This window comes from Eschrichtius robustus, chromosome 13, assembly GCF_028021215.1.
Source record: "Eschrichtius robustus isolate mEscRob2 chromosome 13, mEscRob2.pri, whole genome shotgun sequence".
Lineage (NCBI taxonomy): Eukaryota > Metazoa > Chordata > Mammalia > Artiodactyla > Eschrichtiidae > Eschrichtius > Eschrichtius robustus.
Genome location: NC_090836.1, coordinates 85044491 through 85297659, shown reverse-complemented (window position 1 = coordinate 85297659; position 253169 = coordinate 85044491). Strand labels below are relative to the sequence as shown.

Genomic DNA, 253169 nt, shown 5'->3' with positions numbered 1-253169 from the left:
CTTTCCTCCACCCCCCTGCCCCCACCCATACTACCTCCTCTGACTTTACTGAGGTATATTTTGCATATCATACACTTCACCCATTTCAAGTGGACAGTCAATGATTTTTAGTAAATTTACCATGTTGTGGAAGCATCACCATAAAGCACAAAGCAGGTAGAACATTTCTATCATCCCAAAAATATCCCTCATATTCACCGTTAGTCCCCATCTCCCATACCCCACACTGCCCCAGGCAACCATCAATCTTTCTCTCCCTATAGATTTGCCTTTACTAGACATTTCATATAAATGGAATCAACACACTATATACCATACAATATATTGTCTCTTGTGTCTAGCTTCTTCCATTTAATATGATGATTTTCAGGTTTGTCCATGTCACAACTTGTGTCAGTAGTTTGTGGCTCCTTTTCTGCTTTCTGTGGTATATTTTATTGTATGGACATACCACATTGTGTCTATCCACTGATGGACATTTAGGTTGCTTCCAATCTCTGGCTATTATGAATAAAATTGTTATGAACATTTGTGTGCAAATCTTTCTGTGGACAAATCTTTTCATTTCTCTTGGGGAAATACCTAGGAGTGGAATTGGTGGATTGTACGGCAAGTATATGTTTAAACTTTTAAGAAACGGCCAAATTATTTTCCAAAGTGGCAGCACTATTTTACATTCCCAGTAGCATATATGAGGACTCCCATTTCTGACATCCTCACCAATATTTGTTGTCTGGTTTTTTTTGTATAACCATTCAAGTGGGTATAAAATGGTATCTCATTGTGGTTTTAATTTGCATTTCTCTGATGACTAATAGCATTGGCCACATTGTCATGTGCTTATTTGTCACTGATGTATCTTTTTTGGTAAAATTTCTATTCAAATATTTTGCCCATTTTTAAAATGAGTTTTTTGCATTATTGAGGTGTATGAGTGTATATTCTCAATACAAATTCTTTACCAGATAATACGATTTGCAAATATTGTCTCCCAGTCTACTGCTTGTCTTTTCATTTTCTTTATGCTATATTTTTAAGTGCAAACATTTTAAATTTTGATGGGGTGAGGTCCAACGTATCAGTTTTTATTCTTACATAGACTGTGCCTTGTAAGAAATCTTTGCCTAACCTGAGGTCTTGAAGATTTTCTATTTTTTTTCTAAAAGTTTAATTGTTTTAGCTCTGACATTTAAGTCTATGATCCATTTTGAGTTCACTTTTATGTATGGTATAAGGTAAACATCTAAGTTCATTTTTTTTTTTTTTTTTTTCTGGCTGCGTTGGGTCTTCGTTGCTGCACGCAGGCTTTTTCTAGTTGTGGTGAGTGGGGGCTACTCTTCATTGCAGTGTGCGGGCTTTTCATTGTGGTGGCTTCTCTTGTTGCGGAGCATGGGCTCTAGGCACACGGGCTTCAGTAGTTGCAGCACACGGGCTCAGTAGTTGCAGCACTCGGGTCCTAGAGCACGCGGGCTTTAGTAGTTGTGGCACACGGGCTTAGCTGCTCCGCAGCATGTAGGATCTTCCTGGACCAGGGATTGAACCTGTGTCCCCTGCATTGGCAGGTGGATTCTTAAAGACTGTGCCACTAGGGAAGCCCTAAGTTCATCTTTTTTCCATGTGGATATCCAGTTGTCCCAGCACCATTTGTTAGAAAGGCTATCCTTTCTCCAATGAATTGCCTTAGCACCCTTGTCAAAAATCAATGGAACATAAATATAAAAAATTATTTCTGGACTCTCAATTCTGTTCCATTGATCTTTATGTCTATCCTTCTACCAATATCACACTCTGTTGACTGTAGCTTTATAGAGTAAGTTTTGAAATTGGGAAATGAAACTCCTCCAAATTTGTTCTTTTATTAAAATTGTTTTGGCTATTCTAAGTCTTTTGTATTTCCATACAAATTTCAGAGGCAGTTTATCAGTTTCTGCAAAAAAATCCTATCCAGCCCTGTGCTCTTAAAAGGATATTTTCAGGCCACCAACCTTGCCACCCACAACTCCTCAAGGCTGAGAATGCTAAGACTCCAGGAAATCACATATCTAATCACTCCACCAAAATGTCTTCACCTGTCTCCAAAAAGCTCACTCATTCGTCAAAAACAAATACAATCAAAATAAAATATGATAAACACACTCTCTTGCTACAGAAGACATCCCCTGGTGAAGCTTCTAACCCATTCCTCAATCCCCAGATAACTTTAGGTTACTAATCTCTTAGAGCACATAATGGAAGCACCACTAGGCAAAGACCACGTGAATCTCTTTTAAGGGTCAATGACTGCTAAGAGCACAAACCATTTCTGCAGAATGTATTGCTCATAACACACACCTGAATCTGCAAAGGTTTTTTTGGTAGTGATTTAGATGGTTGATGATAATAATAACTAACACTTATGGAGTACCTTCTAGGTGCCAGACTTTATGCACTTAACTCATTTAATCCCCACAACGACTCTCTCAGGTAGGTACCGTTATTATACCATCTACAGATGAGGAAACTGAGGCACAGAGACTTTAAGTCAACTTACTCAAGTTCGCACAACTAGGAAACTAGGCAGAGACGGGATACAGACCCAGGAAGTCTGGCATCAGAGCCTGAACTCCTAACTTCTACACTAGAGCTGTTGATAATAGAGACAAGAAAATATAAAGCCAGACTTTCCAGAACTGAGGCTCGTTTTATTCATTTGTTCCTTCTCTTGAGGGCCTACTATGTGGCAGGCCTTTTTGAGACAGTGGTGATATAGGCTGAACTGTGATATTTCCCTTAAAGAAACAAACCAGAAAATGAATGAGTCTATATGGTGTGGTGAGTGACACATGTGGTAATGGGAGCACAGGTAAGGACACCTAAATTAGCTTACTGAGGGAGTGGGAGAGGGTTTCCTAGAAGAGGGGATGATAGTATAAGCTTTCAGGGCTGAAAGAGTGAGGCAAACGAAAGAAAAAAAATGTGGGAGCAAAGACTTGCATGAGAGAGCATGGTGCCTGGGGGAAATTTGCATAGTTTCAAAGAGTTGGGCGAGTTTACCATGTGGTAGAAAACAAGACTGGAACAATGATCATGAGCTTTATATAATTTAGTGGTTACAGAAGAGCATTAAAATATGTGCTCCCCATCTCAAAATAACAAATACAGCAAAGATAGATGAAATGATGTGTAGAGCAGAAACCCCTGAGGGCCATGAAACTAAAGCTTTGGTCTATGCTTAGGATATGTAGACTGAATATGCATTAGGAAAAAAATCCAGCCATTGCATGTATTCGATGACTTCCCATCATCCTGTACAGAAAGAGCCTCTTCCCTAGAGAAAATAAGATTGACTAGGACATCTTTAGAGGTGATTGCCCAGAACATAGCAATTCCTCATTCTCAGGGAACTTCCCTCCCACTACCACCCCTCTCCTCTTTTATGGAGACAGGCCCCCCAAAGTCCTGTATATACTATAATGTTTCCCATCTCCTGTTGGATGGACCAGGGATGGGCACCTGCACGGTGCTGAGCCAGTCAGATGCCAAATTTTCCTGTAATTTATAGAACTGAAAAACTGTTAGTTAATCTTGCAGAACCCTGGAACTGTAACTGGGGGTGGGGGGGGGGTGGTTACATTCATGTTATGGACTGGAGATGGAGAGAACACTGGTCTGGCAAAGAGTAAGAGGAATGAAACACAATGAAACTTTAGCAGGCTGAGGGTGTCTGTTTCCAATGGCCTTCCAATTCCTGTTTGTCTAGACCCAGCTGTCCTACCCTTGGGTTTCATGAAATACCCAATCCTTATAACAAATTGCCCTCCTTTTAGTTCACTCCAGCTAAGATAGTTTCTGCTCCTCACTGATAAAGAATCTTGACTTTATCAATGATTTAAAACCCAAGAGATAAAAAACCCAAAGGTTTTTGCTCTGGATCTATTAGATGAGAAATAAAGATAAGAATGACAGTTTATGGGCTCTCCTGGTGGCACAGTGGTAGAGAATCTGCCTGCTAATGCAGGGGACACGGGTTCGAGCCCTGGTCTGGGAAGATCCCACATGCCACGGAGCAACTGGGCCCGTGAGCCACAACTACTGAGCCTGCGCGTCTGGAGCCTGTGCTCCGCAACAAGAGAGGCCGCGATAGTGAGAGGCCCGCGCACCGCGATGAAGAGTGGCCCCCGCTCGCCGCAACTAGAGAAAGCCCTCACACAGAAACGAGGACCCAACACAGCCAAAAATAAATAAACTAAAAAAAAAAAAGAATGACTGTTTACCTCTTATCAGAAATACTGAAAGTCAGAAGACAATGGAATAATCTCTTTAAAAACTAGGGAAAAAATTGTCAACCTAAAATTATATACCCAGTGAAAATACTAATCAAAATTTAAAGTAAAATAAAAACATTTATTTGCTATTTACTCCTGAAATCCTGAAATGCCAATACTGCCTGTACCTAGCACCACGAGGGCAAGCCTGACCGTCCAGTTCAATTTTAGGTAGGCCTCTAGTCTCCCAACAGTGAAAAAAGTGGATCTCGTAAGTTGGTTGTTAGCCAAGTCATTCTAATCTACCTAGACAAAAAAAATATATATATATATGTGTGTGTGTGTGTGTGTGTGTGTGTGTGTGTGTATATATATACACATATATATAATTTATGCAAGAAAATAGTTTCATCAAACCCGATCAAAGTGTTAGGTGGAGAATTTTAAACAGGCTCAAAGCTAATGACCTAATTATTCACCTTTTAGGATAAGAAACTTCATAAGGAAACAGAGGTAATGAAGAAAATTAATCGTCCTGAGGCTCCTTCTCTCCTGAATTCTGTGGCAGCTTTTCTAGGCCCCATTCTACACCCCAATTCCATACTCCTCTCCCCTTGTCCCCATAACATACTAATACCAACATAAAACTTTCTATTTTATTCAGTATTTCTCCCAATCCTTTAAAATTTGTATATTGTTGATAACTATCATTAGTACTAATCTGAATGTATATAAAACTTGATTTTTTTCACTGCACTTCTATTTTTGACATTCTTTTATTAATAGTCAAACGTACGTACAAAGCACATTCAAGTATCTCATTTGATTCTCCCAACCACCTGTGTAACAAATAAGCAGGTAGAGAAACCAGGACTCAATTTTGCCCAAGGTAGCCTGGCCAGTAGAATGTGGAGATTGGGGACTAGGTCGTAAGCCCATTTCCTGAGCTTGTGTCACCACAATACACAGTACATTGTGATCCTATAAGTCCCACTGTGGGTACTAAAGACTGCCTTTAACATAACAACTCAGGAAAGATGTACTCAGAATCCTTGTGTCTTTAAAAATGTCACTGAGCACCTAATTACTGTCGGCCCTCCATATCTATGGGTTCTGCATCTGTGGACACAGAGGGCCGATAAGGGACTTGAGCGTCCCAGAGTTTGGCATCCTGCGGGGGCTGCCGGTGGGGAGAGGCTAGAACACACCCCCCACAGATACAGAGGTGTGACTGTATAGGTAAGCTTGTGATAGCAAGAGTGAAATTTTTAGAAATAAAACAGGATGCTGGTTTTTGAGATTACATGCTAATCTGCTTGCTTTCACTAAAAAGTTCCACCAAAAAATAGGGCAAACCAATAGCAAAATAAAGAGAATTTAACATATAACACTGATGTACCAGCCCCTGAATTAAAATTGTCACCATCCACCCAAGGCTGATAATACCACCCTTCTAAGGGGAGGCTAACGGGAACCTTTATCCCATTCTGCAGTCATTGCTTCCTTATCTGTCTTGCTGACTTGAGTTTCCTGATCTCATTTCATACTCACAAAGGGGAATGAAAAACTAGGAATGACAAAGTAGAATGACCAAACAGATATTATCTCCATTTTACATATTAGGAAACTGAGGCTCAAACTCAAGAAGTTACATAGTTACATAGTTTTTTGGTGGAGCCAGGATTTAAACCAATTAATTACAAATGCTCACTTCATTATACAGCACTGTTTCCAGCCCACAATAAAGCATTGTTAGTCCCATTACATTTCAGCTCACTGTGAGCTGGGTACTGGAATTCAATTAATTTGGCTCTATGTTCCTAAGTTATAGGAACATAATTTTATACCATTATTAAATAAATGTCTCTATAATTCTTTGCAGACATAAGGCTGCCTACATGGACACCCTAGAAACATATCAAGTTCTATTTTCAGTTCATCAATGTAACTGCTTAAATATTTTTCCCAATTAATGAAAATTAAAATTTTTCCCAATGAAAAACATTTCCCAAATTTTCCCTATTAATGAAAACTTTAAATAAAGTCAAACAATCAAAATATAGAAAGATAGGATGTCTTTACACAGCATGGAATAATTTGAGTATTTTGTAGTTTTCATAGAAGAATTTACATGAATTTCTTATATTTATGAAACACTTTAACTTCATTCTTCACTGCTCCTTTGAGGTTATAACTACCTAGAGAACTAGGTTGGCCAGACTATTCCACTTTACTGTTGAAACCAATGGGCATGGAGAAGACAAGTGATGTATTTAGTTCTTTTGAGGTTTGGGCAGAACTGAAGCAGAAATCATACCCATCTGCTCATCTGCTGGCTGTCACTGGCTGCCTTTAACAAATTATTAACCTTTTATCTTGGAGAATCCCACTCCCACAGCCCCCAGCACAAGACACTTGATGATCAATTTTTGAGCCTGTTTTCTTGCTATAATTTATTTTTCTTTAACGTGTTACTTCCTGTTATATATTGGTATATATTAGCTCAGACAGTCTGAAATGCTTACTTCTGACTAACTGGGGAACTACTGGTTCATTTCATCCAGTATTATTACAGTGTGGAACTATGTTCCAGTTTTGCTTTACACACCATGAAAGTTGACTTAAAAATAAAAAATAAAAAGATTCAAGGATATCTTAGATGGTGTCCAAGATAGAACACAGAAAATCTGAAAATTTAATAAATGCAGTTGGATAATAATAATGAAACCTAAAAGTGTGAGAGAAAGTCAAGATCAGAGAGTATATTTTGGAGGATTTTTCACCATCTTAATTTTTCTTGAAAGCACAAATGAAATCCAGAGTGTCCAGATAATTTCAATACATGAAGTAGAGAACAGGGTTCACATATCTAGGGCTTCAGGAATCAAGATGGAACAAACCTACACACCTTCGACGAGTATTTCCTGTGAGGTCCTATCCTTCAATATTACAAGCCAGACATCAATCTTTCACAGTCTGTCAGTGTTCAAAAATGTACATGAAAAGGAGCTAATGTAATGGACTATTACTTGGGAGATAGTGACATCTTCTGGTGGTTTATAGACTAAATTTATTTATGCCAGACATTTTTTCCCCTAGAAGCCAGCCACTGTTTTATGTTTTTATTTTATTTTATTTTTCGGGATCTTTGTTCCCTGACCACGGATTGAACCTGAACCCTGGCAGTGAAAGCGCGGAGTCCTAAGCGCTGGACTGCCAGGGAATCCCCCAGCCACTGTTTTAAAGTAGGTTTATTAAACTCACACGTGTGGATTCTTAAATTTCTGAAATGTTCAACGAAGCGTGAATTATTACTTAAAAAATAACAATATTCCTCACTTATTTTATTCCTTGTGTTGGTGTCATCCCTGGCTTACTCAGCCAACATTAATTCCACTTTTCCTGGTCATCAAGTCATTTGACCGGACTTTCCTTAATTCAAGCAATTTTCATGTAATCTCAGAATTCAAAAGGACCTTGGGAGTTACCTACCTTAATCCTCTCCCCAGTGTGTCCAGCTTAATTTGGGAAAACGTAATTCCTAAGTAATCATTTGATAGCATCAAACACAATTTTTAAAAGGCTCCCTGCAAGGTTGAGCTCAGGGCCCATGTCCTCTAAAGAAGTCTTCCCCACTCCCCTGGCCTAGGTTGGCTGTCCCTCCTATGTTAAGATTTATCACAGCATATACCACGCTGTCCTGTAATTGTCAGCTTACTCAGCTACCTTTTATAACCACAGTGCAGATTCCTTGATGACATAGCCTACATCTCATTACTATTTGTGTCCCAAGAATCTCATAGCCAATAACCTATTTTTGGCTTGTTTTTTGAAGAATAAACGTATTCAAATAATGCTAGGTGAGGTATCTGCTCTTGATTCAAGTGGATATTATTTTAGAGGCTTATGTCCAGCATAAGCAAGGTGAGGATATCTATTGAGTACTTACAGTATGTCAGGAGCCTTGTCAGGTGCTTCACACACGTTTACTTCATTTAATCCTAATGAGTCTGTGAGACGTGATCCTCATTTTATAGCTGAGAAAACTTATTCTGGTCAGTTGGTCAAAGAGACAAGATTTAAACTCATTCATTCCATATACTTATTTACACTTTACCTTGTTCCAAAATAAGAATTTCTAAGAACATAATACAAAACTTGTTTTTTAAAATGGAAATCAGAGCAAAGGAGAAATAAGAATTTTAAAAATCAGATAAAGCCAGAAGTACTGAACAATGCATACTATTAACGTCCTATATATTTGTTACAGGTGGACTGCAAATTTGCCTGAACCTCCAAGCTGTTAATATGTGATTTGCTCCATTATTCAGACTTTAAAAGATAAGGGCAAACTAGTTGCTTAGAAGCACATTTACTCCTGATCTGAAACCTGAAGTTTCTCTTGTGGGTCCTCAAAGAAACTATTTTATGTTAGAGTGAACCAGCGTCATCCTTGGCATGAATATGTTTCATAATACAGTCCAAAGCTAAGTGCAGTAACAGAAATTGATGTGTGGCCAAAACAACGCAACCCAGGCACAAAGGTCTCCACAGTGGGTTTAATTTCATTCAGAATTTCTAAAGAAATGGATGGATTACTCAATTTTTGGCCTCCTCCATAAAACTTTCTCAAAAATGAGATTTTGAACGTTGGGCAATAGAGAGTTAAATGTTGTTCTTTGACAAGTATCTGGGTACAGATATCATTGCTGATTAGGGGCAGGTCTGTATGATCACTGGAGCTGGGGATAAAGAGGCCATCCCCTTCTGACACTGGAGCAGTCTAAGGAGGATACCACCTCAGTGAGAGGTCTTTCCATCTCTCCACAAAAGTGATTTTAAGAGCACCCACTGTTAGAGACAAGATTTTCCTAAAAACTACTTTGGATCTGTTCCAACTGAACAAATGTGTAAAGCAACCCATCCCACGTCCATAGAGCATAAATGCTATAATTTTAGCCTGAAATTTCAAAAAAAATATGCCCCCCTCCCAAACCCCAACTTTATCTGGCTCCAAAGTCCATGCACTCTATGCTCCTAATGCGCCCGTGGACAAGCCCCATATTTGACTTTTGTTTGATCATTGCATTTAGAAAGACTGGCAGGGACTCGGAAGGGACCTACATGAATGCTGATCCCTACATGCAAACTCTGGACATTACAGTCTCATTCTCATATGAAAGCCAAACACTGGGTTTCCTAGCAACCTAGGCCACCACAAAAAGAACATATATCCAAAATACAGGAAAAAAAAAAAAAAGATGAAAATTGGAACTGCTCAAATAGGTACAGAGTAGCTAAATCATATTTCCACTCAAGGCACATTTCAAAAGAACTTTTAGAAAGGACAGTTTTAATACAGGCTACATATATACAATTCCCTATAGCTTTTGTTAGCAGCACATATATCCATCCTATGGCCCCATTATTTTTTTTTTGGACAACTTTTTATTTTTTACTGAAGTAAAATTTGTTTATAACATATCAGTTTCAGGTGTTAAACTTAATAATTCGATTACTGTATGTATGCACTAAAAAATAATTACAATAATAAGCCTAGTTAATATGGGTCACATTACAATTGACCACCTTCACCCATTTTGCCCAACTACCCCAATCCACTTCCCCTCTGATAACCACCAATCTGTTCTCTGTGAGTTTTGTTTTCTTTTTTCCTTTGTTTTTTAGGTTCCACATAAAAGTGAAATCATACTTGCATTTGTCTTTCTTTGTCTGACTTATTTCATATTGGCCCCATTTTTAAATGGCTTAATAGACTGAGGAGTCTTACCAGTGAAGGTAGGGTTAGGAGACACAACCAGACATTTGAACAGGGAAATTTTAATGAAGTAATTGTCAACTAGTAGAAGTTACTTGTCCTTTTATGCCTTTAAAAGGCATAAAAAAGGACTCTAAGGAGTTCAGAAGTAGCCGTTGCAAAAAAAGAAAAGAAAAAAAGGCAGCTACTACCTCTAGGCTAGGAGAAAGTAAAAAGAAAATTAAGGAACTAAAGACTAGGAGAGGCTCTCTTCCCCACTCCAACCCCTCAAGCTGAGCGCCTTCTTCGGCGAAGGCGTGGTTTCCACAGGTACATTCAGCCACCAGTGGTGAAGACATTTGTCAGAGGGCCAGAGTGGGAGACAGCTGCTTGAGGGAGTGGCCGAAAGCAGCCCACCAGAGCTGCTCCCAAGTGGGAGAGTGTGACTGAGGCACAGCTGGGGTCCTCTGCTGGGGCTGCCGGGCTCCTGCAGTGAATAAAAATGGAGAACCAGAATCCAGAAGTGACTTCTTGCTGCTATTGCTTTGCAGTGCCACTTCAGGACCCTCTACCGACGAAGCCTAACGTTCTGCCAAGCTGGCAAGGGAGACGTGTTTACAGGGTCCAGCTCGAGTATCACAAAGCAGGGCAGAGAAGGATGGATTTGGAGCTGGGAGACAGTAAACTGATAACTGCCAGAGTTCACTCTTTTGGCTTCTTACCTTCCATATATACCTACATATCTAACACAGGAGCTACTGGCCACACGTGGCTATCAAGTACTCAAAATGTGACTAGCCTGAATTGATATGTCCTAAGTGTAAAATATACACTGGATCTCAAGACTAAGCACAAAAAAGAACGTAAAATATATCATTAAATTTTGTTATCAGTTCATGTTGAAAAGATACTTTGGCTCTATTAAGTTAAACAAAATATATTATTACAATTAATTTCATCCATTTTTACTTTTTAATGTGGTTACTAGGAAATTTTAAATTACGTATGTGTTCTGCACTCCAGGTAGTTAAATCCTCTCTGAGTGGCTAGAGCAACTTGGCTGCTTTGGATAGAAGTTTCTAATATCTAACAAGCTCCATTTTGGTGAAATGGCTTTTTCCACTATGCCACCCTCTCCTCAAGGTTATATGCTTTAATTCTACTACATGTCTGGGTCCTGCAAGCACTGCTAACCTGGCTCCCCCAACCATCTCATCCACAATTCAGAGAAGCAGCCCAGAGGCTGATTTTGACCATGAACATTTCCGTTCTATCATCTCCCTCTTCCTCTTCAATGCCATTTTTTCCAATGTAAATATATTTATGGTACCAAATAAGTACTGAACACATAATACTTACTATATTAAACCATTTTGACAAACGCAACTCCAGAATTCATACAATAAAGGATATAATGGTAGAAAGCATGGGATTGCAGATCAGAAAAAAAAAAAAAAAAAAAATCTAGCTTCTATTCCTGGCTCTAACTTTCTTGGGTTAGGGCATGTGAATCTCTGACCCTCTGTTTCTACATCTGCGTGGTGCTGAATTATTTCAGTTTTACTCAAACTATATCATGAAATCTCTTTAGGGATTGTAACCATTTTTTTTTTTTAATTAATAGGATATAATGAAAAAAGAAGTATACTATATGTATCAAAGATTTTCTGAAACTTTTGTTTCAGGTATAAATTTCATATACTGGGTTTGTAATGTAAGATATATTTCTTACTGAGTGTCACAGTTATAGTTTGAAAGCCAGCAACATAAATAATCTCTGAAAATCCTATACAGTTTAAATTCTTACAGATTTGTTTTGTTCTAAAATTATTTCAAGACCAGTAAATAACAAAGCATGAAATCACAACTTAATATGGAAAGTTTCATCAAAGCCGAAATTTATTTGGTGCATACTCTGTGCTTGCTATCAGGTACTTTCACATATACCTTTTCCTTTAATATGTAAAAGCAACCATGTGAGGTATTTTACAGGTTAAAAAACAATAACAAAAACCTATTTCCTTAACTTATTCAGGTGAAAAGAGGGTTATAAGCGTTCCAAAATAAAAACAAAACAAAACAAACAAAACCCAGCCAAGTACATAGTCTATTTCCATTTCTTTTTATGAATCCTCTAAATATATCACACACTTTAGCATTAGGAGAATAAAGAACCAATTCAAATAAAAGGGAATCTTTCTTGTAATTTTTGTCTACAGGTGCTTTTTAACCTACCAACTTTCTACTCTAAGCACAAGGGACTTAAAATGCCATCAATATCTACAATAATTTTAAGGTGATCTATCTAGTACTTTGAAAATTTTGTTCACATAGAAATACAAGCCTAAAAACAGAACTATTTTTTAGAGGCAGTTTCACAACAGAGAAAGGCAGTGGTAACAGTTCGAGTGATAGAAATGATTTAAACAAAATACCTTCAAGAAAGTAAGAAAAAAGTGTAGAAAATCTTCTAAAAATGTAGCATCGTTACCTCAGTGAATGAACAGATTTCAAGATGTGAAAATTACCTAAGAATCACATATATTTTTTCAAACAATCTATTTTTATATTTAGAAGTTCAAATTATATAAATTGTTCTATTAAGTTTTCCTTCTAATTAGGAGTTCAACACTGACAAAGTTATTTTACAAAACAAAAAGTAATTTCCTAATGAACAGTGACTACTGAATTGTTACGAAGAAAAATTCTTCAACATTAAGCAGTTTTATTCCTTATGTAAACTTTTCTCAAGATAGATATTGTGTTACGAACAAGACAAATAATCAGGTCGAGGTATGAATGTACCTGCCAAAAGCATCTGCTCTTCCTAGTGCTTTTCATTTCTTGGAAAAGCTTCTTTAGCATTCCTATCAGTCCTTTTCCTAAAACCATGTAACAAAATACAGCTCATACAGAAACCGGATGTTAAGCTGACTTTTTATTTTTTAACATACCCTCTTACTGAATGCTGCCAGCGATATTATCAAATTACATTTTATAATCAAGTACTGTATGTTCAGTGTGTGTATACATATTTTTTCAATGAATAAATGTAGTGTCAGCACACTAAACTTCATATGATTTATTTTAAATGATTGCTGGTTTCAGATAATTAAAAACCACAAACTCTATGGCTGCAATTATAATACATTTATAGTTCTCTGAAAGATCAGTTTAAAGTTATCACATAATGATGGAATATAATTTAACGAAATACAAATGACATCTATAGCATGATTCCATGGTTGACTAATCAGCAAATCAAAGAAAAATATCAGAGAAAGGCCTTGAAAAAGAAAGCATGTTTCCCGTTAGAATTTATTCTTTCTTTCCTAAAAATGGCTAATTATGGACATAAAAATGTTCGAACAAAGGGTCCTGAAATTCCTAGAGAAGATTTAAAGTTCAGATGCAGTAACTGACAAAGTCAGACGTTATCATAACGTATCAAGCTGAAAATTAATCTGTTAGTAGCCAGAAGATACAACTGCTCATTTTTAGAGAAGTAAAGTTTATTACATTTGAAACAATACAGCAGAAATCTCAAAAGTATACTCATTAAATATAGTTTAATTCTTACAAATCTCCTTTTGAAAATGCAATTCATATGTGCTGCAACCTCAGAAGTTTGAATTCAAAATGAAATATGAAGGCAGTAGTCAGGGAAAGCACATCAGAGGGCTTTGTCAAATACCTGTACAAATCAGTACATACCTCTTCTGTCTGTGATACAGTAGGAAAAAAAGTGATTCTAAACATATCCAAGTAAATGCAGAAAAATACATTACTATCTGAGGCAGACCATGCTAAAATATAATTTACAACGATTAGTTTGCATTTATGATAGTTAATAATGCCTTTAGTTTGAACCAATGAAATCAAGGTTAAGTTAAATTCTGCAGTGTTTGCTCAGTCTTTTGCACTAAACATTAGTTCATCTGAGAAGTAATAAGATTAGAAAAGCAAATGACCCGACCCTTTTCGTTAGGCTTATCATTTTCTCACTCAGTCACCCTAAATGCAAACAAATCAATACAGTATCAAGATTTTTCACATAGTAAAAATGAAGACTAATGACTTGTGAAGGCAGACTGTGTACCATGTAGTATTTAACAGATGAAACTTGCAATTACCATCAACTCAATTTTTTAAATAACACCAAGATTTACAAGCCAAAATAAACATTTGATTTAAAAATTCTGCTATTCAAGATACTCAGGTGTCTTTTTTTCTCGTTGAGATTGATATGGGTTGGGTCTTTTAAAAACCTGAAGAGGAGTTGGTAAGAGGAAAAAAATCCTCAAGGCTTTAAAAACCTCAACTGTTAAAGAGTCCATACAACTACTATGCTGGCATGACAACAGGTTTTTTTCTGTCACAGGACCATTCACTTTCCCACAGAAGTACTTCCTCCAAGCCAACTATATAGATGTAAATCAGCTTACCCATGATTAAAACTGAAGCAATCCTTCAAAAACAGGAGCATGACACCTCACCCAAAAAGATCTTTTAAGTCACTGCTAGCTGAACTGCTACTGGTCATAGTAGGTGGCGGCTGTGCAAAGTTCTGCGGGTTAAAGAAAGGATTAGTCTGCACACCGAAGGCAGACTGTCCTATCATGCGCATCTGTGCTCCCATTACCGAACTGCCCACACCTGGAGACCCTTGAGCAGGCACAAACTGATTAAGCCACTGATTCGGTTTCTGTTGTGATAACTGGTTCATGCTAACTTTGGGTTTCTGAGGGCCAAAGAGATTATTAAGAGCAGACATGTCTGTGGGTCTTTGCTGAGTCGGCTTCGCACCAGCAGGAGGAACACTCACAGCACTGAAGTTTGGCAAAGTGGAAGGTGTTCCCAGTGTCATCTTGGCCACTGCAGGTGCGCTTGGACTGCTGAAGAAGTTCTGGTTTGTATTAACTGGCATGTTGAATCCTGAAGTCTGAAAGCCCATGTTGGCATTCAGGCCGTTTGTTAAATTTCTCTTTGTATTATCAATTGGTGTAGAAAACATCATACCAAGGCCCGTGGAAGGAACAGAAGTGAAGGTACTTGAAGCAGAAATTTTAGGGGTACTAACAGAAAGACTGGTCAAAGATGACATATTATCCATCAATGTGTCTGTCAGGTCCTTAGTCTGAAAAATATGAGGAAATTACTTTATCTCCAAGAATTCCAAATTACTTTAAAATTAGTAAACATTTGATAAATTTTATCATAAAGTACAAGTTAAAATTAAGCTCAATAGTCTACACCAAGACAGCAAACCACAGCTCACAGGCCAAATCCAGCCTGCCACATATTTTTGTAAGGCTTTTTAAGGATGAACATTTGCAATCAATCTGATGACAGGGAACACAACTCTGAACTCCAATTAAATGAAATGTTGTCTCCCCCGCTGCACCTCCACCAAAAAACAGAATTGCATTTTTCTCATTAGATCTGTATTACAGACAAGGATACTCTATTATTTTTGTATTTTGAATTTCATCAAAATTTTGTGGAAATTTATTTTCTCTATTCTTTTATAAGTACCTACAAAATACTTTATTTTTACCTCTTGGCCCACAAAGATTTTTCCCAGAGGAAGAAATTTAATGATTAAGAGGCAACAACAACAACAAAAAATAATCTAAAGAAAGCTTGTAAGATAAAGTAATTTCTGAAATCAGTAATAGTGTAAACTTTCTATCAGCAGAGACCTTAATCACTGCTCTAACACCAGCACCTAGAACACTGCCTGACCATAGCAGGAAATAAGTACTGGTCAGGACATATAGGTAAGTATTCCTAAATCAATTCACAAACATAACTATAACAAAAAAGCTAAAAATTGAAAATTGCTTTTTGCTCAAAAATACATAAATGCATGAATATAATATTCCTGGTCATTTCAAAGTGAACAGCGTTGAATTAGTATCATAGACCTAATATTTTTTAAGAACCCTCCCATTAATCTAGCTTCCTCTTTGTTGGTAACAAGCACTATTACAAAACATTATATATTAGGCAGGCTATTGAGGAGTTGTTGGAAAATTCTTGATGCCCATACTTCTTAGAAATTACACATTAAAGTATTTTCTGAAATACATTTTTATAAAACACTAGTAGGTAGACTAAGTTCTACACTACCTTACTCCTTAAGAGTAGTATGCCTTATATATGGAATTTTAAAAAGTGGTACTGATGAACCTAGTGGCAGGGCAGAAATAAAGACGCAGATGTAGAGAACAGACTTGCGGTGGGGGGAAGCTGGGATGAAGTGAGAGAGTAGCACTGATGTATACACACTACCAAATGTAAAATGGATGGCTACTGGGAAGCAGCTGCATAGCACAGGGAAATCAGCTCGGTGCTTTGTGACCACCTAGAGGGATGGGATAGGCAGGGTGGGAGGGAGGCTCAAGAGGGAGGGGATATGGGTATATGTGTATACATATAGCTGATTCACTTTGTTGTACAGCAGAAACTAACACAACATTGTAAAGCACTTATACTCCAATAAAGATATAAAAAAAAAAAGTGTAGTATGCTTGAATTATGCAAAAGAAATGAACTCTGACCTGCTTGACTGGAGCAACAGGTGTGTGCACCTGGGGTTTAAGAGGTTGCTGGCTTTTCAACTTCTGTGCCTGCTCCTGTTCTTTTGCCAATTTTTGTTTTTCTTCAAGTGTAAGTGATGCCTTAAAACAAAACAAAACCAAAAACATCAACTGACAACTTTCATAATTCCATTTATAAAACAGAAGATTTCTTTTTGGTATGTCTGACAATACCAAGTAGATTACAAACTACTCCTGTACTGGTGATTGCCACAGCGTAAGTTATACTTTGAATTACGATAAGATTTAACTTTAGGCAGAAACTCACAGGATCCATGCTAAACTATTTCCAGTATGAAAATAATAATAAAATTATTATTTTAAAACCATTCATTAGAATCATCTTTTTCCAGACAATGAGAATATGATTAGGTGATATCATTTTATAAAATTGGGAGATTCTAGCTCACTCCAAAAATATTTCAGAAACTCATCAAAAAGCTAAGTAAAAAGGAAACAACTTGTTTTTTTTAACGTGAACAATTTCTTTCACTGCTAATGTCTGCATCAAATTCAACATCTGTCTTTTTCTCATATCAACTTTGCCAACCTATAAGCTCGCAGTATGTCCTCTTACAATTTTGTAAACCACAATGTCTAGTAGTTCCTTGGCTCTACACATACAGGTACTCATAACTGTTGAATGAACAGAAGAAAACTGCCCTCAGCAGAAATTCAAAACTGACATATTTTTTATATTGGATGCTAACTAACATTTCAATTGGAAAGTATCATTTTAAAGTTTGTTATTCAAAATCAGAATCAGAGAAGAGACACTGTAGAATTTATCAAGGGATGTGACTGGCAAAGTACAGTAGAAAGGACAAAGAAGTCAGGCAACCTAGAAATGTTACCAACATGGGAGACTGAATAATAAAGGAAGTTAAAAATCTTAAGCATGTTTATTCTCAACATGCGTCAGGTCATGCATGACCCACTGATAACTTTTAAATTTCATAAAGATAATTAAAGAATGTTTCTTATTAAGCTAAATAGTATTTCCCAACAAAAATCTGTGGTTTTAGAAGTTATATAATATAAATACGAGTACTGAAAGAACAGTAAAGACACTTACTCTTTTATGTTTATTCTGTAACCCATCCTCTTTATTTTCTGATTCACCACCAGTCAGAAGGTCTGCTCCAATGTTGTTAAAGACTTTGTCAATATGCTGAAATACAAAAGGTCAACCAGCTGAATAACGTGCAAGATTGTGATTTTACTGCTTAAAGATCAGAGGTCCCCGAAATGGAGCACACTATCAAGCACTTTTTTTCAAAAATTAGAATAATCTAAATATCTTCTTACCTGAGACCCAACATTTGTAACTTTTGTCTCCTCAGAAGCATTCATTTGATTTCCTATATCCAAAGATCTGTAAGAGAGAGTTGAGTTATGACAAAGCAATAAAAGGAAATGTATGTTTTAAAAATAAAACTTGTACTAAAAATAGTTCATCCACATGGAATTTACTACAATCTAAACAAACTGCAACTTCATTCTTTAAGGATAGTCATAATCTTTTTCATTATTTACTACTATTAATGTCTGCTTGCCCCAAAAACCAACATTTGTACACACGTCTTTTTTTTAAAGCTCAGCATTTGAGATTTACTGGAGAACTTAGTGTCATAAAACCAGGCAAGCATGGTTCTTACCATAGAAGAGTTTACAGCTCACTGAGAGACAAGATATGATATGGGAACTTAATGTGATTAAGTTCAGAATCTGTGATTCTAACAATAAATGCTATAATCACTGAATAAGTGATGTGGGCAAGATCTATGCTTTGAAAAACAGGTAAGATTTAGATAGGAAGGAGAAAAAGAGAAGGTTCATTTACACCTCAAGTATAAATAATAGATAGAAAATTTCTCTCTGTTGTAATTTTTAAAGACTATTTTTCAGGGTTCCTAAGTTAATACAGTCAATCCATTAAACATGATAAATATATACATCACAGAATACTTAGTGCATACAAAGGGCTATTTCACATCATTCTACACCTTGTGTATTTATTTCCATAAAGCCTTCATCTTACACTGGAGCAGAACCTAAAAAGTTTCTTTTGGGGGACTTGGCTCATGATTGATATCAATTTTACTGATTTTCAGATGTCTTTGACTCAGGATTAAACTTTAACAGGCATCCTAAAATCATGTTTTGCCTCTGGAGCAAAGAATATAGTGGAGATTTGATCATAAAAACTGGCATTTTCCACTGAATAATTTTTACCCTTCTCCTCTTCCTTTGAATACTAGTATTTTGCAAATAATTTAGAAAATCCTCCCTAAAAACAAACAAACACAAAAAGAGGTACACGCTGTGGTACTACATATGGAATGAATTCTCTATAAATGTTTCTGGGGTTAGAGAAAAAAGAAGGAGATATCAAAACACCAGGATTTCACAGATTTGAAAAGTATTTTTCAGTGGTGCTCTTGGCAATCAGCACCCTGAGTTTACAATGCCAGTAGCTAATGTGACAAGAGATTTTCTTAGAAACAGAATTTTCTTTATGTAGAGAAAACGCTAAGGTTACATCCTATTATGCTTCTGTATTCAGAAATGACATCAGATTTTCAACAACATTCTATTTAAACTCAGTTCAACTTAATATGCTGGAAAATTTTTATATGCTTTACATATAGTCAAATTGAAATCCTTCAATTTTTCTAGTCCATATTCTAGAAAATCAACCATGACATAACTTTAATGTCACTCCTGGACCATGTGCAATTCATATGCAACCTACTTACTTCTGCTGTTCTTGCATTATATGAAGTTGCTCCAGTTTAGTCTTATGTTCAGACTCCAATCTATTAAGCATCTCTTTTATGACGGAAATGAAGGAATTGAACTGGTGTAATAAGAAACTGATATGGTTATAATGTTTCAAGTTAGCCACAAAGGTAATCTAATAAAATAATTCAACAAGTTATTCATAATATGCTCTATTTTTATCAGAATAGACCCACTCATAGCACTGATGACATAAGAATAGTATATTTTAGCTCAATGTATCAGAGCAAGCTTTTACAGTATCTCTGTATGGTGGTGATATAGTTGATGAGACTTCTAAGTTCCAGAAAACATGTTCTCAATAAGTTTTATATCCTGAGTTGCCTAACAGCTATTATTCAGCAGTCTTATATAAATTCAACTCCAGCAGTTATTACATATTGATTTTTCTAGACTAATCCAAAAATGACCATCTAAATTTGTGCATATCTGAAAACAATCTGCTTAATAATGCATAAAAAATTACTCTTTATTCAGATCATTATAAAAATGACATGTTTGGCTAAAATAAGCCCTGTTTTCTAAAAAGTCAGTAGAAATATTAAATATACATAATCTAACTTCCAAATAATTAAAATTCATAAAGTATATCTAATTCAAAGTTAAACATAGTTTAAGCTTTTGTTAAACTTTAAATAATTATTTATTTATTTATTTATTTATTTATTTATTTATTTATTTATTTATTTATGGCTGCATTGGGTCTTCGTTGCTGCACGCGGGCTTTCTCTAGTTGCGGTGAGCAGGGGCTACTCTTCATTGCGGTGCGCAGTCTTCTCATTGTGGTGGCTTCTCTTGTTGTGGAGCACGGGCTCTAGAGCGCAGGCTCAGTAGTTGTGGCTCACGGGCTTAGGTGCTCCCCGGCATGTGGGATCTTCCCGGGTCAGGGCTCAAACCCGTGTCCCCTGCATTGGCAGGTGGATTCTTATCCACTGCACCACCAGGGAAGCCCCTAGTTAAATAATTCTTATGGTACTTCAGGATCATCATAAACAATTTACTTTAATAATACCACATATTACAGGAAGACTCTAGAAACTGCTTTCTTCCCCTCCCCAAATCTTACAACTACGTCTTTGGGCTGGGTGCTTATAAATACACTATTTTATTAATCCTCACAACTCTTCAAAGTAAATTTATTAATATTTCTATTTTATAAATGAGGGAACTCAGGCTCAGCAAGAGAGAAAGCAACTTACTCAGAAATACTAAATAACTTGTATGGCAGAATTAGAATTCATACTAAGTCTGTCTCCAGAGCTTGTACTGTTTTCTACTACGTTATGCTGCCTCTCAACTATGCTCTATCATCCATTTATCCTCTGTCTGACCATAAGAGTAACAAAAGGCATATTTCCTTAGCTGTTTACCATGACTGACTCTTTGCTGATTAGTTTTTTTAACTTTTTAACAAAATATAACATACACAGAAAAGTATACATGTAAGTGCACATCTCAAAAAATTCACAAACTGAATTTAACCAGTAGCCAGAAAAAGAACAGAACATTGGCAGCACCCCAGAAGCTTCCTCGTGCCCCCTTCTAGTCATTTCCTACCCTCCCTCGCCATATGAGAAAACACTATTCTGACTTCTAGCAGTGTAGTTTTAACCGTCTTTGTGTTTCATATAAATGGAATCATTCAGTAGATGCTCCTCTGTGTCTGGCTTCATTTGCTCAACATAATGTTTGTGAGATTCATCTACATTGTTGAAGCATTAACATAGTAGGCCTGCACTGCTATCCTTGGAAAAGTCTGCTTGCAAGGTTGGCCCTTGGCTGGTGTCCAGGAACTCAGATTTTGGGAGGTTCCCACCATTAACTGATAATAGTGGCTCACTGTGCCTAACTGGAATTTGAGTACCAGGCAGGGGGTGCTACTTGATCAGCCCCCAGTAAAAATTCCAGGCACCGAGTCTCCAATGAGCTTCTCTGGCTGGCAATATTTCAGACACACTGTCACAACTCATTACCCAGGAAATTAAGCACATTCTGTGTGACTCCACCAAAAGATGACTCTCGAAGCTTGAGCCTGGTTTCCCCCAGACTTTGCCCCATGAACCTTCCCCCTTCACTGATTTTGCTTTATATTCTTCCACCATAATAAATCATAGCTGTGAGTACAACCATTGGCTGAGGCCTGAGTCCTCCTGGTGAATCACTGAATCTGGGGGTGGTCATAGGAACCATCCCCCAACACAAGTTGTGACTGTGTTTGGATTGCTGCATGGTATTTGCTCTTTTTTAATCAAATGCTAAAAATGTATTTTCCTAAGTTACTTTATCTTTTTCACATAATGTGTAATATACTTACATTATTTTAAATCAGAACTGACAGAAGAGGGCAGTCTTGAATTAGGAACCCTGTCCATGAAATGAATAGGAAAGCAGACCACATCCATGCTAACCATTGTAAAATACCAGATGATATGAATCTAAATATTTCTGCTGATGAAAATAGGCCCCTCAAAAAAATCAACCATAAAGCTGAAGAAAACTAACACACTTCAAATGTAATTATGTATTCTAAAATAAGCATTTGAGAATATTTTAAAATACCCTAAATCATAAATATGAGAACTAAGAACAGAAATGACCAAAAGTTGAAGACTATCTTAGGCATGTTATCATTCTATTTTTCCCCAATATTCATCCTCCCTTTTTGCCAATCCTAATTTCAACCCTGCCATCCAAGATATGAAGAAATTATCAAGACAAAAACTGAAATCTAAGGACACAAACCTTCAGGGGCTTACCCTACCACTTCAAATGAAATTTTCGATCTGATTAATTTTACAAATTTCTCTAATTTGAAAACTCCATTCACTCAGCACTCTCCCCTATGCCAAAAGCTCTCTTGCTTAACTCTCAGCTTTCTGCTTCCTTCATTGCTCTAATTCACTTTTAGTCTTTAATTCTAAACCTTGCCAGCCTATCCATTTCTGACACTCTCAGTTAGACAGTAACCCTTCCCCATCTTTTCCATTATACATCATTAAACATTAGTTTTATGGTGAACAAAATGCCTTGTCATTACTCTGTACCTCAAATTTTCTCTCAATTCAATAAAAATTTTTGTTTCTGGCACTGTACTAAGTACTGGGGATATAATGAAGAATAAGCTATAACAACCAGCCTTCTGGGAAAGTCAGACACACAAGTATATAGCTGTGACAACTACAGTGATAGAGGTATGCAGAGGTAATTCTATAACAACCTTTGAGTACATAGTTCCTTTGCTCAAACATTTACCACATCTTGAAAGTTCAAATACCTAAACCAGATGAGCATTTAAAGTCTGCCTATTCTAGGGCTTTCACTGTCGTGGCCCAGGTTCAGTCTCTGGTGGGGGAACTGAGATCCTGCAAGCTGCATGGCGTGGCCAAAATAAAATAAAATAAAATAAAACGAAAGTCTACCTATTCTAGTCTCAATTTATCTTAATATCATCACTCCCTGATTATATTATAGGTATCTCTCAAACTGTATTATTCATTCCCTGTGGCAGATAGACTCTAAAATGGTCCCAATTATCTCCTCATTCTGCTACTCTGTCTTTGTGTAATCCCCTACCTTCAAACATGGGCAGGACCTGTGACTTGCTTGTAACCAACAGAATATGGCAAAGGTAATGGGATGGCATTTCCTTGATTACATTATAAGAGACTATAACTTCCATCTTTCTAGCAGACTCTTTCTGGCTTTGATGAAACCAGATGATGCCGTGTTGGAGGCCCATGAAACAAGGAATTCACCGTGGCAACCAGCTAACAGACAGCAACAAACTGAGGCCTTCGGTTCAACAGTCTGAAAGGAATTTAATCCTGCCAACGACCATTGAGTGAGCTTAGAAACAGATCCTCCCCCAGGTGAGCATTCAGATGAGACCTCAGTCTTTGACTGCGGCACTGTGAGAAACTCTGAGCAGAGCATACATGCCCTGGCTTGACTGACCCACAGAAACTGTGAGATAATAAATCTATGTTGTTTTAAACCTGCAAGTTGTGGTGATTTGTGAGGTAGCAATAAATAATGAATACACAGCCCAGACATATTTTTTTTCCCTTTGTTCATGTCAATTTCACAGTCCCAAATTTGAAGTAGTCCCCAATCCTACACATCTTTCAAAATTCTGCTCATTTACTATCTCCCAATTAGGCCTCCAATAATCCATCCTTCCAACTCACATACTGCTTACTTTGAACCCACAAACTTTCTTCATTTATCTCTTTGGCATATTTTTCCTCGTTTTACCTATTTATATGTAATATATTTATATATTCAATGCCAAGAAAACAGTAAGCTGAATAAATTGAATAAAGCACAAAACTACTCCTACCTGATTGAGATTAAGATTGTTTTCAATACTCAGGGGAATCAGATGAGGCAATACTTTTCCAGCCAACTGCTCTTTGGTGATTCCCAACTTCTTATGAGCAAAAGTACATTTGTAAATACCTGACAGAAAAGAGTAAGACAAATGTTATAATTCAGTACCACAAATCAATAGAAATCAGAAAAACAGTGTATCTATATGAAATCTCTTGATAATCAGTGTAGTTACAAATTTTTCCTTATCAGTGCTTAGAAGAAGGATGCTCATATATGGATCAGAATGATTTCAGCTTTCCTGTCAGTTTAGATTTAACATACCATGACACATTTATCCTGTATTCTTTTGGTTTTAAGAACACATTTAATGATAGTATAAAATTAAAAGTCTATCAGAACGAGACACAGTTCTTACAGTGCAGCAGAAAGGCTACAGAATGTCTCTCTATTCTGAACACATCTAAACATATATTTCAGACATCTCATTCAAACTTGAGACATCTATTTAAAGTGTCTAAGTATAGGTCCTATAACTTTATTCACTTCTTTAACCAAACAGACTCAACATCTCTGAACTTTAATAATTTAAGTCAACTCCACACAGTCCTTCCCTGTTGTCTTACCTATTTACTCAACTTTCAGGACCCTGCTTGATACACCTATTGCACAAAGCCTTCATTTGGTAAACTGAGCACGTTTGCTCCTCATTCTCTGAATGCTTTTGTGTTATAAGTGTTTTGTATAGATAGAATCCAGAGCTTTAGAACACACCATCTGCTGTTATTCTGCTGTTAATGCACACTTCACTTACATACTCAAAGAATAACTCTGAGTGCCCATTAAATGCTTATTTGCAGGGCACTATGCTCATTACTTTCCCTTCAGTTGGTCTCACTGATTCTCACAAAACTCCTATAATGATATTATTTTTATCCTCATTTGATAGATGAAGAAACTTTTCAAAGTCACTCGAGGAACTGGCATAGCCAGGACTGGGGTTAGGGCTCTTTCCACTACGTCAAACTCCTTCTCAAGAAGACTAACTTCTTTGAGCTCAAAAGTTTCATACCATATCCCAAAAGTTCTATTTCTACAGAGGTCCACAACAGATTACTTACTGACCATTCCTACAAATATTTACTGAGGGCTTTCTATAAATCAGGCACTAGAGTAGGTATTAAAGATACATGGCTGAATAACATAGTTTTTCTTCAAAACTAACAAAGAACTTCAAGTTTAGTAACTTGTTAATGTTTCTGTGATTCCACAGCTAGGTCTATCTCTATTAGTACAGCAGACCCTGAACATTTCCACATTGGGCTTTAACTATTTATAGGCAATTTCAGTTTTTTTTACAGAGTGATTTGTAATTATGCTGATAGAATAGAATGTGCTGTAAGGCCAATAATGCTTCATCGGCACATCACTTAGCAGTGAAAAATATTTGTTCAGACTTAAACATATCTAAATTAAAAACCAGCTCTACCAGTTATCAGCTGTATAACCTTGAATAACTTACTTCACTCCTCTGAGCCTCAGTTTCCTTACCGTAAAACAGAAATAACAGTATCTATCTCATTGGATTTTGGAGAGGACAAAATAAGGTAATGCAGAGAAAAGACTCAGCACAGTGCCTGTTACAAATCAGGTACCAAATAAACATCAGGTATTACTATTAAGACTGGTATCAGCATTTCAAGTAGTTTTGCTTGCCTCTCTTATTTAGTACCATTTTATAGAGAAAACTACATGCTATCATGATATCTGTGAAGCCAGGATTCCCAAATATCTTATTCCTTTATAAATGTCAAGTACTACCGCTTTTGCTAAAATTAACACAAAGAAAAGTTATATCATGGCATTTACCCCATCATTCTTCAGTTACTGAATGCTATATACATGAAAAGAGTACAAAATGGTTTTATAGATTGAAAAGTTTACTTGCATAATTGTAAAACAAAGTAGCATCAAATGACATTAAGTTTTCAGCTACCTAAAATTCCCATGAGGACCGCAGGTTCCTTGGATGGAATTTGTTGTAAGAACGGCAGAATATCATCAAGTACAAACCACTTATCCAAGTATTCCAAAATCTTTCCTAAGCACACTAATGAATTTACACGTACCTATTAAAAGAGGTAAACTGAATTAGTCATTTAAAGTCTTTGCAATCTAGACCAAAATATTTTAAATATGAGTATAATCTTCATATAGGTATATGTTAAAACCTCAAGAATAAAAGTAGGTTTAAAAGCTCTCGTCCTTTATTAATATAGAAAATTCACATATTTATAAATTCACCTGACTTGTTTCAGAAAGAATCTTTGATTGCTTTGCCAGGATACTAGGTAGCTAAAGGTAAGGAATGATTTTAATTTTATATCTTTTCAAATAAAGTAATTAGGATTTGAAAAGCTTTATTACACATTTGTTTGCTAAGAATATTTCCTTGGGGTCATTTGAATTACAAAAAAGGACTAAATTTTCCCACCAAGTGATTAATTTTACTGGGCTTCCAGTATTTTTCTCTAATTCAGGTTCAAGTCATTCTTAAACTAAATATTTAACAACATGTGAAAAGTATATTTGTCCTACGTAAAGTTTTGTATTTCTAAATATATCTTTAATACAGTTACTAAAACCTGATATTTAGGAGCTCTGTTATCACAATTCTATCAATTGTGATATCTATATTATCTTGACTATTTTGATAAATATTTCACATCCTACTTTTTTAGCTAGAATTTGTTAAGATAGAATACTTCTAGTCAGGATCATAATATCAATAAAACTATTTTTTAAAAAGAAAAAAAGTAAACTAAGAAAAGCAGAAAACAATTAGTTGGTAAAAAAAACAAAAAGCACCACATTTCTGCAGGAAAGATGGAAAAAAAATAAACTGTGGCTTAAAGCAGAAAAGGATTAAGAAAAAAATTACTCAAATTTTCTACTGACGCACTCAAAGTTAGGGGACAGGGAGTAATGTCAGGGATGGAATACTGTAAAATTATATATCAGGGAAAACTACAGCTATTGCTCACTTTCATAGTACTATATATAGTCTACTTATAGCCATGACAAAATATATGAACAAACTACAAAAGGGTTATTAAACAATAAGAAAATTATTTAAGCCAATGAGAAGTGAAAGAAAAACAAAAATTAATATGCGATTACTTACAGCGAGGGAAGACGTTTGTAGACATGCATTTTTAATTCTTGGTATCAAGGCATTTTTCATGGATGGGTAGTCTATAAGATTTGCAAAGGTTGGAATGATGTTTAGACAGAGTTCCTATTAAGAAAATAAATCGGATCAATCTTAGAGAAAGACTCTCTCACATACTAAAAAACATTTTGCATTTGCATGGCTAATTTGTCACATAGCTTGAAATAAACTTTTATGTATGGTATATCATTTGATCTTTTCAACAACTGTTTGAAAGAAAAATACTTATTATCAATTTTGAATTTTACAGATGAGGAAACAGGCTCAGAAGACCTTGCTCAAATTCATGCTATGTCATACAACTAGCATATATACCAAAATTCCCTGATCGCATTCCTAGTTTCTTTCCCTGATAACACAATTAATTCTTCATTTATTTTTAAAAATAGGAACATCTAAAAAAAAAAGTAACATCTAAGTTTTGCTATCTTTCACAACAAGGGAAAATCAAGTACAAAGTCACGTAAAACTATTCCTCTTAAATAAGGAATTTCTTAGCTGTTACATAGATCCATATGATGGATATAATACAAACATTTTAAAATATATTTTCAAAGACTGTTTAACAATATCAAGGATAAAATGCAATAAGATACTATTATATAATCCCATTTTTTAAATCTGTCTACAGGCTTAGGGAAAAAAACTGGAAGGATATATCTGGGAATGTTAACTGTGGGCATCTCTGACAGAGGATTTTAATTTCCTTTATATTTTTAACTATTTCTAAATTCTGAAACTAAAGCAAATATAAATGACAGAAACAGCAAAAGTTATTTAAAACATTCTTGTTAACTTAATACCACGCCATAGTGTAAATGACTGGAACTGGGAACTCCAAGGATAACAGAAGAAAGGGGGGATGATGGAGGATTAAATGAGATAAAAAAAGAACAGGAAATGGCTTGAGAACTAACTGGCTGAAGAACCTAATCTCAGATACCTTATAAGGCAGAATGATCCTTGTAGGAAAGCAAAAAAGAGGTTACTGAAGAAAATGGGGGTATAAATGTATATCAGGGAGGGAGTTATTGACGATATTTGGTAAACTTAAAGACATTCATGTTGGGTTAGCAGGTAGAAATGAATCAACCACTAAAAATCTGTTATCAGTATACTGGCAAGTATTTTATTTACTTTAACTTATCCCCAGACTTCCAAAAGGCAGATAGAAAGAAAAGAGTTAATATTAATATCTATTCAGAAGTATAATAATTAAGTAGGTGATATAACTTGAGGATAATAAATACAAACTACACTTAAGGGACTATTTTCCACAGATGGTAGAGAATGAGCAAGGATGAGCAGTCAGTGAGATACTGTGCTCCTGCTACCAGAGGGGAACAGGGAAGTTCAGCCCTTAATTGATATCAGAGTGACAGAGAGAGAGAGACTGACTGCACACACGCACTATGCCATATAATCTAGCAGTAGGTTACAAAGAGGGAAATCTTAAATTATGTCTAAATCACTTAGCTAGAGGAGGGGAGAACCATAGGAGGAGACAGAGTAAAGAACCTAAGAACAGGAGATGGAAAAAACCAAAACAAACAAAAGGAAGTCCAATTAGCATATTCTCAGGAACTTCTGCCTATTATTTTCTACTTTCTCTGTAACTGGTGGTGGGGAGGGGAGAATGAAAACAAATTCTACGTTTATTTAAAGGTAAATAATTTTAAAAACTGGTTCTCATATACATTTCTATTAATGCCTCTAATGACCCTAAAACTTTTGTAAACCATCTTCTACTTTTCCAAATGCTTTTCTAAACTCTCTCTAGCCTCTTAAATAGTTCTAATCAAACTTCAGTTTAAAAATACCATTCCAAAAATGAATCTCAGAAGTTACTTCCTAGGCTTCTAACTCGCATGAAGCTTGAGGAAAAGATTTTTGTTTCCTGCTCTTGCTCTCTCTCCCAAAGCTTAGATAGGCTTTAACTTTATCAGACTCTTACCAAGCAATGTTGATACTAGTTAATTGGACTGGTGACTAAACACTTATATTGAATGATATCAGAAATGCTAGTTTCTAAAACTTGGCAAAGTGCACAACTCAATTTGAATTATATATTAACTATTTTAATAAGATACTTGCTGGTCAAACTAACCCCCTTAGGAAGAAAAATGACCTTTCAGATCACTCGATCCTCCCTCTCCTCCCTAACTTCACTGAATATAAAACCAGGTTGACTACACAGGGCCTGTGGGAATGTTTCAAGAAGCTATAATTCACAATTCCTTTGGAAGGCACTTAAAAGTAATAGTAAGTAACTTCCCCAATCATTCCACGTCATTTGGACAAAGGCAGCAAGAGATGACGTTGTAAGGAAAATTTTTAACATCAACTTCACAACTTGGAATAAAAGAAAACTTAGATAAGGACTGAAACGAGTCAAACAAGTGACCTTATATGTGTGGTATTAGGTTCACATTTTTTTAAAAATAAAAGCTTTGGTCAATAACTTATAAAAAGTAAAATTCTTTGTTTTTCTTTACTAGAACCTTTGCACTGGTGAAGAGACCATAAACTTTTAAATATGACACCTTTTTATGCAGTGAGATGTTCTTAACATAAATATTTATTTTCCAAAGTGAGAAAAAAAAGCTCAAACTAAATTATACTTTTAATAGCAATCCAAAAATTTTTTTCCAGATAACCCATAGAACCAAAATTTTAGTAGCAAACTTACAGAACTAAAAGTTTGGCAAAGTATGTGATGTTTTAACAGCACTTTTGTAACACAAAAGCATGACTATAAATGCATTAGGGATGGTCACACTAAATTACTATCTGCTTTTCTACCTACCTGCTATACAAATTAACTTTAATGCAAAAGGAACAACATTTCTGAATAGAAGACTGAGTTACCAAACATGAAAGAAAATTATGAGTATGAGAAGTACCTACTAACGCTTTCATAAGAAAAAGGCACATACATCTTTGTCATTTTCATTCATATATTAATTACTCATTTAGGAAGAAGGTATACAGCAATCCAAACTACAACAAATCAAACCTTCTATAATAGTACATTACTGATAAGTAAAAGCAACAAATCATTTTACTTTATTAATACAGGTATTCATCAATTGATTCTTCAAATTAGTTAGGAGTGAACACACTAGTAGTAGTATACATCATGCAATTCAATGGATTAATAAATACTATTGAGCTTTATATTAAAAAGATTATGACACACTTAAAATGTACTTTACTTCTTTCTTTTGCTTTAAGAATCAAAATCATCATTAAAGGAAAAAAATTGAATATTATACCTGGATCTGAATGGAAGGAGCCTCTAGGGCTCTGTAAACCATTGGCAGGACACTGTTCTTTATCTCATCAGGAGGAGTTTTGGTTAGTAGCAAATCCATTTTTTGGAGGAAAATTAACAAAATCTGTGTAGAAAAGGGGAACAATGTATTAAAGTCTAGAATCTTTATGACACTTTATACATGCCAAAATTTAAAGTAGCTTCAAAAGAATAAGTTATGTATTTTGACACTCACCATGTTGCTAGCCTGAAGGCATGGAAGACAAAAACATATAAATCAAGTCTCTTATGTTTCTAGAAGCACTATATTTAACATCTGCTCTCAGTTTAAACATTTAAATAAAGACTAATTTCCTAACTCTCACATATCTTCAGTAAAATACATCACTCACCCACAAGTACCAACTACCTGCAAAGCTACCGGGTAAAAAAATAAAAGCCTGAGAGCAGCAAAGTCAGATGTCCCAAAGAAGTAAATTCCATCACTCGGCTTCTATGAAGTTCAAGAGAAGAAAAGGTACAGAAATGAAAAGGACTGTCAGGAAAAATTCTAGAAACATTTTCAATTGTCCCTGATCATTTGTTTGCCACCACATACGTAAGTAATAAGGAACAAACTATCCCTTCTATCCATGCAGAATACTTAGTTTTGTCAAGGCTCAGTTAAAATTTTTCAGAAGGGATTTTTAGCTAGATTACTACTACTACTACTACTACTACTACTACTACTACTACTACTACTACTACTACTACGGGAAAAAAATACAAAGAATGAAGGCAAATAAGAGCTCAGATGATAGGTTCCTTAGGATCCTATCTGATGCATAGCTTAGTGAACATGGGACTCCACTCCTTTCCCTCCTGACACCTTGACCACGTTTGGAGAACTCTGCTTCGAAGCCTACAGTTCTCTCACCTGCCCTTTCCTTAAGCAGGGGAACTCCTGTCTTACTACCACAGACTTCCTTCTGTTCCCCTCCTTTCAATGGAAGGACCACAAACAGTCTGTCATAAAACCATTAAATCAGGTAATCAATGGTTTACCAATAAGCTCTTGCCATGGAGTAGCAGAAACTTAATAATATTTACCATGTGCCAGAAAATTTCATTTAATTTCAACAACCCTTTTCACATTTCAGAAATGAGCAAAATAGAAACTTTAAGAGAGTAATGACTTGTCCAAGGAGATAAAGAAGGCAAGATTCTAACCCAGGTATGTGACCTTACTGCTCTCTTAAATCCAAGTCTACCTTGAATCTGGCAAATAAATATTTTAATAGAGTCTATATCAGAGACTAATTAAATTTTCCCTTAACAATACACACACACACATATTACTTCCATGGTGCTGGAAGCATTTCTCCTCTTCTGGTGAAACTATTTATTAGCAATAAAATAAAGAGAAACAACTGGCATAAACCATCTACAAATTAAAGACTCTTAATAACAAAACAAAAAACCAGAAGTACTTAAAAGTGCAGGAGAAAAATAAATATTTATTTTCCTAAACCTATAACTTTCAATAAGGCAATGGGAACCATATAACACATGCAAAATCTCATTACAATTTGTTTTCTGAGACAGCAACCTGTGGAGAGCTATAGACATTTATTTGCAAAGTTCAATTATAGTTTTAGGAACGGTTCACTTCAAACATATGCAAAATAGCTTCTGACTAATGGAAAAGAAAGTCTCTCATACTTACCTCAATTTTTAAAAACTCAAATATCCTTTCCTTTTCTTTTCAATGATAGTTATCATTGACTAACTAGATAAACAGGAAAAAAAATATCTACATACATACCTGGATTGGCTCCTGCTGTCTAAAGACAGGGCCAAGTTCAGGTAGAATTAACTTGACATATTCTTCTTTGGTACATTCTTCAGCAATGAGTAGAACATTGGGCAAAACAAAAGGTACCATGTCAGGGTTTACAAATTCTGAAGTCAAACAAGGCAAAATTCTCTGCACAATGACACGCTGAAAGGCAAAAAATGTTTTCATAAAACTAATCTTTATATCAGGTCTTTAGTATTAACATTGAAGTTAAGAGTCTAAAATCTCCAACCCCTTTGGGTAAGGTGACTATATAATTTATAGTTGAAACTGGGACACTTTTGAGAGTAAAATAGGGTGCTATTGCTAATTATGCCAGGACAAAAGACATAACTTGGGAACATTACAGATAAAGGGGGACATATGATTACCCTTCCTTTAGGAAATCTTCCCCAATTAGTTTCACTAATACAGTTCTCCTCTTAATTTCTTCATTACTTATGGTTCATACCACACATTGTTAATTGTTGTTTCATGCATGGTAACCCTATCTACACTTACTGTAACGCCCCTGAAAGCAAGGACAGTATTTTGTTTCCCATTTATTCTCCACAGCATCTAAGTAAAGGGCTAGACAAACAGTGCATAACCAATGAATATCTGATAGATTCAACACTGGAGATATTTCTGCAAAGGAATTACTAGTTTTGCAGCCAATGGCTTCTTTAGCATTCACTAATATTTTTAGACCATATTATCCTCACGATTTAATAAGCCAGAAAGGGAGAGTAAAGGAATTGGAGAGAATAGTATCAATACAGCAGTATAACTGCTAGTGAGGCAGTGATTTCCACAATGACAGTTTACGGACTTCTCTTCTGATGTTTAATGTCCAAGTGCTGCTTTTGCATAGGTGGTATCCTTCTAATTTTTTACACTATTTAATAATTTTTGGACCACACAAAAAAGGTCCACTAAACTTTTGTGACTTCAGTCTGTAGCCTTTTATAGTCATTTATGTACCTCTGGCAAAAGTTACATTTTTTTTTTTTTTGGAAGGGTTATTATAGTAAGTCAAAGTAAGTTTTAAATTCTATACTCCTGACTATAATAACAAACTGATCAACAACAAACCTTGGGCAGTTTTGGCAGAACCTTTGGCAGTCCTTTGAAAAACTGTGACTTCTGAAGGTTATCTCTTTGGAATAAGGTATCAAAATACTGCAGTGTTACTGCACCAACATCATCAAAGAAGGGAATCTAAAAACAGAGAAATAGAATTATTCTGATAAGTATTAAAGTACTTCTCATATCTGAAACTGACACACTATGGTGAAAAAATATTCAGAAACATTTAGCGAAATGCTAAAGACCACTTAATAAAAATTCTAGTTATAAAAATCAGAATAAGAAAGTAATAAATTATTTTTCTTTTCAAGGTCAGTTTTTCAGAATCAGTACCTGTGAGTTAGCTGCACAGTAACATTTTCTTTACATAACTAGTAAAATATTAAAAGATTAAGTAAAATATCTTGAGGGCATAAACAGTACCATTCATTAAAATCCATTGGTTATATGAGTGAATTTGAGGGCTATGAATTCTTGGGGTGTCCAGAACTTCTGCATGCCTAACTGTAACTATTAGGTCTCTTTATTTGAAATCTTAAACTTTATATCAGAGCACTTACCTGCATAAATTGTTTAACTCTTTAAGATTAAAAGAAGATGAATATTTAATACATTCAAGAATACAGATGTTATCTGGGGACTATATCTGATTAAATCTTCAGATGCATTTAATCAACTTTAACTCATTTTTTGTCCCTCCATCTAAGGCAGGAATTCATATGCACTCACCTTTGTCATTTGATCTGCATCTGGTCTTACAGTTGGAGTTACATTTAACAGTAGTTTTACATGCTCACGGACTTCCTCAGGTATATTTGTAAGTGAACTAGATCCTAAACGACTCAACTTCAAAAGAGTAATAATGTTAAATATGAATATAAAATATTCAAAAGATACACATTTATACTGTCAATAGTCCATTTAAGAAAACTTTTTGAGGGACTCCCCTGGTGGCACAGTGGTTAAGAATCCACCTACCAATGCAGGGGACACGGGTTCGAGTCCTGGTCCAGGAAGATCTCACATGCCATGGAGCAACTAAGCCCGTGCACCACAACTACTGAGCCTGCGCTCTACAGCCCACGAGCCACAACTACTGAGCCCGAGTGCCACAACTACTGAAGCCCGTGCGCCTAGAGCCCGTGCTCTGAAACAAGAGAAGCCACCACAATGAGAAGCCCGCGTACCGCAACGAAGAGTAGCCCCCGCTCGCCGCCAACTAGAGAAAACCCACGCGCAGCAACGAAGACCCAATGCAGCCAAAAATAAATAACAAATAATTTTTTTTTAAAAAAAGAAAACTTTTTGAAATTTACTAAAAAATATATTTTTAGATTGAACAAATGGCTAATTCTACTGTTGCAAGATAATTAAAACACATCTGTAATACCTGAAATTGTCTCTATTCCTAAAACAAAACACCCAGTACTTTAGACTATATTTCAATTTTCACTCTAGTAAATAAATGCCATGATTAAAGTTGTAGTAACAAATATTAATCCTAAGAATTACTTTTGTTAAGTTGACTTTATGAAAACTTAAAATATGAGACACCCATCTCAGTTTAGAGAATTTTCTGAACATATTTTGGAAAAAAACCAAACACTTAATACATTTTTAATGCAAGCAAATGTTTAAAGGCAAATACCTGATCCAACTGTCTACTGAAACTCTTGTAAATATCTTGCTTGTTAACTTCAAATACAGCTTTCCCTTTATTAAATACAGCATACATGACAGTTCCTAAAGAGTACATATCACTGGCTGTTTCACAGCTCACAGAAAGTATGTATTCAGGAGCCAAATATTCAGGATTTGGAAGACACAATGATGGTAAATTTGGGTCCCATTCTTTACATGGAAACTTAGGCTACAAAAAGACAGAAAAAGGATTACATAGATTAAATATTTAAATTAAAGCAAACCACTGTCAGGTAGTAACAGTTTAGTTTTAAATTCATACTCAGTCATGCAAGTAAAAATGTCACCATCACTTTCAATTCTAAATTTCCGCAAATCCCAAAACTAGAAAGTGCATGAAACAAGTTAAGAGATAAGAATAAGAAGTCTTATAACTTTGAGATTATTGGCGCTCTCTCCCAGAAGACAAATTATCACTATACTATACAATGCATTATGAATATGGAAAGGTCTGGCCTATGTTTTCTGATACACAGGCTTCAAATTTATGAGTTCAAATAGATTATTGTTTGAGACCTTGTTCTTTCACTAACTAGCTATATGATTTAGTTAACAGGTTCAAAGGGATGTTGTAAGATAAACAAATGTATGGAAAAAACAGAGCCAGCACAGTGCCTGACGCATAGTATAGACTCAACCAATACTAATTCTTTCTGCTTCCCTTAAAAATGTTTACTTAAATTAGAAATATATTTTAGGTCAAAGCACGGTTGTTAAAGGTAACAACTACATTGTAAAAACTTGAAATATTGCAGTGTTTTCCTAAGTATAAATAGGCAGGTTTCATAATCACTAAGTAACAGGTGCTTTTTAACCAGAAAGACTGGGTTTAAATCCTAGCTCTACCACTTACCACCTGCCTAAACTTAGGCAAATTATTTTATTCTATGAGTCTAACTTACTCATCTGTATTATTCCCATACCTCACTGAGTCGTTGTGAGGATAATAAGTAAACACACAAAAAGTGTTCAGAAAAGCGCTTCAATAAATGTTACCCATTATTATCACTGCTATTGTTATCATGCTCCCTAAAGAAGATTCTGTGATCCAATAAGCTGGGGAAACACTGCTAGAGATTCACAATGTTTGTTTGTGTATCTGACACTCTGAGGGAAAAAAAATCTACTTAACCCAATAGTGCTCAAATTTGCTTAACTCTAGCACTTTCTTCTCAAGTAACATTACTGAGGAATGAATGAGCTAAATATTTGTAGGTACAATGAACACTAGAAATTTTCTATAAAGCTATACATTTAAACATACCATTGTACCACACAGCCTATTTCTACACATTTATCAGGCTTATAAATTCTCTAATCTATTCCAGATGCAATCACAAATTTCCAGAGCTTTAAAAAATGAAAAGAATAAAACCTTCATTACCTCTTGTTCAGAAGGATTGGTCGATGATATACAAAAATCAAAGCCCATTATTTTCCAGGCTCCACTTTTATTCAAAATTATATTTTCAGGTGTAACATTTCCATGAACCATTTTCACACTGCTATGCAAAAATGACAATCCTTCAGAAACCTGTAAATGGAAATAAAAGACATTTTTAATAAAACTCCCTTCAATTACAATAATAAATGTCTCATAATAATCAAATTTGCTGCTTCTCCCAATAAAAATTTTTTACACGTCAGGTAACAATTAAATTTCATAAATGCAAAAGTGTAGATATTCTCAGTTGCCAGAGCATTCTAAGCATTAGCAAGAAAAACCCAATTGTAAAAACAGAGTACAACTATTTATTAAGTTCCCTTCTATATGCACAAAAGCAAAAGAAAAGACAGTAATAAAAGCAGTTTGCTACCCAAATTTATTCAGTTCCTGAGTTTGAAAAGTGAGAGAATCTTTGGTTTCTTACTTAAAGACAGTAAATATCAAGAAATACCTTTGTCAATTTGATTCTAATTCTTAATATTTTTATATACTTATACTTCATATTGAAATTAAGTTTTTCTGAATACCATTGTGCTCAGTTTTCAAACATTAACTGATGTTCACTCATTCTCACACTGGATTAATACTTGGTAATTTTATATTTGTGCCTGAGATTACCATGGAATTTGTTAACAAAAAGTGAAAACTGGATTTGAAAGGGCCAACCGTACCAGGTATGCCAGTTCCTCAAAAACGTAAAAATAGAATTACCATAGAATCCAGCAATTCCACTTCTGGGTATATCCCAAAAAGAACTGAAAGCAGGGTCCTGAAGAGATATTTGTTCACCCATGTTCATAGCAGTATTACGATAACCAAGAAGTGAAAGCAACCCAAGTGTCCATCAAAGAATGAATGAATAAACATAATGTGGTAAATACATACAACAGAATATTATTCAGCCTTCAAATAGGAAAGAAATTCTGACACACGCTACCACATGGATGAACCCAGAGGACATTATGCTAACTGAAATAAACCAGTCACAAAAAGAAAAATACTGCATGATTCCACTTATATGAGTAGTCAAATTAATAGAGACAGAAAGTAGAATGATGGCTGCCAGGGGCTGGGAGGTATGAGAGGTGGGGTGTGGGGAGTTATTGTTTAATGGGTACAGCTTAAATTTTGCAAGGTGGAAAGAGTTCTGGAGATGGATGGAAGTGATGGTTGCACAAGAATGTGAATGTACTTAAACTGTACACTTAAAAATGGCGAAGATGGCAAATTTTATGTGATGTGTATTTTACCACAATTAGAAAATATATACTGTTAAGAGAATAAGATAAGCCACAGACTAAGAGAGAATATTTTTAAGTCATGTATCTGACAAAGAACTTGTGTCCACAATATATAAAGAAATCTCAAAACTCAATAACAGAAAACAAACAACCCATTTAAACAATAAGCAAAAGATCTGAACAGACATGTCACCAAAAAAGACACTCAGATGGCAAGGAAGCATATAAAAAGGTGTTCAACATCATTATTCATTAAGGAAATGCAAATTAAAACTCCAATGAGATACCACTGCACACATATTAGAATGGCTACAATTGAGGGAATTCCCTGGTGGTCCAGTGGTTAGGACTCCATGCTTTCACTGCAGAGGGCCTGGGTTCAATCCCTGGTCAGGGAACTAAGCTCCCACGAAAAAAAAGAATAGTTACAATTGAAAGCGCCAACCATACCAAGTTTTGCAAAGATGTGAAAAAAATATAACTTTTATACACTGCAATGGGAATGTAAAATGATACTATCATTTGGAAAACAGTTTTTCAGTTTCTTAAAAAATGAAATATACACATACCATTTGATCCAGCCATTCCACTCCTAGGTAATTAACCAAGAGAAATGAAAGCATATGTCCATACAAAAACTTGTATATGAATGTTCATAGCAGCTTTATTTGCAATAGCCCAAAATTGGAAACAACCCAAATGATCATCAACAGGTGAATGGATGAGCAAACTATGATATACTACTCAGTAATAAAAGAAGTATTGATATGCACAACTATATGAATGAATACCAAAATAATTAGATTGATTGAAAGAAGCCAGGCCAGAAAATGAGTACATATTGTATGATTTCATTTACAAAATTCTAAAAATACAAACTGATTTAGTGACAGAAAGTAGTCAGTGGCTTCCTGGGATGAGAGACAGAAAGACAGCAAGGAGCAGGAGGGAAGGATTACAATGGGTATGAGGAAACTTTGGAAGGTCGATATGTACATTATTTTGATTGTAGTGACAGTTCCACCTATAAACTTAAAAAACTGTATATTTTAAACATGTGAAGTTTATTGTATGCCAAATAATTATGCCTTAAAAATATTGTTAAAAATAATGAATAAAATGATCTCTGCCCCCCAAAAACAAAGAATCTACTGTATAAATTCACTCTATAAAGCAGAAGATATTTTGGTAAGCAGGGGAAGGAAAATCAGAAAAAGTGGATGGACTTATGGATGCACTGTGAAGGTTTAAAATTCAAAAAAATTAAAAAGGAACCACCACATCCACCAGTCAACAAGTGCTCTTCTCCAAAGGTTACTAATGTTATGTTTCATACATTAAAAAGATAATTTAAGCCCAACAATAAACTGTAGAAAAATTCTAGAACATAGAAATAATTTTTAAATTACTGAAAAGATCTAAAGGTTTACATAAAGCAGTTTTATACAGCTAAATGTGAAATGGCTAAAAACAATTTTGAAGGAAAATATTCCATCCACATGATGAATAAAAATACATACCTGAAGCAAACCATATTTAGTTTCTACATCATAAAGTTTATAATCCTTAATGTCTGGAGATACAGGGGAAGGTAGATTTTCCCAGTTACCCAGAACATTGGCTAAGCTGGCAAAAACTGGTTCCGTACAAAATGCCAAGCAATCCCTGTTTTAAAAAAGAAAAATATTAGTGGTCCTATTTAACTATCAACAAGAAGGTGAACAATTTTAGATTTATTTTCAGCATTAACATAACACACTTAGGCCAACAAAGCAAAGTCAGGAAGCTTTGTATATGAATTACACTGGATAAATCATTCAGTCTTTTAAGTGTTTTAACAGTTGTGATACATTTTTTAAATTTAAAAAGTCAGGAAATAAACATTATATCAACTGTGCTTTTTGAATGATTGATATTCTTTATGGAAAACCAATGAATTAATTTAACATATCATTACATTATACCTATGATATTACCCTTATTTCTAAGGCTCTAAATCTCAGAATATGCTCAAAGGAACCTGTAGATTTCCCACAGACACCTCTGGAGCAATGAGTCAGGAAGAGGGACAAGGCATAGCTCCAGCTCCCACGGGATGGTCACTTTTTTTTTTTCACTGTTAAGAGCAAACACCTGGGTGAGGGAGGGGTCCTGAATTATGTCTCTTGGGACCTTTGTGAGCTGTTGGAACCCGGGGAGGCACATCATTTTTGCATCTCTTGGACTGTCTTTTGCTCCTGGAAACAATGTGAAAACCCTTTTGTTCTTGCTTTGGGAAACATGGCATCCTGTGGTGTCTTTTAGGGCAGGGGTCCCCAACCCTCGGGGCCGTAACGGTCCGCGGCCTGTTAGGAACCAGGCCCAGGCCACACAGCAGGATGTGAGCAGCGGGCGAGCGAGCGAAGCTTCATCTGTCACTCCCCATCGCTCGCATTACTGCCTGAACCATCGCCGCCCACCCCCTTCCATGGAAAACCCATCTTCCACGAAACCAGTCCCTGGTGCCAAAAAGGTTGGGGACCACTGTCCTAGGGTACTTTGCAAGCCCTGATGTCCACTTGTCCTCCACAGCACATTGCCAGGACAGGCATGCCATGTGTGTGCTCGGTGCTGGGGGGGAGGGGGGCCGGGGGGGGGGTGTTCCTGTTTCTCGGTGGGTGAGTGGGAGTGACCGTGGAGCCCGTGTGCAGAGGATCAGCAGGGCTCCCCCAGGTTGCTGAGGGGCAGGACGTGCCAGGAGATGTGACATCCTGGCCAGAGCACGGCCACATGGACACACCTGGAGCTCGGGGAGCTCCCTGGCAGGAGGTCCATGTGGAAGATCTCAGGACCGGGCAGCCAGGTCCAGATGCCGGTGGGAGTGACTAGCCTGATGACTACTTCAATCTCAGAGCACTTTTGCTTTTATCTGTTTTATGTATCATTTTTAAAGGTGTCACAAGTTTCCAATTTTTAAAATTACTGTTCTTTGATTTTTTTTTTTTTTTTTGGCTGTGCCGCACGGCTTGCGGGATCTTAGTTCCCCAGCCCGAGATTGAGCCCGGGCCCCCAGCATTAGAAACATTCAATAAACGTTGAATAAGCCTTATAGAGTAATGACCAAGAGCTCAAGCTCTGAAGACAAATACCCAACTTCAAGTCCCAGCATCTCTATTCCTTGTTGGTGACTTTGGACACTTTGAGCCTCACTTTGCCCATTTGTAAACTGGTGATAAAAGACCACCTTGAAAGGTTACTGTAAAGATCAAATGAGCAAATCCATATAAAATACATAGCATGTTGACTAAAATGTAAGCTCAATAAATGTTTACAATTGCTATTGCAATTACCAACTGTCTGAGATTCAAGTCCTAACATTTTGGACTTTGGCTTAGGCTCTGGCAATGAAGAACTACAAGGCAGTGCAGTAACAAAGCTATACCAAGCCTCTGCACCTAGACAGTAACTGTTTAATGGCAAATATGCCTTTTGCTGTTCTGTCAGTAATACTTGAGTTACTTTTCTTTCACCTTGAACCCATTTTTCTAATGAAAGCATATGCAGAAGTTCAATATGTATGAACGATAAAGACAGAGCTGCTTAGGTTGAAGGAGAAAGTTACACTGTCCTCCCTGCTCAGTTATCAATAAAGATGATGATCTTGATCTTGTTCTTGACTCCCACACTAAGCTCATTAACACAGTGGACACAGGCTTTCGTTTGCTGAACTGCACTGGAGGAAAACTGCTCAAAAACCCCTTAGTCTTCTCTACAGTTTCCAATGATTCCCAGGACTCGTTTATTTTAGCAACTCTTACTTGTCTCCTTTTTTGTCTTGTCCCCAAAATCATCCTTGGTCATATCAATATTCATAAGATTATTCTTCAAGCTTGAAGGCCTTATTATCTTTCATGAATATTTATTTCCATCATCATTACAAACAGTTACACACCAGAAGGGCTATATCCTCTCTCAAGGACCACCTCCCCCAACCGTAGCTGTTTACTAGCCATTCACCTCCTACCCTTTTACTACCACCACCTAACCTAGCTTCCCAGTATCTTTAATCAACAAATTTGAAGTATTCAGTCCTGACTACACTTTATTCCTGTCTTTCTCCCTACTAACTCAACAATAAACTATCGCCCTTACTACCCTTTACTGGGCAAACCCTTATTAACCCTGTAGGTGCCATCACAGGTTTCTTTTACTCTCTTGCTTATGTCGTCAGCTGAAGGAAAAAATAGAAAACCCAAGTCTCTGTAGACTCATACCCTAAAGATACATAGTATACTTTATTTAACCTTGCTCTTTTTATTTTTCAAGAACATCCCTTCATAGCCCTCTTATACTAACTCCTCATTCCATTAACTCCTTATTCCTGTACCTACTACTCATCTATTATCCACGTTCTATCTTGAAAAAGTAAAGTTCATCGAACATGAATGATCTCATTTCCCTACACTTTACCTCAGTATATTAGTGATTTGCAACTATCCTCCTGAAATCTCCTTTGAGTTCCTCCTATGGGACTTTATTCACATAAATGTGAATGTCATGTCTTCTCTGCTGGGTTCCTTTCTAGCTTCCAAACTGCCATCCTACTGAAATTATTGAATATCACTAACAACCTCTCACTAGTCAAATGCAATGGATTCTTCTCAGTCCTTATTTCCTTTTTATTCGGTGGTCCCCAGTGTTAGGGAGTCCTTTCTTCCCTCCTTTGGCTTCCATGTTGCCAATTTTCCTCCTGTCATACGACATGATCCTTCCCATTTCTTTTGCTGGCTCTTCTTTCCCCGCTACATTTCAAGTTCTGTCCTCACTACTCTGCTCTTTTGACTCATGCTCTTGAAATTCATTTTTTTTCATGGTTTTAATTACTGCCTATATTTTACTCACCCCCATATACATCACCAACTCTGAACTTTCACCTGGATTACTTTTCTTTTTATTTATTTAAAAAATTTTTTTGATGTAGACCATTTTTAAAGTCTTTATTGAATTTGTTACAATACTGCTTCTGTTTTATGTTTTGGTTTTTTGGCCCTGAGGCATGTGGGATCTTAGCTCCCCAACCAGGGTTTGAACCCGCACCCCCAGCACTGGAAGGCAAAGTCTTAACCACTGGACTGCCAGGGAAGTCCCTGGATTATTTTCTATAGCACATTTCTTTTGGATGATTCCAGTGTCATCTCCACATTACTAAGTCATTAAAAACCAGAAGTTATTTTTTTCCTTCCCTAACCAGAAGTTATTTTATTCCTTCCCTAAAGGGTTCCTATTTCTATCAATGCTACTGCAATTTTTACAACCTATCAATGAAAATGCCTTAAAGTAATCTTTGAATTATCTCTCTTCATGAATGCCAATAAAGCCCTAGTCCTATAATATTTAAATAACTATAAAAGAAGCTGTAGGGACAGAGAAAGATATAAAACACTGGCCTTTCTCCCTTCAAGAGACTTAAAATGTAATGATCAAATACAAGTTAGGGACTTCCCTGGTGGCGCAGTGGTTAAGAATCCACCTGCCGATGCAGGAGACACAGGTTAGATCCCTGCTCCGGGAAGATCCCACGTGCCGCGGAACAACAAAGCCCCTGCACCACAACTACTGAGCTTGTGCTCTAGAGCCCGCGAGTCACAACTACTGAGCCCACGTGCCACAACTACTGAAGCCCACGCGCCTAGAGCCCGTGCTCCACAACGAGAAGCCGCCACAATGAGAAGGCTGCGCACCGCAACGAAGAGTAGCCCCTGCTCGCCGCAACTAGAGAAAGCCCACACGCAGCAACGAAGAGCCAACGCAGCCAAAAATAAGTTAATTAATTAATTAATTTTTTAAAAAAATCCTACTTTATCCTCAGTCGGCTAAATATTGAGTTACCATATGATCCAGCAAGTTGGCTCCTAGGTTGTACACCCGAGGGAAATGAAAACATATGTCCACACAAAAACTTGTACACAAATGTTCACAGCAGCAGTATTCATAAAAACCAAAAAGGAGAAACAACTCAAATGCCGATCAACTGATGAACAGGTAAACAAAATGTGCTATATTCATACAATGGAATATTAAAAAAAGAAATACAAGTTAAAATAACAAAGGTGGGTAGGTTCTGATAGGTGACACTATAACTACTGATAGAAAACACTCTAGAGGAAATAGCACAAACAAGCATGGAGTCAGGAAAGCTCAGGACAAGTGTGACCAACAAAACTTAGTCCACTTTGAGATAGAGGGTGCATAGTAGTGAGTGTTATGTAAGAAGACAACAACTATAGTCTTCTTCTGGGTTTATTTACACAAAGAAGGGCAGTAAAATATTATCATGATAAGAGACATAAAATAAGTATATTTCTGGGTAGGCACAGCATAGGCTCAGGAATCAGGGTGCCATAACTATGTGGTTTATGTAGTAGCAGCTCCAATACTCAGTTCTTCTATATAGTTGTTGAGAATTAAATGAGTTAAACAAATATAAAAAATTTAGTACAGTTTTTCACATGGTAAATATTAGATTTTTTTCTTTTAGGTTGAAAGAAAAGATCTTGTACCTTTGGGGGAAGTGAGTAAGTGACAGTGGGTTACTGAAGATTCTAAAGTAAGAACTATGTAGAAATCCAAACTATAAAATAGATAAAAGCCAAACTGTCCTGGTTGAAGGGAGGTGGGAAGCCTGGGCCCCTGCCAGCTAGGTTCCTCCCCCGGCCTCTTCTTTCCTTATCCTTAAAATCCTAGGGTCCACAGAATGCATTGGCAAACCATTTGGTTAAGATCTGATTTAAGAGAGGGGAATACAGTCTGCTAAGTAGGAAGGAAGGAATAAATTAGGGGTTATGAGTAATATGGAAAAGATTTATATAGCTGGGTATCTAAAGGAGTTATTAAAAGCACCAAGGCTTGAGGATCCAGTTAAGATTACACAACATAAATTCTGTTTTCTTGTCATTCTCAGCAACAGTTCCCAAGCTCACCTTGAGAAAAAGAGATAGTAGACTAACTGAGGACTATGGACTGACATACTGGACATAGTAAAAGGTTAAACGTCTAGAACAGTACTACCTGGAATACACATAAAAATAGCCTCTGAATATTGAATCAATGAAAAGGGGGCAATGAATTCTAGCAAATTAACAAGAAAAATTACTTTCAGGCAGGGACTGTATTCTATACTCTCACATCTTCCATTTGGACTGCTGTAGTCTTGAACATAGGGTAAACAAATACAGACTCATGGCAAATGTTAAGAAAACTTTTATTAGTATTTCAAAAAGAGACATATACATAGAATATGCAAATAAATTTCAAAGAAGTAACTAATCCATAAGAACGCAACACTCAGTTGATAAGAACTTTTCACTGACAGTATACCGTATAGATAGATTTCAAACATAAAGTTTTTTTTAAAAAAACTATTTGTTTAGGAAGTCTCTTATGTAAGTTTTCATAAAAATTTACCTGGATTCTTCTAAAGGATGCTGGACAGTAAGAAGTCGAGGGTGTCGTAGTCGAGTTAACTGTTGGACGCCTCGTTTTAGAGAATCGATGATTTGATCCTTTTCAAATTTTTGATATTTGTCAATCAGCTTTTTATCAAAGACAAAAACAGCTACTTCCTAATGAAAGAAATGTGTAACTAATTAATCAAGAATATATAAAAGCAATAAAATTTTATTTGAGCGTCACAACAGTCTACAAATAGAAATAACTAAAACTAATGGTGCATTTTAGCACCATTGTAATACTTTTCTGATATTAAAAAGTTGGTTTCTTCATAATTACTAAATTTAAATATTTTTAGAGGTATGAGACTAAGAACCCTCATCTAAGGAGAACACAGGAAAATCTCCATCTTTGAACTCTGGTATCAGAGATACACACAAACTGTGTGTAATGTGTTGTCTCCTATGTAGTAATCTCTTATTTTACTGGAATTCAAATAAAAGTTAAAATTTAAAAAATTCAAAATGCTTTTCATAGTGATAACCCTGGATTATACTACAAAATCTTGACATGCTTTTTAAAAGAAACGTCTTGTATGTCAGGGAGTGCTTATTTATACAAAAACTCAATTTGTAAGCATCTTTTACATATGAATAACCCACACCCTTTCTCTCTCTCCTCTTGTTAAGGGCAGTAACTGGGAATGGTTACCAGCACAGGAAAGGGCTCCCCTATCGCCTCTCTGAGATCAGTCACAGCTTATTTTATACTATTAAAAGCACACAACCTCCTTAACCACCTTCTCTCTTTCATTCTCTCTCAGTTACACAAAGAAAACAGTTCCCATCCAGTTACCTAATCTTAACAAATCAGTCAAAAAATAGCCATATTGATAGGGGATATATTACAACTGCGTAATACATCAGTGATGCTGCTAGCTCTCCATCGTAAATGCAAAGAAAACTGATAAAGTTGGAAGTAAAATTAGCAAAGAATCAATGCTAGCCCTCCAAAATTCTATGGAAGATTCTGAATGACTCTTTCAGAGCTCTATGTCTCTTTCAAAGGCTTTTAATTAAACCTAGTACTACTCAACTATCTTTTGAGTTGATACCAAGACAGTATCTTTCCATTTTATTGCTGTTCTAATTATTTTTGCTACATTATGATTATTGCCTTCACAAGTTAGCCTGGCAACCTATTTACATAACGGAGATTCACTGCAGAAATCCAAATCAGTAAATTCCTCAAAACACAACTTGTTTTAAGTTGGAGCCTCCTTATACATATATAGATGAGTTAAGGATTTTAGAGGAGTAAGCCTCTGAAAAGTTATAAAGTAAAGGGACTATTTTAGTAACTCAAATTGAACACCCCATTCCCCAAGCACCTGTGTACTTTTTAGGAATTATTCCACTCCTCACAGCAACCCATGAGACAAGTTATTATCCTCACTTCACAGATGAGGACACTGTGGAAAAGATAAACATATTATCTAAGATCTCACAATTGGTAAGATGAAGAATGAAGATTCAAACCCAGTCAGTCCAGCTCTAGGGGTCACTTTCTTAGCCAATATACCATTCTGTCTCCCCAGAAATAACAGGGCCAATAAATAAGACCCTAGTAAAACATGATATATGCCTCCAGGAAAACTATTTGAGTGAGAGCTTTAAATAGCACTCATATATATATTGCCTTCACAAGCTAACCTGGCATATACATATACACATACACACACACACACACACAAACACAAAATATTAGCTCTTTTGATCATTTTGAGACACAGAACAAACAGGAGCTAAGAGCATTATGTAATATTAATTTGAACTAAAAACAAATGACCTACAAGTTCAGGTTCCCATCTCATTATTCATGCGTACAATTTTATTTTAGTAAGTGTTCCAACATATTTTATAAATGCATCTAATTTAAATGTGTTTATTTTTTCAAGATGTTTTAAGTCTTTAAAAAAAGATTACATGAAGTAACTTCTGAGCTCCTACAGATTCACCACTCTAAAGGCAGAACATTACAGTTCATAAAGAAAAAGAAAAACACAACTCTCTCTCAGATATTCATTTATTGTTTTAGGTCAAAAATGAAAGATTCCTACACAGATCAGAACAGGTTATCAACTATCTTAAAAAGATTTTCTTTGTTTGGATCAGTTAATTAAAATTAACCAATGTCAACAAAGTAACGACTAGTTAACTAACCTTTAGGCCTCATACTGACTCCCTAAAAGAAAACTCTTAGCCTGCACCTTGAAACCTTTCAACAGAATAGACTATCATCTAATTTCTAAATTTGTCTTTCCTCTACTACTTCACTATACTACCCCCTCTGCTAACACATATCACTTGTATAAAAATCCTATCTGTCTATACCTATACGTATATTACAAGCTTCTTGAAGAAAGAAACCATGCCATAAGTGTCTCTGTACCCACCACAGGATCTTCACCTAAAAGATACTCAGATGTTCATTGCCTACTGATGGTCAATAAAGATAAGCAACTACTAGAAGCATTTCATTATCATGTTGAATTAAAACCGTTTTCAACTTTTCATTATGAAAATTTTCAAATATACAAAAAAAAAGAGGTAGTGCAATCATCCAATATATCTTCCGCTTAAGATTCAACAACTGTTAACGCTAATTAAAATGTGAGGCTCTTTTTGCAAAATTACAAATAATACCACATACAAAATAATGTAAGCAACATTTGGCACTCTATTGTTTATTCACTTCATAGTTTTTAAAATACATTGGCAAAGAGAGTTATCCATAAATAAAAAGTATTTTTTCTCAATAGCCTATCTTTAAACAAAAAAGGCTATGAAATAAATTATCTTTTCTAAAAATTAATATTTGTCATAATGGAGGCTGTGTCTTTTGATATAGACCTAATTTATAATTTTTAAAAGCTACTTTGCTTACTATAACTACAAAGTTGAACTCTCACTGAAAACAAGATAATTTAAGTAATAAAATCTGAGTTAGTATACACCAATGTGTCTAGGATTCCCTAATAGCAATCATGAACTCCACTAACCTATTCCTCAGAGCCACCAGAGATGGTTTTTGAAACACAGACATTCCCTGAAATCCTTTATTTTACGGGCCTTTCAGGACTGGCTGGTGGTAACTCCAAGCATCATGTTCTTCATTTTTTTGTGTGTGATTTTGGGACAATGTTCCTTTCTCAAAACAATAAAACAAAATCTAAGTTTTTATTTAGATTAAGTTAAAAATAAGTTGAGATGACTGAGAGATAACAAGATATACTCCTTAAAATTACTAGAGATAGTCTATGATCATTTTTGATCTAAGCAACTTGACTAGCACATTCACCTTTGCACAATGGTTTCCTTTACATTAAAGCTGTTACTATTTTAGAATTTAACTATTTATAATAATTTAATTATGCCTCTGTCTACACAATATTAGCAAGCTTTAGCCCACGAACACTGGCATCTAGAATAACATAATGTAAATTCTGTAATAAGGAAGGGACTGTGTCCAAGCCTACATGTGGTAGAGTGGATAAATATGAATAGGTAAATTTTTACTGCATAATTTAAAAAAATCAATCAATCTTTATTATCCTCATATGAATAGCAATTTAACTACGGGTGTTACGAAGCTTATGAAGCAGGGCAAAAGAAATAGGCCAACAAATATGACTTTTAAGGCAAAATAAGACTGAAGTTGCCTTATTTTTTTAAAAAAGAACTACTCCAAAACTGGATAAAAAAGATCGTAATAAATGTGGGACACTAGAAGACACCTAATAACTGTTAAATCCATTTGAAAAGTAGTCACCTGGCAACACAGAATCTTGTGTCAAGATAAACAGAAATGCTCAATAAATAAATGCGTGAATAGCCTGAGAACCAGGCAAAATTTTATATATAAACATACACACACATGCACGTATTTTTTAAAACATTTTTCCCCCAAATAAATCCCTTGGCTTGACATAGGAGAGTTGAAAGAGATTTCAAAATGTTGAGCTATTCTTCTACTTGAAAAGAGGTAAAAGTTATATATACAGGTGGGACAGAAACTATTTATGTAGTGCTTTTATTACAAATTATATAAATATATTAGCAGCCTTTATAGTTATAGTATTCCTATCTAACAGATATGGTGATGGTATTTCCATTTTAAAGGACATATATATGAAGCAAACATTTCTCACTTATATATACAGTTTGACCAAAAAAATTTCCCTTTAATGATTTGTTTAAATAAAGTCTAATTAAAAATTAGAAAAGCTAATGAAATCCAGTGCAGGGCATTTGTCTCAGAAATCTCTCTTAAATATTCTTTAAAAAGGAAATAAGGATATGTTTGAAAAGAGTCTATGTTTATAAAACCATTTTAGTCCTAAATATGCTACTCTGTAGAAAGACTAAGTCAGTTTCAAAGCTATAAGAGAAATACAGCAGAATAAACTCTAAGCCCAGCAACTATCTACTAGACATTACAAAAGTTCAAGAGGTAGGGGAGCAGGAAATATTTCACTGAATTTTCAAAAATTAAATAGCCCTTTTTTTAAGTTCAAAAGACTAACTATGGAAAGGTTTGGGCAGAGATGTGGAGAACTATAACTGCTGGTGGATGTGTACATTGGTACAAACACTCTGGAAAGCTTTTTGGCACTGAACAAATACATACACTATTACCTAGCAATTCCATATCTAGGTAACATGTCATATATGCCAACAGCACACAACAATGTTCACAGCAGTACTCTATATATCAATGAAAAGAAAAATTGCTATGTTCAACTACATAGATGTATTTCATGAAAATAAATTTAAGAAAAGGGAGCCAAACACAAAAGTACATGCCATGGTTCCACCTAAACAAAATTCAAAAACTGGCAAGATTATTCCTAAGTGTCAAAGGACAGGAGAGCAGTTACCCCTGGAGAGAAGGGGCGGGGTTGGGGTGGGGGGAGGTAATAAATGTGAAGAGACATGAGTATTAGCAATGTTTTCTTGATACGGATGCTGGTTACACAGGTGTGTTCACTGTGAACATTCAGAAAGCTGCTCACTCATGATTTGTGCACTATTCCGTATGTGAGTTCTTAAAAATACGTTTATATTTTAAAAATTAGACATTTAAATTCCCTAAATGTCACCTTGAAATGTTTTATAGCATCTCTAGAAAGACATTCTAGTAAGAGTAATGGTTAAGAACTAAGAGCTGCTTCTAAATAAACACTCAAAAAGGAAACTAAATAGCACTTGAGCCTAAATAGTAGCTTCGAGCGCTAATAAGCTATATTTAAAGATCTATCCATTTCAACATGTTTACATGCTGTATTTGGTTAAGTTTATCTAAATAATAACTTTTAAAAATCTTAACGGCTCATTTTATATAGAAAACTGGTCTAAGAAATTTATTTCACTGCAAAAAATCAACTATATTCTTGTCTTGAAGATTCTTAGAATTCTTAATTTCACTTTCATAAATTATTCACTATGAGGTGTTTCTTCAATGAATGTCTTTCAAAAATAATAAAAAGCAACAGAAATTGGTTTTTGGAAGCATAAAGACAGAATAGTAATACAGATGTCCAATCAGGTACAATGAAGGCACAAGTAACCAGGCGCAAGTAACTTTTTATTTACCAATTCTTTATCTTGCTGCATTCCAGGTTTCATAAATATGTACTTTTTCTCATCAGTTTCGTAGGTGCTATTGTTACTACTCTTCTAAGACGGCTTCAAACATTTAGGTTAAAAAGTTAAAAGTTGGGTCTTCCCTGGTGGCATAGTAGTTAAGAATCCACCTGCCAATGCAGGGGACACGGGTTCGAGCCCTGGTCCAGGAAGATCCCACATGACGCGGAGCAACTAAGCCTGTGTGCCACAACTACTGAGCCTGCGCTCTAGAGCCCGGGAGCCACAACTACTGAGCCCACGCGCCACACTACCAAAGCCCGTGCACCTAGAGCCCGTGCTCCGCAACAAGAGAAGCCACTGCAATGAGAAGCCTGCACATCACAAAGAAGAGTAGCCCCAGCTCACCGCAACTAGAGAAAGTCCGTGCACAGCAACGAAAACCCAATGCAGCCAAAAATAAATAAAAATAAATTTTAAAAAGTTAAAAGTTCTACATGATCCGAAAATTATAATTAATCATGTACTAATGTGAACTTGAAATAACCCTAGGAAAAAATACACAGATAATCTTTAAAGGGGTATGCAAACCCAAAAAATACTAATACAAGGATTCTTTTAACTTGGAAATACTGTTGTGTTTTTTGTTGTTGTTGTTGTTGGGTTTTTTTTGGACAATGTGAAATTATGATACTTTTTTTGAAGATCATGTAAAAAAAGTGAAATGGGGGAAAAGAACAAGATTTAAACTTTAAATGCAATGGTTTAAATATCATGGTATTTATTTCACTGCCATGTAACAACAGAAAACACTTTCATATTTTTAACTATTAAAACCAGGTATGAGAGCTTCCCTGGTGGCGCAGTGGTTAAGAATCCGCCTGCCAATGCAGGGGACATGGGTTCGAGCCCTGGTCGAGGAAGATCCCACATGCCGCAACTAAGCCCGTGCTCCCCAACTACTGAAGCCCGCACGCCACAACTACTGAAGCCCGTGTGACACAACTACTGAAGCCCACGCGCCTAGAGCCCATGCTCCGCAACAAGAGAAGCCACCACAATGAGAAGCCCGCACACCACAATGAAGAGTAGCCCCACTCGCGGCAACTAGAGAAAGCCCACGCACAGCAATGAACACCCAACACAGACAAAAATAAATAAATAAATAAATTTATTAAAAAAAAAAAACAGGTATGAGAATCTCCTAGCCCAAAGTCTCTTACCCGATGTTTACCTCAAAGTCAAATTTGAGATCATATATTCTACTATAAAACACAACTACAATCAAGTACACTGTATGCTAAATCAAATAAAGCTGAGAGGGTAAGAAAGATGCCTTCAGTCTCAATGGCCCTTTAAGGGGGAAGAAAAGGACTAGCAGAGTATCCTTTTCCATTATTTTTCTCCCAGTTTCTCTAAAATCAGCACTGTCCAATAGAACTTTCAGTGATGATAGAAAGTTCTATACCTGCACTGTCCAATATGGTAATATGAGCCACATGTGGCTATGGAGCATTTGAAATGTGACTAGTCCAATAAAGAAACTGCATTTAATCTTATTAAATTTTAATTAATTGAAAAAGCCATATATAGCTTATGGCTACCATATTGTATTAAGTATAGCTCTAGATTATCTATTTTCTCTGATTCCCTTTTAATAAAAATGAGGCTATTGAAAAAAGAACTAAAACTTTTCAATTAAGGGAGAAATTCAAACGAGGCTTCAGTGCCAAGGTGGTTAGAGACTTAGCTATTCCTTAAGGAATTAGCCAGCAGTCCCGACAGGATACTCAGAGTTCTGACCCTCTGAGGTTTGAAAGAGGCAAAAGAAAATTCAAAAACCATATCCACAGAGAGCAATGATATATTCTAAAACTACCTTTTTCCTCAAAGCAATAAATTTGGGGAAAAAAGGGAATACAGTTAAAGTTTCATAAGGGAACTCAGTTCCGGAAGTCAGCAGTTGAGAAATGCTGTATTAATGTATAATATCTAATCAACTATCTATTATTTGTGCCTGGTTCTCATGTTCTATGAGCAACAACAGAAGCTCCAACACTAACAGAGGATTTCAGCATATGAACTAATGATATAAACACAAACACCTAGAACTCTTTTGGTTAAGGACAAAGACACTATATTATGTTATCACGTCCTTAATAAACAATGCAAAATTTAGTAAATTTGGTGTTCTTTCATTTTCCCTTTATATAATTGATTATAAAAGCAATTTGTGCTGGTGTTGGAGGTTGGTCATTTATATAACTTCATAACCTCATTCATAACTTTTTAAGTAATCAATACTCAAGAAACCATTTACTTTTGGGATGAGCTCTTGGTGAAAGAGAAAACAATGTTCAAAAATGACCAATCAGGGCTTCCCTGGTGGCGCAGTGGTTGAGAATCCGCCTGCCAATGCAGGGGACACGGGTTCGAGCCCTGGTCTGGGAAGATCCCACATGCCGCGGAGCGGCTGGGCCTGTAAGCCACAACTACTGAGCCTGCGCATCTGGAGCCTGTGCTCCGCAACAAGAGAGGCTGCGATAGTGAGAGGCCCGCGCACCGCAATGAAGAGTGGCCCCCACTTGCCGCAACTAGAGAAAGCCCTCACACAGAAATGAAGACCCAACACAGCCATAAATAAATAAATAAATAAATAAGTAAAAATTTTTTAAAAAATGACCAATCAATATTTAAGATAAAGATCAACTTTGGACTTAAAGACTTCTAACCAAATGGCAATAAAAACAAGATTTACAGGTCAGGTACAAACCACATACCAGCAATCTATCATAGAACCAAGAGTCCTCCTTCATAAAAGGATAACCAAAGCCAATTCCGTCTTTAATATACTTGTTTGGGAAATAAGTTGATTTTGGAAAAGTCACAATGCATACCCACAACTGTACAATTTTGATAGTCATTGGAAAATATGTGTATTAAATCCCATGTCTTAAATTCAATATGTTTCACGTATAGGGAAGTAAAAGTACTTTTGGAAACAGTGATTTTTCTTTTTTGATTCTTCTTTTTAAAGAACATATTTCCACAAAGGTTTTAAACCTGGAGATTTTTCAATTCTTTAACAATTCCAACAGAAAGTTGTTAGTAAAATTTAACACTAACAATCCTCCACATTTCTAAGAACTGTCTGTTGGTCTCTTAAGTCAAATAAAAATAAAAATACAACTCGTTCAAACTACTCTTCACTAAAAGAACAGTTTTAAAGTAACTTTTAAATCAATATACCCCCAAACATACTACTGATTATATGCCACAAATGTATCCCCTGATGGTAAAAACTATAGTGTTAATAAATATGAAAAAATATTATAGAAGTCTATTTTCTATAAGGCTATAGAATAAAAGAGGGAATAAGGATGCTTAAAAAAAGAATGTTAGAAAAATTTAACTGAGTATTTTGTCATAATGTATTGATAAAGATAAAAAGGAACATGGCAATTCTAAAACACTTTGCTAAATGAGGGAGGAGATATGGGGATATATGTGTATGTATAGCTGATTCACTTGGTTATAAAGCAGAAACTTAACACACAATTGTAAAGCAATTATACTCCAATAAAGATGCTAAAAAAATAATAAAAAAACCCCACTTTGCTAAATATTAAAATCTAATACACTCATTTGTGCAACTGATATGTTTGTTATTAAGTAAACAAAATTAAAGTACAAGATGAGATGATATATCAAACAATGTATTTGTAACCAGGAGATTCAAGGGCATGTTTAAAAGCATTTGTTTTTCTATGACTTCATTAGATGAAATGACAACTAAAGAACCCATTACTTTTAGCATTTCTTAACATAAAAATGCATACATGCACATTATGGTACTTATTAGCATGTGTGTTCTTTCCAGCTGGACTCTAAACTAAAACTTACCTGCTTTGTTGACTTTTTTGTGCCATTAAAAATCTTCCAAGCTAGCCCACTGCCACCACTGGCAATGTGTCGACCAACATCGAATTCTCTAGTGACAGGATTTCCCATCACAGCACTAGTAACATCAGCTGTTACTTTTGTAACAGTACTCTTCAACTTATTAAGCATGGACTCCATGGCTGCAATTCTGGGTAGTTACAGTTACCTAGAAACATAGGGGGATAGGAGAGCACAGATCATTTGTTTTTACTTCTTTATTTATTCATTATTTAGTCTGAAAGCTTAATATACCCCAAACAATGAGCAAAACAATCTTATAGAAACAAAAGCTATATGTTAGTTTTGCCTTCAGAGAACCCAATATACTTGAATGCAAATTTAAGTCTAGGAACCAAACTGTGCTTCAACCTCAATTGTCACAGACCAATAAGAGAAAAGACATATTCACATTGACACTAACATGAATGTTGCTCAACTATGGTCCATATTATAAGACCCTTTAAGACTTAAAGTGGTGTAGAGGGTCTGAATCTTTCTTCACAGTAAAAAAAACTATATAAAACCTGAAAGGCTCTAATGTTATACTAAGCAATAAATTTGTATTTCATAAAAGTTTTGTCCACTATTAAAATAATCACTGTTGAACTATGAAATCACTTAAGAATATTTTCTAAACAAAAAGCTAAAGGACAATAACACATGAACAAGCAATAGGTAGTAAAATATTTTTCAGATTTTATAAATTTCTGGTGACAATGGAGGAACAAACACTATATTTACCCTCCCTCCTCAACAACTGGAAACTGGACAAAATATATGAAACAAATGTTTTCAGATATTGAACAGGCAGCACAGGCCATGTGATCCCAGTGAGAAAGCAAACAAGGTGAATTCTAGGGTTGCCCCAGCTTTCTGCCTAGAGGCACACTGCAAACCATGGAGCAGACAAAAGAATCCCAAGCATAGTCTAACTGAATTAAGGAGTTGAGGAAAGAAATTGGAATTCAATGATGCTGAGATGGCTGGGGCTTCTGAGATAGAATTTCAAAGAGAAGGGGGAAGAAGAAAAAAAATTTTTTTAAGGAAAAAAAAGAGAAGGGAACAGTGCTGAAAAAGAGCTCCAGAAATTGGCAGGGGTCCCCCTGATGCTTTGTTGAATACTAAGATGCACATACATAGTGCGCAACTTCACCAGGTTGAAACGGAGCAGGACCCTATGGGGCCCTCTCAGGTACAAATACTTTCTGTGTCCCCCCATTTCTTGTTTGTAGGAAATAGGCTTCATTCAGCCCCCCTGACCTTCCTTGAGTTCCAAAGGGCAAAATCAAACAATTGCTTATCAGGGAAGGGAGGGAATGCAGAAACAAAAGAGGAGCAGTCAAGAAACAATAATGCAGCCTCAGGGCAGGGTCCTGGTCCTCAGAGAATATACATAACACTACCTTTGAGTTCTTCTACAGGAACTAAGGCCCCTCCCCCACCCAGGTAGAGGGTTATAACTTCAGGTAGAGCATGAGATTCCTGGAACACCACCCTGTTACCGCACCACCAACCAATCAGAAGAAAATCTGTACACAGTGGAAGATAAACTAGACTGATCCCCTCCCCAAATGACTCTCCCTTTAAAAACTTTCATGATCAAGCAGAATCTTTGGAGTTGGGTTTCTGGACACCAGTCTGCCATGTCCTCAAGTTGCTGGCCTCCTGAATAAAGCACCTTTCCGTTCTTACCAGCACTTGCCTCTCAAGTATTGGCTTTCAAGCAGCAAGCAGCCGAACCTGAGTTCAGTAAGAAGGTCAGACAAGGAACAACTAGCGAGCTGGGAGCTGAATAGTTACAGAGTTCATACAGGGCTGCAAATCTTTTAATTTTTCAAGCTAGAGTGGAGAGACCTCATTGATCACTAAAGGCATTCAGTAGAAACCCCAGAAGGACTATGCCTTGGTATAGAATAAACCATTCTTAAAGTATCCTAAACCTGCCCTAACAAACTAAAAAGCTAGCCTCAAATGATCAAACTAATCATAAATTACTTAACTGCTTACCAGAATGAAGCCCAATACTCATGAAATGGAGACAAAAATAATTTCAGATACTAAGCAATACAACATTCACAATGTTCAGTATGCAATCAATAATTATCAGACATGCCAAGAAGCAAAAAATGTGATCATAACCAAGACCAAAATCAGTCAATAAAAACAGACTCCAAAATGAGCTTATAGAATTAGCAGCAAAGATATAAAAAACTATCATATGTCCAAGTGAGACAGGAAGGAAGAGGTCAAGGGACAACAGTTAAAAGAATGACACAGCCATTGAGGATATGACAAAAACTGGTTAGGCCCAAGATGGCAGAAGATCTGACTTCCCATAGACCTTGAGCCTCATTATATGCTCATTGTAATACATTAGAATGCTAAATGACACACCCACAGGTGCCATGACAGTTCTGAGGCTGACCATAAAAGGCCAAAAAGTGAGTGGTGGCCTAGTTCCTGGAAATCCCTGTCCCTTTCCCAAAATAGTTGAAATAATCCTCCCACTCATTAGCATATGAAATTACCCAGCCCATAAAAATTAACAACTTCATATCCCAGGGCCGCTCTCACTTTCTGAGACAGTCTGCATCCTGCCAATTTTAATGTGTATCTCTCTAAATAAACCTGCTTTCACTTTACTTTGGCTGGCTCTTGAATTCTTTCCATACAGGAAGCCAAGGACCCTCACTTGGCAGCCTGTCCTGGGACTCACCAGAGACCTGAGACATGACTATTCTCTTGCTTCTCTCTTCTCCTGCAAAACAAGTATTTAGAGGAAAGCACGACTATAATAAAAGGAAATGGAATATTAAAAAAAAATCAAATGAACACTCTAGAGACAAAAATATCTCAAATAAAAAACTCAGAGGATATAATTACCAGATTAGACAATGTAGGAAAAAAAGATCAGTGAAACCTGAAGATAGAGTAAAAGGCTGGGGAAAAAAATAAATGAACAAAGTCTCAGTGACCTGTGGGACAATATCACAGTCTAAGATATATAACTGAATCTCAAAAATGAGGGGGAAAGGGGAGAAATAATATTTGAAAAATAGCCAAAAAATTTCCAAATTTGATGAAAACTATACAGCACCAAGAAATTCAATAAACACAAAGCAGGATGAACACAAAGAAAACCATGCCTAAATATGTCATATCAAATAGCTGAAAATCAGTGATTAAGAGAAAACTCTTAAAAGCAGCCAGAGAAAATAGGCAAATTATATACAGAGGAAAAAAGATAAGAATTTTCCCCAAAATTCTCATCAGAAACTATACAAGGCCAGGGAACAACTGAATAAGTTATCAAAAGAGCTAAAAGAAACTGCTGACGTAGAATTCTATAAGCCATAAGGGAAAGAAAAAAAAAAAAACTTTCAAAAATAAATGTGAAACAAAGACTTTTTCATGAAAACCTGAGAGAATTTGTTGCCACCATATATTTACTATAAGAAATATTAAAGGAAGCCCTTCAAACAGAAGGCAAAAGATACCAGGTGGAAATCTGAATCTACAAAAGGAATGGAGGACTCTGAAAATAAAAATTATGCAGGTCTATAAAAAACTTCTCATGTTATCTTTGAAAGACAACTGATCATTTAAAGCAAAAATAACAAAAATGTATTGTGCTTATAATGTATGTAGAAGTAAAGATATGATAAAACAAACCAAGGATAAGAGAGGGGAAATGGAGGGGGCTTCCCTGGTGGCGCAGTGGTTAAGAATCCGCCTGCCAATGCAGGGGACATGGGTTCGAGCCCTGGTCTGCGAAGATCCCACATGCCACAGAGCAACTGGGCCCGTATGCCACAACTACTGAGCCTGCGCTCTGGAGCCTGCAAGCTACAACTACTGAAGCCCACGCACCTAGAGCCCACGCTCCGCAACAAGAGAAGCCACTGCAATGAGAAGCCCGCACACCGCAACAAAGAGTAGCCCCTGCTCGCCAAAACTAGAGGAAGCCCATGCACAGCAACGAAGACCCAACGCAGCCAAAAATAAATAAATTTATAAAAAAAAAAAAAAGAGAGAGGGGGAAATGGAAGTATATTTTTGAAATATTCTTATATGTGAGGTAGTATAACATCATTTGAAGGTAGACTGTGGCATATTAAAGACATATTATAAACCCTAGAGTAATAACTAAAATAATAAAGAGACAAAGCTAAAAAGCTAACAATGGAAGTAAAATGGAATCCTAAAGTAAACTGAATTAATAAAAAAAAGTAGGAAAAGAAGAAAGGAACAAAGAACAAATGTGAAAAACAGAAAATAAATAGCAAGATAATAAATTTGAATCCAACCATATAAATAATTACATTAAATGTAAATGATTTAAAATTCCAGTTAAATGGCTGAGACTATCAAACTAGATTAGAAAAGCAAGACCCAACTATATGCTGTTTATAAGAAACCCACTTTAAACACACTTTACAAGAGGATTTAAAACCAAAAAAATGTGAAAATATACAAGCTAGAGTGGCTATATTAATAACAGGCAGAACAGGCTTCAAGACAAAGAGGGACACTTCATAATGACAGAGTTGTCAACTCTCAAGAAGACATAACAATCCTAAATGTGTACACACTAAATAAGAGAGCTTCAAAATAAATGCAGCAAAAACTGACAGAATTGAAAGAAGAAATAGACAAATCCACAAGTGTAGTTGGAGACTTCATGGGTCCTTCCTCATTAGCAAATGGACAGAGAGACCAAGTAGACAGAAAATCAGTAAGGACGTAGAAGACTTGAACACTATCAAATAACCTGACCTAAAACACCACTTTACAAAAGCAGAATGCGTTTTGTTTTCATATGTACATGGAATATTCACTAAGATAGACTATATGCTGGGCCATAAAACAAGTCTCAAAATACTTAAAACTACTGAAATAATACAAAATACGTTCATTGACCACAATGAAATTAAGCTAGAAGTCAGTGATAGATAAATATCTAGAAAAATGCAAATATCTGGAAATTAAACAATACTTCTAAATACCCAAGGGCTAAAAAAGAAATCACAGAGAAAATTTTTAAATATTTTGAAGTGAATGAAAATGAAAAATCTGTGGTATGTAGGCAAAGCAGTACCCCATAGGAAATTTATAGCTTTAAATGTTTATTAAAAAAAAATCCAAAATCAATGGTATAAGCTTCTATCTTAGGAAGCTAGGAAAAAAAGAGAAAAGTATACTCAAAATAAGTAGAAAGAAGGAAATAAAGAGTAGAAATCAATGGAACGACTGAATTTAATGTAATTTAATACTCTATTTAATAGAAAAATGAAAAAGAAAAATCAATGAAGCCACACACTTTTTTTTTTTAAAGATAAACCTCTACCTAAATTAAGAAAACTTTTAAAAACACAAATGACCAATATCAGAAATAGAAGAAATCCTATGGATGCTAATCCTATATAGAGCTTATAGATTCTAAATCAATCAGATATTATATTATGGATGATCTTATGCCAGCCAATTAATTCAACAACTTGGATAAAGTGAAAAAATTCCTTGGAAGGTACAACTACCATAACTGAAGAGAAAGTCAGAATAATCCTACTTAAAAGAAATGCAATTCATAACTACAACTCTCACCACAAAGAAAACGCCAGGTTCAGATGGGTTCACTGCTGAATATTATCAAACATTTAAGGAAGAAATAATTCCAGGTCCATATAAGCTCTTCCAGAAAATAGAAGACAATAGAACACTTTCATATTCTATAGTCAGTATCACCCTGATACCAACACCAAATAATGACACAAGAAAACTTCATATCAATATACATCATCAACAGGTAAAAATCCTCAACAAAACATTAGCACATCCAACAAATCCAACCCCACAGCAAAGTGGAATTTATCTCAGGAATTCATTGATTTAACACTCAAAAACAAATCCATGACATTCACCATATTAACTGAATAATGGGTAATAGAAAATATATGATCATCTCAGTAAAGGCAGAAAAAATTTTTTGACAAAATTCAATACTCATTCACAATAAAAACTCTCAGCAAACTAAGAACAGAAAGGAACTTCCTCAACCTGATAAATGGCACCTTTGAATACCTATAGCTAATTTCACATTTAAAGATAAGAGATTAATCACTTTCTCCCTAAATTAGGGAACAAAGTAAGGATACCTACTTTTACCACTTCTATTCAGTATTCTAATGGAGGTCCTAGCCAAAGCAAAAAAAGAAAACAAAATAAAAGACATACATACTGGGAAGGAAGAAGTAAAATTCTTTATTCTCAACAACATGATCATGTACAGAGAAGTCAGAAGTAATCCACAAAAAAGCTACTGGAAGTAATATGTGAGTTTAGCATGATGGCAGAATACAAAAACAATACTTTTTTTTAAAAAGACTATTCTTATATTCTAGAAACAGACAACTGAACACTGAAATTTCAAAAATACCATTTTGAAGGGAGGAGTGGCCAAGATGGTGGAGTAGAAGGAACCTAAGCTTACCTCCTCTCTTGAGCACACCAAAATCACAACAATCTGCACAACCATCATTGAAAAAGATTGAAACCTACCCAAAAAGATCCTCTACAACTAAAGACATAAAGACAGAACCATGAGACTGGTAAGAGGGGCAGACTCACGACATAATCAAATCTCATACCACCCTGGGGGGGCGACCCACAAACTGGAGAAAAATTATATTACCAAGGTTCTCCCACAGGAGTGAGAGTTCTGAGCGCCACATCAGCTCCCCAGCCCAGGGCTCTGGCACTGGGAAGAGAAGCCCCCAGAGCATCTGGCTTTGAAGGCGAGCAGGTCTCAACTGCAGGAGCTCCACAGGACTGAGGGAAACAGAGACTTCACTCTTAAAGGATGCACACAGGGACTTCCCTGGTGGCGCAGTGGTTAAGAATCTGCCTGCCAATGCAGGGGACATGGGTTCAATCCCTGGTCCAGGAAGATCCCACATGCCACAGAGCAACTAAGCCTGTGCACCACAACTACTGAGCCTGTGCTCTAGAGCCCATGCACCACAACTACTGAGCCCATGAGCTGCAACTACTGAAGCCCGCATGCTCCGGGGCCCACGTGCCGCAACTACTGAGCCTGCGTGCTGCTACTACTGAAGCCCACATGCCTAGAGCCCGTGCTCTGCAACAAGAGAAGCCACCACAGTGAGAAGCCCATGCACCACAATAAAGAGTAGCTCCCACTCACTGCAATTAGAGAAAAAAAAAAAAATGCCGCTAAAAAAAAAAAAATAAGGAACTAAAAAAAATTTGACTTGCAAAGAAAGTAAAAAACGTAAAGGACAAATATTGATGCAAATAAACACAATAAACACAGCAAATTTTAAAAAATACCATTTCAAGGACATGAAGTACCTATGGATAAATCTGACAAGACACAAAGACTTGTACAATGAAAATAACAAAAATTTCTGCAAAAAACTGAAGATGACTTAAAAACTTGTACAGGAAATGGAAGACTCAATATTGTTAAGGTGTCAATTTTCCCTGTCAATCTATAGACTCAATGCAGTCCAATCAGAATCCCAGAGGCTTCTGTAGAAAGAAACTGACAAGCTGTTAAAATGTTACTCTGAGAACAGGTCCACTAGATTGTTTAAGGGTCCATGGCACAGAAAGAGGTTTAAAGTCCTATCACTCTTCAAACCTTCACCTGCCATGTGTATTCTTTCCAAAAATTGATTTGCCTATGAACAAGTCTGTGTCCTGAAAATTTTCCTTAACCAACTCTTTTTTCACAGTTTTCTCCCACTTGACCAAAGTAAAATATTTTTCTCAGCCATCCCAGTCTTGTTATAGGGTATTTCCCTGGGTATAAAAATCTTTGGCAGGCATGCCAAAAGGAAAAATGCAAGTTGAGAATACATTAATCCTGAAAGTCTCTTAAGAGTAAAGCAAAAAGAAGTTTGGTAAGAAATTCTGAAGAGGGTTGTGCTTTATTTCTTAACAGCAAAACCCCATGCCTTATCTGTCAGAGAATTACAATTAAGAAACAAGATAGTCGTCACAGGGGTGTATAGGAACAAGTTTATTTATTTCAATTAATAAGCAAAAACTCCAAGGTTTTGATAAAAGTAAAACATAATCATAATATACCACAATCTAGAAATCAGATACTTTGTAATTATCTAAACCCTTGACAAAAAAATTCAGATGCCATCAACTTAAAACACAAAAAGAAGTACAACGTCTTACAAAATTATTTAGAGAAAACACAAGCAAAAATATTTGGAAGGCCACTGGGCTAAGGTAGCACTAGTTTGTGTCTTATTTTCTCAGTTAATTAAATTATATTCATATAATTTACTTTCTATTAAAGATTTGAACTATCTGTAAATAGAAATAAAAATTCACTTTTCTTTTTTAATTTAATGCTGCATTTCTGTAAGCAGTTAGAAAATGTTGCTATTGGCATTATGAAAACATTCATTGCCATGCCAAGTTGTTCTCTATGAACATCTGCTGCTGATTTTGAGGGGGAGGTGGAAGAGACATAAAAACGCTATTTAAAATCTACATATACTTTCCTCTAACTCTGCCTGAGTAGCTACATATTACATGCCATGCACTTGCCATACACTGGAAATATAGATGTAAATGGAAACATGTCGGATCTTTAGGGACTCAGTCCAGTAGCAGACTCAGACCTGCAAAGATTTATAGCAATTAACTAGAGGTATGAATGTACCATGCTTTGGGAACATGAAGATGTGCTCAAAAATGAAGTGTTTTTTGTAAATCAATTATACTCCAATAAAAAAAAAAAGTGTTTTTCAGGTAGGAGAAAAGGGAAGGAGCTTCCAGAAAGAAGGATTACTACGTGCCAAGACATGGAGGGAAGACTATACATGATGTGATTTGAAAACTAGAAATAGTTCAGTATGAAAACAAAGGATATTTTCAGAGTTAATAGTCAAATTTGAGATGCCTATCCATCACCCAGAGTCAACACTGGTGTACACAAGGTAGAAACAGACATGGAAATTAATCCCGTGAATTATTTAATATTTATTGAGCACCCACTATGTACCTGATACCACATAAGAAACTGGGGAAGAAAGAAGTAAAGGAAAAATAAGCCATAAAGAGCTTACCATCAAAGGTAAGAGACAGAGAATTAAACCAACCACAGCATTATTATCCTACAGTAATAAAATGCTACAGAATATACATACACAGATGCTATAAGAACAAAAAGAAGAGGAACAGACAGAAGAAAGTTTCCCCAAAACAGCAAAACCATAGATGTCTTTAAAGGGGAAGAGGAGTGAACTAGATAGATAGAGAATGGGACAAGTGTAGGAGTAAAAACTAGCAGTTCGGATAAAAACTGGAGGAAAAGAGAGAAGTATGGCAAAGGAGACTTAGAAAAGCCAGGTTACCAAGGGCATTAAGTAGTAAGAAATCAAGCTATGATAAGCCACAGATAGGTTTCAGGCATGAGTGAAATGATCAATCACTCCATCATGCAAAGTGAAAGATATACTAGGGGTGGAAGTAGGGAATATGACAAGACTGAAGAGTGTCAATTTGTACTTCAGGAATTTTATACATACATAATTCAGAATGTATATAGGCCAAAAAACAAAAACAAAACAAACAAAAAAAACAAAACAAAGGCAAGGACACTTGGAAATAGGGATAGGGAAGATAGGAAAGAGACAATAGGTGGAGAGGGTGTTTTAAAGGTGTTAGTTACATGGATATTTATTTTATAATTACATATTAAACTTCATTATGCATTTTAATGTATCATATATCAAATTTTAAACAAACTTTAAAAGAGGGAGAGGTTGCTGAATTAAGGAAATAGCAGTAAGGAAGGAGAGGAAAGGAAAAATTAAGAAAAGTTAGAACTTGGTGACCAACTAGATAATTAGATAATGGAAAGAGACAAAACTAGGAATCCCAATCAAGTCTCTCATTTCAGAGCCTAGGCGGAGGATGAAGCCATTTACCAAGGCAAGGCTATAGGAGACAATTGCTTGTTTTGTGGGAGGAAAAACTCAATTTTGGACATGTTAAAGTTGAGTTGCCTGAATGACATTAATATGCATATATAGCTAGGAGGCTTTTAGATATGCAGGCCAAAAACTTAGAAAAAAATGTCTCAGCTGAAAATAAAAATGTGGGCACCATGAGCTTAAAGCAGTATAGTAGTTAAGACTATGGGCTTGAAAAAGGTTACCCAAGGAGACCAAAAAAGAATAAGTATATCACGAGAGTAACAGAAGGCTACTCTGACGAACGGAGGAAAAAAAAAAAAAAAAAGAATAAGTATATCATGAGAGTAACAGAAGGCTAAGGACAAAATGAAATGAATGAGTTTATGAAATAAGATCTGAGCTTAAATGAGATTTTGAATTATTGGCAATAGCTTTTTGACATGTAAGAAAACTAGAGACCAAATATATTTTCTTAAAATGATAGCTTTTCAAATTTCACTTGATTAATGAATAAAGAAGTCTTATTTCTCTAAGACAAAATTATAAGTGATAGAAATATTTATTCATATAAGTGATTGTCCCTTGTACACCATTTAGTAGAATTCACTTGAAATTCAGTATTCCCCTTGTAAATCCCAGCCAAAATAAGATTTGGGGCAGCTTCAGTATGATCCCAAGATTATATCTCCCTACCATCTGATTCAGCCATCACTTGGCTTTTACTAAAACCAGTAGATGAATCTGTTCATACTAGATTTTACATGCACCTGGCAGAAGGTGAGTTGGGTATTCGGCACCTGATGGCAGGTGGCTGAAAGGAACTGGCAATTCTTTCAGTTCTGCCTACTCATAAACTCTAGATACAGCAGGATAAAATAAAACTTTGTGAATTTTCAAGTAGCAAAACTGCAAAAAGTCCCTTTTTCTACTTCCCCAAGAATAAAATATTCTTTTATTAGTAATTTGAACAATAAGTAGAATTAGCTTGCATTTTTTGTTGGAAACACCATAATGCAAATAAAAAGGTTACTGTAATTATATCTGATAATGAAATTATGTTTAGTAACTGTTAGTTACAGCGACTAGACTTTCGACAAGTACAAAATAATACACATTGACTACAAAAAACAACACAAAAAACTACAAATGAATTCAAAATAATTTTAGTCCTTAAAGAGGTACAAGGGTCTGAGAATTTTAAAATACCACTTATATAGTCATTTGCACAAATACTCATAAAATTTTATAATTTGAAATAAGAATTACATTAACATGACAAATAATTTTGACAAAATGCTTCATAAAACTTGGTAAAAGTTTTGTACCTATACTCCTATATGCAGTGCTTATCTGTTTAGATATAAAGATGATCCTGAGATATACTTTTGAAATACGTGTTTTTTTTTCTTGTAGGGGGGCTTACAGATTACTAAAAGTTTTTAAAAGATACAGTTTTTAAAACATGGTTAAAAACATTCTTTGGCCTATACAGAAACCATGTTTAATTTTACTCAGGAAACAAAGATTGTACCAGCTCAATACAATCATTCTCTTTACAACTACAGAAGGTATCTAATTATTATAAGTTGAGCTAGAACAGATTACTTCAGGGGACACACCTGATTTAAGAAACAAACATAAAAAACTAAGAAGACTTAGCAATGTACAGTGAAGCACACATCCATTCAACAAACTACTGGGTACAGAAGAGGTGGAAAACACCACGCTAAGGTGCAGCAGGAGAAACAAGAAGTAAAACATTGTTTCTATCATTAAGTTTGTATACAATAAGATTTTAAAAGCAGAATGAGAGGTTATAAGGCAACATATACTTAAATATCAAACTACTAATTTGAACAATAAGTAAAATTTGAGGAGAGATTACATCCAACTCTTTAGAAGGCACTTCCAGCCCATGAACTTAGTATAGCTTTTACTACAGGAAGTCAACCAGATACTTGGAAATTATTGAAATTAAAAAAAAGTAGCAGGCTTCCCTGGTGGCGCAGTGGTTGAGAATCTGCCTGCCAATGCAGGGTTGAGAATCTGCCTGCCAATGCAGGATTCGAACAAGGGTTCGAATCCCGGTCTGGGAAGATCCCACATGCCGCGGAGCAACTAGGCCCGTGAGCCACAACTACTGACCCTGCGCGTCTGGAGCCTGTGCTCCGCAATAAGAGAGGCCGCGATAGTGAGAGGCCCGCGCACCGCGATGAAGAGTGGCCCTGGCTTGCCACAACTAGAGAAAGCCCTTGCACAGAAACGAAGACCCAACACAGCCAAAAATAAATTAATTAATTAATTTAAAAAAAAAAAAAAAAAAGTAGCAACAGCACTGGGGTGGCAGTGTCTCACTATTCAGCTCCTCTAGCCAGAGAAAGAGGAAAAGGAATAACTGGGTAGGAAATTAGATGAAATGATCACTAAGGTCACTTACCTAGGACTACAGTTCTTCCTTGATTTAAGAGCATATAAAATCTGAAACACAGCGTAGTACAATGTATGAAAACTGAAACTCATAAAGCACTGAAGTGTTGTCTAAAACAATGGTTTTCAAACCCCAAAGCAATGATTTTCAAACTCTGGTGAACATCTAAAAACATCTAATAACATCTAAATGACTGGGTAACTTGTTAAAACATATAGATGTCTATGTACTATCTCAAACCTTCGGAATCAGAATCCATAAATGTGCAGTCAAGGCATTTATATTTTGAGCAGTTCCCCAGGTGATTCTGATGCACAGTGAATTATATAATTAAGCACACAATCTTCAGTGGCAACAAAATCTGGGTTCAAATGCCAGATACAAGCACTATGACCACCAACTAGCCTCCTTAACACTAATTCCAATCTTTCTAAAGAGGGAATTGCCAACCATTCCTCAAGTGACTGTTGTGAGGATTAAAGATGATACACAGAAAATGCTTAGTACAATTCCTGGCACATTTAGTAAGCAGTCAATGAATTTTCACTTAAAAAACATTTATTAAGCACTTACACAGTATCAGGAGATTAGGGAAATCTCATTAATTTATTAAGTATTAATAAGCATGGCAACTCTGCAATGGTGTCATGAGAACATATAATTAGGGGAATCTATCGTAATCAGGAAAGTCTTCCCTGACGTGAGCTGAATGATGAGCAGGCATTAACTGAATGAAAAGGAAAGGAAGAGAATTTCCAGGCAAAGGATGCATCATAATCAAAAGCCATATACCTGAAGCAGAACAGAAAGAACAGAGTGACTAGGAAGAGAAAAGAATGCCAGAAGGCGCTGTGGAGATGAGGTTGCAAAGGTAATTAAGAGGGACCTAAACAGCCTGTTAAAGATTTTAGTTGCGCTTAAAAACAGTGAAGAGTTTTAAACATGGAGATGATGTGATTAGATCTACATTTTGAAAAAGTCACTCAGTCTGGTGTGGAAAACTACAGAGGGAGCCACAGTAAATGCAGGTAGACCCTAATTAGGAGACCATAAATACTTCAAATGAGAAATGATGGTGGCTGGAACTACAGTATGAAGACCAGGAGTATACAGACTCAAGAGATATTCAAAGAGGCAAAATCAAGAGACTTCAAGAGAGACTGATATGAGGCCTGAGAGACAGGAAGCTGTCAAATCTCTACTGCTATAGAAAGGGATGGATGATGAAGCTAGTCACTTGAGTCAAACACAGTAAGAGGACCTCTTTTTCTTGGGGGATAAGTCATGAATTTCAAACATGTGAGTATGAGTAGTTATTCCCAAGTATGGGGTTGATTTTTACAGAAATATTCCAGTGTATGTAAGTACAATGTGCTTCTATTTATTTTATTGGGTGTTTATGGATCTTAGAGACAGGTTTCTGCATGTGTGTTAAGTGGATCTGAACAGAATGAAGATCCTTCCTTTAGGTTCCGTTCCTTTAGAGTCCCCCGAAAGTGTCTTTTATGGCTACAGTTTAATAGTGTCTCAAGAATTCTATTTATACACTCAGCTGATAAATTATTTTAAAACTTTTTAAAAATTAATATTTAAACCAAAAAATAAGAAGCCAAACGAAAAAAGGCCTGCAAAGTCCAAAAGGAAGCTTCAATCACCTGACTTTCAAGCTGTTACCAGAACATGACCGGTTTTACAGTGACAGGTTGGTTTGGAGCATTAACCTTAAACTATATTAATTTTCCAGAACGGAGAGGCTTGCGAATGCGACTTAGAAAACTTCTTACTCATAGAATCCAATTTGTAAAGAAAAGTCATACAGATGATTCCTGACTTTGATCTACAAAAATACTAGTTTGCAACTTACAATTGTAAGTCACTACTGACATAGTGCTTTTAAGTCGCTTGAGTCTGGAGTCTCAGGAAGACTGTTATGGCAGTTGACGTGACAATATTGGTCCCCTTCATAACTGATCATAGGTTATGTATTCAGTCGGATCCCAAGTTTTTGCAAGCCTCATGGGTCTCAACCTTCTTCCATCCTTTCTCTCCCGCTTAGAAAAACAGGAGTGCAGGAGCCTCGGAGCGTGTATTTAACAAAACACCTGCCCCACCCACCTCACAAACAATAACCTTCCATTCCAGAACTAAAGCTACTGTTAGAAAAGGACGCCGGGCAGTAGGGCCCTAGATGGTAACCCAGGTTATCAGAGGCGGACCTCAGAACTGAGGGGACCTGTTCTCACCCAGTGCCGGAGTAGTGTCCAATTTCCCAAAAGGGAACCAAGATCTCCACCACGGAAACCCGAGCTCCCGAGCCGGAGCCGGGGGCCCTCCCTCCAGCAGATGGCTCCAGCCCGGGGTCTCCAGTCGCTTCCAGGCCTCTTCGGGACACTCGGGCCTCCCAGATCCGCTCCCCGGAGCTCGCCGCCCCCCGAGCCCGGCTTCGCGCGGGCGCCCACAGCCCCGCCGGCCCCGCCTGCAGCCGGCAGGCCCGTCACCAAGCAACAGTCGCCAGCCCCGGGGACCTTGGGAGGCCTACCCCGGGCGCAGGTCCTTCCCCATTCCTTCTCGCTGCCTGGGGAGCCCAAGTGAGAGCGCGGCCGGTGAAGGAGGTCGTTCCGTGCCCGTGGGGGGTCACTCACCTCTTCCCCTTCTCCCCCGGGAGGGGCGGTGCTGGGGCTCTTTTCCCCCGCCCCCCCAAACGCCTCCTGGCTGCTCCTGCTCAGCCCCGGCGCCTGGCCACTGCCGCCGGCTTACTCCATAGCCTCTCACACTCGCGCGGCCTCAAAGGCTGGAACCGGAGGAGAGAAGGGGGAGGGGAGGGGAGGGACTGGGGAGGAAGAGTAAGGGAGGGGGAAGAAGACCGAAAGACCAGCCTGCCCTGGCATGACGTCACTTCCGGCTTGTTCGGAAGGGGCGGGGCCGGGACGTCTTTGGCCTCCGCCTCCCGAGAACAGGGAGGGGGCGGGGTTACAGGCCGGGGGAGGAGCCCGGTGGACGAGCTTATGGCGGTTCTTTTGACTCCGCGGTTCCGTAGCCTTGGCAGCCAGAGCCAGCTTCCCGGCCCAGGGCGGAGCGTGTCGAGTTTCGTGAGCCCTAGAGATGTTTTCTGCCGGAAAAGGAGGACAGGTACCCCTTTAGATCCTAACCAAATGTTTACCGAAGCGGGGGACGGCTGAGGGGAGCGGGCGTTTTGGACTTTGCGCCTCAGGCCTCTGGGGCCCGCCCCTTTCCTGGACCCACCCCTTTCCCGGCCCACCTGCTCTCTCAGTCCCGCTGAACGGGCACTGGGCCTTTTCAGGAGCTACTCTCCTTGGGGAGTCCTGGAAAGCGGTGCTTCTCAAACTTTAATATACACACAGATCATTTGGGAACTTTGTTAAAATGCAGTTTGGATTCAAGAGTAGGGTCTGATATTCTGCGTTTCTAATAAGTTCCCAGATGATGCCACTGCTGCTGGTCAGCGGGCTACACTTAGAACAACAAGGGGTTAAAAGTACTAGATGGCAAGTCCTTGAGCACGAGGACTATTTCTTTAACCTAGCCTACTTGTTTAATGACGCTTAGAGAGGCAGATGGAAAATACCCTTGTCTCCTCCGCTCATAGACTCCTAGCTTTATCCACCCCACCCTACCCTAACCCAGTCTCTACTCCCTCCTCAACCTCTCCCCTTTTCCACTCCTCACCCTCCACGCCCTACTCCTGTCTATGCACTGTCCACAGTGTCTCGGGCCAATAGTTCAAGGACAGACAGACAGACAGCTTCTGTTACAGAAGGCATTTGAAGGTGATGGGCTCTTATTTCTGTCCTAAACATCAGACCATTATGTAAAGTTGGACATCCTGTCTCCAGTTATTCATAGTCACAGGAAGAAAGAGCTTAAATTCTCAGATTCTAACAACAACAACGAAAATCTAGAAACAACATTCTAGATGTTTCAACGTATTCCCTTATCTTATTAAAAAAATTTTAATAAAAATTTACTGGGGTAGAGGGGAATGAGCAGTGATTGCTAACTGTATGGGTTTCTTTTTTTTTTTATTATTAATGTTTATTGAAGTATAGTTGCTTTCCAATGTTGCGTTAGTTTCTACTGTACAGCAAAATGAATCAGCTATACATATACATATATCCCCTCTTTTTTGGATTTCCTTCCCATTTAGGTCACCACAGTGCAATAAGTAGAGTTTCCTGTGCTATACAGTATACTCTCATTAGTTATCTATTTTATACATAGTATCAAGAGTGTATATGTGTGTATGGGTTTCTTTTTGAAGTGATCAAATGGTCTGGAGTTAGATAATAGAGATAGCTGCACAGCTTTGTGAATGTACCTAAAAACCATTGAATTGTATGCTTTAAAAGGGTGAATTTTGTGGAATGTGAATTATATCTCAATTTTAAAATTTTACTGTCTCCAATTAATTGAAAAAATTATATATGTACGTTATAAAAACTAGAAATATGTATATAAAAAGTGAGTATCCTTTCATTACACCTATTTCCTAAACGTTACTTTGAGGTTTATCCTTCCAGACTTTTCTATTTACATATATTTGTATGTAGGTTGGGAATTCATTTTTATATAACTAGGATGATAGTATATAAATTGTTCTGCCCAACCTCATTGGTTTTTTTGTTTTTACTACTTAATGAAATCCTTCCATGCTATAAATGTCATTCTTCCTAATGGCTGCTTAATATCCCATAATAAGGCTATTCCATAATTTACTTAACTATTCCCCAGGCACTGGACATTTTCATTGTTTTCAGATTTTCATTATTCCTCACAAACTTTTATTTTTCAAGAAGAACAGCTGGCAGATAAATTGATTAGTTTTTTCAGCTCTTTGCCATAGATTTCTTTCATGCAATGCTTGTCATTGTTCAAAAAGGCAAAAAGAAGAAAGGAAAAGCAGAGTCTGGTGAAGCCACATCTCTGTAATAATCAAGACTCCAACGTGTGTGTACATTCCTTTTAAATGTAGCCTGAAATAATATTCTTCAAGACTAAGTCTAGCTAGTTATTAAGCATGTAACATTAGGATGTATAAATTCACATAGTAGTATATTTCATATGAGTAAAGCAAGTTCCTAGGTTTACTCTGATTTTATTGGCAGACGAACATGTGCAAACTTAGTAAACATATTATAGTTTACACAAGATGGGAAGAGAAGAAACTTAAGAAAGGCATTGTTAGCAGATATGCCATAAAAAAGCATAAGGTTGCCAAAACAAAAAAACTTACATATTTTTGTGTAATCTAAATTTGTTAGAAACATATGTTTAATTTTTTTTTTTCAGGATGCTCTGGTCCTTTTCAAGCTACTCAGCTATGGGATGGTATTATTCACTCCCTTCAGACTCAAGTGGAAATAAAAAGAAGGAGGCATCATTTACGAACATACAAAGACTGTTTTACTGGTTCTGATGCTGTTGATGTAGTACTAAGTCATCTTATGCAAAATATGTGCCTGAGTAGTAATGATATCTCTCGTCTTAAAGGAGTTCGTCTTTGTCAAGTTCTAATGAACCATAAAGTATTTGAACCAGTAGGAATGAAGCTATTCAAAAACGAAAAGGAATTGGAATTTGAGGATTCAAACAATAGTCTCTACAGGTTTCTAGGGAATAAATCATCTTATGTTTTTTGCAAAAGAAAAAAGGATTCTGAGACTGGGTTAAATGATGAAATAAAAGCAAAGGAATCTTTAAGGTTAGTGTTAACCAAGATACTGTAATATATTGTTTTTAGTTGCTGGCAGAACAGTCTTCATTGAGCAAACCTTGAATATTATGCTTTCTGTTTTTTTCAGAAGTCAGTAAAAGAAATAGCCATGTAAAAATTAATCTTTTCTGCATTTGCTCTAAAACTGTTATGGAGGACATGATCACATAAATATTTCAGAATTTGTACCAGGAAAAACTTTATCTCCTCTGATGAATTATATGCTTCCTAATTTTTGAAACATGACTTAGCCAAAGTAGATAAAGCCAAAGTTATGGAAACGAAACTAGAGCAAAAATTTTCTACTCTGTTACAGCAGCCATGATAACCTTAGAATTAACATATATTTTTTTCTGTTTATTTACAATCCTAACATCCTCTTCTGGTGATATTCTGTTATTTAATACATTTATTACTTGTATCTTTTATTGTAAGCTGCCTGACATCTTTTTTGGAAATAGGAAATGTATAAATAAGTTTTAATAAGTAAATTAAAATGCATATTTGAAATTTTGGTCCTGTATGTAATGGAAAAATTCACATATTATTTCTTAACAGACCAGAAGGCAAAGTGATTTCAAATCCTCTAGCACAAGAGATTGGTGAGGAAAGAATTGAGGAACTTATTGATACAATGAGTGGGACTCTGGCTTTACCTCCAAACATCACAGTTGACAAACCTGTTCTTCCACTTTCAAAAGAAGGTAATTTCAGTTTTCATTATTTTTTTCTGAACTTTGTAAGAAGAGCTGACTTTTTTAAATAGACCTTACTTTTTGGAACAGTTTTAGGTTCACAGAAAAATTGAATAGAAAGTACAGAGAGTTCCCATGTGCCCCCTGCCCCCCACACATACCCAACCTCCCCCACTGTCAACCTCCTGCACTGGAGTGGTTATTTGTTATAATCCATGGACCTACATTGATATATCATTATCACCCAAAGCCCACGATTTACATTAGTATTCACTCTTGGTGGTGTATATTATGTGGGTTTTGACAAATGTATGATGACTGTATCCACCATTATAGTAGCATACAGAATAGTTTCACTGCCCTGAAAATGCTCTGTACTTCACCTGTTCCTCCTTCCCTCCCCATTACCCCCCTGGCAACCACTGATCTTTTTACTGTCTCCAAGAACTGACTTTTCAGATACAATAGAAGTAGTGTGTTTGGCATACTGACTCTCTACTCCTCTCCCCGAAAGAGTTTCCTTCTACATAGTGATTGCATCAGACAAGACGGGTAAGGCAATGTAGATCCAATAACATTTAGTGTATTTTTTTTACAATGACCATGATCAGGTTAACTGGAGGTGCTACAGTCCTTACTACCAGAAAAAAAACATGCAAACTCATTACCAGTCCTTGTTATTTATAATGCAAGACCACCTTCTTATTAGCATATCCTTTGCCCATTGTATAAGCTCCTCCCAAACATCTCCCTACTCTTTGCCTTTCAGAACAAACTAGCTAGGCTACCTATTGCTCTAATTCTCTTTACCATTAACTTCATCTACTTGTGGTTTTGTCCTTATAAGGCAACTTAACAGTTGAAAGAAGAGCCCCATACCCAGGGCAATTAGGAGGGATGCATACACAATTCATAAATGGTTACACGCTTTACTGCATGTGGTCAAACCATGATGGAAGTAAGACAAGCATGATTTGCACACTGGAGGAGCAAAGGTTATCAACAATAACTAGGATAAGTGTGATAAGGGAAATGCACGGTGCCCAAAGAAAGGGTGCAGAGTGAGAAAAGAAGAGGGATTAGAAGAAGACTCCGAGAAAGATTAATATTTAGAGGACAGGCTGAAGAAGAGGAGCCAACAAAAGTTCAGTTTTTACCTATTACAAATGAAAAAGAAAAACTTGTCTCATCATTTTCCCGTGAGGATATAGGGTACTTCTAGAAATTTCTAACTAAAGATGGATATAATTTATCGGTAAAGATGCTCATAAAAGTAATTTTCATTTATTGGGCCTTTCTCTGGGCCAGGCAATTTGTTATGCATTTTATATTTATTGTCTGTAATTTTACAATAGCCCTGTAAAGTGAGGGGTAAAACTTCCGTTTTATAGTTTGGGAAACTGAGACTCAGAAGGATAAATAAATAAATAAGACATGGTAGGGAAGGAAAGCTGGCACTCTTATGTACTTTTTTAAACATTTTAATTTTTATCTTTGTTATACATGCACATAATGTAAAACATTCAAATAGTCCTACAGGTTTTGTTACTAAAAAATAATAATTCCCTACCCTTCTCCTCTCACCCATTTCCCCCTCTCCAGAGACAACCATTTATAATTCATATAAACTGTAATTCATGTGTGTTGTAAATGTATCTCACGTCTCTAAATGTCATGCTTATACTGCTACTTCATGCTTTTTCAGTTTTAGGGACATCTAGTAATTTTCTACAAAGGAAAACAGGGTTTTAGGCCTCTTCCCTTTCTTGCATCTATCTCCCAAACTCTTTAAATGATACATATACTTTTATATACTCTTATGAGTAACATATTTAACAAAAAGATGTTAGGTGAAAACAGGAATTTCTTTAGTTTTAAGACTAGTGTGTTTAGCCAGAGATTTTAAACAGTAAGTCACACAACAATAACTATTAAGTTTTGCTTTTTAAAAAAGGAGTTTTTTGTTTTTTGGTTTTTTTGGCCACATTGTGCGTCTTGCAGTATCTTAGTTCCCCCACCAGGGATTGAACCCAGGCCACAGCAGTGAAAGCACCGAGTCCTAACCACTGGACCGCCAAGGAATTCCCTAAAAAAGGAGACATTATGTTAAAACAAAAATCAGCCAAGTCTTGGAACCACTGCTTTACTTTAGACTTAATTTAGTTTATATTGTTTATTTTATAGACAAGGAAACTGAGACTCAGAGAATTTAGATAATTTGCCAAGTTTCCACAGTTAACTAATGGCATCAAGATTCAGACCTAGATTTCCATACTTTTACCCAGTGTTTTATCATTATTGTTGCAACAAGGTATTGTAAATTATAAAATGGGTACAACTGAAGTTATGTTTAGTTGGTATGTTTGCTCTTAGTTGGTATGTTTGCTCTTTGTCGCAACTGAATGTGTCAGCCTTCAGAACAGAGAAACACAAAAAACTATTTTAGTTCTCTCTAATAAAACATAGTTTTGAGAGACGTAGTCTTTAATAAATTACTAATAGGAAATCTCTTTATGTTCCAAAGTCTTGAATCTGCTAGGGTAGGCTTTTTGTTTGTTTTTTGTTTTGTAAAAAGGCTTGCAAAAGAGAATTAACTTTAAAATTGGCTGGTTGTTCTTGTACTTAATGAGTTAAAAAAAGTTAACTTTTTTGGAATTTACATTTTCATACCAAAACTTTTTGGAGAAAGTGCATTTGGAAATGTCTCTAAACTCTAACAAATCAGGCATGAAAGGAGTTTTTGTTGTTGTTATTATCCACTGAAATCTGATTCTTCTATGATCCTCAAGCACAAAAGCCACCGCCTCAGATATAAAGCTATCTGGTTTTATAAGATTAAATAATTAGCTGGCCAACAAGAAAATTTAAGCCACTTTCTATTTGGAAAAATATGGCTGGTTAAAGGTATGCAGTTGGCAACACACCTATATACATTTTAGCCAAGAAATAAAAGTATGGAGTTTCTCTTTTTTTTTTGAGAAAGGTCATTTCTTAATTCCCAAAGAACTGAGAAACCAACTTCACTTGAATTGAGTTGAAAAATCTGCCAGCAGTGGTAAAGCAATGCAGTCCCAGGACTGCAGGCTTTTTGCAAATTTGTATTTGTGTGACTAGTAGAGTTAAGGTGAACCACCTTTGCTGAGATTTATTTTTTACAGGTGTTTCTTACTGATAGTATAATGACTAATATTTTTGAAATATATGTGTGTTGTTTTAGAAATGTGAGGGGTTCTAAAGGTGCAGAACCTCTCCCTCACCTCACCTCTGTGGGGTAGGTCTCAGGGGAATGCCAATATCAGCTAGAGCAATTCCACTATTAATCTGTTTTACCTGACTTCCAGAAGAATATGTTTGTTCAAAGGTTTCCTCAGCTGAAACAAAGTTTGATTCCTACTGAACACACTGTACTTCTCCCACCAAAACATTTACACACTGAATGAAATTGCCTGTTTACGTGTCTTTATTTCCCACTGGAGTGTGCGGTACTTAGACAGGGACAGTCCTTGCCTTGTTCACTGTTGTATCCCTGTTGAATGGCCCAGTGCTTAGCTGTTGGAAGGTTACATTTAGTGGATGAATGGCTCACAGACAGCCGCCTCCTTTTATAAATATTTTCTTTTTATTTATGCGTCTATACACATACACTCATATGTACATATATGTGCATATGTGCATGTGCATGCACGTGTGTGTGTGTGTGTGTGTGTGTGTAGGCTATGCTAAACGCTGGATGGATTGTATGCTCTTCAAATGTAGAGTCTATCCCCTTGGATCCCCTTCACTCAGCACAGTGATCATTGAGTATGAAGTGCTCCATTAAGATGACGGTGGGGACTATATGTGTGGCCACAGTATCCTTCTTGAGTCTAATTTCCTCACACAGAGCTAGCTATTCTATTTATCATCTCTGCACTTGGCTAGTATGTTCTAGACATGCACATTTCTCTGCTCCCTCACTTTCAGGTCTTTGCTCAAATATCATCTTTCCAATGATAATTCCCACACATCTTATTTAAAATTGCAACACTAACCCCCTAATGTAGTCTAATCTCCTTTTTTGCTTAATTTCTCTCCATAAAACTTACTATTAGCTGACACACCACATATTTCACTTTTTGTTTGTTTATTTATTGCCTGCCTCCCTCTCCCCACTAGAATATAAGCTCCATTAAGGCCAGGATTTTGCCTGTTTTGGTTACCACTGTATCCCTGGAACCTAGAACAGTGCCTAATACAAAACAGGTCTCAATAAATATTTGAGTAAATGAATGTTCTGTCTTGATGCTATTGCTAAGAATAGTCTTGTTTCCACTTTTGGATGTATTCATAATATATCTATTCATACTTCTTGGTGACTTGATAAAATTTGCCTTCATCCATTTCATATGTGGCTATCCTTACCTCCTTACATAGGGCGTGGCTGCTGAAGGGCCACTATTTTTATATATGTATCTTTTTCTAGCACCTCGTTCAGTGCTGTGCCCAAAGGTTGGTATCGACAAATGTGGACTGATTGATTAGAGGCTACTTATGATCTCAAGTCTTTACTAAAAGATTGTTAATTTGATTTATTTGGGGCCAATAACACAGAAGTAGTAAACTCAGATGCCTTTAGGAGCCAGGCAGATTGGAGAGCAGGTGAGTACTTCATTTTCAAACGTGCAGAAAAAATTGTTGTTTTGCTTGAAATGTAGGGCCCTCTTGGCTATTTTTCCTTTTCCCACTTAAGGAAGAGATATAACTATAGGGAAATTAATTTCTACTGTAACAAAACCAACAGGACAATACCATGAATATGGTAGCTGACACTCAACTTCACTGTCTGGGATACAGTAGGAAGTGATGGGGTTTGTGGTGAGCTGGAAATGATATGCCAATGCAAATAAGGTAGCCACTAATTCATATCAGCTAACTTTGGTCAGGCATTAATTCAAGCCCAGTGTCATGAGATTTTAAGATTGTTTTTTCTTATTTATTTGTTTGTTTATTTTTGGCTGCTTTGCGTCTTTGTTGCTGCTTGTGGGCTTTCTCTAGTTGCGGCGAACAGGGGTCTGCTCTTCGTTGTGGTGCGCAGGCTTCTCACTGCGGTGGCCTCTCTTGTTGCGGAGAACGGGCTCTAGGTGCGAGGGCTTCAGTAGTTGTGGCACACGGGCTCAGTAGTTGTGGTTCACAGGCTCTAGAGCACAGGCTTCAGTAGTTGTGACGCACAGGCTTAGTTGCTACGCGGCATGTGGGATCTTCTCGGACCAGGGCTCGAACCCGTGTCTCCTGCATTGGCAGGTGGATTCTTAACCACTGCGCCACCAGGGAAGCCCTCTTAAGATATTTTTAAAGAGAAGCTTGAAACCCAGAATTTTATATGAAATCTCCCATTTTTATACAAGTTAATTCTATTCAAAATACTTTATAATCAAACAAATCATGACTATGGTCCAAATTTAATACGTAGGCTACTGGCAGTAAAGCTCCACAAAAGATTTACTATAGCTGTTGCTTTTGTAATTTTGTTTCATTTAAAGGAAAAACAAAATATTAATGATGATCTGATAATTAGGATAATGAAAAACTTTATTAACTCTTAACATGAATGACCAGAAACCCAAGTTAAAATTAACCTAATACTGTATTTTTATTTAAAAGCAATTTAACTACAATTATCTCTGCTTTGAATAAAATTATAAATAATTAGTAATCTCATTCTCTCCAATCATCAAAATAATTTATAAGCAGGACCAGTAGTTTTTTTATATATCTGGAATTAACCTATTGATCACCTTAAAAGCTAGATAATATCACTTTATATTTATTATGTTTATTTTTGGCTGTGTTGGGTCTTCGTTTCTGTGTGAGGGCTTTCTCCAGTTGCGGCGAGTGGGGGCCACTCTTCATCGCGGTGCGCGGGCCTCTCACTATCGCGGCCTCTCTTGTTGCGGAGCAGAGGCTCCAGACGCTCAGGCTCAGTAGTTGTGGCTCACGGGCCCAGTTGCTCCGCGGCATGTGGGATCTTCCCAGACCAGGGCTCGAACCCGTGTCCCCTGCATTGGCAGGCAGATTCTCAACCACTGCGCCACCAGGGAAGCCCAATATCACTTTATAATTAGCCGAAAATAAAATCAATATGGCTCATAACCCTGATGTCCATTTAAAGGTCAATCTTGAAAAGAAAAATTTTAATTTAGCAAATTTAAATTATCCTAACAATCCATTCTATTATGTAGCTTTTCTGTTGTATTACTAGAAATGGAAGAATTCTATGATACTGGTTGAATATGTATATGTTATTTATTAGTATGATAGTTATATTATTTTTCTTTCTAAGCTGTGGAAGATGTTTGGAAACAACAAACATTGCTACGTATTCTTCAACTGACTCACATTCCATTCTTAGAAAATATTTTGGAGCCTCCAGTTAAAACACAAAATCTCCAATTAAGTAAAGAGGAAGATCTTGTTATCTCAAACACTTGCCTCGACAGAGAGGTTATTCCAAGCTTATGTCTACTTGAGTGAGTGACCATTTTTATTGTCAATTTATAACTAAAATGTTTTTTCATATATTTTGCCCTTGGTATTTTAAGGTGTGAGAACATATTCATATGTATGAGCAGACACCATCATTGATTTAAAAATTAATCACTGTGAATTCTCATTTGATCTAAAATAGAAAGTCACTGGTTATGACCTGTGAGAAGATTATTGGAAATCTGAGTGGTTTCATTCATATGAGTTCAGGCATGATTTGTCCATCATTCTTTCCCTGCACCAGCCCTGAGTGTTTTTTCAAAGTTCTATTATTTCCGTTTTATAAACGTAAAGTAACAACCATCATGGTTTCTACCAGTTTATTTATTCCTGCTTTAAGAGAATCCTCAGTCTAGTAGGGGAGACATTCATGAAACAAAACATTACAGTCCAATGAAATAAGCCCTATCATAAATCAGTTGCTAGGAACCATAAGTATAAGACCTTGGGTACTGTTGAGATTCCAGCAAAGAGAACTGATACGATGCTTTCTCCCACATGGGCCAAACAAGAAAAGAACATCAGACTCCAAACCTGAGAACCAGAAAGCTTCAGATCCTACAAAGAGCTTGATGATCAGAGACCTGTGAACCCACTTAGATAGTCAACCATTGTCCTATTTGCACATGACATGTTTGCTCCTAATTCAACAGGCCGAGAAAGACCCAGCAAATGAGTCTTCCCCAGCCCCTGAGTCAGGGAGAATATAGGGACACCAGCAAAGAAACAGGATTTTTTAGATGCCTCTGCAGGAAACAGACAGCAGCTAGTCAGCCTTTATGAGCTTCCAAGTGGAAAGTGTAGGTTATCTGCAAGAGAAATGCAATCCAACTGTCTTTAATTTTTTCATCTGCAACACTAGGAGCTAGACGATAATAAGTCACACATGTTAGGCAATATATTCCATTCAACAGGGCTTGGTGGGGGTGGGGAGAAAAAAGGAAATGGAAGGGGAAAGAGAAGAGGAGGGAAGAAGGAAAGATACTTGAGGATCACCGAGAATTCATAGAATATATCACTCAGGAACCCCCTCCTAGGAAAATATTTGAGGAAAGATTTTAATCTGACTACAAAGAAATAACCAGAACCCCAAGGTGGAGACAGATGAAGAGGAAAGGAAATATTGGTAGGCAATGAACTTTGGTCTGTGCGCTCTCACTATTTTCTCTTCTCCCTAATTTTGTACCCACATATGTGCATGCATACAAACACACATGTGCACACAACATATTCGAAGTTGATATGGTAAGACTGTGTGAGAATGTACAAAATATAAGTGCTAAATAAGATATCAAAAAAGAAGGACATAGTATTAAGGGAAATTATGATAAATACTAACCTATCTCAGCAAAACCTGGGGGTGGGGAAGGTGGAGGAGAAGGGGGAATTAAAGGCCTTCCAAAATCATCACTGAAGGGAGGGAGGAGTGAAAGGATCCTAAGTTGCTTATGTTATTGAGGTCGGGAGATAAAAAAGGGGAAAACAGTGTGTGGTGGGATAAACAGTGCATCTTAATGGGGGAAATATTTGGTATCTTATTTTCAAATAGTGATAGAACCATATGCACCTAATGATCAGAGTGGGAAAGGGGAGAGGAAACACCAGTGGAATGGAACAGTACAGATGAACTCCTCTGAACAAAATTTAACAAAGTTAGAAACAAATAATGAAAAGGTGGCCCACAAATATTTTAATTCCTTGAAAGTAAAGGTACAGAAAGGTGTGGTGGTATGTGGTGAGGAGAAAAGCTATTCCCTCTCATTTACTCCTTCAGTCATCCAGCAAAAATTATTAAAAAGATTCTCAAAACTAGTTTCTTCTTTAGATTTGGTTAATTATAAACTAGATTTTATTGTTTTATCAAACAATGTTTTAGGCAGTTAAATGGAAACGTTAACCATTGATTTATTTTATTTTGTTTTTTACCTCCAGGATTGATAACTGGCTTAATGCAGCAATTGAATGCTTGGAATATTTCCCTGACCAGCTAATAGTTACTGTCAGCCAGCAGTTAGTACAAAACAGAAATGAAGAGACAAGATTGAATACACAGAAGAAGTTACTCTTTGATGTCATAGTAAAATATTATAATCAAGAGAGAGATTGCTTATTAACTGATGAGTATTTTGATATTCATTCAGGAATTATAGAACTTTTAGGTAAGAGATGTTTAAACTTCAGTTTTTTTGCATAATCTGTTTCAATAATACAAGTTGCAGAAAATTTTATGTATTATATGAGTACTGCATTTTAATATTTTTCTTCTATGATGTCAAAGTACTTCATGGAATCTTTTTTCAATTCACTTGGCCTGCCATGTAAATTGTACTATCAAATGTAATACTGTAGTATAGCAATTAGATCTAAGGTAATTCTATCACAGGGACATTCTAAGAAACATTTTGATATAGTACTAGAGGATTAGAGAATTGAGGTATCTGGAAATATTGTATTAATTTGGTGACCTTTTAGCAAAATAAAAATTGAGTGACACATCATGTCTCTTTTTTAGCTCTGTAGGTGGCCATATAATTTCATGTTAAAAACAAATTACTGTTTGACAATGCTGGAAATAATTATGCAGGTGTTTGGCATATTATATAGATAATTTCCTGTGTGTTTGAAATATTTCCTAATAAAAACTTTCAAGTGTAAAAATGAATCTGCAAACCAAATACAGTATCATAGCATTTTAATTGACTGCTACGTACTATAATCTCGGTTTTTTTTTTTTGTCCCTTGCTTTGTCTTCTTTGTAACCCATGTAACAGAAAATGAGAAAAGAACAGAAGCACTTGAAGCAACACAACTATATCTAAGATTGTTGTTGCCCAACGTTAGAGAAGAATTACGACGGCTACTCACTTTTATGGTGATTGCATCAGAACCCAATGCCTACAAATTACAAAAACAGGTGAAAAAAATTGCAATAACACTTCTACAATCTTCTGCTATTTTTTTTAAATAAAAATGATTCAAGTTAATGTTACTCTTTCTGTTTACAGTTTGATAACAAAACGGTGGTCCTGAAAACTCTTGCCAAAGCAGTTTTGCAATCCAAATCATTATTAAGAGTACGGGCAGAACAACTAGTCTTGTTTCTACTGGAGTTCCACTCTGAGCTCTTCAAGGTATCTGGCATTTTGCCTGGGCACATTTATTACTAAGCTACTTGTGTCAGACAAAAAGCAAATCATTCACTTAATAAATAATTTACTGAGTACCTATAATGTACAAAGTTTGAAGGAATGCTCTTTCCCCACACCCGCTAAAGAGAAGAAAGCAGAATTAAAACAGTGTTGATATTTGCAAGTACATTGATTAATTTCTTCAACCTATTTCTCTGTGCCAGACACTGTTTTAGGTGCTTGGAATACATTAGCAAACAAAACACAAGAATGCAGGCCCTTGAGGCGCTTATGTCCAAGTGAGGAACCCAGACAGTAAAAAAAAATACACACAATAAATCATCATCATATAGTTTGCTAGAAGGCAATAAATGCAATAGAAAAAAAAGAGCAGTTTAAGGGGATTTTGGGGTGCCACGGTGGAGGTTAGTAGGAGCTTACACTATTAAACAGCGTGGCCAAGGTTAGGCTCACTGAGAAAATGAGATTTGAGCAGAGACTGGAAGGGGGAGGAGTCAACCAAATGGCCATGAGGGTGGGAGTAAGTGGTTTGGGGCAGAGAAAATGGTTCCTAGAGCAGAGGCCTTGAAGGTGATGCATGCCTGGGTGCTGAGGAACAGCAAGGAAGTGGTGAGCAGGTGGGAGAGTGTTGTGAGATGAGGTGAGAGATATGGGGGCCCATGTAGGCCACTGGAGAGACTTTGCTTCTCTTTGGAATAAAATGGGGAATCATGAAAGGTTTTGATCACAACGGTGGCCTCATCTGACTGATATTTATGAAAATTACTCTGGCTTTTGTCTTGAGAACAGATTACAGAGGGGCAAAGGTAAAAGCAGGAGAACCTTTTAGGAGGCTGTTGTAATAACCTGGGCAAGAGATATGGTGACTTGAAACAGAGGAGTAGCAAATAAGTTACTAAGATATTGTCAGATTGTTGATATATTTTGAAAGGTCTTAGAAAAAGATTATTTCTTAGCCTCACTAGTATATTTTAATACCAGACAGTGTTACTTTTAGTGGCATTATTTCTCCAAAGCCTCTATAAAGAATTGTTCCCTTCTTAATTTTTTTGTGTAAAAAATTTATCTCATGTCATTAGAAACATATTGGTTTGAATTTTGTAAGAGTTCTGTCAATATTAACTGAAGTTACTTTTCCATTATTTTAGAGAAGAAGTTGGTACTAACTGTATACAGTAGAAGCAGTCCCCCATTTATGAATTTTGAATGAAATATATTCTAAAAGCTCATTTAAAAGTCAGTTGTTAAGACCCGTATATATGCTGTCTACAAGAGACCCACTTCAGACCTAGGGACACATACAGACTGAAAGTGAGGGGATGGAAAAAGATACTCCATGCAAATGGAAATCAAAAGAAAGCTGGAGTAGGAATTCTCATGTCAGACAAAATAGACTTTAAAATAAAGACTATTACAAGAGACAAAGAAGGACACTACATAATGATCAAGGGATCGACCCAAGAAGAAGATATAACAATTGTAAATATTTATGCACCCAGCGTAGCAGCACCTCAATACATAAAGCAAATGCTAACAGCCATAAAAGGGGAAATCGACAGTAACACAACCATAGTAGGGGACTTTAACACCCCACTTTCACCAATGGACAGATCATCCAAAATGAAAATAAATAAGGAAACACAAGCTTTAAATGATACAATAAACAAGATGGACTTAATTGATATTTATAGGATATTCCATCCAAAAACAACAGAATACACTTTCTTCTCAAGTGCTCATGGAATATTCTCCAGGATAGATCATATCTTGGGTCACAAATCAAGCCTTGATAAATTTAAGAAAATTGAAATAGTATCAAGTATCTTTTCCAAAAACAACACAATGAGATTAGGTATCAATTACAGGAAAAAATCTGTAAAAAATACGAACACATGGAGGCTAAACAATATGCTACTAAATAACCAAGAGATCACTGACGAAATCAAAGAGGAAATCAAAAAATACCTAGAAACAAAGGACAATGAAAACACGACAACCCAAAACCTCTGGGATGCAGCAAAAGCAGTTCTAAGAGGGAAGTGTATAGCAATACAGTCCTACCTCAAGAAATAAGAAAAATCTGAAATAAACAACCTAACCTTACACTGAAAGCAATTAGAGGAAGAAGAACAAAAAAACCCCAAAGTCAGCAGAAGGAAATAAATCATAAAGATCAGATCAGAAATAAATGAAAAAGAAACAAAGGAAATGATAGCAAAGATCAATAAAACTAAAAGCTAGTTCTTTGAGGATATACACAAAATTGATAAACCATTAGCCACACTCATCAAGAAAAAAAGGGAGAAGACTCAAATCAATAGAATTACAAATGAAAAAGGAGAAGTAACAGCTGACACTGCAGAAATACAAAGGATCATGAGAGATTACTACAACCAACTGTATGCCAATAAAATGGACAACCTGGAAGAAATGGACAAATTCTTAGGAAAGCACAACCTTCCGAGACTGAACCAGGAAGAAATAGAAAATATAAACAGACCAATCACAAGCACTGAAATTGAGACTGTGATTAAAAATCTTCCAACAAACAAATTCCAGGATCAGATGGGATCACAGGCATATTCTATCAAACATTTAGAGAAGAGCTAACACCTATCCTTCTCAAACTCTTCCAAAAATTTGCAGAGGAAGGAACACTCCCAAACTCATTCTATGAGGCCACCATCACCCTGATACCAAAACCAGACAAAGATGTCACAAAGAAAGAAAACTACAGGCCAATATCACTGATGAACATAGATACAAAAATCCTCAACAAAATACTAGCAAACAGAAGTCAACGGCACATAAAAAGGATCATACACCATGATCAAGTGGGGTTTATCCCAGAAATGCAAGGATTCTTCAATATATGCAAATCAATCAATGTGATAAGCCATATTAACAAACTGAAGGAGAAAAACCATATGATCATCTCAATAGACGCAGAAAAATCTTTCAACAAAATTCAACACCCATTTATGATAAAAACCCTCCAGAAGGGGGCATAGAGGGAACTTACCTCAACATAATAAAAGCCATATATGACAAACCCACAGCCAACATCGTCCTCAATGGTGAACAACTGAAACCATTTACACTAAGATCAGGAACAAGACAAGGTTGCCCACGCTCACCACTATTATTCAACATAGTTTTGGAAGTTTTAGCCACAGCAATCAGAGAAGAAAAAAGAAATAAAAGGAATCCAAATCGGAAAAGAAGAAGTAAAGCTGTCACTGTGTGCAGATGACATGATGCTATACATAGAGAATCCTAAAGATGCTACCAGAAAACTGCTAGAGCTAATCAATGAATTTGGTAAAGTAGCAGGATACAACATTAATGCACAGAAATCTCTTGCATTCCTCTACACTAATGATGAAAAATCTGAAAGAGAAATTAAGGAAACACTCCCATTTACCACTGCAACAAAAAGAATAAAATACCTGGGAATAAACCTACCTAAGGAGACAAAAGACCTGTATGCAGAAAACTGTAAGACACTGATGAAAGAAATTAAAGATGATACAAACAGATGGAGAGCTATACCATGTTCTTAGATTGGAAGAATCAACATTGTGAAAATGACTATACTACCCAAAGCAATCTACAGATTCATTGCAATCCGTATCTAACTACCAATGGCATTTTTCACAGAACTAGAACAAAAAATTTCACAATTTGTATGGAAACACAAAAGAACCCAAATAGCCAAAGCAATCTTGAGAAAGAAAAATGGAGCTGGAGGAATCAGACTCCCGGACTTCAGACTATACTAAAAAGCTAAGTAATCAAGACAGTATGATACTAGCACAAAAGCAGAAATATAGATCCATGGAACAGGATAGAAAGCCCAGAGACAAACCCACACACATATGGTCAACTAATTTATGACAAAGGAGGCAAGAATATACAATGGAGAAAAGACAGCCTCTTCAATAAGTGGTGCTGGGGAAACTGGACAGCTACATGTAAAAGAATGAAGTTACATCACTCTCTAACACCATACACAAAAATAAACTCAAAATGGATTAAGGACCTAAGTGTAAGAATGGACACTATAAACCTCTTAGAGGAAAACATAGGCAGAACCCTCTATGACATAAGTCACAGCAAGATACTTTTTGACCCACCTCTTAGAGAAATGGAAATAAAAACAAAAATAAACAAATGGGACCTAATGAAACTTAAAAGCTTTTGCACAGCAAAGGAAACCATAAACAAGACGAAAAGACAACCCTCAGAATGGGAGAAAATATTTGCCAACAAAGCAACTGACAAAGGATTAATCTTCAAAATATACAAGCAGCTTATGCAGCTCAATATCAAAAAATCAAACAACCCAATCCAAAAATGGGCAGAAGACCTAAATAGACGTTTCTCCAAAGAAGATATACAGATTGCCAACAGACACATGAAAGGATGCTCATCATCACTAATCATTAGAGAAATGCAAATCCAAACTACAATGAGGTATCACCTCACACCGGTCAGAATGACCATCATCAAAAAATCTACAAACAATAAATGCTGGAGAGGTTGTGGAGAAAAGGGAACCCTCTCGCATTGTTGGTGGGAATGTAAATTGATACAGGCACTATAGAGAACAGTATGGAGGTTCCTTAAAAAACTAAAAATAGAACTACCACAGGATGCAGCAATCCCACTACTGGGCATATACCCTGAGAAAACCATAATTCAAAAAGAGTCATGTACCACAACGTTCATTGCAGCTCTATTTACAATAGCCAGGACATGGAAGCAAGCTAAGTGTCCATCGACAGATGAATGGATAAAGAAGATGTGACATATATATACAACGGAATATTAGCCAAAAAAGAAACGAAATTGAGTTATATGTAGTGAGGTGGATGGACCTAGAGTCTGTCATACAGCATGAAGTAAGACAGAGAAAAACAAATACCGTATGCTAACACATACACATGGAATCTTAAAAAAAAAAAAGGTTCTGAAGAACCTAGGGGCAGGACAGGAATTAATACACAGACATAGAGAATGGACTTGAGGATACAGGGAGGGGGAAGGGTAAGCTGGGATGAAGTGAGAGAGTGGCATGGACATATATACACTACCAAATGTAAAACCGATAGCTACTGGGAAGCAGCCGCATAGCACAGGGAGATCAGCTTGGTGCTTTGTGACCACCTAGAGGGGTGGAATAGGGAGGGTGGGAGGGAGATGCAAGAGGGAGGAGATATGGGGATGTATGTATATGTATAGCTGATTCACTTTGTTATACAGCAGAAACTAACACACCATTGTAAAGCAGTTATACTCCAATAAAGATGTTAAAAAAAAAAAGTTGGGGCTTCCCTGGTGGCGCAGTGGTTGAGAATCTGCCTGCCAATGCAGGGGACACGGGTTCGAGCCCTGGTCTGGGAAGATCCCACATGCCGCGGAGCAACTAGGCCCGTGAGCCACAATTACTGAGCCTGCGCATCTGGAGCCTGTGCTCCCCAACAAGAGAGGCCGCGATAGTGAGAGGCCCGTGCACCGCGATGAAGAGTGGCCCCCGCTTGCCACAACTGGAGAAAGCCCTCGCACAGAAACGAAGACCCAACACAGCCATAAATAAATAAATAAATAAATAAATAAATAAATAAATAAATAAAACCACATGATTAGTAATAACTTTAAAAAAAAAAGTTGTTATTCTGCACCTAGTTTTTCATCAAAAAATATAATAAAGGGAGATTAGGGCTCAGGTTACATGTTTAATCCTACAGTCACTAAACCAAAATTCATGTTTATAGCTTAGTTGTGAAACGGGTCCCAGATTCCAACCAGGAATTTAGAGAGAACATCTTCTCTCCCTTCCTCTTCCTTACCACTTAGCCTCTCCACTTTCTTCTTTCTCACCCTGCCTCCTCCTCTAGGTAAATGAATTCTCCTCTTTCCTACATATGGTTGAGAAGTTAGAAAGGATTTTTTTCATTTTTCACCTCCCCCTCATGTCAGAACTAGCAGTGTCGTAAAGAAACATTCTGGTTCAAATATTGTGGCAGGACACAAAGGGAGAAAAGGAACTTGATGTGGGCTGGAGGAAGTGGGGGTATGGGATTCAGGAAGCAGGGAGAAGGGGCTCCGATGACTGGTTTCTGGAGATTAGGGAATGAAGTATTTCAGGGAGATTGAGACGTGGGTATTTATAATAGGGGATCTCGAGCATGCCAAGCTTTTTCCTGTTAAAGGGCTTTACCTGTGTTGTCTACTGTATGTCTGGAACATTTTCTCCCAAATCTTTTTATGGCTCACTCCTTCACATCATTTCAGGCCTCTGCTCAAAATGATACCCTCTCAGTAAGACAGAAGCCTTCCCTTACTGAGATAGCTACCCATCTTCTTCATTCTAGCTTCTTATCCTGCTTTATGCTTTCTTAATGGCACTTATCATTACCTGAAACTATATTATGTATTTGCTGATTTTTTGAAATTGTCTTTCTCTCACATGAGAATGTAAATTCTGTGAGTTCAGACTAGATCTGCTTATTCTTCACCTAGAACTGTCCTGGAACATAGAAATCATTCACTAAATTTTTGTTGAATGACAGAATGAATTTATGGGGATGGCTTCATGTTTGTAAATTTTCAGGACAATAGAAGCTCATGGAAAGGTACCCTGGGGCTCAAGATGAAGGAACTATGTGGATATGAGGTTCAACATTGGTAGGTCTAGGGGGTGCCCTCTGTAACAATATTAGCTGAGGAATTATTTCCCCCAGATACATGTTATAATCTGGGATTTCCTTTGTATAACCAAAACTGGAAAAGGAGTATTTATCCATTTTAAGAGAATGATATTATTATGTATTTTAGAGCTACTATTTACATATGGATCATGTAATTACAATGGAAGATTATTTAGACCAGTGCTGTTATGGAAGTACAAATAATTTTTATTATTAGAAGAGAACATTGCACTAATGATTGGTTAATCTAGTTTCAGATATACTACATATGTGGGAGTAGAATATAGAATTTTAAGAATTCTAAAAAAGAATTTCAAGTATTTATACCCTTCATAATTCAGAGGCCTTCTGCTACCCGCCCCCTCTCCCCATCTGCAATCCTCTTCCCCTATGCATTGGTCAAAAATATTGAGGTTTGTTTTTTTCTATATTGGATTACTGGCTAGAAAAAAATTCATATTAAAAATTTGAAAATATCTGTTTTTATGTAGACACCAGTTGCTTTATTGGATCTGGTTAGTAAGAAACTTAAGAAGCTTCTACATGGAGAAGATCCAGATGCTATATCAGGTATTGATAAAGTCTTATTCTTTCTTTATCATTAAGTGACTGTTATAGCCACATAAGTTGGAAAGGAGCCAAGGGTGAGTATGTAATAAATATATAATGCTATAAAAGGTGGTTACATTAAGGTTATTTTTTAATATCTCCAGAGCAAGTTCTTCTCTAGTTCTTTTTGGAAGCTCTTTGTTTGATTACCTTTCTTCTAAAAAGGTAAACACTTACTATATCTCATTGCTGCTCCCAGGTCTCACCTTCCCCTCCATTTATTACCCACCTGCCTGCTTCCTTGCTCCTGTGCACACTGTTTTTCTTTCTCCTGTTTTTCATTCTCTCTCTCTTTTGCTCCTCTTTTCTAGGAAATGACAAAGTTTTTATAGAGGAGAAGCTTAAACCCTTCCCCCTACCCAGTTGAAAAGGCTCCATGATTCTTTTTGCTCCATGTCTTGTGGCAATTGATCTGATTCCTTAATTTTTAATTTCTTTAAACCATAAAATATTTAAAATTCAAATTTCCTAAGATTGTCATGTGAGAGACAAAATAAAGTAATAGGTATAACTTTGGGTGCTAGGGCCAAATTGCCTGGGCAAATTATTTAACCTCTTTGTGCCTCACCTTCCTCATCTCCAAAATGAGAATAACAGTATCTACCTCGTAGTTGTTAAATATTTAGTATTTATATTAATAATATAACATTGGGGGCTCCCCTGGTGGCACAGTGGTTAAGGATCCACCTGCCAATGCACGGGACACGGGTTTGAGCCCTGGCCCGGGAAGATCCCATATGCCATGGAGCAACTAAGCCCATGCGCCACAACTACTGAGCCTGCACTCTAGAGCCCGCGAGCCGCAACTACTGAAGCCGTGCACCTAGAGCCTGTGCTCCGCAACAAGAGAAGCCACCGCAATGAGAAGCCCGCGCACCGCAACGAAGAGTAGCCCCCGCTCGCCACAACTAGAGAAAGCCCACACGCAGCAACAAAGATCCAACTCAGCCATAAATAAATAAATAAATAAATAAATAAATAAATAAATAAATAAATTTATATATTAAAAAAAACTCAAAATGAGATTTCATAATTTAAAAAAATAATAATAATATAACATTGTTATAAATCATAGATACTATATTTAAATTATATTATTATTTAAATATTAAGTACTATTGATGTTTAATATTAATTGACACTAATATTAAACCCTACTTGGTGTCAGACTGTGCTGAGCACTAACATGCATTTATGAAATTATTCTACAAAATAACCTATTATGTAGGCATTATTATTACCCCATTCTATAGGTAAGAACTGAAACTTAGATTATGTAACTTGACCAACTAGAAATGTAGGTAACATTTCTTCCTTAAAAAAACAAAGTTTTCGAAGGCATTACTAATTTCTAGAAAAGTATTCATAGAGTAGGGCATACATTTATTTGCCAGGATTATTTGGAATTTCTCAGCTAATAGATGCCATTTCCTCCCATTCCCTTCTTCGAACATAGGGCATATGGCCACAGGTCTGTTGCCACATGCATCCTGTCTGTTTGATGCTGTTAAACAGAGATACTAACGAAGTATTCTGAACCTAACATCTGGAATCTTTTTAGATTAGATCTCATCTGACTAATTTCAAGATAAGCTTCATTTGGCTGCCATACTATATTAGATTTTCACATTCAATTTTTCATTAGTTTTGGCTTTGAGGAAAATGGAGGAATTGTAGGCATTTTAACATTTATTTCCATCCAACATTTATTCAACAATATGCCTTAAAGGGAGATAATGAATATAAGTGCTTTGCATTGTGCCGTGTGCTATAAGCACTTAGAAAGTGAAGAGTTATCTAATAATATTTTTCCCTAAATAGCTTAACTCTCGTCTCTTCTTGAAGTTTATCCCTTATTCAGTAAAATTGTCAGATTATATCAGTATACAACTTAATTGAACTTTTTAATTGTCTCTATGTTTTGTGTTGTATGCTCTTTTCTGCATGCTTGAATTGATTACTTGAAATTTATGTGTTGATTTAAAATGTTCCTGATATCAAATATTCATCCATCCATCCATTCAATTATTCACTAAACATTTTGAAGATCTACTCTGTGCCAGACTTTGTATAAGCACCACAAAATACAAGATGTATAAGATAATGCCCCTGCTTGCAATAAGTTTATGTTCCATGTTAAAAGCAACTGGCACTTAGTAGTTATAGATATCAATAGATAGTTGTTGAATAAATTAATTCAGTGAAAGAATTGATGTATGAGAGAGACAACCATTTATAAATCAATCATAATAAAATATAAGAGGGATATGGTCAAGCCAGAGGAGGTTATAGAAGACTGGAGGAGGAGGATTACCTGACCTAGTTTGAGGGCATCAGGCTAGGCTTGTGGAGGAGATGATACCTAGTAGGAGTCTTAAAGAATTAGATGCAAGCTAAACCAGAGGAGTGGAGAAGGGGAAGATATTCTGGACAGGAGGAACATTGTGAGCAAAAATAGGTACGGGCTAGAAATTACAGCTGAGCGGTGGCAGGAATTGAAACTAGAGAAATAGATGTCAGATCTTGAAGGGCCTCATTTAGCAGCCAAGGAATTCACTAGGCAGCTGGGGAGGCATTTTTTATTTTTTAAAAAGTGATATGGCTAGATTTATATTTTAGATAGTGCTTAGCAGCAGTTTGGAGAATGGGTTGGCCAGGGGGATTGGAAGCAGAGTTCTTAGTTAGGTGACTACTACAATGGTCCAAGTGAGAAATCATGTAGGCCTGTACTGTAGCAGAGACAAGAGGGATGGAGAGGAGGGGACGGGTTTGAGAAATATTTAGGAGGTAAAATTGGCAACACTTGATTGCATCTGGGGGTCCGAGAGAAAGGGGACTCAAACATAATTCTCAAGTTTCCAGGTGAGGTGACTGCCACCAATTCAGATAGAAAAACAGAGGAGAGGAACATGTGTAGTGAAATGACTGAATCTGTTTTGACCTTTTAATTTAAGATATGTGTGGGACATTCTGGTTGATATTTTCAGCAGAGCAGCTGGATGTGCAATTTTGAAGTTCAGGGGAAAGATATGAACTAAAACTAAATATCTGGGAGCATGTGGAAATTGAGGTCATTTAGAGTATGTTGAGCAATATAAGAGGTCCAGGATAAAACATCAAGGAACACTAATCATCAAGGGGTGAGTAAAGAGGAACCTATGACTGAGACAGAGAAGAAATGTTAGAAGGGGAATGAGGTGAAGTCGTTCTCATAAAGCCAAGGAAATGTAACATTTTAAAGAGGAGGATTGCATGTGGCAGCAGATCAGGACTGCTCCGGACTCTCTGGAGCCAGTTAGTGAGAGCTGATTTAGTAGCTTGAGAGGCAAAAGCCAGGTTGCAAGTGGGATGAAAAGGAATGAATGGGTAAGAGATTAAGAGTGGATCTATGATAACAAGGGAAGAGAGAAGCTGGGAATAACTGGGGCGATGCTAAATCAAGCCAGAGATTTGAGCATAATGACCAGCTGAGAGGTCAAAAGAGATTACTGATGGAGCCAGGCCCTGGAGGAGGCAGGAGGAAATGTCTTCAAGGGCACAGGACCAAGGGTTTGCCTCGAACGGGGGAGGGATATGAAGAGTAAAGTTGACAGTGTGTATGGATATAAATAAATGTGTAGGTCCAAGGTAGAAAGTTGAAGGAGATCATTAAATGATGAATCCATTTTCCTTGACGAAGTAGGAGGAGGAGACCCTATTGTCTGAGGAGTTGTAGGGGGACCATTGAATGGATGACATGAGAAAAAGGGAGTAGTTTGAAATAGACAGGGAATGGGAAAAGCAGTTGAGAAAAGACAAATAAATGGACTGATGAGTAATTCTGAGGATCCAGATGAAGTAGATTATAAATTTTAGTGATGCCAATTTGGACAGTGTAATTTTCTCAGCAGCACTTATTTACTTGAATGTTCAAGTGTAAAAGGTGGATTCAAGCATTGATTAAGGGCTGAAATTTTGCTTTGTCAGGTGTTGCAGAAAGATTGGAGTGCAAGAAAATTGAGGACACAAATTAGTGAGAAAGTGGTTCAGATGATCAGATATGTGTCTGACTCAGGATGGGAAAAAAGAGATGATGAACAAAGAAAAATGGCACATCGCTCTGAGAGTGACGAGAGTTGTGACAGAGCTAAAGGCAGTATGGCATAGTATAGGGACCCCAAACCCTGGGACTGGGACAATCCCAGGTTCAGATCCTAGCTCAGCCATGTGGTCCAAGCTTCTGTTTCTTTATCGATAAGGCAGGGCTGATAATAATAATACCTGCACACTTACACCTTAGAACATTGAAGATATAATGAGAAAAGGTACAAAAAGTTTGACATATGGTAAGCACTCATTGTAAGCTATTATTTTTTTTTTTTATAAATTTATTTATTTACTTTTGGCTGTGTTGGGTCTTTGTTGCTGTGTGCCATCTTTCTCTAGTTGTGAGCAGGGGCTACTCTTCATTGCGGTGTGTGGGCTTCTCATTGCGGTAGCTCCTCTTGTTGCGGAGCACGGGCTCTAGGCACGTGGGCTTCAGTAGTTGTGGCACGTGGGCTCAGTGGTTGTGGCTCGCAGGCTCTAGAGCGCAGGCTCAGTAGTTGTGGCACACGGGCTTAGTTGCTCCGCGGCATGTGGGATCTTCCCGGACCAGGGCTTGAACCCATGTCCCCTGCATTGGCAGGTGGATTCTTAACCACTGCACCACTAGGGAAGTCCCGTAAGTTATTATTATATTATTATTTGAAGGACAGTAGATTCTGAATAGAGAGTTAGGTGTAGGATTTTAAGTTTTCAGAGGCAGTGTAATTCCAGGTGTCACCATAGGTGTGTTTAAGTGAAGCTGTGTTTATAGTGAAAATAGGCAAACCCCCGAATATTAATGGGCTTTAGGATTTCAAAGGTTACCCTGACTGAGAGTTGCTTTGGTGTGTCTGGAGGCTAAGGCATCCCCATCTGTAGATCAGCGTAGGGAGAGGCTTGGTTGATTGGTTGACTGTACATGCTAAGACAGCTCACAGAGCAGTGAAAAAACACTGCTCATGTTCATGAAATTCTTTGTCCATGTTTTGTACATGCTTCTGATAGGGTTCGGGACACACTACCCCAAAATATGGCACCTGACATACTGAATATTTTAAGCTGAAAGAGCTTGAGAAAATGCAGAAGCAGGAGGGTCGCTCTGACCTACTTCCCCCTTGTCCTTCCTCCCTGAAACTGGCCATAAAACCCTCATATGAGAGATGCCCTCCTTATACCCAGAGGAAAGGAGTATCCTTAGCTCCAAAGACAAAGGGAGGCCAAGAAGAATCTGAACAAACAGGCCTTGCTAAGTTTTCCCCAGTTTATTACGATTACATCATTCTCCTTAACCTGTCACGTTCCTCCAGGACTGTGCACTCTTCAGCAAACTGGCATAAAAGTACATAGGTCTGTTTCTTTGAGTCTTCATTTCCTTATGAAGGCTCTTATGTCACATAAAACTTACACTAAATACATTTGTATGCTTTTCTCCTGTTAATCTGTCTTTGTCAGTTTACTTCTCAGACCCAGCCAAGGACCATAAGAAGGTCAAGGAAAACTTTTTTCTCCCCTTCACCTCCAATTTGTTTGCCATTTCACTTAAATTCCTGTGTATTCCACTTGAAACTAGGATAGTAGTTCCTTGGTTCTCCTACTTCATGGATTTATTTTGGAAATCAAATAAAATAATGTTTGCAAAATACGACAGTGTATGTTTTGCTAAAGAATAGAGCATGTGTAAAGAAACAATATTACTCTGAAGCAAAGAGAATATGAGCATAAGTAATGTTATCTACCATATTTTGGGGAAAAAAAGTCCAGGATAAGGCCAGTTTGGATAAGTACATTTTCATGTTTTTCTTTTTTTAACTTGCTTTTCCAATTGTACTTTTTTTTTTTTTTTTTTAGGTTTCACATTTTGCCAACGCTTGACATACAAGGAGTTTGAAAAACAAAAGGAAAGGACAAGCCAATATCTTCACCAGTTGGCTCTTGAGATTAATAGTAACCCCAGCATCTCTTTGAAACGAAAAAAGAAATTAATTAAGGAATTTCAAAAACACCATCCAGAAGCTTTGCATTAACATTTCTGGGGGAAGAAATTATAATTTATCAATATAAAGAACTCCTCTGGTGGTTTTCTCAAACTGCCATACTTACACTTCAGAGATAGGATAGCCTCTAAGCATTGTGAGTGTAATCATGCTTAAAATATGTGGGGACTTCCCTGGTGGCGCAGTGGTTAAGAATCTGCCTGCCAGTGCAGGGGACGTGGGTTCGAGCCCTTGTCTGGGAAGATCCCACATCCCGCGGAGCAACTAAGCCCATGTGCCACAACTGCTGAGCCCACGTGCCACAACTACTGAAGCCCGTGTGCCTAGAGCCCGTGCTCTGCAACAAGAGAAGCCACCGCAATGAGAAGCCCACGCACTGCAATGAAGAGTAGCCCCCACTCGCCGCAACTAGAGAAAGCCTGCGCACAGCAACGAAGACCCAACACAGCCACAAATAAATAAATAAATTAATTAATTTTAAAAATATATGTTAAGGAAGATGGTCAAAAGGTACAAACTACCAGTCATATAAGAAAGAAATTCTGGGGATGTAATGTACAGCATAGGAACTATAGTTAATAATACTGTATTTTTATATTTGAAAGTTGCTAAGAGAGTAGATCTTAAAAAAATGTTAAGGATGTTTTTAACTTTAAAAGGAAATACAAGTTAAATCATGTATGCTGATTCATTTAATTACTGTGCTGCTAAAATCACTTATTAAATGTGCTGCTATTATTAGGGATCTGGTACAGTTAATTTCCTTAGAATCGTTTTTTCCACAGAAAAAGAACATTTCATACATGAGTTCTCTGAAGAAAGCATGTATTTTCCTTAGTACATATTATTTTTAAGCTACACCTTTAGGCTACTGTAACTTAAATGCTGTGAATCATCTAAGTAGGGAAAGACGTATTAAGTAGAAGACTTTAAAAGCCACAAATTTAAAATTCATAAGTATCGAAAACCATGATTTGCCTTCTCTAATTCTTTTTAGTCCATTAAGTATTATATGTTCTTCTTCTTTCCTCCCTCCCTCTCTTTCTTCCTTTATTTTTAAACTGATTAGTTTACTTTATGGCATCATTCTCTCAATGTGACATAGGTTGAGGATTCAATCTCTGTTGAAAATTACCCAGAAATACATTCTTTTGTGGTCTTAGTTTATGCCTTGATCACAGGGAAGAGAAGCGTATATTATAAGTACTTGAAAACATATATATTGAACTAATGTCATCAGTTTTATCTTTTTGTATAAAAACGGTACCAGTAGGGTTGAATTTGAATACTTAAGAGTCAAAGTTGTCAACTAAGAGTTTATGAAAAGGTTCAGGGTGCTGAAGTACGTGCACTTTCTGAAATTGTATGCAATTTTTTGTGTATATGTGCTTATGGCATTTTTCTAGGAAGAGGATCCATAGCTTTCACCAGATTCTCCAAGGGGATTGTGACCCAAGCACATTAAGAACCACTGGGTTAGAGAATCAACACTATTTATTCTCTGTCTTTAGGGAATACACTAAAGGCCTTTATTGACGTATATTTATATATTTTCCAAATTTTGCTTTTACTTCGTGGATAAACTATTAGTCTAAATGTTCAGGTGTCATGTTAAAATAAGAGCATTAGCTAGATGAATTCTAAGTTCCTGCCCCTTTAAAAGAAAACAGAAAACAAAGTAGAACAGTTCTGACACTAGAAGATGTAACTGTCCTAATGTGTATGGTTATTTTGAACTGGGGAGGAAATCAGTATACCTCCAGTAGAAGAACTGAGAGGGTGGTTCTAGAAAAACAGGAAAATACTGGAAACATGCAGCCCAACCCTCTTTATTGGAGGGGGTGCGGGGGAGAGTCTCCTCATTAGGAAAGTCTCCATTTTAATGTTCCGTGTGAATCAGGTGGGGAACTGCTATCACTATGAATGGCTGGCACTTTGAAAAATGTGTTAAAGATATTACTGTGTCCTTGGATCTGCTGTTCAGATTATTTATAACCTTCAGCAAATATCTTCCGAGTCTCAGTTTTTTGTTTTTAATCTCTAGAATAAAAATATACATGCATAGATTTGTATGTATAGGATTGGACCAGAAATATCAAAGGTACGAGGGAGAGTGTGTGGTGTGGTAGGTAACAAGGGTCTGAGCTCTGGGGTCACAGACCTGGATTTACTACCTGACCTATTTTGGTTCAGAAGGGAAAATGTTAGCAAGTGAGTGCCTTAGATTAAGGTAAAATCCAATTTAGAAATAGTAGAATTACTAGAAGTTGAGTTGTTCAGCAATGCTTGAAATGTTTATTATTTAATTCGAATGACATATCCTATAACATTCCCTAATGGAGCCTACTTTGATCAACATACACTATTGATACTCTTCAATTAAACTTGTTTACAAAGTATCAATGACTCCTGAATGTTTTTTTTTTTTAATTTAATTGGAATATAGTTGCTTTACAATACAGCCACTATGGAGAACAGTATGGAGATTCCTTAAAAAACTAAAAATAGAACTACCATATGACCCAGCAATCCCACTACTGGGCATATACCCTGAGAAAACGGTAATTCGAAGATACGTGCACCCCAATGTTCATAGCAGCACTATTTACAATAGCCAGGACATGGAAGCAACCTAAGTGTCCATCGACAGATAAATGGATAAAGAAGATGTGGTGCATATATACAGTGGAATATTACTCAGCTACTGAATGGTTTTTGAAGGTTCTGGGGCATTAATTCCTAAAGAGAAACTCCTATCCTAGCAGTGCCACTCCACCGAGTGACAGCTCCAAACAGTTATTAGGCTTTAAAAAATTCCCAAGGGTATTGTCATTAAATTCGAGGCTAAGCCTTTTTGAGGAAATTAAGGGCAATGTATTTTTTTCCCTGTGTAAATAAAATCCATTTCCAATCATTGAAAAGCTTACCTCCTATTAGAATATTCAGTAAATTATGTTCATGACAATTAGCATCCTGATTCATAGTGCTTAAGACTGCTTAAACTTAGATTATTCACATTTTTTAGGTCCTATCCAGGTAAATAAAAGATTTTTTAACTCAAAGAAATAAATGTTGAGATAAAACTTTTCTCTCATATAGTTTATACACATAAAGAATGTTCAAGACTGAAAGCCATTCTTGAGACCTTTTTTCTGTGCAATTGCTTATGTGCTAAAAAGGTTTTTGAACATAAAAATCAAAAGGTTGCTGTTACAGATAAACTCTGTCACTTAACAACTCTGTGACCAGTGATACTATTAGGCAACTCTTTAGTCATGGGTGTAATAATTCAACATTTGATTTACGCCATCACTTCACTTCTGGCTGGTGCCAGGCGTATCATGCATAGTCACTCATAAACCAGGTATGAATGTTTTCTCTTTGGTCAGATGTGGGTTGAGGGAAAGGTAAATGGTGTAGGAAGAGTAAATGCTCTAAGTGTGAGCTCATGTGATTAACTTGCCCATCCTGAGTCCAATCTTGTATAGACCACTTCCACTTGACATGGCATGCCGCTGGGCAAGCCTAACCTGCACTGGGGAAGGGAAATGATGTCAGAGAGCAGAACTGACAGCAGCATTTCTGGCTGTTCAATTTGCATGAAGATATGGCTGGAGATGACAGCTAATGTTTTGACTAGAGGATCAGAGACTTGAAGACTATGAGATAAGAAACCTGGGAACCAGAAGCTTTAGAAAAGAAGTATGTGGAGGGACATATCAGAATAGGCCCCAAGTGGGAGGCTATTTGTGTCCTGTGTGAAAGCTTATCAAAAGGCCTCTTCTGTGGTGAAGGCTCTTAGGTGGAGATGGCCTATACTGTGGATATTGATTAGCCTCTTTCCGCAGCCATCCCAGTGCTTGCTGAATTGTGTTACATTCTGGGAAAATTCCATCAGCTTAGTTTTTCAGTCTTTAGCAGTGTCCTTTCTGCTGTTCAACCCATAGATTAAGCATAAGTAACCCTATTTTTAATTTCTAAGATTTATCTTTGTTATAGCAACCTATTTTTGAAGTATAGTTGAATTACAATGTTGTGTTAATTACTGCTCTACAGCAAAGTGACTCAGTTACACATATATATTCTTTTTCATTATGGTTTATCACAGGATATTGAATATAGTTCCTTGTATAGCAACCTATTCTTGTTGTAATAGATGCAATTGCCTCACCAATCTCTTAGAGAATGTTACTTATAAAACTTTTAAAATCTTATTCCATAAGGGGACTTTTATTTTTTTTTTTGCCACACCACACGGCTTGCAGGATCTTAATTTCCAGCTTGAACCCAGGCCACTGCAGTGAAAGCACCGAGTCCTACCACTGGACCGCCAGGGAAGTCCCCCAAGGGGTCATTCTTGATTGTTGGACTTGGTGCCCCTTTGATGGTGTTAAGTATCCCTCAAACGTTTAATGCTTGCTTGTTTGTTTTTTCATTTATGAATTCCTATTTACCTGTCTGTGAATCTAAGTTCTAATTCTGGTGCCTTTTCTGGCAAGAGGAAGGTGTGCTATAAGCTCCCCAGGGCTTTGCCTTGTCAGAATTCTAATTAGGTCTGAGCTCTTGTCTTTAGCCAGAGGTCTGTGCCACAATCAACTGTTCCCTTAAAAAAATTGTTGTTTTACTCCGATGCTCTTAGTGGATATGACATTATTTCAGGTTCTATTCTGTTTCTCTCTCCAAACCTTACATTTCAACTCTCTCACTGCTGAGCCTCCATTCCAAAAAGGGAGTCGGGGGAATTCCCTGGCGGTCCAGTGGTTAGGACTTGATGCTCTCACTGCCAGGGCCCCGGGGTTGGATCACTGGTAGGGGAACTAAGATCTTGCAATCCAGGCAGCACAGCCCCCCCCCAAAAAAACAGGGAGTTGGGCTCAGTGTTTCTAATTCATTCTTTTACTGTCTAATCCATGATCTCCTCTATTTGTCCTGAATTAAAACGTCTCTGGAATTGCTCTTACGTCTCTAGTAGATTCCTCCTGCCCTGATCTGGGACATAGGTTTTCTTGTTTCTCTAACAACCTAATCCCATTTGTTTTCCATCTTTTAGGAATTCTTCCACATTTGTTCATCAGTGGCACCCTTTTTATTTCCTAGAGTCCACTTAAGGATTTACTCTACTATCAAAATATAATATGAACTATTTCATGCACACAATAAAGATTCTAATGTAATGAATACCCATGTGCCCACCAACCCAGCTTGAGAAATAATATATCACAAAAAGCACTGAAGTAAGTGTTCCCTGTGCATTCCTCCACTAGAAATGTTTAAAAGGATTTCGGACAGGTAGAGAAGTAGGTGAACATGATCAGTTTGCCACATCAAGCCAATCACCACTGAATTAAAAAATTCAAAACCAAGATAGAAAAGTGTTGGAGGGGATTATCCTATCTTGATTAGTCATTGATGTAAACCCTAATCCTCTATTGTCTTAAGGTGTATATTATGCATGGCCAATGCTAGAACACTGTTTCCATGCATGCAATTTGCAGCACAAAATTATAAACTCTAATGTGGCTAAGTTCTCGCTCAATACTTCTAGTGAATCTCAAATTAGGATCTTTAACATCTTTCAAAAATAGATAACTTTGTTATTATTTAGAGCTAATGTTAAATGTTCTCTTTGAAGTCAACTTACTGTATAATAGTAAAACATTATCTCTAGCAATAAAGTTTCAAAATTAGGCAGGTGTTAAAATTGATGGGAGCTTCAAGGTTAGAGATAAACGATTAGCATCTATGTTCATTAATTTCAGAAATGAATTTTTAGTGTCTCAAAAATGAGCACTATGAGACCTACACCGTAAACAGAAATTAGTGTACTGTAGTAAGCATGTGACACACACATTATTCTCAGCAGAACACTATGGGAAACTTCAAGTTAGGGCATGTTTTGGAAATGCAGCTTTGAGGAATGCCCCAGTTCCTCATACGAAAAACATCTTGGTTGTTGATGATAGTATTCTGCCTGCAAGGTGAGGTCCTGGTAAGTCAAGGAAAGCCCTTTAAATGGTGACTTACCTTTATACCTCTAATTGCATCACCCTGAAATTCTAGCACAGTTACACTGTTACACTGTATGGTTGCAAAAACTTCTTTTATGCCACCAGCATCTTTTTGCTACACTCTCCACAGATTATATGCTACTACCTGGGTATCACACAAACACAATCAATTTGCAACTCTGCAATGATAACAAGTAATGTAACTAGCCTAGGTCTAGGAAGGACTGACCAGGCCCTAACCTAATACAGATCTTCTTTGATTAAGTCAAAAATGCATTTACTACACCTCACCTACCAAACATCATAGCTTAGTCTAGCTTACCTTATACGCGCTCAGAATATTTACATTAACCTAGAGTTGGGCAAAATCATCAAACACAAAGCCTATTTTATAATTAAGTGTGGAATATTTCATAATTTATTGAATATTGTGCTGAAAGTGAAAAACAGAATGGTTGGTGGGTACAGAATGGTTGTAAGCATATTGGTTGTTTACCCTGACTGGGACCTGTGGCTCACTGCCGCTGCCCAGCATCACAAGAGAGTAACATACCAAATATCGCTAGCCCAGGAAAATATTAAAGTTCAAAATTTGAAGAACAGTTTCTAATGAGTGCATACTGTGTTCGCACCATTGTAAAGTCAAAAAATCATTAAGTCGAACCACTGTAAATCAGGGACTGTCCATATAATCCAAATATAATTGTAGTGGACAGCTCTTTCACCCTGCCCAGCATCTGTCTCTTCACCTTAATTTTCCTTTGGGAAACTACCTTCTTTCACTCTAGGCTATCTTAGTAGGGCTGTTAAAATCCCTGAAGCCATGGGGTAGGCACATGATCCAAGCTAAGGTAAAGAGATTGGCAGGAATTTGATTCATGAGCCCAATGACACAAGAATTTCATCCTAAAAAAATGGTATAGTATTTTTATGAGTGAAATAATACATTTCTGCAACACAGTACTGACCACAAACACTTTAATAAATTGGCTTTGGTCTTCATCCTTTCAAACGTAGGCTAAGTAAAAAATAAACATTACATACACATAGATTAGTTTTTCCAACTTTAGTATATACAAATAAAAATGACAATTTAAAGATAAAATACTTAGTTCTAAAAGAAAGAGAGAAATCATATCAGCCTGAAAATACTCTGGCCAATTCCTAGTCAGTCACACAAAACTACCTTCTAAGGAAACCTGACCAGTGAGACAGTTAAGTTTGTGCTTTTAGCTATAAAGTATTAAACTTAAAATACACTCACTCTTTCATCTTCTAATGAAAGATAACTCAGTCTTGGAAACAGCATAAGCATTGTTATAGTAAGTCTAGCTCCTAAATGAAAATTTGGGCTGAGTTACAGTTTACTTACTAACCTAGCTAAGAAACCGTTGAAAATCAGCCATGGATCAAAGTATTTACATAAGTTCAAGATGTTATCTTATCTTAGGATGAAAGGTAACACAGGTCCTTAACTTCCTTTAAAAAGAACATTGAAAATTAAACCTTTGCCACAGTCAAAACTTTCAGAAACGTTTCTTAAATATCAAATTTCTCTTCACAGACGCTATGTCCATTTTCTTCATAATCTTCTCTTGTTACCACCATATCTTCAAAATCATCATTCTCTGATATCAATTTTCCACCTTCCCAGGCATAAGTAATAGGGCTAAAAATAAAGGTAAAATAAGTGAACCCAGATGATTTTACAGAACTGAAATGCCAGAAACATTAATTAGTAACTAAAATGTGGCAATCTCTACCCAACCTGATTTAACAGAAGATCATTTAAAGTGTGAAAATAAGCATAAACTTCATAGGAGTAAAGCAAACTCGGAAAGGAAAGTTGGTCACCACTACAAGTAAGTGTTCTTTTTATTTTCCCTGTGCCCTGAATTTATGGACCTTCTACCTCTAATAAAAAACAAGAATACAAGCAAAATACAAAAAATGCATAAAAAGAAAAACACAGTAATAACTGAGTCTAACTTTTGTACGTGACAAAGATATGTCATCAAATCAATTCACCCAGCAACCAATGAAATAGATATTATAACTCCCACTTTATAGATATGGAAAATGAGGTTCAGAGAAGTTAAAACTGAAACTAGGATTCAACTCGGAACTGTTTTCACACATTCTGTGCTTTTGTTCCTATACTTTGTTGCCTCTAATAAATGAGACATTTAAAAAACACAGTGCATGATAAACCTGCTACATGGTAGGACATGGTCAATAAGTAAAATTAGAGCACATCAAACTTTTAGTTTAATTTTATGTACAACCAAGGTAACTGGTTGTAATTCTGTGTAATTGGTTGAATTTGTGTAATTCTACTTCTACTCTTCCTCTCCCCCAATTCAGTTTTAAATATGAAAATGATAAAGAAAAAAGTGTTTTCCTTACTATATTACATTTCCTAACCTTAAAAAAACCTAAATATATATCTATCTATAAAAGCAGATGTGCAATAAAGATTTGATGAATAAAAACTATTTCTATAGATCCCTTGTCCTGTAATGTATGCATGACTTACACTTAAAATGCAGGATAAAAATCCAATATGCTTCATATTCTAAAGAGTATATGAACATTAATGCTGATAAAAATCACTCCAATATCTAATGGTAATTTATTCTTTTATCTGATAGCTATAAAATTAAGTGATCAGATGAGGGCCTTCTATTAACTGCTATTGATTTTGAAAAATTCTTCTTTAGCTTTAAAACAAAACTCTAAAATTAAAAATCAGGTATGTGGGGTCTTGTTTGCAACTCTGCCACTTAAAACAGTGGAGCAGTGACGGGGGATTATTTAGACATAGATTTGGTGAGAACTTCTGCCTCCAGGGAAAGAGAACTGAATTTTAGTCTGGTTACTGCTATTAACTTATCATAAGACCTTTGCTAACTCATGAGCCTCTGTTTATTTACAAATAAGCACACAGAAGAGGATGATCTATAAGCCCTTCTTACAGCTCTAAAATTCTACCTTAATTATCTGCTTTGTCTTATAAAACAGGATAAGGGGTACATATAAAAGAGTTTTGAATTAAAAAAAAAGACTACTTAAATGTAAAAGTTTATTTTAAGTATTTTAAATTATTCTAAAACATTCCAAAACACCTTACCAATTGACATAATTTATCTTGGTTAAATTCTCATATTTCTATTCTTCATAGAAACTCTCAAGAAATGGCATATCTCAGATAAATTAAATAGATAAAGTTTTTAAAATTTATTATATTTTATTTTTTATTTCTTTTTGGCTGCATTGGGTCATCGTTGCTGTGTGCGGGCTTTCTCTAGTTGCGGCGAGTGGGGGCTACTCTTCATTGCAGTGCACGGGCTTCTCATCGCGGTGGCTTCTCCTGTTGCAGATCACAGGCTTCAGGTGCACAGGCTTCAGAAGTTGTGGCACGCGGGCTCAGTACTTGCAGTTCGTGGGCCCTAGAGCCCAGGCTCAGTAGTTGTGATGCACGGGCTTAGTTGCTCCGCAGCATGTGACATCTTCCTGGACCAGGGCTCGAACCCGTGTCCCCTGCATTGGCAGGCAGATTCTTAACCACTGCGCCACTAGGGAAGTCCCAAATCGAATAGATAATAACCTAACTGCTTTGCCTGTAAAAAATCTCCAAGTAATGAGGACTGATTCACTATAGGGAAGTGATCGTACATTAACTGAGCACCCATTATGTACCAATCATAATGGATGATACTTCACATACTTCATCCCCTTTAATCCACTGAAAGTAAAGTTTATCATTTCTTTTTTTATTTTAATTTTTGAATTTTATTTTATTTTTTTATACAGCAGGTTCCTATTACTCATCAATTTTATACACATCAGTGTATACATGTCAATCCCAATCGCCAATTTCATCACACCACCATCTTCACCCCCCCACGGCTTCCCCCGCTTGGTGTCCATAAGTTTCTTCTCTGTGTCCCAACTTCTGCCCTGCAAACCGGTTCATCTGTACCATTTTTCTAGGTTCCACATACATGCGTTAATATACGATATTTGTTTTTCTCTTTCTGACTTACTTCACTCTGTATGACAGTCTCTAGATCCATCCACGTCTCTACAAATGACCCAGTTTCATTCCTTTTTATGGCTCAGTAATATTCCATTGTATATACGTACCACCTCTTCTTTATCCATTCGTCTGTTGATGGCCATTTAGGTTGCTTCCATGACCTGGATATTGTAAATAGTGCTGCAATGAACACTGGGGTGCATGTGTCTTTTTGAATTATGGTTTTCTCTGGGTATATGCCCAGTAGTGGGATTGCTGGGTGGTATGGTAGTTCTATTTTTAGTTTTTTAAGGAACCTCCATACTGTTCTCCATAGTGGCTGTATCAATTTACATTCCCACCAACACTGCAAGAGGGTTCCCTTTTCTCCACAACCTCTCCAGCATTTGTTGTTTGTAGATTTTCTGAAGATGCCCATTCTAACTGGTGTGAGGTGATACCTCATTGTAGTTTTGATTTGCATTTCTCTAATAATTAGTGATGTTGCGCAGCTTTTCATGTGTTTCTTGGCCACCTATATGTCTTCTTTGGAGAAATGTCTACTTAGGTCTACCCATTGTTTGATTGGGTTGTTTGTTTTTTTAATATTGAGCTGCATGACCTGTTTATTATTTTGGAGATTAATCCTTTGTCCGTTGCTTCGTTGGCAAATATTTTCTCCGATTCTGAGGGCTGTCTTTTCGTCTTGTTTATGGTTTCCTTTGCTGTGCAAAAGCTTTTAAGTTTCATTAGGTCCCATTTGTTTATTTTTGTTTTTATTTCCATTACTCTAGGAGGTGGATCAAAAAAGATCTTGCTGTGATTTATGTCAAAGAGTGTTCTTCCTTTGTTTTCCTCTAAGAGTTTTATAGCGTCCAGTCTTACATTTAGGTCTCTAATCCATTTTGAGTTTATTTTTGTGTATGGTGTTAGGGAGTGTTCTAATTTCATTCTTTTACATGTAGCTGTCCAGTTTTCCCAACACCACTTATTGAAGAGACTGTCTTTTCTACATTGTATATCCTTGCCTCCTTTGTCACAGATTAGTTGACCACAGGTGTGTGGGTTTATCTCTGGGCTTTCTATCTTGTTCCATTGATCTATGTTTCTGTTTTTGTGCCAGTACCATATTGTCTTGATTACTGTAGCTTTGTACTACAGTCTGCAGTCAGGGAGTCTGATTCCTCCAGCTCCGTTTTTTCACTGACTGCTTTGGCTATTCGGGGTCATTTGTGTCTCCATACAAATTTTAAGGTTTTTTGTTCTAGTTCCATAAAAAATGCCACTGGTAATTTGATAGGGATTGCATTGAATCTGTAGATTGCTTTGGGTAGTAGAGTCATTTTCACAATATTGATTCTTCCAATCCAAGAACATTGTATATCTCTCCATGTGTTGGTATCATCTTTAATTTCTTTCATCAGTGTCTTACAGTTTTCTGCATACAGGTCTTTTGTCTCCCTAGGTAGGTTTATTCCTAGGTATTTTATTCTTTTTGTTGCAATGGCAAATCGGAGTGTTTCCTTAATTTCTCTCAGATTTTTCATCATTAGTGTATAGGAATGCAAGAGGTTTCTGTGCATTAATTTTGAATCCTGAAACTTTACCAAATTCATTGATTAGCTCTAGTACTTTCTGGTGGCATCTTTAGGATTCTCTATGTATAGTATCATGTCATCTGCAAACAGTGGCAGTTTTACTTCTTCTTTTCCAATTTATATTCCTTTTATTTCTTTTTCTTCTGATTGCCATGGCTAGGACTTCCAAAACTATGTTGAATAATAGGGGTGAGAGTGGACATCCTTGTCTTGTTCCTGATCTTAGAGGAAATGCTTTCAGTTTTTCACCATTGAGAATGATGTTTGCTGTGGGTTTCTCGTATACGCCCTTTATTATGTTGAGGTAGGGTCCCTCTATGCCCACTTTCTGGAGGGTTTTTATCATAAATGGGTGTTGAATTTTGTCAAAAGCTTTTTCTGCATCTATTGAGATGATCATATGGTTTTTCTTCTTCAGTTTGTTAATATGGTGTATCACATTGATTGATTTGTGTATATTGAAGAATCCTTGCATCCCTGGGATAAATCACACTTGATCGTGGTGTATGATCCTTTTAATGTGTTGCTGGATTCTGTTTGCTAGTATTTTGTTGAGGCTTTTTGCATGTATATTCATCAGTGATATTGGTCTGTAATTTTCTTTCTTTGTAGTATCTTTGTCTGGTTTTGGTATCAGGGTGATGGTGGCCTCATAGAATGTGTTTGGGAGTGTTCCTTCCTCTGCAATTTTTGGAAGAATTTGAGAAAGATGGGTGTTAGCTCTTCTCTAAATGTTTGATAGAATTCACCTGTGAAGCCATCTGGTCCTGGACTTTTGTTTGTTGGAAGATTTTTAATCGAAGTTTCAATTTCATTACTTGTGATTGGTCTGTTCATATTTTCTGTTTCTTCCTGGTTCAGTCCTGGAAGGTTATACCTTTCTAAGAATTTGTCCATTTCTTCCAGGTTGTCCATTTTATTGGCATAGAGTTGCTTGTAGTAGTCTCTTAGGATGCTTTGTATTTCTGTGGTGTCTGTTGTAACTTCTCCTTTTTCATTTCTGATTTTATTGATTTGAGTCCTCTCCCTCTTTTTCTTGATGAGTCTGGCTAATGCCTATCAATTTTGTTTATCTTCTCAAAGAACCAGCTTTTAGTTTTATTGATCTTTGCTATTGTTTTGTTTCTATTTCATTTATTTCTGCTCTGATCTTTATGATTTCTTTCCTTCTGCTAACTTTGGGTTTTGTTTGTTCTTGTTTCTCTAGTTTCTGTAGGTGTAAGGTTAGATTGTTTGAGATTTTTCTTGTTTCTTGAGGCAGGCTTGTATAGCTATAAACTTCCCTCTTAGAACTGCTTTTGCTGCATCCCATAGGTTTTGGATCATTGTGTTTTCATTGTCATTTGTCCCTAGGTATTTTTTGATTTCCTCTGATTTCTTCAGTGTTCTCTTGGTTATTTAGTAACGTATTGTTTAGCCTCCATGTGTTTGTGTTTTTTACGTTTTTTTCCCTGTAATTCATTTCTAATCTCATAGCGTTGTGGTCAGAAAAGATGCTTGATATGATTTCAATTTTCTTAAATTTACTGAGGCTTGATTTGTGACCCAAGATGTGATCTATCTTGGACAATGTTCCGTGCGCACTTGAGAAGAAAGTGTGATCTGCTGTTTTTGGATGGAATGTCCCATAAATATCAATTAAATCTATCTGGTCTATTGTGTCATTTAAAGCTTCTGTTTCCTTATTTATTTTCATTTTGGATGATCTGTCCATTGGTGTAAGTGAGGTGTTAAAGTCCCCCACTATTATTGTGTTACTGTCGATTTCCTCTTTTATAGCTGTTAGCAGTTGCCTTATGTATTGAGGTGCTCCTATGTTGGGTGCATATATATTTACAATTGTTATATCTTCTTCTTGGATTGATCCCTTGATCATTATGTAGTGTCCTTCCTTGTCTCTTGAACATTCTTTATTTTAAAGTCTATTTTATCTGATATGAGTCTTGCTACTCCAGCTTTCTTTTGATTTCCATTTGCATGGAATATCTTTTTCCATCCCCTCACTTTCAGTCTGTATGTGTCCCTAGGTCTGAAGTGGGTCTCTTGTAGACAGCATATAGATGGGTCTTGTTTTCGTATCCATTCAGCAAGCCTGTGTCTTTTGGTTGGAGCATTTAATCCATTCACGTTTAAGGTAATTATCGATATGTATGTTCCTATGACCATTTTCTTAATTGTTATGGGTTTGTTTTTCTAGGTCCTTTTCTTCTCTTATGTTTCCCACTTAGAGAAGTTCCTTTAGCATTTGTTGTAGAGCTGGTTTGGTGGTGCTGACTTCTCTTAGCTTTTGCTTGTCTGTAAAGCTTTTGATTTCTTCATCGAATCTGAAGGAGATCCTTGCCGGGTAGAGTAATCTTGGTTGTAGGTTCTTCCCTTTCATCACTTTAAGTATATCATGCCACTCCCTTCTGGCTTGTAAAGTTTCTGCTGAGAAATCAGCTCTTAACCTTATGGGAGTTCCCTTGTATGTTATTTGTCATTTTTCCCTTGCTGCTTTCCATAATTTTTCATTGTCTTTAATTTTTGCCAGTTTGATTACTGTGTGTCTCGGCGTGTTTCTCTTTGGGTTTATCCTGTATGGGACTCTCTGCACTTACTGGACTTGGGTGGCTATTTCCTTTCCCATGTTAGGGAAGTTTTCGACTATAATCTCTTCAAATATTTTCTCTGGTCCTTTCTCTCTCTCTTCTCCTTCTGGGACCCCTATAATGCGAATGTTGGTGCGTTTAATGTTGTCCCAGAGGTCTCTTACGTTGTCTTCATTTCTTTTCATTCTTTTTTCTTTATTCTGTTCCACAGCAGTGAATTCCACCATTCTGTCTTCCAGGTCACTTGTCCGTTTTTCTGCCTCAGTTATTCTGCTATTGATTCCTTCTAGTGTAGTTTTCATTTCAGTTATTGTATTGTTCATCTCTGTTTGTTTGTTCTTTAATTCTTCTAGGTCTTTGTTAAACATTTCTTGCATTTTCTCGATCTTTGCCTCCATTCTTTTTCCGAGGTCCTGGATCATCTTCACTATCATTATTCTGAATTCTTTTTCTGGATGGTTGCCTATCTCCACTTCATTCACTTGTTTTTCTAGGTTTGTATCTTGTTCCTGCATCTGGTACATAGCCCTCTGCCTTTTCATCTTGTCTATCTTTGTGTGAATGTGGGTTTTGTTCCACAGGCTGCAGGATTGTAGTTCTTCTTGCTTCTGTTGTCTGCCCTCTGGTGGATGAGGCTATCTAAGAGGCTTGTGCAAGTTTCCTTATGGGAGGGACTGGTGATGGGTAGAGCTGACTCTTGCTCTGGTGGGCGGAGCTCAGTAAAACTTTAATCCATTTGACTGCTGATGGGTGGGGCTGGGTTCCCTCCCTGTTGGTTGTTTGGCCTGAGGCAACCCAACAGTGGAGCCTACCTGGGCTCTTTGGTGGGGCTAATGGCAGACTCCGGGAGGGCTCACGCCAAGGAGTACTTCCCAGAACTTCTGCTGTCAGTGTCCTTGTCCCCATGGTGAGCCACAGCACTCCCCACCTCTGCAGGTGACTCTCCAACACTAGCAGGTAGGTCTGGTTCAGTCTCCCCTGGGGTCACTGCTCCTTTCCCTGGGTCCCGATGTGCACACTACTTTGTGTGTGCCCTCCAATAGTGGAGTCTCTGTTTCCCCCAGTCCTGTCGAAGTCCTGCAATCAAATCCCACTAGCCTTCAAAGTCTGATTGTCTAGGAATTCCTCCTCCCGTTGCCGGACCCCCAGGTTGGGAAGCATGACGTGGGGCTCAGAACCTTCATTCCAGTGTGTGGACTTCTGTGGTGTAAGTGTTCTCCAGTCTGTGAGTCACCCACCCAGCAGTTATGGGATTTGATTTTACTGTGATTGCACCCCTTCTACCATCTCACTGTGGCTTCTCCTTTGTCTTTGGATGTGGGGTATCTTTTCTGGTGAGTTACACTGTCTTCCTGTCAATGATTGTCCAGCAGCTATATCGTTTCATTTTTTGAGAAAAATAAGCTTCCCAAAGGTGAAATAAACCTGGCAACCTGGTAGAACCAGGCTTTAAACTCAAGTCTGCCTACAGACCTCTTTATCTGCAAACTAACTTCCATGATTTGTTTCTATATAAGCCAACACTTACTTTTCAGGCAGCACAACAGAAACATCGTAATCTGTTGGAGTGAGACATCGAACTTCCGAGTAAACCCGATCCCTAAATCCCGGGAAAAGGGAATTTCCTCCTGTCAAAACAATGTTCTTAAAAAAATGTGGCTGCATTTCTTTTAAAAGAGAAAAATAGAAAGAAAAAAGGCATTAGAAAATCTGTCTACTTATCTTCCTGGAGAAATGTGGATGAGAGATTAGATAAAAGCAATTAGGGATGAAAGTTACTGGTTGGGAAACCATATAGTTTTTTATAACCATATAAATTATAACTTATAAGATTTTGTAATGAGGTTATTTTTACAAATAAACATATTAAACAGAAATATGACCTCATAGATCTTTAAAAGAAAGGCTAAGGTGAAGGGGTTGAACTACTAGCAACTTATTACATATACATGTAAGCTATACATAAATGAGTAAAATTCTAGTAGCAGACATTTGAAAATTAAAATTGTTCTTCCCTAAAATGGAGGAGGTCTTTATGTAGGCTGAGACCGTTAGCTAGTGTAAAGATGAAAAGGAGGTCCTTCGTGACATTTTTAACTTGAAAATACAAGTTTCCATGTTATCTCTGAGACACACATACTTATTGTGCAATACTTACAATTGATAGTGAAAAATACTCAATCTATAATAATATTTAAAGAAAGGATCTTATGTTCTACACTCATTAAAGTTACATGATAGCAAATATTAAGTGCCACATGGTTAGTCAATCTTAAAGGGCTACCAAGCACCACTGGGAAATTTATCAGGAATTGATAGGTACTGGCCATCCCACCTAATGCTTCTGTTCACAAAACAGGGACAGAGTACTGCTACGTTAATATTGAGTCTTACAACACAACATTAAAACAGTGTAGTACAAAATGTTGTAAACCTCATGACTGCAACTTTAGATAAAATGAGAAATCAATATGAAATATTAATATGAAATTAGTTGTGAAATAACTATATTAAGGTGACGGCATTATCTGACTTTTTTTCTTTTTTAATGGGAGGAAAGGACATTGCATAGGCAAGATTTTCTCCAACGCCTACACTGTTCCTTATGAACTAGGAAGACATTTTTAAGATATAAAGGTACTCCAAAACTTTAGAACATTATTTAGTTAAATCATGCCTCAGGAGAACCCAGAAATCACTGTGAAACACTATACTTCAATCTCATTAAAACTAACTTCCTGTATATTAATTGAAATATAACAGAAGGAATAAACCAGTCTCATCAACAGCTAAAACCCATTAAACTGTTAAATTATAAATTTCTACTCTGTGCAAATTTGGCTTAAATTAAAACTTTTAAAATGTATATAGCAATTTAATACTTATAAAGAGATGAATTTCTTCAAGTTCAAGCAGACCATAATTACTCTTCCTATATCAAATTTATAATCTAGGACCAATAAAGAATTATTCAAGTAAAATAAAGTACAATAAAGAATTATTCAAGTTAGATCTGGAAATCTCTGCAAATAAAGTAGCCATTTGCTCAAATTATTTAGAAGAAACAGATGACTTCTCTAGGGTTCACAGAGCTTATGATTTTCAAAAAAATATCATTACTCCTCATTATTTATGCACCTTCAGGTAAGTTCTGAATTGAATAGACAATAGCTTCTGGAATTCCCATTTCTTGAATTCCTATATCAGAAGGATTAAAGAGTATTTCTGGAACAGCAAATCTCTCATTGGCCAGACGAAGAATTTGTTCCCCAGATTTGTATTTTCCACTTAACACCATTTCTTCTCTTGGCTTAAAGAAAAATAAGATGAAAAGTTTAAGTTATGTTATCTAGCTCACATGACTAATAACATTTAGTAATATGTAATACCAATATATTAACCATGTTCTTGGAAGTTTCAGGATTCTCAGAAGTTAGATAAATGTGGTCTTCTCTGCTGTTGCCGAACCACACAAATAAATAACTATTGACTCTTAATATAGCTATTCCCCCAAAGATGATGTGGTTTTATTCCATACATTTTAAAACAGAAAGAAAGAAAAGGAGAATAGAGAAGGAGCTTCATAATCTACCTCTAAGAACAGAGTGATTCCAGTTTCTAAAGAACAAAGAACATACTCTAAATAAAAAACACTGTACCTTATGTTTCCACCGCTATCTACTTTCACTCCCCTGGCTTTGCCTTAGATGTTTATTGGGCACTATGGTTTTATTCTATTAGGATTTCCCCTTTCCCTTGTGCAAAAAGCCTACATCATTAAATTTCTTTATTATTTATTCAACCTCTATTCAAAAACCAGTTTCCAAAATGATTTAAGGCAAATACATGGACTTTATCACTGAAATTCTTTTGCTATTTATTTTCTGTTAACCCACCCACTCTGTGAGCTGTGCTCCTGAAAGGGCCAGAAAAAAATAATCTCCTTCTACAGCATTCTACATCATTAAAATAATGGTCCTTCTCAATTGTACTAAGACTCATCAGCTCTTCTAGATTGTTAAAGACATTAAGTTCATTTGACTCGTATATGCAATTTTCCACCTGTAACAGAGTATATCCCAATCCTCTATATAAATATAAAAATACTTAAAATATATGAAAAGAAATATTAATAATTTATTGTTAAAGAGTAAAGTATATAAAAACTATTCCTTAATATAATTAGTCACCTACTCTCTGTTCAGGTTTCAGCTTCCTCAGAGAGGCTTCTTCTGACTCCCAAATAAAAGGTCCCTCTAGTATTCTTACTATCACCCTGTATTATCCTTCATCATCTACACTGTTCGCCATCACATATCCACTACCCAGTATAGCATGTGAGTCAACAATATGGTGTTTGTTTTAGGCATTTTACGTACATTATCATACTGAATTCTCATATAACCCTGTAAGGTAGATATATTTTCCTTTTACTAATGATGCAATTGGGCTAGGCAAGGTTATGTGACTTGCTCAAGATCATTCAACTAATAACTCAAGCACACGCAACATATTCCTCCTACTACATTGCCTCTCTTAACCTGGATATGAATGATTCTGATTTCTATCATTTGGAAATTCCATGCTTGAAACTTTTTTTTTTTTTTAATTTTTTTGGCCACGTCATACAACATGTGGGATATTAGTTCCCAGACCAGTTGATCAAACCTGCACCCCCTGCACTGGAAGCATGGATTCTTAACCACTGGACTACCAGGGAAGTCCCTTGAAACATTATTTTTAAATAAAAATATCCTAAAAATTACACAAAATTCACAATACCCTAGGAAGAACAAGGAAAACTACACATCACTTTTAACCCAATTAAACTATGGTTGCCCTAGCAAAGAGAAGAATATTATTTCTTCACAGATAAAGTATTCTTCCTTCTCAGGCAGAATGGAAGATACTTCCTATAAATTTACAAATTCATTTAAAAATGATATTGGCTTGAGTGTACAGGATATAACTCATATTGTCAACACTCAAAATAACTTGAGACAGATACAGACTTGGAGAATTTAATTTGACAAAACATTAGAGGTTATCTAGTCCACAGCCCTGATTTTACAGAAGAAGATCATGTGACTGACCCAGGGTCAAATATCTAACTGGGGGAAAAGCCAGAACTAGATATCCTTGCTGAATGTTAGCTCTAAAGCCATTAATCGTTAATATATAATCTGGAACTACACGTAGTTTTTGTTTCTAAGAGTACAATTTCAAAAAGATTTTTGTTTTAGACATAGACAAATGAAGGAATTTATAAAGGCAGCTGGGAGTTGCTATTTTAGTCAATGCAAGTCATGATTACTGTACAGCCCTCATAAATTTCATTCCGGTACCATGAAAGAAATGTTTAAACTACAATGGCTCTGCAGAAAGTGGTAACAGTTAACTATGAGGGCAATTTTCTCAATTTAGGCCAGTAAAGCATTCATTAACAGTTTCGTAAGCATTCTCTTTCTGTTAAAAAATAAAACTGGAATTTCTATCAGTTGTAATCAGTAACAATATTACAGACCTTATTATTATTGTTACTATCATCAGTACCAGAAAATCAAGGTTGTCAGTTTTTCCTAAGTATTTAAAAATATTCTTGAATAAACTATCAAGGTCCAAGTTTAACAATATCCTAAGTATAAAGGCTCTCAAACAAGTATAATTCTCTTTCATCTTATGCAGTATTGTTTTTCTAGTTTCATAAGTATTTAACAGTTCTCATCAAAGATTTTGATTGTCAGGCAATGATGAAAACCAGTTAATCAAGTATTAAATTAAAAAAATACATTTCAGGAGTAATCCTAACATATCCAAAATATGACCATTTCTAAACCTTAAAAATTATTAAGATGTACACAATTTAACATGTATTGTGGTACAAATTTTAACATTAATTGACAAAGTAAAGATTCATCCATTATTTCTGAAATAAATATTTGATGTAACATTCCATCATCTAGTAAAAGTCCAGTCCAACTGACTATGTCCATTCAACTGATGTTAAAGTGTACAAGTAACAAGGAGTCTATACTCAATTAGTGAAGTGCAGTCATAACAAGATTCAGATCACAAGGCCAAAGGCCAATAAAAGAGCTGCAAACAATACAATGTGGCTTCTGCCTTTTTTCTCCAAAGCTGATGAGTAAAACAATAATCAACTGGGGGAACAATCACAATTCTACTAGCTCACTATGTAAGGTGTAGGATTGAGAAATCAAGGCTTATGATTTGGGAAAGAAACTGGCAGAGTTCAGCAGATAACATCCAATAAACTGATAAGTTCTCATTTGCAGGGCAGGAGAGAACTACATTTTAAAAAAGAGAAAGATTTCCAAACATAGTTGATAGTCCAATCATCTGGAAGAGATTTTTTTCTTTTTTAGAGATTAAGTTTAAGTTTTCAAAGTTAGGCACTAAGCATTTCCAGGGACAGGAACTGAGAACATGGATACCAATTGTTCTTCAAGTGACCCAGGTGATTTTTAGTCAGGTTTGGAGGAACTGGGAATTACTGAGACTTTACTCAGGGTCCATCCCTGTAGAAATACGGATTACTTTACCACCATGAGTCCAGAGTGCTATAAATTCTCCACAAGGTATTTTATATCACTGGACTGTTTTAATCAGCTATAATAAATGAGGATGATCAAATGTGCCTAATGAGAAAATGGCTTGGTATCTATATGTTTGGGGCAGTTTTCCTTGTCTTGTAAAGAAAAAAATACACCTTCCATATCCTAAGTGGGACATGGGCTTCCAGTTTCTCTCCCCAGTTCATGTCAGACAACCTGATCCCATAATCTGTCACAATTCCCACTTCTGAAAGCCAGCCTCGGTCCTTCCACAAGGATATGTTTCTAAGGACATTACAGGATGATTTTGATTTTATAAGGACCTGAGTAGCTTTCTCTGAATTCTGATGCGTATTTCACCTCAATAATCTGGCCCCCCCAAATTTTTTTAATTTCAGGCATAAAAACAAGCATAAATAATTATATAAAACCCATATATCCAGACTTCCCTGGTGGCGCAGTGGTTAAGAATCTGCCTGCCAATGCAGGGGACACAGGTTCGAGCCCTGCTCCAAGAAGATCCCAAATGCCGCAGAGCAACTAAGCCCATGCGCCACAACTACTGAGCCTGCGCTCTAGAGCACGCAAGCCACAACTACTGGGCCCATATGCCACAACTACTGAAGCCTGTGCGCCTAGAGCCCTGCTCCACAACAAGAGAAGCCACTGCAGTGAGAAGCCCACGTGCCAAAACGAAGAGTAGCGCCCACTCACTGCAACTAGAGAAAGCCTGTGCACAGCAACGAAGATCAAACACAGCCAAAAAATAAATAATTTAAAAAAAAAAAAGAAAAAACCCCATATATCCATCAACCATTTTAATGTAACTTCACAGATATAACACCACCCTTTTAAATTTGGTGTTATCATTCACATACATAGTTTTTATACTTTTACTTCATATTTATAAATTCCTAAACATAATAATTATTCTGAATAGCCTGAAAAGGTACACGTCCTTCTACAACTTGCTTTTAGACATCATGTTTTAGACAGAAACACATTTCTGAGATTTATCCATGATGATCACGTAGCTCTACTTCATTTTCACTGCTTATTTTATAATATGAATATATCAAAGTTTATCTATTTTTCTACCATTAGTGGCTACCTAGGCTCTTCCCAATTTCTCACTCTTTTAATGTATACTGCAATGAACATTACCATAAATGTCCCCTTGTGAAAATATCTCCTTGTGCTTAAGTTTCTGACCAAACATTTTTAACTTCCTACCATTCCTCACCAAGCCATTAACTAGAAGGGCAAACTTCACATTTACCCAACCACAGAACTGATAATTTACCTGAGCTGATCAAAGATAGGGAGAAATTACTTTGTTTTGACATCCAAGATAAACTCTTCTCAACACTTTGAAAGTGCACTGGATTTTGCCATTTTCAACTACAATCTGACAGCAGAGCATTGGGTCAGCTGTGTCAGTAATATTCACAACAAATAACCTACTTCTAACTGGACTTAAACTAATTCTTAAGGAAACACAAAAGGGTAAACCATAATATAGGTAATGATACTGTTAATCTCCAGATTTGTCCCATGTGCTATCATGGCAGATAGTTCTTTTTCTAAATAACTTTAGTAGAGATATTAACTAATCATTCATACACTGGTGCCTAGAGAAATGGCCACCAGGCAGGAAGGCAGTCATCAAAAACTCTGTGAGATTCCACCCATCCCAGCTGGATGCTATTCAAACCTGACTGAGGTGGACACTTGAAGAAATATCATTGAGTATTTTTAAAATTACCTTACATCACAGACTTAGAAAACAAACTTATGGTTACCAAAGGAGAAAGGTGGGGGGAGGGATAAATTAGGAGGTTGGGATTAACGTACACTATTATATATAAAATAGAAAATCAACAAGAACCTACTGTATAGCACGGGGAACTCTATTTAATACTCTGTAATAACCTATATGGGAAAGGATCTGAAAGACAATAGATATATGTATAACTGAATCACTTTGGTGTACACCTGAAATTAAAACAACACTGTAAATCAACTATACACCAATAAAAAATAAACTTTAAAAAATTACCTTACAAAAGCCCTTTTTAATTGTACTAAAGTCAGGCAAAACATAGTCTACCATTACTGTATTTTCTTCTCCTTTCAACCTGGAAAACAAAACAGAGATTATGAAATATTTTAACTATATGTAACATTACCCAAGAATCAACTTTCCAATTCTTAGGTTACCATTATACATACTTGGCAATATCCATGTCTCTATAAAAATCCTGAGACACATAGCATACATCTTCTTTCACTTGATTAATCACATGTGTTTCATCCATAACATGTAACTGCCTAAACAGAAATAAAAATGGTAACGTGAAATGAAAAAAATTTAGACCCACCACCAGTCCCTCCCATCAGAAAACTTGCACAAGCCTCTTAGATAGCCTCATCCACCAGAGGGCAGACAACAGAAGCAAGAAGAACTACAATCCTGCAGCCTGTGGAACAAAACCCACATTCACACAAAGATAGACAAGATGAAAAGGCAGAGGGCTATGTACCAGATGCAGGAACAGGATACAAACCTAGAAAAACAAGTGAATGAAGTGGAGATAGGCAACCATCCAGAAAAAGAATTCAGAATAATGATAGTGAAGATGATCCAGGACCTCGGAAAAAGAATGGAGGCAAAGATCGAGAAAATGCAAGAAATGTTTAACAAAGACCTAGAAGAATTAAAGAACAAACAAACAGAGATGAACAATACAATAACTGAAATGAAAACTACACTAGAAGGAATCAATAGCAGAATAACTGAGGCAGAAAAACGGACAAGTGACCTGGAAGACAGAATGGTGGAATTCACTGCTGTGGAACAGAATAAAGAAAAAAGAATGAAAAGAAATGAAGACAACGTAAGAGACCTCTGGGACAACATTAAACGCACCAACATTCGCATTATAGGGGTCCCAGAAGGAGAAGAGAGAGAGAAAGGACCAGAGAAAATATTTGAAGAGATTATAGTCGAAAACTTCCCTAACATGGGAAAGGAAATAGCCACCCAAGTCCAGTAAGTGCAGAGAGTCCCATACAGGATAAACCCAAAGAGAAACACGCCGAGACACACAGTAATCAAACTGGCAAAAATTAAAGACAATGAAAAATTATGGAAAGCAGCAAGGGAAAAATGACAAATAACATACAAGGGAACTCCCATAAGGTTAAGAGCTGATTTCTCAGCAGAAACTTTACAAGCCAGAAGGGAGTGGCATGATATACTTAAAGTGATGAAAGGGAAGAACCTACAACCAAGATTACTCTACCCGGCAAGGATCTCCTTCAGATTCGATGAAGAAATCAAAAGCTTTACAGACAAGCAAAAGCTAAGAGAAGTCAGCACCACCAAACCAGCTCTACAACAAATGCTAAAGGAACTTCTCTAAGTGGGAAACATAAGAGAAGAAAAGGACCTAGAAAAACAAACCCATAACAATTAAGAAAATGGTCATAGGAACATACATATCGATAATTACCTTAAACGTGAATGGATTAAATGCTCCAACCAAAAGACACAGGCTTGCTGAATGGATACAAAAACAAGACCCATATATATGCTGTCTACAAGAGACCCACTTCAGACCTAGGGACACATACAGACTGAAAGTGAGGGGATGGAAAAAGATATTCCATGCAAATGGAAATCAAAAGAAAGCTGGAGTAGCAAGACTCATATCAGATAAAATAGACTTTAAAATAAAGAATGTTCAAGAGACAAGGAAGGACACTACATAATGATCAAGGGATCAATCCAAGAAGAAGATATAACAATTGTAAATATATATGCACCCAACATAGGAGCACCTCAATACATAAGGCAACTGCTAACAGCTATAAAAGAGGAAATCGACAGTAACACAATAATAGTGGGGGACTTTAACACCTCACTTACACCAATGGACAGATCATCCAAAATGAAAATAAATAAGGAAACAGAAGCTTTAAATGACACAATAGACCAGATAGATTTAATTGATATTTATGGGACATTCCATCCAAAAACAGCAGATCACACTTTCTTCTCAAGTGCGCACGGAACATTGTCCAAGATAGATCACATCTTGGGTCACAAATCAAGCCTCAGTAAATTTAAGAAAATTGAAATCATATCAAGCATCTTTTCTGACCACAATGCTATGAGATTAGAAATGAATTACAGGGAAAAAAACGTAAAAAACACAAACACATGGAGGCTAAACAATACGTTACTAAATAACCAAGAGAACACTGAAGAAATCAGAGGAAATCAAAAAATACCTAGGGACAAATGACAATGAAAACACAATGATCCAAAACCTATGGGATGCAGCAAAAGCAGTTCTAAGAGGGAAGTTTATAGCTATACAAGCCTGCCTCAAGAAACAAGAAAAATCTCAAATAAACAATCTAACCTTACACCTACAGAAACTAGAGAAACAAGAACAAACAAAACCCAAAGTTAGCAGAAGGAAAGAAATCATAAAGATCAGAGCAGAAATAAATGAAATAGAAACTAAGAAAACAATAGCAAAGATCAATAAAACTAAAAGCTGGTTCTTTGAGAAGATAAGTAAATTGATAAACCATTAGCCAGACTCATCAAGAAAAAGAGGGAGAGGACTCAAATCAATAAAATCAGAAATGAAAAAGGAGAAGTTACAACAGACACCACAGAAATACAAAGCATCCTAAGAGACTACTACAAGCAACTCTATGCCAATAAAATGGACAACCTGGAAGAAATGGACAAATTCTTAGAAAGGTATAACCTTCCAAGGCTGAACCAGGAAGAAATAGAAAATATGACCAGACCAATCACAAGTAATGAAATTGAAACTGATTAAAAATCTTCCAACAAACAAAAGTCCAGGACCAGATGGCTTCACAGGTGAATTCTATCAAACATTTAGAGACGAGCTAACACCCATCCTTCTCAAACTCTTCCAAAAAATTGCAGAGGAAGGAACACTCCCGACACATTCTATGAGGCCACCATCACCCTGATACCAAAACCAGACAAAGACACTACAAAAAAAGAAAATTACAGACCAATATCACTGATGAATATACATGCAAAAATCCTCAACAAAATACTAGCAAACAGAATCCAACAACACATTAAAAGGATCATACACCATGATTAAGTGGGATTTATCCCAGGGATGCAAGGATTCTTCAATATACACAAATCAATCAATGTGATACACCATATTAACAAACTGAAGAAGAAAAACCATATGATCATCTCAATAGATGCAGAGAAAGCTTTTGACAAAATTCAACACCCATTTATGATAAAAACCCGCCAGAAAGTGGGCATAGAGGGAACTTACCTCCACATAATAAAGGCCATATCTGACAAACCCAGAGCCAACATCATTCTCAATGGAAACCATTTCCACTAAGATCAGGAAAAAGACAAGGTTGTCCACTCTCACCCCTATTAGTCAACATAGTTTTGGAAGATTTAGTGACAGCAATCAGAGAAGAAAAAGAAATAAAAGGAATCCAAATCAGAAAAGAAGAACTAAATCTGTCACTGTTTGCAGATGACATGATACTATACATAGAGAATCCTAAAGATGCTACCAGAAAACTACTAGAGCTAATCAATGAATTTGGTAAAGTAGCAGGATACAAAATTAATGCCCAGAAATCTCTTGCATTCCTATACACTAATGATGAAAAATCTGAAAGTGAAATTAAGAAAACACTCCCATTTTACCATTGCAACAAAAAGAATAAAATACCTAGGAATAAACCTGTCTAAGGAGACAAAAGACCTGTATGCAGAAAACTATAAGACACTGATGAAAGAAATTAAAGATGATATCAACAGATGGAGACATATACCATGTTCTTGGATTGGAAGAATCAACATTGTGAAAATGACTATACTACCCAAAGCAATCTACAGATTCAATGCAATCCCTATCAAATTACCAATGGCATTTTTTATGGAACTAGAACAAAAAATCTTAAAATTTGTATGGAGACACAAAAGACCCCGAATAGCCAAAGCAGTCTTGAGGGGAAAAAACGGAGCTGGAGGAATCAGACTCCCAGACTTCAGACTATACTACAAAGCTACAGTGATCAAGACAATATGGTACTGGCACAAAAAGAGAAACACAGATCAATGGACCAAGATAGAAAGCCCAGAGACAAACCCACGCACCTATGGTCAACTAATCTGTGACAAAGGAGGCAAGGATATACAATGGAGAAAAGACAGTCTCTTCAATAAGTGGTGCTGGGAAAACTGGACAGCTACATGTAAAAGAATGAAATTAGAACACTCCCTAACACCATACACAAAAATAAACTCAAAATGGATTAGAGACCTAAATGTAAGACCGGACACTATAAAACTCTTAGAGGAAAACATAGGAAGAACACTCTTTGACATTAATCACAGCAAGATCTTTTTTGATCCACCTCCTAGAGTAATGGAAATAAAAACAATAATAAACAAATGGGACGTAATGAAACTTAACAGCTTCTGCACAGCAAAGGAAACCATAAACAAGACGAAAAGACAGCCCTCAGAATGGGAGAAAATATTTGCAAATGAATCAACGGACAAAGGATTAATCTCCAAAATATATAAACAGCTCATGCAGCTCAATATTAAAAAAAGAAACAACCCAGTCCAAAAATGGGAAGAACACCTAAATAGACATTTCTCCAAAGAAGACATACAGATGGCCAAGAAGCACATGAAAAGCTGCTCAGCATCACTAATTATTAGAGAAATGCAGATCAAAACTACAATGAGGTATCACCTCACACCAGTTAGAATGGGCATGATCAGAAAATCTACAAACAATAAATGCTGGAGAGGGTGTGGAGAAAAGGGAATCCTCTTGCACTGTTGGTGGGAATGTAAATTGATACAGCCACTATGGAGAACAGTATGCAGGTTCCTTAAAAAACTAAAAATAGAACTACCATACCACCCAGCAATCCCACTACTGGGCATATACCCAGAGAAAACCATAATTCAAAAAGAACCATACACCCCAATGTTCATTGCAGCACTATTTACAATAGCCAGGTCATGGAAGCAACCTAAATGCCTATCGAGAGACGAATGGATAAAGAAGATGTGGTACACATATACAATGGAATATTAATTACTCAGCCATAAAAAGGAACGAAATTGGGTCTTGTAGAGACGTGGATGGATCTAGAGACTGTCATACAGAGTGAAGTAAGTCAGAAAGAGAAAAACAAATATTGTATATTAACGCATATATGTGGAACCTAGAAACACGGTACAGATGAACCAGGTTGCAGGGCAGAAGTTGAGACACAGATGTAGAGAACAAACGTATGGACACCAAGGGGGGAAAGCCGTGGGGGTGGTGGGGGTGTGATGAATTGGGCGATTGGGATTGACATGTATACATTGACATGTATACACTGATGTGTATAAAATTGATGACTAATAAAAAAAATTGATGACTAATAAATAAAAAAAAAATTTAAACATAATTTACAATTATCATTTAAAATATTTTTCTGGAATTAAATTTTCAGGTAACTGATTTTTTAAAAATATTAAATTTTTGAATGTGTAAAATATTTTTAACTTTATGGAATACCCATTCCATTATCTTATTTAATCTCCACATTATCCCTCTGAGGGCAAACAGTCCAGTTTGCAGAAGGAAATTGAAAATAGAGGTTTTAAGTGGCAAGGATTATCCAATTAAAGGGAAACATTTTCTTCCAGCCTTTCTGTATAGAATCTTGCTAAAATGCCTTAACTATGTGCACTTTCTTTTCCTATTAGAGAAGTACTGTTAGTCAGCAGCACACAGTAATTGGCAAAAAGTAGATGCTTAAATATTTGATGAGTGAATCAGAGACAACACAGGCTTAATGTAGAAAATAAAGATGTTTTTAAAAACAAACAAAAATGTGAGATGTTTTTAAAAACAAACAAAAATATTCCTTTGAATATTTTTCTCTGCACATAGATTTTTACTTTTTATGTTTTAGCCCAAACATTATCTCATGAACATTTTCTTATGCTATTAAATATTCTTTAAAAATATGATTTAATGCCTTACTGTATTTCTTTTTAAATTTAATTTTATTTACTTTTTTATACAGCAGGTTCTTATTACCCTATCATATTTCAACCAGAGGGATCTATTAAAATGTATTTTTCCATGTTCCAAATATTGAAAGTTTAGATCAGGAGGAAAAATACTCGTGTGTTTATAAACATGGACTTTGGACTCTGAGGCAGGCTTAATCACAACTTAGTAGACAAATTACTTTATCTCTTTGGGACTCAATCTCTTCAACTCTAAAAAGGTAGTAAGTTCACCAACTTAATACAGCTGCAAGAAGTAAATAATTCTAATCATACATGTAAAGTGTTTACCATAGTCCCTGTACTCGAAATATAGGCATCTTAATCGTTATCTCTGATTATCCCATTATTTATTCATACTCTAGGACACATAATATGAAATACTTAGTCTCTTGGTATATTGCAAAATTGTTTACCAGAAAAGTTATTTCAAATTATACTCTGACCAGCAGCAAATAAGAGTGTCCATATCACAAATCTGCAACACCTTTTGGAAAAATTCTATTAATTTGGATTGTAAGAGTAGTATTTTAATTTGCATTTTCTCTACTAGAATGTGCCATGAGGGAGAGTAATTCTTTTCTGTTTTGCATCCCAAGCTCCTAAATAAATGCTCAATAAATATCTGAATTGAATCTGTGATTACTACAGATGTTTAACACTTTTTATGTCTGAGAATTATCCATTTTATAATCTTTGACAGCATGTAATTCTCCAATGATTATCTATTTGTGCCACTGACCATCTGTATTCTGAAAATTATCTAACCATTTTATACCGGGGTAGTGTTTTTCTTATGGATTGATAAGCGCTCTTAATATATTAAAGAAAACCCTGTGTCATATTTCTTTCAGGTTTATTTCTCAGGATTATGTTTACTTTAGTTTTGCTTACGAAGGCTTTTGATGTACATAAGGTTTAAAATTTTTACATAGTTAAAAAACAAAAGCTGGCAAAATCTATCCTGTCCTTAAGTCAGTTGTTTTCAGACTAAACAGAGACAAAAGGGGGGCTAAGGGTGCCGGTAATATTCTGCTTGAACTGTGTTCTGGTTACACGAGTGTATTCACTTTGTGAAAATTCACTGAGTTGTACACTCACGGTCTTATACTTCTTTGTATATATGTATATGTTTTACTTCAATGAAAAGTTTATTTTAAAAAGAAGTTGTAAGAAAATACACCCTTTGTTACTTCTTCCACTGTTGTTTTTTTTTTAATAAATTGATTGATTGATTGATTGATTTTTGGCTGCGTTGGGTCTTTGTTGCTGAGCGTGGCCTTTCTCTAGTTGCGGTGAGCGGGGGCTACTCTTCATTGCAGTGCGTGGGCTTCTCATTGCAGTGGTTTCTCTTGTTGTACAGCATGGGCTCTAGGAGTGCGGGGTTCAATAGTTGTGGCACGTGAGCTCAGTAGCTGTGGCTTGCGGGCTCTAGAGCGCAGGCTCAGTAGTTGTGGTGCACGGGCTTAGTTGCTCTGCGGCATGTGGGATCTTCCCAGACCAGGGCTCGAACCCGTGTCCCCTGCCTTGGCAGGCAGATTAACCACTGCACCACCAGGGAAGCCCTCTTCCACCGTTTTTATGCTTAGCAACTCAGTTAACTATTTCTTGTGGTTTTATTTTTATATTTAAGTCTTACAACCATCTGAACTTTAGTGCATGAGGCAAAGTAAAATCTTAATTTTTCTCCAAACAGGCAACTTTCCCTGTATCCTTTCTTGAACAGTTACTCCCCTCCTCATTGGTTTCTGATGCTTTGTTTAATATGCAATTACTTTTTTTTTTTTTTACATATAATGTTTGATTTAGGATCAATAATTCAGTGTCACTGATCTGTCAGTTAATTCTTTTTTTTAAAAAAATATTTATTTATTTATTTAATTTGGTTGCGCTGGGTGTTAGTTGCAGCACGTGGGATCCTAAGTTGCGGCATGCAAACTCTTAGTTGTGGCATGCATGTGGGACCTCGTTCCCTGACCAGGGATCGAACCCAGGCCCCCTGCATTGGGAGCACAGAGTCTTAACCACTGCACCACCAGGGAAGTCCCTGTCAGTTAATTCTTATACAAGTGTCACCTTAATTTAATTATTACAGTTTTAAATTTTTTATCACCTACTAGAGAAGTCTCTTTTCATTATCATTCTTTTTCATCAGTATTTCTAGTTGTTCCTGCCAGCTTCTTCTCTTCAAGTTGGACTTCAACAGCCTTGCTTTTAAAAATATATGAATTTTTTTTCATTCAGTGTTTCATTCAGAAGGACTAAGTATATAGGCTTTGGACTCAAACTGCCTGGGTTTTGGTTAATGTCCTCATCTGTATCAGCCTTCCCTTCCCTTTCTAATTTGCTGTTTCTGGGAAAGGGAATTAAATATCTAATCTTTTTGAAGCTGAGACTAATTCTATTTGGTTTCATAATGAGTAACATTCACATAATCATAATATTGTAAATACTATTTATAAGTTTTCTATTTTTAAAATTAATCTATAATCAAGGCAAGAAGACTTAACTATAGTAAAGAACATTATCTAAATATTATAAATCTCAATAATTAAGAAGAAATGGTATAGCAATGAAAAACGTCAATCTCTAAAGGTTATGTACTATATGATTCTGTTTGTCTAACATTCTTGAAATAATAGAACTATAGAAATGAAAAGCAGATTAGCAATTGCCAAGGTACTGGGACAAGGTGGGGGAGCAAATATAAAGGGGGAGCACATAGGAGTTCCTTTGTAATGGTGGAACAGTTCTGTATCTTGACTGTGGCGGTGTTTATGAGTCTATACATGGGATAAAAATCACACAGAACTACACGCAGACAAGTGCATGTAAAAAATAGTGAAAACTGAATATAATCTGTAGTCTGGTTAACAGTATTGCACCAACGTCAATTTTATCATTTTTATGTTGTACTAGTTATATAAAATGTCACTAAGGGTACACAGGGCTCTGTGTACTATTCTTGCAACTTCCTGTGTCTTGCAACTTCCTGTGTCTTCCTGTGTTATTTTATTTCAAAATAAAAAGTTTTTTTTTTTAAATGCGCTAGAGCGGGGTAAGACAGCTCTAAGGGGATTGGGCTTCTTTTGGGGGTAATGAAATGTTCTAAAATTGATTGTGGTGATGGATGTATATGCTAAAAACCATTGAACTGTACACGTTAAATGGGTGAATTGTATGGTATGAGAATTATATCTCAATAAAGCTGTTTAAAAAAGTAATGATACATCTGAGAGAAAGAAAAGGAGGGAAGAAAGTTAGAAGGAAATGTAGATGCACTTATTTTCACATATAACACAGAGGGAAGTCAAGAGATACTGACAGTATCATACCGGCCAAAGTTAATGCAGCAAAAACTGAGATTTAAGAATTCTAGTTATGTTTTTAAACACAATAAAATTAAAAATAACAGCATTAATAAAATTTAGGAGGCAGGAGTAGAGTTGGCACGTGATTAAGTACACTAATTCTTCATCTTTTAGTAGTGGACAGTCAACTAATATTGGCTAATTCAGAAACATATCAATATATTATTAAGGCTTATAGAGATTAAAAAAGAATAAAAGATAAAGTTGAAATATTATGCTGTGTATGGAGTAAAACTGACAAGAGAAATGGAAAGGGAAGGCAGAGATCTATTTTCTTTTTGGATCCTTATTTCCTTATACGCATTTTTAAATTTGTTTTACGAAGTACATGTACATTTGTAATTTTAAAATATTATTAATGTATTAAGCTCTCTAGAATTTGGAAATGTCTTTTTGGTGGGCACTACCATTTCATATGTTAGAAAGCTTTTCAACTTGAACATCATTAGTATTTATATATGTGATATAGTCTTTTAAGCAATAATATAGAATTGCCACCTGAACTTAGAACTAAAGGTAAGGCATAATTTTAAATTACTTTAAAAAGTTCACCCCCAGCAACCCATCCTCCCAAAGAATCAAAGCTAAGTATTACCTGTAAGATATAATCTCTTTTAGATGATTGGTTAGGAGTTTTCCTCCCACATTTATCCTAAAAAGGGAGAATTCAAATTTGGTTCAGTTTATTACACATTTCATTCAGGTTTATTCTAAGAAATAAGATGAAAATTGAATGCAACTCACCGAATAATTGCTTCTTTTTTCTTTTTACTTCTACAATAAGGAACTATATGTGTAAAGGAATATCCACTATCTACAATGATACAGCATAATTCGGAAGGATTATCTCGGAAATACCTATGTGCACTGAGAGCCCCAGCTATTTAAAAAAAAAAAGATAAAGAAAAAATAAACACACTGAATAAGAGTATAATTAATTTAAAGCAATAAAGAAAGGTAGCAAACTAAAACAAGCAGAAAGACAAAAACATTATTTATAGGAAAAATGTTAATTTAAAATAACATTCTTAATTCTGTCACAAGCTCTTTATAATGCTTAAACTTTAAAACATGATATTTTTTGTGGAAAATGATAAAAAATTTGTGATCAACTTTTAAAGGTAAATATTCACTTCACAGTTTATAATAATTATTTTAATAGCAGATAATTTTACTGAGCATTTATTACATGCTGGGCACTATTCTAAACTCCGTGAGTGTGTGTGTTTTAATCCTCACAACAATCCCATTTCACAGATGAAGAAAGTGAAGCACAGAGAAGTTAAATAATGTGCCCAAGGTCACATGATTAGAAAGTAACAGAGCTAGGATTCAAACATAGACAGTGTGACTCCAGAGCAGGGTTTCTCAATTTTGGAACTCCTGACATTTTGGGCCAGATAACTCCTTGTTGTTGGGGGTTTTACTGTGCATTGTGAGATGTTTAGCAGCATCTGTGTCCTCTGCACATTAGATGCCAGTAGCACCCTCCCAGCTGTGACAATGAAAAATGTCTCCAGACTTTGTCAGATGTCCCCAGGAGCAAAAATCACCCTTGGTTGAGAACACTGTTTTAGAGATTATGCTCCTACCATTACAGTATACTGTTGCTTACATAGACTTAAATTCTACAAGCTAAATATGTGTATACTTTCTTTGTACAGTCATGTAATGTGATTCTAGCCTTTAATAAACTTACTTCTAGATAATATTTACAGATTGCCTTCCCTCATATTGGCAGCCTGAGCTATTAACATTATTTCAAACAATAATAATAACAATAGCAGACACATCAGAGAAAGAAAAGACAACTAACTCAGAAACAATAATCTTTCAGAGATTAGAAATATGTGGCTAGTAACTTCATTAGGGAGAAATATCCTATCAGTAAAAAGATAAAGTGAGAGAAGTCTGACTAGATAATCTCTAAGGGTCCATCTAGTTTTTAAATTTCAGGTTTAATTTCCTTCAAATCAAAAAGAATGTCACCCAATATTCTTGGACCTTAAGCGTTTCTTTACTCTATTCATATTCATATTCACATAACTCAATTTCAATAAAAACTTTAACTCACCATTTACTCTTAATACTGCTTGAAACTGGTATTCTTCAAATAAGATTTCATTCATTGATTCTTGAATTGAAGTGAAGTTAAAATATGGTTCTGTGATAATAATATTAGTGTCTAAAAAATCAACCTATGTGAGGAAAAAAATTCCCAAAGTTTTGTAACTTTGTAGTCATAATTATAAGTACTTGTTTTACATATATAAACACATTTATTTAATCCTCACAATAACACTAGGAGACATGTCTTACTATTATTCCCTTTTAAAAGGTGAGCAAACTGAGGAACAAAAAGAGTTGAATGAGTTACTAAGGTCCATATAACTAGTCAGTGACATACCTAGGATTTGAACTTGGGAAGTCTGGTTACAGAATACATGCACTTTAACTATTATATAATTTTAACTCTCTTAATGGTAGCATTGATAAAATGGTACTGTCAAATTGTTTAAAGATAATTATGCAAAAGTAATAAATGATACAACTACAGGCACTGGGAATGTTATTTTGTTTTTAAAAGTTAAAAGGTGAGAAGCTTTAGAATATTTAACATTTACATAATTCTCTCCCACACACTCTTAAGAAGCATTAAAATTTGAACATTTTCTCAGTATACCTAAAGTCACACTAAAGATATTAAAAGCACAAAATTTTAACATTGTATCATTCACACATTTAGATATGTCAGCAAAAATATTTTACTGTGAAAAAAAATTAGACAGTGAATTGGTCTAAGAATAGCAGAAATCTGAAGTAAAAATTTTAATCTTAAGTTTCATACAGACTATCTCTTCTCAACTTCAAATTCCACTTCACAATGGAAATTCCATTCACTTACACTTATTTGAAAATCAAAGCTAAGCACAGTAGATTAAGTGACTTAAATATATATAAGAAACATATTCAAAAATTTATAAATCTTAAGATATAAGTACAGATTTAAATTTTTCATTTGAATAAGACATGGAAATAGAAATTGGAATACATACTCCAATTTGTTACCTGATACATTTCTTTTCCAAAAAGGTAATCCCAGACTTGTCTTTGAACATCCCAATTCACCAAGTAGCCCTAAAAAATTTGTTTTATGAATTTAATTATCAAAAATATTTGAACAATTTTTTAAAAATCAGATTAATATATTCTAAATCACTGATTCTTATCTCTCTATGGTCACATTCACCAGTCTAATGCTGTTTGAATTTCAAACCTATTATATTGGTATGTTTTTCTCCTTTTAGAAATTCAAAATATTACAAATTAACAATAACCAAAATATCAAGGGTTCAAAAGACACCTCTCTATACTCTTTTTCTTTAATGTGTTCATTACATTTAGCTTTAACATAAACAAGTAAAATTCAGTACTCACAATCAATAACTAAATCATGGTCATTTATTTTTATTTATTGAAGTATAGTTGATTTTTTTCATTGAAGTATAATTAATTATGGTCATTTTTTTAACATGACAATTTAAACTTTTGATTTTAATAAGATCTTAATTAAAATTTAAATAACTTTTTCTCTGATATCCAAAAATATTTTCATACATACAAAATCTTAAATATACATTCCAAATTATCCTTCAATTTAGGTCTTTAATGCTAGAAATGACATAGTTGAATTACCTTTTGAAAAGGAAGAATATAAAAGAGTCCAGAAGGATCCTTTATTTCATCTATCTGGTTAGCAGTAAAAGTTTTAAGACGTGCCGTTTTTGACCTGAACTGACAGTTAGGAATAACTCTATAAACAAAGAAACAAATAATGTAATTATTCCCTAAATACTTGGTTCCTAAAAATACATTTACCTAACCACCACCCTTGATGTCAAAAAATATCCAAAACCAGTGTTTCTCATTCTGTCTCCAAAAAGTTTTTACATGCCTTTTTTTTTTTTTTAAAAGGTTCTAGTATATACCAGTTCTGTACTGGACCCATTATCTTTCTCAAGTAATCTTCAGGACATCCTTACAGGTGGGAATTGGCTCTGCCACTGCACAGAGGTGAAGAGGGGCTGAGGTAAAGTTCCTGGAAGATTCTTAATACCATTCTGGTAACAAAAAAAAAAAATTTGCAAGTTCAAAATTCTGACCATAAAATTAAGTTTCCATGGAGTCAAAGATTTTCAATCAGCAAGATACTATAAGGTACAGACGTAGGAAGTATTTTTTTTTTTTTTGGAAGTATTCTTAAATATGGTTGCTACGCACCATGAGTTTACAATCTGGTTAGGAAGACAAACTAGAACCATTATCCATCATACATGTGTACACATGTATGTGTGTGTGTGTGTGCGCATATATATGCACACACATACAGAGAAAGGGACAGAGAGAGAGAAAGTGAAGGGGAGCATAATTTGTCACCCCAAAATATTCCATTTTGGTATAAGGATTATTTTGCGCTAAAGGCGATTAAAATCCTTGCATTAATTGGGATAATACTGTAAAAATGTTTTATACCTGATTATTTCACTTACTATGCTGTCATTTTCTCTATGTTTAAACAGTCTTCAAGGACATAATTTTAAACAATATATTTTTTAATTTATTTATGTTATTTATTTTTGGTTGCATTGGGTCTTCACTGCTGCACACAGGCTTTCTCTAGTTGTGGCGATTGGGGGGCTACTCTCTTCGTTGTGGAGCACGGGCTCTAGGCGTGCGGGCTTCAGTAGTTGTGGCACGCGGGCTCAGTAGTTGTGGCTCACCGGCTTAGTTGCTCCGCAGCATGTGGGATCTTCCCAGACCAGGTCTCAAACCCGTGTCCCCTGCATTGGCAGGCGGATTCTTAACCACTGTGCCACCAGTGAAGCCCAAGGACATATTTTTAAAACCTGCCTTGTAGTCAATCATATGGTTGTATTACAATTTTAGTCAATTTACTGTTCTTGATTATTTAGCTTGCTTCTCCCCCCACCTTTGTGTCACCATACACAATGTCTATACACGATATAGAGTATTCTGCACCTATTCTTATCAAGACTTCTAAATTATTCCTTAAGTAACTGATAACAGAACTGCTGTCAAAGGATGAGAACGATGATACACATTGCCAAAATAAGACTGTAACAATATACATTCCTACGCAGTCTGTCCTCTAAAAAAAGAAAAAGGAAAGGAGGGAGGAAGGGAAAGAGTCCCCTGTGAATACTCTAGAGCAAAAGCGTGTCTTTTAATTTGCTTAGTCTCTACTCAAACATAGTTTATGAATGCCAGTGTAGTATTTGAGTCTGATCAACCAGGTCAGCCAATGAGCACTTAGAAGGGCTAAAGTACAAAGCCTTCAAAGTCTACAGCCACTGAAACAGCGGTTTTTACACTTTTGGGGGCCATGGAACCCTTTAAGAATCTGATGAAAGCTATGATCGCGTCCCCCAAAAAATGCATATACACACAAAATGTTGCCCACGATTCCTGAGGGTTCATGAACTTTGTGTACGGACCCCTCTGTCGGGAACCGCTTCCTTAGAAGCCTATTTTCCTGAACTATTTCCTGTTACGAAACGAAACACGTCCCACTTCCGGGGCCACGTAGCCCAAAGTTAGTAACAAAGTCCCACTTCAAAGCATTCAAACTACCCAATTCCAACGAGAGCATCCCTCTGCCTGAGGGCCGCGCGGGGGCGTTTGCAGTTTACAGACGTCCCAAGATAAAGCGTAACACACGTAACTACTAGGCATATATGCTTTGTCCCTCGGAGGAAGCGAACACTTACGAGACATATTCATGGCTGTAACCGATTTTGGCGTTGTAGGCTCCGTTATCCAGCACTAAGGTCGTCATTTTAGCACTAACCGCAGTTGCTTTCTTTTTCCGACCCCTCTGCTCACGCTTTTTCCGGCACTCTATGGTTGCACCCACGGAGCGTACGGGCGCTTCCGGTCTCCCTTAGCAACTGAGGACGCCGGAAGCCAGAGATTGCGCTGCCGCCCAGCATGCCAGCAAGAGTCGTACCGTGCTTCCTATCTCAACCCGTTTACGTCTTGGCCAGATCCAATAAGAGAGAAAACGCTGGTTTTTTTCGCCCAATGTGTGATTGTTCTTTACTTTTGCAGGTTGTGTCGCTCTTGGGAGTTTCTTCTAACCCCTATAACGAACCATCTTTGTGGGGGTTTGAGGGGGAAGGTTGTGGGTGGGTGTGTGTTCGAATAGTATTGTTCAGACAGTGAAGTCTTTTGAAGAATAAATTGCAAAGCCATACGCAGCACGGAATTGGATATGAAGACTCTTCAGCTTCATTGCCAGCCACTGCCCTTCTGACTGTTGGATCCAACCACCCTGTTACAAACACGGAACACGTCAACACGTCAACCGCCTCGCTTTTTTAACTCACAGTTTTCCCTGTCTGCTTGTTCTTCTGGACGGAGCTTTGTGTCTTATTTATCTAAAAAAGCTTCTCGACTTCTGACACACTCCTCCTTTCCCTTTCCTGAAATTAGGTGTTCCTCCTATGTGTTCCCCCAATGTCTTGGGCTCACTCGTCTATATCGTAATGGTTAAGAGAACGAATTTTAGGTTGGAATACGGACTCTGCCACAAAATGGCTGTGTAACCTTGGAAGATAAAGATAAGGGTTAATACTTACACAGGGCTTAATGCGTGTGGTTAAATTGTTCTAAGAGCTTTATGTATATTTACTAATTTAATCTTTACAATTTATGAAGTAGGTCTTATTATTGAAATCATAGATAGTAGTTAAGAGTGCAGTCTCTACATTCAAACTCCTGGGTCAAATCCTGGCTCTGCCACTACATGTTTTGGACAGGTTAGTTAACCTCTCCACACCTTACCTTCCTCATCTATAGAATGGAATACTATAATTATCCCCCCTTGCAGAATTGTTTTGTGAAGAGTAAATGATAAAAGTCAAGTACCTGTTAGTAATTATCATCATCATCATCCTTTGATCATGTGATCATTCTGTTACCTTTGCCATGGCAAACTCCTTTAAGTCAGGCACTCTATTGGTGTCTATATTCCTTTGTATCAAAAAGTCATTGAAAGTCCAAAGTTAGTTATGTCCAATTTTCGTCATTCTATTTTCTCTAACAATATTAAATTGATAGGATCCCCCATGTAAAAAATATTTTATCAGTCTTACATCACAGAGTAACCATCATTTCTATTCACCTCTCATCTTTCAAAATAGGCTCTTTCAAAAAGCTTCCCTTTTCACTTTCCTTCATATTTATCTGATCCTGGATCAAGATCATTTTTGTTCTTGGCTTCAGCTATCATTGAATACCAATAAATCCTAAAGAAGAATTTCTACCCCCAACTGCAACCTAAATGTTTCTATCCAGGGGTCCTGAGATAACCTTAAAGGTAACAAATCCAAAACAATTTTATCTCCAAAACTGCTTATTTCACCTATATTACTTGTCTCAATTAGTGGTGTGCTCCAATATCTACCCAGTGCCCCAAACTAAAAACCTCAGTAAACTTCAACTCCAATCCTTGTCTTAATCTCTGGAATTTGTCCTTGACCCTTTTTTGTTTGTTTACCTTTACTGATACTGCCTTATCTCTCACCAAAAATAGTAATGCTGCCGCCTTCTCAAGGCTCCTGTCTCCATTCTCTTCTCATGATCTGTCCTCTGTACTGCCAGTATCGTTATCAGAATATTTTTCTAAATCAGAAATCTGATCATCTTCCCCAAATTCAGTCACCATAGAAGTCTCCCAAGACTTGACACTGCCTATGAAATAACGTCCATACATCTGCAATCTCATCCCCCTTCAACCCATCCTACACTGTGTGCTGGTAAATGTTTAACAACCGATCTCCAAGAAAAAAGTCCTGATTTGTAGTGTTTACCATTTTCTGTGGTGAAAGTACTGTCACAATGGCTGATTTCAAGCTTTCCTGAACTCACCAAACACCAGAACACAGAGTTGGGAAGAGATGTGCACAACTGGTTCTCATGAGTCAGTATAAGCCAGTTTCAGCACAGACTGTTCAGTAAAAGCCCTGGCTCTATTCACCTTCACACCATGCACTCTCTCCTCCCAGGTTTTAGTACAAAGAATCTCAAGCATGTAACTATTACTTTTCAAATACATGTATATTTTGACTACGTGTAATTTTAAAAGTTAAAAATATCACTCTGGGGGCTCCCCTGGTGGCGCAGTGGTTGAGAATCTGCCTGCCAATGCAGGGGACACGGGTTCGAGCCCTGGTCTGGGAAGATCCCACGTGCCGCGGAGCAGCTAGGCCCGTGAGCCACAACTACTGAGCCTGCGCATCTGGAGCCTGTGCTCCGCAATAAGAGAGGCCGCGATAGTGAGAGGCCCGCGCACCGTGATGAAGAGTGGCCCCCGCTCACCGCAGCTAGAGAAAGCCCTCGCACAGAAACGAAGACCCAACACAGCCAAAAATAATAAATAAATAAATATTTTAAAAAATCACTCTTATAATAAATACATAATGAACATGTGCAACAGATTTAAGTCACATTAATGAGTGAACTAACTTTATACCCTATCTTGTCGGTTCTTGCCAATATGAGTTAACAAATCTTTGATGCACATTCATTATATATTTGTATGACAGTCACGTTTTTAACTTTTTGAAAATCATACTTTGAGAATTAAATAGCAATTAACAAAAATGTAAATTTAAACCACAGTTGTGTCTGGCATTCTTTAAGTACTTAAACTTCATTAGCTTAATCCTCACAACAACCACATAGCTAAAAATCCACAGAGCAAAGTTTCAAATCCAAGTCTGACTTCAGGGCCAGTCCTTTTAACTTTAAACTGACATTCTCACCTTTGAAATAATACCTCCACTGTAAATCCATCTCTGGCTAAACAAGATAGAATCACTCCATCCCTTATGTTTTCATAGCACTTTACTTCTACTTTCAATTATGCTAAGGATAATAATAGCATTATTAAGAGCTTGACATATGCTAGGCACTTTGTTCAACACTATATATGCATAATCTCATTTAATCCTCACAAAATTGTGTTAGGTACTATTATCTCCAATAGATGAGGTAACTGAGGCTGAGACTGAAATAACTTGCCCAAGTTTACACAGCTACAAAATGGTCAAGCAAGGCTTTGAACAAGAGTCTGATGATAGAGCTCAAGGTCCTAGCACTAGGAATTTACCTTCCCTCTGAGGCTGTTAACTCTTTGATGGCAGGAACAGGTTTTGTTTGTTTAGGCTACCTAGTTAATTGAATAGTGCCTCATTTATAGTACATTATAAATGTTAAGTGAGTAAACAGTCAATCCACATATATCTCCTTTCCCTTGCTTGAAAAGGGTCAGATGTTGGACTCTATGTGTAAACTATCCCCTGGCCATCCCCATAGACACCCACAGCATTTTCTGATACATCCCTCAGAGGTAGTGTTATTCTCCCCTCCCCCACTTTTAGATGTCACTGGGTGGTCATTTTCACCTCTGTAAAATGTTGGTTTGGGGCTGGGTGGGGTGAAGGTGCAGAGCTGTAATAATTCTCTCTGCTATTTCAACAATTTCCTTCCTTTACATAGAAATTTTTAAGTGAAATTTTACATCCTTATTTCTTTAGATACAACAACCTAGTGAGTGGGTAAGGCTGATATTATTAATCTATTGTATAGAAGATTAAACTGAAGCTAAAAGTAAGTAAATTATTTTCTCCAGCTTAACACAGCTAGAAAATACTAGAGCCAGGACTTAAATTTAGGTCTTCTAATTCCCAGGTCCTGGGTTCTATTAAGACACATTATCAACTTTTACTTCTCTTAGAATTTCTAGAGGAAACATCAAATTATAGCATTTAGCCGGGGGAAAAGCAGAATATCTAAACAAAGGATAAGACACTGAGGCAAGAATGTGAAGAAAGCTGAGTAGGTAAAGAAAGCAAAGCAATTAGAGCCATTTGTGGAGCAAATTCTGACAGGGACATGAAAAAGAGAAGATGTGGATGAAGAACTCAGTGATGGAGACGGGAACATGACTAGAGCGTGGTGACGGAGGTCTAAAACCCAAAAAGCTTCTGGGTTGGGGGTCAAAGCACCCAACAGCGTCAGGGCAGCAGAAGACCAGCGCACTAGTCCCAGGGGCGGAGGCGGGGCAGCAAGAGCCTGTCCGGAGCCTGCGTTGCCCCGCCCCGCCCCGCCCCGAGCCCGCCCCGAGCCCGCCCCGAGCCCGCCCCGAGCCCGTCCCGCTCCGGCCCTCCCCCAAATCTCTTAGGTGATGCTGCAGCCAAGATGGCGCTGGCGGCGGCCGCGGCTGCCTGAGCGCAATGCTCCCGGTCCCTGGCGGCAGCGGTGGCGGCTGTGGCCTCGGCCGGGGCCTCAGGTCTGTCCCGGGCGTGAGTGCTCACGCGCCTCTCCTCCGGCCGGGTTAACCCAGACAAAGAGGAGACGGCCACGAAGAGAGGAGGCAGTGAGGAACGGAGAGAGAGTGCGGCGCCCCCCGCTTCGGCACCATGGCTGGGCTCATCAAGAAACAGATCCTGAAGCACCTCTCCAGGTCAGTCAGAGCCTCGGGCGTGGGCGCCAGTCCGCTTCCGCCCTAGTCGGTTATTAGAGGCAACCTGCGGCTTCGGGGGCGGCGGGGACTGGCAGCCGAGCGGGAGGCGACCCTCGGGCTCCCCGCTCCAGTCCGGGCAGAGGTCGCTGCCCCGGATCTCCCGTCGCCTGCGGCGCCCAGGACTGGCCTCACGAGTCAGTGTCCTGACGGGTTCGCCCCCGGACGGGTTCGTCCCTGGATGGGTTCGCCTCTGGACGGGTTCTCTCTCCCGGCTGGCTCGCGGAGGAGCGTGTTGGGCTGCCGGGGGAGGCTGCGGACTGGGATCGTCGCCGACACGGCGTCTGGGGGCGTTTGGAGGACCCCTCTCGGGCGGTCTTGCGCGGAGGCTGCCGATGGTCTGTCACCCAGGTGCCCGGTGTCTGCTTGCCTCCATTCGGAGCTATGGTTCCGTTAACCGAGGGCGTCTGGCGCAGTGTGGACTGTTAGGGCTGAGAATTGTTTTCTCACTTAACTGTTAACCTTGTTATTGTTCTGAATTCACCTTACCTCGCCGTTCCCAGTCTGATGCATTAGAGGGTGTGCCTGTTTGCACAGTTAGGATTTGTTTTAGGTAAATAATCAGAGTTACCAGCTTTGGCGAGTTCTTTCTGGAGTCGTTTTAGCCCCACATCATTCGTACAAAGCAATTTTTTTGTTTTTTTTTGTTTTTGTTTTTTGCTTTATTTTAATCTAAGACCCATAAATTCAGGGAGTCAACATCTGTGGTAATAAACCCAAGACTTGTCATTCTTTCCATTTCGTAACGCGGTTTTAGTCAGAATCATGACTCAGTAAAGCTGGCAGTTTGTTACTGCCCCTGACTTCTCCATATTTGTCTCAAGACAGGCTAAATGTAGGATCTTGTTTGCAAGTTGTTAACAGCGAATTCAAAGTGCTTAGTTATGACCCTTTTCTCTGTTATTTGTCCGTAAGTTAATGATTAATTTTAACTGATTTTAGGAAAACACTTGGGTGTGATGATATACTTTCGTAGTACAGACAATTCTTGATTTTCCAAATCGTTGTATACCACAGGTTATATATTAGGGAACAAAACCATTATTTCTGTGATTCAGCAAATATTTTCCTCACTCATAACATTGAATAAGATATATTTTTTTAAAGTAACAAATTATAGCAGCATTTATGAATCTACATTTCTTAACATTATCACTAATTGGAAAGTTTCTTTTAAAATTGTCCATATAGTCCAATAATGAATTATCTCACTTTGGAAGATTTTATCTTTATTATTATTTTTTATGATTTAAGTACGATCTGACTTATCAGATGTCCTCCAGCCTTTCTCACACTCAGTTCCCACAAGAAAATTCAGACCTATAGAAAATGATATGAATTTCTATTTTCTCACTCTCCCAAGGATGATAGTACTTAGCTAGTTCCATTCTAGATGCATAGGAGAAAAGTTTGTTCAGTCATTGAGTGCCTTAGGGCATTAGAGTTTAATTCTCTTGTAGAACTCCAGTTTGGAAGGACTCTTAAAAATTAGTTGTAAAGGTAATGGCTAACTTCACAAAACAGACACATTCAGAGTTGAGCCTTGAGGATTACTTTTTTGTTTGTTTGTTTTATTTATTTTTTAAACATCTTTATTGGAATATAATTGCTTTACAATGGTGTGTTAGTTTCTGCTGTATAACAAAGTGAATCAGCTATACGTATACATATATCCCCATATCCCCTCCCTCTTGCATCTCCCTCCCACCCTCCCTACCCCACCCCTCTAGGTGGTCACAAAGCACCGAGCTGGTCTCCCTGTGCTATGCAGCTGCTTCCCACTAGCTAACTATTTTACATTTGGTAGTGTATATATGTCAATGCCACTCTCGAGGATTACTTTTTAATCTGTATGATTTTTAATAGCTGTGTTGTAAATAATAATGATTTTTTTGATGAGTTTTTGAAGCACTTGAGTTTTCAGTTATTTCACATTTCAAAACTTCCTTAAGTCAGATGAACTGAAGAGCATCAAATTCATATTCTTGGTTAAAATATTAATCTTACTGCTGTTGCTGTCATTTGTCATCTATAATGATGGATGTTGTGATAAATTATAGTTACTCAAGTAGGAATGAACTTTTGAAATTACCTGGGTCAAGCTTAATTTTACAGGTTATTCAGTAATGAAGATGTCACTATACTGATCTAATCATCTGGAACACAGTTTGATAGGAAATACTTAGAACATATTACCTTCCAATACCTTTCTTATGGCCAGTGAATGGAACTCATGGCACCTTCTTAACGGAGGGCTTACCTGACCATACTCTTGTCTGTAGCGCTCATTCTCATCTGTCATAATATATACTTATTTATTTGCAGTTCGTTTGTCTTCTCCACTGAATGTAAATTCCATGAGGACAGGGATTTTTGTTGTTGTTGTTTGTTTTTTGGAGTCCAGAATACTGTAGGCACTCAACGACTATTTTTTGAATGAATGCATGAATGACAACAGTGAACTGACTCTCCCTCACATTGCTGTTTTTTTTAACTAAGGCAAGACTATAAGCCACCAATATTATTGCAGATATTGGGCATGGCCAATTTTCCTGTGGTTTTAGGGAATAATGGGCAATTGAATCATTGAATAAATGTGGTGCCGGTGTCCTAGAAAGGAAGGACTAGGAAAATGACCCTTTATATAAGGGGTCTTCCAGTAAGGAAGACTATCTAGGAAGCAACAGGAGAAAGAGAGTGCTTACTCTGAGCCTTGAGATTGAAGTATGGTGAAATTGTAAGGTTAAAACCAGGTTTACTCAGATATAGGGGCTTAAGAAACTGGTATATTGGAAAAGTATGAAAGGGGAATTATTCTTAAGAGATTAACAAATGCTTTAAGCAAATGCTGAACTATTTGAGAAGTGTAAATCTATATACTTGTTCCCTGCCTAATTGTTTAGTTTGTATTCCAAGCATCTCTTTCATTGTTAATGAAAACAGTACTGAAGAGGGAGAGTGTGTGTGTGTGTGTGTGTGTGTGTGTGTGTGTGTGTGTGTGTGTGTGTGTGTTGGATATGGGGGTTGGAGTAGTTACATTTTAAGAGAAGTGAAACAGGAAAAGCCTTTGAAGGAGAATTTACCCTGATCTTTCATACCATCACCAGCATAAAATATGTTTTGGAGGCTTCTCTAGGAGAGTATTTTTTTCAGAAGGAAATGGAAACTTCTAAAGAAAAGTTAGAACAAGTGTAAGAAAAGAAATAAGAGCAGGAGCTACCTTGCAGCTCAAGGCCTCATTACCTGTTACTGTGGTGTGTGTACATGCGTACTCCAGCAAAGGCAGAGGGCGGGGAATAGAAGATCAAAGATGGGGTACATTTAAGCCAGGACCTGAAAAGGGGTGGGGAAGATTTAAATACACATGCTCCCCACTACTCCTTTGGCTCAAGGCATATTATGCTGGGCACAAGGTTTATTGGGGGGTTGGCAGGACAGACATACACCACACCTGGGTACAGTCTTTGTATAGTTTTAAGTAGTAGTTGTCAAATATGGGTGTTTTTACCCCTTAGGGGACATTTGGCAATGTCTGGAGACATTTCTGATTGTCACAACTTGGCAGGGGTGGGGGTGGGGTGGTGACTAGTGGGTAGAGGCCAGGGATGCTGCTAAACATCCTACAGTGCACAGCCCAGTCCCCCCAAAAAAGAATTATTTGGCCTATGTGTCAATAGTTTTGAGGTTGAGAAACTGGTTTAAAGTATACACATGTATGTCAGATTATTAAACTAGGGTACTATGCCAGTTAAGATTATATTGTCTGCAGACAACAAAAACCTGTTCTGTTTAACTTAGGCTGAAAAAGGAAATGTAACAGAAAGCTCTTGGGGTGGGTCACAGAATCTGGAACTAGACAACTCCTAGGGCCTAATTGGAAGCGTTCTTGAACCTCAGCACTATTGACATTTGGACAAGACAATTCTTTGTTGTGAAGGGCTGCTCTGTGCATTGTAGGATGTTTAGCAGCATCTCTGGTCTCTACCCACTAGATGCCAATAGCACTCCCACAGTCTTGACAATGAAAAAGTATCTCCAGACGTTGCCAAATGTCCCCGGGAAGGCAAAATTGCTCCTGGTTGAGAACCACTGCTTTAGGGTGCTGTCCCATCTCTCATAACTCCCAATCTGATCTCCTGTCAAGTTTCAGATTCCTAGGAGAGAGAATCTGTTTGGCCCAGTTCTGTTTATCCACGGATCAATTAGCAATGGCAAAGGGTTATAGAGCAAAAATATGGTCATGGGGAGAACTATTTTGAGTCAGGCTTGCTGCTCCATTTGGTGTCTTTAATAGGCACTGAACTAAATTAGATTTCAGAGGGCCTCATTTGCTATGTTAAGGAAATTGAAATTGAACTTCATCCCAGGAGGTGACTGCTAATAAAGAGTTCCTGACAAAAGAGGGACATGATCACTAAAGGTGCATGGTTATCAGTTTGGTTTGGAGTCCAGGGTTCAGGAGCAGTTGTCTGGGGTGGAAACATAGAGTCTCTAGAGGGGCTCTGATTAACTTAAGTAGAAAAGTAATGTAGAAGGATATCAGTATACCACAGAGGTTATGGGAAGGTTAGAGAAACAGACTTGGGAAGGGCTTGGATACAGGTCAGCTCCAAGGATCTAGGTAAGAGAAACTACTTGACAGTCTCAACAAGACATGCTCCCTAAACAAAGCGGAAGGAACAAGTAGAAAGGGAGGGTGGCCTGAGAAGACTGTTAAATATTTGGAATATTTGTTAAGGAGATTAGGAAGGGTTGAGGGCTTGCATGATCTTGTGACTGAATGGCAAAGTGAAGCGAGGTTCCAGTGCCTCACAGTGTATTGATGGGATGGTTTAGGCTATATAAGGATAGAAGGGGGGTGGGGCAGCCGATGATAGCCTGGGGAGAAAAGGAAAAAACCCTCAAAAGATTGGAAATTTTATCTACTAGAAGAGCAGTTGAGAAGAGCAAATGAGAAAACTGGAAGGATTAGATGTTTTGTCTGAAAGTGTCATATATGTTAAAGTTTAAGATTTTAGAGTAAGCCTAGTTTAGGGCAAGGTATCAGAAAAGGCCATGGAAGTGCATCGCTGAAGAGAAGTTAAGGTGCATGTAATTGGAGATGAATACCACTGGGTCTATAATTGTTCTTGTATCGGATATTCTTAAAAGGAAATACAACATAGATTATTTAGACTGTTGGAAATTACTTTCTCAGGACTTCCCTGGTGGCGCAGTGGTTAAGAATCCGCCTGCCAATGCAGGGGACACGGGTCCGATCCCGGTCCAGGGAGATCCCACATGCCGCGGAGCAATTAAGCCCGTGCGCCACAACTACTGAGACGGTGCCCTATAGCCGGTGAGCCACAGCTACTGAGCCCACGTGCTGCAAGTACTGAAGCCCACGTGCCTAGAGCCCGTGCTCCTCAACAAGGGAAGCTACCTCAGTGAGAAGCCTGCGCACCACAACGAAGAGTGGCCCCCGCTCGCCGCAACTAGAGAAAGCCCGTGCGCAGCAACGAAGACCCACTGCAGGCAAAAATAAATAAATAAAATAAATAAACTTTTTAAAAATAAAAAGCTTTAAAAAAAGAAATTATTTTCTCAAGTTATAATTTCATATAATTATTGACAGGCTAATTATTTACATTTTTCACTTTTAAAGTTCAATAAATAATTTTTGAGAGTTTATATGTACCAGGTTATTGAGAACTGGGCATTAGAGATACATGGTCTCAGCTCTTGGAAAATTTCAGTGATTCCTATTCTGGCATAAGAAGCATGAATAGGATCACTAAATGTAACCTATTTCTAGAACTGTACTGCCATATCAAATTTGTGAGATTTGGTTTACTTGGATGAGGCAACTGGGAGAAGAGTGAGTTAAATATTACCTTTTAGGATTATAAATAAATTTACTTTTATAAGTTTGGGGATCTTTTGAAGTAATGTTTGGTTACTTAAATTGTATTGTTTTAAAAATAATCTCCAGTAATGCTGATTTACTCCAATAATGCTATATATACTAGCTGTTTATTTAGCAGATATTTACTGAGTGCTACTTTGTACCAGGTACTGGTCCATAGTGCTGGGCAAAAATCCCTGCCCTCAATGGAGTTTACATTTTAATCAGAGAAGGCTGAGAGTAATTAAATGAATAAGTGAAGTACATTATATCTATTTGTGGTAAGTGCTGTTGAAAAAAATAACACAGAAAGGGGATAGGAAGTGCAAGGAGGTGGGGACAAAGTTTGCAATTTTAAATCTAGTGATGGAGAAGGCTTAATTGAGAAGATGTTATTTGAGAAGAGACCTGAAAGTGGGGGTGGGAACAAATGCAAAGATCCAGAAGTGGAAGCTTACTTGTCATTTTTTGGCAAATACATCGAGGCCGCCAATATAGGTGAAGTGAGGTGAGGAGTGAGGTGAGTAGAGGAAGATGAGATCAAAGAGAAAACAAGGGCCAGATCTTGTGGGACCTTGTAGTGACTTTGGCTTTTACCCTGAGTGAGATTAGAAGCCACTGGAAGGCTTTGAGCCATTGATCGCTGCAGCCAAGTGGGAAATAAATAATAGGAGGGCAAGGGCAGAAGAAGGAGCCCAGTGAAAAGTGACAACTATCCAGATGAGAAAAATATTGCCTTGGAGCTAGGTGGATGCAGTAGAGTTGTTGGGATACATAGGTTCTAGATGTGTTTTGAAGGCAGAGCCACAGGATTTGCTGATAAGATGTGCATTGAGAAAGAGAACAGTTATGGATGACTTTGACATGAGCAACTGACAAGATGGGAGTTGCTGTTAATTAAGCTGGAGAAGATATGCAGGAGGAGCAGGCTTATGGAAGAAGATCGGGAGTTTGGCTCTGGATACATTAATTTGGATGCCTATTAAATATCTTAATGGAGATCCCTTTTATTTGTAAGCTAATTTAGACTGCACCTCTTATAGTCGGGCAACAACAATGTCAGTGTTTTGTGTGTGTGGTTATCCTTTGGCTTATGCAATAGATAATTACAGAAAAGTGAATTGTGAGTTGAATTTTAGGGAGTGGATTTTTCTTTTTTTCTATTAAGTACGCTATGTAGAAGCATCTGAAATTGAGCAAGGTGCCTATTTCTTTCACATTAATTTACAACTATAACCAGATATTGATTCTTGGAAAAGTTACTTTTAGGAGATTGATTTGAAAACTTCAGGTGAAATGGAGATTGGATGCTTGGTCCATTGGATGTTGTAATATTATCATCCTAGAATCAGAAGGTGTTTGTTCCTGTCTCCTAGAAGGAGGTTATTAAAACATTGAGGTTTTTGACTTTCCCAAGGTTTAACAGGTAGTGTTGAGTGGTTAAGTCACTGATCCAGCACCCTTATAATTTGATTATTCTATACTACCTGTTCAGGCTGTTGTTCCCACCTAACAGTTTGCTTTTCTTTTAGTTTTTGGCATTTCCCTTATTACTCTTTTATGGTGTTTTATCATCCTCCTGCAATATCCCTTAGGAGATTTTTTTATTACTTGGGAATACTTTGACTTTGCAGTCCTTTGAAGCTTGGGAAACATAGTCTTTTGACTCAGCAATTCTTTAAAGTTGGGGAAGGACAATTTCTCCATTTATTTCTTTTTACTTGCATAATTTTTTTGCAATATCACTTTTTTGCAATATTGCACTTTGCCTTAATACTGCAGTTTCCAGTCTAAACATTTCCTTAGTAAGTTGATCTCTTATCAGTTTATATGTTTTAAAGTCTGCATATTATGTTACTTAGGATGAGTAATTTAATATTTATTAAATATTGGTATTTACAAGTTGGTATTAGCTCACATTGAACCTAAGTTACAAGTGAAAGGCTTTATGACTATTTCCACGAGTGAAATATGAGCAGTTATCATATCAAGACCAAGTTATTAAAACAAAATTAAGAGCTGAGAAAATTTGATTCAGGATATGGTAATTTATTGTTTGTTTGGGTTTTTTTTTCAGGCATTAGACTTACTATTGATCTGTCTCATAATTCACTGACTTACTTTGAGACTTCTCCCAGCCAAAGAGAATGTTGTGTATAAATTTTGACTCTCTATATTAGTCTATCCTTTAAGACTTCATGTTAGCTATATGTATAATGTACTCTTTTTCTACCCAAAAATACCATTAAGAGAGGAATCTCTGGCTCCTTTTGCCACTGCTATCATAGCATTGTGTTGTTTTCCTCTACTGTTGTCTATTTATTAAAACAAAAGCTTCATGTTTATTAGTTCCATAGACTATCATCTCTTTAAGGGTAGAATAACCCTGATAGGCTTTGAATTCTGAGTGCAGTAACTATGCTTGTGTTATTCACCATTGTATCTTTAGCATCTGCCACAGTACTGTGGTACATAGTAGTTGTTCAGAAACATTTTTAGCTGACTGGAGAAATAGATTTATACTACTTTGGCCTTCATAGAACACATAGGGTATAAATACATGTATTCATAAAACTGATACATTTTTGGCAGGATTAAAAAGTTGATTCATATCCAAAAAATTTAAATTAAAACTTTTTTCTAATACTTTACTTCTCCAATTTACTTTTGAGTATATAGATGTAGTTTATTGCTGGATCTCTTGGTTTTGTGGGTTATTTTTCATAGGTAACTTTACTCTTTAGTATTCTCTATGAAATGAAATGAGGATTATAGTTTTAACTGGGCCTTTCGGCAGTTAAAATTTTGACAATTTGTATTTGTAGGTTGCTTGTCTTTTAGAGTGCTTGTGCTAATTGGTTTCATTTAATGTTGAATTGTACAGTCCAGTCTTTGTATAACTTTTGTACAACATAGCTATCTCATTTTTGTTAAATATTATTTTTAATATAAAAATTTTAAAACACTGATTTAATAGAGTAGTAGTGCTACCAGTGGTAGAGAGAATGAAGAAAATCATAAATGATTAATTTATCTTAGAATTTAAGCAGCATTTGCCTTTAGTTAATCCAGTGTGAAATACAACTGTATTTTCTTTAAAGTGCATCAGAGCTAAATATTTTTACCATATCATTCCTTTCCTCTTCCTTCCCTTAAACTTGCTCCCTTCTGTGTCCCCTGTGTACCCATTCCCTGCAGCGATCCCTGCTGGCTGTGGTGGAGATTGGTGTGCCGTGAGTTTCATAATCACCCAAATGAGTACCAGAGGAGTCTAAGAAACCCTGGCAACTGACTACTTGCTTTCACCACGAGTAGGGACCTTTTGTCTGAATTTCCTGCCCTCAGGTAATTCTTCTATTCCCCATTTTTTTTTTCTTTCTGTAGATGCAAGCACTTATTATGCCCCACATAAAGATACTTTGAGAATATTTTCTAATTCTTCTTTTAGTCAGGCACCGACTACATGTTTGTTTGTTTGTTTTTTAATTAATTAATTTATTTATTTTTGTCTGTGTTGGGTCTTCATTCCTGTGCGAGGGCTTTCTCCAATTGCGGTGAGTGGGGGACACTCTTCATCGCGGTGCGCGGGCCTCTCACTATCGCGGCCTCTCCCGTTGCGGAGCACAGGCTCCAGGCGCGCAGGCTCAGTAGTTGTGGCTCACGGGCTTAGTTGCTCCGCGGCATGTGGGATCTTCCCAGACCAGGGCTCGAACCCGTGTCCCGTGCATTGGCGGGCAGATTCTTAACCACTGCGCCACCAGCCCCCCTTTTTTTTTTGTACCATGTAGCTACAGGCTCATGCAATTCTCTTAGAATGTCTTCTAGTATATAAGCTTTGGTAATGCACTTAAAGCTATAACCAGTTCTTTCTGATGTTGCATGAGTGAGTTTTATAACTTATAGTCAGCTATTTGAAAATAGTAATTAGCATTATCTACTCTTTAATGGGTTAAGCATCATAGTCTAATTTAATTAATGAGGTATGAAGGCTGTTTTGATGAAGAGGATGTTTTGATCAATTCACTGAAGGACTTAAAGAGTTTATTTTGTGTACTTAATGTTAATTATAATATTTTTTTAATTAATTAATTAATTAATTTTGGGCTGCGTTGGGTCTTTTTTTTTTTCACACACAGACACACTGTATTTTATTTTTACAAGAGATAAATAGACTGACACCAAGCATTGTACATGGATGACCACAACAAAAGGAACAATGATTGCAATTACCAAACATGAAACACACTCATACTATATCATAATATTGACATTCAGTCCAGTAATCCTCCACTGGAACAGCTACTTTACTTTGCAGTGAAAATTGATTTGTATATTCTTTGCCTCTGAGTCCTTGTGGGATTTTTTTTTTTTAATTCAAACAGAAAGTCACAAAAATTATACTCATCCTCATCAGTTCACTCAGTCCCATGTAATTAATTTTTATCTTGATCTTTTATTAGCACTTTTATGAATTCATCAGTTTTCCATTAGAGTTCTGAAAATGCTTATTCATTCAGTTCAGCAGTACAGTCAGTTACCAGAAACCTGTGCTTGTCAGAGTCTTTTCCATGAATTTCTTGAAGATGAAACCCTTTTATAGGAACATATTTGCAAAGCATCAGAGTACACCCAGAACTGTCTGTAAATGACAAAAGACTTAAAAATGACCATGGTTAAAGATTTGATGAAAGTTCATAATAATGCAGTTGACAAGAAAATTAGTTATTTCTGAGATATACATTTTAAAGTAATAACTAGGATTATGACTTATAACATTATACCAGAACATATAAGATTTTTAGAAATTTCATGTAATGTCTGAAACATTTATATTAACATATTTCCATACAAATAACCCAATGAAAGTTTAGTATTAGTTGTTTTGTTTGTTTGTTTTTTTATACTGCAGGTTCTTATTAGTCATCAATTTTATACACATCAGTGTATACATGTCAATCCCAATCGCCCAATGCAGCACACCACCATCCCCACCTCACCGCAGTTTTCCCCCCTTGGTGTCCATATGTCTGTTCTCTACATCTGTGTCTCCACTTCTGCCCTGCAAACCGGCTCATCTGTACCATTTTTCTAGGTTCCACATACATGCGTTAATATACGATATTTGTTTTTCTCTTTCTGACTTACTTCACTCTGTAGGACAGTCTCTAGATCCATCCACGTCTCAACAAATGACTCAATTTCGTTCCTTTTTATGGCTGAGTAATATTCCATTGTATATATGTACCACCTCTTCTTTATCCATTCGTCTGTTGATGGGCATTTAGGTTGCTTCCATGACCTGGCTATTGTAAATAGTGCTGCAGTGAACATTCGGGTGCATGTGTCTTTTTGAATTATGGTTTTCTCTGGGTATATGCCCAGTAGTGGGATTGCTGGGTGGTATGGTAGTTCTATTTTTAGTTTTTTAAGGAACCTCCATACTGTTCTCCATAGTGGCTGTATCAATTTACATTCCCACCAACAGTGCAAGAGGGTACCCTTTTCTCCACACCGTCTCCAGCATTTGTTGTTTGTAGATTTTCTGATGATGCCCATTCTAACTGGAGTGAGGTGATACCTCACTGTAGTTTTGATTTGCATTTCTCTAATAATTAGTGATGTTGAGCATCTTTTCATGTGCTTCGTGGCCATCTGTATGTCTTCTTTGGAGAAATGTCTGTTTAGGTCTTCTGCCCATTTTTGGATTGGGGTGTTTGTTTCTTTAATATTGAGCTGAATGAGCTGTTTATATATTTTGGAGATTAACCCTTTGTCCGTTGATTCGTTTGCAAATATTTTCTCCCATTCTGAGGGTTGTCTTTTCGTCTTGTTTATGGTTTCCTTTGCTGTGCAAAAGCTTTTAAGTTTCATTAGGACCCATTTGTTTATTTTTGTTTTTATTTCCATTACTCTAGGAGGTGGATCAAAAAAGATCTTGCTGTGATTTATGTCAAAGAGTGTTCTTCCTATGTTTTCCTCTAAGAGTTTCCTCTAAGAGTCCGGTCTTACATTTAGGTTTCGAATCCATTTTGAGTTTATTTTTGTGTATGGTGTTAGGGAGTATTCTAATTTCATTCTTTTACATGTAGCTGTCCAGTTTTCCCAGCACCACTTATTGAAGAGACTGTCTTTTCTCCATTGTATACCTTTGCCTCCTTCGTTGCTGTACGCGGGCTTTCTCTAGTTGCGGCGAGTGGGGGCTGCTCTTGGTTGCGGTGCTCTGGCTTCTCTTTGCGGTGGCTTCTCTTGTTGCAGAGCACAGCTCTAGGTGCGCAGGCTTCAGTAGTTGTGGCACGCGGGCTCAGTAGTTGTGGCTCATGGGCTCTAGAGGGCAGGCTCAGTAGTTGTGTCGCACAGGCTTAGTTGCTCCCTGGCATGTGGGATCTTCCGGCCCAGGGCTTGAACCCATTTCCCCTGCATTGGCAGATGGATTCTTAACCACTGTGCCACCAGGGAAGCCCTATGCGTTCTCTGTCTTTTGTTTTTTTAATTACATTTTTTATTGAGAAAAAATTCACCTAACATAAAATTCACCATTTAACCATTTTAAGGTGTTTCTTTAGTAAATTCATGATGTGATGCAACCTTCATTCCTAATTCTAAACCAGCACTGACTTTTCAGGTTATTGCCCCTGTACGGGTGTGGTGCTCCTGACACCTAGTGGGCAGGGGCCAGAAATGCTGCTAAAGTCCCAGAAGAGAGAATTAATTTTCTGTCTCCAAAGTGTTGAGGCTGAGAGACCCCACTCTATACCATTAGAGCTCCACATCACATCCAAGGAGATAAACGGCCATTCAGTCATGTCATCCCTACTGGTCTCAAGAATGTCTTTACAGCATTTTTATTTCAGTTCAGGAGGCAAGGTTCACATGTTTGGTTGTTAGGTCTTTTTAGTCTCTTTTAATGTAGAGGAGTATTCTCTGCCCCACACTCAGACTTTTTGTCTGATTACTTTTTGTAAGAGTTCACGCCAGTTTTAGCACTGCATTCTCTTTCCATATTTTATTATTACCTTTTTTAATTGAAGTGTAGTTGATTTACAGTGTTGTGCCAATCTCTGCTATACAGCAGAATGACTCAGTCTTACACATATAGACATTCTTTTTTTTAAAATTTTATTTTATTTATTTTTTGTACAGCAGGTTCTTATTAGTTATCTATTTTACACACATCAGTGTATACATGTCAATCCCAATCTCCCAATTCATCTCACCACCCCCCCACCCACCGCCACTTTCCCCGCTTTGTGTCCATACGTTTGTTCTCTACATCGGTGTCTCAGTTTCTGCCCTGCAAACTGGTTCATCTGTACCATTTTTCTAGATTCCACATACATGCGTTAATATACGATATTTGTTTTTCCCTTTCTGACTTACTTCACACTGTATGACAGTCTCTGAATCCATCCACGTCTCTACAAATGACCCAATTTCGTTCCTTTTTATCTGAGTAATATTCCATTGTATATATGTACCACATCTTCTTTATCCATTTGCCTGTCAATGGGCATTTAGGTTGCTTCCATGACCTGGCTATTGTAAATAGAGCTGCAATGAACGTTGTGGTACATGACTCTTTTGAATTATGGTTTTCTCAGGGTATATGCCCAGTAGTGGGATTGCTAGATGGTATGGTAGTTCTATTTTTAGTTTTCTAAGGAACCTTCATACTGTTCTCCATAGTGGCTGTATCAGTTTACATTCCCACCAACAGTGCAAGAGGGTTCCCTTTTCTCCACACCCTCTCCAGCATTTATTGTTTGTACATTTTCTGATGATGCCCATTCTAACTGGTGTGAAGTGATACCTCATTGTAGTTTTGATCTGCATTTCTCTAATGATTAGTGATGTTGAGCATCCTTTCATTTGTTTGTTGGCCATCTGTATGTCTTCTTTGGAGAAATGTCTATTTAGGTCTTCTGCCCATTTTTGGATTGAGTTGTTTGTTTTTTTAATATTGAGCTGCATGAGCTGTTTATATATTTTGGAGATTAATCCTTTGTCAGCTGACTCATTTGCAAATATTTTCTCCCATTCTGAGGGTTGTCTTTTTATCTTGTTTGTAGTCTCCTTTGCTTTGCAAAAGCTTTTAAGTTTCATTAGGACCCATTTGTTTATTTTTGTTTTTATTTCCATTACTCTAGGAGGTGGATCAAAAAAGATCTTGCTGTGTTTTGTATCAAAGAGTGTTCTTCCTATGTTTTCCTCTAACAGTTTTATAGTGTCTGGTCTTACATTTAGGTCTCTAATCCATTTTGAGTTTATTTTTGTGTATGGTGTTAGGGAGTGTTCTAATTTCATTCTTTTACATGGAGCTTTCCAGTTTTCCCAGCACCACGTATTGAAGAGACTGTCTTTTCTCCATTGTATATCCTTGCCTCCTTTGTCATAGATTAGTTGGCTGTAGGTGCGTGGGTTTATCTCTTTCTATCCTGTTCCATTGATCTATATTTCTGTTTTTGTGCCAGTACCATATTGTCTTGATTACTGTAGCTTTGTAGTATACTCTGAAGGCAGGGAGTCTGATTCCTCCAACTCCGTTTTTTTCCCTCAAGACTGCTTTGGCTATTCAGGATCTTTTGTGTCTCCATCCAAATTTTCAGATTTTTTGTTCTAGTTCTGTAAAATATGCCATTGGTAATTTGGTAGGGATTGCATTGAATCTGTACGTTGCTTTGGGTAATATACTCATTTTCACAATATTGATTCTTCCAATCCAAGAACATGGTATATGTCTCCATCTGTTGGTATCATCTTTAATTTCTTTCATCAGTGTCTTATAGTTTTCTGCATACAGGTCTTTTGTTTCCCTAGGAAGGTTTATTCCTAGGTATTTTATTCGTTTTGTTGCAATGGTACATGGGAGTGTTTCCTTAATTTCTCTTTCAGATTTTTCATCATTAGTGTATAGGAATGCAAGAGATTTCTGTGCATTAATTTTGTATCCTGCAACTTTACCAAATTCATTGATTAGCTCTAGTAGTTTTCTGGTGGCATCTTTAGGATTCTTTATGTATAGTATCATGTCATCTGCAAACAGTGACAGTTTTACTTCTTCTTTTCCAATTTGTATTCCTTTTATTTCTTGTTCTTCTCTGATTGCCATGCCAAAACTATGTTGAATAATAGTGGTGAGAGTGGACATCCTTGTCTTGTTCCTGATCTTAGAGGAAGTGCTTTCAGTTTTTCACCATTGAGAACGATGTTTGCTCTGGGTTTGTGGTATCCGGCCTTTATTATGTTGAGGTAGGTTTCCTCTATGCCCACTTTCTGGAGAGTTTTTATCATAAATGGGTGTTGAATTTTGTCAAAAGCTTTCTCTGCATCTATTGAGATGATCATATGGTTTTTCTTTTTAATTTGTTAATATGGTTTATCACATTGATTGATTTACGTATATTGAAGAATCCTTGCATCCCTGGGATAAATCCCACTTAATCATGGTGTATGATCCTTTTAATGTGTTGTTGGATTCTGTTTGCTAGTATTTTGTTGAGGATTTTTGCATCTATATTCATCAGTGATACTGGTCTGTAATCTTCTCTTTTTGTAGTATCTTTGTCTGGTTTTGGTTTCAGGGTGATGGTGGCCTCATAGAATGAGTTTGGGTGTGTTCCTTCCTCTGCAATTTTTTTGGAAGAGTTTGAGAAGGATGGGTGTTAGCTCTTCTCTAAATATTTGATAGAATTCACCTGTGAAGCTAACTGGTCCTAGACGTTTGTTTGTTGGAAGATTTTTAATCACAGTTCCAATTTCATTACTTGTGATTGGTCTGGTCATATTTTCTATTTCTTACTGATTCAGTCTTGGAAGGTTATACCTTTCTAAGAATTTGTCATTTCTTCCAGGTTGTCCATTTTATTGGCATAGGGTTGCTTGTAGTAGTCTCTTAGGATGCTTTGTATTTCTGCGGTGTCCGTTGTAACTTTTCCTTTTTCATTTCTAATTTTATTGATTTGAGACCTCTCCCTCTTTTTCTTGATGAGTCTGGCCAAAGGTTTATCAATTTTGTTTATCTTCTCAAGGAACCAGCTGTTGACCTTATGGGAGTTCCTTTGTGTGTTATTTGTGATTTTTCCCTTGTTGCTTTCAATAATTTTTCTTTGTCTTTAATTTTTGTCAATTTGATTACTATGTGTCTCGGCATGTTTTCTCCCTGGGTTTATCCTGCCTGGGACTCTCTGCACTTCCTGGACTTGGGTGGCTGTTTCCTTCCCCATGTTAGGGAAGTTTTTGACTATAATCTCTTCAGATATTTTCTCGGTCCTTTCTCTCTCTCTTCTCCTTCTGGGACCCCTTTAATGCGAATGTTGTTGCGTTTAATGTTGTCCCAGAGGTCTCTTAGGCTGTCTTCATTTCCTTTCATTCTTTTTTCTTTATTCTGTTCTGTAGCAGTGAATTCCACCATTCTGTCTTCCAGGTCACTTATCCGTTCTTCTGCCTCAGTTATTCTGCTATTGATTCCTTCTAGTGTAGTTTTCATTTCAGTTATTGTATTGGTCATCTCTGTTTGTTCTTTAATTCTTCTAGGTCTTTGTTAAACATTTCTTGCATTTTCTCGATCTTTGCCTCCATTCTTTTTCCGAGGTCCTGGATCATCTTCACTATCATTATTCTGAAATGTTTTTCTGGAAGGTTGCCTATCTCCACTTCATTTAGTTGTTTTTCTGGGGTTTTATCTTGTTCCTTCATCTGGTACAAAGTCCTCTCCCTTTTCATTTTGTCTCTCTGTGAATGTGGTTTTCCTTTCACAGGCTGCAGAATTGTAGTTCTTGCTTCTGCTGTCTGCCCTTCAGTGGATGAGGCTATCTAAGAGGCTTGTGCAAGCTTCCTGATGGGAGGGACTGGTGGTGGGTAGAGCTGACTGTTGCTCTGGTGGGCAGAGCTCAGTAAAACTTTAATCTGCTTGTCTGCTGATGGGTGGGGCTGGGTTCACTCCTTGTTGGTTGTTTGGCCTGAGGTGACCCAGCACTGGAGCCTACCTGGCTCTTTGATGGGGCTAATGGCGGACTCTGGGAGGGCTCACACCAAGGAGTACTTCCCAGAACTTCTGCTGCCAGTGTCCTTTTCCCTACGCCTCTGCAGGAGACCCTCCAATACTAGCAGGTAGGTCTGGTTCAGTCTCCTGTTGGGTCCCTGCTCTTTCCCCTGGGTCCAGATGTGCACACTACTTTGTGTGTGCCCTCCAAGAATGGAGTCTCTATTTCCCCCAGTCCTGTCGAAGTCCTGCAATCAAATCCTGCTAGCCTTCAAAGTCTGATTCTCTAGGAATTCCTCCCCCTGTTGCCGGACTCCCAGGTTGGGAAGCCTGACGTGGGGCTCAGAACCTTCAGTCCAGTGGGTGGACTTCTGTGGCATAAGTGTTCTCCAGTTTGTGAGTCACCCACCAGCAATTATGGGATTTGATTTTATTGTGATTGCGCCCCTCCTACCGTCTCATTGCAGCTTCTCCTTTGTGTTTGGATGTGGGGTATCTTTTTTGGTGAGTTCCAGTGTCTTCCTGTCAATGACCATTCAGCAGTCAGTTGTGATTCCGGTGCTCTCGCAAGAGGGAGTGCTATGAATTCTCTCTTATTGCTGAGTATATTCTATTGTGTATGTTCCACAACTTCTTTATCCATTTACCTGTTGATGGTCATTTGGGTTCTTTCTAGTTTTGGGCTGTTAAAAATAAAGCTGCTATGAACATTCATGTATAAGTCTTTGTGAGGACATATGCTTTTCATTTCTCTTCAATAAATATGTAGGATTAGAATGGTTGGGTTATATGTGGGTGCATATATAACTTTTTTTCTTTTTTTTTTTTCTGCTGCACCATGCAGCTTGCAGGATCTTAGTTCCCTGACCCAGGATTGAACCCGTGCCCTGGCAGTGAAAGTGCCAAGTCCACTGGACTGCCAGAGAATTCCTGACATATATTAATTAAAAAAATTTTTTTGGCCACACCTCGTGGCTTGTGGGATCTTAGTTCCCAGACCAGGGATTGAACCCCAGCCCTCGGCAGTGAGAGCATGGAGTCCTAACCACTGGACTGCCAGGGAATTCTCTGCAACATATATAACTTTTTTAAGAAGCTGCTTTACAGCTTTCCAAAGTGGTTCCGAAGTGTATGTTTCATATTCTCACCAGCAAGTATATGAGAGTTCCACTTGCTCCATATCTTCACCAACACTCAGTATAGTCAGTCTTTTTAATTTTACCCGTTTTAGTGGATAAGTAGTGGTATCTGACTGTGGTTTTTAATTTGTAGTTTCCTATTGACTGGTGATATTGTGCATCTTTCAATGTGCTTATCCACCACCTGTATGCCTTCTTGGGTTTGAGGGTCTGTTTAAATCCTTTGCCTATTTTATTAATGGGATGTCTTATTTTTGAGTTGTAAGAGTTCTTTATATATTGTAGATACAAGTCCTTTTTCAGACATATGTTTTGTAAATATTTTCTGCCAGTCTGTGGCTTGTTCTTTAGAAACAGTGTCTTTTTTTATTTTTTTAATATTTATTTATTTATTTATTTATGGCTGCGTCGGGTCTTAGTTGAAGCATGCCAGAGATTTTGTTGTGGCACGTGCGCTCTTCATTGCAGCGCACGGGCCTCTCTCTAGTTGTGGTGCGTGGGCTCAGTAGTTGTGGTGTGTAGGCTCTGTAGTTGTGGTGCACAGGATTAGTTGCCCCGTGGCATGTGGGATCTTACTTCCCCGACCAGGGATTGAATCTGCATCCCCTGCACTGGAAGGCAGATTGTTAACCACTGGACCACCAGGGAAGTCCCAGAAGCAGTGTCTTTTGATGCACAGAGTTTTTAATTTTGATAAAGTATAACTTATTGATTTTTTTTTTTGATTTGTGAATTTTTTGTTGTGTTATAGAAATCTTTGCCAAGCTCAAAGTCACCAAGATTTTCTCCTGTATTTTCTTACTGAAGTTTTGTAGTTTCTGTTCTTAGGTTTTAGTCTGTGATCCATTTAGAGTTAATTTGTTATTTGTGATGTGAGGTAAGTGTCAAGGTTCTTTTTTTTTTTTCTCTTTGCATATGGCTATACAATTGCTCTAACACAATTTATTGAAAATATCATCTTTTTCTCATTGAATTGATTTTGCACCTTTGTTGAAAATCAGCTAACTATAAACTTGGGTCTATTTCAGGACTCTCTTTTGTTCCATTGATTATTTGTCTGTCTTTACACTAATATCAAACTGTGTTGATTACTGTAGCTTTTAAATAAGTCTTGAAATTGGTGGTACACGCCTCCAACTTGATTAATCTTTGTCAGAGTTATTTTGACATTCCAGGTCTTTTGCATTTTCATATAAATTTTAGAATCAGCCTGTCGTTCCTACCAAAAAGCCTGCTAGATATTTGCTTGGGAAGTATAAATCTGTTTGGGGAGAATTGACATCTTAACGTTACTGTCTTCTGATCTATTACATGTTTTATTTCTCCATTTTATTTTGTCTTGTTTAATTTCTCTCGCAATATTTTGTAGTTTTCAGTATGTCTTATACACCCTCTGTCAGATTTATCCCTAAAAATTTCAAACTTGTTGTACTAATGTAAACAGTACTTGAAAATTTTCAGTTTCCGATTGTTTGTTGCTAGTATATGGAAACACAATCAATACTTTTATTGCAGTAACTTTTTATTGAGATAAACCTTCCATATGCAGCTCAATGATTTTTATTTTAGAATACTTTTAGATTTGTAGAAAAGTTGTAAAGTTAGTACAGAGAGTTTTCATACATCCCATATCCCATCTCCTGTATTATTAACATCTTACATTAGTATGGTACATTTATTGCAATTAATGAATCAATATTTATAAATTATTATTTACTATAGCACATATTTTATTCAAATTTCCTTAGTTTTTTACCTAATGTCCTTTTTCTGTTCCAGGAGCCCATTGTGAATACCACATTATATATAGTCATCATTTCTTTTTAAGCTCCTCCTGGCTGTGACAGTTTCTCAGACTTTCCTTGTGTTTGATGACCTTGAGAGTTTTGAGTAGTATTGGTCAGATATTTTGTTCAGTGTCTCTCAAACAGGATTTGTCTAATCTTTTTCTCTTAATTCGAATGGGTTATGGGTTTTTGGCAAGAAGACCACAAAGGTAAAGTGGCATTTTTATTGTCATATCAGGGGTACATATTATCAGCATGTTTTATCGTTATTTTTTTATTCCAGTTTTATTGAGATATAATTGTGCTGAAGTCATACAGCACTGTATAAGTTTAAGGTGTATAGCATAATAATTTGACTTACATACATCATGAAATGGTTACCACAATAAGTTTAGTGGGCATCCATTATATTACATGCATATAAAATTAAAGAATTGAAAAAAATATTTTTTCTTTGTGATTAGAGCTCTTAGGATTTACTCTCTTAACACCTTTCATATATAACATACAGCAGTGTTAATTATATTTATCATGTTGTAAATTGCATTCCTAGTGTTATTTGTATTATAAATGGAGGTTTATACCTTTTGACTGTGTTCATCCAATTCCCCCTCCCTCCACCCTCTGGTAGCCACAAATCAGGTCTCTCTTCTGTGAGTTTGTTTGTTTTTGAAGTATAATTGACCTACAGCACTATTTTAGTTCCTGTTACACAACATAGTGATTCAATATTTTTATATATTTCAAAATGATCACCACAGTAAGTCTAGTTAACCATCTGTCCCCATGCAATGATATTATATAATTATTGACTGTATTCCCCACACTGTATATTTCATACCCATGACTCATTTATTTTGCAAATGGAAGTTTGTACTGCTTAATCTCCCTTACCTATTTTTCTTCTTCCTTACCCCTCTCCCCTCTGGCAACCACCTGTTTATTCTCAGTATCTGTTTTATGGCTGAGTAATTTTCCATTGATGAGCAGTTAGGTTGCTTACATATCTTGGCTATTGTAAATAACACTGCAATGAACATAGGGGTGCATGTATCTTTTATAATTAGTGTTTCAGTTTTCTTTGGGTAAATACCCAGGAGTGGAATTGCTGGATTGTATGGTAGTTCTGTTTTTAATTTTTTTGAGGAGCCTACCTACTGTTTTCCATTGTGGCTGCACCCATTTACAGTCCCCCCAGCAGTGTATGGGGGTTCCCTTTTCTACACATCCTTTCTAATACTTGTTATTTGTGGTCTTTCTGATAATAGCCATTCTTACAGGTATTAGGTGATATCTCATTGTGGTTTTGATTTGCACTTCCCTCATAATTAATGATGTTGAGCATCTTTTCAGGTGCCTTCTGGCCATCTGTCTGCCTTCTTTGGGAGAATATCTATTCAGCTCTTCTGACCGGTTTTTAATTGGTTTTTGTTTTTGTTTTTTGATATTGAGTTGTATGAGTTCTTTGTTTTCTGTTTTAACCCTTTGTTGGTTATATCATTTACAGGTACCTTCTCTCGTTCAATAGGTGGCCTTTTCATTTTGTTGATAGTTCCCTTCACTTTGTAAAAGCTTTTTAGTTTGATGTAGTCTCATTGTTTAGTTTTGCTTTAGGTTCCCTTGCCTGAGGAGACATATCCAAAAAATATTACTAAGACCAATGTCAAAGAGCATACTGCCTATGTTTTCTTATAGAAGTTTTATTTATGGTTTCCATTCTTACATTTAAGTCTTTATTAATCCATTTTAAATTTATTTTTGTGTGTGGTGTGAGAAATTAGTACAGTTTGATTCTTTTGCATGCAGCTGTCCAGTTTTACCAACATCATTTATTGAAGAGGCTGTCTTTTCCCCATTGTATATTCTTGTCTCCTTTGTTGTAGATGAATTGCCCATGTAAGTGTGGGTTCATTCCTGGACTCTGTTCTGTTCCATTGATCTATGTGTCTGTGTTTGTGCCAGTACTGTACTGTTTTGATTACTGTAGCTTTGTAGTGTAGTTTGAAATCAGGGAGTGTGATACCTCCAACTTTGTTCTTGTTTCTTAAGATTGCTTTGGCTATTCGGAGTCTTTTGTGTTTTCTTACAGATTTTAAAATTATTTGTTCTAGTTCTGTGAAAAATGCCATTGGTAATTTGATAGGGATTGCATTGAATCTGTAGATTGCCTTGGGTAGTATGGTCATTTCAACAATATTGATTCTTCCAATCCAAGAACACAGTATATCTTTCCATCTGTTTGTGTTGTCTTCAGTTTCTTTCATCATTGTCTTATAGTTTTCGGAGGACAAATCTTTTGCCTTCTTAGGTAGGTTTATTTCTAAGTATTTTATTCTTTTTTATGCAATGGTAAATGGGATTGTTTCCTTAATTTCTCTTTCTGATATATGTGTATAGAAATGCAGTAAATTTCTGTATATTATTTTGTATCCTGCAACTTTACTGAATCCATCAATGAGTTCTAGTATTTTTTTCTTGGTGTCTTTAGGATTTTTTTATGTATAGTATCATGTCATTTGCAAACTGACAGTTTTACTTCTTCCTCTCCAATTTTATTCCTTTTATTTTTTTTCTCTTGTCTGATTGCTGTGGCTAGGACTTCCAATACTGTGTTGAATAAAAGTGAGGAGAGTGGGCATCCTTGTCTTGTTCCTGATCTTAGAGGAAATACTTTCAGCTTTTCACCATTGAGTATGATGTTAGCTGTGGGTTCGTCATATTTGGCCTTTATTATGTTGAGGTATGTTCCATCTATACCCACTTTGTTGAGAGTTTTTATCATAAACACATGTTGAATTTTATCAAAAGCTTTTTCTTTATCTGTTGAGATGATCATATGATTTTATTCTTCGGTTTGTTAATATGGTTTATCACATTGATTGATTTGTGGATTTTTGAGCCATTCTTGCATCCCTGGGACAGATCCCACTCAATCATGGTGTGTGATACATTTAATGTATTGTTGAATTTGGTTTGCTAATATTTTCTTGAGGAGTTTTGCATCCATGTTCATCAATGATATTGGCCTGGAATTTTCTTTTTTCTTTCTTTTTTTTTTTTTGTGTGTGTGGTATCTTTGGTTTTTATATCAGGGTGATGCTGGCCTTGTAGAATGAGTTTGAAAGTATTTCTTCCTCTGCAATTTTTTGGAACAATTTGGAGGGATAGGTGTTAACTCTTCTCTAACTGTTTGGTAGAATTCACCTTTGAAGCCCTCTGGTTCTGGACTTCTGTTTGTTGGAAGTTTTAAAAATTACTTACTCAGTTTCACTACTGGTACTTGGTCTGTTCATATTTTCTATTTCTTCCTGATTCAGTCTTGGGAGATTGTACATTTCTAGGGATTTGTCCATTTCTTCTAGGTTGTCCATTTTATTGATGTATAATTGTTTGTAGTAATCTGTTATGATCTTTTGTATTTCTGTGGTGTCAGTTGTAACTTCTTTTTTATTTCTGATTTTATTGATTTGGGCCCTCTTTTTTTCCTTGAAGAGTCTGGCTAAAGGTTTATCAATTTTGTTTAAATTTTCAAATAACCAGCTCTTTGTTTCATTTATTTTTTCTATTTTTTTTGCCTCTATTTCATTTATTTCTGCTCTGATCTTTATAATTTCTTTCCTTCTACTAACTTTGGGTTTTGTTTGTTCTTCTTTTTTCTAGTTTCTTTAGGTTGTTTGAGATTTTCCTGTTTCCTGAAGTAAGTGTGTATAGCTGTAAACTTCCCTCTTATTACTGCTTTTGCTGAGTCCCATAGATTTTGGATCATTTTGTTTTCATTTGTCTCCAGGTTTTTTTTCAATTTCCTTTTTGACTTCTTCAGTGATTCATTGGTTGTTTCGAACATATTGTTTACCCTCCATGTTTGTGCTTTTTTTTTTTTTTTCTTGTAGTTGATGTCTAGTCTCATAGCATTGTGGTTGGAAATGATGCTTGATATGTTTTCAGTCTTCTCAAATTTAATGAACTTGTTTTGTAGTCTATCATGTGATCTGTCCTGAAGAATGTTCCATGTACACTTGAAAAGAATGTGCATTCTGCTGCTTTCAGTTGGAATGCTCTCTAAATATCAATCAATTTCACCTGGTCTAATGTGTCATTTAACAACAGTGTTTCCTTATTGATTTTCTGTCAGGACAGTCTGTCCATTGATGTAAGTGGGGTGTTAAAGTCCCCTACTATTATTGTGTTACTGTAAATTTCTTCCTCTATGTCTGTTAATATTTGCTTATATATTTAGGTTTTCCTATGTTGGGTGCATATATATATTTACAGTTGTTATGTCTTCTACTTGGATTGATCCCTTGATCACTATGTAATGTCCTTCTTTGTCTCTTGTTACAGTCTTTGTTTTAAAGTCTATTTTTTCTGATATAGTTATTGCTACTCTGGCTTTCTTTTGACTTCCATATGCATGGAATACCTTCTTTCATCCTCTCACTTTCAGTCTGTATGTGTCTTTAGATCTCTTATTGTTGACATTGACCTTGATCACCTGGCTGATGTAGTGTTTGTCAGGTTATCCACTATAAAATTACTCTCTTCCCCACTTTCATACTGTACATTTTGGAAGGAAGGAAGTACTATGTGCAGCACACACAAAATGAGTGAGGAGTTCTGCTCCAGTTCCCTAAGGTTTGAATATCTTATTAAGTTATTTAAAAATTTTCTGTATGGGAGATTAATCTGTTTTCTCCCAGTTATTTACTTATTCAGTCATTTTTTTTATCTGTGTAGACTCATGTATATTTATTTTATACTCTGAGTTATAATCCAATAATATTTAATTTATTTTGTTGCCCAGATTTTTCCAGCTTTGGCCATTGGGAGCTCTTTCATATGGCTTTTTTATCTTTAATTAATTTTATTTTTTATGTTGGTCTTATATCTTGTAACCTCGCTAAACTTATTAGTTCTGGTAGTTTGGTTTTGTTTTTTTTTTAAGATTCCTAGGATTTTCTACATAGATGATAATGTCACCTGGGAAATAACACAGTTTTATTCCATTTCTAAACTGGATGCCTTTTATTTTTATTCTTTTATTTTATTTTTTTTGCCTTACTGTGTCAGGTAGAACCTCCAGTACAATGTTGAATAGAAGTGGTGAGAGCAGACATCCTTGTCTTGTCTCTGTCTTAGGGGAAAAGCATTTTAGTCTTTCATCATTAAGTATGATCGCAACTGTAGGGTTTTTGTACAAGTCCCTGTCGTTTTGGGGAAGTTCTCTTCTGTTCCTAGTTTATTGAGAATTATTTTTCCATGCATGGTGTTAACTTTTGTCCAGTGCTTTTTTATGCCTCTATTGAGATCATGATGTGATTTTACTTTTCATATGGTGAATTACATTAGTTGATTTTTGAATGTTAAACCAACCTTCATTACTGGAATAAATACTTGGTCATGATGTATGTACTTCTTATGTATTGTTTCTTAAACTGGGTCATAGCTTGCCTTGTGAAAATAGTGTAGTCGATCACCATTTTGAAAGGAGGAAATAGAATGGAAAATATCAGACTGTATTAAACTATAACTTTGAGAAATTTTTGTTTCGTATGTGTGCACTGGATTGTAAAGTCTATTTCTTGATCTCATATCCAAAATTTTGAAATTAACTAATTCACTTCTTGAGCCTGAAGATAATGAGGCATAGAGTGGGACAAGAAGGCAACTAGCCTTAAGAGGAGGTTGCCAGATTAAAGGAGGTACAACTGGGGTGAGAAAATGGTGTTGGGTAAGGCAGAAAGGAAATAGGGGTTTCTTTAGAAAAACCTCATTTGTTTCTTAGTTTTAAGTGGAGGAATCTTTATGGCTGCATGATGAAGCCCATGGTCTGTGAAAGGATGTAATTAGGTGCAGATTAATAACTTAATGTTTTTAGCCAAAGGACTTGGCAGACTATCAGATTTTGGGAACATGCTCCAGTAACATGTTCTCTCGTACAACTTTACCATATGGTCTTTAGGTATTTTCTTTTCTAGAAATATTGTTTTTAATAAAGTCGAGCTGAAGCTGTTGTTAGATTTGCTTACATGAAGATTTTGGTTCTTTTTATATCTTTTCATATGCAGTGAGAACGTAATGCTTGTAGGGGTGCACAGTCTTGAGATACTAGCTAGTGATTTCAGTTACTAGTTCATTTCAATGGTTTTAGTTAGGCCCAACTGGAGAGAATAGAACAATGATGGGTTAAGAATCTTTATGGTATCTTTAAGTTCTTAAATGTTGGATTTGTGTTTCTCAGTTCTGCTCCTTTATTGTTTGTCAGTTTGATCCTAAGGTGGTGTTCTAGTTTTAAATTTCTGAAGGAAGAAATCTGATTGAAGAGTCTAAATGCCTTGTCATTCTCTAGATCAAATCAACTGTAACCAAGGAAGTATATAACATGTCTTAGGTATGCACCTTTCCCCTATGTTCATAGATTTTCTCTGGGAAGACAGAATCAGTGGTAACTGGGTAGGCACCCTGAGAGGTGTTTGTTTATAATAAGTTAATTAAATCAAACAACAATGATATTAATAATCAAATTACAGTATTGAAGTAATTTATTTTCTGGATGGTTACAGTTAATCCTATTACGTTAAAGCAATGGTTCTTAGCCTTTTCGGTGTCCAAAAATCCCCTTTGAAAATATTATGAAGTATCTTGGACTCCTTGAAGCCCATCCAAGAACTTCAGATTAAGTGTGCCTACTTTAAACTTTTATATTAAACAATTTAACATGCATTTTAAAATTCCCTGTAAAATCTAGTTTTTCATGCTATAGCATGAAATATCAGAATGAGAATGATTATTTCTAATTACAACTGTTATTTGAGAAAAATATTATCAAGTAGCATAGCTACTTTTTCTTTCTTTCTTTTTTTTTTTTGCCACTTCTTAAGCTTAGAAGAATAGTAGGCATTGATGTGAATCTCTAACAACCTGTACAACAATAGGAACCATAAATACTTTCAGGACAAGGTGAATAATTCAAGAAATGCATATTAGCTGATGAAGTTTTAAAAGAATGTCCCAGGGAGGGGCTGTTATCTGAATACAAAGAAGTAATTGTGGAAGAAGGTAAGTAGGTCAGAAAAGGGTTTATAAGCTATGTTCTAAGATTGTTTTTAGCACTAAGATTTTATGATTCCACCCCCAAATACTATATTTAATCTAGAGATGGTTCATTTCACAAATCTGTTTCAGTTTGCTTTAGCAAAACTTTATGATCTTTGTTTTTATGATACAGCTATAAAATGGATCTGATGAAAGTTCAAATAAATCATGACTAAAATTTACAGTAACATCAGATATATAATTTATACCTTTCTGATTTATGATCTACTGTATACTTAGTGATTTATCAAGCCAGAAATCTTTTTTAGAAAATTTTAATCACTGGTTATGTAATGTCTCTGTGTTGTTCATATTCCTATTTAACCTGCATCTTCATATTAATAGTAAGTAACACTCACTGAATTTTCTTTTCTGTTTTTTTTTTTTTTTAAACAAGTCTGTTTATTAGAAAGGCTCTGGTTTTGGGGGTGGTGGTGTTTGTTTTGTTTTGTTTTTAAACATCAGTGAATTTTCTGTGTTAGAGACAATTCCTGGCATTTTCCATGTTCTAACTCAGTTAATCCTCAAAACAGCCCCATGAGGCAGGTATTATTATTATCACCATTTTATGATGAGGAAACTGAACCATAGAGAGGTTATTTATTTTTTTTAATAAAAATTTATTTTGGGCTTCCTTGGTGGTGCAGTGGTTGAGAATCCGCCTGCCAGTGCAGGGAACGTGGGTTCGAGCCCTGGTCCAGGGGGATCCCACATGCCGCGGAGCGGCTGGGCCCAGGCGCCGCAACTACTGGGGCTGCGCTCTAGAGCCCGCAAGCCACAACTACTGAGCCCGTGTGCCAAAACTACTGAAGCCTGTGTGCCTGGGGCCCGTGCTCCGCAGCGGGAGAGGCCACTGCAGTGAGAAGCCCGTGCACCGCGGCGAGGAGCAGCCCTTGCTCGCCGCAACTGGGGAGAGCCCGCACGCAGCAACAAGACCCAACGCAGCCATAAATAAATAAATAAATAAATAAAAATTTATTTATTTTATGTTTGGCTGCATTGGGTTTTCGTTGCTGCACGCAGGCCTTCTCTAGCTGCGGGAAGTGGGGGCTGCTCTTCGTTGTGGTGCATGGGCTTCTCATTGGGGTGGCTTCTCTTGTTGCGGGCTCTAGGCTCTAGGCGCGTGGGCTTCCGTAGTTCTGGCACGCGGGCTCAGTAGTTGTGTCTTGCGGGCTCTAGAGCACAGGCTCAGTAGTTGTGGTGTATGGGCTTAGTTGCTCTGCGGCATGTGGGATGTTCCTGGACCAGGGATCAAACCTCTGTCCCCTGCATTGGCAGGCAGATTCTCAACTGCTTTGCCACCAGGGAAGTCTGAGAGGTTAAGTATTTTTTTTGGAGGTGGTGTAATTGTTTTTTTAACATCTTTATTGGAGTATAATTGCTTTACATTATTGTGTTAGTTTCTGCTATATAACAAAGTGAATCAGTTATACATATGCATATATCCCGATATCCCCTCCCTCTTGCGTCTCTCTCCCACCCTCCCTATCCCACCCCTCTAGGTGGTCAAAAAGCACCAAGCTGATCTCCCTGTGCTATGCGGCTGCTTCCCACTAGCTATCTGTTTTACATTTGGTAGTGTATATATGTCCATGCCACTCTCTCACTTCGTCCCAGCTTACCTTTTCCCCTCCCCATGTCTTCAAGTCCATTCTCTACGTCTGCGTCTTTATTCCTGTCCTGCCCCTAGGTTCTACAGAGCCATTTTTTTTAATTTATTTTTTTTAGATTCCATATATATGTGTTAGCCTACAGTACTTGTTTTTCTCTTTCTGACTTAATTCACTCTGTATGACAGACTCTAGGTCCATCCACGAGAGGTTAAGTATTAAGCGGCATTTTTCTTCTTGCAGAGCTGCGATTCTTGACTTTTCGTGCATTTGTGCTGTGTTCCCTTAAGCAAATTATAAATCTTGATTATATGGACTGACTTACTTTGTTTTGCCCTAAATATTTACCTTGTACAGTGCTGTGCACATAATTTAGACTCTAATTATGTATTAACTGTAAAATGTGTAATCTAAATCAAACCTTTCCTTTCCATTTGCCTGGAAATTTTATTCCTCTACTTAGCTATTTTGTTGTTACTAATGAAAAACCTAGTAAATTTATTTTCATGTATTACATGTAATTAAAGAAGATTTTGGAAAAATGGAAGCCTGTTTGCATGCTTTAAGGTAGCTTTAAAATTGTTACATTGTTAAAAATATAGTTAACCAATAAAATATATACATCCACATTAGAATTTATTTCATATAATACTAATGTTAAAATAAAGAACACATGTTTATTTTAAAATAAACCTCTTTACATGCCATAATGTACATAGTAATGGAACATTATTGTGTGTTCTGAATTTTAAAAATAAAAAATTCAGTAAGAATTGTGCCAATTTTATCTTTATTATGTGTTACGACTTTCTTCTGTACAGTTGTTATGACTTTGACATATTCAAGTCAACCAGCTTTCTTTTTTATCCTCGTTTTGAGTCTTTAACATGTCTACTTTGGTTTTATATAGATTTCATGCTTCCATTCTCCCACCCCACTCCTAGCTCCACCAAATAATTAATTATTTAGAAGTTTAATTCATTGACCTAGATTTCTACCATTTTTTAAAAAGTTTGTTTTAAAATGTTTATATAACTTTTAGAGCTTTATATGAGTCTTTAGTGAACTGAAGAGGTTTACTTCGGATAATAATTTATTCTCTTTAGGATCAGGCCCAGTATCATAACCCTTCTCAATTATAATATTTAGTAGAATAATACAATTATCTGGAGATTTCACGTGGCAATTTAGTCCAAAGAGCCTATAGCAACACTTGGACAAAGCATAGGTAGACACATAGCTAGTCCATGCCTTAATGTTATTTTGTGGGTTTTCTTCCCTTTGTTTACCTAGTGTACACTTATTGAAAGTGTGCTTTTCCTCTATCAATTAAGTTAACAAATGTGACTGAAAAACCATCCTCCTGTCTCTGTTTTTGGAAGGAACATAATTATATTAATAAATGTTTGGGAAATATTTGTGCAAAACTGAAATACATGTTAAATGAAAGCCTCATGTATGAATAATAGAAGATAAATAATTTGATATGTCCATGGCCTACCCAGTATAAGAAACCAACTTTCTAATAGCTGTGGATGTGACAGTTACCAATACATCTTCAGTTTCCTCTTTAAAATATTTTAATAGATGAGCAGTATTAATATGTTTTCAAGATTAGCTCCACAGCTCTGCCATTTAAAAGTCCTATTTGGATAAGCTTGAACTTTTTGGGGGTTTTTTGGCTGCACCCCTTGCGGGATCTTACTTCCTGAGCAGGGATTGATCCCGCACCCTCGGTGGTGAAAGTGCAGAGTCCTAACCACGGGACTACAAGGGAATTCTGGAGCGTGAACTTTTTTTTTTTAATTTATTTTTTAAAATATTTATTTATTTATTTATTTGGTTGCGCTGGGTCTTAGTTGCAGCAGGCAGGCTTCTTAGTTGCGGCTCCAGGGCTCCTTAATTGCAGCTTGCTGGTTCCTTGCACGTGGGCTGCTTAGTTGTGGCATGCAAATTCTTAGTTGCGGTATGCAAACTCTTAGTTGCGGCATGCACGTGGGATCTAGTTCCCTGACCAGAGATCGAACCCGGGCCCCCTGCACTGGGAGCACAGAGTCTTATCCACTGTGCCACCAGGGAAGTCCCCCCAAACTTGAACTTTTGATATTGCTCCTGTTAAAACTATAATCAATGCCTTCATAATTTAAACTCAATAAAAAGCAGGTCAGGAGAAAGAGAACTCTTAATTATCTGTTTTGTATCAGATACTTTACATATTATCTTTAATCCGCACTAAAATTTTTTGAGTTGGTATTATTTTCTCCATTTTACAGATGAGGAAATTGAGGCAGAGGGGTGTCACAGTAGGTGGCTAAACTAGAATTCAGATTTGTTTGTCTGACTTTAATTAAGGTCCATGTTCCTTACACATGTTGTCCCTTTGGTATGAACTAAATTGAAGATAGAATTTCTTGTGAATAACATTTTAATCTTTCCATCTTCCACTTTTGCATAATTGAAATCACAGTATATAATTTTGAACCTTGAATTTTCACCAGGCACTATAGTATAACCATTTCTTTATATAATTCTAAACACGTATTGCTTGATATATATGTAGGCATAATGTATCATAATTAAAGGGATTATTATGGACATTTAGGTGCTTTCACTTTTTTCCTTTTGTAAATATCATTGAGATGAACATTCTTGTACCATATCCCATTAAGATGTTGCCTGATTTCTCCACTAATCACCCCTCCTTGCCCAACACCAAGGATATATAGTCAAATGTTGTATTCATGAGTTAATCAGATTAGTTTTTGTCCATCTGTCCCTCCGTCCTTTCCTCCTATCTTCCCCTTGAATATGGTTACAGTATTTTTTAATACAATTAGGTTCATTCGTTTCAGGTCGCTTTCAGTTTTAGGTATTTCCCCTCTTCACATTCTTTTCTTATTTTATTTTTTGCATATATAGAGTATTAATATGCTTTCCAAAATCAAAACTGTTCAAAGCCAATCCCTCTTCTTGTGTACTCTATGTGCTGTCTTCTAATCAAGGATTTTATTCCACCCGTTGTCTGTCCATCAGTAGTTTTCTTTTCTCTGCATTATGGTCGTCAACATACAAGCCTGCTGAATTTTCTCTCACCCAAAAAAGGAAAAAAACAAAAACGATTTCTCTCCTACCTCACTGGTCCTTCCTTCTTAATCTCCTTTATTGGTTACTTGGCCTCTTAGTGGTCCTTGACCACAGTCCTTGAGCCATTTCATTTTTTGTCTCCATCTTGCAATTGCAAATACCATATATAACATTGGTGATTATTAAATTTGTATCTGCAACTACTGAATGAGATTTGAATATCCAGCTACCTAATTGGTGTCTCCTCTTGGATATCTAATAAGCATCTCTTAATTAAACTATTCCAAGCCTAAATTCTGATCCTTAATCCCAAGCTTATTTCTCTCTCTGTCTCTTTACCCCAATAAATGGTGGTTCTATCCTTCTGTTTGCTTAGATCAAAAACCTTGGAGCCATCCTTGACTTCAATCTGGATTATCAAATCCCGTTGCCTTTACCTTCAGAATATGTTTAGAATTGTTCCCTTCTCACCGCTTGCTACTCTTCCATCTTGGTCCAAGGCAGCATCTTCTCTTACCTGTCGTATTGCAGTAACCTTCTGTCTGGGCTCCCTGCTTCTGTCCCTGTCCTTCTTTCATCTGTTCTCAATAGAGCGATCCTTTAAAAATCCCTGTTCCTGTCAAAAAACCATCTCCAATCACTCTCATTTTTACTCAGAGTAAAAGCCAGAGAGTCCTTAGAGTGGCTTAAAAGGCCTCACATGATCTGGCCCTTGTTATTTCTCTAATCTCATCTCCTTTCATTTTTGCCCTTGTTCATTTCCTCCACTCACATTGGCCTTCTTGCTATTCCTCAGACCTGCCAAGCATGTTCTTACCTCAGTTTTTGCCCTTAGCTTTTCCTCTGCCTAGAGCATTCTTCCTCCAGATATTTGCGTAGCTAGCTCCTTGGCTTTCTTCAGATCTTTGCCCAAATGTCATCTTTTTAATGAGGCTTTTCCTGTCTACTCTTTTAAAAATTAAAAGGTCCTCTGCTTGCACCTCCTATCTTACTTTTGCTTTGTTTTTTCCATAGTTATCAGAATCTGACTTAATTTTTTTTTTTAAGAAAGAAATGGAAAATTTTATTCAAGCCAATCTGAAAATTATAACTAGGGAGATAGTTTTTCAGAAAGCTCTGAGGACTGTTCTGCCCATTAGAAGTCAAAGCACAGTTATATAAGTTTTTGAGACAAAGGGTTATACATCAAAGGGTTAAACATCAAGGTGACATTGACAGTTTACATAGTTCAACAAAGTGAGTAGTGGGTCATCATAACCCCTTACATGATTAAGGAGGGAATGCTATCTCCTAAGGAATTTCCTTGCTGGTGCCAACAGGAAATTGATGTGTGTGTGTGTGTGTGTGTGTGTGTGTGTGCAGGCATTCCTACATCTTCTTAGGGAATCTAGTTAATGTATAATGCAGATGCACAATGCACACTAAGGAGAAGGTATAGTGGCTCGAACAGCAGAGAAAATTTCACGTTAAATTTTTTTTTCTGCCTTAAAATAATTTTGTTTCATCAGCAGCCTCATTGAGGAGGTAATATTTGAGTAGACTCTAAGGTGGTGAGGGACTTAGCCTTATGGATATGGTGGAAATAGTGTTGCAGGCAGTAGGAGCAGCCAGTGAAAAATACTAAGGAGGAGAGCTTGCCCGGTATGTTTGGAGAACAGCATGGGGACACTGAGGGTAAGAGGTGAGATTAGAACTGTAAACTAGTATGTTTGCTGGTGGTGGGGGGCCTTTTGACCACAGAATTAACCTTATTAATGAAATAAAAGCCATACATTTTCTATTTATACACTATAACTATGTATTATAAGGTCAAGGAAGTGAGTGTTGTTCTTTCTTGGACTTCACATTATGAATATCAGAATGAAAAGTGGTTTGAAGCTCTAATTTTTTAACTCAATCATTTGTGCAGAAATCGCTTATGAACTGTATGTTAATGATTTAAATCATGTGCCTGAGGTCCCTTTGCCAGAGACTTTTAAATTTAATTGGTAGTGGTGAGGGTGGGAAGGGAGGGGGTTGTGCCTGGGCATTGAGTGTTTTAAGTGCTCCCAGGTGGTTCTGTATGCACTACTCTGGTACCTGCATATATACAGAAGAGACAGCTTTTCTCATTCCGGCTCCAAAGTAGTCTGCTCAGTGTGCTTATCATCCTTGCTGCTTCAGCTCACTGCAGTGTCTCATAGCTACCTGGAACTCCACAACCACAAATCCCCTCCACAGAAATCCTGGGGCCTCTCCTAGCCATGCCATTGGAGGGGAAAGGTAGGACAGGTAAGAGTTCTCCTTTACTGCCCCATTCATAAGTTCCCCACAACACCAAAAAACAAGACTGGGTGTGGCCACCAGCTGACTGAAAAGTTTGTGTTACAGAATGACAATGTAAGAGGAAGGGTAAGAGAAGAGGGGAGCAAAATGTTGGCCTCAATTGCCTAATAAAAAATTTTAAGAACAAGGCTGCCTAATATTCAGTTTCAAATTTTGGCATTGTTGTGTTAGAAAATACCCTGTCTCCCCCACTCATCTGTTTCATTTATGTGTCTGGCACATTTTTGGCACACAACAAATATTTGTTATATAAATGAATGAATGAATTCAAGCGGGCTGAACACAAAAAGCAACAGGCCTCCAACCCATCCTTTCCTGATCCCTCCAATCTTGTTCCCCAGTGGCAGTCGCATTTACCTCATTGTTACCCTACTAGCTCTAAATTATATATTTATGCTGTTCATTCTAGATGTATCAGTGTTAGATCTTGCATACTCACTTTCTGCCAAGATAGGTAAGGATTTTACTAAATTAACCACTCCAAATTTTCCCGACCTACAATACCTAATAAATTATATCACTATTGTTAGCTTTTCCATTGCTTACATTTGTGAGGTTAAATAATATACTTAAATTTGTATTTCTTATTTCAACTATAAGAAGTACCTCTTCACTTTGAATCTGACTTATTATATGTTTAACTTATTTCTTAATTCTCTGTGTTCCACCCCCCAGTTAAGCTCCATGAAGGAAGAGATTTTTATCTATTTTGTTTATTGTCAAATCCCCAGTGCCTTTTATTTATCTATTTATTTTAAAAAATTATTTTATTTATTTATTTATTTTTGGCTCCATTGGGTCTTCATTGCTGCGCGCGGGCTTTCTCTAGTTGTGGTGAGCAGGGGCTACTCTTCGTTGCGGAGCACAGGCTCTAGGCACGTGGGCTCAGTAGCTGTGGCTTGTGGGCTCTAGAGCGCAGGCTCAGTAGTTGTGGCGCACGGGCTTCGTTGCTCTGCGGCATGTGGGATCTTCCCGGACCAGGGATCGAACCCGTGTGCCCTGCACTGGCAGGTGGGTTCTTAACCACTGTGCCACCAGGGAAGCCCACCCTGCCTAGTGCCTTTTAAATTATAGATATCAGTTAAAATTTATTGAATGAATGAATGAATGAATAAAATAGCCAAGGCCTTGTGTAATCAGTCCTCTCTTTGTCCTTCCAGTGTTATCTACTGCTCCCTTGGCTCTCTTGCTACATTCCAGATGCTGATCTTTTTTCACTTCCACTTTATACCATGCTCCCTCCTGCCTCAGAACCTTTATATGTTTTATTCCCTCTACTTGGAATACGCTTTCTTTCCTGCCCCCTTCTTTTCCTTGCCTAGTTAACTTCTATTACTCATCCTTTAGATATCAGCTCAAAAGTCCCTATTTCAATGAAGATCTGAATTAAGAACCCCTACTGTATTCACTCTTCACCAACTAAACTGAACATTTCAGAAAGGCAAAAACCTTCAGTATACTGCTTGCCAGTGTATGTGTCGGAATAGTGAATCCTCAATAAGTACTTACTGAATGCTCCCTTCTGCACTAATATTCTGCCTTGAGGCGGTGGCAGGTCATTCCTATATGATTAGAAATGGCAGCCTCTCAGGAAACTTCATATTATTAAATGAAACATGATTGGTGGTAAGTGTGAAACAACTCAGCATCTTTGGTCAAATATGGGTTAAATATGAACTTTATCTTGACAAAGTCAATGTGTTGACATTTTGTGAGAAGATATGAATCCAGATAAGATCTGGCTCAAGAAATTCTGGTTGAGAGTCAGTGCAGAAGCATATGCATATTGATTCTTGTTGATGTGTAGGGCATGTAAATAACCCAGTACATTTTGTTACTTTAATATTTAATATCAAAAAAATGGTAGAAGACTGGGTAATAACTCCTTTGTTAGCCAGTAGTTAACTTTGTCAATAGTTTCACTTTTGAAAAAGTAAGGCTGGGTAAAGTTAGCAATTTTTTATTTTGTAGGGTTGTGTTAAGAATTAATATATACGAAAGTTCTTTAATGTGCATGTGTAATTTATTGTTATTATTACTATTATCATCATTATTAGTTGTGACATTGGGCAAATAAGTTAGTTTCTCTTTATATTTACTCTTGTAAAAAGTGGGAATAAGGACTTCCCTGGTGGTCCGGCAGTTAAGACTCCACACTCCCAACGCAGGGGGCCCAGGTTCGATCCCTGGTCAGGGAACTAGATCCCACATGCTGCAACTAAGAGCCCGCATACTGCAACTAAAAGATCCCGCACGACGCAACTAAAGATCCCGCACGCAGCAATGAAGATCCCGCTTGCCATAACTAAGACCCGGTGCAGCCAAATAAATAAATAAATATTAAAAAAAAAAAAAAGTGGGAATGAAAATAGTATTGACCCTAATGGGTTATCATGAGAATTAGTAACGCATGCACTCAAAGAGAAGAGCTTGGTATCCAATAAACCCTTGGAAAATGTTCACTGTTATTTTAACTGTTATTATTTTCAATCTTTTCTTTTGAGTTTAAGAACTTTTCTTTTTAAATCATTATAGAGAATTTGAGTTCTTTAATTAGAATTCAGGGTCCAGTTTCCTAGGTGACTTTTGGCACTTTCATTAAGCTCTTGGCATGACAAATGGCAGTGGTGGCAGCTGCTGCTGCTACTACTTCTAAAGGGCCACCTCATTTCCTTACCTTACTTGTAGATTGGTTAGCAAAATAGGAATATCCACTTCTGTGATATTGCCTGTAGCGAAGTGAACAAAATGTTGTAGGGGCTGGCTCAAAGCCTCGCATAGTTCCTGAAAAATAGTGGATACTAACTAAGTATTCATAAATTTGAAAGACAGTAAGAACTAGAGCTTGGTTGTATCTGGTTATAAGATATTTAAATGTGTACCAAAAATACTGTAGACTTTGTGTAAGAGAGCTATGGACAAGGGAGATCAAAACAATAATAAAACCACATTGAAAAACATGGATTAGAGTAGAGCCTATCATTGTGGTTTTGTGTTTCTTAGTGCTGCTGTTACATTCTTAATGCTCTGTATATTTGCAAGAACAACTCAGGGGTACAGTAACTAACACTAAAATAAATGTCAATATATATTCTCTTTCAGATTTACCAAAAATTTATCTCCTGACAAGATAAATCTAAGTACCCTTAAAGGAGAAGGTGAACTGAAGAATTTGGAGTTGGATGAAGAGGTGCTCCAGAATATGTTGGATTTGCCAACATGGCTTGCTATCAACAAAGTTTTTTGTAATAAAGCATCAATTAGGGTGAGACTTTGATATCTGTGCAAGGCATTTTCTGTTTTCATTTTATTTATTTCATCCCTATCTTTTAAAATAAATATTTTGTTTTAGGTAATTCTGAAAAGAAGCATTTTTATTAACATAATTTTAAAAGACAGATACCTTGTATAAATAATTGCATGAATGTGTGCCTTTTGAATCTAATTGAATGCTAATATATATTTATTAATTTATAGGTTTTAATTTTTATTAAAATGTAATATTAATATCTAAATAAAATTGTTGATGCTTTATTAATAAAATAATTTGTTAAATTTGGTACATATTTAAAATTTTTTTCACACGATTTGTTGTCAAAAGGGACAATTTAAATTTGTAGTAAGTAAACACTACTTCAAATGAAGACATAAGGACTGATAAGTTATCTTATTCTGGACATTATACTTTTATTTGAAATTCTGTCTCTTTTCCTCATTTGTTTTTTATTTTGAGGTTTCTAAAGTTTTCTTTTAATATTATTTCTGCTTATTAAAACTTAAGCTTTCTTATTATCTTTGGCTCTAATCGTACGTCGTATCACTTCCTTCTCTTAAAGATTAGACTTAGAGAGCCTGAGAGCCTACTTAGAGAGTTTGAGAGCCTACTCAGTAGAAATACTGCATGCTAACTTTTCATAAAATTAAAATTGGGCTCCAAAGAAAAGATTGTGGAAAGGTTGCTGTATCCTTTGATGGTAACCTTTAATTTTTGTTCTATCCTCCATAAACCCAAATGTCTACAAAAATATGACATTTTTAGTGCAGGATATATTTGAACATTATTTATTTGACGTTACTTGCATTTAACATTAATGGTCTCACTTTTGTATTTGTCTTGAATACCTACAAGGAGATTGGTTGGAATTCTAGAATTTAAAAAATTGTTAAATGAACAAAACACTGATTATGCTTTGCTGGGAATTCTTCAACTACAAAATTAAAATGTGTTTTCAGAACTGGGGAAAAAAGGTATTAAGAGAACCCGAAATTTTTATTTAAAAAGATGACCAAGAAAATAAGGCTAGTAGTCTTTTTTAATATAAAATAGGTGCAGCTGATTTCAAGAGTATGAATGAATTGCTCAGTTTATTATTTTGCAATTTAAGAAAAAAGTCGTCTGATATAATTTGGTATGTCTATCACTATGTTAAGAGAGCAACTGTGTCGATTACTGTTTTACATTATTTTTTTAATGATTTATTTTAAAGAAAGAAAAATTTTCTTTTGTAGATACCATGGACAAAACTGAAAACACATCCCATCTGTTTGGTAAGTTCTGAATTGCTTCAGAAATAAACACTTATATATGCATATAATCTAACAACTCTGCTAATATTAATATTTTGTTTCATAGAAACATAATCTCATGGCTTCTCTGCTAGTTAACTTTCATTCTATTTTGATGGTACTTAGTTTTCTCAGTCCTTAAATGAGAAGTTTGAACTTTAAAATGAGAGGGTCTTTAAAGTTTTTCAGGTCTAGAGTATTATATTGTAAGTTGGTATGTTTTATTGCATCTTTTAACTTTTTATTGGTATATTATACTTTATTTATGGGATTCTTCTTTTAATAAAGTTTGGTCCAGACTTTCTGTGTTTCTGCTTTTACTGATCTAATATAATACGTTCTTTAATATACTTCACTTTTTAAGGAAAACTGATCACTTGGTCATTTATTGATTCATTCATACCACAGATATTTACTGAGCACCTCCCCTCTGCCCTGAGAGAACATATTTTTACAGGGTGACTGACAACGAACAAGTAAACAAAACAAGACAGTTTCAGATAATAAGTGCAATATTAAATAGAGAATGAAGAATGACTGGAGATGTGTTAGTGATGACTACTAAGGACATTTGATCTTCCTTCAAGAAAAAACTTAGACTGAGAAAGAAAGTTTTTTACTATGAGAGTGTTTACTTTTTCATATTTCTTGCATATTTCATTTTTTCATAGTTACACATCTTAAATCTCAGGTTTTAGATTGGTTCTATTTATTTTATTTAGCCCAGGTTTTAATTAAAGCTCAGGTTTAAGCTTTTAGAGGTGGTTTAGTCCTATTTATTAATAAATAATCTAATTTATCAATTAATAATGTAGTACACTCTGGGATTAGCGATTATACGTCTGTAAAACCTGATGATCTCAGCAGTATATGGCTACTTCTTATAGTTTTTTTCTCCTATACTCCTGTAATAAGCTTTTCCACCAGATAATGAGTGCCTTGAGAAAGGACTAAGCACTTTTTTTTTAGTATTTCTCTTTTTAGACCTCTAGAGAAACATTTAAAATGACTCTGCTTACTTACTGTTTTCTTTGCTCCTAAAGAAATGAAAGAGAAAATAGTCTTAAATAATATCTACATAATATACATAAAATAAAATATCTAATGTTTACATTTTTAATATATTTTTATTAGTCCTTGGATAAAGTAATAATGGAAATGAGTACATGTGAAGAACCACGAAACCCAAATGGCCCATCACCAATTGCAACTGCTTCAGGACAAAGGTAAGCTATTTCCATTAGTCTGTATGACTGGCAAAGGGAATTTTTTTTTCCGTTATCTGCAGTAATGGGACATAAAGTAAAATTTCCTAACTTCAGTCTCTATTTTAGTCACTTCTCCCATCAAACATTTTACAGTTTCAGTAAATACATTGCAAAAGTAGCAGAATTGATTTTTAGCCTCTTTTATTCATCTTGCTTTCCTTTATATTAAATACTAATGATCAATCAAATGCAGAGCAGTAGCAGAAAATGAAAGAAGAGCTTAGGCATTCTAAACCAGATAGTCTCTTACTTGGTCTCTGAATACATTCTCTGTATAACATTTGTTCTATGCAGCGGTGGAACTTTTATGACTCTTAAGAGTTAAGTTGATGCCTTAAAAAATTATAGACCTTTCGGATTACTCTAAAATTCATTAAATATAGAATGCTCACACTTTACACAGATTGAATTTTGATAGATAAAAATCAGATGTTAATAAAGTAGGAGCATGGGGAGCATTTCACAAAGCTGCCTTGAGAAGTTAGAATAGTTCTTAAAAAATAGATCTTCAAAAACTTGCCTATTTATCTTTGCATTCAGTAAATTTGGATCTTGTATTATATATCATTTCCTCAAAACAGGTTTTCTGCACTATTTTTGGATGGTACAGCTATTCACGTAAAAAGTTTACATTGATTTTAATGTGATTAGTGCCTCCTCAAGTTGTACAACATAGCAGCCCTGAACATTTACAGTATTCTAGGTGCTGTATAAAACCAGTGATAAACTCTTCTTGAGAATGAACATGCACATACAGATACACACACATACTCTCTTTCTTGCACTCTCATATTTTCCTCCTCTTTCACCAAGGTTGAGCCACCATTTATTAATGCATTCTGTGAGAATAGCTGCAGTCTGATCAGTGGCTTTTCACGTGGGAATCAAATGGTGATCCATCCACTGCTGAGAGTTGACTGAAGGCCAGATTTATCAGATATACAGTTTATATTTGGACTATATGTAATAGTGATGGGGAGAAGAGCTTTCACATGAACTTCTTTGTAGTTTATGTATTTTCTAGCAATTTGAGATTTTAAAGTTTAGATTATGATTTCAGGTTAGATAGAGTGGATTGGAGCAGTTGATCTTAAAATTGGCTAGACTCAGAAAAATTTGAGAAAAAGTTGAGATGTTTATAAGACTATGAAAAGGGCAAAAGAACATCAGGAAAGTTGCTATAAACAAATGATTTATTTTAATTAGGTGTGGCAGAAATTAGGTATTTTCTTATTGTATGCTAAGTGTAGTTGATAGTTTTCTTCCCAATTCATGTTTTTATGGTATCAACAAGCTTTATAATTTTGGCTTTGTAATCACATGATGGTAGTCCTTATATTGTATGGTAGTATGTTAATCTATTTCTGTGTTTTCCAGACTTGACTAATTGTAGCAATCATTTAGGGGGCTTATGAAATTCAGAGTTGTTTAGGCTCCTCTTTTAAAGTTATGATTCATCAGGTCTAGAATGGTTATCAAGAATATGAATATGTATTTTCAACAATTCTTTATAGTCATGCAATTTAAGGAAACACTGATCTATTTGATTTTATTTCTAGCTAAGAGATTAAAATAGAGGGAAATTAACAATTAACAGGGTGGCCCTTCCTTCTGTGCAGAACCTGTAGGCTAACAATGCTCCCACAGATTGATGGTCTAGTAAACTTCGTAAGTTCAGAAATTTGATTTTATCACTTCACAGAAGGAGATAAACATCTATGTGAAGATTAACCAAACTCAGAAGAGACTCATTTGTAAACTGAAATTTAGTTTATAATGGATGACATAAACCAGAAACATGTAGACATTAGTCAGTGAGTCAGCCTTCACCCTTCTGATGGTAAATCGTCCAATACAATTGTAGCACTTTTTAATATGCATAGATTAGAGTAGATGGATTTGGATATTCCAAAGGGTATTCTCAGATAATATTAATAGAAATATTCTTCCAACTCCAGGAATATTTCTGTCTAAGTGACCAGTATTTGTCCTTAGGATCATAGCAACTCCTCCCTAGGATGCTGATGAGTTCTTCCTCTTCAGTTCTCAATTTTCTAAACCCCAGGTAGACAACCACCTTTTTTTATAACAAAATTACCTCAGTCAAGCCAAGGACTGTATAAATTACTACACATATACCATTTCACTTAAGGACCACAGCAACCTTTTGAAATAGGTATGATTTTCATTTTACAAATGATGAAACGGAGGCTCAGAGACTTCCAATAGTATTAATAATAATATACTGCTATTTATAATACCATAAATAACAGTTATATCTTTTTCAGTATCATGAGTCCAGAGATGGGCGATGTGGTTCATACGCATTATTTCATGCAATCTACATGTAACCTACAAAGTATATCCTGATTTAAAAGATAAGTCATCTAAATTTTAGAAAAGATGAGTAATTTTATTTATTCATTAAGATAGTAAATCAAGAAGCATAGCATAGGTATAGAGGGGCAATGTGCATGATCATTAAAAATGATGGCCTCACTTTTATGCATGTTGGCTTTGAAATGTGTGAGAGGCAGCCAGGTAGAGCTATCTGGTGGACATTTGAATTTTACCATCTGAAGTTACAGCAAGAGATCTGGATAGTGATATAGATTTAGGAATAATGGTCATAATTGAAGTAAGGTGCCAATTTGGCAAACTTTCACCACCCCCCTGTCAAAATATACTGATAGTCTATATTCAAGTCATACTGTACTTATCATTCTTGAAATGTGACCTTTACTTTATTATTCTCCATGTCTTTGCTCATGCTTTTCCCTATTCTAAGATTTCCCTTCCTTTTCATCCCTCCTTGAGGAAAGTTCATCTTTCTTTCCTGGATCTATTTCTCATTAACTATGAACAGTTTCTTCCTCTACCAAGTGTACTGATGATTCCTTTTTAAAAACACTTAATTACAGACTGCCTCATGTTTCAGTTGCTAGGATATGTGTTTTTTTTCCTACCCAAGTAACTTGCAAACCCTGTAATGCCACAACTCTACTTTGGTTTTCTTTATGTCCTAGCATCGTTCCCATCGTAGATGCTCAATATTTGCTGAATTGAATTAGAGAATGTGAACTTTTTCTGACCTTATTTCTAAATTATGAGATTCCACTTGGCCTCTGCAACCTTCTCTGTGTTAAGAATTTAGCCCTCTTACTTACTTCATTGATGCCAGTGTGTGCACTAATGCTTTTTGAGAATAGGCAACTTTGGAAGGTGATTATAATAATTTAGAGAGTAACTTCCAATTTTAAAAACCTTTTATCATTTTGAGAAGAACATTTTTTTTTGTAACTTACATGTAACCAGACTAGATTATTGTTTTAACCAAAATGTGTTTTGTTAAACAAAAATGAATACTATTATGGCAGTTTGTGTACTTGTGTGAGAATATTAACAAAACCTTTTCACTTCTAATGATTTTATTTTGGTTTTAGTGCATTATATTTTGTTCCGCTTTGTTTTCCCAGTGAATACGGCTTTGCTGAAAAAGTAGTTGAGGGAATTACTGTTTCTGTAAATTCCATTGTCATCCGCATTGGAGCAAAAGCCTTCAATGCATCCTTTGAACTTTCCCAGCTACGGATCTATAGTGTAAATGCGAACTGGGAACATGGAGATTTAAGATTTGCTCGTATTCAAGATCCACAGAGAGGAGAGGTAAAGATTTTTTCCTTTTCTTTCTTTGTTTAAAAAATGTTTTAGTCATTGATTAATACAAAAGTATATTTACAATGGTGTGTTAGTTTCTGCTTTATAACAAAGTAAATCAGCTATACATATACATATATCCCCATGTCTCCTCCCTCTTGGGTCTCCCTCCCACCCTCCCTATCCCACCCCTCTAGGTGGTCACAAAGCACCAAGCTGATCTCCCTGTGCTATGCGGCTGCTTCCCAGTAGCTATCGGTTTTACATTTGGTAGTGTATATATGTCCATGCCACTCTCTCCAATAAAGATGTTAAAAAAAAAATTTTTTTTAATAAATAAATTTTAAAAAAGTATATTTAAAATAATTACTTTTTATGGTTGCCTATATTCACATACTACTAGATTTACTTTTGCCCTTTATACTTTTCTCTGTACTACTTTTAATTATTTAATTATATAATGTGCATATTTTATTGTTTTTACTGTAATCTTTCAACTTACAGAGTTAATGAGTCCTATTTTAACTTCTTAGCTTCTCAGAATTGAATTTTAAATTTACATAACTAAAATATGTTTTTTAAATTCTTCTTGGTTACATAATTCAAATGTTCTTTGTGCTTTATATTAAAATTAAATTACTTAGAATAAAACTGTTAACAGCTTTACAGATGATGAATATAATTATGAAGATGTGTTACTGAATTTGGAATTCTACAATTAAAAAAAATTAAAGCATAGTGGATAGATCTAGAATGTCATATGAAAATTAGTGAAGAGATACATTTTTATAATAACTTTTTTTTTGTTTTTACAAATCTACATTTTTCTTATTCTATTTTGTGTAAGTGAAGCTAATCTCTATATTCTCTTTAGGTTTTGACCTTTAAGGAAATAAATTGGCAGATGATTCGAATAGAGGCAGATGCTACCCAAAGCTCACATCTTGAAATTATGTGTGCTCCTGTTCGATTAATAACCAACCAATCAAAAATCAGAGTCACACTTAAAAGAAGAGTAAGTCAACAGGGTTACCTTTTTGATTTATGTGATAACTATTAGAATTGATGGGAAATTTAAAATTATTTTTTAGCTGAAATATTGGCATATTAAAACAGTGCAAAATAAAAGGAAATATAGTGCCTCAAGCAATATTTGAAGAAATCTAGTGTAATGATAACATTTTTCAGGTTTCTAAGTTTAATATTTAGATTTTTTTTAATGTGACTTTATTTGGAAATAGGGTCTTTTTAAAAAAATTATTTATTTAATTTATTTATTTTTGGCTGCGTTGGGTCTTCGTTGCTGCACGTGGGCTTTCTCCAGTTGCCGCGAGTGGGGGGCTACTCTTCGTTGCGGTGCGTGGGCTTCTCATTGCGGTGGTTTCTCTTGTTGCAGAGCATGGGCTCTAGGCGCACAGGCTTCAGTAGTTGTGGCACACGGGCTTAGTTGGTCCATGGCATGTGGGATCTTCCCAGACCAGGGCTCGAACCCATGTCCCCTACATTGGCAGGCAGATTCTTAACCACTGTGCCACCAGGGAGGCCCGCAGATTTTTATTTTTGATAAATTGAATAGATTTCTCAGTTACCAAATATTTATTGAACATTAACTGTTTTATAATTTTATTTCTCCTTATTGAATCTTGCTCAGGAGTGGGTGAACGGTAAAGTCTTCACTATTAGTAACCAAAACGACTAGTTTTAGAAGGTTAAGGTATGACTGGTAATTTAGATAAATAGGGAAGATAGCTACTTAAGGATGTCAGTATTTGAGAGTCCACTGTGGATTGTGATGAAATTTAATGAGGGGGAGTAATGACTTTTTAAAAAACTTGGCTCAGTTAAAATCTCAGCAATATGTTTTCTAGTACTAGACACAAATCACTGTACTAAATTAAATTGAAAAGAATTTTTCAGAGTATGACACTTAATACAGATATTCTAAAATGTGAAATGTGGTTAAAATAGCATTTCAGTTTTTAATTAAATTTTTTTTTAAGATTTATTTATTTATTATTTATTTATTTCTGGCTGCATCGGGTCTTAGTTGAGGCATGTGGGATCTTTCGTTGCGGCGCACAGGCTTCTCTCTAGTTGTGACGTGCGGGTTTTCTCTTCTCTAGTTGTGGTGCGCAGGCTCCAGGGTGCGTGGGCTCTGTATTTGTGGCCCGTGAGTTCCAGAGCACGTGGGCTCTAGTTGAGACGTGCGAGCCCGGTAGTTGTGGTGCGTGGGCTTAGTTGCCCCACGCATGTAGGATCTTAGTTCCCCGCCCAGGGATCGAACTAGCATCCCCTTCATTGTAAGGCAGATTCTTTACCACTGGACCACCAGGGAAGTCCCTTTAATTAATTTTAATGCCCCTTTTTCTACTAGAATTACAGTTGACCCTTGAACAACACAGGTTTGAACTGCATGGGTCCACTTATATGTGGATATTTTTCAATAGTAAATACTACAGTACTACATGGTCTGAGGTTGGTTGAATCTGTGGATGTGGAGGAACCTTGGATATGGAGGAACCTTGGATACAGAGGGCGGACTATAAGTTATATGCATTAACCCCCGTATTGTTCAAGGGTCAACTGGGGTTGAATTAACATAGGTAATTACATGATTTATTAGCTATAAATGAAAAATTAAATTATATAAATACTTGTACCTATATAACTTGTTCCTGTTAAAGTACAGGAATCTGTCAGTCTTTTTTACCGCTGTATCTCCTATACTAGGAGGTATTCCTTCCATATTATAGGAACTCAATAAATATTTGGTGAATAAGGAAGGATCCATATTTAAACCATTGAAAAATTTTAAATTTTTAAAAGATACAAGTGCATTATAAGTTTAATTACTTGGCTTAATTTTATGAATCATTTTTTCCTGACAGTTAAAGGACTGCAATGTCATTGCAACAAAGTTAGTTCTAATGCTGGATGACTTATTATGGGTTTTAACGGATTCCCAGTTGAAGGCTATGGTACAATATGCAAAATCTCTTAGTGAAGCAATAGAAAAATCAACAGAACAAAGGAAGAGTATGGCTCCTGAACCTACACAGGTATGCTATCATATGTTAATAGGAAAAACACTTCACTTTACATGTAAATGGTTTAAAAATCAGAATGGTTGGTTGTTTTCTTTATGCAAAATAGTTTATAATACTTTGAGTCCAGGAATCTTCTTATATATCTTACTATATTAATTTTACCTACATGGTATCTATATGAAAGCATATATTAAATATATTTCTATCTATATAGTGCTTACCTTGTTTGGAGGTCTGTGCTTGGCATCAGAGTTACTGATAACATAAAAGTATTTTAATGTTATAAATACTTCTTTTCAGGAAGTTAAAAAAATACAATTTAAAAGTTACTAAAGTAAGTGCAAAAGGAAAAAACCTGGGTAATTATAGTCAAGGGAAAGAATGTAAGGATTAATATTAAAATAGGAAACTAAAGCCCTAGGGAATTGCTGAAGTTGAACACAAAACTGTTAGAATTGTCTGATGGCTGGGACAAAAATGGGGGAAGCTATTTATTGATCACTTTCTTAAAATCAGACGCATTACTAGTTTTTTCTTAAAAGAAAAAGGTTTTCTAATCTTTCCTAGTAGTAAATTCTGAGAATTTGACATGAAGATTTTTGTAGAAGGGACATTGAAAATCCCAAAGTGTAGCGTCTTTTGATAATTTTATAAGTACGATTGACTTTTTATATCTATCCAATAAAGACTTAAAGGGTATTGTGAAATCATACTTCTATGAATTATTTCATTAGAAACAGAGTAATTACATCTTAGATATATAGCTTGTTGGTGATCTGGCTGGTGCATGGGCTTTCCTGTGACTATCAAATTGACATTGTTTACTGCCTGTCTGCTTTGTCATAAGGTGCAGGGCTACATGCTGTGGATGTAAAAATAAATATTGTCTGATCCTGCCCTCAAGGATCTCAGTGTAATAGGGAATCAAATATAAAACAAATCATTGCAGTTCAACGTAAATGCTAGAGTGCAGAATTAAAAATGGGGATGAGGAGATTAGAGAAGCACAGAGAAGTTTTAATCAACTGCTTGGGGAGTTTGGAAAGGTTTCACGAAGAGGATAATGAAATTAAGTCTTAAAAACGTGTAGAAGTTTCCAGGTGAGGGAAAGGGTATTTTGGATGAGGAAATAGAATCTGCCAAAGTATGATGGTGTTAAAGAGCACGGTATTTTCTGATAAAGATAAGGGGTTTGGTGTTCCTAGAGCATTATTTCTGAGAGTGAGGTACACATGCCTTGTGAATATATGACAACTTTCCAAGTTTTAAAGAAATTGTTTCACATCTTCCATGTGATTCCCAAAGAATCGTGTCACATTGCTAAAACAAAATTCATTTCATTCTAATCTACTTATTTATGTGAACAAAGTTTCCTAGAGCTTTAAACGATAAAAACAAACAGAGAATTGATGGTGAACCCTGTATCATTCTACCAATAATTAATATTTATCCAATAAGATGTCTTCATAATTCTTCAAGGGAACCTAATTTTAAAAGTTTGATGAACAGAATACTGGACCATAGCATAGAATAGAGTTTTCCTAGGCAGGTAGCCTGAGTTTAAGCAGAAGTAAGTGGCAACTAGACATGATGAGCATTATATGTTTACTTTTCCTATAGGCATGCAGAAGCCAGTGGAAGTTTTTAAATAGGAAACAAAAGTCAAGTATGACATAGTGGTATTATAGAGGGTAGACTGAAGAGTAGGAAGATTGTGATTCTAGGGGAGGGGTGGACTTGGACCTCTGGTAATGGTTTGCAAGAAGAAAAAACAAGCCAAATTGGGGAGCGATATCTGAGTCTTTCACCAGTTGAGGATAAAGAAGACAGAAGAGTTGAGAACTTTTCAAATAATTGGTAATTCCATTAGCCAATAGAGTAAATGCAGAAGGAAGCAGGTTTGATTAGGGGAGGTAAGGCTGAGAAAAGGTAATAATGAGTTCCATTTTGGAGTGGGAAAAATAATTAAAGAAGTACAGGAGATAATATTTTACAATATTACTATCACAGACATAAACACTAGTCTGTTAAGGCTTGCAATAAGGATTTATGTAGCTTAGGATGTCATTAACAGAGATGGTAATTGAAATTAAATACCAATAGACAATGTGTTGATGTTACTGTAGCTCTTACTTGTGCAATATGTGGATATGTTTATATAAAATAGAAGGTAGATTAGGAAGCTAGATAAAGATATAGATTAGGAAACTAGAAACAAGGACAAAATTCTGTAATCCTACCTACCACCATAACAAAACCAGTGTTAGCATTTTGGGGTATTTCCTTACAGATTTTTTGCCTAAGCATCTGCATTTTCCCTAGTTTTAGTAAGGATGTAGTAGCAAATGGCTATAGTTTTCTTCCATGTCATTAGTATTTGTAATTAGTATTTTTTGTCACACCATAATATTTTATAGTAGATGTACTTAACCATTCACATTACTGTGGAGTTTCTTTCTTGGGTAGTAGTTGTCACGTCACTACTTTAGTTATCATACAGAATGTCCTGATCACTTGAGGTACCAAGAGAGTGCATTAGAGAGTGAAGTAGGTGACAGTCTTCCTTTGCTCAACTTTATAACTTGAGGGCTTTACAAACTTGAAAATTAAGAGTTTTTTAAGATTATTCATGAGGCAAAAGAGTTTATAGTGGCCCACTTTTCCCCCCACAAATGGCATCCAAAAACCTAAATTACCTCAGTATGAAGAAAAGTGTTTGTAGGGAGATTAATGCTTATGTTTTTATTTGTATCAGAATTTGTCTTGATGAAAAAGAGGATACATGATTAAAGAAATACAGGAGAGTGTTTTCTTTCAAAACAGTACCATCATAGACATAAATAATAGTCTGTAAGACTTTGAAAGTAGATGGGGGAAAACATAAGAAAAAGTGATTTTTCTGATGGAAATCAGTTTAACAGTTAATTAGTAAAAAAGCTTACTTGAGCCCCTAGAATTTAAGCCTTCACAACTATATTTCATCTTTGCTTTTCTTTAAATACTGTGGGCCCCAATCATTTTCATTGAGAGATTCTCATTTACCAAGTACACTTTGAAATTCTTTTACAGTATGACCATAGTTCTTACTATTAAGAATATGTATATTGTATACAAGCTATATGTATATAGTACTTTAATTTTCTGTAAATAACTATACTTTTAATAAACTGTTCTTAATTAGAAAATTTTAAAATATTTTTAATAAAAAATCTGGTTTTCATTTTGTTAATTGTTACCAGAGTTTCATGTATAGTTCTATGGCTAACATGTACATATCATCTTACAGTATTCTTATGTATGCAGAGTTATTTTAGGCTGTTGGAGGTTCACAGATGTCTTTATACTTCAACAGTATTCTGTTTTTTCTCTTTGGGGAGAAAAGAATGTGAACTCACAATCTGTTATGAATCTTTTCTGCTTTCTGGCTTCTTCAGATATCCAAGTTCAGAGCACATACCACACCTCTTAAGAGGCATGAGAGCACGTATAGTACTAAATAATATCACAAATGCTTTTACAAAGTAATGATTTATTTCTACAGGACATACAATAGTGTATATAGCTGTTGTATACAGGGCTCACATTTGTTTTCTTTTTCAATATATAAAACTAATAATATTTAAGTAAGCTGCCTTTAATAGTTAAAAATATATTTTCTAAAACAGGAAGGGCTATAAATATAGCTATTCAAATATTTACTAAAACATATTGGGTTCATATTCAAACTATTTACAGTTCTCCAGTTTTTAGGTTTTAGTTTTATTCCTACATAATTCAGAAAATATTTTAGTAAACTGAGTTACTGATACAAAAGAAAATGTATTTGCTTTTTTTTTTATGACTTTATTACTAAAAATATTTAAGTTTTTTTGAGTGGGGAATGTCAAATATTTAACTTGCAGTGCTAAGGCAGTTTTGAATCTTTTAGAGCTCTACAGTAGCCCCATCTACCCAGCAAGTGAAGACACCACAGACTTCAAATGCTCCTGATCTAAATGATGCAATTGTGAAACTATTCAATGACTTTGATGTTAAAGAAACCTCCCATCATTTAGTGATTTCTCATCTAGATCTACACATATGTGATGATATTCATGCTAAAGAAAAAGGTAATAAATAATAAAAGCTGCTATTTGAAACTATTTTTGGTTTTTCTAGAATTTACTACACATCTGGATTGTTTATTGTATGCAATATGTAGTCTGTACTCTTAAGATAACTAGTCATAATTTTATCATTCATTGAGGTATGTAGATGAAAGGTGTAATTTTAAGCATTGTATATTGGTATAAAATTTTATTTTGCTTTAATAGTTAGTACCTCAACATAATTAATTGTTAGCTGTCAATGCTAATGGTAAAATTAATTTTTTTTTCACGACTGACATCCTTAGAGGTTGATGAAAAATTAGACTTGCCTTGGAATTAACTTTTTCATAATTTTGAAATTGTAAATTAAATTTTAGTCCACACTCAATTCATAATTATTTGCACATGTATTTTCACTTGATCTTTGCCAAAAGGCCGAAAAGCGATGCACATGTGTTTTCAGCATGATGGTTTATCTACATTTTTCTGACCCTATGGGCATATAAACACAACTGTGTGGCTGTTTAACATTTCTTATGTCTCCTTACTCCAGATCCTCCCTAAATTTGGTCAGGAAGCTAAATCCCAGTTAGGAAGGTTTTTTCTTTCCTTTTAGCTTTTGCTTCTCTTATTTTTCCCTATTTAGTAAACACAGGTAATGGGGTTAACAGGGAGCTGCTCTTGGTCACTTGGAAAATCTGTGGTTCCATACTCTAGGTGCTGGGCATTTCTGTTTCTCCTCCAGAGAGTGTCTCTGGCCCGTAAGTGTTGGAAGGATTCATCAGGTAGTCCTGCCTCTAGGACAGTGTTTCTCACACCTTGGTGAGCATGAGAATCAAGCTGAGAATCTTTTTTTTTTTTAATTTTTTAAAAAATAATTATTTATTTATTTATTTTTGGCTGTGTTGGGTCTTCGTTTCTGTGCGAGGGCTTTGTCCAGTTGCGGCAAGCGGGGGCCACTCTTCATCGCGGTGCACGGGCCTCTCACTATTGCGGCCTCTCTTGTTGCGGAGCACAGGCTCCAGACGCGCAGGCTCAGTAGCCGTGGCTCACGGGCCCAGCTGCTCTGCGGCATGTGGGATCTTCCCAGACCAGGGCTCGAACCCGTGTCCCCTGCATTGGCAGGCAGATTGTCAACCACTGCGCCACCAGGGAAGCCCGAGAATCTTTTTTAAATGGAGACATCCAACGTGGGGCCTCAGACCTGAATCAGAATCTATGTCTTTGAAAGTTGTTGCTTCGAATTTTTAAAGCTGAGAGAGTGAATATTGAGACCAACCCCCGTAACTTCTATTGCTCCTATACTTAGCAATAGAAGTTACCTTGCCTTTTCAGAAAGGGCAGCCAGATATCAGCTACCAGATAAAAGGGTGGAGCAGAAAAGGTAAGGAAGATTTGGAGTTTGGAGAGAGATTTGCTGTCTTTTGTTTGTCTACCTTTTGTGTCATTTGGCTTGTAGTTGGCATCTCCTGCTTTAGTGATTTGAAAGGAAAATCAGAAAAAGTTAAAACAAACCAAAATAACAAAATGAGGGGTCAAGGTTAAGTCATCAGCAAAAAAGCAGAGAAGTGTTTTCTCAGCTCTTTTACGTTCCTCCCTCTATATTCCCTCATAGAATAAGCTAAATGATGTTATTTAAGGGGAAAACCCCTCCACCAAAATAGCTTCCTCATCTTAAAGATCTGTAATCAGTTCTCTGCTATTCTAAAATCCAGAAGGGTCTGAAATGCTTTTTCACAAGTTTGTAAAGAATTCATTTGCTGGCAAAACTTCATCTAAATGAGCATGTTGCTATTTATCATCTTTCTTATACCCACTTAGTGTAAATACTTGAGTTTTGCTGCAGAATTACTATCTTTTGTTACTTAGTGCTGCCTCAGAACCTGCTGGCAGTTTTGTGTTTATATACATACATATATATGTATGTATACACAGATATATGTACATTACTTTAATAAGATCTAAAACAGTTCTGAATTCTGAAACATTTGGCTCCAAGGGTTTTAAATAAGGGATTGTAGATCTGTACTAGAAATTCTGCCAGTTGAGATAAATTGCAGTTAACAAATTAACGTAGAGAGTGTGTACATAGCTCTATACTAATTTGTATTTGATTTGTCTATGCTGTTTTAATGTTTGATTTTTATGTTGGAGTTAAACTGACTTTTCATCTACTTCGGATTTCTTTTTTACCTTTTTATTTTTTATTTTTGCTTTTTCTTCTAGTTTTATTGAGATATAATTGACATACAGCACTGTATAAGTTTAAGGCATACAGCATAATGATTTGACTTACATACATCATGAAATAATTATCACAGTAAGTTTAGTGACCATCATCATCTCATATAGATACAAAATTAAAGAAATAAAAAAAAATTTTCCTTGTGATGAGAACTCTTAGGATTTATTCTCTTAACTTTCATGTACAACATACAGCAGTGTTAATTATATTTATCATGTTGTACATTATATTCCTCGTACTTATTTATCTTATAACTGAAAGTTTGTACCTTTTTACTGCCTTCATCGCATTCTCCCTTCCCCCACCCCTTGCCTCTTGTAACCACAAATCTGATCTCTTTTTCTATGAGTTTGTTTGCTTTTGAAGTCTAGTTGACCTACAGCGCTATGTTAGTTCCTATTACACAACATAGTGATTTGTTATTTCTATACATTTCAAAATGATCACCATGATAAGTCTAGTTATGATCTGTCCCCATTCAAAGATACTATGTAATTATTGACTATATTCCCCACACTGTACATTTCATATCCATGACTCATTTATTTCACAACTGGAAGTTTGTACCACTTAATCTCCCTCACCTATTTTTCTTCTTCCCCTATCTCCCTGTCCTCTGGCAATCACCTATTGACAAATACTGTATGGTTTCACTTATATGTGGAATCTAAAAAACAAAGTAAATGAACAGACATAACAAAACAGAAACAGAGTTTTAGATACTTCCAATCTTAACATAGCTGTGTGACTTTAGAAAACTTACCTAACCTAGTAGATTCAATTGCTTCTTCAACAAGAGGCAGGATGATATAAGGTTGTGGTTAGGATTTCCTGGTTTCAAAACCAGCTCTACACTAACTGATTGTATGACCTTGGCCTATTTACTTAATTTTCTTATCTAGAAAATAGGCATAATATTAATGGTATCTATTTCATAGGGTTGCCATGAAGAGCAAATGAATAAGTACACTTAAAAAATTTAAAACAATGTTTGGCATATGGTTAGGTCTGTAAATATAAAAGTTCTGCTATTCTTGTATCCTCACCTTTTAGCTTAGTACCTTGCAGGGGATAGGGGCTCAATAAATACTTACTAGATTGAATTGCATTTCTTTCTTTTTTAAAAGAATATTTATTTATTTATTTATTGTCTGCATTGGGTCTTAGTGTGGCACGCAGGATCTTTCGTTGTGGTGCACAGGCTTCTCTCTAGTTGTGGCGTGCAGGCTCCAGAGCGCATGGGCTCTGTAGTTGTGGCACGCAGGCCCTCTAGTTGTGGCATGAGGGCTTAGTTGCCCTGCGACATGTGGGAACCTAGTTCCTGGACCAGGTATCGAACCGGCGTCCCTTGCATTGCAAGGTGGATTCTTAACCACTGGACCACCGGGGAAGTCCCTGGATTGCATTTCTTAAAATCCTTATTGTATTAACCTTGGTAGCAGAGAGACAGTTATCACTGCTTGGACTGCAGGTATGGTAAGTGAAATGTTTCTTATATTTGCTTAATACTTCTTTCTCTGTCTCTCTTTCAATTTCATCTTTTTCTTTTCCCAGAGTCAAACAGACGTATTACTGGAGGGGCTATGCAACTGTCTTTTACACAGCTAACTATAGATTATTATCCTTATCACAAAGCAGGTTTGTATAACAATTTCTTTAAAAGATGTAAATCTTGCTTTTAAATTATATAGCCAATTTATTTCATTTTGTTGTTATTTTATTATTTTGTTTTAATTTAATTTTTTAAGGAGAAAAGAGATCAAGGCATTTATTATTTCCCCCCCTGGCAGTATCTTACCAAGAAAATATAATTGCCATAGAAAATATTCATGAATCTTATATTGAGGTTTATGTAGATTATTAGTAAATATAATTGTTAGAAATTGGAAATATTGTAAACTGATTTAAAACTTAAAAAAATTAGAATATAGAAGACATATTTGTGCTATTTTCTTAATTATGACAAAAGCAAGTTATTAATCTGTTTTGAATTTTTTAATTATATATATTCAAAAATCAAAAAAGAAAATAAAGCAAAAGGATAACAGTGATTTTAGTTAAATTGTAGGATTCCAGGAACCTTTTTTTAAAAACTTTTTTGTATTTTCTAAATTTCATCAATAGATAAGAGTTAATAGGTTCTTTAATAATCACATATTGATAGGCACTTTCCCCCCAAATAATAAAAACGAAAATATGTATGTTTATGGCCAAATTAAGTAATTTGACCTTATACCCATCTCTGCATTTTGGTGATATGTGGCTTTTTATTTTTTAATTCATACAAATAAGAAAAACCAAATAACTGTAATGAGTTTTCTAGAACTTTTAAAATGTGATAAAAATTTTTCTCTTCACAAATTTCAATTTCCCAGTGTTTGTCATTTGTGTGTCAGTACCTGGTAGAATTTAAAGGTTGTACCATTTGTTTAGAGTTTTGTTTGAAGGGCTTTGTCTTACAGTCTGACCTCCTGATTCGTAAGTGACTTACATATACTGAAAATAATTTTTACCATAGAAATCATTCCTATTTAGAAGGTAAAACTTTTAGTCATAAAGTAGGTTTTATTTTCTTAACCCTTTTATGTAGATACTACTTTTCTTAATTGCTACAGATAAACCTAATAATCCTGATTTAAAATTTTTCCTCCAAAAATCCTATATGTGATATATATATATACACATATACATACATATATATATATGTGTGTGTATATATATATATATATGGCTGCAGTTTACAACAAATCTCTGATGAAGAGACTTTTTCCTGTATGGTATTTACTGGGATTCTATTCAATGGAGGCATGCCAGGGATTGAGCATTCAGTGAAGGTTGACCAGCAATGCTGCTTCTTATTGAAACTCTGAGTGATGTTCTACCAAGGATGGGTTCTAGAGAGAAACCCTCCCAGGTTATTTGCTTTTGACACTCCCTCCATTCTAAATGTTTTACTCATATTTTCTAGGAAGATTAATGTCTGTAGTAGGTGAAAGCTGCAAATTTATTGGAAGATTAAAGAATCTCTTGAGAAAATGAATATTTATCATTAGAAGCTTTGCTATAATGGAATAAATGAAAAGTGTGCATTTTTCAGTGAAATACTTGTTATTCATTTTACAGGAGATAGTTGTAATCATTGGATGTATTTTAGTGATGCAACCAAAATAAAAAATGGTTGGGCCAACGAGTTGTTACATGAATTTGAGTGCAACGTTGAAATGCTTAAACAGGCTGTAAAGGATCATGATGTAGGTTCACCTCCTGAATCCCCAACACATGCCTCTCCCCAGCACACACAAACAGGTATTTTACCTCTAACAACATTATGTCATTCCCCTAATATTAATTGGGTGTGTGTATCTGTGTGAATGTGTGTGTATGTTCACCATATGATATTTTCTGTAAATAAATATGGTGTTTAATTAATGTCTAAAAAGCCTGTACCTCATTCGGATCATAGGCTTATAGATCAAAGCACTTTTTAAATTAATATGACTAATAAAAGTAATACCCACGTAGAATATTTCAGACTCTTAAATGACAGGTAGATTCCTCTTTTTAACAAGAATTCCACCCAAAAGTTATTGTATGAGAGTTTCTTCAATGTGATATAAGTATGATTCCCATTTAAAGAATAATTATCACAAAATAAAAGAGTAATCATCATAATAACTTATGTTCTTATATCAGTTTATATATAAAGTATTTCCACATATGTTACCTTGTTTGAGAAATTAGGGTTCATCTATATTTCTAGTAGCTGCCTTAGTAATAAAAGAGTGACTGGTAAAAAATAATTTTACTATAAATTAAAAGGAATTTTTGTTTCCCACAGAGAAAGACTCAACTCTGAAAGGGACTTCCAAAACACCTACAGTGTTACCTCAACAATCCAAAGTTAAGTTAATGTCTAGTTCTGTTGTGGTTAGACTTGCAGATTTCAATATATACCAGGTATGTTTTATTTCTTAAATTAAAGCTTCTGATAAACACCTTTAGTATCTCCTGCAAACAACTCTTATAAACCAGTGCCACCATTTTATTTAAAAACATCTTGACCAGTTTTGTGAAATGGCTAAATTAGACAGAATAGAAAATACCAGTTCATTAATTTTCATTTATATGGTTACCCAGAATTAGGCAAACTGTGAGGTTAAGGGCACAGTTTGCCAGACTGCCAAGTCTGCACAAGACTAATGACACCAACTGTAGTTTCTGGGGTTTCCCTAAACTATGCTTAGATTCGAGAATTTACTAGAAAAACTCACAGAACTCGCCGAAATCAGTTATACTCAGTCACATTTACTACAAGGCAGGAATACGAATTAGAACCAGCCATAGGAAGAGAGCATAGAGTGGAGTTTCAAAGGGCTCCAAATTCAGTATTTCCTTGTCCCTAGGACACATTAGCCTCCCAGGATGAACATGTAACAGTATGTATGAAATATTGCCCACGTAGTTGAACTTAGTCTCTACAAGTGGACTTAAACACTACTAAGACTATCAAGTGTGGTCAGTCCCATTCTGAGTCATCTTGTGAGCATAAACTATCAGTTGTGGTCTCAGGGGTCTACCATGAATAGGAAATTCCAAGACTTTAGAATTACCTCCCAGGACTTTCCCAGCGGTCCAGTGGTTAAGACTCTGCCTTCCAGTTCAGGGGGCGCAGGTTCGATCCCTGGTTGGGGAACTAAGATCCCACTTGCCATGCGATACGGCCAAAAAAAAAAATTTAAAAAGAAAACATTAAAAAAAAGAGAATTACCTCCCAAGAGTAGGGACAAAGGCCAGACCTCTCTTTGTAGGCCAGATTACTTATTACACAAAGGTCTTAGTGGAATAAACTAAAATACGATTTTTCCTTAATTAACTACTAAGTATTGACTATACTGTGAACATAATTTTATAGCTAAGAACTCTGTCCTATTTATACTAACATTCTTATTCAGGCTATAATCGGTACAACATGGTCTAACATCACAACCCTTGAGACCAACACAGTAAAACTATGACCCTTTTTTTTTTTTTTTAAATAAAGGATTTCAAGTATGTATTATCATTTGTGAATTGTTCTTGTATATTTTGATAAGTCTATGTCTTTGAGACTTAGTTTTATCTGGAAAGTTTTCATTTTACTCAGTAGTTTTCAACTAGGGCCAGTTTTGCCCTCCAGAGGACATTTGGCAATGTCTGAGGACAATTTTTGTTGTCACAGCTGGAGGGGGTTGCTGCTGACATCTAGTGGGTAGAGATCAGTGTTGCTGCCGAACATTCTACAATGCACTGGACAGCCCCCATAACAAAGTTATCTGGCCCCAAATATCAATAGTGCCAATTTTGAGATACCCTGATTTAAGAGTTACTTTCTTATTGTGCAATTGCTTCTTTCTTAATGTTCTCTATATAATGCATTATATTTGAATAAATTCATATGGAAATGGGGAAGGGGAATCACCCATAATCCCATATGATCGAGAATGAAATACAGTAAAGAAATCCCACATACACGAATACACCAGAACAAAACAAACAAAAGTAACTGGAAGAAAATAAGATAGTATGTTCATCCCAATTTGAATAACTTTTTAACTATTAAAAGAAAAGGGAAAAAGGCTATTGTCTACTATATAAAATAACTTGACACTCTGGATTTGAAAAGAATTTGTTTCCATGTATGCAGAGAAAAGCTTCTTATTAGACAATGTAAGGAACTGACTTAAATTTATGAAGACTGTACAAATAATCAGAGGTTTGATTAGCAATTTATACAAGGGGAAACAAATAAAACATTGAAGAGTCATTCCACTTCACATGAGAAATATACATGTTTGTTGAATGAATGAAAAAAAATAACCTTGAGATGTATCCCTGGGTCTGCTAAACAAGCATAAATAAATGAAACTGATAAAATGCTATTGGTTGAACTTTGGAGAAATTAGTATACAAGTTTTTGATGTGATTATAAATTAACTGTTTTGGGCAGAGAGTGAAAAATGTGTAACATGAATCTTAAAACTAATAGTCTATTGGAAAAATAATTTAAGAGCTCGAACTATTTGACAGGAGCATTTATAGTTGTACTGTTATTTTTAAATTAATTTTTATTGTGGTAAAATATACATGACATAACATTTATCATTTTAACCATTTTTAAGTGTACAGTTCATTGACATTAAGTATATTCACATTGCTGTACAGCCATCACCACTGTCTGTCTCTGTAATTTTTTTGTTATTCTAAACTAAAGCTCTGTATATAATTATATTATTTTTCATAATCATGAATTATGGTAAAGAACTATTATAAAGTACATAGTTGGGAAGCAGTTTAGTCTTGAGGACTTGGATCTGTGTCCTGACTCTGCCACTTAACTTATTTGTATTGTCTTACAGAAATTTTCTATCTGTTATTGTAAGGCTCAAAGTAGTAAGTTTGCAAAGAAAATTGTACAGAATTGACTTTGTAATTAATAAGAATCCAAAGAGGTTATAGTTTTATGAATAAGTTAATTGGTATTATTTTAAAATAATTTAATATGAAATTAAATATATGATAAAGATTACATTGGCAATTAATTAATTAATTATTGGAAGTAGTTTTAAGAGTTTGAAGTACTGTCCATGTTGCATAAATTCTTTGGAAAGGGCTTTGTTTAGTGTTACTTCAATACACTTAATTATTTTTTCAGGTCTCTACAGCAGAACAATGTCGTTCCTCCCCCAAAAGTATGATTTCTTGCAATAAAAAATCCCTGTATCTTCCACAAGAAATGTCAGCTGTCTATATAGAATTCACAGAATATTACTATCCAGATGGAAAGGATTTTCCAAGTAAGAGAGTTTCCTATTTTGTTATGGTTTGTCCATTACTTGGGAAGTTGATTTTTTCTTGCTAAGTTTTCGAGTATTATAAATGTGAAAAAAGAAAAAAGTCCATTGTTCTTTACCCTTGTAATCATTGTGTTTAGTATATAACTCTAGTATAGCATTTTTACTTATTATTTGTTCACATGTTCTTTTCCCTTACTAGCTTGTAGCATCCTTGATATCAGGAACCATGTAGTATTCATGCTTCATTTTATCCCTGAGGTTTGACTCATTTTTGTTCTTAGTAGCTGTTGTTAAATGAAAGAATGAATGAGAGGTTATTGTAGAATAAGGTCATTTTTTTTTCTTTAGTAAAACTTCATTTATATTTCAGCTACATAAAACTATTTCATTAAAAAATGAATAGTGAAGTTATCCTTTTAGTTATAGAGAATTTGGGAGGCTAGGTTTTGATACCCAGATGTATACCTTAGACAACTTTTGGCACTTGTCTTTTGTTAGAAACATTGAATTACATGAATTTTCATTTGTAAGCTACTTTATGATTCTACATTTGTATTCTTTGCTATTGTCTCAGTTCATCTAATTCTTCAAACTAAAATTTGCCTTTGTTTATGTGGTACCTTTTCATTATTTTGGTTGAAAATCATAGTTGAGAAAAAGTGTTTAAACGAGATAGGTTATATTATTTGAGGAAAAAAATTTTTTTAAAGTGGAACTCCAGATTCTTTGACCTACTTAGGTCGTTTGTTTAATATTCACTTAATATAGGTTTTTAGTTTCAAAGGGAATTTCTGATGCTCATGCCTTTGTTGTTAAATAAAAAAAAAAGATATCCTTTGGAGAAAGAAATTACTTTGGAGAAAGAGATGTCAAACTATTTTAACATTTTAATCCTCATTTGTAACGACCTTTTAGGATCTAATCTCCTCACCATCTTCATGCTTTTCAGTATTCTTTTGTGTATTTCAAATTTGTTTTCTCTTCTACCTCCTTGACTGAAACAATGAGAAAATTAAGATAGGTTAAGGCATTTGCTCAGCACCTTGTGAAGAATAAAATGGCACAGCTGAAACTCAAGTATAGGTCTTCTAAATCGAAATTCTTCCTACCCTTCCCCCCCAACTATATTTCACTGCCTCCCCAGGTTATTCACAACTATTTACCTGTAATTGGATAATCCCATTGTTTCCAACACCCACCCCCCAAATTGTTTTCCTTAAATAATGTCTCATTCATTGAACTAGTAACTTTTCTTCAGACTAAAGCCTATAGTTTCCAGGATTTCAGACTTCTAATCTAGGTTTATTTCTATCAGTTTTGTTAACATGCACCAAGGGAATTATAATCCCATTCTATAATCTATACGTTTTTTTCTGATAAAAATATAAAACTCCTTCCCAGCAATTTAAATCTTAGCCACCTAGGAGTGAAATTGGTTGCTTACGTTTAACTGTTTTCAACTTTTTATTATGGAAATTTTCAAACAGATACAAAAGTAAAGAACATAGTATACTGAACCCCCGTGTATAGGGATCCATTTTCAGTCCTCACATTTTGTCTTTCTGTTAAGTGATCCAACTTTAAAAATATATAACCTTTTTTTATAATTGTAACATGCATTCATTATATTAAAAAAAAAAAAGAGAAAATGCCAAAAATTTGAAAAATGCCTGTGAGCCTACAATTTAGAGACAACTTCTACTAACATAAGTGTATCAGTTTGCTAAGGCTGCCATAATAAAATACCACAGACTGGGTGGTTTAAACAACAAATGTATTTCCTCACAGTTCTGGAGGCTAGAAGTTCTAGGTCAGAGTGTTGACAGTGTTGTTTCCTCAGAGACCTCTTTCCTTGGCTTGTAGATGGCTGTCTTCTCACATGGTTTTTCCTCTGTGTGTGTCCATTTTTTAAGCTCTTCTAATGACACCTGTCATATTGGACTAGAGCCCACCCACATGAACTCATTTTTACCATAATTGCCTCTTTAAAAGCCCTATCTCCAAATACAGTTAATTCTGAGGTATTAGGGGTTAGAACTTCAGCATATCAATTTTGAGGGGATGCATTTCAGACCACAACATTAAGTACAGTGTTGTTAGTCCTGTTTTTAATGTATGCGTTTCTTTAACATATTTGATTTACATCCTGTCCTTTTCCCTTAATGATCCTAGTTTCTACAAGTTCATTTTAAATATCTTTAATAGCTATGTAGTAATCTATTTCATAAGTAGACCCCTGTTAGAAACTGCAGCTAGATCTCTCTACTGCTTAGTGTACCAGGTTTCTTCCTCTATCCCAGATATGCAGTCAGGGTTCTTCTATCCTGGACTACATTTGCTCTCTAGTTCTCTCTGTGGCTGCCATCATCACTCAATCTGTATTTGAGATTCCCTCCCCTTTCTTCCCTTGACATGATCGCTTCAGCAACCCACTTCCTTACTATCCTCAGAGATAAGCACCTCCACATCCCAATAAGATGTTTCTGTTTATGTATATAAATATATATATTTATATATATAAATATATATAAATTTATATATATATTAATTTATTTATGTATTTTTGGCTGCATTGGTTCTTCATTGCCGTGCGCGGGCTTTCTTTAGTTGCGGCCAGCAGGGGTTTGTTGCAGTGTGAGGGCTTCTTATTGCGTTGGCTTCTCTTGTTGCAGAGCACGGGCTCTAGGTGCGTGGGCTTCAGTAGTTGCGGCACACAGGCTCAGTAGTTGGGGCTCGCAGGCTCTAGAGCACAGGCTCAATAGTTGTGGTGCATGGGCTTAGTTGCTCCATGGCACATGGGAGCTTCCCGGACCAGGGATCGAACCTGGGTCCCCTGCATTGGCAGGCAGATTCTTAACCAGTGCGCCACCAGGAAAGTCCCAAGAAGGTAAAGTTTTTGAAGTTTGCTTCTTGGTGACTGTAACAATAGGAAAAGAAATCAAAACAATACCTCTTATTTATACAGTTAGTTTTAGATTAAACTGCATACTTTTTTTTTAACATCTTAATTGGAGTATAATTGCCTTACAATGGTGTGTTAGTTTCTGCTGTATAACACAGTGAATCAGCTATACATATACATATATCCCCATATCTCCTCCCTCTTGTGTCTCCCTCCCATCCTCCCTATCCCACCCCTCTAGGTGGTCACAGAACACTGAGCTGATCTCCCTGTGCTATGCGGCTGCTTCCCACTAGCTATCTGTTTTACATTTGGGAGTGTATATATGTCCATGACACTCTCTCACTTCATCCCAGCTTACCCTTCCCCCTCCCTCTGTCCTCAAGTCCATTCTCTATATCTGTGTCTTTATTTCTGTCCTGCCCCTAGGTTCTTCAGAATCATTTTTTTTTTTTTTTTTACATTCCATATATATGTGTTAGCATATGGTATTTGTTTTTCTCTTTCTGACTTACTTCACTCTGTATGACAGACTCTAGGTCCATCCACCTCACTACAAATAACTCAATTTCGTTTCTTTTTATGGCTGAGTAATATTCCATTGTATATATGTACCACATCTTCTTTAGCCATTCATCTGTCGATGGACACTTAGGTTGCTTCCATGCCCTGACTATTGTAAATAGAGCTGCAGTGAACATTGTGGTACATGACCCTTTTTGAATTATGGTTTTCTCAGGGTATATGCCCAGTAGTGGGATTGCTAGGTCGTATGGTAGCTCTAGTTTTAGTTTTTTAAGGAACCTCCATACTGTTCTCCATAGTGGCTGTATCAATTTACATTCCCACCAGCAGTGCCAGAGGGTTCCCTTTTCTCCACACCCTCTCCAGCATTTATTGTTTGTAGATTTTTTAATGATAGCCCTTCTGACTGGTGTGAGGTGATACCTCATTGTAGTTTGGATTTGCATTTCTCTAATGATTAGTGATGTTGAGCATCCTTTCATGTGTTTGTTGGCAATCTGTATATCTTCTTTGGAGAAATGTCTATTTAGGTCTTCTGCCCATTTTTGAATTGGTTTGTTTGTTATTTTGATATTGAGCTGCATGAGCTGCTTGTATATTTTGGAGATTAATCCTTTGTCAGTTGCTTCATTTACAACTATTTTCTCCCATTCTGAGGGTTGTCTTGTCGTCTTGTTTATGTTTTCCTTTGCTCTCCGAAAGCTTGTAAGTTTCATTAGGTCCCATTTGTTTATTTTTGTTTTTATTTCCATTTCTCTAGGAGGTGGGTCAAAAAGGATCTTGCTGTGATTTATGTCATAGAGTGTTCTGCCTATGTTTTCCTCTAAGAATTTGATAGTGTCTGGCCTTACATTTAGGTCTTTAATCCATTTTGAGTTTATTTTTGTGTATGGTGTTAGGGAGTGTTGTAACTTCATTCTTTTACATGTAGCTGTCCAGTTTTCCCAGCACCACTTATTGAAGAGGATGTCTTTTCTCCACTGTATACTCTTGCCTCCTTTATCAAAAATAAGGTGACCATAGGTGCGTGGGTTTATCTCTGGGCTTTCTATCCTGTTCCATTGATCTATATTTCTATTTTTGTGCCAGTACCATACTGTCTTGATTACTGTAGCTTTGTAGTATAGTCTGAAGTCCAGGAGCCTGATTCCTCCAGCTCCGTTTTTCTTTCTCAAGATTGCTTTGGCTATTTGCGGTATTTTGTGTTTCCATACGAATTGTGACATTTTTTTTCTAGTTCTGTGAAAAATGCCCTTGGTAGTTTGATAGGGATTGCATTGAATCTGTAGATTGCTTTGGGTAATATGGTCATTTTCACCGTGTTGATTCTTCCAATCCAGGAACATGGTATATATCTCCATCTGTTTGTATCATCTTTAATCTCTTTCATCAGTGTCTTATAGTTGTCTGCATACAGGTCTTTTGTCTCCTTAGGTAGGTTTATTCCTATGTATTTTATTCTTTTGGTTGCAGTGGTAAATGGGAGTGTTTCCTTAATTTCTCTTTCAGATTTTTCATCATTAGTGTGTAGGAATGCAAGAGATTTCTGTGCATTAATTTTGTATCCTGCTACTTTACCGAATTCATTGATTAGCTCTAGTAGTTTTCTGGTAGCATCTTTAGGATTCTCTATGTAAGGTATCATGTCATCTGCAAACAGTGACAGTTTTACTTCTCCTTTTCTGATTTGGATTCCTTTTATTTCTTTTTCTTCTCTGATTGCTGTGGCTAAAACTTCCAAAACTATGTTGAATAATAGTGGTGAGAGTGGGCAACTGTGTCTTGTTCCTGATCTTAGAGGAAATGGTTTCAGTTTTTCACTATTGAGAACGATGTTGGTTGTGGGTTTGTCATATATGGCCTGTATTATGTTGAGGTAAGTTCCCTCTATGCCTACTTTCTGGAGGGTTTTTATCATAAATGGGTGTTGTATTTTGTTGACAGCTTTTTTCTGCATCTATTGAGATGATCCTATGGTTTTTCTCCTTCAGTTTGTTAATATGGTGTATCACAGTGATTGATTTGCATTTATCAAAGAATCCTTGCATTCCTGGGATAAACCCCACTTGATCGTGGTGTATGATCCTTTTAATGTGCTGTTGGATTCTGTTTGTTAGTATTTTGTTGAGGTTTTTTGCATCTATGTTCATCAGTGATATTGGCCTGTAGTTTTCTTTCTTTGTGCCATCTTTGTCTGGTTTTGGTATCAGGGTGATGGTGGCCTCGTAGAATGAGTTTGGGAGTGTTCCTCCCTCTGCTATATTTTGGAAGAGTTTGAGAAGGTTAGGTGTTAGCTCTTCTCTAAATGTTTGATAGAATTCACCTGTGAAGCCATCTGGTCCTGGGCTTTTGTTTCTTGGAAGATTTTTAATCACAGTCTCAATTTCAGTGCTTGTGATTGGTCTGTTTATATTTTCTGTTTCTTCCTGGTTCAGTCTTGGAAGGTTGTGCTTTTCTAAGAATTTGTCCATTTCTTCCGGATTGTCCGTTTTATTGGCATAGAGTTGCTTGTAGTAATCTCTCATGATCCTTTGTATTTCTGCAGTGTCAGTTGTTACTTCTCCTTTTTAATTTCTAATTCTATTGATTTGAGTCTTCTCCCTTTTTTTCTTGATGAGTCTGGCTAATGGTTTATCAACTTTATTTATCTTCTCAAAGAACCAGCTTTTAGTTTTATTGATGTTTGCTATTGTCTCCTTCATTTCTTTTTCACTTATTTCTGATCTGATCTTTATGATTTCTTTCCTTCTGCTAACTTTGGGGGTCTTTTTGTTCTTCTTTCTCTAATTGCTTTAGGTGTAAGGTTAGGTTGTTTATTTGAGATGTTTGTTGTTTCTTGAGTTAGGTTTTTATTGCTATAGACTTCCCTCTTAGAACTGCTTTTGCTGCATCTCATAGGTTTTGGGTTGTCGTGTTTTCATTGTCATTTGTTTCTAGGTATTTTTTGATTTCCTCTTTCTTTTCTCTAGTGATCTCTTGGTTTTTTAGTAGTGTATTGTTTAACCTTCATGTGTTTGTATTTTTACAGACTTTTTCCTGTAATTGATATCTAGTCTCATAGCGTTGTGGTCAGGAAAGATACTTAATACGATTTCAATTTTCTTAAATTTACCAAGGCTTGATTTGTGACCCAAGATATGATCTATCCTGGAGAATGTTCCATGAGTGCTTGAGAAGAAAGTGTATTCTGTTGATTTTGGATGGAATGTCCTTTAAGTATCAATTAAGTCCATCTTGTTTAATGTATCATTTAAAGCTTGTGTTTCCTTATTTATTTTCATTTTGGATATCTGTCCATTGGCGAAAGTGGGTTGTTAAAGTCCCCTACTATGATTGTGTTACTGTCGATTTCCCCTTTTATGGCTGTTAGCATTTGCCTTATGTATTGAGGTGCTCCTGTGTTGGGTGCATACATATTTACAATTGTTGTATCTTCTTCTTGGATTGATCCCTTGATCATTATGTAGTGACCTTCTTTGTCCCTTGTAATAGTCTTTATTTTAAAGTCTATTTTGTCTGATATGAGAATTGCTACTCTAGCTTTCTTTTGATTTCCATTTGCATGGAATATCTTTTTCCATCCCCTCACTTTCAGTCTGTGTGTGTCCCTAGGTCGCAAGTGGGTCTCTTGTAGACAGCATATGTGCGGGTCTTGTTTTTGTATCCATTCAGCCAGTCTATGTCTTTTGGTTGGAGCATTTAATCCATTTGCATTTAAGGTAGTTATCGATATGTATGTTCCTATTACCATTTTCTTAATTGATTTGCATTTAAACTGCATATTTTTCCATTAGTGAAGCAATGAAAGATGTTTTCTGTCTCTCCAAATGTGTTTGCTATCATCTACAGGTAGTATCACTTTAATCTTGTAAATAACATTGCAAAACCTTTTAATCTTAATTTAAGGAGAATAAAACTTGGTTAAAATGTATTTTGTGTTCTCAGGGAAGATTTAGAACTATCAGTTTATTAAAAATCTTTAAAAATTTTTTTTCTCCACAGTTCCATCTCCCAACCTTTATAGCCAGCTGAATGCACTACAGTTTACTGTGGATGAAAGAAGTATTCTATGGTTAAATCAGTTTCTGTTGGATTTAAAACAGAGTCTTAATCAGTTTATGGCTGTGTACAAGTTGAATGACAATTCAAAATCTGATGAGCATGTTGATATTCGAGTTGATGGCTTAATGCTAAAGGTACCATATAAACAAGTGGCTGTGAGAACAAAACCATTTTTACAGAAGAAAAGTTATTTCCAGGATTTAAGATGGGTGCTCGAATATAAGTCAACTTCATTGCAATATTAATTTTGTTTTTGAAATTTGAATTTTAATTTCAGTTTTCAATTATGGAAGCTTTAAGAGACTGCTTCCCTGCCCTTCCCCACCCCTTCTTTCTCTACTTTTCTTCTTTTTTTTTCCCCCCTGCTCATCCATTTGGAGGTAAGCAGTAGAAATAAATTTAAATGTCTTTTTTTTTTCTACTTCTTACTGGAGCTGATAGAAATTTTTTAAGAAGGGTAAATAATACAGTGACGCTTTTAAGTTATATCTGGGTTTTATTTGTTACATTTATTGTTATTAATATCCAAAGATAATAGAAAGTTGTGTTTTATTATAGCCAAGTAGTTGATAATCAGAATTCCATGGATATTTAAACTTTAAAGGAAGGAAGCTAAAATTTAAAAAAAAAAAACAGTATAGTGTAGTAAATAGAGTAAGATTTGGGCATGGATGGATATTTCAGTTTCTAGCTCTCTTGCTGGTAGACTAAATTTACATACCCTTAATTTCTTCTCTGTAAAATGAGATTAATAATACTCAACAGTTGCATTGCAGAAATGTTTTAAAGATCGTTTCAAAGACCTTAAAATATTCAATATAAAGAGACACACTTTATAACATTTATAATTATAATTTAAAACACAATTACATAATGATCTTTACATTTTGTGAATATGGGCAGTTTGAGTTTTAAAATCAGTCACTTTGAACTCTTTGTTGTGAATATTTTGAGGACTGGGCTTAATTATCTGTAGAAAATAATTTTACTAAATAGTTTGACCTCTACTCCTAAGTTTATTTTATTAATAGTTTTCTCCCAGAAAAGTGATTCTAATGACAGTTATCCAGTCATTCCATTTACTTATCTAGTCATCCTCCAAATCACTTGGATTTAAAATATCGTAACAAAAAATTCTCTTTTCCAAACTTTGTGCTTTCTTATTTACTCAGGGCGTATATATACTCAGGGCATAGTAAGCATTTAATAATTGATTTAATTCAGTTTTGTTCCTTTTATTTTGTGATATATTATCTACAAATATGTATATGTGTGTTATGTACTTTATTCATTATTTATGGGGTTTTTTCCTTTGTTTCTTTTCTTAGTTGTTAATCATTTAAGCCTTTTTCATTTGGTTTAATAAGATTTGGGAGGGAGAGTATTTTATGTGAAGATAGAAAATTAGTGTTTTGGGGTGAAATGTCAAAAAGAATTCCTGAACCAAGTCATGCTCTTGATTGTTTTATCTTCAAGATATATGGATTTGTAAGTCAGACTAGATTAATGTTTTTTCTCTTCTAGTTTGTCATTCCTTCTGAAATGAAATCTTCTGAATGTCATCAAGATCAACCACATGCAATTTCTATTCAGAGTTCAGAAATGATTGCTACAAATACAAGATACTGTTCAAACTGTCGACATTCTGATTTAGAAGCTTTGTTTCAAGACTTCAAAGATTGTGATTTTTTCAGTAAAACATATACCAGTTTCCCCAAATCTGGTGACAATTTTAATCTTCTGCATCCAATCTTCCAGAGACATGCTCATGAACAAGATACCAAACTGCATGAAGTTTATAAAGGAAATGTTACTCCTAAGTTGAATAAATACACTCTTAAAACTTCTGCTGCCACGGATGTTTGGGCTGTGTACTTTTCTCAATTTTGGATAGATTATGAAGGGATGAAAAGTGGAAAAGGACGACCAATAAATTTTGTAGATTCTTTCCCTCTTTCCATCTGGATTTGTCAACCAAAAAGGTATGCATTGTCACAAAAATTGCTGCAGACTTGTAATCAGATATCTCTAAATACATCACAAAGTGAGTCCAGTGATCTGACTGGCCGATGGAAGCGGAAAAAGCTCTTGAAGGAGTATTATAGTACAGAGTCTGATCCCTTGACAAATGGTAGTCAGAAACCTTCAGATACATTTTTAAGATTTTCCTCTTCATCATCAGATGCAGATATTCATGTCCTGGTTCACATTCATAAACATGTCAGTATGCAGATCAATCACTACCAGTATCTGCTCCTGCTTTTCCTCCACGAGTCACTTATTTTGCTTTCAGAGAATTTAAGGAAAGATGTAGAAGCTGTGACTGGCAATCCAGCTAGTCAGACATCCATTTGCATTGGAATTTTACTTAAAAGTGCGGAAGTGGCTCTTTTGCTTCATCCAGTAGATAAAGCAAATAGTCTTAAGTCTCCTGTTTCTGAAAGTGTGAGTCCAGTGGTTCCTGATTATTTGCCTACAGAAAATGGAGAATTTTTGTCTTCAAAAAGAAAACAAGTTAATAGTGGTATAAAACAAATTAGAAGTGTAACTGTTAATCATATGTCAGACAACAGATCTATGAGTATTGACCTTAGCCATGTCCCTTTGAAGGATTCTTTGCTTTTTAAATCAGCTAGTGATACAAATCTGCAAAAAGGTATTTCTTTTCTGGATTATTTATCAGATAAAAATTTAGGGAAAATAAGCGAAGATGAAAGTAGTGGAATTGTTTGCAAAAGTGGCTCAGGAGAAATTGGATCAGAAACAAGTGGCAAAAAGGATTCGTCTTATACAGATTCAAATAGTGTCTTAAACTACAGAGAAGACTCAAGTATGCTGTCATTTGATAATGGTGGTAATCAGAACATACTTTCAAATAGTTTAACTAGTAAAGGAAATGAAACCATAGAGTCAATCTTTAAAGCTGAAGATTTGCTTCCAGAAACAGTTTCACTCTCTGAGAACATGGAAATCAGTAAAGAAGAAGCACCCACAGTCAGAACACTTAAATCACAGTCATCTTTAAGGTAACAACTGACTGTTAGAATTTGGGGTGGGAGGTTTGTTTTATTTGTGTGTGTATGTGTGTGTGTGTGTGTGTGTAGAATTTGGGGTGGGGGGTTTGTTTTATTTGTGTGTGTGTGTGTGTGCATGCATGCATGCGCGCACACACATGTGCATGTACTTATGAGTATATTTTGGCTTTGGACAGAAAACCATGATAAATATGGCATTGTTAGAGTTAACACATGGAAGAGTAGGTTTTTCAAAATATGAAAATACTTTAAGTTTATATAATTTTAAAAATTGTGTATACTATATAAATATATATTTATTTTGCTTGAAGTATTCTTTAGAAAGAATTCTTTTCCTTTTACATGATGATTTTCTGATAATTTTGTTTGTTAACAGCAGAAAGCCTAAGGAACGTTGCCCACCCAACATGGCTCCACTCTCTGTTTCTTATAAGAACATGAGAAGAAGCCCCTCACAAACCTCACTGGATACCATTTCACTTGACAGCATGATATTGGAAGAACAGTTGTTAGAAAGTGATGGAAGTGATAGTCATATATTTTTGGAAAAAGGTAAAGCAATACAGTTTAAGAATTCATATTATATATACACAAATCTTAGAAGTGGTGTTTAAGTTTTTTTATTTATATTCAATAATCAATCACAGCCCAAAAAGACTTATTTATTTATACACACATACATGCACAATACAAAGAGCATTGTACCTAACTTTCTAATGGTTGTTTCGTTGCTTCTTTTGACCAGATACTCCCTTCCTTTTTATGGACGACATCCAGCAATTATTTATATACAGTCATTTAGATCGTAAAGCAGACAACATTAATTCTACTAGCCTCTATCACAGGGACTCCTATATCTGGAATTTTGATTAGGTAGGCTTAATTTGCATGATGAATTCTCAACTATGTGCTCCTATGACTGGAATTTTTCCAGACTGGATCTGTTAATTCCCATAACCAGAATTCTCTTTCATACATGATAGTGTATGATGGAACTACATGATTCCCCTATTTTATTCAGAAGCAACTAATGCCCTAGTACAGACCACTAGGAATGACTTAGTATTAGATGCATCCCCATCACTAAGGCATTGGGGACTTTGTGAACAGGAATAAAACCATGGACCAAAGCCAGAGAATAGTTGCCACAGACCCTGAAGCTTAAGAGACCAGAGGCAAATGTGAATTACTTTGTGTATGAAGAGTAATAAACCTATTGATGTAGTTGAAAACAGCTTAGGTAAGGAAAGGCTCATAGCTTTAGAAACTGAAGCTTAGAGAAATGAATATACAGTCAGGAAGTAATAGAGGCAGATTTGGAACTCAGCTAGTCTGACTCAGGAACCTCAGTTTTTAACCAACCAGTATGCTATGCTAGTACCCCAGACTTGGGAAATGATTACTATATGTAAACTAAAAGCCTTAACCCAACACTTTTATAGGCAATTCATAGCAATCCCCTTTCCAGCATACTTTACCAGTTAAATGTAGACAAGTTACTGATATGGGTCATAAAAATCTATTCTAGATTCACAGATAGCTCTATTGCCTAGTTCCCTTGCCCCCTTATGGCTTAAAATTCTACTTTAATAGAGGATTTCTGTTTTATGATCAAATGATGCTTCAAAAACAGTGTTCCTGTAGAAAATATCTCTACTTACTCTTAAAAAGCATCAGTGGTTTTCTTGTTTCTGAAAATTAAATAATTAATAAAAGTGACTACCACTCAATGTGGAAAACTTGGAAAATATAAACAACTACAATTTGGAAAATAAAATAACCCAAAAGTCCCACAATCTAGAGATATCAATTATAATTTATCTTATAAATGTATATATATATATTCACATATATGTATATTTGGTATTACATCACATATATGGTTTTTCAACCTGCTTTTTATCACTTGTCTATATTAAATTGTCATAAGAATGTACCCTGACCTTTTAATTGTTTCCCTGATACTGGATGTTTAGATTGTTTACAGTTTTTTCACAGCTATAAAATGCTATAATTATATCACTGTTCATAAATTTTTGTCTTCATTTCTAATAACTGTCTTAGAATAGATTCCAGCAGTAGGCTGTTTTTAGGATCTTGAAAAATAGAAGGGCATTAATTTTATGTGTAACACTTGGACGATATGTGACTGTACATTCGTTATTCTCCTGAACTGTAATAATTTTCTGTCAAAGGAATTGATTTTCATTGGGAAAAGACTTGTTTTTTCTGAGTTCTCTTTTGTTTTGTTTTCATTTTACAAGAAATATATGAATACTTTCTCTTTAAAAAAAAAATCAGATGTCATGGGAATATCTAGAATATCACTTTAATACCACCCTTACTCTGCCCTGATACCATTCCCCATTCCGGAAGTAATTACCACTGACTTTTGGTATATATTGACATAATTCCAGACCTTTTTCTATGTGTTTTTATATACATGTATGTTTATACATATGCACACTAATGCACACATATATATACACATACACATATACGTACATAGGTATATTGTGAGTACATATTTTTGAATATACATACATATTTATAAACGAACAGATGCGTAGCTGGAGTACCACTCCACCACAGGCTTCTAACTAGTCTCCCCAATTCTCTTCTTGTCAATTTCTTGTTCATACTTCATTCCACAGGCAGAATATTCTTTTAAAAATGTATATACTATCATGTCAATTTCCATTTTAGTCCTGATAACTTCTAACAACTATAAGACTATTAAGTTTAAAAAACTTAACATTACTGATAGTTGCTCCATGTGATATGGCCCCAGCTTACCTTTTCTGCTGTTTTCCCACATGCTTACTACACTTTAATTACACAATAGTATATTTCAGTCTTTCTGTCAATCTCTTCACTATGACAAACTTCCTTAGCCTTTGTACCTGTGCCTAGAGTGCTCTTTTTTCTTTCTGTTTACTTTAGCTTAAATATTATTTTATCTGTGAAATCTTAACCTCTGGCAATGTTAGGAACTCCCTGTGAAATGGGAGTTTATTATCTCCTCATACCACAGTTGTATTTATGCATTTTCCCTGGCCCTAAAAATCATTTTATTCATCCATTCAATAAATAATTTATTGAGCACCTACTGTTTTGTCAGGCACTGGGTTAGAACCTAATTATATAGCAGTAAATATAATAAGAAATTATTACAAAGAAAGACAAATACTATATGATATCACTCATATGTGAGATATATTTTTTAAAAAACCCAAATGAAAACAGAACAAAAACAAGCTTATAGATACAGAAAACAGATTGGTGGTTACCAGAGGGTAAAGGGGTAGGGGAATGGTCAGAATGGATGAAGGGGATCAATTGTATGGTTATGGATGGTAAACTAGACTTTTGGTGGTGATCAGTTTGTAGTGTATACAGATATCAAATTATAATGTACATCTAAAAAAAAAAGAAATTTTTAACCAGCTACTTGCAGGCTGCATTCAGCAGAGTGTTGTTTCAGTGAATGGAAGTGATACTCATTCTATAATGCATGCACTGAAGTGTTATGAAGACTTATAATAAAGATGTTTCTAACAACAACAGCAACAACAAAGTAAAGCTTTGTAAAATACTCTCGCTTAAGCAAAAGGATTTAGTGAAAGAGTAACTTGATTGCTTGTATCATTCAGTGAATTAATCCTTGAAATCATATTCAGAATTATTAGCTTTTTTTAAAAAATAAGGTCAGAATCCATGCAAGATTGACGTGAAAAAAAATTGAGGCTTTGTTTTGTGTCTTTGATTCTTCTGATTTTTCTCGATTCATTTTCAATAATTATTTTTATGGTATTTTTAAAAAGTATTGATGTGTTATGGACACAAAAATTTTTTTTAATTGCCTTTTACCACAGACAGTTTGAGAAATATTGAAATATAGCATGTTGAGAAATTAAGGCAGGTTGATAAGGATGGAGAACAATCACATTGACAGTAGTAGCATTAACTTCATGTAGATGAAGAACCGTAGGATACTGAAAAGGGAAATGAAGTGGTCAGACTGGGACCACTGAATGTCGGGTAGAATAGAGGAGGCAAAACTGGCTGACCAGGAACCTGCTAGTAACACCAGCACCACACCTGCAATGGGAAGAACACAGATTGTGGTCGGCTGTGGTAGATTTCATACCGTCTAAGTTTAGGGTTTAGTATCGCTAACATTTTATTGTGGGAAGTTATTTCTTATTATTTGCTAACTAACCACAGTTTAATTTTTCTTTGCTTATTGTCTTTTAAACATGGCTGTGCTTGACAAAGTGTTGAAGAAATAGTCTGTTTTGGTTAGATAAATGTAACATTGTTGGACCATGTGTAAACTGATTTTAATTTAGTAGTTTATTTCTGTATTATTTCAGGTATTAAAAAGAACTCAACTACAAATTACCAGAGCCCAGCAGATCGGGCAAATGCCAGTGCAAACCTACAGAATTATGGTGAAACCTCTCCAGATGCCATCAGTACAAATTCAGAGGGTGCTCAAGAAAATCATGATGACCTGGTAATCTTTTGAGACATTCTATGAAGAGAAATGCCACCAACTTTATCTCATATTCAATATGTACACATTTAAAGACATTAATATGTAAAATGAATTGACTTAGATTGTGGGTGATTTACTTTGCTCTTTCTACTCTTGAAATTTTTCCTTTGCTCTTACTGAATTGTTTTTCTCTGAATTTCACTCTTCTAAATTTTTTTTTTATTGTATTGAGGAGGGAAGGTTCTATGTTTCTTTTTTCAGTTCTTTATATTTTGATCTTTATTTTAGTTCAATTTAAATACACTTTGAAAAAGTTTGATAGTAAAGATGGTGGTCAGTCCTTATGAAGGGCTGTCTACAAAAGAAATGTTACTGGTTTATTTTAAGCCATCTTCACCCAGCGAAATATTCTTATGGATGACTTAGAAAATAAGTTCAGCTTTTAGTGAAAATAATTTCACACAGAAATGGCATATAATTAATCTTTGTGACCAAAAAATATTCTCTTGACTAAGTAGGAAGAAAGGAAGTAGAAGTTTATCACTGTAGTGCAATAACTGCTTTCTGTTGATCACAAATATATTTTTGGTTTATTAAGTCACAGTTGTATTTTTAGAGGTTATAGTAGTTTCCTGTGTTATTTCCTAAATTTTGTTTTGAATTATTTGGTATTCTAATATTATTTATGCAATCCTTATTAGATGTCAGTTGTGGTGTTTAAAATTATTGGTGTTAATGGAGAAATTGACATCCGAGGGGAAGATATGGAAATCTGTCTTCAAGTGGACCAAGTGACACCAGATCAGTTAGGCAATATCAGTCTACGGCATTACCTTTGTAATCGTCCAGTAGGTAAGACTTTAATGTGATTTAAACTTTTTTTTTTTAATTTAATTTTAAAAAATTAATTAATTAATTAATTTTTGGCTGAGTTGAGTCTTTGTTGCTGCGCGGGGGCTTTCTCTAGTTGTGGCGAGCAGGGGCTACTCTTCGTTGTGGTGCGCAGGCTTCTCATTGCGGTGGCTTCTCGTTGTGGAGCATGGGCTCTAGGCATGCGGGCTTCAGTAGTTGTGGCTCGCAGGCTCAGTAGTGGAGCATGGTCTTAGTTGCTCCGTGGCATGTGGGATCTTCCTGGACCAGGGCTTGAACCCGTGTCCCCTGCATTGGCAGGCGGATTCCTAACCACTGCGCCACCAAGGAAGCCTAAACTTGTTTTGTTTTTTATCCATATGACTCATCAGCAATTCTGTCTTTGATATAAATGAATTCAAGGAAAATGACATTTATTTATAATAATGCAAGAGATTTGTTCTTTCAGATTACCATATTTCAATAAAGTAAGTTATTAGAAACATAACCTGTTGAAGAGGTACTCCCTCATTTCTTTCTGTTTCTGCTGTTAAGTTCATCTTTTACTTTTTCAGTCGTCCCATTCTTTGAGATGATAGGTCTGAGAAAACTAAAATCTTTTCTGTATTAAATGAGTGATAAAGTAATCCTAAAAGGTCAAAGTTAGTTCCACACTAGAATAAGTGTCAGTTTTTGTATTCCATTATCTTGCTTATAAGCAAACATTTCCTGAGTCTGGCATGTTACTTGATATTTGGTAAAATCACGTATCCTGTTCTTATGGTATTTCATTCTAAGATCAACACATTCACTTAGACATAGAGGGATATAAGCGACAAAATACACAGTGTATGATGAGGAATACCACATTAAACCGTCCCTTTCTCAAACTTTATATGGAATTATCACTCACGATTTTCAGTTATTTAAAGAAATGAATTTATTAAAATAGTTATACTAAGAAATTTAAATGACAATGTTCTTTTGAAAAGTCACTGAGCTGGAATATTTTTCTTTGCTATATACACAGAATGCTATATCTGATATATAACATGTTGAAATACATATAGTCCTGCATGATATTAAATAAGTATGCTATCACCTCACATCCTGGGAGTTGCAAGTAAATGTGCCATTTGTCTATAAACCAGCATCATAGAAAAAAATTGGCTCCTGGCTTTTTTCTATGTGTAGGCCTTGCAGTTTACAATGTATCTCCTAAAAAAAAATTCAAGAATTTCATATTAGCAAGTGTAAATCCCAATAGCATACAAAATGGAGGAAGATAAGTATATAGTTGGAAAGGTTTTGTAGTCAATGAAAGATCAACAAAAAAAGATTGAACGTAAAATTTCAAAAGCTAGACCCTATTCTATACCCAACACAAACACTTTTTTGCACAGTTTTTTACTTCTCTTTATAGCCCACTTATTACCATGTCCCACTTATTACTTTGTTTCATATTGTTCCTAACTGAAGAAATCATTTTGAAATGCCTTATATGTACGGGTTATACAGTCAGTGCTGTCTAATACCTTGTTTTTTCACAGCTGTCTTGGTTGTTTAAAAATAAACAAAATAACAAGAAAGAAAGGAAAGGGAAATAGAATAAAGGGAAAAGGAGAAAAAAATAGTTTAGCTTGAACATTTAAAACAATAAGCCATATGAACAAAGATTGTATTTGATCTACAGTTTATATACACTGTCACTCTGACATGAACAGTTAAAACTGCAAAGTTGTTTTTGCTTTTGTTTGTTTTTGTTTTTCTATAATGGGTGGACTTTGGATTCCTTTAATAGGAAGACCTTAATATAAGTTTCATGGCATAAAAGGTAATAAGCAGCAGTGATTTTTGACTAATGAGAATTTTGTTTTGTTTTATCTCTGTTCTAAATACTCTTTTTTGTTTGAAATTATTTATGGCTCTCAGCTCCCTGGAGTGAGTAGTGTGTGTGTGTGTGTGTGTGTGTAGATAGACATATGTAGATATATAGATAGATAAAAGGCAAAATAAAATCACATTTACCAAATTGTTTGTTTTCAATTGCTCTTACTGTTAAATAGACAAGTTAGTTAACTCTTGTTTTTCTTGGTACAGGAAAGAACACTAACCATGATCAGTTTGTGACCATTTCTTTTACCTTCTATTTTAAAAAATTAAAATATCGAGTTCTTAATTGTTTAAAGAATTCTTTGGGAGTCTTTTTTTTTTTTTTTTTTTTGGCAGCTAAGTCCCACGCGGCTTGTGGGATCTTAGTTCCCCGACCAGGGATTGAAGCCAGGCCCCAGAAGTGAGAGCACTGAGTCCTAACCACTGGACCACCAGGGGATTCCCTAGGAGTATTTTTGATCTTTTCTAGTATCTATACTATTTATTTATTTTGAATTGTTAATAAATAGTGCTAACATTAATTAAATATCATTTTTTACCTGAAATAAAAGTTTTAAAAACAACTCTCCACTTTATGTTGCATGTGGAGATGTATCCCTGGTGCATAAATATACGTATCTTTAATTTCTTGCACCTTTCTCCCCTTCATAAATATATACACATTTGACTTCTGCAAGACTAGAGTATTCACACGCATACTGAGGAAAATTAAACATCTTTCCATCATGAATTTGATAAATGGGGTCTTCTTATGAGGGCCCATGGGACAGATAACTTTGACCCTCAATAACTGAAACAGCTTCACCTTTCCAGAACAGTTTGTTTTTAACTCACGGGTTCTATGAATTGTGAAACTGATCGTATTTTTCTTTTTGCTGCTAGGAAGTTATTTTTGGTCTACCTTTGGCACAGAAATTTAAATAATGTATTTTGAGTTAATAATCTTACCACCTATCTTTACTTTTCCATTCCCTACTTATTTTTTTAATCTGATTATACCATGTGCATGTTTTCTCCTATTCTTTTTGGAGCTAGGTAATGTAAAATAAACAAAATAGTTACCATGAGGGCCAATTCACTTAAGTAGTTCCACTAGGAACTTTTATTTTTAAAGATATTCTATGGGTGTTTATTGAAATTAAAGAAATTTGTTTTGAACTCAAGTATTTATAGCTCTGTAAGCCACCTCAAATTCTTTTTTGGAACAAGGCCAAGGCATAAATAAATGTAAATATAAATATAAACATAAACATATATATATTTCCTTTGCTATAATTTTAGTTTCAAGATTGTCTTCTAGTAGTAACATTTTAATAGGGTCTTCTCTATTTGCTTTTCCAGTTATTTAAGGGCCAAATTTTAGTGAAGAATGTACAGAACTTTAGGCTTTTGTCACTACTTGAGAAATGGCTTGAGTCACTTTAAATGCCATGACTGTTTCTTCATCACAGTTGTCCGTTATAAATGTATAGATATGTACACACTCAGACACACTCAAAATATCTGAGTTATGCATCATCAGATTTATATCATGGCTTGTTTTTCCATGTTACCAAAAAATAAAAATATATATAAAAGTATAGACAAGACAGGGCTTTCCTGGTGGCACAGTGGTTAAGAATCTGCCTGCCAATGCAGGGGACACGGGTTCGAGCCCTGCTCCAGGAAGATCCCACATGCAGTGGAGCAACTACGCCTGTGTGCCACAGCTACTGAAGCCTGCACGCCTAGAGCCCCTGCTCCGCAACAAGAGAAGCCACTGCAGTGAGAAGCCCGCGCAGCACAACGAAGAGTAGCCCCTGCTCCCCGCTCGCCGCAGCTAGAGAAAGCTCATGCACACCAACGAAGACCCAACGCAGACAAAAATAAATAAATAAATAAATAAATATTTGAGAAAAGTATAGACAAGGCAGCATTATTGCAGTAGAAAGATTGTCTATAAAAATGGAAATTGGGAAAATTAGGGTTGGGTACATGTGGTATATGTACTGTAAATATAAATTAAGAGTAAATATTAAAAGTTTATTATTGCTTTAACATTGTACAAAGTGACAGTACCTCTTAATGACAAATAATTGAGAGTGACATTTTTGAGTAGTGCTACAAAGTTATAATTTTTATTTGTTCTTTTTTCGCAGTTTCAGATCATAAAGCTGTAATTCATTCTAAATCCTCTCCTGAGATTACTCTGAGATTTGAAAGTGGGCCTGGTGCTGTAATACACTCTTTGCTTGCAGAAAAGAATGGCTTTCTGCAGTGCCATATAGAAAACTTTAGCACTGAGTTTCTTATATCTTCTCTTATGAATATTCAACATTTTTTGGAAGATGAAACTGTTGCAACAGTGATGCCAATGAAGATACAAGTTTCTAACACAAAAATAAATTTTAAAGTATGTTAACAAATATTTTTATATTTTCATGTTATAAATGTTCACTTTGCCTACCTGGACTTTGATTCATGTCTAGAAATATGAACTTGTTGGTCTTTGTGGTGATGATGTAGAGATTTTTCATAGAAATTAGAAAATATCAAAATAAAATGAGCAGTTTTCTCACTGTATGAACTAAAGCATGTTAAAGATATATTTCGAACTCATTAAGAATATTATTGGCTGAAGTAGTGTTTAAGAAAATGATTAATTGAAGATGATTAATTTTACCTTTTACTTTAATAACAACATGCCAATACTATTTCTCTTTCCCGTAGGATGACAGTCCTCGTAGTAGTACAGTATCCCTTGAACCAGCTCCTGTAACTGTTCATATTGATCATCTTGTGGTAGAGAGAAATGATGATGGCTCTTTTCATATCAGAGGTATATATGAAAACAGTTTAAGTGAACATTTAACTGAAATTTGACATTATTAGTATGCCGATTGTTTTTTTTTTCACTCATACTTTTTATATACTATTTTATATGTGTGTGCATATGTAGTAGTAGATGATTTAGGGACACTTTGAGGACATTGTGTTAAAATATCCATGTATGAACCTCTAGCTCAGGAATAACTCATCTACAATTGATTTAGTATCTATTCTACAAATGTGTTTTGAATGAAGTCCTTCCAGGTTTATCTCAAGCTTCTCCTTTTCAATGAACCCTTCTCTATAACTTGATGTGACTTCTTAAAATTCTTGAGTACTTATTCTCCATACATTAGTTACTTATAGTATATTGCTGTGTATTTAGTTCTGTTTTAGTGCTTGTATCTCCATTCTAGCAAGATTTCTAAGGTTCCTCATGTAAGGACTGTGTCTTCTAAGGTAGTGTGGAGTAGTGGAAAGAGCTTGAGTTGGTAGACCTAGGTGTTCTAGTCCTCACTTTGTTAGTAGCTACTTGAGGGTGAAATGTGAGGGACTGATAAGAGGCGAACCAGAAAAATCTGTAGCTAGAAACCATGAAAGAGAAGACTATTGCTGAGGTAGAAGCAGTTTGTGGGGCACTCTTGACTGAAGAGTCCTTCCTCTCTGGAGCTGGGGAACAGCTACAGCAAACATAGAAGTCAGGCCAAGAAAGATGAAAATGTCAGCTTCATTACTGGTAAAAGCTCAGGTGAAGATAGCTCAGGTGTGAGAAGTTAGGTTTGCTGTATGGCTCTTGCTCCCAGATGCTTTAGATCCCAAAACTGCAGGTCTGTCTTACACAAAAAGCAGAGCAGAGTGCTCCAGTGCTCCAGAGTGCTGAAGAAAAGTTGAGACTTTTAAAGAAATATAATTAATATCCTCAGATTATAGGATTTTGAACTCAAAACAAGAACAAGCTTTTATGGAAAATAACCAGTTAGAAATCCTTGAAAATTAAAAACCTGATCTTTGAAGTAAAAAATAGTAGGTCACCTAAAATCTTTCAGCTCTACCTTCAAGAGATATCCAGAGTCAGACCTGAATCATACAGTATGTAGCTGTCCCAGATTGGCTTCTTTCACTTAGTTATATGATTTAAGGTTTCTCCATATCTTTTCAAGGCTTAATAGCTCATTTCCTTTTAGAGCCAAATAATATTCCATTGTCTGAATATTCCACAGTTTATTTCACCTACTGAAGGACATCTTGGTTGCTTCCATATTTTGGCAGTTATGAATAAAACTGCTGTACACATTCACATGCAGGTGTTTGTGTGGACATAAGTTTTCAGCTCCTTTGGGTAAATACCAAGGAGTGTGATTGCTGGATCTTATGGTTAAGAGTACGTTTAGTTTTGTAAGAAAATGGCTGTACTATTTTACATTCTTACCAGCTGTGGATGAGATTTCTTGTTGCTCTATGTTCTCACTAACATTTGGTGTTGTCAGTGTTCTGGATTTTGGCCATTCTACATAGGTGTGTAGTGGCATGCTGTTGTTTTAATTTGCATTTCCCTGATGACATATGATGTATGCATCTTTTCATATGCTGATTTGCCATCTATATATCTTCTTTATTGAGGTGCTCTTAAAGTCATTGGCCTCAGAGAGAGATTTCATATTGATAAAAGATCCCCCAAAACATACCTCAGTCATAAACCTTTATCCATCTAACAACATAACTAAAAAATATAAAGCAAACCTATTTGAAGTAAAGAGAAATGGAATCATATCATATTGAGATGCTACAATCATAGAGAAACTTTTACATGCCTCTCAGAGTACAAATATAGATACATAAATATAAATATGTGTGTGTGTGTGTGTGTGTGTGTGTGTGTATATATATATATATATATATATATATATATATATATATATATTTGAATTCAACAAACGGGTAATTTCAAATACCATAAAACTTCTCTATTAATTCAGTCTCAAAGAAAATATCAACAGATTCCAAAACATAGAGTTCATGCAGGCCATTTCTCTGATATCAGTGCAATAAAGTTTGTCATTGACATAAAAATGTAGCAGAAAATAAAATATTTTTTAAATTAATTAATTTATTTTATTTTTGGCTGCATTGGGTGTTCGTTGCGGTGTGGGGGCTACTCTTCGTTGCAGTGCGTGGGCTTCTCGTTGCAGAGCACGGGCTCTAAGCTCACGGGCTTCAGTAGTTGTGACACACAGGCTCAGTAGTTGTGGCGCACGGGCTTAGTTGCTCCACAGCATGTGAGATCTTCCCAGACCAGGGCTCTAATCTGTGTCCTCTGCATTGGCAGGTGGATTCTTAACCACTGCGCCACCAGGGAAGTCCCAAATAAAATATCTATACTTGACAAAATTTAAAACAATCCTTGCTCTAATTCTTGGGGATTTATTGGCACCTGAGTGAGATTGATTACTATTTGCTAAAGAAAACAAAAACAAATATTTGTTTTAAATGAGAGGTTTATAATATCTGAAGAAAAATATCCACTTGCATACACATAATGGAGAAATAAAGAATTACACAGACATCAATTTAATGAGTAAAAACTAATTTAAAATCAAGGTGCTTTGAAAAAATTTTCTCTGTATTTTCCCCTATATTTCTTATCTATATTTTATAATTAGTCAAATATCAATACATATTTTACCAATTGTGAACTGTATTTTAATGTAGTAGCTAAGGCAAAAGTGAATCACTGGTCCAGCAAGGGCATATATTTGCATGAAGATCATTTCAATATGGAAACTCCATTTGGATTTGTCTTTAAAGTTGTATGGGTTAAAAAAAAGTCACATATGAGGGACTTCCCTGGCGGTCCATTGGTTAAGACTCTGCGCTTCCACTGCAGGGGGCACAGGTTCGATCCCTGGTCGGGGAACTAAGATCCCACATGTCCCGCGGTGTGGCCAAAAAAAAAAAAAAAAAAAAAAATCACATATTTATCTTTTCAGAATATGTCACATTTTTATACACTTCATTTCTTACATTTTTGAAAACTCTTGCTCCTTATCAAATGTTTTACATTTTAGGAATATAATTTTTCTTATTTCTTGTTTTTACAGTGACACTTGGATCTTTTCAGCAAAGCCATTTGGGTAGTGATGAAATGTTAGAGAAAAGCATATCCTAGATTTTCTTTAAGTGGGCATCAAAACTCAGGGTATTATTTAAATTTAGCAGCAGTACTCATGTATGTAAATTTTTCTTTTTAAGCATTACTTTTAAAAAAAAATTATTTATTTATTTTTGGCTGTGTCGGGTCTTCATTGCTGTGCACAGGCTTTCTCTAGTTGTGGCCAGTGGGGGCTACTCTTCATTGCTGTGCACGGGCTTCTCATTGCAGTGGCTTCTCTTGTTGCAGACCACAGGCTCTAGGCGTGCAGCCTTCAGTAGCTGTGGCACGCAGGCTCAGTAGTTGTGGCTCGCAGGCTCTAGAGCACAGGCTCAGTAGTTGTGGTGCACGGGCCTCGTTGCTCTGTGGCATGTGGGATTTTCCCGGACCAGGGCTTGAACCTGTGTCCCCTGCATTGGCAGGTGGTTTCTTAACCACTGCGCCACCAGGGAAGTCCTGTAAATTGTTGATGTACCTTTCAAAACCTCATTGAGACGATGGAAAAGTTTGTTGTGTTATTCAGGATATTAGCATTGTACAAAATTTAAGACAATTTATTTTAAAGTAGTTTTCCATTGTCTCTGGAAAGAACAACATGTTTTAAGCATAAGCAAGTATGCTTTGTTTTATACAGAGTGTCTCATGTTTTATTTCAGTGTATTCCTAAGAGCAATATCATGAAGCAGATTACATTATGTTATTTTTCTTATCATGTGGAAATGAATTGTATGAGGGTCTTTAGTGTATGATGTACGTAATATAACACATAGTCTAATGTACCGCACATAAAGCTTGTATGATAATGTATCATAAATACGACTCAAATTAATATATTAGCCATGATAAACAAGTATTTAACAGTTTTATTTGCTTCTTAGAATTTTGAAGCACTTTGGGTAAATAATTTGAATGGCCCTACTTTCTCAAATAGCTCTTTAAGAAATTTTCAGGTATGGGAGTTCCCTGGTGGTCTAGTGATTAGGATTTGGTGCTTTCACTGCATGGCCCAGGTTCAATCCCTGGTCGGGGAACTGAGATCCTGCAAGCCACGTGGCACAAACAAAAAAGAAAAATAAGGAAAGAAATTTTAAGGTATGCTGAGTTTTTCTCCCTTAAAACAAATTTATTTAGCAAACAGGAGCATTCAGAATAATCTGACTAGTAGGTGTTTCAAAAATTAGTTTTAGGTGTTTGTTGCTGTGATAATAGCAGCTTACCTAATATTTTTCTTTACTCCTTCCTGTTCTTTTAGTGTACTATGAGGTATACTTGCAGCTGCTCTGGATGTGATTAAATAAAGTTCATCATGAAGGAATAGGTGTTTTTTTGTTATTTATTTATTTATTTATTGCCACTTATCATAGTACTCCTCACTTCTTGGGAAAGACTAGTTTTTCAGTAAAGAGAAAGTTAAAATAATTTTTCAGAAAATTACAAAGGTATACTACAGTTTCTTGTTGCTCCAGTGAAATATGACTAATTGAGTAACTTAATAACACTATTATAAGAGAAAAAGACGGAAAATGTTTGTTGTGTGTGTGTATGTGTGTGTGTGTGTGTGTGTATGGTATGTGTGTATATCCTATGCCATCTATTGTTAATTACTTTTAATAGTAGTGTCCTGTCTCTCAACATGTCTTGCACCCAACACACCTAGGACCTGGCATACTCCCATCTGAGACAGTGGCCATTGTGACATTGACTCCCAGCAAAAGTGTTGTGAGGGAGTACCTCCCAATAGATTATATTGGAATGTTGGGGGTAGGATGGGGCATTGTATATTTAAAGGTCTGTGATGAACAGCTCTTTGCCATATACAGCCTTAGAATCATTGCCATAATACTTCCTCACTGGGAATGAGGGAAGAATTTTTAAATTACTAAACCTAAAGAAAAGTGTAAAACCTAAACTCGGAAGAGTGCCTGTATGACACTCAGAGAAGATAAATGAATAGACATCTTCTGTCTGAATAAACAGAGAACTGTTAAAACCTAGATTTAAAGTCAGATATTTATTGAACACCTACTGTGGTACTAACAGCAATTAATATTTGAATAATGCTTTCCAGTTTGTGAAGTTTTTTACATTAAATATTAGCACTTAATTCTTACCATAACCCTTTGAGATAATTAAGGCAAGTATTCTTATCACCTCCTTTTTGCAAATGAAGAAATTAAAGTTTAGGTAAGTTGAATGGCTTGTCCAAGGTACAAGATCTAGAAAATAACTAGCAGAGCCTATGCTAGGGGAAAAATGTACATTGTCGTAAGATGCACATTTCATCCATGAGGGGCATGGATTTGTTCATCAAAATTTGTCTTAAAAACTAGAAAGAAGTTCTTTTAAAGTAAATAAAAGGAAATATGTCTTTCTATAGTAATAGACTCCAATTACCCTTGTCAGTTACAGGTTCTCTCCTTTCCTATCCCTTTCCAGTCCCTCCCATCTTTACACTTGCTTCTTCCTGCCTCTTCCTCCCCCTTCCTCCCCTTCTTATCTCTTCCTTTTCCCTTCCTACCTGCTCCTCCCTACTTATCTCTCCCTCTTTTTGTTTCCTAATTGAAGTATTGTTGATTCACAATATTATATTAGTTTCAGGTGTACAGTATAGTGATTCAGTATTTTTATAGATTATACTCCATTAAAAGTTATTACAAGATAATGCCTATACTTCTCTACGCTATACAATATATCCTTGTTGTTTATATATTTTAATCTATTTTATACCTAGTAGTTTGTATCTCTTAGTCTCATATTCCTCATTTGCCCCTGCCTGCTTTCTTCTCCCTTTTGGTAACCACTAGTTTGTTTTCTGTATCTGTGAGTCTGTTTCTGTTCAGAGCAGCACTGTTTACAGTAGCCAAGATATGGAAGCGACCCAAATGGATAAAGAAGATATGAGATATATATATATAAAAACACACACACTGTGGAATATTACTCAACCATAAAAAAGAATGAATTCTGCCATTTACAGCAACATGAGTAGACCTAGAGAATGTTAAGCTTAGCGAAATAAGTCAGAGAAAAAGAAATACTGATGATTTCACTTATATGTGGAATCTAAAAGGTACTACCAATGAGTGTATATGCAAAACAGACTCACAGCTAACTCTCCGTCTTTATCTCCAGTTACAGCTACATCCCTCTTCCTCTTTTCCCATCCTCACTCCTCTGTCTCCTCCACTCTCTAGCTCTCTCTCCTCCCTCCTCCTCTATTTCATTCCTTCTTTTTCTCTTCCCATATTTCTTCCTCTCTCTTCTTTTCCTCTCCTTCCCTTTTCTCTCCTCATTCCACTTCCCAGTGATTGAAATAAAATGGGTTTCAGAATTGTTTGGTCAGTGTTTTTTTCATTATTCTTAGGATCCCATGAGTAGTGAGATATAGGCTAAATAGAATGGGCCTTGGGCCCTCTATTTTCCTCACTACAGCCTATATAACTCAGCTTTTTTTTTTAGTTCATATTAGCATTCTATGCCAGATTTCATTTAAAAGAAGAGTTTTGCTCCTCTAAAAGTTTGAAAACCAAAAGTATGTTATAAATTTGTAATCAAGTAGAATTTTAGGGGTGTTACTAATTTTTTGAGGTTGAAAGAGTGGAGAATTTGGCTTTTCCATGGCATAGTACTTTAGGATTTCTCTTATAGTCACTGCCAAGCTGAATCAATCGTATGCTAGTCTGAACCAATACAACAGTTTTTGTAGTTTTTTTCCTAGTTAATACTACTAAAAACATAATCAGTACAGGACAATATTGTAAAAAGTAGTTTCTGATTTGAGACCACTGTAATATAATGAACCCAAGAACAGACTAAAACTCAACTTGATGTCATTTATCCATGTTGATGGAACTACTCCATTTTTATATATACAGAATAGGGGTAAAATTGATAGAACCATTATGGAAGGTAATTTGGCAATATGAACAAAAGCTTTAAAAAATATTTTTGTTCTTTGACTTAGCTAACCCCTTCTGGAAATCTTTTTAAGGGGAAAAATTATTTTGAGCAGTATTACTCTTTTGTCTGCTCAATATAATTTGATATGGTGAACTGCCTTTCTATCATGACTGTTGCACATGATTTTGGTGGACTTAGCAATCATATGACCCTATCACAAAAATGGAGATGGGACCCAGCAGGGCCGATCAAAAGATTTCAGCCCTTGGGACACTGAGTGATACATGAATGGACTGTGACCCAAGCATTCTGAGTCTTTTTTTGTGAATTGAAAAGGACACTGAGAGAGAAGGGGTCACAGGCTGTAAAACTTACTTGTTTGGGTTCACCAGAGGCTACCTTTGCCATCATATGACTGAACTAATCCAGAAGAGAAGAAAAGTGGACCTGAGAAGTAGAGAGAGTCAGGTTCCTAAATTGACACTCCTGAGGACATCATATGAATTCCAGTATCTGGCTATACCTGAAGCACCATCACTTGTTTTTGATTACTGATTTAATCTCTTTACCTGTTGTATTTGCATCTATTTCTTACTGAGTCTATTTTGGTAGCTTGTGTCTTTGTAGGAATTTTTCTATTTCATCTAAGTTATCTAATTTATTGGTATACAGTTCTTCACAGTATTCCTTTACAATTATTTTTATTTCTGTTAGGTTGATAGTAACATCCCCTCTTCCATTTCTGATTCTAGTAATTTGTTTCCTTTTTTATTTTTTGGTCCGTCTAAGGTTTTATCAATTTTATTCATGTTTTCAACAGATGAGCTTTTGGTTTTGATTTTGTTCATCTTTTCAATGAATGAGCTTTTTTCTTTTATTGACTTTATTGTTTTTCTGTTTCATAATGTCTTCCTACTAATAGAGATACTCATTTTTAAATTAGTTTTTCACAAGAGAACTTAAGATTTATCAAGTATTTAGAAATGTTATCTGAGTATTTATTTGTTGTATTAGATTCTCAGATGCTTAACTCTAGAAATGATTTGAAAGAAGATGTCAAAAGTGATTCAGTGCTGCTTACCAGTGGAAAGTGTGATCTGAAAAAACAACACAGTGTCACTCAAGCCACTCAGACGAGCCCAGAGGTTCCTTGGCCTTCTCGGTCAGTCAACTTTCCTGAGTGCTCCTTTGACTTTACTAGGGAACAGGTAATGGAAAAACTAGTTCATTCTCATTCAGTTTCAGCAATTAAAATAAATATTAAATAGTTCAGACATTATTTACTTATTTAACATTTGTTGAGTGCTTGTTATATGCCAGGCACTGTGTTAGATGCTGTTGATACAGTGTTGAGCAAGGTATGGGCATTCCCAGCCTTCACAGAGGTTGTAGTCTGATGGAAGATAAAGGAGTAACTGTGGGACAGTGCCAGTTTCTGGAATCTATGAAGGCTTCTTGGAAGATATATTCATTTTGTTGTCTTATTTTTAAGTTGCAAAAGTATTGTTATATTTCAGAACTTTGGAAAAATATTTTAAAACAACTCTAACATATTGTAACCTCCTACAGTGTTATCAGTATTTTTTAATTTTTCCTCCCAGGCTCTTTCCATAATTTTTCTAAACAATTACTATTCTAGTGTATATAACTGTATTTTTTTTTATACTTAACATTGTTTAACAGATATTTTCCGTATTGCTACATATGCTTCATATATGTATTTTATTTGTTTTTTTAATTCAAGTATAGTCGATGCTTCATATTTGTTGTTAGTGGCAGATTAATATGGGTGTAGATGTATTGTCATTTCTAAAGGTTCCTCTTAACATTTGTTAATATTTGAGTTGCTTCTTATTTTTTGCTGTTATAAAATTCTGTCCAGCAGAATTTTAATTCTCTATGATAGAACCACAGAATGAGTTCATTCATCTGTTTAACAGGATTTGTTGGATGTCAACTCTAAGCTAAGGATATAGAATTGTAACAGTATACCACTCCCTATCTATTAAGAAACTCAAAGTTTAGTGGGAAAGACAGGAGCATGTAAATGGTAGTCAGAACATACTGTTTCATGTGTTATATGTACTAGAGTTTGGGAAGTATAGTGAAATACCCAACTTGGTCTGTAAGGCAGGCATTCTTAAGCTAGTACTAAAAGGTCTGAGAACTCTTTGAAATTGAACGAATTTATTTTAATATATCTGTGTAAATGTGTTTTCCTGTGGAGAAAGTTTTATCACATCTTCCTGGTTAGGGGTTAGGGAATGGTTCTAAGAGGATAAAATGCTTGAACCAAGTCTTAATGAGGGGAGACCTATTGATATCTAGATGAAAATGTCTAATGAGATATTCAGAATGTGGGTCTGGGGCTCAAGATAGAGGCTTGTGCTGGATCAGGCTATCTATAGTTATTGGAGCCACAGGAGTAGATGAGAGCATCTAAGAGAGTGGCTCCAGTGGTAAGAGAAGGCGACCAATTATGGAATTTAATAGAATATGAAAAATTTAAGGGTTCTTAAACAGCTGAGGAAGAGATGAAAAGTCCATAGGTAGAGAGGGATAAACAAGAAGGAACTGTAGCATAAAAGGCAAAAGAGGAGAGAGGCTTAACAAGGAGTGGTGAGGTCAGCAGCATCTTAAGAGAAATTGAAATTAAACAAAATCACTATTAGATTTGGAAATTAGAAGTTAATTAGTGTTTTGAATTGCTGGGTCAAAACTTACAGACATTTTTAAGTGCTTGGTATGTGTTTCCAAATAACTTCTCAAAGCAGTTTTCAGCTTAAGTGCATCCCCACCAGCATTGGGTAATTTTACTGACTCATGTGTCATACCTTTGATACTATATAAAGAGTTTGTGTTTTCTGAAAATGGTTAAGTTTTCTTATTTTCCAAATTTATCATTTCAGCTCATGGAAGAGAATGAATCTCTTAAACAGGAATTGGCTAAAGCTAAAACAGCTCTTGCAGAGGCTCACTTGGAAAAAGATGCTCTTCTCCATCACATAAAGAAGATGACAGTTGAATAGCAGGAGTGGCAGTCAGAAACTTAAATTATAGCTCTGGAGTATGGTGGTTATATTTATAATGTGATGTTACCAATTAGTGGAAGAATTTCCTTTTCATGAAAAGACAATAAAATGAAATAGAATGTGATGAAGTGGTGACTATTCCAAAGCCAGTTTAGAAAATACTAGGTACGGGCATTACAGTCTTTTGGTTGTTTTGTGTTTTGGGGTTTAACCCTCTTTTAAACTGGTGTGATATAAGGAAGTCAATGCATACTGTAAAATAATTACCTGCCTAATGAATAGAAGATGTCATTTCCTAATTTTGATATTACATTATAGGCATTTTTTAAAAAGAAAAATTAAAATCTATGTGTTCCCACTATTTATCACTATTTGTTAATAATTTACTATTATTTACAAAGATTCAGATGCTTTTAGGGCTAATGTAAAATAAAAGGAGGCTTACATTTTAAATGTTATTAAAATTATGTACTTAAATCTATATTTAATTACTGTAAAAAATCCAATCAAATTAATAAATATCTAATGGCTGGGTTTGAAAATTCTAGAAAATCATCACCCTACTGCGCTTATGAAGTAACTTGAAAATGTGAAAAAGAATCATTTTAAGTGATGGGTAAACTGTGTAAGTTGAAGCTATAATTTTCAACAAGGAAGATGGCACAAATGTTAAAATAAAAAGCACAAACTGTAAAAAAGCAAGACATTAGAGTATATGGCCAACTGATTTAAAAAGCATTATTTGTACATTCCTTTAAACGTTTATCGTTAGAAGTAAAAGAGTAATTTAACTATCCTGCTAAATTTAGCAGCATTTGTAACTGTAAGAATTTTAACTAATACTATTTATATTAGTTCTTTACCTTCATCTTTCCTCTATTTAAGGAAGGGAATGTTTTCAGAGAATTTTCTTTTCACGTACATAAAACAATTTCATACCGTTCCTGTAGTATCACAACAGGTGGATGTTTGCACATGTCAAATTTATAATGCTAGTTTTGATTAAAGTTCTATGTGACTTATATATATTATCTTCTATAATAAGAAAAACTGGTAAATTTTGAATTCTATTTTCTAGGGATTGTTAAGTTTGAAACCAACACGAGAGAGAATCTCAATCATGCATTATGAAATAAAAGTTTGAGTATTTAAGAAACAGAGGCTTTTAACAATTTAAAATATATTTCTGATAGAATTAAACTAAGTGGGGTCTATTTTAAAATTCACATTCTTAAACATAAATATAACCAAGATAGAACATGAAACAGCTGGACTGCTCTTTCTTTAAGATACTTGAAAATTTTCAAATTTTCAACCATGTTCGGACACTTTATGGTGCTTTGCTTGTTTGGCATGACTTATATAGCCATCCCTCTATCTAAGTACTTGGAAGGAAATACATGTTTCATTTTACACTAAGTGTTGGAGTGATTTTAGATTTTATTGAAAATGGTACTGGCCTTTTTTTTTTTTTTTTCTGTAATGTCCATTTTAATTAACATTATTTAAAATACAGGCCCTGTTTTGGGAGCTAAGGATACAGCAAAGAACAAGTTAAATTGTTATTATTTTACCTCAGAGTGTTTTAAAAATCCTGTTAAACCATTTTAATCTAAGACTATTATATAGTTTTAGATTAAAAGCAAAGGTCTAATTAAATATTTTAAATGTATAGCTTATATCCTTAGTAGAGTACTTTTGATCTGTAGGTATATAGTCAACAAAAGCAGTCTCTATTATAGAAAAGCAGGATTGATGGGACATTAACTTCTTCAGAGCTTGCAGTGTTTCTCAGACTTGAGCTATTTGCTCTATATGAATTTTAAATTTATGTGTTATAATTATTTAGTGTTACAGATGCTGAATGTTTTTCTTATTTTCAATTTACTTGGCCTTCTCAAGAAAATGATATAAACAGTAGAGATGATAATTAATGTGGATCTGAATATTCTGTATGCTTTGTTAGACTTTTAAAAATTTATAGTGATTACTATTTTTATAGAGATTTAAAATTAATAAAACACTTCCAAAAGCATTATGTAATTCCCACAGCAAACCTGGGAGGTAGGTATTATTCACATTTTTAAAGTTAAATAAAAAACTTAAGGCTCAGACAGAACAACTGACTTGACTGAAATCACAATAACCTGCTCTTTTTACTTAAATCCCAATTATATGCTTTTATTTTATCTTATTCCTTATTTCACAGATTTTTCCTGAGGTGGGGAAAGGAATCACTTGTTGGCCTTTTATCTGTTTTTCTTTTAAACATAAATAATAATACTTCTAAAGTGTGTGTGTGTATGATGTGTGTATTATTCAAACTATTTAAAAGATATGGGGAGAATTTTTTTTAAGTTAACCTCAACCTTTTTAGCTGTGTGAGAAATATAGGAATCAACCTGTAATAAACTTACCAGAGTTTTTAAATGACCACAAATTAGATATAAAGTTGCCATGTCTTTGCTAAGTCCCTAGCAGAGATGTTAGTAATCAGGGGAAGAAAATGATATTTGTGTTTTCCTTTTTAATTTTATGTATGTGAAAAACATTTTCTTGGCATCTTGTATTTTTTTTCTTTTCTCATTTTATCCTAGAATTCAAAAGATCACCATGTGACACTAGTTGTAATGAAACATTATTTTTATTTAAGCCATGTAAGAATGGCTATAAGATTGCAGGCAAATATATGTGAAAAAATTAACCAGAAACTCCTTTTGGATTTTTATTGTAGTTATTGTTATTCAGTACTTGTCAATACAGGGGTTAAAACTTCCTCTTTAAGTTTTTATTAACGTATCCAATCTAAGGTACCACCATCACCCTGGTTTCCAAGCTGGTAACCTAGAACTCCTCTTAGACACCTTCCTCTCCCTAACTGCAACCCCCCACCCCCAAATCAGTTCACTACTGCGTCCTGTTATTTTACCTTGTAAATTTGTCTACTTCTCTTCACTTACCACCTTCCTAATCTAAGCTACCATCAGCACTTTTTACCTGCATTACTGCAGTCGACTCCTAACTGGTCTTCCTAAGCTGCTCTGGCCTTCCTGATTCATTTTTATAGGCAGGGAGAATTCTCTTTTTTGAAGTGCAGTTTTAATCAAGGCAACCCACCTACCCCCAGTTTCACCTCTAGCTTAAAACACATTAATGGCGTTTCATTGCTCTTATGATTAAAACAAAAATATTTTATGTTGCCTATGAGATTATGTATTAGGGCCACTATTTATATTATAATTCTGAACGTTGAAAAAGTTAATGTCTCAAAACATTAAAACAATGACTGGCACATCACCTTAAAAAGCATTTAATAGAGGTTAGTTATTATTATTACTTCTTAGTTTCATTTTGCACCATGTTTCACTTTCTTTGTGTTCTACCCTCATTGCACTTTAACTGTCTGGAATAAGTGAGAATCAAGGTGACTCTTCCACCATAGGAACCTTTGTTCATGCTATTCCTTTGGCTTGAAGTACTTTCATCGCTTAGTTAATTCCTATTTGTCTTTTGGATCTCAGCTCATTCATCACTTCCTCAGGGAAGCATTCCCTAATTTCTTTCACCAGAGTAAGACCCACTGTTATACATTATCACACGAACACATACCACTACTTAGCATTGAACACCTTTGTAATTTTATATGTTTTTGATTAATGTAGACCCTCTACATTGTAAACTCCATGAGGACAGGAATTGTGTGTGTTTTTGTTGTCACTGTTCAACTTTGCATTCCTTGTGCCTCATACAGTGCCTGGCACATAGTAGGTTCTCAATAAATTTGTTGAAAGAATAAAATGAATGGATGAGGTATCAAAGATGTCTTTCAGGTATTGAGTTCTTCCTCTCAGTTGGATTGAGGGGAAATGGAACATAGGCATAAAAGTAGGAGGTCGTAGTTATTAAAAGTGGCAGACTCCTTGAGTCCATAGGGAAAGAAAAAGATGGAGAATGGAGAAATTTGCCATATTATGTCCTTCTGAATTTTAAATACCTGAAATTCTAGATGATTTATCACAAATCATCACAAAAGAGAAAATTAGCACATTGATTCATACAGCCACTGCAGTGCCAGAATGTCATCTGGCTTTGATTGTAACATATGGTGTTGTGGCTGTTGAGATCTGCCAGTCCTGTCAGCTAAACAGAGTGGAAATAAGGCCAAAAACGTAGTGGCTGAAATAGTTTTCAATTTTGAGAAATTGATACACAGGATCAGTTGTGCCTAAATCCTTAAGGTGTTAACAGTCTCATTTTACCTTGCACCCAGGGATGCTAAAGAGAATAAATTTTGAGCTATGTTTCAATTTCCTTTTAGAATAAAATATCCAAAGTTGGAATTATGCAGGATATATATAGAAACATTAAAGAAGTAATGTTTTTAAACACTGATTTCTTCATTAAACTATAATACTTGACATTTAAAAAAATTTTTTGCTGCTTTTTTGAGAAGCACAAAAATTAAGGTAACATGAAGCAAAAATGTAAGCATGATGATTTTTATAAACCATTAGATATTATCTAATAGATCATTGTACACTGGAGGGAAATTCATGTTAATGTTACAATATTGAAATTCAATATAAGTGCTGCCCACACTACTGGGCTGGTAGGACTGAGGATTTGAAACTCTTTTACGAGAAAAATTTTAAGAAATATGAAATCAACTAAATGTCTTTTTTTTCTATTTGTATAGTAGGATAGTTTTTTCTAGTCTTAGAAAAAAAAAAATGTATCACTAAATCACCAAGAGGAGTAATCGGGGTTTTAAAAGATTTTGAAACCATTTAGATTAAAAGGCAATAGTAAATAATTTATACATTAGGATTTATTTTCACTTTGCTTGTGTCACCAATCAAAAGTCAATTCATTCTTTCCAATAACTTATATTAAGCTGATTGAATGGTAAGTAAAATTTCTCATTCTTGACTTTAATTCTTCACTTTTATGTGAAGACATATTTGATTGTTTAGGTGAAGAAATATACCTGAGCGTTTTGGAGTTTAAGAGAGTACAGTGAAGTGATTAACCTTCTTCTTGCAACCACTTAGGAGAACTGTTTTATTGATGTAACAAAAAACTCAAAATACTGAATTACAACCATCAAGACTGAGAATTTTAAAAATAAAAAAGAGAGAGACCTTCAAGATGGCAGAGGAGTAAGACGTGGAGATCACCTTCCTCCCCACAAATACATCAGAAATACATCTACATGTGGAAAAACTGCTACAGTAAATCTACGGAACACTGGCAGAAGACCTCAGACTTCCCAAAAGGCAAGAAACTCCCCACGTACCTGGGTAGGGCAAAAGAGAAAAGAGAAAACAGAGACAAAAGAATAGGGATGGGACCTGAACCTCTGGGAGGGAGCTGTGAAGAAGGAAAAGTTTCCACACACTAGGAAGCCCCTTCACTGGCGGAGATGGGGGGTGGCAGGGGGGAAGCTTCGGAGCCACGGAGGAGAGTGCAGCAACGGGTGCAGAGGGCAAAGTGGAGAGATTCCCTCACAGAGGACTGGTGCCGACCAGCACTCACCAGCCTGAGAGGCTTGTCTGCTCACCCACTAGGGCGGGTGGGGGCTGGGAGCTGAGGCTTGGGCTTCGGAGGTCAGATCCCAAGGAAAGGACTTGGGTTGGCTGTGTGAACACAGCCTGAAGGGGGCTAGTGCACCACAGGTAGCCGGGAGGGAGTCCGGGAAAAAGTCTGGATCTGCCCAAGAGACAAGAGACCACTGTTCCGGGGTGTGGGAGGGGAGGGGATTCAGAGCACCACCTAAATGAGCTCCAGAGATGGGCTCGAGCTGTGGCTATCAGCACGGATGCCAGAGATGGGCATGAAATGCTAAGGCTGCTGCTGCAGCCACCAAAAAGCCTGTGTGCAAGCACAGGTCACTCTCCACACCTCCGCTTCCGGGAGCCTGTGCAGCCCGACACTGCCAGGTTCCCATGATCCAGGGACAACTTCCCCGGCAGAACACACGGCGCACCTCAGGCTGTTGCAATGTCATGTTGGCCTCTGCTGCTGCAGGCTTGCCCTGCATTCCGTACCCCTTCTTCCCCCCGGCCTGAGTGAGCCAGAGCCCCCGAAGCAGCTGCTTCTTTAACCCCATCCTGTCTGAGTGAGGAACAGATGCCCTCAGGTGACCTACATGCAGAGGCGGGGCCAAATCCGGAGCTGAACCCGAGGAGCTGTGCGAACAAAGAAGAGAAAGGGAAATTTCTCCGAGCTTGGGAGCAACTGTAGACTTGCGGTTTGCTTTCTGCATCTAATGTGTTTCTGGTTTTATGTTTATCTTAGTATTTAGAGTTTATTATCATGGGTAGATTTGTTTATTGATTTGATTGCTCTCTTCCTTTCTATATATATATATTTTTTTTTTCCTTTTTCTCTTTTTTTGAGTGTGTATGTATATGCTTCTTTGTGGGATTTTGTCTGTATAACTTTGCTTTTACCATTTGTCCTAGGGTTCTGTCTGTTCGTTTTTTGTTCTTTTTATTTTAGTATAGTTTTCAGCGCTTGCTATCATTGGTGGATTTGTTGTTGTTTGGTTTGGCCGCTGTCTTCTTGCTTTTTTTTTTCTTTTCCTTTTTCTTATTACTTTTTAATAATTTTTTATTTTTTATTTTAATTATTTTATTTTCTTTTGTTTTTTTCCTTTCTTTCTTTCTATTTTTCTCCTTTTTCTTCTGAGCCATGTGGCTGACAGGGACTTGCTGCTCCAGCCAGGTGTCAGGCCTGTGCCTCTGAGGTGGGAGAGCCGAGCTCAGGACATTGGTCTACCAGAGACCTCCCGGCTCCATGTAATGTCAAAAGGTGAAAGCTCTCACAGAGACCTCCATCTCAACGCTAAGACCCAGCTCCACTCAACGACCAGCTGCTACAGTACTGAACACCCTATGCCAAACAACTAGTAAGACAGGAACACAGCCCCACCCATTAGCAGAGAGGCTGCCTAAAATCATAATAAGGTCACAGACACCCAAAAACACACCACCAGACACAGACCTGCCCACCAGAAAGACAAGATCCAGCCTCGTCCACCAGAACACAGGCACTAGTGCCCTCCACCAGGAAGCGTACACAACCCAATGAACCAACCTTAGCCACTGGGGACAGACACCAAAAACAATGGGAACTACAAACCTGCAGCCTGTGAAAAGGAGACCCCAAACACAGTAAGTTAAGCAAAATGGGAAGGCAGAGAAATATGCAGCAGTTGAAGGAGCAAGGTAAAACCCACCATACCAAACAAATGAAGAGGAAATAGGCAGTCTGCCTGAAAAAGAATTCAGAGTAATGATAGTAAAGATCCAAAATCTTGGAAATAGAATGGAGAAAATACAAGAAACGTTTAACAAGGACCTAGAAGAACTAAAGAGCAAACAAACAATGATGAACAGCACAATAAATGAAATTAAAAATTCTCTAGAAGGAATCAATAGAATAACTGAGGTAGAAGAACAGATAAGTGACCTGGAAGATAAAATAGTGGAAATAACTACAGCAGAGCAGAATAAAGAAAAAAGAAAGAAAAGAATTGAGAACAGTCTCAGAGACCTCTGGCACAACATTAAACAGACCAACATTTGAATTATAGGAATCCCAGAAGAAGAAGAGAAAAAGGGACTGAGAAAATATTTGAAGAGGTTATAGGTGAAAACTTACCTAATATGGGAAAAGAAAGAGTCAATCAAGTTCAGGAAGCACAGAGAGTGCCATACAGGATAAATCCAAGGATAAACATGCCAAGACACATATTAAGCTATCAAAAATTAAATACAAAGAAAAAATATTAAAAGCAACAAGGGAAAAACAACAAATAACATACAAGGGAATCCCCATAGGTTAACAGCTGATCTTTCAGCAGAAACTCTGCAAGCCAGAAGGCAGTGGCAGGACATATTTAAAGTGATGAAAGCGAAAAACCTACAACCAAGATGACTCTACACAGCAAGGATCTCATTCAGATTTGATGGAGAAATTAAAACCTTTACAGACAAGCAAAAGCTAAGACAATTCAGCACCACCAAACCAGCCTTGCAACTAATGCTAAAGGAACTTCTCTAGGCAGGAAACACAAGAGAAGGAAAAGACCTACAAAACAAACCCAAAACAATTAAGAAAATGGTAATAGGAACATACATATCGATAATTACCTTAAATGTAGATGGATTAAATGCTCCAACCAAAAGACATAGACTGACTGAATGGATAGAAAAACAAGACCCGTATATATTCTGTCTACAAGAGACCCACTTCAGACTTAGGGACACATACAGACTGAAAGTGAGGGGATGGAATAAGATATTCCATGCAAATGGAAATCAAAAGAAAGCTGGAGTAGGAATTCTTATATCAGACAAAATAGACTTTAAAATAAAGACTACTACAAGAGACAAAGAAGGACACTACATAATGATCAAGGGATCAATCAAAGAAGAAGATATAACAATTGTAAATATTTATGCACCCAACATAGGAGCACCTCAATACATAAGGGAAATGCTAACAGCCATAAAAGGGAAAATCGACAGTTATCACAATCATAGTAGGGGACTTTAACACCCCATTTTCACCAATGGACAGATCATCCAAAATGAAAATAAATAAGGAAACACAAGCTTTAAATGATACATTAAATAAGATGGACTCAATTGATATTTATAGGATATTCCATCCAAAAACAACAGAATACACTTTCTTCTCAAGTGCTCATGGAACATTCTCCAGGAGAGATCATATCTTGGGTCACAAATCAAGCCTTGGTAAATTTAAGAAAATTGAAATCGTATTAAGTATCTTTTCCGACCCCAACGCTATGAGACTAGATATCAATTACAGGAAAAAATTTGTAAAAAATAAAAGCACATGGAGGCTAAACAATACACTACTTAATAACCAAGAGATCACCGAAAAAATCAAAGAGTAAATCAAAAAATACCTAGAAACAAATGACTATGAAAACATGACAAACCAAAACCTATGGGATGCAGCAAAAGCAGTTGTAAGAGGGAAGTTTATAGCAATACAATCCTACCTTGAGAAATAAGAAACATCTCAAATAACCTAACCTTATACGTAGAGCAATTAAAGAAGAACAAAAAACCCCTAAAGTTAGCAGAAGGAAAGAAATCATAAAGACCAGATCAGAAATAAATGATAAAAAATTAAGGATACAATAGCAAAGATAAATAAAACTAAAAGCTCCTTCTTGTAGAAGATTAAAAATTTTGATAAACCATTAGCCAGACTCTTCAAGAAAAAAAGGGAGAAGACTCAAATCAATAGAATTAGAAATGAAAAAGGAGAAGTAACAACTGACACTGCAGAAATACAAAGGATCATGAGAGATTACTACAAGCAACGATATGCCTGTAAAATGGACAACCTGGAAGAAATGAACAAATTCTTAGAAAAGCACAACCTTCCAAGACTGAACCAGGACGAAATAGAAAATATAAACAGACCAATCACAAGCACTGAAATCGAAACTGTGATTTAAAATATTCCAGCAAACAAAAGCACAGGACCAGATGGCTTCACAGGCGAATTCTACCCAACATTTAGAGAAGAGCTAACACCTGTCCTTCTCAAACTCTTCCAAAATATAGCAGAGGGAGGAAAACTCCCAAACTCATTCTCCGAGGCCACCATCATCCTGATACCAAAACCAGACAAAGATGTCACAAAGAAAGAAAAGTACAGGCCAATATCACTGATGAACATAGATGCAAAAATCCTCAACAAAATACTAGCAAACAGAATCCAACAGCACATTAAAAGGATCATACACCATGATCAAGTGGGGTTTATCCCAGGAATGCAGGGATTCTTCAATATATGCAAATCAATCAATGTGATACACACCATATTAACAAATTGAAGGAGAAAAACCATAGGATCATCTCAATAGATGCAGAAAAAGCTTTCGACAAAATTCAACACCCATTTATGATAAAAACCCTCCAGAAAGTAGGCATAGAGGGAACTTACCTCAACATAATAAAGGCCATATATGAGAAACCCACAGCCGACATCGTTTTCAATGGTCAAAAACTGAAACCATTTCCTCTAAGATCAGGAACAAGACAAGGTTGTCCACTCTCACCACTATTATTCAACATAGTTTTGGAAGTTTTAGTCACAGCAATCAGAGAAGAAAAAGAAATAAAAGGAATCCAAACTGCAAAAGAAGAAGTAAAACTGTCACTGTCGGCAGATGACATGATACCATACATAGAGAATCCTAAAGATGTTACCAGAAAACTACTAGAGCTAATCAATGAATTTAGTAAAGTACCAGGATACAAATTAATGCAGAGCAATCTCTTGCATTCCTATACACTAATGATGAAAAATCTGAAAGAGAAATTATGGAAACACTCCCATTTACCACTGCAACAAAAAGAATAAAATACATAGGGATAAACCTACCTAAGGAGACAAAAGACCTGTATGCAGACAACTATAAGACACTGATGAAAGAGATTAAAGATGATACAAACAGATGGAGAGATATATCATGTTCTGGATCGGAAGAATCAACATTGTGAAAAAGACTATACTACCCAGAGTAATCTGCAGATTCAATGCAAGCCCTATCAAACTACCAATGACATTTTTCACAGAACTAGAACAAAAATGTCACAATTTGTATGGAAACACAATAGACCTCGAATAGCCAAAGCAATCTTGAGAAAGAAAAACGGAGCTGGGGGAATCAGACTCCCAGACTTCAGACTATACTATAAAGCTACAGTAATGAAGACAGTCTGGTACTGGCACAAAAACAGAAATATAGATCAATGGAACAGGATAGAAAGCCCAGAGATAAACCCACGCACCTATGGTCACCTTATCTTTGATAAAGGAGGCAAGAGTATACAAAGGAGAAAGGACAGCCTATTCAATAAGTGGTGCTGGGAAAACTGGACAGCTACATGTAAAAGAATGAAGTTACAACACTCCCTAACACCATACACAAAAATAAACTCAAAATGGATTAAAGACCTAAATGTAAGGCCAGACACCATCAAACTCTTAGAGGAAAACATAGGCAGAACACTCTATGACATAAATCACAGCAAGATCCTTTTTGACCCACCTCCTAGAGAAATGGAAATAAAAACAAAAATAAACAAATGGGACCTAATGAAACTTAAAAGCTTTTGTGCAGCAAAGGAAACCATAAGCAAGATGAAAAGACATCCCTCAGAATGGGAGAAAATATTTGCAAATGAAGCAGCAGACAAAGGATTAATCTCCAAAATTTACAAGCGTCTCATGCAGCTCAATATCAAAAAAAAAAACAGCCCAATTGAAAAATGGGCAGAAGAGCTAAATAGACATTTCTCCAAAGAAGACATACAGATTGCCAACAAACACATGAAAGATTGCTCAACATCACTAATCATTAGAGAAATGCAAATCAAAACTACAATGAGGTATCACCTCACACCAGTCAGAATGGCTATCATCAAAAAATCTACAAAGAATAAATGCTGGAGAAGGTGTGGAGAAAACGGAACCCTTTTGCACTGTTGGTGGGAATGTAAATTGATACAGCCACTATGGAGAACATTATGGCAGTTCCTTAAAAAACTAAAGATAGAACTACCATACGACCCAGCAATCCCACTACTGGGCGTATAGCCTGAGAAAACTATAATTCAAAAAGAGTCATGTACCACAATGTTCATTGCAGCTCTGTTTACAATAACCAGGATATGGAAGCAACCTCAGTGTCAATCAACAGATGAATGGATAAAGAAGATGTGGCACATATATACAATGGAATATTACTCAGCCATAAAAAGAAACAAAATTGAGTTATTTGTAGTGAGGTGGATGGACCTAGAGTCTGTCATACAGAGTGAAGTAAGTCAGAAAGGGAAAAACAAACACCGTATGCTAACACATATATATGGAATCTAAAAAAAAATGGTGCTGAAGAACCTTGGGGCTGAACAGGAATAAAAACACAGATGTAGAGAATGGACTTGAGGACACGGGGAGGGGGAAGTGTAGGCTGGGATGAAGTGATAGTGTGGCATGGACATATGTACACTACCAAGTGTGGAATGGATAGCTGTGGGAGGCGGCCGCATAGCACATGGAGATCAGCTCAGTGCTTTGTGACCACCCAGAGGGGTGGGATAGGGAGGGTGCGAGGGAGACACAAGAGGGAGGAGATATGGGGATATATGTGTATGTATAGCTGATTCACTTTGCTATACAGCGGAAACTAACACACCATTGTGAAGCAATTATAGTCCAATAAAGATTTAAAAAAAAAAAAAACCAGAAAACTGGAAGTCAGAGCTAGAGTCTTGCTTGAATTCAGGTCCTTGTTTTAATTTTTTTTCTTTTCTTTTTCTTTTTGGCAAGAATGTTTTATAGGTGGCCCTGTATACTTCATATTATATCACAGCAAATGCACATAAAGCCTGTTTACCCCACTTTTAGTGATACTTACTTTCCTTAGTGGATTCAAATTCTCTTAGCCTAATCTCTCAAATTTATACTTTCTTATCGACTTTTCACCTAATGGCTTTAGTAGTGATTGGTGGTCCCTGCCTATATCCATTATTTCATTAGAGATTTTAAAATGGTGATGTTGTCATTGTATAATAACTTATTGTTTTATTACATCTGTTTCTTCTATAATAAAGTAACTGTCGCCCACAAATAACAACAACAAGATGCCTAGTGGAGTGTTCAGCTTCTCTGCTCCTGAACCATTCAGCTGTGATGCACACCCATATTCAGCAAAATGCAATCCCTGAAGATAACTCTCTTCCTTACACAAAGTTAAGAACCACCTACTGTGGCTTGATCATCTCTTTACTCTGAGTGTGTGTTGTGGGGGACGTGAGATGGGTTTTAGTTCCTTGCCTAAGTAGCTTAGGAGAAGAGTAAGGAGGGTATGATTATAGATAAAAAGCAGAAGAAGTTTAAAGACTGAGCTGTTTGCCAATCCACTCTTCAGAGTTCAGAGAGGTGAGGAAGAACCAGGACAGGACACCAAGAAGCAGTGACAGAAGGAAAACCGGAAAGTGGTGCCCTAAAAGCCAAATGAAGAAATTGTTTAAGAAGGAGGGAATGGTTGGCTATGTTAAATGCTGCTCAAAGCTCAAAAAGGTGAGGAGTGAAAACTGACAATCAGATTTAAGGATAAGGACATGTCTGGTGACCTTGAAAACAGCTTCAGTGGAGTAGTGTGGACAAGACCTTTTTGAAATGGGGCACAAGAGAGAATGAAAGGTGAAACATTGGATAGAATGAGCACAGACAACACTTTCAAGGAGTTTTACATCAAAAGGTAAGCTAGCTATGTAATTTACAATCCAAACTGGAACACATTTGAAAAGGGCACTATTAATAATTAAACCAAGATTTAATTAAATAATTAAGTGTAAACTGCAACTGTCATGGCAAACTGAAATAAATGTTATTTTGTGGAGAAAAGGAGATAGAGAGGGCTATGGCTGGAAGAGAAGTGGAAGAAAAAGTGGTGGTTGATTAGTTTTTTTAAGAAGGGAGAAATAATAGCTAATAGAAATGATCTGGTAGGGAGGGAAAGTTTTATGATAGAGGAGGGAAAGGACATTTTTAGAGCAATTTCTTTGATTAGGGAAGAGGGGATAGTATATTGTGTAAAGGGAAAAGCTGGTTTTAGCCAAGAGCATGGATAGAAGGCAAAGAACATGGGGACAAACTCACATAGATGAGATGATGTCATGGGAGCTTGTGGAAATTTTCTTATGAAGGTTATTGTAATAGCGAGGACATTTACTAAGAATGAGGATTAGGGAGAAGTTATTGGAGATTTTGAGAGAGAGATATGAAATAGTTTTTTGTGTTTTTTTTTTAAGATTTATTTATTTATTTGGCTGCGTCGGGTCTTCATTGCGGCTCTTGGGCTTCTCTCTAGTTGTGGTGCGCGGGCTCCAGAGTGCGAGGGCTCAGTAGTTGCGGCATGCAGGCTCTCTAGTTGTGGCCCACAGGTTTAGTTGCCCTGCGGCATGTGGGATCTTAGTTCCCTGACCAGGGATCGAACCCACGTCCCCTGCATTGGAAGGCAGATTCTTAACCACTGGACCACCAGGGAAGTCCCTGAAATAGTTTTATAGGAGAAAGAATGAATGGGGTAGAGAAAGACAATATGATTGCAAGCACCATTCAGGTCCAGTTGCATTTAATCACCATGTGTTTTAAGTAAGATCGATCAACATGGTTGTGTGTTTTTCTTAAGCCACGTTTTACTGTGCAACTGTGGTCATGAAGAAAGCTGAAAATGGGATTTAACCAGGGTTTATTGTTTAGCCAAGTACAATAAAGTAAGAGAAAGGCAAGGGAACTCAGAGTGTATGCACGGGAATGATTTCATCATTAGGCCATTTAATAACTTTTATCATGATGTCATCATCTGACCATATATATCAATAGTTTAACCCGGGGTATTGGTTTCATAGGGCTTCTGTAACAAAATACCACAAACTGAGTGCTTTAAAATAACAGAAATGTATTGTCTCACAGTTCTGGAGGTTAGAAGTGTGCAATCAAGGTGTTGGCAGGGCCATGCACCTCTTCTAGCTTCTGGTAGCTCCAGGCATTCCTTGGTTTGCGGTAGCATAATTCAGATCTCTACCTCTGTTGTTGCATGGTTGTCTTCCCTTTGTGTGTCAGTGTTCAGATGTTCCTCTTTTTATAAGTACAACAGTCATATTGGATTAAGGCCCACGCTAATGACCTCATCTTAACTTGATTACATCTGCAAAGCCCCTATATTAAAATAAGATCACATTCACAGGTACTGGGGAGTACTAGGACTTCAACATATCTTTAGAAAGGACACAATTCAACCCATAATACCTGAGTAGAGAGAGAGAAGTAAGGATATGAGAGGGTAAGATACGATAAAATAGTGGTAGGATCAATGGATTGTAGATCCCAATAGTACTGAAGGGTGTTTGAAGTTGGGATTCTAGAAATAAGGTAGAGATTGGAGGATAGGATGTTTGAAATTGAGATTATGTAGAGGTTAATTAATGGTAATGAAAGATCTATTAATAAAATGATTTTAGGAATGAGTAGCTAACAAAGAGTGAAAAGCAACGTCATTGGAAGTGGGGAGACCAAAGAACTGAGAGGGCAGGGCGTTGGATGATTCATCAGTGAGAATCTTAAAATCCCCAAGATTAATGACAGGAGGAGTCTTAGAGAGAGTGAAGTGATCCAGGAGCTAAAATGTTCAAGGATCAAGGAGGAGTAAACTGTGGGGTTGGAAGGTAACATCAACAAGAGTGGGTAATGGATGCTGTGGTCTGATGGTACAAGATTCAAAGGTGACTGTTTTTCAAAAGAGGAGGGAGGGAAAATGTTCTGGAAACATTAATAAATTACAGAACACCTACCCTACCTCCAGGCTCTGTGATATGAAGACTGTGGAAGGAAAAACTGCCACTACCTGAAGCAGGGGCCTTAGGAGAGAGACGGGTTTCAGTAAGATAAAGTCAGTAAAAGGAATGTTTAAAGAAGACATTGAGGAAATGTGATTTTGCTGATAATTGAGTTCCAGAAGGACTCACGGGGGAAAGGTTTTGGGTGCTGGAGAGGGATGGAAGATTCAATCAGGAAAGGTGATGTACAGATCAGTATAGGGATTAATGGCTGGAGAGTGAGGGATGTGTAAGGAGACCATGGCTTGTGATGAATGACATAAATAGGGATCAAGGGTATAAGGATGTTTGTTCTTTTGGTCCCAGAGATAAAGGCAGTGGTGAGGCTATGAGTCTTAAAGGAAAGAGAAGTGGAGTCTTGCTTGGATCCCATAAGATTTGGAAGCCCCCATTTGATTTTAGCTGATGGATAATATACGGAGGCTTGCAGAGCATGGTCTGGCTCTAACACATGGACTCTCTCTTGACTGCTTTATAGCAATTATCAATATTCAAAATAATCTTGTGTATTCATTTGCTTGTTTACATGTTTTCATTCTTCCACACTAGAAATTACAATCTTTGAGGGCAGGTTTATTGGCTGTCTTCTTCATTCTCACAGCACTGGTGCCTGGAACCAAGCTTGGCACATAGCACTCAATAACTATGTTGACTGGTGAAAATACCAAAATTCCATTCTCTCAATCTAATGATGGGTTTAAAGTCTTCTGAAGACACTCCTTCAATTAAACCCCATCTCCCTCACATCTTCAAACACTTACTATCAGATCATTTATCAGCATTCAAACATATACTTGTGGGGACTTCCCTGGTGGTCCAGTCGTAAAAAAAATCCTCCTTACAATGCAGGGGACAAGGGTTCAATCCCTGGTCAGGGAACTAAGATCCCACATGTCGTGGGGCAACTAAGCCCGCACACCACAACTACTGAGCCCACGTGCCCTGGAGCCTGCGCGCCACAACTAGAGAAGAGAAAACCCGCACGCCACAACTAGAGAAGAGAGAACCCACATGGCACAACTAGATAGAAGCCCGCACGTAGCAACAAAGAGCCTGTGGGCCACAACGAAAGATCCTGCCCACATGCCTCAATGAAGATCCCGCGTGCCAGCAACTAAGACCCAATGCAGCCAAAAATAAATAAATAATACATCTTTAAAAATATATATACTTGTATCTCCCATCCTTAAATTAAAAAACAAAAAACTTCTCTTGAGCCTTTGTGTCTCTCCAGTCTATCTCCAAGATATTGTTCCAATCTTCTTCATGGCCAGACTTCTCAGAAGAGTTATCTAAAACAAGCTGTCTCCACTTCCTCACATTCTCTTTATTCTCAATTCCACTGCAACCTGAAGTTCCACCCCCACCAACACTAGTCAACTGAAACTGTTTTTGTTATCATTAGCCTCTATGTTGCTATATCTAATGAAAATGTGCATGTCTTCAACTTATGAGACTTTTTGCAATTTTTGACACAACTGAATACTCCCTTCTTGCTCTTGGCTTCCATGATTCCAACACTGTCTTGGTTTTCCTCTTAATTCATTGCTTGTTTCTTTTATATCTCCTTTATTTTCTTATTCTCTATCCAACCTTTGTGTGCTGGAATTTCATTTTTCTTTTCTTAGGTAATGTCATTCATTTACTGTAGTTTTAAATATCTCTATATGCCAAGACTTCCAAAAATATATCTCCCGCTCAGACCACTATTCTGAACTTCTTAACATCTTCACTTGGATGTTTCATAGGCATCTCACACTTACAATGTTCAAAATAGAGCTCTTGGTCCCCCTTTCCCTTTCTCTTCTCCCCACGTTAAGATGCAACATGATAATCTTTTGGTATCTCTCATTTTAGTAAATGGCACTACCACCCACTCAGCCAAAAGTTTGGATCTTTGTTTCTCCAATCTCCCTCAACTTATCCTCATATACGTGCAATCCATCAGCTTGTCCTATTGAGTCTCTCTACACATATTTCCAATTTATCAATTGCTTACCATTTTTATTTACACTTCTTCCCAGTCCAAGCAATATGATTTCTTACCTTCAATAGCCTCTCAGTTTCCATCCTTGCCCTGCCTCCCATCTGCTGTTTTAAAGAGCAACCAGAATGATCTTCTTAAAATATAATGCAGATATGTCATTCCTCTACTTAAAATATATCACCGATTTTCAATATACTTAAAATAAAACTCCAAATCCCTAACATGGCTCATGAGACTCAGCACAATCTGACTCCTGCCTCATCTAACTTGTGTTTATCTCCAGCCTTAAAGAAGTGTTCCCATGTTGTTCCTTCTGTCTGTAATGCTCTTCTCCCAATTCTTCACCTGTCTAAATATTGTTTTCAGGTAGCAGCTTAAATGTCATTTAAGCCTTTGGTTTTTAATATAATTTGCAGAGATACTTATCAAAAACAAGTAATTAGACTTAACTTTGTTTTACTTGATTACCAGCTCTTTCATAACATGATTTCCCCTTTTTGAGTTGTTTTGATTCTTCTCTCAGTCATCTGCAATATTTTCAAGAAAAAATTTCAGGACAGGTATATGGGTAGTATAGTTTTTCGAAGTATTTTTATGTCTGAGAATATGTCCTCATAAAAACTCATAGTTTAGTGGGTTGGGTTTTTAAATTTTTTTATTTATTTATTTTTGGCTGCGTTGGGTCTTCGTTGCTGTGCGTGGGCTTTCTCTAGTTGTGGTGAGCGGGGACTACTCTTTGTTGCGGTGTGCGGGCTTCTCATTGCGGTGGCTTCTCTTGTTGCAGAGCACGGGCTCTAGGCGCGCGGGCTTCAGTAGTTGTGGCTCACGGGCTTAGTTGTTCCGTGGCATGTGGGATCTTCCCGGACCAGGGCTTGAATCCATGTCTGCTGCAATGACAGATGGATTCTTAACCACTGTGCCACCAGGGAAGCCTTTTAGTGCCTTTTAAGTGGGTTTTTTATTTTCGGGTTTTTCTCCCTCTCATGAAATATTTTCATATATTCAAAATATTTTCAATATTTTCTACCTCTCATGAAAGAGGCACTGTTCGTTGCCTACCCAATAGCCATTTCTCCTTCTTCCTTGTTAAGAGAACTCTGGTTTTGTTTGGGTAATCTATCGTTCTCCACCCAGTCACGCACTATACTAAGCCAACTGCATTGCCCTTATAAGTGATTGGCTTAGGAATGGGTATGTGACACAACACTAACCAGTGAGATTCTTCTTCTGCTTGATGTTGTCATGTCTACATGTAATGCCTGGAACTTCAGGACCACCTTATGAACAAGAGGATGATTAACTCAGGGCAAGACTGATCCCCCTGAGCTTGGCAAAGAATGATGGAAAGAACTTAGATCCTTAAACTACTAAATTAACCAATCTCAGAGCCAATTTAGAAATTCTTATGTGAGATAATAAATCTGTTTTATTGTTTATATTAGTTGTGTTGCATTTTCTGTTTCTTGGAACTAAAAATTTCCTGGTACACAACTTTAACTCTATATGTTATTCCATTGCTTCTTCAGGGAAATATGAGGTCAGCATGATTCTTGTTCCTTGAAATATAACTTGTTTTGTTGACTGATTACTAGAAATACTTTTTAAAAATATTTATTTATTTATTTGGTTGTGCCAGGTCTTAGTTGCGGCATGTGCGCTCCTTTGTTGCGGCTTGCCGACTCCTTAGTTGTGGCATGTGAACTCTTAGTTGCGGCATGCATGTGGGATCTAGTTCCCTGACCAGGGGTCGAACCCGGGCCCCCTGCATTGGGAGGGCAGAGTAGTCCTATTCACTGCACCACCAGGGAAGTCCTGCTAGCAATATTTTTTTAAATATCTAAAATTTTAAAATGTCCCGACAGCATGTATAGACGTTGGTCTCTATTTTTCTTGGCCTTTGGCATTTTAACTTGGCAGATTCAATTCTAACACTGAAAGTTTTCCTCAGTTATTTCAATAATTCTTGCTTCTTTTCCTGATCCTTCTGCTGATTTTGCTTTAAATTTATGGCCACCGATCACTCCTAAGCCATCAGGGCTGCCTCCTAATCCCTCTATATTCACAGGTCTACTCTTCAACTATTTTATGCTTCCCTCCTCTTTCCACAAACCTCCAACACTCCTTCTCCTCTCCTTCCACTCAAGCCCATGACTTTGATTATTATTTCACTGTGAAGATGGAAATAATAAAAAGAGAATTTCTACAGTTGTTGGTCTTCTCTGTCCATACTCACTTCCTAGGTGATCTCTTCCAGTCTCATGGATTTAAATACCACAAATGCACTGACTAGTCCCAGATTCATATAACTAGCCCTAACTCTTCCCTGGTCTCCAAACTCATATATTCAACTTCTGGGTATTTCTTAGTCTATACTTGGCGTCACTAGACTTACCATGCACAGAGGAGACATCAATTTTTATAATTTGAGATTAGTACCTTTCATCAAGATTTTCCATTTTTTAAGTGTAGAATTACATGTGATATTTTAAAAATAATTTTGTTTGGATGCCATTATTTTTTACTTCATTTATTTTCTTTCTTCCCATTGTATGATTTCCCAGAGAAAGGTTTGAGGTTGTTTTACTTTAAAAAAGATATTTTCTAGTCCCAGTCATTCAGGATCTATGTTAGCCATTTTCAGGTGTGTAATTTAATAATTTTGGTGAAAAAATTATTTTTTCTTCTAGTGATCATTTGAAAAGATGTTGATAAAATATATGCTTTATCTCTTCTATAATTTTACCAGCTTTCAGTATCATGCTTATTAGCCTTTAGCTTCTGCAATCTATTTTTTTATGTTTTGAAAATGGAAACATCTGTGCATCTTCAGTCTTCTGGCAAGTCTTGTGTTCTTCTCCATTTCTCAAAATTACTGACAATGATTCCGTCATTACATCACCTAGTACTATGTTTTATACCCATGGATGTAATTCATCCATGGCTGAAGACTTTAACCAGTTTAAAGGAACTATGTGTGTTCTTACTATGCTTCAATTGTCTCATAATCATGTTTATATAACCCTCTTAAATTTGAAATTTTTTCTTAATGAATATAAGCAGCACAGTAGTTAATAATAGTTTACTGCCTCAGACAATAGGCTTTTCCATCTAGTTTTTTCCACATCCAGTAAAAATATCCAAAATGATCTAATTATCATTTTTGTTTTAAACTGTAGTAAAGAATACATTTTAAAGAAAGATTAATCATTCTTTTTTGCCTATTATTTTATTTAAATTTAGATAAATCGTATGTTTCAATGGAAGGTATCAAACATGATTATTTTTCTCTAAACATTATCCCATTCTTCAAGATTAAAAATGAAAGAATTCATAAGGATAGACATATAGATCAATGAAACAGAACTGAGAATCCAGATATGGACCCACACTTATGTGGTCAATTGATTTTCAGTAAAGGTATCAAAGAAAGTCAATTGGAAAAGAATAGGCTTTTCAAGAAATGTTTTTGGAATAACTGTATATCCACATGGAAAAGAAATGAACTTTGATCTTACTTCACACCATAAACCAATATTAATTCAAAATAGATCACAGACCTAAAGGTAAGGGCAAACACATACATCCTACAGAACAAAGCACAGGAGAAAACCCTTCATGACCTTGGGACAACACACAAATAGCATGAACCATAAATTTAAAAAATGATAAGTAGACTTCAAAAAAATTAAAATCTTTTGCTTGTTGAAATTGTTAAGAAAATGAAAAGACAAACTACAGCTTGGGAAAAAATATTTGTAAAGCATATATCTGACAAAGGACTTGTGTCCACATCTAATTAAGAATTTTTACAACTCAATAATGATATAAATAACACAGTTTTAAGAAACAGGAAAAAGATCTGTACAGGTACTTAACAAAAAAAGATGCCCAACTTGATTGGTCATTAGGGAAATGCAAATTATAACCACAGTAAGATACTACTATACACATGTTAGAATTTCTTAATTTAAAAAGACCGAAACGTCAAGTGTTGGTGAAGATATGGTACAACTGGAACGCTCATACATTGCTAGTGGAATTGCAAAGTGGTGCAGGTACTGGAAAACAGTTTGTCAGTGTCTTAAAAATTGAAATGTACACCTACTACATGACCCAGCAATTCTACTCCTACGGGTTTACCTAAATGAAGTGAAAATATATGTCCACACAAAGATTTGTACACAAATGTTCATGGCATCATTATTCATAATAACCAAACAATAGAAACAACTCAAATATCTATCAGCTGGTCCATGTATAAACAAAATGTGGCATATACATTCAACAGAATACAACTGCAAGTAAAGCAGAATAAACTACTGATAAACAGAACAATGTAGAAGAATCTCAAAAACATAATGATAAGTAAAAAAATAAATGACACAAAACACATATGAAATATGAACATGAAATTCTGGAAAAAGCAAAAACATAACAGCAGAAAGCAGATCAGTGCTTGCCTTGTGGCTGGGGGTGAGGGACAGCTTGACCACAAAAGGGCATAATGGAATTTGGAGGGTTGATTAAAGTGTTCTAAAACTTATTTCTAGTTGTGGTTGCACAACTCTATATGCTCACTAAAACCATACTACTTTACACTTAAAATGGGTGAATTTTATGCTATATAAATATGCTTCAAAATGATCTTAAACGTGTATACATTAAACTTTAAGGGGGGTTCTCTTAAAAACAAAGGATTGCTATTCAGCAAATAACTTGTTGCTGATAAGCATCAATTAAAAATGCCTAACAATCCATATTCTACAAAACATAATTATCTCTGTGCAGTACAGTTTTAATATTTAAAAATCTTAATCATATTGTAAATAATTTGATACCTATCATGATTTGAGTAACAGACAATGAATTGTGGGATTATGAATTTAATATAACAGTAAAGTTTCCAGTAAAACTCATTTATTTGGAGTTTAGTTGTCTCTTTATCTCAAATGTCTATAACAAATTCAGGAATGTGTAAGTAATCAAAAATGTATTTGTACAGCTAATATTTATTTATTTATTTATTTATTTATTTATTTATTTATTTATTTATTTATTTATTTTTGGCTGTGTTGGGTCTTCGTTTCTGTGCGAGGGCTTTCTCTAGTTGCGGCGAGCAGGGACCACTCTTCATTGCGGTGCGCGGGCCTCTCACTATTGTGGCCTCTCTTGTTGCGGAGCACAGGCTCCAGACGCGCAGGCTCAGTAGTTGTGGCTCACGGGCCTAGTAGCTCCGCGGCATGTGGGATCTTCCCAGACCAGGGCTCGAACCCGTGTCCCCTGCATTAGCAGGCAGACTCACAACCACTGTGCCACCAGGGAAGCCTGTACAGCTAATTTTGAGATCACAATGTCTATACTTTAAAATTATAGATATATTTTTAAGGGAAGTGTTGGTTAAGTCACCTGAAAAATATAGTACATTATTTGACAAAATTAATAGAATAATTTACACATGGAATAAAAATGTATAAATGAATAAATCTATATTTAGTTATTTATTACTTTTCATCATCTTTGTCTCCTCTACCTATCTTCATCTACTATTAGAAGAAGAATACATTTTTTAATTTACTTCTTGTTCTGGACCAAAACTTCTCTATGTCCTTCCACATCTCTACAAATGACCCAATTTCATTCCTTTTTATGGCTGAGTAATATTCTATCGTATGTATGTACCACATCTTCTTTATCCATTCCTCTGTTGATGGACATTTAGGTTGCTTCCATGTCCTGGCTATTGTAAATAGTGCTGCTATGAACACTGCGGTGCATGTGTCTTTTGGAATTATGGTTTTCTCTCGGTATATGCTCAGTAGTGGGATTGCTGGGTTATATGATAGTTCTATTTTTAGTTTTTTAAGGAACCTCCATACTGTTTTCCATAGTGGCTGTATCAATTTACATTCCCACCAACAGTACTTGAGGGTTCCCTTTTCTCCCCACCCTCTCCAGCATTTATTATATGTGGAATCTAGAAAAATGGTATAGATCATCTTATTTGCAAAGCAGAAATAGAGATACAGATGTAGAAAACAAATGTATGGATACCAAGGGGGGAATGGGGAGTTGGGAGGAATTGGGAAATTGGGATTAACATATATACACTATTGATAGTATGTATAAAATAGATAACCAATGAGAACATACTGTATA

General features: G+C 36.2%; 4 protein-coding genes across 9 annotated transcripts; 2 read left to right on the top strand and 2 right to left on the bottom strand.

Moving 5' to 3' along the window:
• Window positions 1–13210: 13210 nt before the first annotated feature.
• Window positions 13211–69790, bottom strand: SCYL2 (SCY1 like pseudokinase 2). Of its 3 annotated transcripts, none has more exons than XM_068560583.1 (18): window positions 69583–69790; window positions 54512–54716; window positions 44979–45136; window positions 39056–39200; window positions 36232–36381; window positions 34795–35016; window positions 33876–33992; window positions 33153–33278; window positions 32046–32222; window positions 30243–30365; window positions 26920–27033; window positions 25732–25864; window positions 23746–23864; window positions 19364–19464; window positions 17913–17979; window positions 17680–17775; window positions 16566–16685; window positions 13211–15139 (listed from the first exon to the last, which is right to left on the bottom strand). In XM_068560583.1, exons 2-18 carry the CDS (start codon window positions 54686–54688, stop codon window positions 14495–14497), a joined length of 2790 nt encoding a protein of 929 aa, XP_068416684.1. In that variant the 5' UTR covers window positions 54689–54716; window positions 69583–69790; the 3' UTR covers window positions 13211–14494. The 3 variants fall into 3 exon arrangements, with proteins under 3 accessions (XP_068416684.1, XP_068416685.1, XP_068416686.1); XM_068560584.1 differs by lacking the exon at window positions 69583–69790 and adding an exon at window positions 69480–69546; XM_068560585.1 differs by lacking the exons at window positions 44979–45136; window positions 69583–69790 and adding an exon at window positions 69480–69543.
• A 138-nt stretch (window positions 69791–69928) lies between these two features.
• On the top strand, window positions 69929–97022 carry DEPDC4 (DEP domain containing 4). 2 transcript variants are annotated; one of them, XM_068560722.1, is made up of 9 exons: window positions 69929–70069; window positions 72248–72659; window positions 73230–73375; window positions 79686–79872; window positions 81821–82047; window positions 82660–82802; window positions 82894–83019; window positions 90242–90320; window positions 96273–97022. In XM_068560722.1, exons 1-9 carry the CDS (start codon window positions 69946–69948, stop codon window positions 96446–96448), a joined length of 1620 nt encoding a protein of 539 aa, XP_068416823.1. In that variant the 5' UTR covers window positions 69929–69945; the 3' UTR covers window positions 96449–97022. The 2 variants fall into 2 exon arrangements, with proteins under 2 accessions (XP_068416823.1, XP_068416824.1); XM_068560723.1 differs by lacking the exon at window positions 69929–70069 and adding an exon at window positions 70632–70728.
• Window positions 97023–102833: 5811 nt separating this feature from the next.
• On the bottom strand, window positions 102834–134618 carry ACTR6 (actin related protein 6). Of its 3 annotated transcripts, none has more exons than XM_068561486.1 (11): window positions 134491–134618; window positions 132398–132515; window positions 131771–131839; window positions 130776–130899; window positions 129446–129581; window positions 129297–129353; window positions 119438–119536; window positions 119265–119343; window positions 113769–113940; window positions 112159–112297; window positions 102834–104095 (listed from the first exon to the last, which is right to left on the bottom strand). In XM_068561486.1, exons 1-11 carry the CDS (start codon window positions 134556–134558, stop codon window positions 103966–103968), a joined length of 1191 nt encoding a protein of 396 aa, XP_068417587.1. In that variant the 5' UTR covers window positions 134559–134618; the 3' UTR covers window positions 102834–103965. The 3 variants fall into 3 exon arrangements, with proteins under 3 accessions (XP_068417587.1, XP_068417588.1, XP_068417590.1); XM_068561487.1 differs by having other exon boundaries at window positions 112159–112258; XM_068561489.1 differs by having other exon boundaries at window positions 112159–112230.
• Window positions 134619–138974: 4356 nt separating this feature from the next.
• Window positions 138975–230267, top strand: BLTP3B (bridge-like lipid transfer protein family member 3B). The gene is given in 22 exon segments (XM_068560076.1): window positions 138975–139250; window positions 176309–176471; window positions 177716–177754; window positions 178907–178998; window positions 182517–182706; window positions 183572–183712; window positions 185586–185756; window positions 189673–189853; window positions 193632–193715; window positions 195201–195383; window positions 195916–196034; window positions 198769–198910; window positions 206340–206533; window positions 207924–209425; window positions 209811–209986; window positions 213811–213953; window positions 214637–214787; window positions 218816–219069; window positions 219387–219495; window positions 227548–227741; window positions 229443–229550; window positions 229552–230267. Coding segments are annotated over 22 exon segments (4422 nt in total). The 5' UTR covers window positions 138975–139206; the 3' UTR covers window positions 229594–230267.
• The last annotated feature ends 22902 nt before the right edge of the window (window positions 230268–253169 follow it).

What these genes read in the sequence shown, in the direction of transcription:
- ACTR6 (XM_068561486.1), bottom strand. Translation starts at nt 134,558, where the DNA reads ATGACGACCTTAGTGCTGGATAACGGAGCCTACAACGCCAAAATCGGT. An exon ending in AGCAGTATTAAGAGTAAATG is followed by an intron (nt 129,582 to 130,775) that starts GTGAGTTAAAGT and finishes TTTTTTAAATAG; the next exon opens with CTGGGGCTCTCAGTGCACAT. An exon ending in TTAAAAAGGGCTTTTGTAAG is followed by an intron (nt 113,941 to 119,264) that starts GTAATTTTTTAA and finishes TTTTTCTTTAAG; the next exon opens with CCAAGAGAAGAAATGGTGTT.
- SCYL2 (XM_068560583.1), bottom strand. Translation starts at nt 54,688, where the DNA reads ATGGAGTCCATGCTTAATAAGTTGAAGAGTACTGTTACAAAAGTAACA. An exon ending in CCAATCCTTCTGAACAAGAG is followed by an intron (nt 35,017 to 36,231) that starts GTAATGAAGGTT and finishes GTCTTTTTGTAG; the next exon opens with CCTAAGTTTCCATGTAAAGA. An exon ending in TTACAAATGTTGGGTCTCAG is followed by an intron (nt 17,776 to 17,912) that starts GTAAGAAGATAT and finishes TTTGTATTTCAG; the next exon opens with CATATTGACAAAGTCTTTAA.
- DEPDC4 (XM_068560722.1), top strand. Translation starts at nt 69,946, where the DNA reads ATGGCGGTTCTTTTGACTCCGCGGTTCCGTAGCCTTGGCAGCCAGAGC. An exon ending in CCTACAAATTACAAAAACAG is followed by an intron (nt 82,803 to 82,893) that starts GTGAAAAAAATT and finishes TTCTGTTTACAG; the next exon opens with TTTGATAACAAAACGGTGGT. An exon ending in AGATCCAGATGCTATATCAG is followed by an intron (nt 90,321 to 96,272) that starts GTATTGATAAAG and finishes TTTTTTTTTTAG; the next exon opens with GTTTCACATTTTGCCAACGC.